We start from the raw sequence: 288,358 nt of genomic DNA, 5'->3' as shown, positions 1-288,358 counted from the left end.
GGACCAATTGTAAAAAACTCAATAATTGAATTCAGAGTTGATATGAATGTTTTTCAATGATATTAATTTTTCCTTATCATGATTGCAGCTGATACTGATTTGGATGTGCAAGGGAGTGGTAGCTGTAGTTTAGATTGATAACTAATGTAGTAACAAATTATTAACTAATAATTAGTTGTTTCTGGGGAAAAACAGAAACAGCCTGCCTCAGATGAATTGTTATTTAAACCGTGGCGTCCTACCTGCAGTACTTACACACACACACACTCACAATGCGTACGTCTCGTGTGTGTGTGTGTGTGTGTGTGTGTGTGTGTGTGTGTGTGTGTGTGTGTGTGTGTGTGTGTGTGTAGATGTGTGTTGCTTGTATGTTAGTAGTTTTTGATTTTTTTTTCCTTACGTGTGAAGAGTGGTACGTACTTCTCTACTTGTGTTTGTGTGTTGCCGTGTATGTGTGTGTGTGTGTGTGTGTGTGTGTGTGTGTGTGTGTGTGTGTGTGTGGCTGTCACAGCCATTGATGGCCTCTAGAGTTTCATCCTTCCACAATCATTTGCCTGTTGGAAGGTGCAGCCGCTCTGCAGGCATCTGAAACCTGCAGGTAACAATCAAAGAGCTGTAGGAGTATAGCACAGACCTATCTGGTTACAGTGGGAGAGCGAGTGAATGAGAGACAAAGAGTGACAGTGCGAGAATGAGAGAGCAGCGAAGAAGAGAAAGCATGTAAGAAAGAGAAAGGGACAAAAACATTACAGAGGTTGTTATTTTTCATCCACCTTCTGATAGAATATACAGTTTCTTTTTAAAGAGGAAAAACTGTTTGTGAAGCTTCCTCAGCCCCCTGGGCATCTTTCAGTTCATTTGGCATTCATGTGCATGAGAAACAATTTATACTACAATGAGTACATGGGAGACTTAGACAAACCCTGCTGTTTGTCTTTCTCCACTATATCCTCGTGAAGACAATCCTTTGACTTTGATGAGCCAAAAGCACAGGACAGAAGCATTCATGCCTGTAGCCTGTTTAAATACTGTTATTCAAATATGCCGGAGTGTTTACTCTAACATCACACACATAAAATGCATTGCCATTTCAGTTTTTTTAAGGTAACCTGCTACAGTGTGAAAGCTGCAGCTATCTGGCTCTGATGCGTGACCTCAGAGGAGCTCTGACCAAAAACATCCAAGATAAGCTGGAGTTAGCATGCATTCAATCTGTACACCTCTGTGTAAGGAAAAACATGTCAATGTAGGTGTAGAATTCACCGTATTAAGGATGTTGGGCTGCATTTTGATCCAATTTCAGCCATGTGTGAACAACATCTGTAGAACGATGGTGACGACTACTGAAAGTTTACAGTACAATCATGCTAGAAGCTCTGTGATGCTGTATTTAGTTACAGTAGTGCTTGGAGATAAATGCTAAAGTCTGCAAGGTAACATTCTCGCAGTGACAACATCATAATGTTTATTTCATTCACCATATTATAACTGCCAAAGCGATGCTATCTTTTACCTCAACCGGGTGAGCTCCCTGAACCTGCCTCTGCCAAGGTTTCTTCTTGTGTAAATGGAAATAATTTCAGCCAAAGAATGCAGCGGAGTTATGTGTCGGCATACGTTTGTCTGTCTGTTTGTCTGTTAGCAACATTACTCAAAAATGGACGAACGGATTTGGATGAAATTTTCAGGGAAGGTGAGAAATGACACAAGGACAAAGATTTCATCCATCGGAAATGATACTACTGAGCAGTCTTGGTGGAGTACTGCGCTCTCTGAGTGTTTTTCTTGTTGGATTTGTTGGATTTCTCTCTTTTAACTTTACTACGTGAAATCTGCTGAGACTGTGTTGTGAATTATTATAAATGAAATATATAATATTATATGAAAAAAAATATATATGTTTAATATTATAATGTAATAACATTGAATTGGATTGATGGGAGGTGTTTCATAGCCAAGTTTGATCCTGGTCTGAATCAGGTCAAAGAACTGGTTTGTGATTGACTGATCTGACTGATTGTATTGTGAGGGAGACATGTTTAATGTAAAGCCCCAAATAAACTCTGCTTGATTGATTTGTGGCGCATATTGTATAATCTGTGGGACTAAACAAATGTCAAATAAATTGAAAGTGAATAAAACCGAATTTCAAGCAAAAGTAAAAGAGGTCAAATGCAGAACTTAAACAACAACTTGACTTATTTAAACCTAGGACAATGAAAAACTAGTCTTACCTCGTATTATGATTGCTAGCTCCAAGAAATAAAAGAAGTTGCCATTGGGGAATAAATCTCACCACTTGTTGCATTTCTGGTTTATTGACCTGTCACTCCAAAAGCAAATGACCAATGGGGAAACAGGATTATAAGATCTGCCCACATAAGAGCTTAGAGTCAGAAGTGAAACTCAAAAGTCCCTCTGCATCACCTCCCTTTACCACATTTATTGACAGGTGTATCATTAGCACTAACCTCATCTACACATTAAAAATTACATTCAGTATCATAAGAACACTTTCATAATAGTTTTCTAATATACAATCAGTTTTTATTTTCAATACTAAGTGTAATCCTAAGTTGAATTCTCAGAGGTCTTGGTTTCACACAGCACATCTACCTAGCTGTCTTTATAATCAGGCTTTATTGGGTTTTCCCAGATTATACTAGTTGCTATGTACAGTGCTGAGTAGCTTTTGGCAGAACATTCAGAATGGGAGAGGATCAGTTCATGAGGCTGCTAGTGACTGAAAATCACAGTGATGAGTAACAGGTGACTATCATTAGATTTCTGACCTTATCCAACCAAATGCGACAATATTATGTTCTAAGAGATGTATAAGAAAAAAAATGAGCAGTATTTTCACATTATAAAAAAAGTAATATGTACTCTGGGTTGTGCACAGAGCTCAAAGACCACTGTTTCAACAATGGAATAATGGAATATTATTTAATGGAATATCTACATAGGGGTCTACAGGCTCATTTCCAGCTACCATCACTCCTATGTTCTAATGCTACATTGTGTTAGCTAATAATGGTGAAAGGCTAACTGATGATTAGAAAACCCTTTTGCAACTAGGGTAGCACATGAATAAAAGTGTGAGTTTTCATGGAAAACATGAAATTGCCTGAGTGACCCCAAACTTTTGAACGGTATTGTATGTACACCCTCTTGGAATCTCTTTGACTAAAATGATGTCCTGCTGTATCAGACTTCTTTTCCAACTCTTTTTAATACCTAGTTAAAAAGTAGTTTTCAGGGTTCTATAGTCTTACATCCTACAGTTTGTGAGACTTAGGCCAAAAAGACCCTGTCTTCTGCTTCAGGTTTAGCATTTTTAGCGTTGAACCGTATCCACCCTTTCATTAACCAAAAGCTTCAAGGTGCCTTGCCATTAACATTCCATAAACTTGTGTTGCTGGAAGATCATGCAGGAACACTAATAGAATAGTCTGTTAGTAAAAATGTTTTTCATAGGTTTAGCATGAAAATTTTGTATTGTGAAATGTTTACTGATACCGCCAATGTAAAGTTTTCCTCATTATCCTCTTTAAGTTGTGTCTAGCAGGAGTGGGAAACACAATGGTATCCAGTAACTCCACTTTCCAATAAATAATGTGGGTTTATTGCCAAAAAGGTTTCCAGACAAACTGAGGAATCAGTGTTGTGCCTCTGTTAGACAGAGAAGAGCTTTAATTTCTCTACTTTTTACCTCAGTGCAAAGAAACTGTCAACATGATACCCAGATCCAGCCACATAGTCAAACCCCTTTTTGCTCATGAAAGAAAAGTTGAAATCTAAACTCTGGTGCAAATTTAAATCAGAAGAATTTCTACCTCATTTTTTTTACACCATTGCTTTATTGTTTGCCGCATTCTACTAGGTGCCCAAGTTTATATAATTAAAACCAAACAAATGACAAAGACTTTTTTTAAAAATTAGATTTTCCAAGTAAATTATTCTAAGCTTTGACTTTTACTTCTATTTGGAAGCTTTGGAAATGGTCACTAAGCAAACCAACATGCCCGTATTAAAGACTGAACAGGGTTGAGCTGAAATAAAAGAGAGGGAGACAGAGGGAGGTAGAATAAAATAGTTGCCAATTTGTTTGCTGTGTGCTGGAACTGTACTAGACTTCTTTCTGAAGCGCCTGACAAGCAGGTGAGATCAAAGTCATGGGGACAAAAGAGGCTCAGCAGCGATTTGTCAGGAGACGAGAGGCAGCGGCCGGGTTCAGCCCTCTGATCACCGCCTCACCAAAGAAATCTGCCCATGAGAAAAAGTACAGCAGAAAGGGTTCAAAGGTCATTTTGATTTGCTCTGGATTACTGGTACCTCCTTTTCCCTCCACTAAAGGGGAGGGGGGGGGTCCTGGCTAATAACCTTTGTATTATTGCAAAAAAAGAAAACCTTTTGTGCCAAGAGAGGTTTTGTGGGATGGTTGAGGTGGGGGGGTGGGATTTTGGGGAGGTCAATTAAAAAAGGAGCCCTGAAATTCTTGCTTTCTTTCATGGCTATAGGACAGAAAAGGGGAAAGTTAAAATGTATGCTTTTGGGTTTTGTGTCAGAGCACTTCACGTGGCTAAGTTTGGATTCATTTGTCAAGTGGGTGATGGCAAAAGGAAGGGTTGGAAATATTTTAGTTGGGTAAATAATTGAGAACTGGCCAAGCTTTTCTCTTAAATAGAGGCACGGCTTATTGTCTTGTGTCTTCTAAACACAGGTGTGAATGTATCCAAAATGCGCTGAGGACGTGCTGGGATCTGATCACTATAGCCACATGGGGAAGTGGTCAGGAATGCAAGTGTGCAGTGTAATGTGAACTCGAATGGCTCCCTGGCCACATTGAAGGACCAATTAGTCAACTTTGTATTGTGTAGATAGCAGGACAAAGCTCCCAAACACAGTTGATTTGCCTCTGCCAAACAATTTGGAGAAGGTTCTGAAGTCTGTGCCCAAGCCGAGGCATCAAACAGCTGCTCCAACTCTCTCCTCTTACTCTGTGGTTGAGCACAAATGTGCTTTTTTTTCTTTAGGGCTGCAGTTAAAATTGCCTTTATTTATAAGTGTGCAGAAATCCAATAGCAGTTATGTAATTGCAACATTCATTAAAGTTGCACTCCAGTGTTTTAACCTTAATCCTAACCTTGACCTTTTTCTGACATTAGCACTTTGAAAATCTTCAAGGGTCCAGTTGATTACACAGCATCATGAGCAAACCTGGGTCAGACTGGGTCCAGGTTGTCCTCTGTCTGACTGGATCAGGGAGGATCTTATTTTACTACCGCCGGTTTATTGGTGTGTGTTTAATATCTGAGTGAATCTGAGTATATTCAGCATGAACTGTGATCACATGATGTCATCATCATCACCACAGGAGGCAACCTGTTAGGCAGTCAGTGGACTATGTTTTTATTATTACTATTATTATTTATTTAGCCTTTATTTAACCAGGTCGGTCCCGTTGAGATACAATGACCTCTTTTTCAAGGGAAGCCTGGCCAAGACAGCAGAAAAGATATGTAAAAGATTAATGTTAATAAAATGACTGGTTCAGACATTTAGCTGGAGACATAAAGGCTTTTGGTTGGTCTAGGAGATCAAAATAGAATTGTCGAATTATTTCCCTATGTTTGTCTTTGGGGCTTACATGCTGATTATTTTTGTAAGCAGTGATTAATTCATTCGTAACCCATTTTAACATAACGTCATATCACTGCTCATCTTGACTCTAACTCAGGGGTGTCAAACATATGGCCCACCAGATAACTTTGCAAAGTGTAAAAAATACAGAGAAGACATCAACTGCAAATTGTAAATTTGTAAAACTGTAAATTTAAAATAATTTCCAGACCCTAACCCTAAAGTGTTCAGGTCTTCCAGTTGCGTGACAGTTACGTGGCTTTTCAAACACCAGTCCTGAATGCCCTGGGCAAGACTTTGTTGGGCAGTGGGTACAGTCAGAATCATCTTTCTTTACAGCACTAATAAAACCTTTCAGCCTTGCTGAGGAGGAAGATGACTGCCATACAGGATGACGCTCCTTTGGTGCCCTACATCATGGATTACTTTACCAATCGTCCTCTGCATGCGCACCTTCACAACTGTCAGACACATTGGTGAGCTGCACAAGAGCACCTAAAGGGATTGTCATGTCACACTTGAACTTGTACTGTGCCTCTTATCCTGGTTGTTTTCTCCTGACTAGATCCTTGCTTGTGTTGTATTTACTCTCAGATGTACGTTGCTTTGGATAAAAGTGTCTGCTAAATGAAATTGTAGAATTGTTGTAGAACGTCACTTTTTGTCATGTCTTTCTTTCACACTTTGGAGACCTGACACCTACAGAAGTTCTCCAAATAACTCTACAGTTGTTGGGTGCATCAGGGTGCAGCTGTGTTGAAGTACCAGACAGGGGTGGACAGTTTCATGGACTGCTTCAGTACAGTTCTTTTGTATTCAAAAAGCGCCAACTGACAACATATGTTATCTCAAAGCACTTGACATAGTAAAGTGAAGATGTCACAAATTTTAAACAGAGAAACCCAACATATCAAATGGTTCTTTTGGAACCTCAGTGGAAAGAAAAAAACTCCTCTTTACCAGGAAGAAACCGCCAGTAGAACCAGGCTCAGTGAGGGTGGCCATCTGCCTCGACCAGTTGGGGTGAGGGTGAAGGTGAGAGAGAACAGGACCAGTAACATTTTGATTTGTGTTTCCATATCTCCAGGTGTCTTCTGATCTGGCTGTGCTCAGGTTCCTTTCAGAGCAGGTCTCTCTTTTTCCACCAGTATTCTCAACCTCTTTAGTTACATTTTCTGCTGCTGTGTTTCAGATCAAGTCCAATATGAAGTCCTCTTGTCTTACATGACTTCATATTTCAGCCACGTGGTCTTGCTCAGCTAAACTTTGTGTCAGGTACACCGTGACTGAGTCAGAGAGTTACAGAGTGCTGAAGTCAAAGATGGGATTAAATCTGCTGTCCTGCTCAAAAGCATGTGGACCCAGAGGCCAGAAACTTGGACTTAGGTGTTTCATTGCTGTGTGTGTGTGTGTGTGTGTGTGTGTGTGTGTGTGTGTGTGTGTGTGTGTGTGTGTGTGTGTGCGCGCCCGCGCATGTGTACGTGCGTGCGTGTGTGCTTCACAAATTGAGAGCGTTTGCCCTGCTTATTGCTGGGATGCTTTGTGGGCGGTGTGGAGGGGAGCGTAATTAAAATAGTTTCTGAGAGAAACAGCACACCACATCTGAGGTTCCACCCTCTTCCAGCATTTAACCACATCAAGAGCGTCTCACTTAGAAATGGCCACCAGAACAACCTCTGATACACACGGCCTGGCTGATGTTTTGGTGTGTTGTCTGACTCGTGAGGGGTCTCCGAGGTATAATGCGCACACATTTGTAATTAAACGAGCTGCCTTTTTCTGATCATTGGGGTAAATAAAGTGACAGAGGCAGCTAGCTGGGTGATGTATGGGAGGGGAAGACAAATTAACCGTCTACTCTCTGGGGGATTCTCAGCAGAGGCCTTCATAGCAGCAGTGGAGCAGCGCCAAAGGGCAGAGAGATTTGTAGATGATGGTGCTAATTACCAGAATGCAAACCATAATGCGACCAAGATGGAAGCAATTTAGGCAGTAGTCATTTAGCCTGCTGCTCTTCCGCCCACCGGCTGCTGCCTAGCCAGAGCCGGGACATTAGGATGGGAAAAGTCTGGGACAATCTGCTGCTCGGGTGAAGGATAAAGAATAAGGCAGTACAGCTGTGTGGTGTGAGCAGCACATGGAGGGAGCCCCGTGACACAACATCCATCTGTGGAGCTGCAGAAACATCCCTCAGCATGGCAGCTCGGGAGCAGTAGAAATGCTGAGGAACAAAGAAGGCTGCACACTTTGAAGTGCTGAGGAAGAAGTCGCTCCTCTGGAAGATCTCTGGATCTCTGCATCACGTGTTGCCGACGAGGAGCTCAGATCCAAGGCAAATTACAAATTACACAAACTTGATATTGAGCTCAGCCTGTCATGGTGGTTATACTGTGTACCTATGCTTGACAAACACCTGTTAAACTGGGATGGATGTGTTTACTGTATGCAGTGTGGATGTGGACCACCCAAAAACAAAGTGCTCAACATTTTTCGAACGTCTCACTGCGTTTAAAAATTCGCTAATCTGGAAGGTAAACTTGTGTCTTAGTGGCCAAATTAAATCCTTCAGAGTGAAAAAAATAGTGGAAGGTCCGTGGTTGTGTAGAATATCACAATTCAACTGAAAAAGCTGCATTTTCAGTATAGATTTGTTTAGTTTTTTAACAGATGAAGGTAGGCTCCAAACAGCAGCCTTATTCCTCACCTGCTGCGGTGGCTGGCGCAGGCTCAGCCCTCCTGTATAATTTGGGATGTCTAATTGCTCTTTTAGGATATTTCAGAAGAGGAGTTCAGAGGAGAGAGCTGTTCCGCACTCAGCCACTATGTAATTTTATCCACGCCGCTGTCTCTCACTTCACACAGGGCTGATACCTTTTGCCTCCCCCTTTCCTTTGTATCAATTGGTCGGAGTTCAGCCTATTGTCGCCACAAGCTTCTTTTATATCTGCGTTCAGTCTGAGCAGAGGCTCTTAGTCAGGTCCACAGGAGGGCTTTCCAGTAACAGAGGCGAGGAGGATCCCACCTCGGGGCGGCTGTGCTGTCAGAGGTGCCTGTCGGGCTCGGATGTACGCAGGGCTGGGGCTCTCCAGCGCTTTGGCCCCGACACTTTAATGGGACCCCGGGAGCCGGGCAGGAGTTCTCCTTTTTTTTTTTTTTTGCCACTATCGTAGCTCTCCGGCCATGCCACAATGCTGATGATTCCTCTGCTGGTGTTGCTGAGCCTGTTGGATCCCGTTTGTCCCCAGGCCCGCTGCGCACCGGGCCAGGCTTGCGACCCCCGGCATCGGAGGGATGCCGGGGGCCGCGGAGGAGTGTATGAACATCTCGGAGGAGCGCCGAGACGCAGGAAACTTTACTGCGCTACTAAATATCACTTACAGATCCATCCTAACGGAAAAATAGATGGTTCACTGGAGGAAAACAACCCGTTCAGTGAGTATTCTCATGATTTTACGCATAGTGACCCCCACCAACACGAGCTAAACTCTCACAAACACAATGTTAATGTGACAGGGGGATCTTCATGAGTAAATAATCAGTATGTTAGTGATTTTTTTTTTAAATAGTTTAAGAAATGGGAAGTTAAATGTGGATTTAGAACGTTAATTTCAACTTATACTTAAACAAAAAATACACGTTTTCAGTTAGATCTTAAAGATGATGTTCTGTTTATTTTATGTAGTTTTATTTATGTGTTTGTTTCAATCTGGACTATTTAAAATATCCTGACATGGTTAATCAATCAGGATCTGCCAGAGTTTTACCGTCACTCAGCAATTGGCGCGTCCGTGGCAGCCGTTGACTTGTGCGTGTGAAATTCTGTCACTACAAAGCTGCTAACATGCAGGTTAATCTCTGTTAGAAGTATCAGCCAAAGTACAACAAATGCGCTGTCGTAACGGATGTATTTATCTCATCAGCGACCATTAGAGCCTTTCTACAGCCCTGAATAGACCACTGACTAATCAAGCAGTGATTAAAAAGTCTAATAAACATGCTGGAAGGAGCACTGAGAGGTGTCAAATGCAAAAGGAAATTCATTTATTCTCAATGTTGAAGAAGTTTATTCATTTTTTTTGTGTGTAAATGTACATTTTTGTGTTTGAGGTCCACTTTCCCAGCATTATTGGTGGAATGATTCATACATCTATGGAGAAAAATACAGTGACATTACAGTCAGAATAAATGTTATATTAAACATCCACTACTACTACTGTCCTGTAACTGTAATGTGTGTCTTTGTACTGCAGGCATCATGGAAATCACAGCAGTGGATGTGGGTGTTGTGGCCATAAAAGGGCTTTTCTCTGGCAGATATCTGGCCATGAATGATAAAGGACGGCTGTATGCCTCGGTGGGTACAGATTCATCTCATCACCTCCTCCTCAGCACATACAGCCCCTGGGTTACAGCAGTCCAGAGGCCTTACGTATGACCAGGCACAAACATTTGGTTTTACATTGTAATGTTTAGTTGCTGTAAGGTTACATGTGTATCTGGAGCCAGTTCTGTTATTGTATGGTTGATCTGGAGTCTGGTAGTGCTTTTGAGGAGGATAAGACACTGTCAGTGCGCTCCACAGTGTCGCCTATGATCAAAAGGCAAACTGGCTGGGTGACAAATGTGGCTCACTGTATCCTTCCTCCTCATCTCCCCAGGAAGTGTTCAACAAAGAATGTGAGTTTGTGGAGCGGATCCATGAGTTGGGGTACAACACCTACGCATCCCGTCACCACTCTACAGAGCAGCCGCTGCCACCAGGAGGTGGCAGCAACAGCAAGCGTCGAGCCAGCGCCATGCGTCAGTGGTACATTTCCATTAATGGCAAAGGGCGGCCGCGGAGAGGCTTTAAGACCCGAAGCACAGACAAGGCTTCACTCTTCCTGCCCCGGGTGCTGGGCAACAAGGACCATGAGATGGTGAGGCGGCTGAGGGACAGTCCAGGCTCACACCATCACACACATCACCATGGTCGCCGTGGCGAACGCCGGAGCCGTAGACATCGTGCCAGGAAAGGCCAGGTTCGACAGCTAGATGACTCTGTAGACTTTTAGAGGCAGTTTCCAACCTCATGGTCTTAAGACTCCTCTAAACATGGACCTCTGAACTCAGCACATACTGTAGCTTGACTGCAATGGAGGATGTGGAAAAATGACTGGATCCTGCCTGCCTGGATTAGTGGAAGTTTTTGCCTCTGCACAGAGAAAAAAATAGGAGGGAAAATCGAAGGCCACCCCAAGTGTTGGGGCACATATTTTAAATCTTCCACTTTGTTAAGACTTTGACTGTTACACATTCCACAGCTGTATAATCATCTATTTACTGATGTCTGACTTCTTCAGAATGCTACTGTCTTTTAAACAAATGTGTTAACTTCAATAGCTGAAAAACTTCCAACTTATTTTTAATAAGTTCTACTTTATACAAGCTATCATTTTACCATCAACTTCGCACATATTTTTTTCTTTGAAAAGTAGATGTTTTTGTAAATACAGTTTGCATGTACAGCAACGTTATAGCTTTATATTTGTCGAAAGCTGAGATGACAAACAGAATATAACTTTTTTGCTATTCTGAAGTGCTAACAAACATGATGGATACTGAAGAGAGGACTTTACAGATCAAAGCACTTTTTTTTGTCAGATTCATGTTAAAAAAACAGGAGAAGTGAGTGTGAGACACGTTCCACTGTTTGTTTTTACGACTTTCTTACAATGTGATAGTCTACTGTCTGTAAACTGAAAGAAGTACTTTGTATATTTTACTAATGATATGAATATTTATTTGGTGCCTGTGTTGTAAGTTATTGATATCACTGATATTTCTGCATTTTACATTGTTGCTGTGTCATAGTTCTCACCACCTGATTCCTACATAAAACATAATGGTACTGATCCAAGAAAAAAAACTGCCTGCTTTGTTCAAGCTATTCTTTGATTTCTCAGAATTTGCCCTCACAGACCCAAATCTGGTACTGTTCTCTTTAATAGAAGAAGAAGAGATAATGCAGCTGTGGATGCCAAGGGAAAGCTGAAGCTGTTATTAAAATTTATATTAACTCTAATATAATTATTATGACAGTTTTTATTTTTGTGTCTTCTGGCCTTTTGGTGGCAGGCAGCTCCACCTGAAATGCACAATAGGACATTTTGTTTCTGACACAACACCAAGGCATAAACCCAATGTGCATCACCATCTCTCCATAATCACTTCCAGCTAATGTTGTTTTAAGTCATCCATGTCATATGATAAGACCAGATTTACATTTAATTACTAGGAAAAAATAGCTGTGACATACACTACTATTCAAAAGGTTGGGGTCACCTAGACAATTTCATGTTTTCCATGAAAACTTTATTCATCTGCTAACATGATTGTACAAGGGTTTTCTAATCATCAATGAGCCTTTCAACACCATTAGCTAACACAATGTAGCATTAGAACACAGGAGTGATGGTTGCTGGAAATGTTCCTCTGTACCCCTATGGAGATATTCTATTAAAAATCAGCAATTTCCAGCTAGAATAGTCATTTACTACACTGACAATGTGTAGACTGTATTTCTGATTAATTTATTGTTATCTTCACTGAAACTGCTTTTCTTTTAAAAAAAAGGACATTTCTAAGTGACCCCAACTTTTGAAGGGTAGTGTAGACTGTTTATTTTTTGTAGTACTAAGACATTCCTATAGTCTAATAAGAGAAGTAAGTTCTTTGTCTCCCAGTGCAGATATTCTCTTTGAGGATTAAGAGAACAGTGCACTGTGTAGATCTGTTGTATGCAGGTGTGGTTGGCTGGGTTTATTATGTGTGTGTGGTGGAGGTTGGAGGGGCTGTATTTAGAGTTGTGTCCCCACTTTCTGTCCCTTTTTGTCCCTTTCTACATGCGATACTATCCCTTTCTAACCGCTACAGCTCATTTGTTAAAGGGGCCACCTGTTGCTAAAACACAGCTGAATAGAAGCTGCAGAGACGTCCATTAATGCAAAATTCATCACAAGTAACATTTGAACTCATTTGGATGTTTAGCATTTGCCCTGCCTCACTCCCATCTATAGGTAGCTGCATATAAAGCCTTGTCATTCTATACCTGCAGGCTGGGGAGGCTTCCTGGCCCGGACAATAGCTTCTCCCAAGGGGGGCCTGGGAAGCGATGCCGCCTGAGACTTTTGGGCTTTTTTTTGAAACACCGACTAAAAGCTGTAGAGTCGATAAACAAGGCTGACCCTCCTGAAAGCAGAAACTGTGTCATACAAAGTGTAACACCTTGCTATGGCTTGTTATGAATGCCACACTCTAATATTACTCAACAGGAATGCAGGACTTCAGAGAGGTTAGGGCCTATTGTGGCCCCTGTCCCTGCCCATCTGTTTCATTTAGCAACATTTATCTTCTGAATCTCCTAGGTGCCCTTTCTATCCATGACATCCTGCTGAAGGATTTGCCCTACTAAAATGTATCAGCTTATCGGCTGGGCAATAAAAATGATATTCATCTGCAATATCCGCTGGGCTGATGGGGAGGCTGGATAAGGCCTCCTTGGAGAGCATTTTGACATGAATTACATAATAGCTAAATGATTCTCAGCCCATTGTTCAGAGAGGGAAACACAGAGGATCTCTTTCACCACAACTTTAGTAAGATGGACATTAATTGGACATATTAGGTGTAAATCAGTTGAAGAATCCTTAATGGCTACAGAGAATCAGGACCAAAATACAAATACAAATAATCTGCAGTCAAAGAATTTACAATCTTTTGAACCTAAAAATTGTTATTTTTATTTTTTTATTCAAGGTTTTCAAGTGATGTACTAAGTTAATTATAACACATTCATAATGATGTGTTATAAAATATGAGTGGTTCCAGGTAATTCCAGGGATTGATTCCCACCACCTCATTAAATGCTTTGTTGCAAGAGAAAACCAAATATAATTTACTGATTTAGAAAAACCTTAAACTGCAAACAATATTTTGATGAGATAGGTTGACATAATAATGCTGGCAATTTCGTTGCCTTAATATTTAGTGTAGTCTAAAGTCAAATTTTTGTGTTAGTTGATTAAAAGCTAAATTTAAGTTGATGTAACTTAATAATATTTGTTTGACAAACACATTTTTCTTCACCTTGAGTTTAAGTCCCATCATCTGTCTCAACACGCCTGGACAGTTAACACCAGTAAACTGATTGCGGAAAAGCTAATTCCCCCAACTCAGCATAGTTTGTTGGTTGAATATAATTGTGCTAGAAGTTATCATAACTCAAAATACATGCAAAATGTTGTGTAAATTTTTTGTAGCCCGAACATTATCTCTTTGAGTGCGTTCTAAAGAGACTTGTTTAATGGCTCTCAGCCAGAAAAGCAGTCTAAAGATCAGGCAAAGAACTGAGGGTAGCTCACTTATTTACTTGGCATTATGATCTTGCATTTAAATGAATGAATGGTGATCAGACACTTTCCCACATTTACGTGACAAACTTTGATGTCAATGAATGAAGTAATCATTGTAGAAGTTAATGTGGATATGACCAAAAAAAGCTCACACTTTTCCCATGCAACTTTTTTTAAAGGGTGTTCGGGTGAGCAGAGAGACATGCCTAGGTAAACCTGTACTGTAGAACTCTAAGCATGTGCTCTGAGCTCACAGCAGGTGGTTGCAGTACTAGAGCGTTTACATGTAAACAGTGACCCCTACAGACAGGCAGCCAGGAGGCTCAGCCAGCATCTTCAGGGTTCCAGTGTGGCAGGGCGGCTCGATGCCCTCTGCAGGCCGCTCACAACCAAACACTCTACACTCAGTAAACACTGCAGATATCCACTTAGTCGCTTAGTGGTAACAAGAGTGCAAAGGATATAAATGTTGTTTGTCATAACCAGAAACATGTTCTACCTCACATCAGAATGTTCATCTTTTCATTATAGAGAGAACGCATTTGGTTTTCAGGTCAGTAGAAGGATTTTTCTGTAAATCTAAAACTTGAAGTAAAGTTGGACACAGTCACAAACTGATTTTACTCACACTTGTTACTATATTTACCCTACTAATCAGAATATTTAGAAAACATGTTACTCTAATGTTTTGCTTTTTAAAACTGCACACAAAAGTTAGATAAAATATTCTTTGATAAGACCTTCCAAAAACTGAAGCTTCAATGAAAGCTAAGCAGGAGCAGTTCTTTGTTGTACATGTCAATATGCACATTTCCACAGGGACTTACATAATGTAGGCAAATTCACCAGTACTACTCACTTAGTGGTCCCAGTCTGGCAGCACTTTAGTGACAGCTGGCTGGCTGGCCAGCATCCAACTGTACTGTGCCAACAATATCAGAGGAAATATCTTTCCTCCTCAGCTTGAATATAAAGAACAACACACTGGACACACAGTTACTAACACGTATTGTGTTTATTCACAGACTACACGTGTGTACAGGTTGATGTCTGTACAAAATAATATCTATTGCCTGGTGAAGTTGTCAGTATTAATGAATTCTTTCTGTAAATTATATTTATTTATATATATATATATATATATATATATATATATATATATATATATATATATATATATATATATATATATATAAGAGCAGTTTCCAATGCACTATTTAGAAGATCAACTCACTTATGTACATCACTGTTCAGTGTTTTGTATTTCCAATGCTGGCCCAACTTTTAATGTTCCTATCTAATTGGAAGTAGGCTTGAGACAAAAAAGGCCAGAGTGAGGGTGCTGTTGGGTTAGCACATGCTCCGTGTACAGCCATAAGCAGTGATAATGCTTTTTGATTAAAAATAAATTCAGGAACTCTTGTCATGACCCCGTCTTCATGAATTATAAGATGCCGTGCATAGGCTTGGAAATGTTGAATAAACAAGGGAGCAAATGAATGCTTGTGTTGAATGTTGAGACATTTTAAGCTCTGAATTGCAGCTGTCACCCAGTGAAATTTAAAACCTCTTTCCCTCAGCATAATTCATTGCATACGTGCAACCTAAAACCGCAATGACTTCAGTACAACATAAACAGAAAATAAAGCCGGACATTACTTACAAATCTCAGCATGACTGGAGAGAAACATCTCAACCTACTTCTATTTTAACCTGATAACAGATTACAGAACCATGGACAGCGACAGCATAGGACCTGCTGGTCTGTACCCTTCACAGATGTCGTCTTCTTTTCCAAGGAGACTCAAAATGGATCCAGTGTTCCCATCATCCCTCCACATGGCTCCGCTAAGTCCAGGAGTCCACGAGTCACCCAGAGTTTTTAGTGGTCCTTTCATTCAGGGATTTAGTATTCATTCATTGTGAAACCCCTCATCAGTTGCCTTCAAAGGCCTGATGACTTTTTAGCCAGGTGGTGTGGTGGCCCCACCTGGTCACTACTGAGTGGCTCAGTTTTACTGAAGTTTATGTAGTGCACCATCTGTCCTGTTGCCTGGACATGACTTGGCGCAGCAGCCTCACAGCTATATTGGAAAGCCATCAGTTGTCCTGAACATCCCTCAGACCTCAAGGTCCTGAGGGTCACACACTGGATCGGTTCCTGTGGTGGTCTGGAAGTTGTCCTGGAGGTGCACAACTTCATCAACACTTTAGTTTTTTGTTGCAGTCTAACTGCTCTGGGGTGCTGACCAGGCTTTTGGTTGTGGCTGAGCTGCTGTGGTCCATCAGGGGTCTAGGCATTGTTCTGGAGGTACAGTAGTTCCTCAGTTTTCCTGAAGATGCAGGAGCCCATCACCTGTGGTACTTGAGGTCCAGTCTGTGAGTTCTCCATGATGACCTTTATGCTGGTCCTTGCCAGAGGTTTTATGGATCACTGGCTATCTTTTTGCTCCCTGCATCATGAAGGTCTTTTGGTCCACCAGACTGGGTTTAGTAGTTTTGCTGGTATGTGAACCATTTTTGGGGGGTTACCAGTCATCAAACAGGGACCTCAGCTCCACAGCATGGTCTCTAAGGTCTGCCTGCATTCATGGAGCCATTTTGCAGCACACAAAGAAACAATGTTGTTGTACATTGAAGATCAGCCAAATGTGAACGTGAGAAAACATTTCATGCGTGATCAATGAGGAGCAGGACAGAGCCACCCCAGAGATCAAAGGACTCAGTCTCTGGGCTGAAAGACAGGGAAGACCTTTAGTGTCTAACATAGAGATAAATATTGGGACAGTCAGCAGAGTGGGTAAATGTTAGTGCTTTACGTAGATTTAGCAGGGATAATAGCAGTGATGAAACAGTGCAATAAAAGGAGGGGAGGCTATTTAGTTTGGTTTATTTCAGTGGACATCAAAAGCAATGCACCAGTGCATCTGAAAGACTGTCAAGGATGACACATCAAAGACACACTTCCATGACACCACTTAGTTATTATAATTCGAACAAATAACTAAAACTAAAATCTACTGTTTCGCAGAAGCAGCTGTGTTCTGTTCTGTCTAAACCTCACTGTCTGGATCATTTTAATTACAAAAGTCCAAATGAATTCTGCTCATTAAAAGTTGGGCACGATGGATTTCTATTAGAATGTCATCCACAGTATCACTGAATATGAAGCAAAAAGGACAGATTTTCAGTACTGAATAGAAATATAATAACGACAATACACATGTTAAAAAGCAGTTCTGAGAGCAGTAATGTAATCATGCTCACCAAACAGGAGGGATGCTGCTTGCAAGAAAACCTTCAGTATGTTCTAAGAAACAAGTAAAGTCTTCAGGAGGTCATTGTTTATTTCCTGTAAACAGTGACCTAAATATATTTCCACATATCATGCCAGGTCTGTTTGTTTCCTTGTCAACACAGATATTGTTAACACATATGACAATCCACATATGACAGTTCACAAGTGTTTCAGTTGGAACCTCAGAGCTGAGTGAAGTCTTGGCCAACAATGACCACATACTTATCATGCTGCAAACTCTATTTATTCTTACCATTGTTTTCTATAAGGGCCTGGGCCATAATTTCCCTTTTACCAGTCTTAAGTTGGAGCTTTTTTCCCATTTGGTTGAATTGGATCTGTGTTTTTTCCTGTTATTGTTCATTTATAGAACTGTCTCCTGTCTGGACACCACGGTCTGTTAACTTGGCTGTTTCCTATTTTACATCCTCCCATACATAAATTATGATATTCTGCTGCTGATAATGAAAGCTTCACACAAAGACGTCTTTTCATTATAATAAAGCCTTTATTCGTTTATTTTCTACAAACTCCTGACTTTGCTCTGAGATAAGAAGCCATTATTTGATTTCAATAAAGCCCGGTGATGTTTGGTGCGCTTGATTGTGAACATGGAGTTTGTGGATTTCTTCTCAGTGTGGAGCTGTGATGTAATGTGTATGCAGGTATAAATATAGAGGCATGGTTGCACAGCGTCAATGCAGATCAATGTCGCTCCGACGCTGAAGCCAGTGCGCCTGTCGGTCTGGGAATGAGCGCAACTTCGACACGCTCCTCTCTGCTGCGCCGCTGCTTCTTCTTTTTCTTCTCGCTTCACTGGAGAGGCAAACGCCGGGAGGCTGCTTTCAGAGCCGGACCCGGGATGGGCTCTCTGGCAGCCCTGCGGACGGTCCTGGTCCTGGGCCTGGTGACCGGACTGGCGGGATGCGCCCCCGGCCTGAACGGGACGGCAGACCGCTGGGAGGCCCTTTATTCCCGGTCTTTGGCGCGTATCCCGGGGGAGAAGCGGGAGGAGATGAGCCGGGACAGCGACTACCTCCTGGGCATTAAAAGGTTGCGGCGCCTCTATTGCAACGTGGGGATCGGCTTTCACATTCAGGTGTTACCGGACGGTAGAATAACGGGAGTACACAACGAAAATCGTTACAGTAAGTTGTGTGAGTTATTTATTAATTATGCAGAAGCTGGTGATTCTTTATTTCCTCACTCAGCACGTTTGCCCACTTTGTTACGCAAACAGGTTCATGGTAATGCAAATCCTGCTGTTAGAACAATGATTGAAATAGGCCTATCCTCCGAGGAAACCTTTCAGGACTAAATGACAAAAACAAGGCTGTTTCCAGCCACAGGTTACACTTTGTACGCCCAGCACCTGATCCAGACCTGTGCTCCTGGATGCTGCTGCCCATGCTGTCGCATTGAACACATATTGATCCCCTCAACATCTGGAGTCCTGCTGTAGTGCCGCTGAGCACTACTGCCGGTGCTTTCCTGCTGTGTAACCAGAGTCCGCAGTGATCCGGGCCGGCGGCCAGCAGCACCTAAAGTTAGGACACGGAGCCGTCAGTTCAGACACACTAACCCCTGCGGTCCCCACGGACACTCTCACATACCACCTCTTTTCACACACGACCAACATGGCCTATCTGATCTCCGCCGTCCAGTGTTGGAGAAGTGCGCTCCTAAAGTGAGAACAAGGCGAGCTGTGGCGACAGGCTATGCTGGGGAACTCCAGGCTTGCTGTTTTTGCTGGGCCTCCTTTGTACTATTTTGAGACAAGGGATAAAATTCAGGGAGACACATTGCAGAAAATCTCAGTGAGGAATTCAGTCCACATTTTAAAAGTGAAGCAGGAATAAAGGCAGTCAGCAGCTTGTCAAGGCCCAGGGACAATCTGAACCTAAACCTTTCCAAGGTTCCACAGTTCTGCAAGAATGACTGGCAGCATGTTGTTAAGTGATCAGTAACTTCAGGTGTTACATGCCAATAACCAAACCTCAGAGAAAACAGGCCTGTTGATCTCAGTGAGATTCAGATCAGATTCAGATCCAACAATGGCAGCTGCATTGAAAATATAGACCTTTAAGACACTTTGAGAGCTGGGTTGAAAGTTTGCATTTTGACAACTTATTTTAATATACACTACCCTTCAAAAGTTTGGTGTCACTTAGAAATGTCCATATTTTTTGAAACAATCATTGTTTTTCAATGAAGATAACAAATGAATCAGAAATACAGGTTCGTCATTGTGAATGTGGTAAATGACTATTCTAGCTGGAAACAGCTGATTTTTAATGGAATATCTCCATAGGGGTACAGAGGAACATTTCCAGCAACCATCACTCCTGTGTTCTAATGCTACATTGTGTTAGATAATCACGTTGAAAGGCTAATTGATGATTAGAAAACCCTTGTGCAATTTTGTTAGCACATGAACAAAAGTATGAGTTTTCGTGGAAAACATGAAATTGTCTGGGTGACCCCAAAATTTTGAATGAAAGTGTACCTTTAAGACACTTTGCGAGGTGGGTTGAAAGTTTGCATTTTGACAGCTTATTTTAATATTGGTTTCAGTCCACATACTCCTAACATTTTCACATTATCCTAACAAGAAGAAGTCATTTGTTTATTGTGTGACAGATGAGGCTTGTATTGTGCCACACCTTCCCAAACAAAGGTAGTTGAGACAAAGATACTTCTGAGTTCTTCAGTTTTGTGATGAGCTCTTGATTGTCCAGCTCATCTCCTGAAATACATACAATAATGTCAGTGTGTCCATGTAGATCTCTCCATCACACCAGAATGTTTGAACATGTGGTTTGTTCTCCCTGAAGGCCTTCTGCAGATCTCACCGGTGGAGAGAGGGGTGGTGACTCTGCTGGGCGTTCGCAGCGGACTCTTTGTGGCCATGAACCGAAAAGGAAAGCTGTACGGATCTGTGAGTGAACAACAAGCACTGTAATCTCAACTGTCCACTGCTGCCTTGTGTCTCTCTCGCTCTCTCTCTCTCTCTCTCTCTCTCTCTCTCTCTCTCTCACACACACACACACACACACACACAGAGAGAGAGAGAGAGAGACGGTCACTAGTTTGCTGAAGACAGTTTCAGGTTTCAGTTGTCACTTTTGCATATTTTCTTGTCGCCTTTGTTCCAGGTGTGAGATTGCAGCTCCGTTAACAGATTCTGTCCATAAGTGTCTGTTTATTAGTATGGTGAGGTTTTTGGGAGCACTGGCCTCATGAATTTAACACACCAGCAGGAGTTTGACCAGACACAAGATTTCAAAAGTTTGAAAGTTGATGGATAAATTGTGCTGAAATGTTTCAAAAACCCACTGTCTGGAGGAAAAATACTCAGAAACATATACGCAAACATATTTATTATTATAATGTCTTAAATACTTGAGTCAGTATTTGTGACACTCAGCACTGACCCTCCGGGTTTTTAAAGAAAAATTGAAAGGAATTTTGAGGAAGTATGAGCATTTTGTTGTTGTGGGAACTGGAACTTTGCATGAATTATTTTAATGTCTGTGAAGTCACATTTTAAATTCTAATAAAAATTAGGTTAGGCTCTGGAGCACAAAAAAATGCAAAAAGGACAATTTAACTTTAAGCAAAGCTTTAAGTTGCTGAATAGAAATATCTCACTGGAAAAAATCTAAAGTCTAAGTGGAATTCAGGAGCGAGTTCTGTCATTTCTCGTTGAACTGAGCAGTGCTGTCGCAGTCAGTCTTTACAAAATTTAGACATACCCATTGCTAATTAATACGTCATAAAACGAGATGTGTGGCAGTGGTTCTGTGTAGAGAGCAGTTATTACTAAATATTCTGATGCAGCGATGACAAACTGTGGTTAAACTAACTGTATCAACAGACAAAGCAGCTGTTAGTTGCTAGATGATCTGTTTAGTTTAAAGAGGATGTAAGATGGATTACAGTACCGTTCAAAATTTAGGGTCATTTAGAAATATCCTTGTTTTTGAAAGAAAAGCATTTTTTTTCATTGAAGATAACATTAATCAGAAATTCAGTGTAGACATTGTTAATGTGGTAAATGACTATTCTAGCTGGAAACGGCTGATTTTTAATTGAATATCTACATAGAGGGTATAGAGGCCCATTTCCAGCAACCATCACTCCTGTGCTCTAATGCTACATTATGTTAGCTAATCATGTTGAAAGGCTAACTGAAGATTAGAAAACCCTGGGTGACTCCAAACTTTTGAACGGTAGCGTATATTCCTCAAAACGCTAAATGATGAACTGCAGAGTTTTTCAGTTGTGATTCTAAAACTTACAAATGGCAAAACAATATGCTAGTATCATTAGATTAGCTAAAAAGCACATTTGACTTTGCACTGCACAACAAACTCTTAACAACACTTCACTTCATCAAATGAAATACAAAAAATTGCCGAAGTCTTTATTGTCTCAGACATAAGTTTTAATGGTTCAACCAAATCAGAACAGTCACTTGTTTGTACTAACAAGTTACAGACTTAGACTAGATTCATGATGCATGATGTCACATGGTACACTTCTTACTGAGCAGCGAGGTGTGGTTACTTCCTGCTTCTAAAATAAAACCACAGTCAAAAGTGAATTAATAACTAAATTCAGCTGGATTAAGCCTCATGATTCATGTTCCACTCTCTGAGAGAAAACAGCCCAATCAGAGCCTAGTGTCCTGAGTCCTGCCTCATTCACATCATTCATCATTACAAAATCTTATTTTTTGTATAAAGTCTGGCTCTAACTGCTGTGGTACAATAACAGCCCTGCAGTCAGAAATAAAGCAATTGTTTGATAGTAATCACAGTGAACAATACAGACTTGAAATTCCCCCTTGAAAATGTCCCGGCATCTTTGTTTTGTCTCTGCCTTCAGACAATCAGCATTTTCAAATAATCTCTTTTCTCTTGCAGTTGCACTACAACAACGAGTGCAAGTTCAGAGAGAAGCTCCTCGCCAACAACTACAACGCCTACGAGTCAGTAGCCTACCCGAGGATGTTCATCGGCTTGAGTAAGAATGGCAAAACAAAAAGAGGAAACCGAGTGTCACCCGCCATGACAGTGACACATTTCTTGCCAAGAATCTAGTGGCCTCATAAATAGACTTCACCTCAATATGGAGACAGAGAAGGAGGGAGGCTCCAAACCATGATGCACTTTTACTCCTAGCTTTATGCAAGTGTATCATATTTGATCTTTTGCTATGGATATATTCATTTCTTTAATGTATGTTTAACAGCTGTTTTGTATGTTTTTTTTAGGCGTCTTTTCATTGGGGGAGAGTCAGAGATGCTCAACATGTTATTTATGTTTTCATTTTCTAATTTATCAGACATTTGCTGCTACTGAATGAAATCCTGTCTTTGGATGTTGGTTTTCTTTGCACGGATGAGAAAATACGCAACAGTGCACAGATGAATTTAATGTGGTTTTTTGTTTGTTTTGTTTTTCAACAAAAAAAAAGGACCTTTTTGAGTCTTAGTCTAAAAAAACAAAATGAGGCACAAGTGTCTTTGGTGTGAGACATGGCACTGATCACCCAATGCTCCAGTTCTTTTGTGTGGCACTGGAGCCTAATTGAAACAGTATCATCTTACTGTAGAGAGAGAGAGAGAGGTGGGGAGGACAGCAGGCCTCCTCTGGTCTGTTTATAGCTCTGCAAGGGGGGATGAACTATGAACTTTTCTGCCGTCAATCTCAGTCAGATCTATAAGTCTACCGATAGAGACAGGAATCCTCTCTGACATTATATAAGTGGGGAATTTGGGAGTTTAAAGGCAAGGTCAAAGAGCTGAAATGCAACAGACAAGTTTTAGCCTTGACTGTGGAATATGACTATTCTTAATGTCAAGTAGTTGCTGATTGTCAGGCCTGGCTGTTGGATGGAAAGAAAAAAGTGAACATGCTACTTCTGAAGCATTAGAGCATTAGTCTGTAGAAGTCTGTAGAAATATTTGCCTGTGTTGTGCCAAACTTTGTCTCCCTTTAAAAAAGTCTTTTGCCTAATGATCTCTGCCTGAAAGCAATAGTATGTCCCTTAAGAAAGAAGGCAGATCTCAGTCTTCAAATGGAACAGCAATTAAATACATCCTAACTCAGTTTATTTAATTTTTGTTTGTGTAATTGTCACCTGTAGCTGCAATAGTTGCTGGTTTGCAAAGTTGTGCTTTAAAATCACATTTTGGAAAAAAAAAAATCAAAAAACATTTGACATTTATAAATTAGACAAATTTTTTGCTCAGCGTTAGATGGAAGATTGATACAACTTTCTTGTCTGTCCAGTACATATAAAGACATATGAAGCAACAGCCAGCAGCATAAAGACTATTTTGAAACTCACTGGACAACATATACAAGTCTATCCATTGTGATCCTGCAGGAAATACTTCAATCATATGTTGTATTTATACTAACAGATGAGATCTAATATGCAAGTGAGCTTAAGTGGGTGCATTTTTCTAAACTGAGGACAAGCTCAGACTGGCTGTTTCCCTTGTTCCCAGTCTTAGTGCTGAGCTTTGCTAACTGTGGCTGGCTGCAGCATCATATTCATCACCATGAGAGTAGTTCCAGTGTGACCATCTAACTCTCCACAAGAAAGCAGATACACATATTTCCCAAAATATCCAACCATTCTTTGAAGAGTCCTTGTATCCTGAAACTCCTTCAGTTTTTATTTCTCTGGTGATACATCAGTGTCATCTACTGAGTGCATTTCCCCTGCAGTCATTTCCTCCTGCAGTGCTAAACAACAACACACTCAGGATAACTCACAGGCTCACAAATACATTTGGTTGAGGATACAAACTTTGGCACAGTTCTGGTACGACAAGTCCCTTTTGTGTTTTTTGTCTTTGACAAACCAACAGACCTTTTCAGGCTTTGCCATAGCTTCCTGCAGCTGTAGCTGTCCTGCTCTGGCTAGTTTACTGTCCGTATTTGCCACACTCCTTCCTTGTGTTCGTCACTGTGTTTCTCTGAGTCCGTGTGGTTGACTGCAGCTCAGCTCTGGTGGCCATGTTGTCCTAGTTGCGCCTTGTCACGTTCCAGCTATCTTTACCCTGTGATTTACTTTTAGAAAGGATAATCATGGGAGAAATATTTACGGACAGCTGTTGGACTGTACTATATGCTAGGGCCAGTAACCCTATATTTTTCTTTATATATTTTGTAAATATAACCTCTCAGTAACTGAAGGTTCTGGTATTCCTTTCGGGGGGAGGGACAGTTTTAAACCAACAGAGCTGGGTGGAAGTTGCTGTCTAAAGGCACAAGGTGCTTTTAATTGGCTCATTTTGGCGCAACTGTTTTATAAAGCCACCAGTCATCAAAAGCCTAAGTTAAAAAAGGACTAGGGATAGGTGACCACATGTTACCCATTTCTGTTTTTGTTCGCTCTCCTGTTTTCTCTTTCAGTCTCTTAGCTAAGAGATTTGAAATCTTCATTTCAACATTCCGCATACGATGACATATATTGTAACCAGCCCAGCTCCTGTTTGGGACTGTACTGTTTGCTCTGTTAAGCCAGAGTGCTTTTGGTAGAAGTGATGATGTATTAGCACAGAGGCCAGCCACAGTGAATGCACACGCTAGCTATTCAATTGCAAATAGCTCAAACAAATATCATGCAAACTGTTGTTTGTAGTGCCTTTATGTCCTGACTGCTGCAAACTATGACTGTCGAGACTGAACTAAGCTCTGCAGGCTCACTGTGAGATATATGTCAAGTTGTCAAAATAAGTGCAAAAGCCACTGTCTGTTGGTCGTACAACATCTCCTTTTACAGTGTGGTTGTTAAAATCTGCTCTCAAACATATCAGCCGGTCAGCAGTGATGTATGCAGGTATACTGGTGTGTCTGGTGCTCACAGCTGGCCTCAGTGTTCTCCAGTATCACTGCTTTGCATGGCAGGCATCATGTTTACAGTAGAATACCCTTCTGCTCTCTGTCACTGACCCAGGACCAGCCCTCTACCCCAGCTGCTCATTTGGTTATCCATCTACAGCCCACGCAACAGCAGTACATGCGTCAGCATCATGCGACTGGTGTAGCACGCTTTCTGCTCTACGGGTGCAAATGATTCCCAGCAGCTTTACTGCCACTGCTGACATGCAGACTTTTACAGACAGGCTGCTGCTGTACACACAGTTTATTGTTTTGTTTTTTACATTTTTATGTACAGGACAATAACAGCCGAAGTCCCAAACTTCCATGGATGTCACTATTACAGAGTCGTTTGACCAAAAATGACAAAAAACCTGATGGTACTTAGTCATGCAAATAGCGTTGTTTTTATGTATCCAGGTTTTGAACTGTCCTTTCCTAAAATGTCTTAAATATGTAAACATGAGAATGGATATTTAGGATTAACAGAAACACTGTCTATTGTCGTAGGATTTCTTCAAAGTCATTTTTAAAAATCCTGTCAGTATAATAAACAGGCTGGAGGGAGAACTCCCAGAAGCATATATATCAGAACCTGGGCAATAAAAGAATACTCTTAGATCTCCCTGGCTTGATCCTTCAAAGATAACTGAGAAAAGGTTTTCGGGGTTTTTTTTTGTTTGTTTGTTTGTTTTTTTACATTAGCATTAACAAACCGCCTTAGAGTGAAAATAACAACAGAAAGCTGAATGGAAACTGGAGAATTTTATGGTGGTCCTGAGTGTGCATCAGGGAGTGTATGATTGAACCTGTAAAAATGGATGACTGCTTTTCTTTGTTCCAACTCTTTTTACACATCTACACTTTAAACTGTTGATAAGTCTGTGGAACTCTGCATTCAGGGAAAGTGACAATATGACACTGTACTATTTTTGAATTGAGTCCTGTGGTCTTATGCAAATTTTGTATTAACTACTTTTATCAGTTGTCTTGTAGTTTTATACAGGGCTTAATAAAATGAAACACTGTATGTGCTGTGCACATGGATTAAGTCCAACTTAAAGGAAGTTGACAATAAAAATATGTTCCCCTAATTGAAATGTGTGTCAGTATCTATATTTTGTCATGAGGTTGTCTTATATCATACACTAGTCTTTCACTTAAGTAAACTACCATTCAAAAGTTTGGGGTCACTTAGAAATGTCCTTATTTTTGAAAGAAAAGCATTTTTTTTTCAATGAAGATAACATTAAATGAATCAGAAATCCAATCTAGACATTGTTAATGTTGTAAATGACTATTCTAGCTGGAAACAGCAGATTTTTTTTATGGAATATCTTTATAAGGGTACAGAGCCCCATTTCCAGCAACCATCACTCCTGCGTTCTAATAGCAGACTGTGTTAGCTAATCATGTTGAAGGCTAATTGATGATTAGAAAACCCTTGTGCAATTTTATTAGCAAATGAAAAAAAGTGTGAGTTTTCATGGAAAACATAGCATTGCCTGGGTGACCGCAAACCTTTCAATGGTAGTGTATATGTGACAATGTATTACACAAATGTATCCATGTTATCATACAAACACTATAAAGCAACAATCAGCGAGTTTCACTAAGTTTCAATATTCCAAAGAGCAACACAGGAAAGCTAGTATTTGTTATATTGTGATAACACTGAGAGTCTCTTCACAGTATTTACATACAATCTCTAAATCATTAAACATGTAGCCGCTATTAGTCCAGACTACTCCATGGTCACATCGTTCATTCAAACTAATGTGTTTTCTTTTAAAATGGAGTTTCAAAGTGATTTCTGTCAAGACAAGCACCATTTCAGAAAGAATCTCTGTCTGTGTTTGAAAACACATCACATAAGATTCAAAATTGTATCACTTTACTGTAACTGCACTGCTTCTAATTTGGACAGTAGAGTATTTGGTCTGATGTGAATTTAAAAACAAACAATTTAGATTCACCATGTTAAAAATACATATTCCACACTAGAAATTCAATGGCACAAAAATCAGTACACCTTTCATTATGGAGATTCAAATCTTTATCTTTTTTCAATACTTTGAACAGCCACCTTCATTTCTAATTAACACTCAACCCTCCTTGGCATGGAGCATGACAGATTTTCAGAGAGATATTCTACCATTCTTCAGAGACTACTTTGCTGGAAGTGCAGACAGTGGTGTGCTGTCTGTGTCGCCATTTTAGCAGGATGGTCAGTGCAGCTCTGATTAGTGCCATCATGGCTCCTTTTACATCTCCTGATTATTACTGTGTTTCATGTAAATGCTTGTATCTTTTTGAAGACACATTCAGTTGTTTTTTTTTTTTTTGGTTATTGTTGTTACTTTCATATCTGAAAACACACTCTGTCAACTCTTGTAAAAACAGGAATAGTGGGTTTTCCTTAAACTGGATACTGTAACACATAAAAAACATATATATGATGGTCTATATTTACAAATGATTTATTTATAAAAGCATGTGTCTTTGTAACTGAGACATGTTTTAGTACTGTTGTCAGGATACAGGTGGGTTATCCACAAATCACAGGGCTGGCATTTCTGTCACCATTGCTGTGTGTGTAAATGGGTGAACCATCAAAGGCTTTGTAGACACACTGCAGTTAAAAAAGGTGCTTCAGTAGCTACAGAAGATTTAAATATTTAATTCAAAATTGCAAACATTATATGAAACATATCTGGAAAACACAATTTTCCACTTTCCTTATAGACAACATACATTTAATTGATTCATACTTGTTTCTTATAATCAAGTCGAGCAATAAAAATGTGACAGTGGTTATTTTCAAGAGTAAATGATCATATAAGACTATTGCAGGACATAGATAAAATACAGGAACATAAACATTTACCCAGATTGGCATTCAGCATCTTAATTAGACAAATATGAAAAGGAAAAAAGGGGAGAACACTTTTTCAGTAAACCAGACTGTTGATTGAAATTTGTTAATATTATTATATGGTCTTGTAGACATACATATTACAGCATTGTGCAGATGTAACATATACAAAAGGCATTAAAAAAATTAACAGTGTTTCATATCATATGAAAATCATGCTTAAAAAATTCATCAAGTCACCATCTAAAATGTTGTCTTGAACACAGCCAGAATTTTAAAAAGTTAACAGAACTTATAACTAGCACACAAACAGAAAGAAATCAAATTCAGGAAAGAAATATTTAAGGATTGAGCATCACATATTTTGCGTTGCTTCATTCTGTTGTCACAAATATTAAAATACTGCATTGAGATCAGATTTTTTTGGCATTCTCCTGTTTTTGGTCATTCTTTGTTTTGGCTCCAAAAAGCATCAAACTTTACAGCATTTACTCATAGTTTCAATGTTAGATTACTGTTAGAATTTGGCTTATTTTTTTCAGCTGTTTATTCCAGTACTACATGTATTTTTTTTTTTAAAGATATTATTCTTCCATTCTCGCTTGCTGTCTGCTACTTTGATGGTGTATCTGCTGCACTGCAGCCTTGCCCAGAGCAGGACAGGTGGTCACATAGCTTCCCTACGTATGTATTTCTGTCCCTCCATTCAGCTGCAGCCTGGGCTAAAACAGGCCTCATCACAGCCTGAAAGAATGACAGCTTTCTGCTCACAGAGCCCAAGGCTAAAGGCTGTAAACTGGCCAAAAGATAGAGCCCAGCCTCTTGCATCCTCTTTCCTATTGCCTAAAAGCTGCCCATGATACACACAGCCCACCAAACTCAAACACACACCTGTGGAGTGAAACATCTGAGGCTTTCAAGCTGAGCAGAGAAGTGATTTAACAGCAATTGACTGGTGTCTGAGTAGACACACAGATAGGTGAGGATATTTCAGAACAATCTCCAACTACACACACACACACACACACACACACACACACACACACACACACACACACACACACACACAGATGCCGCAACACTTATGTGTTTCCCAATTTAAATATCTTTGTGTGAATTTTCACAATATCAACTTAAAGATAAACTGCCAAATGTGTGACTGCAACTCCAGTCTGACTGACTGCTTTATTAATCCACCGATCAGGAAAGCAAACCAGGTCAGACTGTCTGGATACTCCAGAGGCAAATCAGGTGCTTAGTGGAAGCATTCAAATGTCCTCACCATCTGTCTGACAGGACACCTGCTTCTGCTCCAATGCCAATCACACACACACACACACACACACACACACACACACACACACACACACACACACACACACACACACACACACACACACACACACACACACACACACACACACACACACACACACACACACACACACACACACACACACACACACACAGAGTTCACTCAGCTCACAAAAGCATTCAGATAGTGGTACACAAACAGCTAAAATTGTGCCAGTGTTCATGCGGTTTAACTGGACTGGTTTGGGGCAGTTCACAAGAAATATTTATGTCCTCTTAGAGAGAAAAGTCTTGCTTGCTTCTGTGGGAAAAAGGCCCTTACCATCTGTGTGTCTGACATGCTCCAGATGTTGAGCTGTAAAGTGAAGGTAGGCTACTAAAGACGACCGCCCTCCCCCAGCCGTTTCTCACTTTAATTTACTGTGTACGTGCTTGTTGTGTATGCAGTATGTGTGACTTTAGGAAATGACGTGGACTATTGCCTTGTACTCGAGGCCTTGTATTCTAAAGCTGCAGCTGACTGGTCCCACTGACCCTGTCTCTTTATCAGAGCTCAACACTCAAACAATGCTGCTTTGTCACAGGTTACTATTTAGGTGTTGCATACAACTATAGAAAATTGTGTAATTGTACACTATTAGAGTATCATTTGATGTTCCTGTTTAGTTAAGTGTCTGTAAGTGTGTTTTCTATCCACCAGTTTGCACAAAAGCACATCTGAGAAAAATACTACAAAAAGATGTTTATGTTTTTGTAAATAGCAAATAAATAATGACATACATAAAACATGGACTTAAAAATGACAGGGGGGGGTGTCATGCTAAAACAATTTAAAATAAAGAAAATTGCACAAAAAATAATAAACTAAATCATAATAATGTGACTATAGAACGTCAAAATCTCTCCTCGCTCTCTCTGACAGCAGTGGAGTACAGATAAAAAATCAGTGGTTGTGCTTCACTTTGTCCCTGCATGTCTCTGATGTAGAAGACTGGATATAGCAGTGATGGGAGGCATTACTGACTAATGTCATAGTTAGCCATATAGCTTTGTGGGAAAACAGCTGAACATCAAGGAGTGAGTGGCATGACATTGTCGAAACATTCATCAGCTTCATTATTAAACATTTACATTAATCAGTCATAAGGCAGCCTTTTCAAATATTCCTTCCTTCCATTATCTATACATCATTTCATCCTCATTAGGGTCGCGGAGGGCTGGAGTCTATCCCAGCTGACTTAGGGTGGACACCCTGGACAGGTCACCAGTCAGTCACAGGGCTGCATATACAGACAAACAATCACACTCACATTCACACCTACAGACAATTTAGAGGTACCAGTTAACCTGAGTATGTTTGGACTGTGGGAGGAAGCCGGGGTACCCAGAGAAAACCCAAGCATGTGCAGGGAGAACAAGAAAATTCCAAGCGGAATGATCCGAGGCCGTGATGCAAATCGGAGATCTTCTAGCTGCAAGGCAACAGTGCTAACCACTGATCCACTGTGCAGCCCCTTTTCAAATCTGTACCTGAATAACAAGACCAGAGCATCTTAACTTTAAAAAAATTACCCAAATGACACATCATTTGTCTGAGCCAAAACTGCAAAATCCCCCAAATAAATGCAGCACAGTTCAAAAATGGTATACAGAGGAATAAGTTATTGGAATATACATTCAACATTATGAAATATCTCTTCAGAGGTGATGTGCACAGCAATGTAGAGACAATTTATTGCAATGAAAATGGGTGCACAATGAGAAAACATGTGACCGAAGCAAAAAATGCAAAACAATTTGGATTTCAGAAGGCTAAGAACATTAGAGCTAACATACAAGTGACATTAAAAAATGTATCCTCCAATTTTCATTATTTTATACATAAAAATGAGGAAACACACAGTACCAGTATGCTGCCAGTAGCTTGTAACCAGTGCTGCTGCCCAGAGATCCTATCAACACAGAACAACAACGAACTGAAATCGTTTATTCTTCATAAATCTTAAAGCACTACCAGGTTGGGCCCTCACCCAAGCACCCCCCAGCCTTCCCTCCACTTGTGAAGTGCAGTTTTTCTTTGAAGCATCGCCACTGCCCTCTGTTGGAGAATCATCAGTACTGCCGAACTGAAAACACTAATCAGGGATTGCTTCCAGTCGAGTATTAATCTTAACATATCAGTTGTCATATAGCAAACCCAGAAAGTCACGATCATCAATCAACAAATAAATATATGTCAGGTCATCCCATATGGAAGTGAACAGCCTGACCTCTAAACACATCTGCAGACCTGCCACTGATGTGTGGAGATGAGTGTAGATGTGTATGACCACACATGACGGCCACAATGTCCATCACACACAAAAGCCCAGTGTTGTGGCCTGACATCATCATGCTAAGTCCTACAGTTTTGTTGAGCCAACAAACAGCTCTGCTCAACTCAAACAGCGTCATCGACATTACAAGACAGCTATGCCTCTCAAATGTCAGCAGGTGGGCCCACACTGCAGCAGTCTGCTGTGCGAGGCACATTTCATCAGCTGGGCTGCACAGCCTGTAACCAAGTAAAGAAATCTGCTCAAACAGCTCTGTGGCAGTGTTTCTATCCTGTCAGAGCACTGCAATTACATTCTTCATACCGTGTAGCGAAATGCCAGTTAGTACAGTGATTTTACTATAGGTGCTTTAATGGGAGAAATGCTCTCAGAAGACACTGAAACATTCAAATGAAGTCATTTGTCTAATTATTGTGGTGTTATACAGTGGCTCCCAGTCCTTTGTCACAAGTTGTACATGTCTGCGGCACTGAACAGCTGCTCACTCTTTAGATTGTACTGAGGAGATGCAACTTTTCAGACAAAAAAAAAAGTAATTTAAAAAAGGAAAAATTCTTCGACTAAAAATACAAGGCCTAAAGTAGAACCTTAACAAAACTCAATATCACTGAAAAGAAGTGTACAGCTGTGATTTCCAATTAGCCCAACAGCACAAACATAGATATAAAACGGCCAGAACTTTCTTAATTTTGGTTGTATTTATCTGCATGACATATTGGCTCTACAACTAAAAGAATTTCCATGAGACCTAAAAAGTCTGATATCACAATGATGGAAATGGATGCGGAAGAATCAGTGACCAACTGAAAAAAAAAATTGAAACATGGCAGTAATCAGTAAGTATCGGATGAACCACAGCACCACTAACAGGAGTCGCAAATGACGCCACAGACAGTGCATGACTTGCACAATCTCGCTCCAAAAAGCATACTGGCAAGTGCTTCAGACTTGGCACAGGGATTATCAATGGAAACCAGAGTTCCTGTGACGGCTCAGACAGTGTGAAGGACGGTTCATAATGTCCACCTCTATGGACTGTATCCAATATGAAAATCCCCCCACCACCCCCACCACCCCCCAAAAAATGCAGTGCCCATATTTTTAAAGTATTAGGTTTTAATTTTACACTGTTGTTGAAAATTTGGGGTCAATTAGAAATGTCCTTGTTTTTGAAAGAAAAGCATCTTTTTTCAATGAAGATAACATTAAATGAATCAGAAAACAGTCTAGACATTGTTAATGTGGTAAATGACTATTCTAGTTGGAAACGGACGATTTTTAATGGAATATCTGCACAGGGGTACAGAGGCCTATTTCCTGATTAATTTAATGTTATCTTCATTGAAAAAACTGCTTTTCTATCAAAAATAAGGACATTCCTAAGTGACCCCAAACTTTTGAACGGTAGTGCGCATGAGGTCTAATTTCAGTGGATCCATACATAATGTAACAAAAGCAATGACAATGGTGTAAGGTGGACTGTGTTACAGATGCAACAAGAGAATGAGAAGGGAAGATGCCAAACAAGCAGACTGTACATGGAGTCAAATCACGCAAAACAAGTGAAAACTTCTGTGTGGTTGGCCACAGAGTTTAATCTGCAGTTGTAACAACAGTTTCTTTAAGGATATATAGATGTTTTAGTGTCCTCCTCTCTGTCCTTCCTTAAATCCCAATGCTTCCCACATGCCCTGAGTTCTTTTGTATTCTAGGCTGCCATCTAGTGACAGAAGCTGTGCAGACATTTTAAACATACGTGACCTATTTAAATGAAAAATGTGAATTTATTTTTTACTTCAAAAGTAAAAGAATATACTCAGTACTTTTCTACTTACCACTTCTTAGTTTTTCATTAACTTTTAACATTTACCGGGCCTTGTTTGTCAGGACCGTGAGCCAACAGTCACCATCAGTAACTTCTTTTAAATCACTTCTGAAAACCCGATTTTGTAGACTTTCTTTTGTGAAGTTTAGTTTAATGTTCTATTTTGCATTATGTCCTGTTTATTTTATATGTTTTAAGTTGTTTTATTTTAATTTTACTGCCTGGCTCTTTGGTGTGATGTCATATCTAATTCTCAAATTCTCAAATTTTTGATTTTTAATTTCTAACTTTTAACCTTCCATCTTATTCTTTAATTTTTAAACTACCTAGTTCCCTTGTTTGATATAAATGCTAATCTAGCTAATTATTCATTTAACTTATTATCATTTTTGCTTTTTATTTTAATTGACTGCACTGCCTTGTTTCCTGTATCTTACTTGATTGTCTGTGTCGAATGTTTTCACTGTCAAAGCATCTTGTGAACGCTGATCTGATCTGATTCTTCAGATGTTGTGGCAGCACTCAAAAACCACAGAATTTACTAAGCAACTGGTTGAGGATCTAGACATAAAGCTAACTGACCCTACAAAGCAGGAAAAGGCTGTGAGTAGATATCAAAGAGGTTTCAGGTAAATGTCATTAAGAACAAAAGTAAGTGTCAGAAGCACACAAAGCAACATTTGGATCAGCTTACAGTGCACTTGGTAAGAAGGGCTCTTCAAATGATGTTCAAGTTGAGCTTTTTGGCCACAGTCATCAAAGATATGTTGCAATTAAAAAAACAGGAGTTGCATTTGATTTAAAAAAGAACACCATGCCAGCTGTTCAACATGGTGGTGAAATCCTGTGCTTCGTGGTTGTGTGGCAGCCACTGGTACACTGCAAAGATAGAAGAGATGTTGAATTCCACTGCATATTGGCGAATTCTGAATGCAGATGTTTGCAGGAGTTGCAGGTGGACAAAGGGGAGTATGGTGTTGAAATGTTTGCATGCTATGACTACTGTTTAATTTTTGGAAAATACATCATTTGCTTGTGGTGGAGGATGAGGGGCAAGTTGTCCAAGTGTCATGACACACACAGGCATTAACACCATCTTCCCTTACAGAGGTTCAATTAACAAAGACAAGCTTTTGAAATCTGGGCCTCTGGTTGCATTTTGGTGAATGGCAATATTTACTCTGATTACAGTTTAACTTGTATGCAAATGCAGTCAGAGCAGCGGAAACCCAGGCCAGAACGTGATAAGACCGGAAAGAAGTCTGTTGTTTTAGTGTGGAGTGACCCAGTCTAGCAGCTCCTCTTGGATTCCGACCAATGTGTAGACTTTACCCTATCCACAAATAAAAATGTGCAATTCGACAGAGTACATTTGGTAGCACTTTATGTAACGTAATTGTGCAACGTGATCATCAAGTAGTCTATAGGAGGGCAAGGTTAGAGTAAAGAGTGGAGCTCCCACCAGCTTTCACTAAAGAACAACAATAACAAGATTACTTTTACTGCTACTACTACTTCTGCTATGCTGCTAATACTGCTATGCTGCTGATACTGCTTCTCCTACTGCTGCTACTACTACTGCTACTACTGTTCATACTACTACTACTGCTACTACTATGACTGCTACTACTACTGCTGTTACTACTACTGCCACTACTGCTACTACTGCTGATGCGTCTTGTCATGCTCTCCACCAACTTCTGACATTGTTCTGCTGTTACAGCAGCCCATTCCTGTTGCACAAATTCAAACAAATTTTCTTAGTTTTTTTTTGTTTGTTTTTCCATTTGATGATTTTCCACAGGTTTTCAATTGGATTTAGATCTGGTGATTGAGCAGGTCAGGGCATGGTGCCAATGTTCTGGTTCTCCATCCAGGCTTTGACTGACCTTGCCATGTGGCATGATCGTCACTGATCCACCCCCATGTTTTACTGTAGGGGCAAGACAATCTGGCTTGTAGGCTTCTCCAGGCTTCCTCCTAATCAGTAAGTTGGCTGGAGTGGGCATCAACTGAAAATTGGGTTCATCATTGAAGAGAACCTTAGCCCAATCATCAATAGTACAATCCTTGTGATCCCCAGCAAAGAGTAACTTGGCTTTTTTCTGCCTTTCATTGATGAAGGGCTTCTTCTGTGCCCTGTGTGACTTCAGACCAGCTTCAAGAAGTCGGTTTCCAGCTGTCCTTGCCAAACAAGTCACATTTCTCAACAGTGCCCACTCATTTTTAAGGTCGCTCGAGGTCTGACGACAATTTTTGACACAGGAATGGATGAGTGCATTGTCATCTTCTGGGGTAGAAATACGTTTCCTGCTGCCACCAGCTAGCAATTTGGTAGTACCATGTTCCACTTGGGGTTGCACAGTGGCGTGGTGGTTAGCACTTTCGCCTTGTAGCTAGAAGATCCCTGGTTTGCGTCCCAGCCTTCCCGGGATCTTTCTGCATGGAGTTTACATGTATTCCCTGTGCATGTGTGGGTTTTCTCCAGGTATTCCTCCCATGGTCCAAAAATATGCTGAGGTTAATTGATTATTCTAAATTGCCTGTAGGTGTGAATGCGAGTGTGATTGTTTGTCTGTAAATGTAGCCCTGCGACAGACTGGCGACCTGTCCAGGGTGTCCCCTGCTTTCGCCCCAAGTCAGCTGGGATAGGCTCCAACCCCCCCCCCCCCCCCCCCCGCGACCCTAATGAGGATTAAGCGGTGTATAGATAACGAATGAATGGATGGATGTTCGACTTGATTTTTCTTGGTGTAATGAATGGCTGTCTTGGAGCTCTTCAGTTTTTTCGCTACCTGTCTCTCATTCATACCATTCCAGCAGTGCCAAGATGGCTGCCTTTGCGGCTTCACATAATTCTTTTGTTTCATTTTGTGAGAGCTGACAACTTCCGAGTTGTGCTACGGCTGGAATGTAAGCAGGAAACCACTCTAGGCCTTTGCATGTGCAGTGCTACTTATGACATGAAATGACTTCTTATATACCCTGGGAAAACAATTAAGCTTAAGCATGTCAAATAGGACATAAGGTATAATGTAATCAGTTGTATTTTTTTTGTCATGTTCATTGTATTCTTCAGATAATATACCTTTTGTGGTACAAGGCATTGAAATGAACAAGAAATTGAAGAAAACAAAGGTAGTCCTATAATTTCTTCCATGACTGTAGATAGATAGACAGATACACAGACCTGCAGTTTCTGTTCTGACTTCCAAAATGTTTGTTCTGTTTGGATAGTTTGTCTGTTCTCCATCTGCAATCCTGAACACCCCTCTAATACACAACATGGGTCAAAAATGACCCACATTCATTTCCCATGTTTTTTCATGTTGCTTCTTTGCTTTATCTTTTGAAATCAATTTATTTTATGATTGCATATTCTATGTATTATTTAAATATTGTGCTTTTGATTACCACAGATCATTATTTCTATTTTTCCTTTCATAGTTTATGAACAAAAATACATTTTTTATTACTACCTCAAGTTTTCACACATGGGTCAAAAACGACCCATTCATCCAAGTGTGATTTAAAATCAAATGATTTAAGACCATAATCACGATTAGTTTCAAATAATTACTTCAGCAGTGAGTGGGGCCGAGCACAATGTTTGTAATATGCTTATTTGTAATTTTGTCACACATACACATACCTCTAATAACAGATAACACAGCTATTGAACTGTACTGTATTTGTAGTGTAACTACTGTAACTACTCATCAGATGAGTCTTATGTGTCATCAGAGAAGTCTTCTTCAAAGAGCTGGATTCATAAACACACTGACAATTCCAGCTTTACCCTGGCAAATATTCTAGGTCATTATTATCATCATCACAATTTTCAGACTCAGAATCAGGACAAATTGTCCCTCATATTCCTCATCTGGTTCTTCCAGCAGCAGAAAATCTGTGAACAGCCATACAACAGATGAAGAGAATCAAAAGCACAGTAATATTTCCAGATGTACATCAATATACATACACATACATAGCCTACAATTTTACTTTGGTGACTTAGTTGAGACAGCTTAGCTAACTACTTGGCTAAGTAGCTTGAGTAAGTAGCTTAGCTAATTCCTTAGCCAAATAGTTAGCTAAGCTAACTACAATACTTAAAGTGACAAGTACTGTCAAGATAACCTAAACCTAATCAGATATTATGTACAGTTATCTTACACAATTGTCATCAAATATGGTAACGACTGTAAAACAAGACTTACATGTAGGCCTGTCAAATGTGTGAAGGGATCTGTGCTGAGCTGTGAAATGCCTGGCAGGTCAATAGTTGTCCAGCATAAATATGTTCCTACTTGGAAACACACAAATTTCACAGTTTCCTGCCAAATGCTATAGCAAAAGCGTGTGGATCGTTTTTGTGTGTGTAAACTTGATATTAGAAATACAAAAGCTGTGCTTGTTCATGTAAGTAAGAAGAAAAATAAAAATGATTTGTGCTGAACAAAGACCATATATTTACTGAATACATGGGAATACTAAATGATGAAATATAGCTTATTTCAGTTTTTATGAGTTTTTATCTTCTCAGCCGTAGATGAAATAACATAGAAAATGAACATGGGGCATTTTTGACCTATGTTGTGCATTAGAAGAGTAGTGCTACAAAAAGGTTTTTATTCAAAAAATAACGACGGGAAAAAAATAAATAAGGATTTTCGATGCTCAAAACAAGTTAATTGAGGAATATCTGGAATACTGATCGATGAAATTAATTTATTGCAAAGATATAGAACATAAAAACTCAGTCGGGTCACTTTTAACCCATGTGCATCAAAGGGTTAACCAAAGCAGGAATCTAAATGAAACCATTCAACCTCTCTCGGCATATGCCGACGCGAATGCTTTCCTGGTCAGTTCTAAAAGGTCCAGAGTAGTTTTTGATGAAGGACGGAGTCAGTAGTGAACACACCGCTCTCCCCCAGCTTCTACAGCGGGCTCCTATAGTGCTGACCTGGGCTCGTCAGGGCTCGTCTGGGGCCAGCGCAGAGCTCGGATGCAGTTGGATGCCTTGCGGGGGTGTGTTGTGGTCCGCTTCTGAGAACTGGTTGTGGGAATGAGGGTTATCTGCTGCTGATAAGGGACCCATATAAAAGGCTGCGCTCGGATGAGACACTCACTGCCGGCTGGAGGGAGCAAGGACACCGTGCTGTCGGGGAATTAGAAGAACCATGCTGCTGCTCGCGGTCATCGCATCCGTTGCCAACGTGCTTTTTGCTGTTGGAGCTGTATGCATACCCCTGTCGGACCAGGGGCCCCACATCAGCCAGGGCTGGGGCCAGGTGGTCCGGCTCCGGCACCTGTACGCCGTCAGGCCGGGACTGCACCTGCTGATCAGCGGAGATGGACAGATCCACGGTTCCGCGGACCAGACTGTGAACAGTAAGTCCAACATGATAGAAGGCAGTTCGCAGGCTGCACCCTGATGATTGTTGATGACTGCGGGACGCTGACTGGGCTTTTAATTGTTACCAACATTTGAACTGTAGGTCTGCTGGAGATCCGACCAGTGGATCCAGGCTGTGTTGTCATCAGAGGGGTAGAAACCACACGGTTCCTCTGTATGGAAGAGGATGGCAGGCTGTATTCATCGGTAAGCATCTGATAATAATAATAATAATAATAATAATAATAATAATAATAATAAAACTCTACTGTACTAGTCCCGAATGAAATTGAGGCATCCAGCACCACATTACACTATAAATATACAAGAAGGCACAGTAAGGTATAAAAACAATATAAAATATAAAATAAAGATAGAACAGTCTGCTAAATAAGCCCAAGTAATAACAGTAGCAGCAACAACAATGTCAACCGACAAAAGTTAATTTCCCGTAAATATCACTTAAGACTCTGGGCTATATGTTTTATTAGATGTTGAATAAATATTTGTATATTATTTTCTAATACTGTGCATACCTGTATGATCTGTGCTCAGATCCGTGTTCAGATGTAACAATACAACATTAAAAGCTTTCAAATGAGCATGGCTTTACATTAACACACGACTCACAAAGTGCCAGCATTTCACGAAATAAATAGCCTTTTTTATTCCATGTAAAAGCAAATAGAGTAATTCAAATCTCAAAGGATCACATGTAACTCTAAAATGGCCACGTGGACAAATTCATAGTCAAGAGTGAATGCAAATAAAAGTATACATAAATGATTGAAATAATTGTATTTTATACATTTGATATTTCATAAGTGCTATAATAGCTTACATATACTTGGAATTTATCATTCCTACTGTCATGTTTTTCTAAGTTCAGTTTTATGTGAATTTTTTTTTAAAAATTTACTGTAGTTTCATACTGCCATTTTTCTTATGCTTTTATTCTACAGTGTAACTTGTCATTACTGAGACCCTGATTTTTCATCTTCAGCCAACCATATTTTTGTCTTTAAATCACAGCACTGCACAGTTCAGCAAGGTGCTGCTGTTAACCAGTGGCACTCAAAGCTTTTATAGGGCTGTCCAGGCTTACACCAGGGTTCAACAATGTGTCTTAAAAAATCAGTATATATCAGAAGAATAGTCTTGTTCATTTTTCACCAGACTCATCATTTGCTTAAGCAGGCAAAAGTGCCATTTAAAAATCCATGAGGACTCACATACAACATGAAAACTTTTCTGTATAATTATTTGAGTAAAACTGGAGTTGGTAGAGTTCTATATTTGTATTTTAGATACAGCTCAAAAGGAAACTACAAGTTACACCTCACAAGATAAAAACACCAAAAACACTTTAATCAATGTGTTCTTGTTCTGCTCAGGATTTCCACCTAGTTGAGACATCACTCTGTGTCCATCCAGTCTTCTGTTTCTTTCTTTTGGCTACAGGTTCTGGGTCAATCTTCAATGTTCAGCAGTTTGTTTCCAAAACTCTCAAAAGTATGTTTCATCCCCACAGTCTCTAAGAGTCTGTATAGGATCAACCAGACCAACAGTTAAACCTAAGCATTACATTTTGTGGTTGATCAGAACTACTTGGTTGAATGTAGCTGATCAGGAGATGGTTGTGCTGATAAAATGTATCTGTATGGAAACAATGATCATAGAGAAAGGGTTCTAAAAGAAGATTCTGCCAGAAATAGTAGTTGCTGGACGTAACACCTGTTATTCGTGTATAGCCCTGTAACGAGCTTCACTGTTGGCTGTGTAGGGTGGCCAGATTTTAGTCTGTGGTGGGTATGGCCACCCATCAGCTCTGTCCCTACTTTAACACTCTTTAACAGAAGATGTGAGCTAAGTGGCTGCATCTACTGACATGGTTGTAAATTTCAAGGACTTGACAATTCATCTTCTTCCATTTGTCACTCTTCAAATGACACTTCAGCTCCTCTCTGTTTTAAGATCAGCAGTCTTCAGTTCTACACAGCATGGTGACTTCAGTTGATACTGAAACTCCATTCAGCACTGAGAGTCAGACCTCAGCTTCTATGAGATGAGCTGTCAGTCCAAATAGAAACTGCTGACTTGGTTACATTAAACTTCTCATACAGTATGACAAAAAATGAATCACATAGTGTAACTGATTAGTTTTCACTCACAATACAATCAGTAAGTGTAACACAGTGGTGATCTTTTTACCTAATAGCACCTTTTTCAAAAATTGCAAAAACAAACAACAACAACAAAATCACATATAAAATGCACATAAAACCTAAATCTCCTCCAAACAGGTATACAGCAAATGCTAGAACATTCTCAAAGGATGTTCCAGAAAAATTTCTTCAGGCTTCACTGACCCGCGGTCTCCTTCGTTCGTCATATGTTGGTAATCAGCTTCCATGTTCAGAAAACAGTGCATGCCAGTCAGTCATTCATTTAAACAGACAAGCAGTTCATCAACCTTTGTGCACTGTGGTACAGGGTAGGATGTGTTTGCAAAGTGAAAAGCCTGAATGAAAAGGCTCAGCAACAGCAACAACAACCTTGGCCTCTGGCTGGCTATCTTTGTCCAAAGTAAACAGATATCGTAGAACTTGCAGCACCACTTACGTCTGTTTTTTTCCCCTTTAAATAAAGTGATTAATTAGTAAAAAAAAGAAAAAAAAAGAAGACACTATTATTGCTGGCATATACCCTATAGGGATAAATAGGAATAGAAACAACTTCATAATTATACATTACAACATAAAAGAAACAAGAGGAAATTCTAAATTATTACCATATTATATAATTTCTGTTTTGAATATTTTAGCTGGAGTAACCTGCTTGTGCCCTTAATAACCCCTAAGTTTTCCTCCCCCTCACTGTACAACATGCATCTAGATTTCTAACCTGAAATATTACAAGGTCCAATGTCGTCACCTAATTTAACTGAAGATAAACTGGGGTTATTTTGTTGTTGTTTTTTTACAATTGGAACAAGGGGAATATCTGCTGCTATTGAAAAAACATGATAGTATCACATTTACAAGTGCAGATCAAGACAGTGCATGGAAAGCCACAGCATACAAAATCAATATCTTCCCAAAATAAAGCTACAGTAAGTCAAATAAACAGCACACACTACACAACAACAGAGACATTAGTTTCTCACAGTGACTGTGCATTTTATCTGAAAAACATTTTACATGTGAACATCTTCCACCTTTCCAGCACACCTACAGTAGAGACGATTGCACCTTCAGGGAGCAGATCCTTCCAGACGGGTACAGCGTCTACATCTCTGACAGACACGGAGCTCTGCTCAGCCTGGGAAACCACCGGCAGAGGCTGCAGGGTTTAGATCGAGGCGTTCCAGCTCTGGCCCAGTTCCTCCCCAGGATCAGCACCCTGGATAAGACCTTGCCCTCTAAACCGGCTGTAAATCCTCAACAGCTGAGTGCAGTACAAACAGAAGAACCTGTGGATGCCATGGATTCGTTTGGAAAGCTCTCTCAGATCATTCACAGTCCCAGCTTCCACAAGAGATGAGACAACAGTTTTGAAACATCTGTTAATATAAGTGTCCTGGGGCTTCCATGCACTCCTCCTTGCATGTTGTAAAACCAGGGACTCGCTGCTGGTCTAGTAAGCCTGCACCAGAATAGCTGCCAGCACTGTTCAGTCAGATGTGACCAAACAAAATGCAAGTGCAGTGTCCTGCAGACTGGAAAGCGATGCCTGTAAAGAGTGTCTATCCAGTAATACTCCATTTACTGATCAAACACTGGGCGTGTGCTCACTCTTCCTCCCTGAAGAAAGCCAAGGACAATGGGAGGGGTGTGTTTGCTTGGAACAAAAAGAAGGGCACCACCGACCACCGAAAAACAAAGAGCAGGACCTTCAAACACAGGGAAAAGGAAATGATGCTTCTCTGGTGTTTCTGGTTCGAACAGACGATAAGCATATGTTTACTATGTTCCTGTAACATGACGAGAGGGGTTTCATGTATATTTCTTCCCTCTATTGACAATGAGAAAAGACTGAGTTATATGTAGGTAAAGATCATAATGTTGATAAAATAACAGTGGGATGGTGTGGTAAAAAGTTAGGCAAAAACATTATTATGCTACAGTTTTATACTACATTTGCTGTATTTATTTAGTATTTACAAATGCTACTTTTCATTGTATATGTAGTCCAACAGTGCTCTTCACCCACTGATCAGTTAACCACACATTAAAGAAGCTAATCTGGAACACTGGAGGAATCAAACCAAAACTCAAAACTAATTTTACTGCTATCTGGCCCTAAACTCTGAATAAAAACTGGCAGAATATATCTTTACTGTCAGAGATAGAAAGCAGAAACAGATACACCAAATACAAACTCCAGGACCACAGTTGAGCCACAGACGAAGAACGAAACAAGAGCTCATAGCTACAAACAGAACAAAGAGTGTGTGGTCTCTGTGTGACAGAGGTGCTCCTCATCTTAAAATGTAATATACTAATAAAAGGACTGCCTTAGGACACTGGACTTGTTAATCCCAAATTTCGCAGAACTTGAAGACAATGATAAGCAACAGAGTGTATTAGAAGAGGGACACACAGTGTAGCTAGCTGCACATTATGTGTCTATGTGGCAAGTTAAGGGACACATAAAACACGTTTGCACAATTTTCTTTTTTTGCCATTCTCATTTTGTATGCTCTTATTTTTATACTCAATAAATTTTATCTTTTTCTTTTAAAATGTTCATTTCTTTTTTTTAAAATTACACCATCATTGATGCTTTGGCAATACTGTTTGTGTTTTAGTTATGCCACTAACACATATTAAATTGAAATAAAAATCAGAGAGAGAGACAGAGAGAGAGAGAGAGAGAGAGCGAGAGAGAGTGCAGACAGATGACAGGAAGCAAAGAAATGACAGACACACCAAAGGACTTAAGTCACAGTGATGGCCAAACTCATATTTCAAGGCTATTTACTTCCTTATTTGGTCAGGGGGAATAATTAAAGCACATTAATTAATTAACTAATTAACTAACTAATTAACTAACTAATTAATTAGTAGTAAAGATAATCTGAGCTCAAAGGTTTCCTTACTAATAAATCACAGATTATAACCCTCTGGTGTGCTAGTTATTGTAATAATGGAAGTGTCCCTCAGAAAACCCCACTAGTGACCCCTAGACGCCGCAACACCAATTACACCCAAAATACAAGTGACTGGCAGTAAGCCATCCATCCATCATCTATACACCGCTTAATCCTCATCAGGGTCGTGGCACTGCTAGAGGCTATCTCAGCTGACTTGGGGCGAAGGCAGGGGACACCCTGGACAGGTCGTCAATTGCAGGGCTACACATAGAGACAGACAATCACACTCACATTCACACAGTCTAGAGTCACCAATTAACCTGAGCATGTTTTTGGGCTGTTGGAGGAAGCCGGGGTACCCGGAGAAAACCCACGCATACACAGGGAGAACATGCAAACTCCATGCAGAAAGATCCCGGGAAGGCTGGGACGCGAACCAGAGATCTTCTAGCTACAAGGCGAAAGTGCTAACCACCACGCACTGTGCAACCCCAAGTAGAACATGGTACTACCAAATTGCTAGCTGGTGGCAGCAGGAAACGTTTTTCTACCCCAGAAGATGACAATGCACTCATCCATTCCTGTGTCAAAAATTGTCATCAGACCTCGAGCGACCTTAAAAATGAGTGGGCACTGTCGAGAAATGTGACTTGTTTGGCAAGGACAGCTGGAAACTGACTTCTCCCCCCCCCCTTATAACAACAAAATGAAATTAAACAAATAAAAAAGAAGTAAATTATGCTAGAATTTAGGGCTGGACCCCATTATCCGAATATCTGAATATTCGGTCGTGATGATGGTATTGAAATATTTATTTAGAATATTTCGAATACCCCACCTCCAGGCAACTACCCCATGAAGCTCATGGAGAGAATGTCAAAGGGTGCAAAGCAGTAATCAAAGCAAAGGGTGGCTAATCATGTTTTTTATAATAAATATAAATATAAAACATGATTTGACTTATTTCACACTTTTTTGTTTACTACATAATTCCATGTGTTTATTCATAGTTTTGATGCCATCATTAAATATCTACAATGTAGAAAATAGTAAAAATAAAGAAAAAACATTGAATGAGAAGGTGTGTCCAAACATTTGACTAGTAGTGTATATCCCATAGCCATGAAAAACATTCACGCTATGAGCAGTCTAAGACACTTTACATTTATTCACACAAATGTAGTCCATTACAAAAAAAAATTCAGACAAAACAATAAAAATCATCAGGTTTCAATTTAAACAGATGCAACAGAACAGCAGATGAATAGTGTGATTTCCCTCTCAAAGAGCTCAGTCTAATAGCAAAAACTGTAATGAGTAAAAAGGACTAGTTTAAGTAAGTACCTCTTCATCTATAAAACTTTATTCCCATAGAGCCACACAGAACAATTTCTTGTTCACTAAAATTTTGCTCCCCTTTGTCTACTTTAAGAATCTACATAGATATTTTTTTTCAACCATTTCTCAATGGCCACACAAGTTTTACAGGCTAAAAATGTACCTTCATATGAACATCTGTTCATATTAAGGCTCAGTGAAGATGTAGTTGAATGCTGTCCAACCTGCTAATCAAGGCTGATTGCATTTTATAGGCTGCTGCATTGGCTTCCTCAGTCAGATCAGACTTCTGTTATTTACATACAGCAGGGAGACCATCAGCCATAGATGCAACCGAAATTAGCTCCTTAACACTCCAGAAGCAGAGTCTCACAAGACACCATTTGTCAGTCATGCACTGGTCTTTTCAACATGCTCTCCTGTCCACACTCCACACTTCAGCATTATGCAGACACCTCAACTCTGTCTTTTTTTTTTAAAACTAATGACTTAAACAGACAATAGCTGTTTTTGCCCTAAAATCAGGCAGTGGTACTGTTGGCATGGATTTTACCAGTCCGTGTGCAATTCAGATGTCTTCACAGTACGGTGATGGTGAGGGGATTACTCATAAGAGATAGTTAAAGGGGCAACTCACTGTAAACATAAGTCACTACCAGCAGTAAAGTATTTCAGGCACTAGAAGAACCTCAGCTCATCAACAGAGCTGTGAGCCAGCAGAGTAGTTCAAAACACAAATAAAAATCTCATTCCCTTTACGTATTACACTGCACTGATCTAAGAAGGACCTGAGCAGATGACTTACCTGAACCTGAGATGGACCATGTCCATTAAAAAAAAAACAAAAAAAAAAAAAAACTGAAATTGCATTTTCCATGGTGCAGAGTGTTGGCATTTGGTACTTTCTCCAGCTCTGAAGACTCATGACAACCAGGACGTTTTAAATGCTTCATTTGTTGACATGCATGTGTATAAAAAGATATGAGCGTGGTTAACTAAAGAACCATCATGGCTACCGTTTGGCCAAAATACAACAGCATTAAAACTTCAGCTACAAACTCACATGGAAGGCAGTCAATTTTGACTTTTTGATTGCTTGCATTAAGAAAAATCATGTTAGTGTCCTCAGGGTCATTTTTCAGGTATCTTCTTTAGATTGGGCAATTAATCAGACTTGTTGCATTGAACCATAGGTGGTGTCAGATAGTCACGTCTGTCTGGTGCAGAGGTTTATTTGTACACTGGTCACCAATCTCCTATCTCACACTTCATGTTTGTAGAGAACCTGGTGCTAAATCCCTTGCAGACAAACTGACTTCATTATTTCTTTGCATTTATCTTTATATTTGTTTTGAATTACATTTAAATGTTAACAAAACCTACGGCTAAAAAGCTGAAGTTCTTTTTAAGAAGTTTAATAAATGCATGATTCTAAAGTCTATGAGCAATCGTGTTAAATAATAGCGATCTCCATCAAGCAGCCCTACTCTCTATGTCCTCTAAGTCTCATCCAAATTTTCCAAAGGCCAAAGACCCCACCTAGAGCCTCAGATGTGGTTCAGGTAAGGTCAGGTCCTTGACTTAGATGACAGTTGTAGTATGTCCCACTTCTTTAAACAACATCATTGCTGACAGCCACTGCTACTCAGCGGCTAAGCGCCTCCAAAATGGCTGGTGCAGGTTGTGTAGCAGCTTCTGTAATTTGTGGAAGGTCCTGATAAGCTGCTGGTGAAGGAAGACAGATGTCTAGTGGACAACTGGCTGTAAAAGCACTTATTTTGTTCTTGGAAACCTGAGAAAAGTAAAATACTTGACCTCCTCTTGCTAATGATATGAAGGATGAGGAGTGGTTGTAATTAATGTCCCAGAGACTGTCTTTATCAAAAAGCTGCATATATTCAGGAGATGGGACTGCAGTCCTGGTTGTGAGGTCTGGTAGTGTCAGCGTGTCCTCCTGAGATAAACAAAAGTTGCCACCAGTACGACTGATGCTACTATGGCTGCTGCCCTCCATCGAGAAAAGCTACGGATCACCCCCTCCTGGAAAGATCAAGAGAACGGGGGTTAGGAGCTTTGGATCCCCTAACAAGTCCATGCAGGAGACCAGAAAGCCTTAAGCAAACATTTAGGACAAAACTTTACAGATGATGTACCACTCACCCAGCCTCCCTGCTGCACAAGCCAGGCATAGAGCTGCTCTCTAATGACTTGGAGAACCCAGCTGATAACCATTCTGATGTTCTCTAAATGGTTGGTAGTCAGAGCCTTGAAAACAAAAAAAAAATTGCCAATAATAACCTCTCTTAGTTTGTCAGCCACTGATGCTTGATGATGACTTCAATGTGCAATCTAAGAATGAAATCTTTAAGTGGCACCAGGTCAGTGCCATGTATGGAAATAATTAGAATAGTTATATTTTTGGTTTTTACACAATATATGTGAACATTGTGAAAATAGGCATTTACAACGTGAACAAAAATGTTAGTCAAAAAGTGATGCATATGATCGGTGCTAACATCAGGTGACTTGAACAGTGATGTGAGTAGCTACACTATATGTATATCTGCTGCAAAAGGCGGTTCATTTTGGAGAAAATTTCAGCTTGAACCTGTGTGTAGCCTTTAGACTGGAGCCGGCACAGTCCCTGAAATCCAAATCATAGTTTTTCTTTTTTCCTTTCAGTATGTACTACAGATGCCCTTACAAAGTGTGGACGGTGCATACAATTGGGACTTATTACTTCATCATAATATTGTGAATTGAGCTTTGATCGCCTTGCTCATTTATTGGTCACAGTCTCCAATGTGAAATCATCTGTCTTGTAATTCGAGCAAGAGAGGGCTATATATGTGATGTATATTCTGCAGCACAGCGGATTGTGGGTGAGACTGACCAATAAATTCTCCCCGTGTCTCCCTTGAGAAAGATTTTAATCACAAGGGACTTCCTTGTTACATAAATGTTAAGTAAATAAAAATGAATTAAAAAAGACTGACTTCCATACTGCAAAATAAGGTATTGATGGTAAAAGATGGTATTTTTGGCATACTGCATTTGACATACTATGCACTGGGACAAACCAAATCAATTTCTGTAATATGGGTGCTGAACACAGCTATAGAAACAACAGATTATTTGTTATTTCAGTGCTGAAACTGATTTATAAAGTGGATGTATCACCTTGTATATAAGTCTGTAGGCCAGATGAAAGAGAGCCACCACTCGACCCCAGTTAATTCCATCAGCAAAGATGCTCCTGGCAACCTTCATGAAGATGTCCTGAGCACAGTTTCCCTGAACCTGGTTGATAAGTCTGAAAGGTGAAAAAGAACACATTTAAATGCAGCAATGATTAAAAATGATTTTACTTTACAGATTTATGACAACCTTGTCCTGCATCCCATGAAACATTCATATCAGACGTTTGCCTGAACACCAGTGTTCATGTCTTTTGTTTAATTATTCTGAAGTTGTAGTAAAATCTGTGGCAAACAAGAGTGTGAGGTTTTTATGACACTGGATGGTTACACTTCGCTGTGATAACCCTTTAGCCAATTTGACTAGGTCATACTTCAACAGCAGCAATTATTTTTAAAATTCATATTTATAAAAAAAAATATCATGCCATGCATATTAATCTTTCATACGTTGACTGCTTCCCTGAAAGGATTCAAAGTTAAATAAAATTACAGTTTACAGGGAACACTAGCCAAGTTTATATCCAAACGTAAAACTAATTTTTGCAAAATGGTTGGTTGGTCAAAAAATTAGCTGGTGGTGCCAATTCTCCAGTCAATGCCACTAAGCACTGCAGAGGAAGGGAATATAACAAGATGGCATCATTGAAGAAACTCCAGTCAGAGTGCAAATGATGGAAAACTGTGTGAAAGCACGATCGTAATCAGATGTCAGACAAGAAGGCTACAGCCTCCCTATTGCTCCATATAGATCTTATATCTACAATCCAAGTGAAGAGTGGTATTTAACCAACACAGTTCATGTAATTTCATGTTTTCATTCAGCATATGTTTCTAACTAGTGATGTTTGTGATATTTTGACTTTTTAAATTCTTATCAGACTTTTAGGAAACACATGAAGGAACAAAAACTTACAGACATACTTGTATTTCAGTGTTAGTGAACAGAAGCCACTCCTTAGGCACACTAACAAATGTTTGTAAATTCACAAAGGAGTCACAAAGGAGTGAAGTTTTTTGCTCTCAATCTGCCCAAAGCAGCCACAATGAGTGTCTACACTGAAAGAGTTTGATGAGACAAGTGAAAATCAGGTAGCCAGTAACCAAAGGATCGGCTGATTGAGGTGGTTGTCTTCTTATACAATGCACAGCTTACCGCTGGAGCTCAGCGTTCCTGTTCAGTTCATCAGCTATCTTGAGAAGCTGATCCACCACTTCTTTAATTTGTGGATCCTGTAGTTCATCCGGCCTTCCTCCCAGATCCTCAGAGGAGACGTGCCGACTAGGGTCTTCTGTGTTTATACGTTCAATCACATACCTGCGATGGGGACAACTGATGACTAACAACATACTAGAAATATTTTATCAGCAGGTCATAAATGTTTTTATCATTATGCCATTCAATAAAACTGTTAAGATGTGTGTCCAGGGAGATAGGCCAGTGTTTTTTGAACAGCATATTTTTAAAGTGGCTATATAACCTAATATAAATTTAATAACATAAATGCATAGCTCTGTGGAAATTTAACAATGTTGTTCATGTTTCAGAAGCAACAACACTTCATGATGAGGTTACCAAATGATTAGTCTTGCACACTGCACCAGAAAAGTACAGGATTTGCTGGAAAAAAGCACTGTTACTACAGCAACAGACTTTTGTTTTTGATTTTACAGCAAATGCAGAACTGAAGCGTTCTGCTTTAAGTGCAAATGTCTTAGCCATGGACACAGTTGCCACACTGCCACCTACAAGAGGCTAAACACCCCTATGTAGCTAATTTATCCTCTTAAAACAATTTCAAAGTACAGTGAGTGATGTCTTCTATGTGTGAGAAATGCAGTCTAAAGTTCAGTTTTATCTGATATGAGGACTATGAGTTAGCCGCATCAAATAAGTAGTTAGTTTGTATACTACCAAAGTGTAAGATGTTGCAACTCCCCTGCACCAAGGAATTAGTGGCCATTGAAATTAATACTCTACCCTAAAAAGCTGTTTCTTCAAACCATCCCAACTTCATTAGTGTAATTCAGTCTGCCGATCAGACCTGGATAACCTTTATTACTTCTGACAGGGAAAACAAATTTTAAGAGCTGAATGACAGAGGGAAGAGTCTTGTCCGGTATTATAGTGCACCAAAATCATAAAGAAGCACTGGGGTGAAGAGTCTGGAGTCCTGTGGTAGCAGAGTGGATGATGTGGTTGCCAGGTCAGAAAGATGGATGTAAATGAGCAGAAGGCATGTGAAAACTTGTGGGTACGTATGACTGACACAGCCACACTGCTAACAGTTTAGTGTCTCCGCTGCAGAAACGTTCCTTCAGGACAATGGAACCAGGATAGAGTCACCAAATGTTAACAAAGCGGCAATCATCTGAAAGCCACAAATAGTAACGATAGGTTCCAGACTACTTTTCTTTTGGTCAAGCCTCTGTGAGGCGGAGACACGCAATTCGTCACCAGGGCTTGTATATTTGTATATGTATAATATATTTTATATTTGTATATTTATTTGACTTGTATATCTTTCAGTGATCTAACATTGTCGATGATGACAGACGGGAGTTACAGCTTATATCTCTTGTTCTTCCTGAGTCTCTGCTGCCTGGACCAGTTCTTTTGTCTTGTTGCTTTGCTCTTTCTTTGCATGTCTTCCTCTGCGGGGATGTTTGTAAGGTTGCCATGCAAGCTACCTTTGATATGATCAGCTGATCCCTGGTACAAATAATGTTAGCGTGGGGTTGCCAGGAAACCCCACGCTCACTCTACTTTGAATGAAAGAGGCAATAAGATGGCAAAAATTAGAGCAGAAGTTTTCTCATCAGTGTATGCAGACATAGCAGAGCTTAAAAACAGTCCATAATCCAAACGGTGTGACAAAAAATTAAGTTCACAGAGTTTTCTTTTTTTCAAATTACAAAATAAGCAGGAGCAACCACAACAAGCTACACACTCACACTTGCATAACTTCACATTTATAATATGATGCCTCATATCAACTTCTGTTGAACTTTGGAACACATTTGTACACAGACTAAGGACAGTGGATTGACTCGTTATTCATGTACAGTGAAAATTGTGTTAAGAAGGGATCCCTTTCCAGTCAGTATGGACAGGATGAGTGACTACGGGCACCGATAATTCTTCTGATCTACATACAGGCATGTCAGTGATGTTTGAAAAACTGTGATCCTATCCTGAAAGCATGAAACATGGTGGCAGGTGACAATTTATCAGCACCCCAAAAAATATAAGTGAATCACATTAATTAATGTAATATATTTCTAAAGGAAAAAACACAAAGAAGTTTAATAAACTCTGGGTGTAACACTGGTATGATCCTTTAGCAAGTCATTGTTCAGACTTACCCTCTGAGGACCACTGCTCCCTGCTCCAAGATGGGATCATCAATAACATCTGAAAGAGCCAGAAGATCAACACTGGTTTGTTTGCAACATATTCCTTTCAAATTAAAAAATATTCTTTACATTCAGAGGTGAAACTAAACCACCATTACAGACAATGGCAGTTTTTTGGTGCAACCGGGCAAACATAACATGTTACTATTGGAAAGAACTCTTGTTTAGCAAGATAAGCTAACTTTCCATGAGAACATTCCATGACCCACGCTTCCAGCACACATTTTGAAGACTAGCAAAGTAATTACTTAAGAGAAAATTGCTTGTGCAGGTGTTTTACAGTAAAGTTTTCTCTAAAAATTGTGTATAATTTCATACTACTACAGTCAAACTGTTTATATGAGGCTACAGTGGAAAGCTAGATGATTTTGCACTTTTTACTAAGGCTGTTGATTAAGGAAAGAACTGACTGCGATAATTTGTTTTTCTGCGATGTATATGGTAGTATAAAAACAAGAAATTTTACTAGATTGCTTCACTAACTATTTGGAAAGAAATTATCAGTCAGGAATGACTGGGGTGATTCTGTTTACTTGGCAAGACTTTTTGACTCTAAAGCTTTTTCATATACAGTGGACCCTCGTATATCGCAGGGTAGGGCTGGGCGATAAATCGATTTTATCGATTAATTCGACTTTATACTTAATGTCGATTTGTTTTAAAGAAAATCGATTTTCTCATCAACATCCGCCACCAGCGCCTTCCCGCTGGGCTCCCGTAGTTCAGAGTGCGCGCCCCCCTTCCCCCCACACTTGATACACAAACAACATGGTGGTGAGCGGTGCAGATCTAAAGGCACGTGTCGACTAGATGCGATTTTCCCGCACGGCAACGCACCACATCTGAAAATTGCATGGACGGCGGACGGTCACTAGCGGACCACAACATGGTCACATGACAGCTCTGGACCAACAGCGGGTCGCTACGTGATCACGTGACTGAGCTTTCAGCTGGACAGTCCTGCAGACAAGTCAGCTACACACAGCGGCTCGGCGGCAAATTTTCCCTTTTATTTCAAAAAACACGTCAGCAAAGAGTATTTTTGAAAGCATTTGAGGTGAGAAATAATATGTGCAGCAGCTGAATCTGTCCTGGTTTTAGGTCACCGACGCCTAGTTTAGAAGTTTGAGAACAGTTTCACGATGCCTGGAATCTCCGCATGCCGCATCCAATTTACATAAAGTAGAAGTCCAGTCTACTTTATGCAAATGAGCTGCAGCCCTCTCTAGGTAAACACACCGGATCACAGCTGGAAACACACCGCAACCGGACCAGCATGCCACATGCGGCACATTTCCAGCTGCGATCCGGTGTGTTTACCCGGAGAGGGCTGCAGCTCATTTACATAGAGTAGACTGGACTCTGGCGTGCAGAGATTAGGTAGGGGGTAAAAAAAAATCTGATAAATCGTGAATTGGGATTTTTTTGTGAAACAAAAGGGATTTTTTTTTTTTTTAAGGCCATATCGCCCAGCCCTATCGCAGGGGTTAAGTTCCAGACTCTCCTGTGATAGACGAAAATCTGCAAAGTAGCGACCATATTGTAACCCTTAAATGCTGGTCAACTCACCCGTCTCCAGGGCTGTAGGTCAGGCCTGTTACAATTTATTTTACGTTTTTATGCTCATGTCTTTTGCTGTCTTCCATGCTAAACATATCGAGCATGACAGGACAGTTTTCTGCAGGCTTTATTCACGGCTCAGTACAACAAACACGGACGCACTCTTACCGACTCTCCTGCTGTACCACAATTAAATCAGCTGTACCAAAAACAATAAGAATGCGGAACCAACATCCAGGACACCAAACAGGGCAATAAGCAAGCACAAAACAATAAAAAATCTGACCAAATAGTCAATGAAATAAGATCCAAGGCACAACATAAATAAACATCCAAATAATAAACAAAATAAAGTAAGTGCAAATTAACAAAATCATACACAAATCCAATGCTACAGTATTTATTTTATTATTACTCCGCCAAGGAACGCGGCGGAGTTATGTGACGATCAGCTTACGTGTCTCTGTGAATCTGTCTGTCCTGTAAAACACTACTCAAAAACGGACCAACGGATTTGGATGAAATTTTCTGGGAAGGTCAGAAATGACACAAGGACACAAGGTGGATCAAGACACAAGTATTGTCTTGATCCACAGATTTGTTAAGGATTCCCACTGCAAGATATAGCGGCTGGCACGGCGTCACTGTAACCATGACAACTGAACACTGCATCAGTTCTCTGCTGACAATCATGTGATCCTATTACAAATCCACCCAGCGCTGTATGCTACGCATTTTATTTACATCAAATATTCTTTTAATATGTTTAAATTTTTTTAACATATTTTTTATATTGTTTTCAATTTTTTAAGGCTAGAACATGCTTATTTAACTGCAAAAATTATTTAAATAATGTAGCAATAGCAGAGCCGGGGTTGCTATGATTGAACTATTGTGCTGCAATGCACCATGGGAGATCGGGGTGTTGGGGGTTTAAATGTCATTATTGTGGTTTATGTTAGGGTTACAGTGTTTGCAGTGTTTGGGTTTTATTTTGTTTTTGTGGTTCAGTCAGCCTCATTAGTTTGCTTAAGTGTTACGTTGTCAGGACCGTGAGTGTGAAGTGTAGCGTGTTTGATGACTTCCTGCCACATTTACAACGTAGTCTATGTCAAAATAAAAGCATTTAGCAGTTATATAGTGTATGAAAAGCACATATGTGTTCTCCAATGCAATGCAACTTGCCACCAAAGCAATTGCAGAAAAAAAATCATCTGTACCGCGAAATTCCTTGACATAACTAAACATCCGTGGAACCAAACCCAATCCAAAAATCCACGATATAGTGAGACCGTGAGAAGTTAACCGCGATATAATGAGGGACCACTGTAGTGCAACACTGGCAAAGGTATCCAACACATTGTTATGCTTTGGATGGTTTTTAGATCTAGCTTTGCACCCATCATACAAAGCTTTGAGCAGCTGATTTAAATAATCAAACAAATTAGCTGGCTAGTGAGGTCATAACACAAACACCTGTTTATGGTCAATATCATCCTTTATGTAGCTGAAATATTTTATACAACTGGCTAGGGCTGCACAGTTATGGCCAAAATGATAATCACGATTGTTTGGATCAATATATATATTATGCTTTCTTATATTGGATCTTATATTTTTGTCATGCCGTGTATGATGACAGTAAAGCTATTCTATTCTAAATCATGAGATCATGATTATTTATCACTATTACTTACTGATTTTGGAGACAAAATATTTTTCATTGCACTTTCACAGTTAAACTCAAAGCACCTCACTTCTTGAGAATTATTAATAGACACAACAGTTTACCAATTTTCCCAAAACACATCACATGCAAGTTATGGTAGCAACTAGCTTGCTGGCTGTGTATAGAGACTCCTAGTTTCCACTCAGTTACTGCAGCACAAGAAGTCAGACAGATGTGTGACAAATTACTTTGAAAAGAGTGAAATAAGGTATTCTAATGTCAGATTTACCAAAGTTGAAATTAGATGATTTTATATTCATGGGCTGTTTTCTATGAACACAATGTTTTAAGCATCAATACCATAGTCAGTCATGTTCATTTATTATTATTATTATTATTATTATTATTATTATTATTATTATTATTAATAATAATAATAATAATAAGAAGAAGAAGAAGAAGAAGAAGAAGAAGAAGAAGAAGAAGAAGAAGAAGAAGCCAACATTGCAACTGAGAGAAATATTCTATTGATTGTGCAGTCCTACAGCTGATGTTGCATTTCTTTAAGCAATCAAATATTCCTTTTCAATGTTTCTCTTCAGTTTGTCTCTCATCTTGCTGTTCACATGCAGAGCCTTCATGTTAACAAACTCCATGTCTTGTAAACAATAGGACTGGACCCGGCTATCCGAATATTTGGTCGTGACGGTTTAATATTTATTTGGAGATCCAAATATTTGGCTCGTTCCTTCGCGCGCACTACACCATGTCTTCCTTTGTTAATTAAGACGTTTTTAATCAGCAACCCCTTCATGATGCATTAGAACTTCCTATGTACTGCTAGGATTTGAAAATATTTAAGTGGCTGCTGATAATTACTACAGTTTATTTTTGTCTCAGTATACTGTATTTTCAACAGCTGCATTACTAAAACGATTTACAGTAATTATTAGATGTTGAAGCTTGAACAGATACTTCAAAGATTTACCTGCAGAATTCCAAGTTAAGTAAGATGAAATGAAATGAAAACTATACTAACAACCAAAATACTATAACCAAAAAATATCAGAGAAAGTCAGCAAAATTACATATTATATGAAATGATAATGAGTGATTGTTCATCACCCTGTGATAGACTGGTGACCTGTCCAGGTGAGCCCTGCCTTAACCCTAAGTCAGGTGGGATTGAGTCCAGTCTCCTAATTAGGACCAAGCAGTGTATAGATAATGGATGGATGAATAATGACTCTGATCTGCTCTCTTCCAGCAGCAGAATCTGCAGTTGTCTTCTTATGTCCTCACAGATAAGTGAGCAGCTCCTCCATCATCCTTTGACCCCACAAGAAAGTCCTTACTAGTATTTCACACATGGTCAGGGAGCTGTGTGTGTTTAAGATCAGCTGTTGTTACTGTACATCAGATACAGTGAGAACTGGTCTAGACAGGCCATAGACTCGCATCTTCCTGACTCTGGCTGAAATCTGCCTGTTTTATTGCCTTGTTTACCACCATTATAAAGAACTCCACAAGTCTGCTCTCTAGGTTCAGAGCCGACTCGTGGAGTTCTTTATAATACACACGCTGTCGGCACACGTTCAGTGAGGTGGTTTCACCGTTTATCGCAGTGATCTTCACTGACAACGCTCTTCAAGCAGCTCGGCTTCAGTAAGAATACAGCACAGCTGGCTTCAAGTTCCACGAGCGTCTGTGAGAAACACCCAGAGTTATCGACACGCACCGTCCGGTAGCAGCGGCGACCCACCGAGGGCCCGGTTCCGTTACGGTCGGGTGTGTCGATGAATAAATGAGGTTACCACAACGGCCCTGTTCACAGCTTCAACACAACGTGACGGTACTTGTCAGCTAATATTTGGTTCTCCAAAGTTTTCTACCGAGTGTGTAAACCTGACACGGCTCCACATACCTTCTCCGCCCACGGCGCCCTGAGGTTCCTGCTCTCCCGGTGATTTCTCCTCGTCTCGGCTGTCAGACATTTCCCCAAAGTTTTTCAGCTCGGTGTGTTGAATTTTAGTTTTTTCTTCAATATTTAAAGCTGGTTCGGCCTAATAAAAGTAAGAAGTTCGGCCGCGTCCGCCCCGTGAAAAGCCTCTTCCTCCTAGTGAAGAACACGGAAGTGACACGGAGCGTCCCGCGGCCCGCCTCAGGGCCTCAGCTTGAACACAGTGTTCCGGTGAGCACCGGGCCGGTTCAGCTGTCTGCTCGCTGGGATTATCTCCCTCTGAACTCTCACACTGCACTCTACTGTGATCAGAGTGAAGCTTGATGTGTTTCTTTTTTTTTATAGCGTATATATGGGTCATTCCAGAAGTGGAGGACATTTTACGTCCCACCCATCAAATTTCAAATAATTCATGTACAAAATGCGTAAATTTACTTGTCCTGTAACCAAATCTAAAAAAAATAATAATAATAATAACAAAAAAAAAACAAGACTAGTGGAATAGAATGTTTGAAAATATTTTTTAAAAACAAATAAATCTGGAGTTCCCCCTAAAATGCCATTTTAGAGTAGAATAGAATATAATTTATTGTCATTATACAGTGCATAACGAGATTGGAGAGCTTCTCCTTTTCAGTGCAAGAAGTCTTAAAGATAGTGCAAAACAGTCTATTTACAAATATACAGTATAAATAACAGGGTAAATATCAATAGCAGAGTGAGGCAGTGGTGTATATTGCACATTTCACATTGTATTGTTGGCTGGGTGTGAGACATGAGACATATGAGAGTTCAGGGTGGTGATGGCTCTCGAAAAGAAGCTGTTTTTAAGTCTGTTTGTCCTTGCTTTAATACATCTGTAACGCCTTCCAGAGGGCAACAGATCAAAAAGCTGAGAACCGGGATGTGAACTGTCCTTGATGATGTTCTGAGCTCTGCTGAGGCACCAGGTGGAGTAGATGTCCATGAGGGAGGGGAGAGGACAGCCAACAATCCACTGTGCTGCTTTGACTGTCCTCTGAAGCCTCGCTCTGTCTGCCTCAGTGTAGCTCCCGTACCAGGTGGAAACACAGTACGTCAGCAGGCTCTCTATGGATGAGTGGTAGAAGACCAGCAGCAGCTTCCTGTCCAGGTTGTTCTTCCTGAGGACTCTCAGGAAGTGTAGCCACTGCTGAGCCTTCTTTATGACAGCCATTTTCTCTTGTCCCACACCCCTGATGACCAAACTGAATCTCAAATAAAGCCGTTCAAATGAAATTTAAATCCCCTTTTTGGGTGTTATTTTTTTCATTGAAGTCTCTTGTAATTGTGGGGACGTTTTTTAATCAACATAATATTTTAAACAATAATTATTATACATGGAATGTGTGTATCACAACAACCCTGTTAGCATAACTTATGCTAGCAGGGTTAACATTTTTATCTGGTAGAAGAAGAAAACAGTGAATCACATGATTCGCTGGAATTAACATCTTCAAAAAGAATGGGTAGAGCAAAGCTATGTCCTCTCTTCTATTTTTCATAATTTCATATCATTGTCAGCCTTGATTGAATGTCTCATTCTACCTCATGCAACCCTGTTATGCATATTTTCAGGATAAGAGAAATTCTTTTTTCTGTTTTCTTTACTTTTTTCCATCAGTAAGTTTGTCCTCTTAGTCAGCAGTAATATCTAGCTAAATATCTAGCTTCTACTCCTGAGAAAAAGCCAACTTAAGCATGGATTAGAAACCCTGTTACTGTGATTAGAGTAGGGTTAGCAACAACAAATTAAACATGGAATAAAAATTATGTGTAGCTGAGCCAATCAAGCCTTTGATACTTTATTCCCTATCATTGATGAATATGCCGCAGAAAATTGTAAAAGATGAGTCTATTTTTCAAAGATTTTGAAGCCAAAATGTCCTCCAGTTCTGAAATGACCCAGATTTGAGTTGGAGTGAACTTGCTTTTGACGATTTGTATAGAACTGCAAGTAACAATTACTTTCACGTGGAGACTGATTTGTTTTGTAAAAATTCAGAAAATACTCAGAAATGCCTTCATACCTGCCCATAAATCAAAGTGACGGCATGGATAGCATTTTTCCTTTAAAAAAAATTATAATTTAAAAATGCATTTTGTGTTTTCTTGAGTTATCTTTGTCTTATATTAAAATTAGTTTGATGATCCGAAACATTTAAGTGTGACAAATATGCAAAAATAGATGATATCTGTAAGGGGCAATATTTTTTATAGCAACATATCTACAATGCAGTGTTAAGATCTCATTCCAGAAGGTTTCACCATCATTAACATCTCAGTCTTCCCTGACCTGATTACTTTCACAACCATTGTTGCAGAACCTGATGGTTTCCCATTTCCTACCTCAAGGTGAGTCTTGTGTTGTTAAAATGGGTCATTAGCCATGTGATTTGGTCATGACAATACATAACTGAACTCTCCAACATCTGTTAGAACTGAAGAAGCCTCTTGGGTAAAGGTGAAACTTTATTAAGAGGCAACAAGAGAAATACAGTTGTCTTCAACTGAAGCTGTTCGGATTACTAACCTGGATGATTGAGAATTTATGCAAACATTTTTCTGTCCTTAAGCTTCCCTATTTAATATTTAGTACTGTTAAACATAACAGAGCTTTCACAGTTTCCCATGTGAGCTTGCTAGTGTCTAATCTTTTGAAATAAATAATGATTTATTAACATATGTAGGAGACAGACTAACGTTTACTAATTAATCCATACAAGTAGAAAAACCCACAAATCTTAATGTTAGACATAAAATTTATAACTGCAAAGCTGATGACCTACTTCTGAAACGTTATGTATTATTGAGTATATTGTACAACAACACTATTATTAATGGTTTGTCAGCAGCTAAAATTCCATTCTTCTGAATACAAAGTCACAGTTATGGTAATACCAGAACATTAGATTTAAAAAGAAAAAAAAAAACTCATTAATGCAAGAGAGTTTTTTTTTCTGACAACAGAATGGGAACTTCATTTAAAATGTTTTCTAATCATAATAATAGCTGGTTAAAATGAATGACAAAGCTGTCTGCTGTTGTGAATGTGAATAAGCAGTTTATATGTGGATAAGTTTCCTGGATATAAGTGGAAAAACTGTCCATTGGAGGGGCTTCCTGATTATTTGAAGCTTCAATAAAATAAGGTGAAGGAGGATTTTCTACAACCTGGCAACCCCAAAGATAATTTAATTTAAATCTCTTAACAGATCTATAAAAATGAGTACAGGATTTATTAGGTCAGCAATTACAGCTTTTAAAGGTCTTTTAAATGATACTTTGTCACTTCATAAAGGGACATTGTAAGTTTAATCATCAGCAACCTATTAGTTTTAATAAAAGTAAATTTTAATATGTGAATGTTTCAATATATTTTTCACTCTTTTAAGGAACTTTTATGAAGAAAAAAAATGTCACTCTCACTTCCCACTTTTAAAAATAAATCTTCAAAGTTCACAGAATCAGTAGCTTTTAGCAGTTATCGACATTTGAATTATACACCAGAAGTGAGTACATTTGCACAGTATCATTTAAATGTCAGATGATACCATAATTTAAATGTCAAATGATTAAAAACTGTATTGCCTCTGAATAACTGTGTCATTTTCATGTTGAGTAGTAGAATATTTCCTCTTTCAAAAATATGAATCAAAGTTTAGCAAAAAATGTGTAGGGTTACGGTCAGGGTTTGGGTTCGGGTTAGGGTTAGGGTAAGTTTGAAAGTCAACACTGACCTGATTACCAGACTTCATAAAGATGGAAAAAGACAGGCATGATTGCATAATGTAAACCTGTATGGATGTAGTCAAAGAAAAAAAACTGCTTGCGCTTTGGCAGAAAATTACAAGGTTAAACTTTGCTAAATAACATGAAAAGAAGCCTGATGAATGTTGGAAGCCCTTTTTTTTGGTCAGTTGAAACCAAGATATTTTTGTTTAGTTCCAGTGGAGTTTAGCACGTTTGGTGCTAACCTGGCCAGGTTTACTACAGTGAATGCATGGTCTCCACAGTGAAGCACCATCAATGCTTGTAGATATACCAAAATACTGATTAACAAGATGACTGTCAGTCTGCAGAAGCTTGACATAAGAGGAATGTTTCAACAGTTTTTAATAGAAGAAAAAAGTGAAATCTTCGATCTGGCCAAGTATATCACCTTACTTGAATCCAGCAGAACAATTCTGGGTATTTTAAAGCGAAAGTTGAAACCACACAACCACCTGTACTCTTGTTCTTCCTAGTGATGGCAGTGATGGCATGCACTTCCAGGCCAGAGAAAGCATTAGAAACAATAAATGCAGCCCATTTACCATCCTTCAAAAGAGACAAATACCATGTTGGAAACAGCAACCCAAAGGTTTCCAAGGTAAAGGAATGACATCCTACTGATATACAACAGCCATGAGTGGGCAGGGGGGAACTATGCATCTTATTTTAGCGGTTACATAAGACTGATGACAGACCTTTTTCACAGCAGGTATTTTGGCACATAATAGCAGAACAATTCCATGTGGAAGTGATTTTTAAAAATACTTTTTTGCATATAAATGTGAACTCCACATCTCATGTGGCGTGCACATTTATATGCATGACTAAGAAAGGTTTTCTTAAAATGTATTTGTTGCAAAAATTGTTGGTTACTTGGATGAATGAATGAATGAATGAATGAATGAATGAATGATTTTCTTAATACATAAAGGCGATGTCAAATACATAAAAGCAGAATAAACACAGTTACAGATCAAAACAATATGCAATAGCAAATTAGAGAATGGACAAGTAGGCTGACATCACTTGAGCTACCTTTATTAATGCATCCATGTACTCTTGGCATTTCCATTGTCTCCGGTGTATTAGACACAGAAATCTACCACATTGTAATATAAGTAAGATACATTCAAAACACCCATGAGACATTCATTACTATGAAATTTTAACCATGTATAATAACATAGTTAAACTTGTGATGTTAACATTGATAACAATACAAAAAACAACTACACGAAAACCTGTGAGCTATTTCCAGGGTCCTGGTGTTGTGTCTTACAGCTGATGGTCTGTGTCAGAGTGAAACAGAACTTTACGGCTAAGAGAATTTTCCATTGACCTGTGAGATGGAGTTGTGTCAAGGCACAGGTCCTGGAAATGATGCAAAAACATTTCCGCACTATTGAAAGCATCCAAGAGCAGAGACGGCTCCTTCAATTGGAAGAAGTCGGGGACCTTTAACAGTTATCTTAGATCTTAATAATCACAGACCAAGACTCATGATCAGATATGTAACCAAGAATCAGAATCAGAATCAGCTTTAATGGCCAAGTGTGTACACAACATACAAGGAATTTGGTTTCGGCTGTTGGTGTCACCCTAGAAAAAAAAAACTACAGAAAAAGGAACAGGGAGGAAAAAAATTGTAGTAATAAAAATTAAATATAACTCAATATATACAGAAATTTACAGTAGTGCAAAAATGGTAATTGCTATAAACACAGTAGTGCAAATGATAATTACATGATGCAGTGCAAAAAGCAGAGATAATATTGTACATGTCCATTGTAAAACTGTCTGTTGTACAGGTATGTAGGAATGGCTCAGCTGTTTATTAGGGTGATCGCAGAGGGGAAGAAGCTGTTTTTGTGTCTGGTGGTTTTCGTGTACAGGGCTCTGTAGCGCCTGCCAGAGGGGAGGGGGGAAAACAGTTTATGTCCAGGGTGAGTGGGGTCTCTGATGTTCCCTGCCCTGGTCCTGGTCCTAGAGGAGTACAGTTCCTGGATGGAGGGCAGAGGGGCTCCAATGATGTAGTCTTCTTCTGTCCTGCTGTGTGGCTGATCCAAACCACACAGTGACAGAGGTGCAGTGGACAGATTCAATGACTGCAGTGTAAATCTGGATCAACAGCTCCTGTGGTAGGCCGTGTCTCCTCAGCTTTCACAGGAAATATATCCTCTGCTGAGCCTTTTTCAGGATGGAGTGGATGTTGTTCTCCCACTTCAGGTCCTGAGAGCTTGAAGGACTCCACAGCTGACACAGGGCTGTTGCTGATGTTGAGGGGGAGCAGTGACGAGGGCTGTCTCCTGAAGTCCACTATCATCTCCACAGTCCTTGAGTGTGTTCAGCTCCAGGTTGTTCTGGCTGCACCAGATCACCAGTTGCTCAACCTCCTGCCAATATGCTGACTCTTCACCATCCTGGATCAGGCTGATGACTGTTGTGTCGTCTACAAACTTCAGGAGTTTAACAGCTGGGTGCTTGGAGGTGCAGTGTTGGTGTGTAGAGGGAGAAGAGTAGTGGAGACAGGACACACCCCTGGGGGGCGCCAACGCTGACAGTCCGGGTGGTTGAGGTGACATCTCCCAGCCTCACTTGCTGCCTCCTATCTGTTAGGAAGCTGGTGATCCACTGACACATTGATGGAGACACGTTGAGGTGGGAGAGTTTGGTGGACAGGATTTCAGGGATGATGGTGTTGAATGGTGAGGAAAAATCCATAAATAGGATTCTTGCATAACTCCCAGGGTCATCTAGATGTTGCAGGATGTAGTTCAGCCCCAGACTGACTGCATCATCATCCGACCTGTTTGCGTGATAAGCAAACTGCATGGGGTCCAGCAGAGGTTCTACTATGGACTTCAGGCTCAACATCAGTCTCTCGAAGGACTTTATGACCACAGATGTCAGAGCCACTGGTAGTCATTCAGTCCTGTGATGGAGGGTTTCTTGAGAACCGGGCTGATTGTGGAATGTTTAGATGTAGAGGGGAACTTCACATAGTTCCAGGGAACTGTTGAAGATCCTGGTGAAGATTGGAACCAGCTGGTCAGCACAGGCTTTAAGACAGGAGGGTGATACTCCATCAGGTTCAGCTCCTGATGCTTTCCTGGTCTTCTGCCTCTGGAAGAGTCGGTGCTGTGTGATCAGTGTGAATGAGATCCAGAGTTCATTTGTGAGTTGAAAGAATTTTATAGAAAGACAACTCCCCTCCCCCCCGCCCCCAACAACAACAACAACAACAACAACAACAACAACAACAACATATTCTAGCCTTCATGAAGGATGGTTCATGGCAGGACTGTTGTTTTTGACTCATTAAGTTTCCATCTGACAGACTGGCAGCTGATTAAAATGACTTAGACAATCTGCTTTAACATGAAATTTCCACATGATGGCGATATTGAATCACATGTCTGGCACCTACGTCCTCAGTAGACAACACTTTATTAATTTTGACAGAAGGAACAGAGTGGGTGAGCAATAGGTGGGGCAGTGTAATGTGATGTTTCCATGGCCTGTTCACATCACCACACCGACCCACCTCCGCCACCACCTGCACAACATAACTAAAACCAGCCTGTCAGGTTTCTGCCCAGCCACTTCCTAGTAAATGGGCTAAATAAAGGAGAACTATCCTCCTGGTCGACAAGCTGGTAGTTTTCCATTGGAATGCTGATACAAAACAAGCTGTCAGAGTCACAGCGATTCTTACACTTATATGCAAATACTGGCTAGATGAGACAGATACCTGTAGGTGTGACATCAGTCATTAGCATGTAAAATATGAGCCTTTACTGGAAACAGAATAGTCCCATTTTCAAAACATTTTGAGTTAAAAACACAGCAGCCGAATAATTTCATAGAGATTCTCACTGGTGAAAAATAATTTGCATAAAGGAAATGGAACTTTGTGCTACATTCACATATGTAATTTCACATTTTTAGATATAAATCATTTTTATGTATTTCTAAAGGAGTCATTAATCCTTGTAGGCTGCCTGAGTAGATTTACTGCCAGTTGTTTCAAATCGTATCATGTACAGAAACCTGCAACAGCAAAGAATGAACTACATTTAACTATTTTTTGATGGTGCAGTTGAACCACGATTTTGTTTATATCTTCAATGCACATTTCATTATTTTGAGAGAGGTCTTTTTTGTTGTTGTTGCTTTTTGTTGCTAAGAACAAAGCAGAGTAATTTATTGCATTTCATTGGTGACATTTGTGTGTGTGCGCGCGCGCGCGCGCGCGCGTGTGTGTGTGTGTGTGTGTGTGTGTGTGTGGCAACAGTCTGGAGTGGTGACTGTCTTTGGTTTTTCCCATGTTTCAGCATGTCCCTACTCCTGCTCACATATAAGGCTGCTATCAATATTATCCATATCTATACTAAAGGTGTTTTGGAACTTTTATAGGGAACAGAGTAACAGGAAGCGTAATGTTAGTTATGCTGCTCTCCCTCTTGGCTGTTAAAGTTCCCTTCAGAGCACTTGTCTGTCTAGTCTGAGAGAGAAGCACCACCTATACACAACTGTTTGCAGGTGGTGACAAGACAAGGAGCTCCGCCCACGTAAGAAAACAACGGTGACAGTGATTAGTATGCTCTGGAACAATCTTTTCTTTCCGAACATGGTCAAAGTATAAGGATGATATTGACTTTCTCATCTAATTCTTACTAAAGAATCAAATAAGTATATTTTAAAACACGACTATTCCTGAAATGATAGTAACAGGCAAGATTCTGCCCTGGTGAGCTCTGAACATAGGCAACCTAGGTCTTTAGTGGGATTTTTGAATGTGTTTTTACTTAGTTAAACTAAAAGATCACTGGCAGTTGATGTTATTTTTCATTGCCTGTATGATTTACTAACAGCATAAACAAAGAATGTTCAAGTATACTCCATCAGCCTCTGTACATCACATTGGATATATGTATATATATATATATATATATATATATATATATATATATATATATATATATATATATATATATATATATATACATATATACATGCAGATAAGAGCACAATAAACTACTCTCCAAACAAAATGTCGGCAAAACAGTGCAAATACTCTGACACCTACAAGCTCTGAAACTTGAAACTTTTGAGAGAAACTCAGAAAGATGACCCCTAACGAAGCAGATGTTGAGCCACAGTGTAAATGAAGACTTTTCAGAAGGGCTTAGGGTTTGTTAATTTTTCATAGCAATGTTTTTCTAGGGGCTGCACAGTGGTGTAGTGGTTAGCACTTTCGCCTTGCAGTTAGAAGGTCCCTGGTTCGCGTCCCGGCTTTCCCAGGATCTTTCTGCATGGAGTTTGCGTGTTCTCCCTGTGCATGCGTGGGTTTTCTCCGGGTACTCCGGCTTCCTCCCACAGTCCAAAAATATGCTGAGGTTAATTGATTATTCTAAATTGCCCGTAGGTGTGAATGTGTGAGTGCTTGTTTATCTCTGTATGTAGCCCTGCGACAGACTGGCGACCTGTCTAGGGTGTCCCCTGCCTTCGCCCGAGTCAGCTGGGATAGGCTCCAGCACCCCCCGCGACCCTAGTGAGGATTAAGCGGTGTATAGATAATGGATGGATGTTTTTCTAGTGTTTTGTATGCCATTTCAGCTCTCTTGGTGTCCCATTACATCCATCTGTTGAAATCATTTGGGAAGCAAAATGACCCAGATGAGTAACTTTTACTCACTTTTTCAGAAGCAATTCACTAATCTCTTGCTTGTTGATGTTCACTGAGTAATAGTTTATCAAAAGTTTTTCACTAGAAACTGCTGCTTCCTGCTGCTGATGAGACTGATATTTCAACATAATGTAAGCTAATGGAGCCTGAGTTTAGCTGACAGTCCCCAAGCGTGTATCCCTGTCAGGTCCTGACATGCTGCCTCTGCTCACAGGGGCTCCTGTGAACCATCATCACCACACACCACACACACACGCACACACACACACACACACACACACACACTGAATGCTTCATGTGTGACAAAAAAAATAAGCTATTAGAACCTTTCAGACTGCACTTCCTTTTTATCTCCAACATTAGGGAAGCAGAAACTGCTGTTTAGTCATGATATCCTAATCCCAAAACCTGTTTGTTGTTGATCTGAAAGCACAAACAACACACAGACAGAGAAAGTTGTCAAGATGTATCTCATCCCTCCAGACCCCATCCGTCTATCTGCACAGGACTGTGAGAAAATGTCCCTAATCTCTCATCTGTCTGCTGCGGAGGGGTCCAAACTAACAGGCTGTTTTAATTTCAGCCTTGTCATGACAGGAAGTGTGTGAGAGAGGGAGAGACAGTGAGATAGAGTGTGTGTTTGGAGGAGTGGGGGGACAACAGGAAGTGGAGAGGATGGTGCATGGGAAACAGCTAATGGAGTTATTTTTGCTGCGGACGCTGGTGTGAGGAGGGCTGCCTGACCTCAGTCCTGTTCACACTGATGCTAAATATGGCAGCAAAGAACTAATATTAGTCTCTCTAGTCATCTGTCACTGCATGTTCATACAAGAAATAAAATGGAAGAAATAGAAGAATTAAATCAACTGACAAAAAAGTGATGTGTCACTGTTACATACAGGAACTGCAAATCATCAGGAAAAAAAAAGCAGAGGAACTATCCTCAGTAGAGCTTTTCTTTCTTCATTCTGTATTCTTGTTAAATTCTCCACATTGTGTCTAAAGCGGAGGGGAAACTGTACAGTTCTAATAACAACTATTGAGTCATTGTTGTCTAATGTCTGTCAAAAATAAGGAAGATTAGAGTCATACATTCCTGTATTTTTTTGCATACCTGGAACAAAGCGCACAGTTCAGACATGTGTGGAGCTTCTCTTCTTCTTCTTTATCAAAATGTGTTTGGGTTTTTCGGTTGTCGAGTAGGAAAATATGAAGTAAGATTAGCAGGGTTCTTACTGTGAACACACTGTTCCAAAATCCAGATCATTTTCATATCCTGTTTGATAAGTGAAGACCTGTCCGCTTTCTCTGTCTGTCGAAGCAACAAGTATTTTCTACAGCAGCATACAGCAGTTTTACTTTCCCTCAGTATTTTCTTTTCATTGCACTCTATTCTCCACTTTCTGTTTTCTTTATTTATCTGACAGTTACAGATATGAAGCTTGCTTTGGTTTATTGGCAACATAATAATTGATACATAAAAATGCAACATTTAACTACTTTAAATTTGGCTTATAAGACATGATGGATTTTTTGTGAAATCAAACTACCCAACCGTATAAATACTTGTCGGTCCAGCAAACTATAACTCTGAAGTGCTGCTTCGGCTTTAACTAAAGCTGATTAGTTGGTCATCAGAAAAAAAAACAACTGGTACCTATTTCAAATATCAGTGAAGTGACATGTAAGAAAGAATTTGGTGGAGTGGAATGCGGACATTTAAAGACATTATCCATGTTTGAATCTGTGAAGAGGCAACATGCATTTTGCACTTTATTGACGTAACCATTCAACTTCAAAAATAACAATTTGTTGCAGCTGTAACATTAATTCTTCTTATAAAATGTATAATAAAGAGAATTATTGTCACAATTATTATTTTTTGCTTTTGATTGGCTTTGATTAGCTTTGATTGATTTTTGTTTTGAAGCTGCACTAATTATAATTTTAATATTAACTAAGTTATTAAGTCTAATGTGGCATCTGTTGCTTATAGAGATATTTGTAACCGGTGTTGCAGTTTCTCTCAGCATCATGCAGTCTATTAGTGACTTTAACCTTTTTGTTTTAGTTTTAAGGCACATCCCTTTGTCCAAGTCCAATATATACTCTTATTTTAACACCATTTCAGTCTCCTGAGAAACACATAACTGTGCTGAGCTGCTGAAACACTCACTATACATAATTGTTTTTCATATGAATAAATGCTGAAGGTGTTTTGGAACTTTTTAGAGAACAGAGTAACAGGAAGCGTAATGTTAGGTTTGCTGCTCTAGATCTTGCTAAAGTTCCTTTCAGAGTACTGCTACCTATCTTTAGGTGATAGTTAGTTTGAGAGAGAGGCACCACTTTTACACAACTGTTTACTTACGGTGACAAGACAAGGAGCCCAGCCCATGTAAGAGAACAAAAGTGATCATAATTAGTGTGTTCTGGAACAATCTTTTCTTTCCTAACATGGTCAAACTGTTATACTATACCTCCACACCTAGAAATGGTACAGGTTCCAAAATGTTGCAACATCACTGGATAAGCCAATTTAATGCAAACAGGGGAACTAAGCTTAAACACACAGGACCACAGACAGATTTCATAGTTACTGACTGCTTCATGACAGTTGCAGTATTGCAGCTTTCAGAGATTTGTTCTTACAAGGCATAACAGGAAATGGTAGCCACAGATCATCAGAAGCAGGGTGAGGGGTCCCTTCTCCCTCCCACTAACTCACTGCCTCTGAAACAGAGGCAACCATATGACACACACTGGCCAAGCTTTTCTAACACATGCCTCTGGATGTTTTGGTTTCACTTGTTTTGATTGGGAGCAATTATTTTCAACCAGCAGCCTGCAGTAGCCATCAGCACTCGACACCATGATGATTGTGCATGTTCTCTTTTAACTGCAGGATAATGAGATCTTAAGACTTCTTTCACAGATATGATTTCATCAGTCCTGTTTTAACATATTCTATTAACATTCATCCTCCTCCATCGTCATTCATTTTTAAAAAATCTATATTGCTTCTAACAAAGGCCTGCTGTGGGCACTGATGAATATCTTCTTTGAACATTACAAGAATCTTGAAGAAGAATCGTCACAATCTTCTGTTTATGCAGAGTATTTCCAAACACATGCACATCTGTTTCACACTGATTTACACACTGATCTGACTTTACCTAAAAAGCTGCAAATGGACAGGTGCAAACAATTACTGTATGAAGCACTGTCACTCATCACACCTGTGAGTGGTCCAGTTCATATCCACAGGCAAAAATCATGAATACATGAATGTATTGTGCAGTCAGATTTTGGGCTGCTTGCTGCCATGAAAGCTTGTCCTGGCCTGGCCTAGCTTGGCCTGAAAACTAGAGAATGTTTGCTGTTAGTAAGAAAATATTTCTGATTCATTTTATAGTACATCTCATTATTTACTCTTGAAGATCTGATGTTTGCATTTTTATCAGCTCGGTGGGAAATTTAATTTTTATGATGAAAAGGAGGACATTATGACATGTTTTTGCTAACCAGAGAGATGGGGAAATGCAAACACAAAGTGAGCAAAAACTAGCATACATTGGTTTACATTTTGTCACACCGACTCCATGAAAATTCGACTTCAAACTAAGACTTCTGTTATCTTCACTTGGCAGGCAAATTGTATTTCTCTGATTTTTAGTGGATTTATGGAGGTTCACTCTGGATGGACAACATCACCAATGATATTTTGATATACTACCGAGCATCTACCAAGAAATTTCATTCCAGCAGATATTTATCTGATAACGCAATAACTAAAGTTCAGGAAATAATTCTGTTATTATTTACTTCAATGCCATATGCCAACAAAACAGAGAGCAGCTCCTCTCCTGTTAGCCCTACACAGGTGGATAATCTTGTTGCCAGGACTGCAGCTTTACTTTGTACACCACTCGACACTGTTGCCCCTCCGAAAACAAAGGCAATAAATTATAATAAAATAGCTCCATGGTATAATGATCACAACATCTTAAAGCAGAATTCATGAAGACTGGAAAGGCAGTAGCACTACACTAATTCAGAAGAATTTCATTTAGCCTGGAGAGACAGTTTTATCATATATTAAAAAGCTATTTGTGGGACAAGAGCTACCTACTATTCATCTTTAATAAAAGAAAACAAGAACAACTTCAGGTTTCTTTTCAGCACTATAGCCAAGCTGACAAACAGTCACAGCTCTGTGGAGCCTTCTGCTCCTTCAGCTCTCAGTAGTGAAGATTTCATGACTTTCTTGACAAATAAAGTTTTGAATATTAGACAAAACATCCTGAATATGTCATTAGGTACAGTGGCTCTGGGAGCATCCATAGAACCAGATTTATACTTGGACTGCTTCTGTGCTGTAAATCTCTCAGAGCTCACGTCCATCTCCATTAGATTGTTCAAGGACATCTTTCCTTTAATTAACACTGCAGTATTAAATATTATCAACTTCTCATTACTAACAGGCTACATACCACAATCTCCTTTTAATTTGAAAGTGGTTCAAAGTGGTGGTTCCTTCCCACTGTCGCTGACTGCTTGCTCACAGGGAATCTAAAGGAAACTCTGGATTGGTGGGTTCTCTGTTTCCTTATGTTTAAATTTTCTAAGATCCTCACTTTATTATGTGAAGTGCTTTGAGATGACATATGATGTGAAGTGTAATATGAATAAAATTTAATTGAACTGAAGTAGAAATCACACTGTGTTCAGATATGAGTTATGACTCTGAGATGGAAGATGATTTTTGATCATAATTCACCTCAGGAGGGCTGGATGTTGATCAGGACTTGGGATGGCGTCATCATGTCTCACCCAAACTAACAGTGGAGGGAGGCGTCAGCAGACTGGTTGGATGCAGCATGTGGGGGGAAATAGAGATAAACAAAAACAAGACAAGCTAACAAATGCCACAGCAAAGTAGTTAGCTATAGACTGCATTCTGATTAGTATTGTGGAAGATGTTGGTCTGAGGAACATTCTTAGGATCACAACGAATCACGGCATGAGCCTCAACCTGCATCATTGAAAGTTTCTGTGTGTGTGTGTGTGTGTGTGTGTGTGTGTGTGTGTGTGTGTGTGTGTGTGTGTGTGTGTGTGTGTGTTTGTGTGTGTGTGAGACAATATAATCCGGGACTGTAGTCTCCACCGCAGTGGTGATGGGTTCGAGTTCATCCCACGTCCATTTGCTCTTCTTCCCACGTTTCCTGTCACTGTCCACTGCCCTATATATTAAAGCCTAAAAAGGACAAAAAAAAAAATAAGTACAAACATGGATTTCACAGACTAAAAAGTCTTCTGCCCAGTCAGTCCCAGCTGTGTTCGACCACTTCACCTCACTCTAACAGGGACCGCTGCTACTGAACATAGACTGTTTCTGCTGCTCCCTGATAAAAGAAATATATTCAGATATTAAAAAGAGAACAGATTTATAAATGTTAACTTGCTGCTGCTGGGAAGGTTCCTGTTATAATGTTGTGATTGTGGCTCTGGACTTGGAGGGTAACTTGTTTTTCTATAACAAACCAGATAAAGCATTAATGCCCTTTCTGTGGCAAAGAGCTTACATTGCAAAAACTCAAAATCTTACCAAGTCTGTTTGTCTTATTTTTAGTCAAAATGTCTCATCCCACTCGATTTAAGATAAATTCACTTAACAAGTCACATTTCAGCAAGATGGAGGGACTTGTTTTAAGACAACGCATCTTAAATATCTTGTTAAGTCAAACAATCTTGAAATTACCTTGCTTTGAGTTGAATTTTACAAGAAATTTCAAAATAAGTTTAACCCTCGTGTCGTCCTGTGGGTTAAATTAATCTGTTTCAAAATTTGAAAATGTGGGGAAAAAAATGTTTTCACAGTGAAACTTCTGATGTCCACATTTTCAACATTTTTGGAAAATCTTTGAACATTTTTTGGTGGAAAAAAAGAAATGTTAAAAATATTTCTTCAGGAACATTCAGAAAAAAATCAACCAAAATCCAGCGAATTTCATTGGATTTTGGCTGATTTTGCTGTGAATGTTCTTAAAGAAAATATTAGAAGTTTTACTGATAGATATATGGAATCACTTTAGATATTCTTAGGATTTTTTGTAAGATTTTTACTCATTTTTTGAAAATATGCCAAATTTGGGGGATTTTTTTTTTTTAATAAAATTTTTAAGGGAAACTTTTAAGGAATTATTGGTATTTTCTTCCTGAAGGTTTTGCAAATTTTCAGAAATTTGGGGAATTTTTTTGCGGATTTTGGGGATTTTTTTCAGACAAGGAAATAATATTTTTTGGTGTCCATAAATGAGAACAACAGGAGGTTTAATACATCTCAAATTAGGAGGTTACATGAAAGCGAAAATCTATTTTTGAATGAAAAACTGCCTTTTTTTTTTTTTTTTTTTTTTTTAGCATATCTGGCTTATTTTAAGACACCTAAGCTTGACAGTCCTGGTAAAATATAGCTTAATATAAGTGTTCCCAGCTAATTTTAAGATCTCAAGATTCTAAATATCATATGTTATTTCAAGAAATCCTACCAAGCCATTTTTCACTTGTTCTATTGGCAGATTTTTTATTTATTTATTTATTTTTTTTGCTTATTTCAAGGTCAAAGTTCCTTGAAATAAGTTTTTTTTTAATTTGTTTGTAATGTTTGCAAACCAAATGTCACTGTATTTTTGTTCATATAGAACTTTAAAAATAAAAGTGCAGAATACACCATATATATATATATATATATATATATATATATATATATATATATATATATATATATATATATATATATATATATATATATATATATATATATATATATTCTCCACTGAAAGGTGCATTGAATTAAAGCACTCGGATAACACATTTCAGATTCAAAAGTTTCTGGCAGCCTTACAGTGCACACATCATGTCAGAAGCACACCGGTCCAAACTCCTCTTCTCAGTACAATTTGTTCTGTGGTGAGAAGGTGTGAGTCCATAAAAGTGAGGGATGTAGAGAGTTGCTGATAAACCTTGAGAAATGCTGAAAGACCTTCAGTCTCTGGTTACTGTATGTTACTTTATAAATGGACCAACCAATGTTGGCCTTCAATAAGTTTATCTGTACCCATCTCATGTTGAATGCCACCTGAGTTTACCACGACAGCATCATATATTGCAGTTTTGATGGCTGAGTACGTCTGCTCACCTCTGTAACCAACATATGTATCTGCACCACAACAGCCATTGATAAAGAAAAGCATCGTACAGCTGGTGCAGAGGGTGTCTACTGTATTGATTTATGGAATTTCTTTTAATAAGCTGTTTTTCTCACAAATCCCAGGGAGGGGAAATTAACACAGAGCGTTGAGTTTTAGTCTGTGTAACATGATACTGTTATCCAGCTGAATTAACAAATATATTAGCCAAATTACAAACTTCTGACAGGAAGACAGGCAAACAAGCAGACTATGAAATTTACCTTGTAGCTGTGACAGGTTCTAAAAAAATGGTGCTGTCATTGTCAGGACCAATCCCACGTCCTTTCACAAGAACTGGTTTGAATCTACAACTCCTCCCTCAACTTCAGCAGCGGCATGGGTTAACATGTTAACAGCTGTGACTCACAGGGTGGAATATGCTCCACATACCTGTAGTGACAGCAGGACCCGACTTCAAGACAGTCCTTGAAAATATGCATGTGTGGGACGGTGTATCCACTCACATGTATACCTGAGAATACTTATGTGGGTGAAGAGCTGTATATAGCTGTGACCTCCTCTAAGTCTGCTGTTGACTGTAACATTAGCATCCCTATACACAGAAGCACATTTATTATTTCCACAGTTTACTTTTCTGCATTTTTTTCTGCTGATACCTTCGTTTTATTGTTCTTTTTAAACAGAATCAAAATATGAAGTAAAGATACTGTATATTAAATTGTTTCTGAAGTACTTTGGGAAAATGATCAATATTTATCAGGATCGATATGGAAAGCAGAAGTGGGAGACTGGTATTGTTGAATCAAATAAACTCCTTTAACCAAACAAAGTCTGGTATTTCAGTGATGCCAGTCTGTATCTCCTGGTCTGTCCAGTGAGTCTCAAAGGTTTGGGTGTGGGCCTCTTAAAACAACACCCAGGGCTATGAAAGTCTTGTTGCTAGTAAGAAACACAATAGGTGGACGAAGCTATGCACAGTTCTCTTACCTTGGACCATAACCTGCTCTGACCCTTACCTGCAGCACCGGGAAGGCTTGAATTCAAGAGTTGAAAACAACTTGTGTCCATGCTGACACCCCTCTGGGAAATATTTTGCAAAAAGCACTCCCTGGTTTTGATTCACCACATTGTGTGAAGCCATCAGCAGAACAAACATAGGCAGACTGGAGCTGCAGTCCCACAGCCGAGTGGTGATGCAAACCACGCTGATACTGTGGTTCAGGGTTGGTTTGGCTACTCTCTAAAATACACTTTCTCTATAATGAATAGTGGATTGACCACACAATGATATGGTTGACTGTGAATACATTTGCTCTCAATACAAGCAGGAGAGCAGCAGGACACACCTCCTGTATTCACACCGAGACTCTCCCTCACAGAACCCCTCAGTTCCTCACATTTGACGGTAAATTCTTGCAAAATTCCACACTCTTTTGACATCTTCACGGTGGACACCACCAGCTTCTGTTATAGTGCTATTAAAGTGGCAAACAGACTGCTCTTACATTTCTACCTTCAGGTACAAAATGCTTTACAGTTTACTTATTCACATGCAAACACACATCGACAGACACAGCTGGCATGCAAGATACTACTACTACTATTACTTCTGCTACTGCTGCTTGTGCAACCATTACTACTACTACTACTACTACTACTACTACAACTCTACTACAGCTGATGTTACTACACTTATTACAACTGCCGTTGCTACTGCTCATACTACTTCTACTGCTACTACTATTATGCCTGGTGCTACTACTGTTACTACTACTACTGCAACTGCTACTATCCCTACTGTTATTGCTGCTAAGCAACTACAATTACCTCTAGTGGTACTACTGCAGTATTACTGCCACTATCAAGATTACTGCTTCTGCAGCTATTGCTACTTCTACTTGTAATGCCACTGCTATTACTGTTCATAAAGTGGCAGTCATATTATGTTTTAACAAAAGGTTCCTGCACTGCTTCCTAAAACAGGGATGTGATAACACATTGCTGATGTGGGAAATAGAGAGTAGAGATTAACTGCACAGTATAAACAGACGATGAGAGTCATGGTGACAATAATGTGCAAAATACAGTTGTAAAAAAGTATCTGTTCTGCATTTCCAAATGGGCACTACCAGCAGGTGATCAAGTGTGACCTCTGACCTGTGAGGCAGCAGTCAGTCAATGTCCTGAAACAGGACACTAACACTAGATTTTGTCTGACAGGTTTTGGTAGAGAGCTGCACAGTGGCTTATGTGGTTGGCACTTTCACCTTGCAGCTAGAAGATGCCTGGTTCATGTCTGCATGTTCTCCCTGTGCATGCATGGGTTTTCTGTGGGTTCCTCCCACAGTCCAAAAACATCCATCCATTATCTGTACACTGCTTAATCCTGATTAGGGTCGTGGGGAGCTGGGTCTATCCCAGCTGACTTGGGCTGAAGACAAGGGACACCCTGGACAGGTCACCAGTCTATCACAGGGCTACATATACAGACAAACAAGCACACTCAAAATAACACAAAAAAAAACATAAAACAGCAAAGCCAGTATCTTTATATGCTATCGCTGTATATTTCTTTTTCTCTTTGCATGTCTTTTCACACCATGCTGTCTGACTTGGCAGCACCCTCTCCCTGACCTTAACCCTAACCGCAACCCTTTAATAAAAATCCTTAATTGTATAGATGTGACATGCAAACTGTCTCTGACATACAAACAATCTCATGATACCACAGTATCCCTGTTTCTCAATCAGCATGGCTTGTGAAGAGTTAGGTTTTCATCGTGGTTCAGGTAAGAGAAGACACATCAGTTTTTAGGTCATGATCGGTGTGATTATACTGTCCGGTTGGACATTTCTCTGCTTTCCATGTTCCCAAACAGGAAAACTACAAGGAACAGCTACGTCCACATTCTACCCTCAGATGACACCATGTACCAGAGCTGCACTTTGAATATGGAAATATGAATGCTGTTTGAACATTTAGTAGGAAACTTACAAAGAAGTATCGTTGCAGTCTGATTGCTTTGACTCTTCTTTGCCATGCACTATTTCACTTGATTGCAGGCAGCATCATCATTTTCACACACATGTAGCCCATGGGCCCAGTCTGTTGCTTTGAATTCTCTGTCTCTTCAGGTGAGTGGGGGCGTGTTTGGGAACTCTACCTGGCAGTCTACAAGTCCACACACGCCGTTTGGGAATGTCTGTCTCACTTGAGGAGACTCCCTGTCTGCTTTCACGGCATCCTGTTGCCTCAGTCAAAAGAAATATCTGCTGTAGCTCAACCTGCCACATGTAAGACATGAGCTTACAGGTCTGATCTAGCAGGACGGACGTGGTATTTGTTTTAGAATGTATTCTCTTTGAGCTTCTTCCTACAGCAGTCCCATGCCTTTACATTGTGGCATTGCATAACCCACCGGTGACTTCATGTTCTCCCGGGACGCTGTGTGGGAGGAGAATTTTTACCTGAGAAGACCAGAAGCACTTCCTCCTCCACCCCGTCTCCGCGCACAGGTGAGTGGGAAGTGTTACCTGGCCAATACCTGCACTTACCTTCTACCAGACGGCTCTCTGTAACTGTGGAGAAAAGGTAACTATTCATTTCTTCCTCCCTACTCTGCTGTCCTTTAAATGGGTCCGAATGCTGACTTGTTTGCTCCTCTTTCATCCATTTCTTCTGCGAGTAGATAGCAGCTGTTTTTCTTTTCCCGCTTGGCTACATCTGATCGAACCATTTAATGCTTCGGTGTCTTTGTCGCAGTTTAGAAAAAACCTTCACAATAACTGAGTTAAAACACGGAGGTAAATGTTTGGGATTTTCTTTGAGATATTCGCGTGAGTGTCCTGAGGCGCATTGGGAGCGCGGAGGTTTCCCTGTGTGCTGAATTACGCACAGAGACATGTTTATCAGCTGTTCCATGATAAATACGTGTAAAGTGCTGCAGTTGATGAGTGGCATTTACGATTCACAGCAGTTAAATCCTCAAGCTTAATTTCACATAGGGCACACACGGTCCACAAGGTGTCCGGAGGATAGTCCTTCTCTGTGAGCGCTCATCCCGTAGCTGACATCAGGCAGGCTGCTCTGGAAAATATAGTTGTGGAGATTAAGACAAAGAAACCAATTAGCGAAGAAAATTGTCCTTGGATGTTTTTGGCACGCAGTAGAGCAGAGTATTATGCTCAGGGCATGTGGAGGCTTGGGAATGCCCTGCGTTCAAACTGCTCACTACAGTGCCGGGTTGAAATCAGAGGATCATGGAGCGTACATTCTGGGAGGTGTTGTATGTTCTGTGTTCTGTGTTCTGTGTTCTGTGTTGTATGTTCTGTCAGCGATCAGACCTCGCCAACACTCGTGCGCTCTGATCACCTCGCGCCTACTGAAGGACCCCAGCGCGAGGGGGCGGCACCAGCTGGCGCAGTGATGCTGGAGCTGGAGAACAATGCTGCATTCAGGTCCCACTGGAAATAACAGCCTCCCATAGTTCGGCTAAACGAAATAAAACTGTCTGGTCCATTTATGTTCCCTCTTTTTAATGTCTGACACGTAACCTGTACCTAATAGCACTGTTTGTGCATAAAGTGCTGTGTTATGTCCACGAAAAAGAAGCAATATGGTCGATATGTGCTGCTGTAACAATGGAAATTTCCCCTGGCGTGGGGGGCAATGAAGGATTATCTTATTTTATATAGTCAGTGCCAGAGCCACAGATGTATTATAGGAGTATGCAGGATGAGACCATCACTCACATTAGGGTGGAATACTGTCTTGTTATTTGTCAGTAAATGGCTGCAGGCCAAATTGTGGTTTGTTTTGGTCATTTATCATTTGTTTAAGCATGCTAGACTGCCATCTAGAAGTAAATCAGTGCTCAAATACAATATATTATGGAACTCAGTCGACTGAAACCTGGAACAGTTGCTAAAGCTCTGCATTTTTAATTTTAGTGAAGCTCATGGGAAAATTGTACAGTTGTGCAAAATACAACAAACCTCATGTAAGATACTGTGTCCACTGCAATTTGCACAAGATTGAGGATGTTTGTCATCATGTGTTCACAAGTCTTTGAGGATTTTGTATAGCCACATCTTAAACACTCTGAAAGGGGAGCCTTATGGTGCACGAGAGACACTAAACCAGAACAGTCTCATTTAGAAACAATTAAAACTGTCTTCCAAAAGAATATTAGTACAAAAGGACCAAAGATGTGTTAAAGTAGCTTTATAGACAGACAGTAGCATTTACATGACACCGATAAACACACCACTGTCACCTTTTGCAGACACCTGTGCTTTTTATTCAATATTATATAAAGTGGTGTACAATCTAAATGAAGCTCTAGTCAGGCAGGTGACCACGGGTTTTGTAAAAATTACCAACTAAGTGTTAATCTAAACTCACAAACTAGTCGTCAGACTTCACTCCAGAGTTTGGAGGAAGTAACTGAAAGCTGAGGTGTAAACACCGAGATGAGCTGTAGGCAGGTAAGCAGGGAGCCACTTTACCCTGTTTTCTTGTGGTCATTGAATGCAACATGTTTTTCGACCGTTTTGGCACGATTTTCGCTAAGCTTCTCCGCGCGTTATCACTTTGCTGTTAGTGACTGGATCATCTCATTTAGACAGAGATCGTCCTCTCACACGGACCAGAAGCGTCTTAGCGCAGGACGGTGTCATCTGGCAGATGGAGCTTCATTCAGGACTCCTTCAGAGCTGAAGTAGCTCCACTAACCGTCAACACTCAGATCAATAACCCACTCTTTGTAGATACTGTCTTTTGGACAGATAGTTTGTGTTGGACAAATTCGACAGGAAACTGTTTGCCAGTAGTCTATCAGCTTTCCAAAAGATGAATAAGTGGTAACTCTCCATCCAGCGTTTCCATGCAACAGCGCGGGCGGCTGTGAGGAGTAGCTGCTGCTGCAGAGAGCTCTGTAGATGCGATCAGGGCTCTAGAAACCCTGAGCGCCTTCGCAAGCCCAATGGAGCGACAAGATGAGCCGGGAGGAGGCTTAAAGCACCATGATAGCGCAGAGGAGCTCGGTAAGACACGTCGTTCCATATTTTGCATAAAATGCAGGAATATGGTCATGGTGAGGATTTGTGTGCGGCCGTGCGCTGGAACGCAGACTGAATATAAAGCTCAAATTTCCCTGAAGTCATAATTTACATGGATCGTGGCTGCTGATGTGCGCACTAGGAGCACATGTCTGTACTGCTGCCTCAGAATCCTCTACTTATCGTTTCATATCAACATGCTGATATATTTGACTTCCACAGAAAGCCAATTATTTTCTGCGGGTTTCCGCCAGACGGATTTAAATAATACTTTGACTATACAAATAGCTCGTTTTATATGTGGCTGGAGCCCTAAGACCACATCCAAACCTTGCCACAACAGTTAACCTTAACTGAGTCTAGTCTTGTGGGATAGGCTGCACAGACACACAGATTTCCAGCTGAATGTTCCTTCACAACATGAGGCAGGGTTGAACAGTATTTCATTACTGGCATAAGTTCACAGCCACCTTGTGTTCGTGAATGATTAAGTAGTTGACTCCTGCAGCGTGGGATCTTTGAAAGTTTTCATAATTTTATTATACTTGAAGCTGCATGACTCGGATTTCAGGCCACTTGAGGGCAGCAGATCAGGATGTAAACACAAGATGGACATAACCTTTCCGCACTTCCCAGTCTGTGTATCCTTGATTATTTTCCTTGACTCCTCTCCTCGCTTCTTAGTCCTTCCTACTGGAGATGTGAGTGGATGAGGTGTGGAAGAGGAGTTGAGGTAACAGGCATTAAAAAAAAAAACAACACATCCCTGCCTCTGAGCTGTTTTAAAGAGAAGACATGGAGTAAATGTGACATGTGGCACAGCTGTGGCATCGTTACAGCCTGCCACTGTGTTTTCTGATCTCAGATGAGCAGAATGGTGTTCATTATAAGATTACAGTATATATTTACAATTTTATTATTTAACACATACATGCATATGCTGTGAAATATGAACGAGGCAGACCCCCCCCACACACACACACACACACACTCAAAACTACAATACATTTATGACTGAGTAATCTATATTATTTACACATTTGTCAGTCCTGCTTCTGCCATGTTTTTTCATTTTCCAGCTGTATGTCACACCTCGAGTCACTGTTGCAGAAAAGATTTGATCAAGGTTACAACGAGGGTACACCTTTGCATCACTCATAGCTCTTCCTCTTTGATCCTTAATCGTTGAGATGCATTTTAAGAGTTGAGACATCCTTTGTAAAGGCACACCAAGACTGATTTCTAGGGGAGGGCAGCAGGATGAGGACAGGTGAGACAAGAAGAATGAAATTAGTGAAATAAGATGAGCCTATTGGCAGTCATAAAGTTGTCATAGTGAATGTGCTCCATCCACCTAAAGAACCTCAATCCATGTTTTGGTCTTCGTCAACTCCTGCGAAAACCATCAAGTGTTGTTCAGCAGCAGGTCTCTCCCTGTGTCTGTGCTGGACAGATAGTGTGCAGTGGCTGCTGTTGCTGAAAACAGGGTGTGTGAGTGCAGTGAACCAAAGCAGTGCAGACATGGACATTAAAAACGTAAGATGTAATTTGACTTGCTTCAAGTGAATTGCAACTATTTTTGATAACTGATTAATCATTTAAAGTAATTATTTAAGAAAAACAAATCCTCTGTCTGCAGCTTCAAAAATCTGTAAACTTTCTGGATTCTGTCATCCTACAATACTGTTCCAAAGTTTGGGGTCATTTAAAAATGAAGAAAAGAAGAGTATTTTTTTTCATTGAAGATAACATTAATTGAATCAGAAATACTGATCAGACTGCGCTTGGTTGAAAGTACAGCACCTTCTCCGGCTTCCTGCTGTACCAGAACTGAAATACTGCTGCCAAACAGCCCTCTGCTCCCAATGTGTGGACTGTTTGTTTTGCACTAAATGGCGATGAATCCGACATTTCAAAATTGTGGTCCAGCTTTATTCACCATGAAGCCCATTCATAACATGAGCTGTATCAGTGACCAAATGGTGTGGTCTATACTCATAGCCATTATCTACATTTAAAATGGGTGTCATGACTACTTAAAAATATATATAATACTTGACTCCCCTTCCGTGTGTGGTTTACAATATTGGTCCTCCCTGTGACTATAATACTCATACAAATGGGTCTCATCATGTTATGACTGTAGACTGGGGACATTAACAATGTCTACAGTTTAGATATTGTTAATGTGATAACTGACTATACTAGCTGATTTTTAATGGACTATCTATAGGGGTACAGAGGAACATTTCCAGCAACCATCACTCCTGTGTTCTAATGCTACATTGTGTTAGCTAATCGTGTTGAAAGACTAATTGATCATTCGAAAACCCATGTGCAGTTATGTTAGCTCATGAATAAAAGTGTGAGTTTTCATGGAAAACATGAAATTGTCTGTGTGATCCAAACTTTTGAATGGTAGTGTAGGTGACAGTAAGATTAAAATCTTTAACTTGTGGACAAAATACCACAATTGTCACGTTGGCCTTTCGGAAACACTGATTGACATTTGTCACAGTTTTCTGGCATTTCATAGACAAAACATCTAATTGATTAAACCAGAAAATAATCAGTAGATGAGTTGACAATGGTTGTACTCCTAGAAAGCAGCATTTCCATCAGTATGCTTGGTTGGAGATTAATAATAATAATAATAATAATAATAATAATAATAATAAATTTTATTTATAAAGCGCTTTTCCAAAAACTCAAAGACGCTGTACATAAAATACAATAAGATAAAACAAAACTTAATTAAAATCAGTAGATAGTAAAACAAGTTCAAGATAAAATACAGAATCACTTAAGGAAAGCAGATCTAAAAAGGTGAGTCTTTAAAAGGGATTTAAATGTGGTGAGGTTGGTGCAGTCACGGAGGGCATGGGGGAGTGAGTTCCAGAGTGTGGGGGCGGCAATGGCGAAGGCTCTGTCCCCCCAATGTCGCCGGCTGGTCCTGTGCGGGATGGAAAGGAGGTTTGTGTGGGAGGAACGGAGATTCCTGGGGGGGGTGTAGGGGAAAAGCAAATCGGTAAGGTAAGAGGGGGCAAGATTATGGATGGACTTGAAGGTGAGGAGAAGCAGTTTATACTGGATGCGGTGTGAAATGGGGAGCCAATGGAGGTTCCGCAGGACGGGGGTGATATGGTCGTGAGAACAGGTTCGGGTGAGGAGTCGGGCAGCAGAGTTTTGAATGAGTTGAAGTTTATTGAGAACTTTGGAGGTGGAGCCGAAGAGAATGCTATTGCAGTAGTCAAGGCGGGAAGTGACGAAGGCATGAATGAGGGTTTCAGCGGCTGAGAAGGAGAGGAAGGGGCGGAGACGGGCGATGTTGCGGAGATGGAAATAGGCAGTTTTGGTGATCTGATTAATGTGGGGTTCAAAAGTGAGGTTGCTGTCAAATATCACACCGAGGTTGCGGATGTGAGCAGAAGGAGATAGGGTGGTGTTATCAATGGTAATGGGGGAGTGGGGAAATGGTGTGAGTGATTTAGGTCCAATAAAGATGAGATCAGTCTTGTTGCAGTTTAGCAGGAGAAAATTTTTCCTCATCCAGGATTTAATGTCGGCCAGGCAGCTGGAGAGAGAGGGGAGGGTGGTGGTGGTGGTGGTGTTGGTGGAGATTTAGAGTTGGATATCATCGGCGTAGCAATGGAAGTGTAGGTTGTGGCGGTGGATGATGTTGCCGAGGGGGAGGAGGTACAGGATAAAGAGGAGGGGGCCAAGGACTGATCCTTGAGGGACACCATGGGACAGGGGGGCGGTGGGGGATGTGCAGTTGTTGACCTTGATGAATTGTTGTCGATTAGTGAGATATGATGTGAACCAGGTGAGGGCGGTGCCGGTGATGTTAATGGAGGATTGAAGGCGGGACAGGAGGATGGAGTGATTGATTGTGTCAAATGCTGCAGAGAGGTCGAGAAGAATGAGGATGGTGACTTGTCCAGAGTCTGAGGAGAGGAGGAGATCGTTGGTGACCTTGAGGAGAGCAGTTTCAGTGCTGTGATGAGAGCGGAATCCGGATTGAAAGGTTTCATACAGGTTGTTGGAGGTGAGATGAGTTTTCAACTGGGCAGCGACGACACGTTCTAATGTTTTGGATAAGAAGGGGAGGTTGGAGATGGGCCGGAAGTTGTGAGGGGAGGTTGGATCCAAACCAGGTTTTTTGAGGATGGGGGAGACAGAGGCGAGCTTGAGGGGTGAGGGGACACAGCCAGTACTGAGGGAAGTGTTGATGATGTTAGAGATGAGGGGGGAGATAACAGGGAGGCAGTTTTTGAGGAGGTCAGTGGGGATGGGGTCCAGGCAGGATGTGGAGTTTTTAGTTCAAGTGATGAATTTGGGCAGGTCCAGGGGGGAAACGGGCGAGAAGTGGGCCAGGGGGGGAAAGTTCAGAGGGTTTGGTGGAGGAGAGGGGGGATCAAGTGAAGTGGGAGAGGTGACAAGGCTGCTGTGGATGGAGATGATTTTGTTATGGAAAAAAGAGAGGAATAGGTTGCACTTGTCGGTGGTGAATGAGTTTGAGACGGTGTCCGGGAGGGCAAGGAGTTTATTGACAGTTGAGAAGAGGGACTTGGGGTTGTTGGAGCTGGTATTGATCAGGTCAGAGTAGAAAGTGGACCGTGCAGATTTCAGGGCGTCTTTGTATTGTTGGAGGAAGTCGGAGTAGGCTTGGCGGTGAACTGTCAGGTTTGTTTTCTTGACAAGACGTTCCAGCTGTCGTTTATGGGCTTTCATGAGGTGGAGTTCGGGGGTGTACCATGGAGCAGAGTGGGAGAAAGTGACTAATTTGGATTTGAGGGGAGCAAGCTGATCAAGACAGCTTAAGACAGATTAAGTAGTTTTGTATTTTTTTTTTCCATTTTGCCCAGTGATTGTGTACTTTTGAAAAGAATTTTATGTCTGCACCTGCCAGTGGGTCCTCACAGTTGGAATAAAACATGTTAATTCCACTTGAGAGGTAACTTGATGTTCTCTGAGGAGAATACATGAACATATATCAGCATTGGCAATCAGACAAAATGAGTTGGAAAATATCCATATATCAGATACTGGCAAAAATCTCAGTGCATTCCCAGTAGAGGTAGTAATTACTTTCTCATTCTTTGCACAGTCACATAATCCATAATGTAAAGGTATTTATTAGTGCAGCTTCAAACATAAAATAATCAGTTGTCCCTGTTAGTTCTGAAGTGAATCTATGTGGAGTTAGTATTTTGATAATTATTACAATATGTGTCCATATGTGCAGTGCTGTGCTCACTGGTTTGATTCTTTCTGTGCATACAGTATGTCACTCAGATAATTTGTGACTTTGATTCTGTGGAAGTGCTAAGACACAAATTCCGAGCTGTCACTTTTTGCCTTCATTTGATCTGAATATTCATGGCTGGAATGTACACACTGGAGCTGATGGTTGTGCAAATACATGGTTCACATCCAGTTAGATTTTTATTTCTTCATGATCTGTTCAGTGTAAAATATCCTACTTTTGTCCTAAGAATGGCAGCTTGATGTGTGTTTCATGCTGGATGACTGCAGCAGGTCAGTGAAATATTTTAGCCAGTATTGCAATCCCTGGTTTAATTGTGTTTCTCCAGTAATAGTTCTCAAATCAACAAGCAAATTATTCTCTCCGTGTTTTGCATAATGGAAATCTTTACTGGATGTCTTATATCTGTTCATTAGAGCTTGATCAGTTGAAACAGCCGATTAGATACTACAATGGCAGCTTTGTGTGTCCATTTATCAGATATAATTTTCAGAAATGCTGACTAATCATGGAGGTAAATGTTGCACTGAAAACTTTGCATGTCAAGAAAATAGATCCAAGACACATGCTGGGCGCTGCCTGTCTAGGCTCTCTGCCAAGACATTTGGCAGATGAAATCTGTTCCTGGGCAGGGTGCTGTTGTGTTGCAATGATTGTAACAGCATAAAATATACTGAAAATAAAGCTGTTTTACAGTGACAATCAGATGTATTCCTATTTGAGATAAATTTGAGAATTTCGTTTTGCAGTATTAGGCAGTATTGCCAAGTTCTTTACTTCATGCAACAGAAAACATACATTGATTAAAAAGTTCTATTAGATTAAATTCTATATTACCAGACAACAGCCATACATTTGCTGACAGATGCGTGCTCGGGTTTACATGAGGTATTCTGTGCACAAGTAGGCTGATGTACTGTACAGGATCAAACTTGCCAGGCCAGACAAGTAACTTCGAGTTCGTCTCAGGTGTTGAACTTCAGAAAATAAACAAACCATATCTCTTCGCTCATGATTACTGCACACATCACCTGAGGCACCGTCCTGTCTGAGCCAGTGTTACCTTCTTTACATGAGGGTAAAGTCAGAGGAAAGTCATGGTAAAAGAAACTCTTTACTCCTGGCCTTAAATGGGAAGTGAAATGCGCACACACAGTTTGTACTGTAATTCAGGTTTCACTACAGTATAATAGCATCACACTGCATGATCGCAGATGCTGTACGTATTTAAAGAAACAAATTATGTTTTTCTTGTATTGGCCCTCTGTTGTTTTGTTTTTGTCGTCTTTTTGTTTATCTTTGTCTACATTTTTGGAGCCCTGAATGTTTTTTTGTGTGTGTGTGTGTGTTGTAAAGCAACTCATATGCAAAGACATGTATAAAAAAGGACCTTATTTTTGCTCATCGTATCCTTTATATCTTCTTGTATTAGTCTTCAGCCATTTTAATTAATTGAATTCTCTGTTGAATTCTTTGTGAATCCTTTTAAGTATCGCTGTACTGTGTGCAGTAAACAAACCTTCGAAGATAATTGTAATCCTGTTTGTGGTCACCAACATGTGAAGATGTCAGATTGGTTGTATTATACATAAACCCACATTTTTGTTGTTTTTGAATCTGGCTATGTATCCTCAGACCCTATCCACTTGTTCACTTCCTTTTTCCACAGATCAGTCTCTGAGTGTTCTGTTAAGGTTTGGCTCTTATTGTGATGGCTGCCACGTCCTCTGGACTAAAACTGAGAGTATCGTACGTACAATAGAAAATAATCTGTGCTATGTTTTGAGTTCATATTGAAATATACAACTTTGGGACATGTCAGACTTACATTAACTTGTCAAAAAGAGGTAAAATATGGGACCTTTAAAGAACCACACAGGGTTGTGTGTTTAAGTCTGTTTACTACAAAGCACTTCACCAACACATTTTTTATGTTTCCCAGAAACTGAGATTGAGACCATTTGAAACCACTGCTGTGAAGTTGTCTTGTGCTGCTTTAATGGACCACAGTAGTGGTTTTGTGCACTTTAGCCAAGTTGCTTACCCTCTGTATGGGTTTAGACAGTCAGTCACTGGTTTCAGCTCAGACAAGACACTTAGAAAGTGAACTTGTAGAGCCTTGGCACCTGAGATATAGACAGTCACAAAATTCACTTTCCTATCATTGTGAATTTGCTTTTCTACTATCTCTGCCCTTGACACATGCAGTTCTTGCTTACAGTCATATACACTATATTGCCAAAAGTATTCGCTCACCCATCCAAATAATCAAAATCAGGTGTTCCAATCACTTCCATGGCCACAGGTGTATAAAATCAAGCACCTAGGCATGTAGACTGCTTTTACAAACATTTGTGAAAGAATGGGTCACTCTCAGGAGCTCAGTGAATTCCAGCGTGGAACTGTGATAGGACCTGTGCAACAAGTCCAGTTGTGACATTTCCTCGCTCCTAAATATTCCACAGTGAACTGTCAGCTGTATTATAAGAAAGTGAAAGTGTGTGGGAACGACAGCAACTCAGCCACCAAGTGGTAGGTCACGTAAACTGACGGAGCGGGGTCAGCGGATGCTGAGGCGCATAGTGCCAAGAGGTCGCCAACTTTCTGCAGAGTCTGGTTAAAAAAAACAAAAACAAAAAAAAAAACAGTGCTTCAGCAGAGAGCTTCATGGAATGGGTTTCCATGGCCGAGCAGCTGCATCCAAGCCATACATCACCAAGTGCAATGCAAAGCATGGGATGCAGTGGTGTAAAGCATGCCACCACTGGACTCTAGAGCACTGGAGACGCCTTCTCTGGAGTGATGAATCGCGCTTCTCCATCTGGCAATCTGATGGACGACTCTGGGTTTGGTGGTTGCCAGGAGAACGATACTTGTCATACTGCATTGTGCCAAGTGTAAAGTTTGGTGGAGGGGGGATTATGGTGTGGGGTTGTTTTTCAGGAGCTGGGCTTGGCCCCTTAGTTCCAGTGAAAGGAACTCTGAATGCTTCAGCATACCAAGACATTTTGGACAATTCCATGCTCCCAACTTTGTAAGAACAGTTTGGAGCTGGCCCCTTCCTCTTCCAACTAGGGCTGGGCGATAAATCGATTTTATCGATTAATTCGAGTTTGTACTTAATGTCGATTTGTTTTTGTGAAAATCGATTTTCTCATCAACATCCGCCACCAACGCCTTCCCGCTGGGCTCCCGTAGTTCAGAATGCGCGCCCCCCTCCCCCACTTGATACACAAACAACATGGCGGCGAGCGGTGCAGATCTAAAGGCACGTGTCCACTAGATGCGATTTTCCCGCACTGCAACACACCACATCTGAAAATGGCACGGACGGCGGTCACGAGCGGACCACAACATGGTCACATGACAGCGCTGACCAACAGCAGGCCGCTACGTGGTCACGTGACCGAGCTTTCAGCTGGACAGTCCTGCAGACAAGTCAGATAAACACAGCGGCTCGGCTGCAAACTTTCCCTTTTATTTCAAAAAACACGTCAGCGAAAAGTATTTCTGAAAGCATTTGAGGCAAGAAATAATCTGTGCAGCAGCTAAATCTGTCCTGGTTTTAGGTCACCAACGCCTAGTTTAGAAGTTTGAGGACAGTTTCACAATGCGTGGAATCTCCGCATGCCGCATGCAATTTGCATAAAGTAGAAGTCCAGTCTACTTTATGCAAATAAGCTGCAGCCCTCTCCGGGTAAACACACCGGATCACAGCTGGAAACGCACTGCAACCGGACCAGCATGCCACATGTGGCGCATTTCCAGCTGCGATCCGGTGTGTTTACCTGGAGAGGGCTGCAGCTCAAGTGCATAAAGTAGACTGGACTCTGGCGTGCAGAGATTAGGTAGGGGGCAAAAAAGAAATCGGATAAATCGTGAATCGGGATTTTTTGTGAAAAAATTGGAGATTTTTTTTTTTAGGCCGTATCGCCCAGCCCTACTTCCAACATGAATGTGCACCAGTGCACAAAGCAAGGTCCATAAAGACATGGATGACAGAGTCTGGTGTGGATGAACTTGACTGGCCTGCACAGAGTCCTGACCTCAACCCCATAGAACACCTTTGGGATGAATTAGAGCGGAGACTGAGAGCCAGGCCTTCTGGTCCAACATCAGTGTGTGACCTCACAAATGCACTTCTGGAAGAATGGTCAGAAATTCCCATAAACACACTCCTAAACCTTGTGGACAGCCTTCCCAGAAGAGTTGAAGCTGTTATAGCTGCAAAGGGTGGACCAACGTCATATTGAACCCTATGGATTAGGAATGGGATGTCACTTACGTTCATATGCAAGTCAAGGCAGGTGAGCGAATACTTTTGGTAATATAGTGTAATACAGATCTAATGACCAATTATTACTCTGCCAAGGAGGTGGAGCCTCAGCGGAGTTATGTAACGACTGGCGTATGTTTGTCTGTTTGTCCATCTGTCTGTCTGTCTGTCTGTCTGTCTGTCTGTTAGCAATATTTCTCAAAAACAGATTTACAGATTTGGATGAAATTTTCAGAGAAGGTCCTAAATGACACAAGGACCAAGTGATTAGATTTTGGCAGTAATGCGGTTTATCGTCTGGATTCAAGAACCTGTTAAATATTTCTATATCATTGCGAGATAGCGGCACAGCGTCACCGTAACTATGACAGCAAGTGAACACTACATCAGCTGTCTGCTGACAATCACATAATTGCAATCCTACTACAAATCTGCCGCTGCAGACTAATCAGGACTTATCCGTTGGAAATCATACAACGACTGAGCAGCCTTGTTGGAGTACTGCACTCTCTGTGTGCTTTTCTTGTTTATCACTGGGACAGATTTGCTTGGAGCAAGTTAGTTTCTATCATTTACCAAAGTCAACTGATACCAGTGGCTCTGTGAAAACTTGCAAATCAACTTTTAAAGTTCACTTAAAGATTGATTAATCAATATTTTATATTCACTGTGACATTCAAGTCACTCTCAGCACTCCTTGATTCTAGTAGCTGCATTGTAAAGTGTCTGATTAACCAACTGTACTCTCCCTGCTCACTTGTACGTGTGAAAAGAGTGGAGCATGGAAGCAACTAGCTGTAATACTATAATACTATATCTTTGTATTTTTTCTACTGTATTCAAAAAAATCAATTAATGTAAGTTTAAGAGTAAATGTAGGTATATACTGCTCTAAATTGTTATGACCTGGCTCAAATAGCCACAACAGTCGGGAAACACACCAAGGATCACAGTTACTGAATATTCTGTAAAAACAAATTACAGGCCAAATTTAATACTCACAATATGGGGTTGTGGAAACCAGTACAATGCGTGCTGTGCATGGGTGAGTAATCTGGGTGCAAGTGTTGTTAGGTGTAAGCCAAAACACTAAGAATAAACTAAGACAAGATAATAAAACACGTGTCCCAACGCGATCGCCAAATTATTAGCAGACCACACACCCCCACACACAAAAATAGAATTACAACGAAGCAGTTATTAAACGCTACATTCCTGCATTTACTAAACAGGCCTGTGTTGACTGATGACCCAATTATGGACACTTCAATCACCGGTCTGTAAATTTCAAATGTGCGTTGCCAAATCTACTTTCTGACTTCACTGAAGTGGAGTGCAAAGGAAACCACACAGGCCATGTTGTAGCCTGACACATGGACACAACACTCCCACACAATCTATGATCAAGTGGTCCGTCAACAGGTGAAGCAGGACAAATGGGTGTGGCACAGAGCAACATCTTCAGTCGACTGACAAAACTTCATCCCACAAAACAGAAAACAATGAATCAGCCCTTTGAATCTTCACCATTCCTCTGTCAAAGCTGATGAAGGAGGATCAGGCAGAGAAATCACGTTTTTTGAGAGGCGTGCTGGTGGTTTCCCCTCGCTATCATACTTTATGCTAAGCTTAGCTAACCACAACCTGATTCCAACTCCATATGTAACAAACCAATGTGAGGATGTCATTAATCTTCTTGTCACACTTCATAAATATAAGTTTGTAAGCAGATATATGTTGAACGAGTCTAAACCATCAGATACAAACTGAAGCTATAAACCTGCCATTATCACTGCAAAATCCACACAGCTGTCTCCTCCCCTTCCATGATCTGCATATTATCGTTTTCAGTTTTCTCCAGCATGACTGTCTGTTAATGTGATTGCATGCAGTTCAGATGTGTCCCGTGCTGAAAGTGAAATGTTAGTTGGTCTGATCTAGTAAGACTGGTGTCTGCTTTTACAGAAAAGTGAGCAGAGTGCTAGTTCAGTCGTGAAGCCAACACATTTAGTTGCCAACAGATTAACGTACAGAAGTGCATGTCTGAAAGGGGCTGTGGTCTGCTGTCTTTAGAGGACACCAGCTGATCTCATACATTTCTTCTTAGATTATTCTCAGCTCAAGTTCTACATTTATAACATATCCCATAACAGCTGGATTGCACAAAAAGAAAAAGTTCATTTTGGGGACATTCTACATTTACAGCTTATAATAAATGCAATAGTTGAGCAAACAAGGCATCTATCACTATCCATGGTGACAGCTGTTTCCTGTTATTGGAGGAGAGTTTTTTCTCCCCTTCCTCATGCTGAGAGCCTCCACAAGTGTGAGTGTTAATTCATATAAAATGTCAGTCTGTAGTGAAGGGCTTGATCTTATTCATTGTGTGAATTCACACACCTGGGCCATTTTCACATGTGCTTCATCCCTGAACTGAACTGTATGTGACAATACAAATGTCAGAATCAGTGGAACCCAACATTAAACAGACTTTACCCTTCCATCTCCCTGGTACAAAGGTGTCATGTGTGAATACAGCTGATCACAATGACAGAGTGCATGTTTATGTGCATCATGTCCTGTGTCCTGCACACTCTGCCCAGGTGCCACCACTCATCTAAACCAAACTGCATATTTCCAGTGGTGACATCTCATCTGACATGGACATTCTGCTGTTATGTGCTATTTGTGTGAATGGCCAACTCTGTACAATGTCTAATTCTTCCGACATTATCCAGAATTTATGTGTGAATCCTTCAGACTGAGACTGACTTGTCTACTGTCACTGTCAACTCTGTGAGGGACAAAATGTATTGTAATAAAACTTGCTTTATGCAAGGGGCTCTACAGTGGTTTGGTGGTTAGCACTTTTGCCTTGTAGCTAGAAGATGCCTGGTTCACCTACCGGCCTTCCCGGGATCTTTCTTTCTTCAAATAGTTTGCATGTTCTCTCTGTGCATGCGTGGGTTTTTTCTGGGTACTCCGGCTTCCTCCCACAGTCCAAAAACATGTTGAGTTAACTGGTAACTCTAAATTGTCCATTGGTGTGAATGTGACTGTGATTGACCTGTCCAGGTGAACCCTGTCTTCACCTTCAGTCAGCTTGGATAGGCTCCAGCCCCCCTGTATTCCTAATGAGAATGAAGTAGTGTATAGATAATGGATGGATGGAAGTTTATGCAAGATATGTGGAGAGACTGCTGCTTTACTTAGTCTAACAGATGGGATTGTTAGTATCTTTTACCTCTACTACTGATGTTCACACCAAACCCTCAGCTAAAGATTGTTAGACTGTAAAAGGAGAAAAACACGTCTTTGATGTGATACAGTTTCAACCAACAGCTGCACGTGAAGGTTCTGCTTCACCTGCTGACTCTCCTTCAGTTTAAGTGCATAGTGTTCCCTATAGGAAGGAACGGGGCCTTTGCTTGCTGTTCCCAAACACTCTTTATCTCATAATTCATGCATGACTATAACACATTCAGATATCACAAGAAGTAAGTACAATACAGAATACGTATTTTAAAAGCCAAATGCAAAATCCATCTCTGTGTTTCCCCCCAGGTTCTCCTCCCTTCTCCTCTTGTGAGTACTCACGCAGCCCAGAGCTGGAGGAGCCTGCAAAGATGAGAAGGAACGACAACTACCTGCCAGTCCCTGGTGAAGAGAAGAACCTGGACGTGGACTTTACCAGCACTAAGCCCAGGAGCAACGAGTCTATAGTAAGAAATTACATCCACATAATCATTGCAGTGCTGCTGAGTTGTAATGTGTGATGTAGAGCAGAGATTTTTAAACTTGCCCCAGGGAGGAGCAGAGATGCAAAACGTGTTGCACAAGCAGGTGTTCAAAAAACAACAGGACTTTAGCTACTTTAGTCTGTCTTACTCATGCTACATTCAGCTTTCTAACGTTCAGCATGTGTCATCTGTCAGGGTTTAGGTTAAATGGTGATTCTAGAGTGGTCATAGGTGTGTGTGTGAGTGTGCATGGTTGTTTGTCTCGTGTTCTTCCTGTGATGGGCAGGCTACTTACCCAGAATGTAGCCTGCCTCCTGCCCAGTATCAGCTGGGATATGCTCCAGCCCACTGCAACCCTCTATAAGCTGTGTAGCTGATGAATGAATGTCCGTATTGGAAAGCATCCTTAAATCCACTATGATATCTGTGAAAAATACTCTCCGACTGTTCTGAACTTTTCCTCAGTATCACAATAATTAAATGCTACATTAATGAGTTCACCACAGATGGAAGGTGCTAATAGCTAATTCAGCATAACTTCAACAACGACAAAAAAATATAATCAATTAGAAAATATAGACTAATGAGTTTATTTTTTCAAATAATTGTGTTGAACCACGGTTCAAAAGCAATGTCTGATTTTCATTGGTTAATTTTCGTAGAATTTTTATTTATTATTACTTTTGTCAGATTCAGATTATTTCTGTGACCATTGTGGGTTTTTCTTTCATTAACTGAAGGGTACCAACAATTTTGTCCACGTGTGTAAATATACATATATGTAAGACTAAGGGATGTACACATTAGTGATTAATAAAACAGATGTGGTGTATCAGAATACATTCTTTTAGACCCACTCAGAGAGTGGGTCTAAAAGAAGTCACGAGTGGCAAAATGAGCCTGTACATGTAATACATTAAGTCTTTTAATACTCATGTTTCTCTCTTGTTCATGGAACATCGTAGAAGGCTACACAGAGTTGTTGTATCCTACAAAATGAGATGGGATTTACTGAATAATCAATTAATTGGTTAACTTTCAGCTATTAAAATAATCACCAACTATTTTTACGAGTAAATGGCTTGAGTAAAAAAAAGTCTAAATTCTCTGATTCCAGCTTTTTAAATCTGAATATTTTCTGGTTTCTTTACTCCCCAGTTCCTACTCACTTACTGTGACAGTGAACCAGATGTCTTTGGGTTCTGGACAAAACCCTTTTAAACACCATCTTGGGTTGTGTTAAACACTGATCAAGATTCATCATTTTTTACATTTTATACAACAAACAACTAGTCAGTTCATCTAGAAATTAACTTACAGGTTATTTGACTAGAGAATAGTTGTTACTTGCAGCCAGTGTAGGCATGGATGGATGCCAGTCGCTGCAAGTGCATTTATGCTCCTTTCAGGCAGTTGTTGTGGGGTACTTATGTTGTAGTTATGCTTGTGGTTCTCCTGTGAGAGGTTCTCCTGCTGTGTTGTGAATTTTCAGCATATACTGAGCCCTGCGCTGTAACACATCCGTGTACCTGTTTCTAAACCTTAAACATCTAGTGATGCTCTTATAGCAGCATTATGAGCATTTGTGGTGTTTACTGCCACTGAACAAAAATAAAATTGTTCGTTCACATAAGCCGGCACCTCTCCATTGGCCTTTCTGAAGACTTGAGCAGTTAAAAGGCTTCATTAACTTAGGACCAGTGTGCTCCTAGCCATGGTCCAAGGCTGCAGCTCCCGCAGTAAAACAAGAGCGTGTGTGGTTTTTCATTGTATTATTAGTCCCACGTTAGCAGCCTGTATGTAGAACATGATGTGGTAAAGCTCTGTCAGGAGAAATAAATTCATTCCTTTGCTTGGACCAGTAGTTATGTATGGAGCATTTGGGACTAAGGGAGATTTTAATTTCAGTTTAGTATTCATTAAAATTTTGTTGATACATTCTGTGCACACAGTGTGCTGACACAACGTTTTTACACACAACAATTTACATTTTTTTCCTAAAGAATGTCATCAACAGCAACTGTATCTTCATGTCAGCTGTTCACTGGTCACCAGACTTCTGCCTTGTGGGTTTCTATTGCTGCAGTCATAAAATGTATTTGTTGACTAAGTGATGTGGGATCTACTTGTTTTTACAGATGTATTTGCATTGTTTTATAGTAACAGTTTCTCATATTTTAGCTACAGAGCATTCCTTATATTTGCTAGTGCTTGAGAAGTTCAACTTTTTAACAATAATGTGTCACCTTTGGTTTTGCAGCTTGTTGTGCTGCCTGTTGTGGTCAAATTAATTATTATAGGTAGAATGCTTTGTCAAGTGTTGAATTCCTTTAATTGTAACTAAAGTGTATTATTATAGTAAGTTTCTAAAAAGTTTTCTGTTTTTCCCATTCATTCATTCATCCATCCATTCATCCATCCATCCATCCATCCATCCATCCATCCATCCATCCATCCATCCATCCATCCATCCATCCATCCACCCACTCATTCATTCATTCATTCATTCCTTCATTCAAATCTGTTTCATAGTGGCCATTGTTTTTGGCCATAAGGAAATGATGAAGCCCTTATTTATTTGATAATTGTCCTATTGTCATATTTTCTATCTTGACAAAATAAGGTTGTTAGGATCAGCTTGTTGCAATAATATGAAAATAAAAAGTAAATCATGATCTTGGGATGATAGGCCAGAGGAAATAATATATACTGTACAATTAAAATGACTTTAGTTCTAAATCAGGCCAAACAAAAAAATCTGCTAATTTCATGGTGAATAAAATAAGGTTTAATATCTATTTGCCTAATTTGATTAAATGGTCAGTTGTGCAAAGCATCGACTGTGTTTTAGGATTTAAGGGCTGCGATGGCTGTAGCTTCAGAGGAAGTTTTGGTCCTAGATATACTACCGCTCGGTAGCAACATAAAAACTTCTGTGTGTTTTTTTCTTGTGGGATAAAACATTTTATAAGCTGATTTACTGCGTATCTATAATGCTATCTAGTCATACAGAAATGCGTTCTTCTTGTGTCCTGGCTTATGTGAAATCCATCGAGATATTGACTGCTGTACATTGAAGTCACTGAGGTGTGACATATATTCACGGACCTCAATGTGAAGTGGCTACATTTTTGTTTTGTTAATGCTGTGAGCTCCATATACTAATTTCCATTCACCTCCTTTGGATTGTAGTGTAGAGATATTTCAAAACAAGAACATACGAATATAGCTAAATCTGTCTGCAGGGAAAATGCCACCAGAAAATGTGTAGGGGAATCTAATCAATGGCCACCGATAAGTAAAATTCTGTTTTGTCTGCTACATTCATTATTGCCTAATTTCCTGTGCTGGATACTGAAATCAAAATTCCACAGTAATGTACTGTGATTTGAACCCTTCAGCGTGCGGATATTTCCTCAGTGCTGCCGTGAAAAACATTATTGACTTGAAAACTGGGTAGTTTATCATGGCTCAGAAACGTGTGTGTGTGTGTGTGTGTGTGTGTGTGTGTGTGTGTGTGTGTGTGTGTGTGTGTGTGTGTGTGTGCGTGTGCATGTGTGTGTGTGGGTGGGTGACTGTGTGGAAGCCCAAAGGAGAGGAGAAGCTCATTTCCCGGTGGCTTGGTGAGAATAGAGTTCCTATTGGTGAGCGATGCACACACCACCACATCCTCATGCGCCCTCTGAGAAGTGACATCTGACCTTTGCAGCGATGACTACTTCCTTCCGAGCGAGAGCTGAACATGAATTTGTGTGTGAATATGGTTTGCACACATATTCACATGCACGCAGTCAACAGCCTCTGATGATACTTCCTATCACAGACACACACAGGAACACAGACTGTTGCTGCACAGGAGGCTGGTGGCTGTAAAGAGCTTTTCTTATCAGCACATTTCCTACTGTATCAATATTAGTTTTGTGATTCATTGTTGATCTTCAGCCATGAAAGCCATTCATATGCATTTATTCTGAGTTTATGACTCTCCTATTGATAGTGGACTGTGTGATCTGTGTTTAATGTAATTGTGGCTTTATCAGCATGTAAACATCTGTTACAGATAGCAGAGGCTTTTTATGCTGTCACAAATTCCCCTACAGTATGTGCTGTCTTCACTTTACCACATCTATCTCACTGTTACAAACTCAGTGGTACTACTGTATGTTGCTGGAACAGAGGTGACCGCTAAAGATTTAGTAAATACAACTACTTCATGTATTTATGCTAACCAATGACAGATACTCAAACAAAGATGATGACAGACACAGACATTAGGTTTGTAAATGTACTGTTTCTACGCTCTAATAATTCTGATGAGTCTCTGTACCTTCTGTTTGCTATTTTTGTTCCTGTGACATTTTTCATATTTTCAGAATCACTGCGATAGGAAGTCCAGCACTTCTGTGGAAGCAGCACAACCATGGCTAGAGGGAGAGAGAAGTCAGCATCTCTTTTTCTGCAGTATAAATCACAAAAAGAAAAAAAATGCATAGGTTTATTATATATTTTTTTTACAAAATGAAAAAAACATCCTGGAAACAATATTCCTAAAATTAGAATTGGGGTTCCACATGCTATAGGTCTTTAATTATTTACATTTTACAATCTCTACAAAATGTACCGTTTTCACATTATTCTGATGTCAAGTTTAGGAAGATATTTCACCATGCTGAATGTCCATCCATCTGTTAACTGTACAGAAGGATCACAGGAAGGGGATCACCCTGAACAAGTAGCAGTCTATCACAGGGCGACGCATAGAGACAAACAAGTACGCTCACATTCACAACTAAGGGCAATTGAGAATCACCGATTAACCTCAGCATGTTTTTGGACTGTGGGAGGAAGCTGGAGGACCTGGAAAAAACCCATGCATGCACAGGGAGAACTTGTAAACTCCATGTAGAAAGATCCCAAGCTGGGATGCGAACCAGGGATCTTCTAGCTGTGAGGTGACAGTGCTAACCACGGAGCTCATGCTGAATGTATCTTTATTGATCTATTTCAAATCAAAATTGCAATTTGGAACAATGCAATTGGTAAATTGCACACTGCTAGATAGGACATTCAGAATCTGAATAAATCTGTGCTCTGACTGACAGAAGCCCAATCTCTTTATTTAATAGTCACACCTCACACATTTTACTGCACGTCTGACCCAGAGTTTAAGCTGTGACAGTCACACTTTAGATGGTGTCTCGTGGTAATGTTCCATCTCATTATTAATCTATTACATATTATATTGATCTGAAGCTTAAAAATATATTGCAAATCAAATCACAATATCTTTAAGAAAAATCACAGTTAGATCTTTTCCCCAGATCTGTTAGCCCTGCTGCATATGTTTTTAAACCATTCTGCATTTATTTTCTTTTTTTATTTTCTCTCTTGTCATCTTCTCTTTGCTCTGTGGAAACACAGCTTGCAGTTCATCTTAAAATTTTTATCATCTTCAGATTTTTTCTCAGATGACAGTTGGTCACACTGAGTCACTTATCAAGGGCAGATGTTTTAGTTTTTTTTTTTTTATCAGATCTGGTGCAAACAGTTTAAGTTTGTTGAATTTTTTAAATAATACACATAGAATACTAATAATCAGCTGCATGTGTGCTGACGAGGACCAGAGGGTGGGCCACATTACACCAGTTTTAAAGTTGCTGCATTGGCTCCCTGTCCGCTTCAGGATTGATTTTAAGGTTCTTTTGTTAGTTTTTAAATGTCTTAACGGCCTTGTGCCCTCTTATTTTTCTGATCTTCTTTTAACATGTCGACCCTCGTGGATCCTGAGGTCCTCCGGCACTGGCCTTTTATCCATACCAAATGCCAAAACTAAAACCCCCGGTGAGGCGGCATTTAGCCACTATGGCCCCTGCCTGTGGAACAACCTGCCGGAGAACCTCAGGACTGTAGAGACTGTGGATATTTTTAAAAGAAGGTAAAAACGCACCTTTTTAATCAGGCTTTTAACTGACCTTTTAAATTCTGCTCACTTATGTATTTTTACTTTTTTAACTTTTCACCCTTTTACTTACATCAGGCCTTTTATTCTATCTTATACTGTAAAGTTTTATTTTTCTAACTCCAGTGTTTCCTCAGGGGGGTCCTCCACACTGGGGGCTGTATCTGGTCTGCTGCTGGGGGTGCTGTTCATGGGTCCCTTCGGTCCGTCTGGTTGGGGGGCTCCCCACGTCGGTGTGGGGGTCCCCCTGTCTGTCGGGGTCGGAGGGGTCCGGGTGCTGGTGCCCCTGGTGGGCATGGCCTGTAACTCCTCCCAGAGTGGACGGCCCCAGTGGTGGCGCTTTCCACCATCGTCAGTGGTGAGAGTGTCTGTGCGTGTGTGTGTGCATGTGTGGGCATGCATGTGTGTGTGTGTGTGTGTGTGTGTGTGTGTGTGTGTGTGTGTGTGTGTGTGTGTGTGTGTGTGTGTGTGTGTGTGTGAGAGAGGGAGGGAGGCAGGGAGAGAGAGAGGGAAGGAGGGATGGGTTGTCTTGTTTCTAATGTTTTGAAATGTTGTAAAGCACTTTGTGTTGCATTTTAATTGTATGAAAAATGCTATACAAATAAAGTTTAATTGATTGTTTGAGAATAAGCTTGTTTTTAGTAAAATATCACAGTTTTAATCTTGGATATGTTTAATTTTCCCAACGGAATTGGACATCACACATGGTTCATTCAACGATCATTGAAGTTTGGCAGTTCTTTTTTTTTCTGTTTTGGCAGTTTCTGGCTCTGGTAAATGTTGTCATTTTGGGGATTTTAAAGGCAACACACCTTTTAAATTTGCTGCCATGTTTGGGGCTTCAGAGGGTTAATGTTGGAGGCAGAACAGCTTACAAATCGAGCATTATTTTCACCATATGAAGTCAGTCACACTAATTGCATAACACTCATCCAGCAGATTATGAGAAACAGAAAAGTTTGCATTTTATATACTGATCAATCAACTGCTTTGGTCCAGACTGAAGTACCACAAAAAGTCTGGACAAAATTCCTGTGAACTTTGGTGGATATTCAAGGTCCAGGGGAGATGTATCCTGCTCCCAGTGATCCCAGAGCACCACCAGTGAGCTGACAGGTTTGCTTCATAGTGTACCACTGGTTACATATACTTCACCAAAACTGTTGAAAATCCAAAACCAACTTCAGCTTGTGTCCAGTTTTTCACTCCATAGTGAGCATCACAGCCTCATGAAGTAAAATTTTAGATGTAGCATGGATTTTATCTTTATGTTTGTGTTTATTAAAGTCTACTGTCTCGTGTGTATGTTTTATTTTTTCCCTGGTGTGTCTGCTTTTTGGTGCCCCAATGATATAATTTCCCAAAAGCATCATAGTTTTTCTTTTAATCAAAACAAAGATTTGTCAGTAAGATAAACAGCTAGTCTTTTGTATGCGGGGTCAAACAAAAGGCTAGCTAGTGGAAGCAGCTGAGGATTTGTGTGTGTTTGACCGCTGTGTGCCTCAGTGTTTCATCAGATGGCCTGCAGGAGTGTTATACCACACGCAGACACACACACACGCACACACGCACACACACACACACACACACACACACACACACACACACACACACAGACTTGCATTTCTTTTGCTTTGCTCTAACCTCAACCTTAACTCAGTTTTCATTTTAAAACATTTAAGCTTTACATGGTTTATACTCTTAGGACTTGGTTTTGTCCCCAAAAGGAGGTGGGGTTCTGCAGTGTGACTTGGTCCTCACAAAATAAGTAAATCACACACATACATGAAGGGTTAGCAAGCTTCCAAATAGCCTGGAGTTCTGTTCATCAAGTGGCAGCGTACAAAGCTGTAATCAGATAGATGAGAGTTGACAAGGTCAGACAGTTGTTTTTTTTTAGAATTACCCGCAGAGTAAATCAGGAAAATATAAAGTGAACATTGCTGGTTGTGTTCCAGTGTGCTGCAGCAGTGTTACTGAAAAGAGATTATCAAATGAAATCAGATGTTCATATTTCATGTATTTTTGGACAGTATGAACTGTCGTGAAGACAAACCAGTGTCCCTTCAAAAAGCCATGAAATAAATCAGTCAAGCAATCACTTCAATAGTCATATTTGAACAAGCAAACATTTGACCCTCTGTGAAACATTGCCTTCACTTGAAACATGCTTCTTCAATAACAGCGCACAAATTTGTTTTTCAAAATGTAAATATTTCTTAAAGCAGCTGATTATTGCATTTTTTTTCAGATGTTACCTAAACAGGAGGCAATAGTGTTCAATGATGTTTTTGCAATCATTTTTGGACAACTATGTCCCACAAAGAGAAGATATACCAGGCTTGCTAAAAGGTACATTCAGTGTTTGTTTTGACCTTTCATGGGATTTGGTGACAGCATAATATAGAAAAGAGTCAGCCACTGCCAGCAGCTTTTTAAAAAGTCCGGACTGAAGCTGAAATACATATAACAGGGTGAGAGCATGTGGTTATACCAGAAAACTTACGGTCTTTCTCTTATTGTCTATGCACTTTTTTTTTTTTTTTTTTTTTTTTTTTTACATTTGGAAGCAAAATGCAAAGCTGTTGTAAAGTATGAGGTGCAGGGATGTCAGCATGTAGGCTTTTATAACCCACAGTAAGAAAGGGACAGCAGATAGAATAGATAATGCAGATTGCACATCACTGTGTAGACACTACTTGCTATTACATTCAATATTTGATGACATGCAGTAAAAGACAACATGAATCAGCTATAGAAGCACATTTTTGTTGTATGTTGGTCCCTGCTGAACAACATCTTATGTCCAACGTGCACCATGTTGTCTCTGATAACACCACTCAATGGGGGCAGCAAGAGTTAAAGTGTATGGCGCCCAGTAGTGCGTTAGTCCAGTGAACTGTGAAGTAAATACACAGCTGAAGAATTGCATGATGTCCCCATTGTAACCATCAGTTATATCATCCACCCCCCACCCACACCCTGCCATGGGACATGAGACATTTGTTTTTCTGGGTCTTCTGACTGATGTGAAGCGACTGCAAAAAAAATATGTATTAGGATCCATAGGATCAATTAGGATTCAGCAATAACCAAATCAGACTAATGGTAGTTTGTAAATATGTGTCAATATCAGAAGTCTCACTTGTTGACATGTGGTGGTCATATGACACCAATGTAAGGGCCTTGTTTTTAAATCGTGAGTTGTTTTTACTTTTAACTTTAGCTGGGTAATATGTTTCTTATCACCCAACACTTTGGGTTTAATGTGTTGACAGAGGACATTGTGGCACCTGGAGGAGTCACGCAACAAACTGTCATAACTGTAATATATTCAAGGGCAGCTGGTCACCCAGTGTTAGCTGTCCAAGACACAGTTGTTAGCCACTATCAGTGGTGTAGTGGCCAGCTGGAGAACCAAGACTATTCCTGCTGGGCCACAACATCAGAGAGAGACAAAGAAGGAGAGACCAAGTGAGAGATCAGCCTCCTCCAGCAGCTGCAGCCCACTGTGCTTTTGTTGGGAGTCACATCCCTCTTGTTTGTCTCCCTCCCCAGATAACTACGATCTGTTTGGTCCCACGGCTCCGCCCACCCACTTCCTGTTTATGTGTCGGTATCTGTATCAGAGTTAAAACACTGAGGCAACTTGCTGTAGACTACCACTGATTGATTTTGCATGAACAAAGAAGATATCAACATTACAAATCTATTGTAGTGGCTGCATTGCTCTAAAAATCGTTAAAGTTAATTTCACCTCTCTAGATGTGACACAGGCCATATTCCCAGTTTGCTGCTGGCCACAACAGCCACATCTAAAAAGGCCAGAGAAATTGATGAGAGTGTGAATGAATATAGATCAGCAGTGTTGTCTGTGTGTGTGTGTGTGTGTGTGTGTGTTCAAGGAGGATGTGTTTGTGTCATTGTAAGAAATATTTCTACATACATACAGTAATCTATGATACTCTCTCTCTGTCTTGTTTCTAGCCAATGAAAAATCTCTACGCAGATGATGGCTCACCTCTATACCCGCAGTTAGGCCCGTACTTCTCTGATGGGCGGCGGCGTGTGGACTATGTGCTGGCATATCACATCCAAAAACCCAGTGGCATCCGGCGGCAATCGTCCAGATTTGGCGACACCAACTTCATACGACGGCTTCGGCGCAGCCTAAGCATGAGAAGCAGCCGAGCCCCGCTGCAACCAAAGGAAGACCCAGAGATTGCTGCCCAGGAGCAGCGGACTGACTACCATGAGGATGACAAGCGCTTCAGGCGTGAGGAGTTTGAGGAAAATCTTCTGGAGACGGGGCTGGAGCTGGAAAAGGATGATGGGGTGAGACTGTAGGCCTGAATGTGATGGGATATTTTGACAGCTGACTTTTTGCTGAGGCCTCAATGCTGCTTGGCTTATATACGACTATATTTTCTCATAGGACATTTCAGTTTTAATTAGGGCTGGGACTTTAACATGTTAATTTTGATTAATTAATTATGGAAGAAATATCGCATTAAATAAATTAACGCAATTAATCGCACCTTTTCTCAGTTGCCTAATTTGTGGCACACTGGTAGCAATGATGAACACTCCAGCCCAGTAGGTGGCAGTAATGAACCTAAAGTCTGTCTGCAGCATAACATCTATGGTCTGCAGTGAAGAAGATACACAGCGCACAAGAAGGTTTGGTGAACAGTGAAGGAAGATGACACTCATTTTGCTTGTTGGGCAGAAAGTTTTCTTTTAAAAATCTTGCTGATGTCAGCTTGGATAAAAGCATGGTTGTTTTCAAATTGTGCAACAAAGAATTTTTTGATCACCGCAGCACTTCAAGCCAACGGCATCACTTCTTTGCTAAACCTGTTGCTGTTAGCACCAGAGCTAACATTAGCTACGACAGTCTTGCTAATGGCTAACAGTGTAACTATCCCAGAATAGACCACTTTAGAAGACTCTGAAAGTGCTCTAGTGTACAAAAAAAATCATACAATGTTGAATATAATCGCTATAATTGCATTTTGTGTTTGCAGTAATCTGTAAATGTAGTAGACAGATGAAAAATGCAGATAAATAGAAATGAAACTAACATTTTTGTGGTTTAAGTTATTACACTGCCAAAGAGACGGAGCTTCGGCAGAGTAATAAATTAAACCACAAAAATGTCTGTCTTTTAATGACTTAATTATAAATTTTTAGTTTATGAAAAATATTTTTTTATAAATAAAAAGTTATATTTCTAAAAAAAAAAGAACCATCAAAATGACACAATTTATCAGACCCAGAAACTATGAAAACAGAATGAATCCATGGATTTTCAACTTTCTGAAGGTCCTTGAACTACTTATGCTTTTGTTATAGCCATACAGTGGACAAAAACAAACTAAATCCAGGCTTTAAATCATCAAAATCAATTTTTTTCTATATGTCCCATTTTAAAATTGGATTAATTTTATCAATTTTAAATTATACACATGTATATGTCTATTCATTGATTCAACTACTATCATTGATTCTATGCACTGTGTGCATTTTGTGCTGCTCTCCTTTTTATTCTGTTCTATTTGCTGCTGCTGTTACATTGTAAATTTCCCCGCTGTGGGATCAATAAAGGTTTAATCTATCTATCTATCTATCTATCTATCTATCTATCTATTTATCTATCTATCTATCTATCTATCTATCTATCTATCTATCTATCTAACTGTCAACCAAAATTTATTTGAATTGAAAATAATTACTTATGGTGTCAAATATTGCTGTTTGTCAAAAAATGCGATTAATTGTGATTAATTAATTACAAATCCTGTAATTAATTAGATTTTTTTTTTTTTTTTTAAATTGCGTCCCACCACTAGTTTTAATGATAGAACTTTTAGAAGATGACTAACTCCTGTGTTAGGGAAATGTTTAACTGTCTCAGTGAACAAGTGCAGCTTGGGTTGCTTTAGTGTGAACTACTCCATTTTCAACTAATATTCATTAACACAGTCTAAAAATATCGTGCAAGTACATCTACATATCTTGCATATAGGTGAGCCTTTTCATTTGAAATTCTCCACAGCATCTCTTCCCCTGGAATGTTTTGAAGCATTGGTAACCCAAAATAGCAAAATTCTAACCGTACCTGTGTCATTCTATGCACATCAAATAATTAACTAGAAAAGCATTCAGAGAGTGCAGTACTCTGCCTAGGTTGTTCATTCCCCCACACGCCATTATCAGAAATGCAACATTTGTTTATTTATTAGTTATTGAAGATCAGAAATCACAACACCACAGAATGTGGCCATTTAAATGACGTTGCACTGAGCAGAGGTGTGTGTTATGTATGTGTACGGAATGTTTGGATACCGAATCGCGTGACCTAAATATGTAGCGGGCGGCAAGAATTGATGGGACTCGGAAACACCCCCACAGTTTAATCAATTGTTTCTTGTATCATTTCCGATGGATAAGTCCTGATAAGTCCGCAGTGATCGATTTGTAGTAGGATTGCCATCATGTGATCGTCAGCATGCAGCTGACATAGTGTTCACTTGTTGTCATAGTTAGTGACACCATGATGCTATCTTGCAATGATGCAGAAATCTTTGACAAATCCTTGGAACCAGACTATAAGCCACATTACTGCCACAATCTAATTGCTTGGTCCTTGTGTCATTTCTGACCTTCCCTAAAAATTTCATCCAAATCCATTAATCCGTTTTTGATTAATGTTGTGAACAGACAAACTGACAAACGTACACCGATCATCACATAACTCCGCTGTGTTCCTTGGTGGAGTAAAAACATTAACAGTAAAATAAGAAACCAAAGTGTGCTATTCCTTAATTCTCATGTTGTCATAGTTTAAAAAATAGTCTACATACCACAGCAGCGTAGGATATCTGAAATTCAGTTATGGCTTTTGACAGGTCAGGTCCAAAATGAACATGCTACTGGTAACCTGTAACCCAGTACTACCTGCCCCAGGGTCGGGTTGTCGGTGACTAAACAGGCTTCCCCTCCAGTTCTCACAAGAGAAGTGGTGAGGAGGGTGGCTAGACACCGTGGTGGAATTTAAAAACAATATCTGCCAAAGGGCACCAGCTCAGGAGAGCCAATGGCGGCCATCTAGCAATCCCTGCTGCCTTGCGGTCCCCCTTTTTGGAGGGGGAAGGTGTCAGGAGTAAACCTGGAGAAAAAATCCGGAGTCGGAGTTTTGACTCCGGATAAGGCAATTCGACTCATTCTGGCAACTCTTGCTACATCGCTGGTGCCAAAAGTGTAACGGCCCTGCTCTTCCTTTGGACCCATTACTGACGTGGAGAAGGGGGGCATGCTGCATGGGCAACAGCTTGTCCTTCACTTTACACTGCCTAGGCTTACATCCAACACCAACACTAACCAGAACAACCAGGATGTACATCCATGATCAACTCTGATCAACGGAGGCCTATTAGTTATTGCTTTTGGGTTTGGTTTGCCACTTCAAGATTTTCAGTGGCTGCATCTGGACCCCTCCATGAAAAGTTTCTGAGGTTATCACTAGATCAAAGTCAGACAAGAGTGTCAACCAATGAATTGACACTTACTTTAATAGGTGAAGGTTAAATGGTGTGAATGGCGGTGAGAATAGTTCATGAAATTGTACATATGGGCACAGCTTGAAGGCAGGCGTGGTGCTGTGCAAAGCCAGTAACAGGATGGCGTCAGTGAGTTAGATGAGCTTTAGTGTTTGTGTGTGTGTAGAACAGCTTATGTCTCGCCAAGACAACAACGGAACTAAAAAGATCTACATTATCTATGAGGAACCAGGCACAATAACCTTATTACTAAGGTGGTCCAGTTGGGGTCACTGAAAATCTTGAAGAGGCAAACCAAATACTCAGTCATCACTGTAAACACAACATGTGCACACAGATATTTAGCACATGTTGCCCTCTGGCCACTGCTTCAGCTCTGCTGCTAGCATGGCTACAAACAACAGGAGCCAGTGAAGGGCCAAACCAAACCGTTTAGTTTGTGTGTTCAGTAAGCTAAGTGGATGTCATGTTTACATCTTAAAAACATCAAAAATGTTTAGTTTTTCTTAATAAAAAGAAGTGACTAAGATCTAAGTTAGTTATCTGTTGCTTAGAGTAAGCCAGTCGGTTATTTAATCCTCATCTTTGAACTGACTCCAGAATATTACTTTGAAATTATTATGTTTATTTTGTAATCTTGTCCCATCTAAATATGGATGTTTGGTGGTGGCTCTTGTGTAACTACTGTGTTTGAGCTACGTGAGTAGAGCCATGGATACAAGGAGATTTGTTTTCATTAATGGAGAACTGGAATGAGTTTTTGTCATTTTTCTGTGGAAAAGACAAATGGACACAAAGTGACTCTTTAAATAGTGAATCATCCATTAAAAAGTGTATGAACAAACCTTTGACATAAAGTAGCTTTAATCTTAATATGCTCTGAAAAAGGCTTTTAGCAACCCAGTGTAAAACTCAGCCTGCCATCAGGGGTTATTGTAAATGGCCTGAAAATGTATGGGCAAAATCTGGTATTTTTTTGCAAGGCTTTATGGAGGCTTGAGTTGAGATGGTAAATGATGTGGCAGCCTGATACACAGAAATTGTGATTATAGTGTAGCTTCTTTTGCTGATGCTATTATTGCCTTACACTTGTACAGCTTAGGACATTTCATCAACTAAACATACAATGACCACCTGCTAAAAGAAAGTAGGAAGATGTGTTTTTATGTTGCACTTTCAGAATGTTAATGACTTATTTTAAGAGTTGCTGTCATGGTTACAGTGTTAGGACATTTTGTTTGTGTAGACTTTACCATCTACCAACATCACTAAGCCTAATTTAATTCATCTAGGACTATGGGTATAATATATACATTTTACAGTTTGGTATGTGCCTCAGTTTTGAAAACGTAGCTCATATGTATTTTTTAAAAAAGTTTAAATGTTCATTAAATGCCTCATTGGCCATAATACTTACTGTAACAGTTAAAATACTCCAAGACTGCATGCTAATAAGAAAAGATTGGAAGCTGTTTACTCCTGAGTATCAAAAAATCAAAGAAAAAGAAAATACCCATGAAGAGTCACACAACATCTCACAAATAAATGATTCTCTTGGCCGGTGTGTTGTTGAAGACCTAAGACAATGCAGTGTCAAGTGTGAAGTTGATTAAATAAGCACTTCTAAAAAAAAAAGAAATGTTACATGACAGTCAGTGAACATGGCTATGTAGTGACAATAAGCATGACAACGGTGCTTTGCAAAGATAATGGTGCCCAGTGAAAGCATGGATTCCCAGGAGAAGATGTGAGATTTCACCTGGGATTTGAATTCTGGTTTCACAAGAAAACGTCTTCAGCCTGATTGTTTGAGCCACCACATCCTGCTTGCTATTTATGCAGTCATATCTGATCAGTGAAAAGTCCTGACTTTGGCTAAAGTCTTCCATCATTCGTGATCTGAATTTTCAATTCAGTTGAATTCAATTTTATTTATACAGCACCAATTAAAATTCAGATTGTCTCAAGATGCTTTACAGAACCCATATGCCTGAACCCAAACACTGAATTTTCTAAAGCTTAGTTTCCTTTGAGACCACTTAAATGTCAAAATGTTAAAAGGTTTGTGAAATATTTGAAATATTTATCTGAAATATTTGCCTCGTGATGGTAAAACATATACAGTATACACCAGGTTTAATCCCACATGAATCCATACATACATGTTTGTGTTTGAAAGAGCAGGTTTGTGCTGACGTCTTGCTCTGACCCAGGCGTCAAGACCTCACAATTTGTCAAAGTCACTCCGATTCTTACATTTTCCCATTTTTCCTGCTTCCAACACATCATCATCAAGAGCTTATTGTTTACTTGCTGCCTAATGTATCAGAATCCCCAGTAAGTGCAACTGTAGCAATTTAATCAATGTTATTCACTTCAATTGTCAGTGATTTTAATGTTTTGGTTTATGTATAATGTAATATACAGTGCACTGTGTGCCAGATTCTGTGTGATTCTGATTTGTTATTATGTATTTCTGTATCCAGACAGGTCAGTGTGCAGAGGTGAAAGATGTGAAACAAGTGTGACAATGCATGAGTGGTTTTACATAACATTAGAGGCTGCAGAGACAATCTCATATTCACGCAGAAAGGCAGAGGTTTCTGCTGAAGTGGATGCAGAGAATTTTCCTGTCCGTTAGCAGGGCTTCACATCTATCAGACTAACAGCATGCTGCTGCGATCTACCGGCTGAAACGTCAGCTCCCATAAACGTGTTATTTTTAAGGGTGGTTAATATGTTTTGTTAAGTCATCAACTACTATTCAATTATCCAAAACATGTTTTTTTTTTCAGTGTAAGATTCCCGGAATCGGCTTTTTGAAGATCCATGCTCCTTGGAATGTTTTGTGTCGAGAGGCTGAGTTCATGAAGCTCAAGATGCCAACAAAGAAGGTACTGCCTTCATCAGTAAATTGTCGATTTGTCCTTTCCATCAAACGCATATTTAGTGTAGTTTTTTCCTCTCTGGAGCTGAGTGAATTATCTCTAAGAGTCTATGTAGTGCTGAGCGGTGAAAGTGTGAAGATAAATGTTTCCTGGAGCTCCATCCTTTCTGTTCATACAGTGTTAGGCCACCCCAATGAGGCCATTTTGTGGTGACAGCCCTTACAAGCCTTGTAATGAAAATCTGATAATAGAAAGAGCAAAGTACATAACAGCCATCAATCATTTGTCAACAATGCATAGGTCCTTCTTTACTTTCTTCGTTATTGTTCTTTAAATATAAGCCTCACCACCTCATCTACTTTACACGTAATTGTCAGACATATCTGATATTGGCATAAAACACATAAACCAGATTTGCTGACTAAGTCCAGAAATACCAGCTGCATTGTTTGGAGCCCTCACCTCACAATTCTACTGAGGAATAATGTACCCAAGCGTCGACAGTGAGGATTTAGATAATGTTATCCTACACTGTCTCCTGAAAAAAAGATCGTCATCTCAGTCTCAGTAAGACCACCTGTTTAAAGCAATGTTCTTTTATCTTCTCTGCAGGTTTATGATGTCAAACAAGGAAGCAATGTGGTGGAGAAGATCCGATTGTTTATTCACAAAGTTACAGCTCCTCTTCACCCAAAAGTAGATGCCAACCGACCAGACAGTGTCAAATCCCTCTCTCATCCATTCTCCAGAGAGAAGCAACATCTGTAAGTCAAATCTGGGTTGACCTTCTACATTCAGTTTAAAACTCATCAAATTGTACACCTTTGTTAAGCCACGTGTTGCTTACTTGCACATTGATAAACTGACTAACTCAGTTAAAAAACATACTTTACAGGAGTTACCACAGCAAATCAATCAAATCAAAATCAAATGAAGCTTTATTGTCATATCAGATGAGAGAGTGTTTCTCCAGGAACCAAAATCAGATCAGCAATTTAGTATTCTGACAGCTTGTGGAATGAAGCTGTTTGTCAGTCTGGTGGTTATTCCTTTGATGCTCCGGAAACATTTGCCTGATGACAGCAGTTCAGAAAGTTTATGGAGGAGGTGTGAGGAGTCCCTGACAATGTTCAGTGTCCCACACCTCTGTAAAAAGTCCTGAGGATGCTGGTGGGGAGAGAGGCTTGTTTCAGCTTCCTCAGGAAATGCAGTCTCTGCTGGGACTGTTTGAAGACCACTGAGGTGTTCTTATTCCAGCTCAGGTCCTGTGAAATCTGCACTCCAAGGAACTTGATGTTCTTCACTCTCACTTTTAGCAATTTTTTCTTGGCTGTAAGTTTTACGGAATGAATGCGTTGGACGGGCAAGGCACTCCAAACTGTCACTCTTGCTGTTTCCTGGAGGGGCTGCTGTGCCATCTTGCTTTGTTTTGTTTTGTTTTGTTTGTTTTTTTTACAAGGATGCTTATCTGCATTACACTGCATCATAGTAATCATAACCTGACGATCTGTTTATTCATCAGTTTAAAAATGTGCAAAACACAGAAGCCTAACTTTTTAACATGTTAAATGTGTAGTCCAATAAATTCATACTTATTGTTTTTTCCAATATGAGTGTTATTGAACAGCTAGTGTATATATATGAAGTTCCTTTTGTGAAGCTGTCCTAGTGCTATTTCTGCTATAACTGTTATATTAACCTCAAGCAGTTTCTGGGCACTTTGACACGTTTGAACTCACTGTGGGCTCATTTTTGCCTGCAGTATAAAGTCCTGCAACTCTATGGACACAGCACAACCATGGACAGAAGTAGAGAGAACTTAGAATTGTTTTTATCTAGTGTAATAAAAATTATAATGCCATATTTTCCCAGTTGTTTTCCTCTGCTCTGTGTAGACACAGCCTGCAGTTTAGATGACAAGTCCCTGAATTTTTTGTTACGGGATTGTTGATCAGAGGTGAATCAAGCATGGCTTTACGGTTTCATGGAGGAGCAAAGAATTATTATTTTTTTTTACACGATCTGGAACAGACAAATTTTAAAAAAGAGATCAGAATGAAATGATTTTGATGAAATATCACAATTTTCAGCTTGGATTTGCATATATGGCATGTCAGACATGAGTCATTGAGAACTGCAAGAAAGATGAAAATCCCACAGTTCTATTTTTCATGTTAATTGTTGTGTGTGTAATATAAAAGCTGTTACTCACAGGGATGAACCTACAGAGAAATATTACTCACCCTGTTGCTACCTTCAGCTCTATAGGGATTTTGAAGCTCTGTGAACTCACTGTTTTTGGTTTTTGAGCCTGCACCCTGCTCTCACTATCTGCAGCATTCAGCAAAACTGCTCTAGAAACCCACTGTACACAACCTGCTCAGCAGCAAATCAAGCAAGAACAACCACAGAGGTGTAAATTGGAGAAAATCCCCCAACAAGCCTATGAAGGTTCACTAGACCATGGAAGGGAAGCTAAAGCCTCGTGCTGAATCCCCCCACTCTTAGCTTTCTCTCCCCCAGGAAACAAACACAGCTAGTCTGAGTCACAGAATATATTTACATTTTGTCAGCACTGGAATAGAGGATTTCAAATCCCATACTGGATAGCAGAATAAAGGATTCAGAATAGCAATTAATAGGATTAACTGTTGACAGAAGTCATGATTTCACAGATGCTTTCTTCTAGTACCAACAAGTGAAACTGATTTCAAAGTCAGCGATCAGAGAAGAAGAATGTTTTACCGTCAGCCTGCTGGGATGTATGGAGGAGCGAGTGGGCAGTGAGCAGCTATATTTACAGCTCTGACTAACAGCTAGCAGGAGATCTCGGTCCACATCTTCTCCATCACTGAATCTTCATGATTCTGAAAATGCTACAGGCCATTTCCCTGAGATTAGGCCTCATTATGGATTACAGCATAATGTGGCATTCAAAGCACATTAACACAGACTGTCTTAATCAGACGTGATGTTTCATTTTCCTACATTTAGACTAGTCTGGAGTTAAATTCAGTTTTGTAATTTGCTGAGACGTTTCAATTGCTCTGGCACTGGATGAAGGATTAAAGGAACCCACCAAAATTGCAGGTTTTACTAATGCTGGCTGTCAGTGGAGGCACAAGGTCTGTTTGGACTGTCTCGATGAAGACCGACAAGCACCACACACAAGTGCTAACTGAGTGACAGGAGCTGCCCACACAGTCACTGTGATGAAATGGTCTCAGTGCTGGAGCACACACTTCTTCTAAGAATGATGTTCATATGTAGATAGTCTGACAGTTAACACCTGCATAAATAGCTTTGTTTGGTGCATCTGAATATTCAGTGCATTCCATCATTTCAGTAATTATCCACAATGTTATAATATTAGCAGAATAATTGTTTAATATTATCCTCTATTAGTTAATCCAAATATTTTTCTCCTCCTGTGATCTTGACTGACTTTGCAATAGCAAAGCATACACACAACATATATATACCATCATTACATTTATACTTGTTACATTTGACTTGTCAAGGCAAAAGATGATTCCTGTTCCTACATCCAACTGCATGTGGAGGAATCCGTCTTGAGTAAATAGCTAACAAAAGGTGTAAAAATGGTTCATAAATTTAAGTACCATGAACAGAAGCTGCTGAAGAAGCTGGACTTCATCAACTGGGAGGTCGACAACAACTTGCATGAGGTCAAAGTGCTGTGGAGGTTTCACATCGAGACAAGAGAAGATTACACCAAGTACAAACCCTCTACCTCTTCTGTCCCTCTCAACCCGCCCGGCCAGCAGGCAGATGGGTCCCCTCACATTAGAGCCAGGTTCTGCTCGAGGGTTTTTTTCCCTGTTAAAAGGGTGTTTTCCTTGCCACTGTCGCCTTTTGGCTTGCTCTGGGGGTCAGGCATATGGGTTCTGTAAAGCGTCTTGAGACGATTTGACTGTAATTGGCGCTATATAAATAAAATTGAATTGAATTGAAAAGAGTGTAAATTCACAAACTGTAAATTTGTCTTGAAGCTGTCTGCTGAGAGCTCATGACAGCTATTATAGAGTTACAGAGATGAGCTATTCTATCTAAGGCTCATCCTACAGGGGTTTTGAGCAGATTTACCCCAGTTTCAAGGCTGGATAGCAGGTTATTCAGCAAACAGAGATCAGACAGCAAGCAAAGCTGCAGTCCACCTAACAGGCAAGTGGTACAACAGTTCAAAAACCAGGCTGCAAAGAACAGGGCTGGAATACTCAGTGGAATGCTCAAGGACAATCTTGCAAGTATTCTACAATGGACCAGTAGAATATATAGTGAGGGACTGATGAGCAGAGTTGAATCAGGTGATGTGGCAGGTGGGAGTGACTGCTCTGTGAACACATGAGTAATAAACAAAATACTGAAACCAGAATAGAATAAATGAATGAAAAGACAAAACATGAGCGTAGACAGAGAAAACAGAAAATCAATACAAGAGTGATGATAAAAACAACAGTGAGGACAGAAAGAGGACAGTCATGACAATAGAAACATTTAGGAGTGCTCAGTTGGTTTAGATTGGAGGACTGATGTTCATGAGACAGGACATGAACTTGTGTATGTATGTACTTTTATCTACCTTCCAGACTGGCAGCTTCATGTTGTGACGTTGTAGCATAAAGACACTGTACTTCAGAGTAAATACATGGCCTCCACTTGAGCATGAACATGTGATTTCTTGGTGTTTGTGTGTGGTCCTATTTCCGGAGGTTAGTTTAGAAGCATGAAATGTTTATGGTATCTCATTGAAGCATCCGATTTGGGTTTTAAGGCAACATGTAGTCTGACTGTATTTTTACATAAACTCTCGTGTGATGGTAGCTTCAATTTTAGTTCATTGTGTGCAAGATGGCCAGATAATACCTTGAGCGATAGAGTCTGCAGCTCTGCAAAGGTGGATTTCTTGCCCTTTTTCTCCTTCTTACTCCTCTTTTTGTCTTTCCTGTACCTGTGGACTCTGTAGTGAAGTAAAACCTGTTTTACATGCTCCTATAAGCCTGCACTCTTCCTCTGCACCTGTAACTGATACAGGGCGTGTTTTGTGTTTTGTTGCCAGATTCGATCTGTCTGACAGGGACAAGTTCTTTGACAGCAAGACCAGGAGCTCAATAGTAAGTATGTACTTTAGTAGATGGATGGATGGAAGGTGGATCCTATATGAGATGTCCAGACAAAAGAAGCAGTGTTTAATTTTCACAGAGACAGCATGTACACAGTTTGAATTTAAGATTGTAAATTCCCCTTTCTTCGTATGGACACATATGGTTTCTACATGCTGTGCTCTCTGACATCCACTTTTCTCCAATAAGACCCCTTCTTTTGATGTGAAGTGAGGAAGTGGCTGCAATGAAAAAGACATACATTCTGTGAATCTGCAGTCTGTGTTGCTGCATTGGCACACACACACTTACACAGAAGTTTGCAGTGCTTGACAGATAACTAGATAATGTGATTGACTTCTCAGCATTGGAAGAATGTCCTCAATCACAGTAGTCATTGACTCCCAGCTTCAGCTCTCATCAATAAAAGTATACGGAGCGCTGGGTTTCACACTGAGCTGGTTTGCAGCCTCTCTAAGGACAGACGTGTGAAACTCAGCAGGTTGCCTACTTCATTTTACACTCAGTTTCAATTACACCTGTCCATCTTCTCCTCCTCATTGATATTCTTATGTTTTTATGACAGAGCAAATAAATTACACAAAACTAGCAGCAAAAGTAGAATCTAGAAATCTGTGCAAATGGCTAAATTCCCCTGACTGCTAAATCCCCTGGTCCCAAATAAATCCTGGTTTAAACGTTGAGAACCCTTTCCTTTTGTAAACAAGCTGCATTTTTTTTCCTCACACACACTATTTGGAAGCTTAAGGACACATATCCAAGACATCTATATAAAACTCTGGGTGTGCAATAAAACAAATTTTTATAAAACTTGATGGGCACGACGTACAAGGGCCTACACATCTAAATCAAGTAGCACCATTCAATCTCAAGTTCTCAACACTGTCAGTGCATCTGCTTTCAGTTCAATTTCTTTAAAAAACAAAAAAAGATTTCAAGGCACAACTCATCACTTAATTTTACAGCTTTTAATGGTTTTTGTTGTGCTTCCAGGTCTATGAGGTACTGAAGAGGACAAGATGCACCAAAGCCAAATACTCCATGGGTAAGACCATCTCTGTGCTACATCTCTAATTCAAGGAACAAATCAATATACAATTAATCTGGGTGCCTCTTTCATTGGAGTCTAGTGTAATTACTACACAGAAGGGTGAAGGCTGTGGGTTTGTCTCTCTGTATTTGCTCAGCTGAATTTCTAAAGAATGGACTGAATGTTCTGTGACCAATCCTCCCGATTCTTGATTTAAAGACACATAAACTTGTAGATTCATGACCCTAAGAGAAACAAGCCTGTCAAGCACATCACATCACATGCCCACAGAGAAATGTTTAACATCAAAATACATTAAAAAAACAATAATGCATATGAAGACTTCAGGGATAGATCTACTCTGATACATATACATTTTTACATGTATTTTTTCATGTCAGCATTAAGCCACTTCTGTGTTTAACTCACCTAATGTATTTTACTGAGTGTTACACTGTAGTGTTTGTGTGTGTGTTCCATGGTTATAATCTTGTTCAATATGCCTTCTTACAGGAATCACCAGTCTGCTAGCCAATGGTGTCTACACATCTGCTTATCCACTGCATGATGTGAGTATGACCGTCACTCTTCATAGCCACCTGTCATGATAAATTGACTCCTGTATACTGAGACAATGTGTGTGTGTGTGTTTGTGTGTGTTTGTGTCTGTATGTGTGTGTGCACGCGCTACAGGGAGACATTGAGGGAGTGAATGCAGAGCCTAATGACAGGAAGGTAAGTAGAATAAGTCTGTCATTCAAAAGATTGAATCAGATGGTACCACACCAACACTTTGAATCAATTTACAAAATTATTATTAGTCAGTCCAAAGAAGGCACTCCGCTGTACTTTTATTTTCAACAAAGCGGGCCAGTTTCACTTTCAATATACTGTGCACACATGGCAACACAGGGTAGAAACCAGAGCAAAAATGAGCTGTCAACAGGGTAGAATAACTATTTAAAACCCACTTTGTCAATTCATTTTCAAGTTTCTCCACCACTTAAAAAATGAGAAGTACATTTTGGGGTAGAGTGAAAATGTGTCATTTTTGTGAAAATTGGCAGCAGCAAACTTGTAACACAATATAATTTCTAAAATCCAAAGTCTTCCCTTACGAATATGCACATGGACAGCTGTGCGTAGTTGAAAACGCATTTAGTTGCATGAACCAACCCTGAGTGTTCCCCCTTCCAGGGTCACAAAGAACCTATCATACCTATATAAAGGAGCAGTAATTGTGACATTCAAATTAAGCCTTTTATCTTTATGAAAAAATAGATTGTAGATTCCAATTAAAGAAGCCGACAGTTTGATGCTCTGAACATTCTCATACCTACAAACCACATTCAAGAAAGAATCCACTAGGCCATTTGTAAAAGTTGTACAGTTTACTTAAAATCTCAAACAACAAAAATACAGTGTACAAAAACAATTCTTCTTTTTGCTAAATTTTGAAAATATTTCAAGGTAATTAAAAATAAGAAACAGAGGTCAAAAACTTTGTGGCTCCCCTCTCCATGCCTGAGAGCCGAACTCCCTAACCACACCCCCAATTCCCATAACTCAAGTTTCCATACTTTAACCATTACACTTTAACTTAAATGCATTTAGACTCCTACATCCGTAATTAAAAATGGACACTAATTATTGATATCAACCCATAAACAAACATTTTGTAGTCATCTAGACCCCTGGGAGGACTCCACTGCATACATGAGTAGGTTATATCTATGTATTGCTGCCCTTCTAGCATAGTCACAGATTTTGGGTTGCACACAGATGTCATTGAAGGTTTCTATGAGGACTATCGCAGACTTTGGAAGATGACAAAAATGGCATCACACGGACCATCGTCATCCATGAATCACAACTAAATGACCTAGTGACCTTGTTGGGTCTTACTCTTGTTGTTAGCAGGTTGAATGAGGAAAGCAGAGTTCTCTTGCTTATTGTCATGCCAACGTGCTGAATATTAAATCATTTTATTATGTCATTATACATAACATTAAATGCAGTATAAGTGACATTTAACTATCACCCCTATACAGTCATGCAACACAATACTACATATCAGTCCTTTCCCTAAATGTTATGTTTCCAGCTCTGATAGGACAAAGGGAAGCAACATGACACCAGTTGTTTTTGGTTCGTCAATGTTATTTGATGCTTCGTAATTTCATTAGCGAACAAAAACTGCAAAAAAAAAAAAACAGGATCTGTGGGTGTCGAAATACATTAAATCCAATGTATGGCTGGTAGGTCTCCAACTTGCTATGTAAACTACAAATGAAAACAGCTATACCTACGCAAACTGAAACACAAAGCAACCACACCCTCTTGATATCTTACAGGAACAGCCCTGACTAAATGTGGGTGTGGTGGGAAAGCTAAGCCTGGCCCAGCCTCCAGGCACTAATCGGCACCTTATTACACGTGTCAACAAGGCTCCAAGCTACAAAAATTCACTACCAAGTGGCTGCAGAAGACACAGACAACTAGTAACCACCAGCTAGCAAATACAGAAAAACACAAGGCTGCCAGCAAGTGCTGAATACAAAGAATACAAGACAACAATAAAGACAGTGAAATCACATAGGCAACCCATTCACAATAAATCACAGCCACCAATGCAAACAGACTAGGTGCAGATATTTCTGAAGCTTGACTAGAACTGGGCAGTGGACCTGTCAGTCATAGGGAAGAGCGATGAGGACTGGAGCTCTAGGCCATTCAGCTCAGATGACATTCAGGATGTGGAACAAGTTCCCGGTCAGGAAGGCTTAACCGCAATAAAGGAGGGTGGAAGGACACCAAAGACTGTAACACATCATCTCTCCCCAGAAATGCCTGAAAAGATGTTCTATTTGGAAAATGAAATGAGCATTTGGTGTGACATGCTATTCAGTCAGTTATACCATATTACCATGTGTAAGTGGTGAGTAACAAAGCTGGACACACTACCATGGTGCTATGCAAACATTTTAGATGTTTGAGCATTTACCTCCTACTACATAAGAATAAAATAACTACGCAATTGGGTAGACGAGCTCACGAGCCTGAAGTTACCTCCCCCCTGCTAATACTCTCCATAATTATAGCAGAGGCAGTGTGTCACTAAGGCAACAGCCTAATAATTCCCCCTCTCTTCTTCTTAAGCATCAGAAAAGCTTTAGTCGTGTGCTCCACAGCAACATATTTATATGTACCAGTATATATAACAAGCCATGTGTTTCTGTTAAAGGAAGAGCCTTTCCCTGTGTGTGGGAGTGACAGTATAGATATTCCAGGTTGACTGTAGAATGTTGTTTTCTCTGAGACTCAGTCTTCTGTAATCATCCATCTGAATGCTCCTCTGGGCTTTTCCTCTGTGATGAAAAGCCTTCATTTGTCACTTTGCAGCTTGCTGCTCTGCCTGTGAATAGAGTGTGTGAAAATGTTCCAGCATTTCACAGTGATTTATGTGCTATTAGAATGTGATCATGCACATGGAGCGCTCACGCAGTCAGCTAATAATTGTAAAGACTCAGAGTAGTGATTTCCATATAAATATGTTTGACCACATGGTAGTTAAATCACACTGGATAACACACACACGCAAACACACTCAAACAGACATACACGTTTGTTATTCTATTTCTTATGATCATTTGATGAATGCTTCCAAGAGCATACTTATTCATCCTGACATTTACTAGATAGGATTATAAATGGTGGTACACATCCAGGACTAATACCACATTTTATTATACTTATTTAAATACACTCATAGTTAGGTTTGGGAAAGTAAAGCTAGTTGGTTAAGGTGAGGAGAACTGTATGTTTGTGCCCTGTCTGTCCTTTTTCCTGAGACACCATAATCCCCACAAGACCAGATAAATTTTGAGTTGACCAAACTGTTAAGAATAACAACATTTCACATACAAGCAGCAGTAACTGCTTTGTGGACATTTGTTCCTTCAGATTATGCCTCCTCTCTGTCTATGTGGTGGACTGATGACCTGTCTAGTGTGTATTTGTTAATGACAGTTTTTACAGTGTGTCTTATCTTGTCATGGCAGTGTCACTTCCAATTTCTGTAAGCAAATTGAAAGAGCCAGGGGAGAAAAATCAGTGCAGCTAAACAACAGTCCATCCTTAAAGGAGCTGATCCCCCCACACAAACCAAATGTAACGCTGTAAGGGAATTGCTGTTAGGTACTCTTGATAAAAAATATGTTGACCACTGAATTCTTTTACTTTGAAACAAAACCACACTGGTACAACACTTTTAAATGTGTGTATCTTTGACTTTGTGAGATTTTTTTATGATATTAAAATGATTAACTTTTGTTTTGATGTGAGCAAAGGTAGACAAAATGGTAAAAACACGACACTGGAACTTTTCAGTATTATTATTAACAGAAATAATAGACCAAAGACATTTAATGAGAAAATAATAAGTAGCATAATCAGTAAGAAGTGAGAAAATCATTGCTGTTGGTATCTTTATGTAAGCATGGTAAAAAAACAAACAAACAGTAAAGTTAAAGTAAATACAACAACAGTAAGGATGTAAACTGTATTTTCCTGTTAACAACTGTAACATTACACTAATAAAGCTGAAAAACCTGCAGATGCTGACCTTTCTCTGACACAAGATAATATAATATTGAAGCTTTCACATTATTTATTGCCTTTTGCTTGTCTTCACAGCTGCTGTACGAGGAGTGGGCCAGCTACAGCGTCTTCTACAAGTACCAGCCTATCGGGCTCATCAGGTCAGATCCTCAGCAGTGCTCTTGTCACAGCCATCAGGTGAATCACACACAAATTTTTCTGTCAACACAGGACTCCTGCTCTCATAGCTGCATTGACTACCTTCACCAGCCTGCAGCCAAGAAAGACAGATGAGGACTTTAACAGAGCCAGTAATCATGTGCTGAGCTCTCTCTGGTCCGTTAGTGCAGAACTGGTCTCACAGCTTACACATAATAAGCAGGATGATGTGATATCATCAAGTTCTGCAGGAGGCAGCCAACCCCAGCAGGAAGGGACAAATCTGAAAGGCAGTAACTCTGTACATTTTACACGATATAGCAGTTGGTTACAGATTGGACTCCAGTGCCATGTCAGTGGTGGACACAGCACAGGATCTCTGGAAAATGTAGAATCTCCTCCTGTATTTGGGAAGTGCTGATGGAAAGCATGAATAAATCAAAGCACCCCCAAAGTGCTGCAGCTACAACTTTAATTACAACTCTGTTTATGATCAATTTTAAAGGTGTGAATGCCCAATGCAAAAATCGTGAATTACCCTGTTATCAAAGATAATTTGACAGTTCACCTCTACATCTCCTCCCACAGAAAGTACTTTGGGGAGAAGGTTGGACTGTATTTTGCCTGGTTAGGAGTCTACACACAGATGCTGATCCCTGCTGCCATCGTTGGAGTCATTGTGTTCCTCTACGGCTGTGCCACTGTTGACGATAACATACCGAGGTACACAGCACACACACATCTTCCTTCTTGCATATGCTTTGTTTCCCATCTGATGCCAAACAAATGCCTTCATTCAAAAGTATTTTCTGCCTCTTTCTACTGAAGCTGTCCTCTTTGCAGTTGCATCATACACATCAATGTCTGTCTCCTTCACTGAGGTCCTTTTCAGAATTTCTTGTCTTTACTCCATTTTTTCATTTTTATAGCTAGAACTAGTCAGCTGGTTAATTGTGCAAAGCAACCAGTCTTAGATGGTGACTTTGACTAGTGTGCATGTGTGAGAATGTTTGACTGAGAAACATTGTGAAGCACTTTGAGTCCCACTAAGGTAGAAATGCACCATACATATATGTAGACCGTTTACTGTTGACTAAACATCATTGTTTTATCTGCACACTGTCAGTAGTCACTATACCACAGCCATTCATTTATTCCAAAATATTTTCTCAAATTCAGAAAAAGCTAATGTTTTGTTTTTATATGTTAGAAAAGTTATTTCCACAACAAATTCAATTTCTCCAGCCAGATTGCTGTCAATCTACAGTCTGATACTCATCAGCTGTCATTATGACTAGCTGATTTGTGTCAGGGCTGCACAGTGGCTTGGTGGTTAGCACTATTGCCTTGCTTGAGCCTGGGATCTTTCTACATGGAGTTTGCATGTTCTCCCTGTGCATGCGTGGGTTTTTCCCCTCGGTACTCCGGCTTCCTCCCACAGTTCAAAAGCATGCTGAAGTTAATTGGTGATTCTAAAATGTCTGTAGGTGTGAATGTGAGTGTGATTGTTTGTCTCTATATGTAGCCCTGTGATAGACTGGTGACTTGTCCAGGGTGTCCCCTGCCTTCACCCTAAGTCAGCTGGGATAGACTCCAGCCCTCCCATGACCCTAATGAGGTTTAAGCGGTGTACAGATAATGGATGGATGGATGATTTGTGTCAAAAGCAGGATGAATTAATGACACATTTCTTGGTCTCAATAGCAGAAGAGATGACATCTTAAGATGGATGGTGTGGTGTGGTAACAGGCTTGATGGTAAATACTAGGCTTAGACCGCACCCTCAAAGTGACTCCACCTATTCACATAAAAACAATCTAAAGCTTTTGGTTTATTGCAACACAAAATCATTACAGACATTACTTGAACACTCAGTGTTAGGCAATATGAGGACACAGCATAATTCACAAGGCAACAGATATTTTGAGTCTCAGAGATTTTGCCATTAAACTGATTTACAAATCGTCAGTTTTTCAACAGATTTTCCACAAAATTTACACTACCTTTAAAAAGTTTGGGGTCACTTAGAAATGTCCTTATTTTTGAAAGAAAAGCATTGTTTTCTACAAAGGTAACATTAAATTAATCAGCAATACAATCTAGACATTGTTAATGTAGTAAATGATTATTCTCGCTGGAAACGGCTGATTTTTAATGGAATATCTATGTAGGGATAGAGAGGCCCTATTTGCAGCAACCATCACTCCTGTGTACTAATGGTACATCGTGTTAGCTCTTTGTGATAAAAGGCTAATTGATGATTAGAAAACCCTTATGCAATTATGTTACCACATGAATAAAAATGTGAATTTTCGTGGAAAACCTGAAATTGCCTGGGTAACCCCAAACTTTTTAATGGTAACGTATATCATGATTCATATCAAAAGCAGATTAATGAGTCTTAAGGTAGTGTTTTTCCTAAATCTAAACTGTTGTTCTGATGTCTCTCCACTCCTTTGAATGTAGCATGGAGATTTGTGATCCCAGGAACAACATCACCATGTGTCCGCTGTGTGACCACGCCTGCAGCTACTGGAAGTTGGTGACAGCGTGTGGCACAGCCAGGGCTAGCCACCTATTCGACAACCCAGCCACTGTCTTCTTCTCCATCTTCATGGCCCTCTGGGGTAAACACATATTCACATCCAAGCATACATACAGCAACCAAAAAGCCCAATACAGACCAGCAGACAACAAGAGCCTTACAAATACAGACTATGCAGCCAAGCATCACTGGAACTGTTCCACTTGATAGACAGTACCATTTAACCCATTCAACACAGCATTACCAGGAAATACGGATGCTGCTTCAGAAAGGCACATGAAATTTACAATATATTTCTACAAGGGTTACTCCTGAATAAACATACTGCCAGCCCTCGTTTGATGTCCTGCCAAACTACGCTGCCATCTGTTAGCAGCAGCAGGCCTTCAGACCACAGTGCTGCTATGTGTTGGTGAAGCCAGTGTCTGACAGAGTCACAGTGTGGCAGCCATCTGGATCCACCTGCTGTAGACCTGAACACACAGAATGCCACCAAACTGTATGCACTCTTCCTTCTAGGGAAACTGCATCAGTAGCAAAATAGCAACACGTGTGTGCATGTATGCTGTTGGGAAATAATGAACAGACACACTGTAGTTTATTTTTGACTCAATCTGCTGCCATAAATACTCAGCAGATTAAAGCATTGTTGGTGTGGGATCTGTAAGTTGCAAAATCATAATCAAATACTGTCAGCCTTATGCAGCCTTATGTTTATCTCTTCTTGTAGATATAATAAACTGAAATATGATAGCACTGCAATGCCCTACAGTACATAGGCACATAGTGATTATCGTAGGTCTAAGCTGGAAATGAGTCACAAGAGTGATATATCATCAACAATTTAACATCACATAAAAAACATCTTTCTATAAGTTTAAAATAATTTTGGTCACCTGTAGGAACCCTCTTCACAGGAGGGTAAAATGTAAAAAGTGAACAAATGATGATATCACCTCCTGTATGTACACAGTTACTCATGGCTAATTATTGCATTTTTTATGAACAGAATTAGCATATTTGTGTGTAACATCATGAAACAGATAACATGTGACCAAAAATGCTGACAGTATGTTCATAGTCCTTATCCTGTGTCATTCATTGACAGTGATATTATAAACTTCCAGTGACTGGTGTTTGAGCCTGTGTTCAGTTTGCTGTGTATGCTTGCTTATGTAGCCGTTCTCTTCATGGAGCACTGGAAGAGGCGACAGATGCGGCTCAACTATATCTGGGACCTGACCGGTTTCGGAGAGGAGGAAGAGGTGAGATAACGCCACAGATATCTTTATATATGTACAGTGCATGCTGACAGACACACACCTGTGAAGTACGGCTGAAAACAGGTGGTTTTGGAGACATGACGATGTCTGATCAGCATATGAATGCCATCTCAATCATGTGTAACAAAATGTCAGTTTTGTTTGACGAAACTTTGAGTACACTTAACAAAAAGTCAACTCAGTCGAGTTGTGCTAATCCTCTTAGTGTGATTCATAATGAATATCAGTGCCATGATCATGTGTTATGTTACCAAAAAGAAAAGTTAATCATATTCAGGGATCATACTGTTGTAGATTTTAATCCATTAACTACAAATCCTTTGGACTTAACATTTTCCATCATCAACCTATTGTTCTCTGTCCATTTCAGTTTGCTGTAAAAACAATTTGAGACTTGAAATTGCTTGTTAATGTGCGCTGATGTAGTGTAGGCAGTGTAGCATTAATCATCACATTAATTAATCTTTACTTCGTTATGGCTGATTTGGCAATGTGGCTTTTACCACAATCGAAGCCGACATGAGGTTTTGCAAGTCTCTGTAAGTTCATTTTCAGCACAGTGAAATGAATTCAAATAAATAGCTGCTGGGAAAATTTGAACTATACAGAAAATTCTTGAATTGTCATTTGAACTTATAGCCACAAAAGTTCAAATAAATATGACCAAAAATAAATACAGCATGTTGGATAAAGATGCCAAGTGGGAGGAGCTATTTCTGGTATCCCTGGTCCTGGAAGGAAAACTGACTTTCATTTTTGCTAGTGTCTGCGTTGGTGACATGAAACTCTCCTGCTCGTAATCAGTACCAAAATATCTGTCTTGTGATCGAATGGTTCAAGCCGGCATACGTAAAAACTCACTTGTTACTTGGGGTTACTGGCCTAAAATAGCAACAGCAGCCAAGGCTCATGGGTGCTGCTTTTGAGATGGTGGTCATGTAAATATCATCACATGAGCAGACTGGTGTGTCTACATTACCCTCACAATATTATTTTAAACGAGAAAAGCACTCAAAGAGCGCAGTTCTCCACCAAGGCTGTTCATTCCCCCATATGGCATTGTCAGAAGTGCAGCAATTTTTTTTTTTTTTTTTTTAGAAATGCGGCATTTGTTTATTAGTTCTTTATGATCATAAATCTTGGCAACATAGAATGTGGCCCCTTTAATATACTAACAAAATGACCACTGACAAAATGACCTTGCGCTGAGCACAGGCACGTGTTATGCATGTGTATGTTATGTACAGATACCGAATCCCATGACCTATATATGTAGCAGGTGGTAAGAATTGATGGGACTCGGAAACACCACCACAATTTAATAAGTTGTTCCTTGTATCATTTTCGACTGATAAGTCCCGATAAGTCCGGAGTGGTTGATTTGTAGTAGGATTGCAATCATGTGATCGTCAGCAGGCAGTTGAAGTAGTGTTCGCTTGTTGTCATAGTTACAGTGACACTGTGACGCTATCTCGAAATGATACAGAAATCTTTAACAAATCCGTGGATCCAGACTGTAAGCCACATCACTGCCAAATCTGTTTATGACCCTCCCCTCTCATCCAAATCCAGTAGTCCATTTTTGAGTAATGTTGCGAACAGACAGACAAACCAGTGCCTATCGTCACATAACTCTGCTGTGTCCCTTGGTGGAGTAAGAAAAAATTGAAATGGGAAGCCAGAATTGGGGAATACTTCCAGAGCCAGCAGCCAGTCCTTTTTCATACATCTGCCTCTACCTCCAAATCCTCCAAATTTAGTTTCAGGCTTTTTGAACTGAATTTGTGTAGAATATTTTCAAGGATTTTACTACCATGAACAGAGTTTTGACATTTTTTGTTGCTTTTAACCTAAAAGCACATTCACAAAGTATTAAGGCTAACATGAAGGCACAGGTCAGGATTTGAGTATGAATGTAACTCCTCTGTCTCTGTAGTGAGTCAGCACTCAGCAGAAAGGTTCCCACACAAACATCTCAGCCTCAGACATCAGCACTGGATGTTCTTTTTTTTTAATCATAATGAAATGGAGCAGTGCTTTCCTTTTCGTAAAAGCCTTTTTGTTTTTATCAAGAGTCTGTATTGATCTAAATGTGACATGGAAATATTTTAATCTTCACACACTGCTCACTCTCATCTTCTCCTTATGTTTTTATGTGTGTGCTGTGTTTCACAGGAGGAGCATAAGGTTTGGATCCAACTTGTTTTATTTCTTGCTGTTAAACTTACATTCTTTCTTTTGGACTCACAGTTTCAGATCCATTCTGCGGCTGCTGTTACCAAACACTAATCTTTCCTCTCTCAAGGTGTCTAACAGTCTGCCTCAGGTCTTTTCACTTGACATCCTCTTAGTCTCTTTGCTCTGTACCATATTTAACCTGTAGCACATCTCTGTCTCTGTGAGGTCCATCCACATGCTGTGGCCTCTTGTTAGTGCTGTTCAGTACAATACTGTTGCTGATGTTTGTGTCTGCTGATGGCTGCAGAGCAGACAGGACTCATGTCGACTCACACCTTATGTATCTTCTTTTTTTCCCTAACTTTGATTCTAGATGTTTCAGTTTTAAACACAGTATACCAATAAGACAAACAGTGCACAGAGTAAAGTAATAAAATGTAGATTAATAGTCATCCTCCACACTAGCTGTTTGCTTTCCTTCCTTTCCTTTATGACACAAAGCAACAGTGAGCTGTACACATTAATTAATGAGTCTGGAGCCTCATGGAGGTGACTTGATAATTACCTGTTTTAGCCCTTATTGGTCAAGTCTCAGGTTATTGACTAATGGATGAATTAAAGCAGAGGCTGCACAAGAAACTGTAGACCCACAAAAGCATGTAGCCCTATGTAGTACCTACGCTACTAAAATAGGAGGTCCACATAGTTGACCCTGTTCCAGCACAAGCTCAGCTCATTTTCAGCCCTGATGTGGACCACATGGACATGTGGCTGGAAAGACATCGGAATGTCAACCACATCATTTTTTTTCAAAAACCTGCTGATATATTTCTCCAAAATCCAGCCTGATACAACCCCCCCCAAAAAACAGACATGTAGGTAGATGTTTAGAACTTTCCCTTTTTTATAAGCGTAAATCAGTGCACTCTTTTGTACTATAAGAACATAAAAGCTGCACTTTCAGTATTTTTAAACTAGCAGAGTAAAAAGTGAGTGTGTAATTAGAAAGGAGAATGGGATGGAACCATCAGATTATCAGTTTTTCTGCAGTCCCCCCCCCCCCCCCCCACCCACACACACACACACACACACACACACACACACACACACACACACACTTTTCAGCTTTTCGTTTTGGCATTACAGCTGCAGATTTTCTGTTTTAGTTCAGTCTGGCTGTTGACATCATCATTTAGCAGCTAAAAAGTTAGAGGAAAGTAGTGGACCAAACCAGAGATAGGAAGGGAGCGAACATTAGATTTATATTCACCAGGTACCCAAAAACTCAACTCCTCTGATGACTCTGCTGCTTATGGCATGTAAATAGTTGTTTGCTCACAAATAGGTAGTTTGCCAGTTTGAACTAGTCTGAGTCAGAGCACAGATGGCTCAAATATCAGCCCACATAAAAACAGCTTCATTTTATACACTTCAAATCATTTTTTTGCCTGCAGCTGGCTGGAGTCTATACTGGACAAGATCTTTGTTTGCACCATCTAGCCAGCTTTATTCTGCTTTTGGGTCTTTTTATCTGTTTTCACTGACTGTCTGTCTGCCTGTACATTAGCGTGACACATGGACCTTCAGGCAAAAAGTGACTGTCTAACCCTCAGCTTTGTTTTCTAGTGATGCAGTTTCCTCTTCACACACAGCACCTCTTCAGTCCTGTGGGCTTACTGCAGACTCTTACACTGTTACTGTTACATGGGTACACATCCATTTACTTCTGGCTGCATATTACATGGAGATGCGATGGTATATTCCTCACCATGAAAGGATTATTTGACAACAATACCAGTCCTTGTGGCGATTTGTGTGTTAAATGGTTAACAGCAGATATAGGAGCAGAGACTCAGATTTATGAAGTTTGTCTAGCACAGAAAATCATATGAATCTGATATCTGAACTTAATTATGTCTGCTATCATCACTATCTTTCATTGTAACCTGACAAAATTATTATAAAATCCTTCAATCTAGTTTTCCTAAGATGGAAACTGGTGTTATTAATCAGGTGTATCTGTTTATGTCAAAAAGCAATGCTGTACTTTTTACAGCGGTCTAAATAGCCTACTAAACGACAATGAAATGAGACAGGTTTTCTTTCCGGTGAAGGGTAGCTAGGATTCTACTTACTGTTGCCAATTTTTGTGTTAATCCAGACACTTACTTAAACAATGTACACAGACATGATCAGTACTGGTGATGTTTTATGACTGAGCAGCATACAGTCATGGAAAAATTATTAGACCACCCTTGTTTTCGTCAATATTCTTGTTCATTTTAATGCCTGGTACAACTAAAGGTATATTTGTTTGGACAAATATAATGATAACAACAAAAATAGCACATTAGAGTTTAATTTCAGAGCTGATATCTAGCCATTTTCCATGGTTTTCTTGATAATAACCAAAATCACTTAAGTTCTTACATCAATCGCTATGGCATTGTGCTGCCAAAAACAGTGCTTTTAGGATTCCATGTTTTCTTTTCTGTCTGTTTTAGTCACATGATACACACAGGAGTTAGTACTTGATTGCATAACCATTGTTTTTGATTACTGCAGTCATGTGTCTTGGCATGCTCTCCACTGGCTTCTGACATTGTTCTGCTGTCACAGCAGCCCATTCCTGTTGCACAAATTCAAACAAATTTGCTTTGTTTTTGGGCTTGTGGTTCTCCATTTTATATTGGATGATTTTCCATAGGTTTTCAACTGGATTTAGATCTGGTGATTGAGCAGGCCAAAGCATGGTTCTGGTTCTCCATCCAGGCTTTAACTGACCTTGCCGTGTGGCAAGGAGCATTGTCTTGTTGGAAAATCCAGTCACTGGAGGCAGGAAAGAGTTTTCCAGCTGATGGAAGAAGACTGTTTTCAAGAGTGGCCCTGTACATGACCTTGTTCATTCGCCCTTCACACAATTGCGCTTGCCCTGTTCCATCCATACTGAAACAACCCCGGATCATCACTGATCCACCCCCATGTTTTACTGTAGGGGCAAGACAGTCTGGTTTGTAGGCTTCTCCAGGCTTCCTCCTAACCAGTAAGTTGGCTGGAGTGGGCATCAACTGAAAATTGGATTCATTACTGAAGAGAACCTTAGTCCAATCATCAACAATCCAATCCTTGTGATCTCCAGCAAAGAGTAACTGGGCTTTCCTCTGCCTTTCGTTGATGAAGTGCTTCTTCTGTGCCCTGTGAGACTTCAGACCAGTTTCAAGAAGTAGGTTTCGAACTGTCCTTGCCGAACAAGTCATATTTCACAGTGCCCACTCATTTTTAAGGTCCCTGGAGGTCTGAGGATGATTCATGACACAGGAACGGATGAGTGCACTGTCATCTCGTGGGGTAGAAAGACGTTTCCTGCCGTGACCAGCTAGCAGTTTGGTAGTACCATGTTCGGCTTGTTTTTTTCTTGGTGTAATGAATGGCTGTCTTGGAAGTCTCCAGTTTTTTCGCTACATGTTCCTCACTCACGCCATTTTCCAGCAGTGCCAAGATTGCTGCCTTTGTGGCTTTACATAATTTTTGGGTTTCGGCATTATGTGAGAGCTGACAACTTCTGAGTTTTGCTACGGCTTGAATGTAAGCAGGAAACCACTCTAGGCCTTTGCATGTGCAGTGCTACTTATGACATAAAATGTCCTCTTATATACCCTGGGAATACAGTGAAGCTTAAGCATGTCAAATAGGACATGGAGTATTATATAATCAACTGCCTTTTTATGTCATGTTCATTGTATTCTTCAGGTAATATACCTTTAGTGGTACCAGACATTAAAATGAACAAGAAATTGAAGAAAAGGAGGATGGTCTAATATTTTTTTCCATGACTGTATTTCTCAAACTCTTCTTTTAAAGTTATTGTTATGGTAAAAAAAAAAGTTCATTATAAACTGTTACTTATATTATTATTACACACAATAAACTGTAGCATCACAACTGTATACTGTATAGTTAGAATTTCCATAAGCTTAAAATAGACTGTTGCTATGCTATTCTAACACCAAGCTACAGTTTGGTTTTATTTTGATGTGCTCCACTTAATCCTTTCATGGTGTAATGATGCATTTCTTACTTTTCTTGCACTATGCTCAAACTGGAAAAATAAGGTGTTAATTTCTCAAAACTTCATGCAGGCTGTTCATTTCATTCCTGTCTTCACTCTGAAACCCCTTCAGGATCTTCTTTATTGATTCATGACTTGAACAAAGTGGTTGTGCCAAAAAATGTAATAAACAAACCGATTTCTCTTCCAGGATCACAACCGAGCGGAGTACGAGTTCCGGGTCATGCAAAAGACAATGAAACAGGAGCATTCAATCCCAAAGGTAAAACTGGGGCTGTGCCTTCTTTTAGCTCTTTAATCTATACCTGCAGTCATGTGAGGGCTCTACAGAAGCAGTAGATTGTACCTCTCAGAGATCAGATTTCCCTGCTTGGGACAAACAGGTTCACCAAATCACTGATGTATAGCCATCTTTCATAACAGATTTTTATCATCTTATGTAACCAGCGTTTTATGAAAATATGTTGTATGCAAGAGTATTTTATTCTTTTATGACTTTACTCATACACATACCCACATTTTCTTGTGTATATTTTTATACGTTCCTTCTCTTGTCGTCATTATCCACACTTTCTTGCCACTCATCACAGGTAAACACATAGGACTTGTTTTTACAGTCCTGTATTTTATTCAGCGGTCATTCCTTGAGTGGGGGTTGCAGTAAATGCTTTACTGAGGTTATTAAGTCAATTAAAGTAACCTTTATTTGAATTACACATTTAGAACTGTTGTTGACCCAAAGTGGTTTCCATTAGAGATAAAAGATGAATGTTACAAAGTTACATGACTAACAGATTTGAATAGTAGCTATAGTCATCGAAAGGCCCTCTAAATGTTAAACCTTCCAATATAAATACGTGTAAGTATATATTGGACCTTACAGTATGATAGAGAGAAACCAAACTCTTCCCTTTGAGCAGGCACTTGGTTACAGTGGAGAAGACAAACTTCCCTTTAAGAGGGAGGATGGTCATTTGCCTCGGCCTGTTGGGATGATGGGACAGACAACATGAGCATGGACAAACAGCAAAAACAACTTTAGCTGACTACAGTTGCTTCAAAATACAGCAGCAGGACTTTTTAACCCACGAGTCAGGCATCCACCTTCCTTGATATTTGGTTCAGTGGGGTCATCAGATGGGCACCTTGTTTCGTCAGTGTTTTGTAAATAGGCCCACGACATTCCAGAGGGCTCAGCAGAGAAACCTTGTCTCCCACTGCACCCCCTTCTGCTTTTTCACCAACTGCCAGCTGAAGGGCATCTTGCAAGCCAGTTTTTATCCTTACTGTCGGCAAAGTCAGCTGCTGCTTCCCTCAGTAACATCTGGCTCATATATAAGTCCTGTCCATAGATTCTCATCCCTTTCAGAACCCTGGTTGTTGACATGGCCACAAAGTACCTGCAGTCGACACACGTGTTGTAGTTGCTTCAACTTTCTGCATTTATTAATTTCCCCAACTGCATACTGTCATAGCATTATGAGCTCTTTGGTGGACAAGCTCTTTGTGAGGCTGACCACAGGGCCAGTATGAGACTGATTGTAATGATCTCTCTTGGGAAGGTGACCTCCTTGTCTAGATCGACCTTCATTTTATGCCCTCACGATGGATCCAGTAGGCTTGATTCCTTTGTTGCGGTTGCCCTCTTTGGTTCATTTCCCACCGTAATAAAGGTCAGTTTGACAAGGCAGAGATTGGAGGAGACAGAACATCGTGGACCTGGTTAGGCCTCCAGTTGTAGCTGCCTTGGGTTAGGTAGTTCTTACAGCTGGTGGGTATGGCCTATAGTATCTCCATGCCTGAGAATAGATTTCACCTGCAGCACGACCTAAGATGGGTTCCACTTTCTCACTGCTGTTGCTTGGAGAGCTGCCCCCCATATAGTAGCATCAAGAGTGTCTGACATAGTGATGTCCAGCTTTACTCTGGAGGATTTATATTTTTCATTAAGGCCCCGTTCCCACACAAGTCAATTTTGCTAAGGCGTTGAGGTAGTCTGAGCCATTTCTTGATGTATGCATAGACTCTTTTCTCCAGCATGTCATTGGTGATGGCAACCTTATAGCAATCTTATGACCTCCCGTCAGATAGGGGTTCAGGCCAGACTGCAAACACCGATGTTTCAACCTCCCCGAAAGTAGGGCTATATCTTGTAGAGAGGCCAACGTTTCTTCCTTATGTTGTTAACACTTGTCTTAGTATGGCTTGCATGTAGAATCTAAGATCTTTGAGCTTGGACGGTTGAAATGATAACTATTTTTTCACCTTAAGTTTTGTTACATAACAACATTGATTTGTTACATTGTTTAAAAACTTTATCTTAACTTTATCAATGCTCTGAAATGGAAGAGCTGACAATCAGCGACTGAAAAGCTGCCTTCACATGCAACATTGTCTGACAATCTAAGTAAGCAAACATGGAAACTGTAAAATTCACATCATAACTCATATCTCGCAAACAGAAGGTTGAAGTTTTCTTCTAAACAAAGTTTTCATTCATTGTTAAATGACTTAAAAGGCTGTGTACCTATCCTTGGGGTTTGAGATGTATTTCCCCCTTCAAAACATATTCAGAGATTTTCACAACATTTATAGTAGTTTCATCCATTCTTTCTCTTTTCTGCATTTGTTTTCACATTGTTTCATTGTTTTGTATGTGAATGTGGATTTCTATAATTCACTGAAAAGAACCAAGCAGCTGCCTGGAAGATATGAAATTAGTCAAAAAGATGTGATGCATTTTAGGAGATGTGAAACAGAGCAGGCTGATTGTCAGAGATTAAAATTCAAAACTCATTACTTTCACACGAAACGCACCGCTTTGTTCAGTCATTCCATCTTTACTTTTTTATAATTATGGCACTTAGTCAACTGTAGCCTAAACAGCGTTGCAGTGTCACATTTTATGCTGCATACAAAACCACTACAAACTCAGAGGAAATTAAGGGACCCACAAATGACAATCTATTCATTAATTAAAAATAAAAACATCAAAAGCTTTTAAATGGCTAGCTCTCATTGGTTAACCACTGCCTTTTGCAACAAATGTCAGCAATATATAACTACCAAAGGCTTTACGCATTCCTCTTCATCCAGTTTTCCTCTCCTAATCACTTCAGGCCACTAATCAGAGTGGTCATTTGTTTAGGCCAAGCAAATGCTCTTTCTTTTGAGTTTTATTTTTCATTTGATCATGATGAATTGTGATCACTTGAATATTGTGCGCTATATCTGCCATGCCACTTTATCTCATGGTGATGTTGACATTTGACTCAGTTCTGCTTTTCTTAGTTCTTTGTTCTTAGTTGTGGCTTAGTTCTGGGTTTGCTTCCTTTGTTCTTAGTTTACCAGATTTTTGATTTCTAGTTCTTAATTCGCTCAGTTTTTGCCTCTTAAATCTTTTTAATTTTTAACATTTTTATTTTTTATATTAGATTTCTAAATTTATATTTTTTTAAATCTCAGAACCTGTTTTGTATAGAGTGTTTATTTTATGTCTACTGTTGCACGAAGAGAGTAACATAATTTTGATCCTCGGTATGTCATGTACATATTGAAGAATTAATAATCAAGCTGACTTTGACTTTGACTACCTATGGTCATCTTGAAATAGCTTTTTTTTCCTTCACACATTAAGTTATGAATTGCCGTGCCAATGTGATATCCTTCACAGCTCATATACAAACGCAGCAACAGCCAAGAAACAAACACTGACCACTAACAGTTCTTAGGAAGCAGCAGCTCTGAATTGTGAACGACTAAAATCTAATGGAGGTTCATTAACACCTTGTAGAGAAAGTGCTGAGCAAACACTGAAACGCAGAAAGTATAGCAGAAAGCACTGAGCGTGAGGATGGCACATTCAACATAACATGTTCTCCTGATGAGGTTCAGCTTTGGCCATGCTCATGTTCATCGTTAGCCTTCTGCTTTTGTCTTGTACCAAGGTCATCCTTTTCATCGAATACATACAGACAGTCGCCTGAGCGCCTGACCCAGTTCTTAGTGGTTTTGAATGTGACAAGATTGCTCTAGGCAGGATTAGCTGTGCTCCACTGGAGCCACAGACTGTCTGTATGTTTATGGTGTGTGCTGTGTGCAACTGCATGACTAGAGGATACAGAGCTTCTGCTGACAGAGAGAAACGGGGCTGCATACACTCTGTTCCTAATCTGTGTGTTTGTCTGTGCTTTAGGACGAGAAGGTGAAGCTGACATGTACAGACAGACTGCCAGCGTACCTGACTACTGTGGTCATGATGTGCTTCATGGTGAGTCCCAGCAGTTTCCACACAGTGTTCCATCACCAGCACATGCATGACAGTTGAAGCCATAGAAGATTTTTTTAAACTATTCTAATGTACCTTCAGAGTCAGGCAACACAATGCTAAGTTCAAATGCTTCCTTTCTGGTTCCTTGCACTCACAAATCTCTTGCTGATCTGTTAATGTTCTCTTTTTTTTTTTTTTTTTTTTTTTTACAAATAATCAATCTAGAAAACATTACAGTAGCTTTTTATCCTTTGGCTGATGATCACTTTCACTAGTTAATCCCTCGACATTACCAGCACCAGATTATATCAGCTGTGATGCTGTCTTACAATTAACATTTGCCAATGTTTGTAAGGCCTAAAGGCAACTTTTGGCTGGATTGCTGATTTATGTGGTCTGTGTATGCCAGTATCTGTACTCCGTGTCTGCCACAAACAGTTTGTGAATCCACTTATGAAATGTAAGTACGTATTTTTCTAGTTTAAAAAAAGCATCAGAATGATGACTTCAGTCATCTGGTTCATTACATCACATTATTATTATTCACAGCAGACATCTTAGACTTGTAACAATAGGGAAAGCTCACACGTGTCTTAATGATGGCTACATTCCATGTAGGGGAGGTCCTGCTTTTGTGGATGTTGGCTTCCAGTCATGGCTCACACTAAAGGAGATTCAAAATAGTAACAGAAAAAAAAATGGCACATCACAACACAGAAAATTTTTTAAATATTATCGTGCCAGAGAGAGCAGAGCACCACCTCACGTGATTTAATGGTGAAGCACACTGAAACTAAATCATATACGTACTATATATTCTATAGACTGTAGAGCAACAACTTACTGTAACACTAACAATTATTCAAGATTTGAGAGTTATTTGTCACATGCTCATACAGCTTGTGCAGTGAAATGCAAAGTGACTGTTCTCAAGGCTGTGCAATACCAGTAAGAAATTATGAAGGACAAAACTTTTTATTAAAAAAAAAAAACAATAGAAAATTAGAAAAATGTTGCAGTGAGAAAAATCAAATATAGAAGGCTTTTATTCTGGATAAGCAAATGTTGGGAAGATGTGATCATCTTGTTTTATTCTTCAGTGAGAACTGGAGGGTTTGTTTTTTAAATGTAGTTTTGTTATTTGTAGCTAACATTAGCCACAAGGGTTATGATGTTTGGTGTTGCTTTGCAAGGTTGTCTGCTGTAGCCGTATCAACTTTAACTATTAAACATGTTTGATATTAATTGAGCTGGCCCCAGTGAGCCTGTGAGCAGTTCACAAGGTTTGTGACTGGTTCTGTCCCTCATATTAACAAAATAATCTGAAACAAACATCAGCTCACACCAAGATCCCAGACCAGATTTCTCCTTTGACTGTCAGAAGGAGTGGAGCAGGGTTAAATCAGCCTCAAGTGTGAGCATAGACCTGAGCCATCATTAATGTACCTGTCAAACAGTCATCTGCTGGAAAACATACTGTATCAGGAGAATTTCTTTGTTTAACTTCAATGTATATCATAAGTAAAAATTTAAGTTGACAAGCTTTATAGTTATATACCTCCAGTATTTGCTTGCTTCATAAAAGTTAACATGTAGTAGTCAGTAGGCTACATACATTATTTCAGTCTGGGACATACATTCAGACAGCATGTTGTGTTTTGTGCCATTCCCCAGACGTTGTAGGTACATGGTGATGACTGATGCGTTTGCTTTTTTTTTTTTGCAAATTAGTTTTCTTGCATGTGTCAAAAGGGAACCATATCTTAAGAATTCTAAGTGATTCAAATTTGATATTTGATTTTGATAATGGTTTCAGATTAGTTTCAATACTTTTTGAGCTCCATGCCTTATTTATGATACGTCAATGTGCATGGAGTGATATGGAAAGAGAAACTAGCTATTATAAATGTTACTTTTTGTTGAAACAATACTGAGATAAAAGCTTTTGCTATGCAGATTTAACACGTCTGCTACACAGTAACGCTGCTGTAAAATCTGTGTGAGCATCAGAATCTGCTGAGTGATATCCATCTTTGAAACCTGATCCACCTAAGTAGAATCAACAGATCTGACACCAAATACTGAGCTGAACCCATGCTATATTTTATTCATTCTTCTTAACTGTGAAATAGCTATGCTTCAAAATGTTTTCTCACAAATAGAAAATGAAACATCTGCCAACTGCCATCATATGCAAGGCCTACAGTGAAAATGGAAAATACATCACCTGATCGGCTATTGCCATTCATGTGACAATGCATGTTTGGCAGCTGTGCATATAAAACGCCAACTAAACAATACACATGCAATATTATTCAAATCTAATAAATTTACTATCTGTCAAACCAGCAGGCCAGCAGCAGATGGGTCCCCTCATATGAGCCAGGTTCTGCTCAAGGTTTCTTGCTGTTAGAAGGGAGTTTTTTCTTGCCACTGTTGCCTTAGGGCTTGTTTTATGGGGGTTCAGGCATTTGGGTTCTGTAAAGCATCTTGAGACAATCTGAATTGTAACAGGCACTGTATAAATAAAATTGAATTGAATTGAATCGAATCGAATCGAATCATCAAAGTAATGATTCTAATCTTCCCACATTGAAAAAGGCACCCAAAAATCTTGGAGATTTTTTTGATGTTTTACTCCACGTAGTAAAACAATTTAATGTAGGTTAACTGCTTTCCTTTCCAGTATCAAGTTGGGATATGACACTCATTGGCACAGCCAAGGAGACGCAGACACAGAGAACCAGAGAGAACAGTTTTTAAAAATGCTTTGGAAGGTAGCTAAAATAGAATCTGAATCCAGCCAATATTTTACACTATAAAATGGTTCTGAACTGAAATGTCAAGAGCTGTCAGGCTGAATAAGAAAACTGCAGTGTAGTAGCACATGAAGGCATGAATGCAATGAAACGCAGGCTCAAGTGGTGCATGTCAGAATAGCAGTTCTTATTGTGTTCATTGCACATGTGCAAATATATGTATATATACACTACCGTTCAAAAGTTTGGGGTCAGTTAGAAAGGTCCTTATTTTTGAAAGGAAGGCATTTTTTTTCAATGAAGATAACATTCAGTTAATCAGAAAATACAGTCTAGACATTGTTAATGTGGTAAATGACTATTCTAGCTGGAAACAGCTGATTTTTAATGGAATATCTCCATAGAGGTACAGAGGAACATTTCCAGCAACCATCACTTCTGTGTTCTAATGCTATGTTGTGTTATCTAAATATAAATAATATATATGGCATCCTGGAGTGTGACTGTGTTATGTTACTGCAATACAATTCCTGCCAATATCAACACAGGAAGTTCATCAGGAGACTTTTGCATGCCACCACCTACAATGACTCTTGCTCACCTCGACTGACTGTTTTGCCAGACTAGAGTTTTGCTCTGTCTCCTTACTTTTAGATTGCTGTGACATTTGCCATAGTGTTCGGGGTCATCCTGTACCGAATTAGCATCAAGGCAGCTCTGCACATTAGCACCTATCCTGCAGCACGGTCCAACATCCGAGCCACTGTCAAAACCACCGCAGCCATTATCAACCTCATCGTCATCATCATTTTAGATGAAATCTACGCCTCCATCGCCCGCTGGCTGACCACACTAGGTGAGGCACAGATCACTGTTAACCTCTTAGAAAAAGATTTTACTGAAGACTGACTAGATCTACTGTATTTCTATTTCAAGTAAAAGGGAGAAAGCTTATATGATGTTTGATACTACATAAATGTTCAAGGCCTCTCCTCTGAAATACGCACTGCTTCCTGTGATGTTTGAGCTTTACTATGCAGACTGAGGCCCATGCTGTTTGTTGTTCACCTAAAATCTGAATCTAAGATGTGCACTATGATTAGTTCTAAATTGAATCACAGTCCAGAATGAACTCACACTCGTGCAACTTTGGACTTTATATTGATGATATCTTGTGTCCAGCTGGGAAACTTTAGAAATAAAAATAAATAGAAATCTTTACTTTTTGTGAGGCAGAAAGAGGAGTTGGCATGTTAAGAATGTCTAAAAAAATATGTCAGACGAAGTCTTTCTATCTGTCTTTGAAATAGAAAGCACCTGAAAGTAAATAAAATGTTATATTTTGTTTGAAATGCACACATAGTAGCACCAAAGTAATGTCATGTAAGCTACATTTTATGATTCAAATTTTGCAGTCATTTAAAACCAGGACATAAATGAGGTCATCAGAAAGACCTTTTTCAGGAATAATTTAAATTGAATATTTGAATATTAATAAATTATCAAATCTACTTGTATTGATCAATCTCATTATCAAAAGTCATGAACTCTGATTTCTGACCTCCAGTTTCCAAACGAAGAAAAAATACACAGTAGAAGTGATGATAATTATACACAGAACATTAATTAACTACTGCTACAAATAAACAATAGGGCAACAATGGCATGACAACAGACAATGAATAAATAAATACTGATAAAGTAAATAATTAGCAGTAATCATCACTAGAAGCAGATGGTGGAGCGGTGATCAATTTAGAAACACAAAAATGATAAATTCACCTGTTTAGCGGAGAGAAAGTCGCCGTAGAGCTGCAGGATGAACGTGTGACATCCATAGAAGAAAGAGAGGTAGAACTGCAGCAGGATGTGTCCATGAGAAGATCTACTGGATGAGTTGGTTCAAGAACACAGAGGCAGGACGACAACTCTGCATAGTTGGAAGGAAAAAGTGTGTCGAAGTAAATACACTAAGAGTCAAAGCCAATAGCTACAAGAAAAAACATTTGCACCATTGCATTGTAAAAGTTAACGTAAGAAAACTGATGCTTAGAAAAATAAAACTCTACTTACAAAAAGCAACTCTATCAAAGTAGAAAAAAAGATCTAAAAAATAATCATGAGAGAACAAAAAGCCCAAGAAAATTGTGGAAAGAAGCTGTGTTGCATTCTAATGACTTTTTTTGATACAGAAACTTCCTTAGAGCCTAATTCAAAACATCCTCTAACCAATCATGGATGTGTTCATCCCAAGGGGTAGTGTTGAGCTTCACTGTTCATAAGAGGTCAGAGGCCAAATATCTTGACTTTAAGTTAATTTCTCAAACATATAAATTCAATTGTTAAATGTCTATTATGATTACAGATCTGAAATCACTCTGATTAATCATACAGCTTCCAGGACAAAGAACAAGAATCTATAGCATGCCTAAGAAACTTAACAAAGGAAAAACTGATGCTTTGTTCCAAAGAAAAGTTGAATTAATGAACAATTAAATACTTTCACTCAAGTCAGTACACTAAAAGCTTTAGTTGTTGCAAAGTCATTGTTGTGTATTGACGGGTAGCTTACTGTGGCTAATGTCAGGTAAAGTCATTGGACTTGAAATGCAGTTAGATCCTGACATGTCAGACTATCAGTGCAAATGTTTAATTGGATCTCATACAGTCTTTTATAACAGTAAAGCTACTGAGTGAAATGTAAATGTGAAAAAACTCATGTTTTCTCTTTTTCAGAGGTTCCAAAAACAGACAAGAGCTTCGAGGAGCGGCTCATCTTTAAAACCTTTATCTTGAAGTTTGTCAATGCCTTCACACCCATTGTTTATCTGGCCTTTTTCAGGGGCAGGTAAAACAACCACTGCTCACCACGGCTTTTTCAACATTAAATCATTTTAATCAGATGTATGTTCCTCTGTAGTAAATCAAATATCATCTACCGCTGCCAGCTGGTAGTCATTTGTGCATAGGGAACACGACCATACTATGTACTTCCTGCTTTCCTCATGTGATGGATGTGTTTGTTTACAGGCTTGTTGGGAGACCTGGAAACTACTTGTATGTTGTTGGATCGTACAGAATGGAAGAGGTAATTACCCTAAACACAGTCTGAGCTAAAGATTAAGGTTGTTTAACATCATATATCCTCATTGTCAACTATTTCAGCTAGCCATCAAACAATTAAATCATTTTTAAGAGCATGCACACAGTGTGATGCATGTTCAAATATAGACATTAAAGAAGGTTGCTTATATTTGTTACTAAGGGATAATTAAATTTCAATTTTTAATACAATTGTTTATTGCACTCTTAAAAGCAACTCTGTTCTGTTCCTGTTGTTTGCACTGGTTTTAACTTCACTTTGAATTCCCTCTCGTCAACTCATTTAAACACCCTTTTACTTCATGCTCTTCTGCCTCACTTTGACATCTGTTCGCTGTCTCTCCTGCAGTGTGCCCATGCAGGCTGCCTCATGGAGCTGTGCATCCAGTTGTGCATCACCATGTTAGGCAAGCAGCTTATCCAGAACAACCTGTTTGAGATCGGCATACCGTGAGTACAGAGCAGAGACTGTGTGACATGTTTAAACACACATTTACCAGAGAAACACAGAACACAGGCTGAACAGCACAGATCACTACATATGGGTTCGGTAAGTCACAGAACACATTATGCACACCCACTCAGTTGTACTCACATCTGAGAGGAATCATTTAAACGCCTGCTTGGTTTTCAGACACATTTACCTGAGAACCAGACAACACTTTGCTGAACCCTGTCAGCATGTAATTTTCTCTGTCTTGTTTCATCCTTACAGTACAATGCATCATCAACTAACCACATATAATCCAGACAGTAGTATGGGTCCAAGAAATTCAAGAATTCAAGAATTTCAAGAACAAAAAACTACTCCTAATTATAACTGCTGCCACTTCAAAACTGACTTTACTCAACCAGAATTAAAATTATATAAATACAACAGAAACTTAAAAAAGAAACTTTGTAAGGAAAGGATTGGGATAGCTGTTGAACATTGCCCTAATAGCTACAGTGTGATAAAAATTGAACTAATTAAAATGATGAAATAAACTATCTCTCTGGAACTGCTTAGTCAAAGTGTTTAGATTTTTTTACTCCATTGAATGATTTTCTGTACAGAAACACACTTATATTAAATGTCTATAAACAAAGTGGAATAAACAGCTTTATATGGCAAGACGTCTTTTTATTTTTCCCTGCATTTTGCTGTATAATTATAAATATCAGCCATTTGAATAAAATTAAATCAGGAATTATTATATAACTTGAGCTGCAGCTCAGCTTGCATTACTGCACTGTATCGTATTCTTGAACATGAGATTCAACCCGACTGGGCGGAACGCTTCCTAGCATTGCGTCATAACACCACTGGTGGTCAAACACTTTCCAGGGTACCTTGATCATACCCATACCTTCCTTGGTATCTCATCCATACTGAGAATATACCAATCTGCTAAATGTCCTATTTTTGTGAACCCTCTAGATGAATCTGTCTGTTGTTATTTCAGTTTATTTCAGTTTGTTAAGGAAAACAGTGTGTGCCATCCCTCCCAATTATTCACTTGGCTGTGCATGTGAAGCAACAGTGAACACAACAACTTTGAGCAGTGACTAGCTTTGGACTCTAAGTTCTGGGGTCCCCAGTTATTTGGAGCAGAGCCACTTTCTGCTCCTTTGAGGCAACATAATAGAGTGGAACTTATTGTGGAGCGTCAGAGGAAGATGAATAATAAGTTGTTGCTCATTATATGGTGCATACAACCCATGGATGGCAAGTCAGTTCAATTCAGTTCATTTCAGTTTTATTTATATATTATGGTAATCCTGAGTTTCCAGTGACTCCTATAACTCTGAATCTTCTGTGAAGAATTATGAAGACATTGAAACACATGTATTTTTGTCACAAAACAAACTGTAAAAACATGTTTTGGTTCTTTGACAGGTTTTTTACAAGTCTTTTGTAAATAAGACATAATCTGCTGGGTCAAAAATATATATACAGCAATGCTAATATTTGGATAAACGTGACTTGGTCATTTTCTCCTAGGTGGCTCCTGGGTGCTTTTGGTAGCCGTCCACAAGCTTCTGTTTGTATCTTTGACCAGTCCTCTTGACAGAATTGGTTCAGTTCAACTAAATTTGTTGGCTCTGACGCTGACTTGTTTCATCACAGTTCGCTGGTTCTTGATGGGGTTTAAGTCAGTTCTTTTGGAAGGCTAATCTAAAACTTTTCTCACCTGATTTAGCCATTTCTTCGCCACTTTTAATATGTCTTTGGCATCATTGTCTTGTTGGAACACCCAAATGTGTTCAAGACCCAACCTTCTGGCTGATGATTTTAGATTTTCTTGAAAAGGTAGAGGTAGTCCTCCTTTTTCAATATTCCATTTACTTTTTGTAAAGTACCAGTTAAACTACCACCATGCTTGATGGTAGGTATGGTGTTCTTGCGATTAAAGGTGTCATCTTCTCTTCCTAAACATATTGTGGGTCATTGTGAACAAATAGCTATTTTTTTGTCTCATCTGACCACATCACTTTCCTGTAGAAGATATTTTCTTTGTCTAGCAGCAAATGTCAGTTGAACCTTAAGATGCTGCTTCTAGAAGGTCTTTCTTCTTGAACGGCAGCCTCTCAGCTCATGATGATGTGAAACACAGTTGATGGTGGACACTGACATCTGTGTTTTCGCAGCATGTCATTCATTCCTCACCTGCTTTTTAGTGATTCTTGGTTCTTGGTCACCAGCCGTAGACAATCGTAATCACTTACAAGAACTTAAGAAGCCATACTTCAAAGAAAATGTAATTAACACAGCTTTCTACAAATATGCGTGATTATTTTTATTGACAAAGTTGTGTGGGTTTCAACGATTCACGCTGGGAACCAGGCAACCTAAACCCAAGAGTAGATCAAGTCACGGTTTGTTTCCAGGTACTGCTGTACCACCCATAGATATCTATTACATAACGCATTGACGTGTCTCATAAATTACAGCTATGAATGTGAATCAGACAACTATAACTTTTTCAGGGGTCTTTGAAAGTAATTCAGGATTTTGCAGAAACAGTGTATCAGATTCTTTCCCTTGGCTTTCATAAATACCTACAGCATCAGAGAACAGCCTCAGAAACAATGAGTGCTTCTTTAAATTTGAAGAGATGTTTGCACTTTATGCATGCAGCACAGCAGCAGTAACTTCATGAACACAGGAATGCTTAGGATCTAAATAAATAATCTGAGTTCATCTACACACCTGAGCCAGCCTGGTCTCCCAATGTCTGATGATTTTGCACTTGCTGGGTGCCATAAAGGAGGATACGTCCATGAACTTGCAGTTGTTTTACATACATTAAATAAGAAGCTCAATACTATAAAAAAGATGCAGTAAGTAGTATATCATCAAACAGTAGAAACAAAAAGCATCTGACAGTTACATTGGCCACAATTATATTGTCCATATCATCATATGATTTTAGGTTATCGCAAGTATATTAGTTGCTGATAGAAAATAAATAGAGAAATTCCAAGATGTGTGTACATTTACTGAAATTCATGTTATGTTCGCTGTTTGATTGACACTGTGTGTTTTACTGAAATATAGGTCAGGCTCTAACATAGCTGAATGTGTAATTTTGGTCACGGTTCCTTGGTATGTGCAGGAAGCTGAAGAAGTTGCTACGGAAGAGGAAGTCAGACTTGGACTCAAAGCAAGAGGAGGAGCTGAACAAAACAATGCAACGCCATGAGAAAGACCACTTCCTGGGTCCATTTGTTGGACTTAGCCCCGAGTACATGGAGATGAGTGAGTCTAACCACATATACAGTTTTATCCTTGATATTGCTCTCCTCTTTAGTAATACATTGTCCACCTCACCTGAGCATAAGTCTTCATCTTTATCTCCTCTATGAGAGTGACATCTTCTGTCCACGATGTTTGAGAAAGGCGGCGTGTTAATGTTGAGGTCAAGCTTAATGGCTGTGGCCACTTAGGAATAATCACTGTGATGCTCAGCTTCTGCCAACAAACACACTCATTCCTGTTCTTTTCCTCCTGTTTCATGATCGACCTTTACTTAACGTTGTAAATGTCTGCTGCTTTCAGTACAATTTGTTGAAATGGCAAATATGTTCCTCTGATAAAGAATGTAGAAGCTAATTGATGTGTTAAAGTAGATTGTGCTGACCTTTAGAAGAAGCTCAATATTGTAATGTACAGAATGAGCGAGCCAGTGATGTGGAAACCCTGGCTAGATCATGCTTCATGTGCATTAGAGCTTTCTGTGCTTGACTATGTACACTACCGTTAAAAAGTTTGGGGTCAATTAGAAATGTCATTATTTTTGCAAGAAAAGCATTTTTTTTCAATGAAAATAATATTAAATTAATCAGAAATAGAGTCTAGACATTGTTAATGTGGTAAATGACTATTCTAGCTGGGAATGGCTGATTTTTAATGGAATATCTACATAGGAGTACAGAGGAACATTTCCAGCAACCATCACTCCTGTGTTCTAATGCTACATTGCATTAGCTAATGGTGTTGAAAGGCTAATTGATAATTAGAAAACCCTTATGCAATTATGTTAGCACATGAACAAAAGTGTGAATTTTCATGGAAAACATGAAATTGTCTGGGTAACCCCAAGCTTTTGAATGTTAGTTTTTTATTTAACCTTTATTTAACCAGATAAAAACCCATTGAGATCAGGATCTCTTTCACAAGGGCGACCTGGAAAAGCAAACATACAATAAAAAGTTTGAGAGCTGTAACATGGACAACAAACAATAATTTAAAATTGAAAAACACATGCACTGCTCAGTGGTCTCACATTGTCTATCTCTCAGGATAGAACGGAAGGCTCCAAGTGGAGTAAATTCAGACAGTTTCAGTTCAGTCTGTAAAGTATTCCATGCCGAGGGGGCAGCAAAGCTGAAAGCTCTTTTCCCAAATTCAGTCCTTACACGAGATAAAACAAGAGCAGTGCAGCAACGTAAGGCATAACACCTGTTTGTTATTCATAAATAGTGAGGAATTAAGCCTTAAAGAGCCTTATAAATTAGAGTCAGCCAGTGTGTGTATATGCATGCACTCAAAGAAGGCAAGTACGATTCAATACAATACAATTCAATACAATTCACAATGGTGGGTGAGACGACTAAAGCTAGTAATAAATCTCAGTGCAGAGTGAAAAACAGTGTCCAAGTACTGGACAGTGTACGTTTAATGAAGATGTGTTCATCAAAGTGCTTTGGTTTTACTCTTGTTGGTCAGATCTTGTGGCCGTTGTGGTCATCTAATCACTGTTTGAAGATCTAAATTAATAAGTAGCTCATCCATACAACTCTTCTGAGGGAAAGAGATTTAAATGAAACAGACAGGCTTGTAGCACAAACATTCCAACATTACTGAAAAACAACTAAAGCCTCTCCAGCTCAACACTGTTACAGCTTCATGTCTGTGATCAGTATGTATCATTTAAGAGACAGGTTGCTATAGCAGCTGTGTTCCAAATGTCTAAGACTTAATTAATGTCTAATAGTTAATCTGCATTACCCAAATTATTTACATTCATGATTTTACTGGACATTTTAAGTCCACACCACACATGTTGCAAAATGGAGTGTTTGAGGTAGGACAGTCACTAAATGAAAGACCTAAAACGAAACCCAACCATCCAGCTTCGACAGAGCTACAGTTCAAAACAAATCACTGTAAATGGCTCAGCACTGATTGTAGTGACAGTAGACAGCATCAGTCAGTCAGGTGTTTGATGCAACACAATGAGCATCAGTGTGAGTTACACTCCAGAGCCTGTGTTACACATATTAGCATATTGATCGGTTCACCTTTTAAAGTAATGAGTATTGATGAAATCACTTTTGCATTATTTTAGCCAATGATTGGAAAGAACCAAATTAACATGTATGTACATTAGATGCAAAATGGCTTTAAGGCTGCACTAATCAATATTTTTTTATTAACAACAGCAGCATCAGGCAGCTGTTTCTAATAAACTACCTGGCCAGCGCTAAACTGCAGATACACTTAGAAACTAACTCATGAACAAAGATGAACTAGTGAAGAAAAAAAATTTTTTTTTCAAGACCTTATGAAGACCAAAGTGGAGCAAACAGAAGTAAATATCAGGCTTACGCTCATCAGCCAGAAACTTCGTGTACGCAACTCTGTTGATTAAATATCACACATACCACACTCCAATCAAACCATAACCACAGTCAGACTAGACAACATGCAATCTCTGTGACAACTCGAATGTTACAACAGGCACAGGCAAGACATATAACATAATGAAACACAACATCACCAGTGCAATGCTCTGTATTCTAAATACCATTCACCAAATGTAATGACAGCTCGTTACGTCAGAATCTGTCCTCCTCCTCCTCTGAATTCCAGAAAGATGGATCTAATGCTAATGCTGCTCTGTGTCTGCTGAATGTGTAAATACTGTAGGCAGCTGTTTGCTAACGTGTTACTAATAAGACATTTAAAAAAAACAATAAATGTCAGATGTATTTTTAATTTGTTCTGCAGTTTCTAAGAGGTCAAACAATGAATAAATGCAGCTTTATTGTATCTGAGGTTTCCTCCTCTGGTGTGGCTCTCAGCTCCAGCCTGAACATCTGTTCGATATACATCTGGGTTTTCCAACAGATAATCTATCAAGCTACTGAGGGCTCAGTTCAACATGTACACATCACAAATAAGGCAGCCTTGATCATTTTAGATGTATGCAGTAGCAGAAGAAACTAAACCAGCATATGAGATGAGAATAGTGTGTTTAAGTCACTTTATTTGCATACTCACATTGTTTTCAGGTAAAGATAGTTTACAATGAAATGATCAGATGTAGTTGTTTCATTCTTTAGTAATGGAAAAGAAGGTTTAACACAACAGATGAGTTTAGATTGTATGTGGGTTCATGTGACCTTTTAATAGAACTTAAATTTCAGTAAAGCGTTGTCACTGACAGATTTAAAGCAATATGCATTTTGGGGCTTTTTTTTTTTTTTTTTTTTTTACCATATTCCTCCATGTTGTGTTGTGGTGGTTAAATCAGGTAAATGCAAACAAATTCTATAATCATGTGGAAAAAATAAGTACATATTTGCTTTTTTGGCATATTTGAACAAGCAAATATTTGATCCTCTTTGAAACTGATTAAAGTGATATACTACAAAAACCTACTGGCTTTTTTGTTAGCTGTGTATATTAAAGGAAAGGGACATAAATGTATACCTAGTTTGTTTTTTTTTATATGAACCTTGTCTTGATGTTTTTTCTGTGTTTGTTCTTAACAGATTTACACACATTTTTGACCACTAAGATCACATTTCCATGTACATTTTTTTTTAACCCAGGCTTAGGCTGGGCTCATGCTGCAGGAGTTTCAGGTCAATTCACCCCTGCTTCATCCCTCCTTACAACCATGCACACTGATCGGGGACGCCATGATCAATATCAAACGTGTCTGACATGTTTTGCATTAAAGTCCCTATGGATACAGTTATTACAGAAGTGTCCAGAGCACTGTTTCCAAGCAATGCTAAACATTCTGTGCCATGAGACTAACTTGAGCTACAGATATTAACGATGATAGTTAAAATCTCACGTCCAGGAAACAAACCGTGTTGACTGCATCTTTCAAAGCATTTTCTCATCCAGGCTCATTTAAGTTTCTGCTTTTGTTTTTTTCTCACTGCAAAGTATTATCAGTGTTGCAGTCAGTCTTTACACTGCACACTTTATTTTATTCATATCTGCTTCCCCATGAGATCAGGTGACCTGTGGCACTGCTCTGCACTCCCTCTGAAACTATGATCCTTATAGTGTCCTGTAGTGTGATTATTTTCAAATCCTGCATATCTGAGATTAGACAGAAGAATGCTTGTAAAGACTTTGTGTGCATGATGCAACCCAATTTTAAATTATCTCAGGATTTTAAAATCCCTGTAATGTGTCCACAGTCAGTTTCCTTTTTTGAAGTAAAAGACTAAGAGGTTATCCTTGCTAATTTCTCCTGTCATCTGTTTCTGTAGTCATCCAGTTTGGGATGGTGACTCTCTTTGTGGCTTCTTTTCCTCTGGCACCACTCTTTGCTCTTCTAAACAACATCATTGAGATTCGCCTGGATGCCAAGAAGTTTGTTATGGAGCTGCGCAGGCCGATTGCAGCCAAAGCCAAAGACATTGGTACGTTTCAACCTGTAGATGTTTTCAGCAACATTACTTACATGTGTGTGAAAAATCCAAGAGTAGAGCTGAGGACGAAGGAGATAAGTAATCTGTCTTAATAAAAAATAATAAAAAAATAAATAAATAAATTATGCTCAAATTGGGATTCACCTGTGGGCTCTTAGTATTAAGAAATACATTTCAACAGACAAATCAAACACACTGAATTTTCACTTACATAAAGTTGCTGACATCTTTTCAAAATAATCAGTTTTTCCTGTCCATATTGGTTGCAGAGAGACTGTTAGAGGTGAGGTAGAATTTGCAGTCTTCTTTCTGTTCCATTTATCATAATATGGAGTCTGAACCAAATCAAATGTGTGTGTTCCACAGTCAGCTTACTATCTTTGATTCCAGCTCTTCAGGGCAGCAAAAGGCTGCAGTAAAGGTACAGAAAACACAAATTTTGGAAAAGATGCTCTTCTTTTCCCCTGGTCAGATCATTGAAACCTTTTATAAAGTATTTTGGCACAGAATGATGACTATGGATTTTGTCCCACCATCACTCAACACCTATTTACAGCATGTGATTATTGTTTTAAGACTGATTTGAGTCACATTTTAACTAAACTTGTCAATGTAAGAACTGAAGGCAATTTTTGTTAGACATCAGCGCATCCTTATATGATCCAGACATACAGTGTATTTTTTTTGTAATTGAACCTTCTTCCAGTCTGTTACATCCCAACAAACCTGTAATGTGAAGCTAACACTAGGTAGGATTACATGTTGCAAGGTTCAGGTTTCTGCAAGCTGGTTTTCTTCCTGTGCAGCCTTGAAGAGAAAATAAATTGAAATACTTATCAGAACCTGGTTCTTGTCCTCCCCACCCCCCCACCCCACCGCTCTACCTCTATCCCTCTGCCACCACCTCTAACCCTCTACCTGTAACCCTCTACCTCTACCTCTATCCCTCTACCTCTCTACCTCTTCTGTCCCTCTCAACCCGCCTGGCCAGCAGGCAGATGGGTCCCCCCACATAAAGAGCCGGGTTCTGCTCGAGTTTTTTTCCCTGTTAAAAGGGTGTTTTCCTTGCCACTGTCACCTTTTGGCTTGCTCTGGGGGTCAGGCATATGGGTTCTGTAAAGCGTCTCGAGGCAATTTGACTGTAATTGGCGCTAAATAAATAAAATTAAATTGAATTGAATAGAACCTATTGTGTGGGAACCCCAAGAAACACTTTATAGTTATTGGGCTAAATCATGGACCAAACACCCTTAACAAGTCACCTGTAACGTTTGAGTCCTGCACCCTCTCATGCAGAGTGTTTGTGCCATCTAGTGGTGGCTGCTACTTACTGCACCTATAGTGCATGTTGGAGCTGCTGTTTTCTACCTGAATGACTCCTTCTGTCTCTCTGCAGGTATCTGGTACAACCTGTTGAGGGGCCTCAGTAAGGTAGCAGTCATCGTTAACGTAAGTCCTAAGTTTCTTTAGACCCTGTACTACTCTATTTCTATCAGTCTTTATAGTTCTAGTTAAACTCTGATCAGTGATGTGAGCACAGCCACACTATATCATCATTTCACAGAAATGTTCATGCTTGGTGAAATGAGGATAGTTTGTAGCAGAGATGAGCAAAGTCCAACATGGCAGTCACTGAGAAATGTTGAAGCTTCACAACTTATGATGTCATGTGTTATGTTGCATTTCATACATTTACAACACAAGCTCATCACTTTCTTGCAAATTTTGTGAGATGTGCTAAAAAGTTACCTTGATTTTTCCTCTGGAGACCCCAGAGATAGGCTTTATACATGTATAGTGATAGTGACACCTAGCATTCACAGTGAAAATTACACTTGCATACAAACAGCAGGACCTACTTTAATTCCAGTTTTAAGATATCTCACTGCCAAATAAGTTTAGATATGAGGCCATAGTTGGCTTGCAGGCCTTAGTTTATACATGTTTGCTGTAACACTGAACTTGAAACTGAAGATGAAAGAAAATACTTAGTTACAGATTCCTTGATTAAATCATCAGGAAGAAGTCTTAGCTTGTCCTGGTTACTGGTTTCATAACAACAGTGAATAGATGAGCAGTTTTCTGTCCTTCAGGCTTTTGTCATCTCCTTCACATCTGATTTCATCCCCCGGCTGGTCTACCAGTACACGTACAGTCCTGACGGCACCATGCACGGCTTCATCAATCACACTCTGTCATACTTCAACGTGAGTGATTTTCAGCCTGGCACAGACCCCCTGCAGCCAATGCACCTTGGCTACCCAGTAGATATGTGCAGGTAAGGTTGCACTTACTATGTACTTAACTGAGTTCATACCTGTAAACATTGGGATTTAAGAATAAGGGAAATTTCCCAGCACCCAGTTCTAAGCTGATCACCACCAAACTGTATTGCATCGAAGGAATGTAACAGAAGTGACTTACCACTGAGCAAAATCGCTGAAATGTCAAGTGATTCAAAATGATATAACATCACTGTAGAATATTTCTATGTTGACCAGTAGGACATTTGTTCTACAATTTACATAACTGAGATTCATATGGCCCCCTGGAGAGATGTTCTGTTGCTCTTCTGCTCTGCTATTTTTTTAGCAGCTCTTTGTTACAGGGGTTGTGTTGCTCTACCTTTTTCTTTAAAATAGACCAAAGGTGTTCTGTCAGGTGACATGCTTGCCAGGGTCATAGTTTTCACTCTTTCCCTCTGGAGAAACTCTACCGTGATTGTGTGCTTTTGATTGTAATCACGCTGGAAAATTCCTCCTCTGTCAAGGTTCTGTAGGCTGGGAGTCATTGTGACAGCCGGTATTTTGGTGTATCCACCAGCATTAATGGTGCCATCTATATATGTCATGTTTTCCACTCATGCTAATCTGCATGAGTGTAAAACATGACATAAATATTATCATCCCACTCCCACCTTTGTGCTTCACTGTCAGAACTATGCATTGATGTGGCTGTCCTGGACAGGTTCAAGTCAAATATGTTCGACCGCATCTGACCCAAACAAATTTATGTTGGTCTCATCTGACCAAATAATGTGCTCCCAAAATGTATCGGGCTCCTTTTAATGTTCATTGGCAAACTTTCATCTCACAGATTTGTGCTAAAGAGCCATAAGGGCTTTTTGTCGGATGCCGTCTATAGAGATAGAAACTCCAATTTCCATTGATAACCCCGGTGCAATATCTGAAGCACTTGTCCATCTATTTTCAGTGCTAGATCATTCTTCCTATTCCTTCTGATTACTGCTGCAACTGTGTTTCACCAGGTTTTTACTTGATCATCTATCTTCCTGTATTCTTTTCCAACTTTAATGTTTCACTTATAAATAATGCAAATATTTAGAGATGTTTAATTTTTTGAAATCAGTTGACATGAAAATGATGTTGTATACTGTAAAGGTGTCCAAATACATCAAGACTCTCCTTTTTGCTGTCTCCAGATATAAGGACTACAGAGAGCCTCCATGGTCTAACACGCCCTATGAACTTTCCAAGGAGTTCTGGGCCATTTTAGCCGCCCGCCTCGCCTTTGTTATTGTCTTTCAGGTTTGGAACGACACAAACATAATAATACCAAATCACATGAGCTATATTCTTCCACATACTTTCAAACAGGCATTTGTATCTCATGGAATCATCTCATATGGAACTGTGACACTTAAATTTTAATTTATAAAATACTGAGTCAAATTTCTTCAAATTCTAGACTTAAAATGTCAAAATGTAGACATAACATTTCAAGGTTTAAATTTAAACTTTGCTGATTAAAAAAAACATAGAAATATTCATTTAGATCAGTGTTTCTCAAATAGTGGGGCGCGCCCCCCTGGGGGGACACAGAGGCATGTCGGGGGGGCGCGGGCGACTGGGAGGAAAAGGTCCTTCAACACGGAACTAATTAGCTGAACTATTGTTTTAACGTCGGCCTGTTTTTCGCGGCATACAACAATACTGAAATTGTGCTGGCCCATAGACTGTATATGCCATAGATATAAAAAAAATATTAATAATAATGATCTTCTGTATATACCTATGGTATATGCACTGGCCGTTCAGACTCCGAAGTACAGACTCCTGAGAACGGGAGAACGCATCGTTAATGTGCAGTCGGAACACCAGCGTACTTGATCACGTCACATACTCGGCTCATCTCCTCCCATTATTTTTACCAGCAATGTCAAACATACGGCCTGTGGGCCCACCAGACGGTCCATTTCGGCCCGCGGGACGATTTTACAAATGATAAAAATTACAACAACATTAACTGTAAATTGCAAATTTGTAAAACTGTAAATTTAAAATAATAATTAAAATTATTAAAATAATTTAAAAAATTAATAATTTCTAGAACTTGACAAGTTGTTCTGATCATGAAGTAAAATACTAGATTGTTCAGTTCCAGATACCTGTGACTGAATGTTTTGTGTTTTTGTAGATAAACTGTTATCTGGCAGTTACAATGCATGTGTAAATGATGAACTGAGGCATAATAGGCTTCTGTTGAAATTGAACTTGTTTTCCTTAAGAAATTTCAGGTTCATAATAATTTGTAAAAAGATAGTTCATTAAATGTGAACATTTTCAGAATGTACTTTTTTTGAACTAAAACAAAGGGGAAAAGTTGGACTTGTGGTTATTTATAGGTTATTATGCTGTGATTTTACTGGTGGGGCCCACTGGAGATCAGATTGGGCTTTATGTGGCCCCTGGACTAAAATGAGTTTGACACCCCTGATTTTTACTGTGAAAAACAACAAAATGGAATCAGATAAAATAACACAGCCCTGCATATTCATGTTTTCACAGTTTCATATATATATATATATATATATATATATATATATATATATATATGGAAAATTTTTTGTCCTGCGAAGGGGGGCCCGACAGAAAAAATTTGAACCACTGATTTAGATGAAGCTACATAGCAATTTACAATTCCAATTTTTTTTCTTTACATTAAAAAGCAGCTTTGGTAACATTATTTGCTCTCCTAATGTTCTTAAAGTGAGACTCCTTGGAAATGCCACCTCCTCTTACAAATTATTTTCTTTTAATTATAAGCATTATATTATAATTGTTGATCCTTTGACCACTTTCACTTAAAAGGCCAACCAGGGACGGGAATAGCAAATTAGCTCAATGCTACATACTCTATATGTAATGCATCAGTTCTATGTGTTCTATGATAATTGCATGATCCCTGATCAAATAAATGAATAAGAAAAAAAGAAAAAGAAAGCAAAAAGTTCAATTTGTTTTCCTCAGTTCATTTCAGAGTGGTTTTAAAACCACAGTCTTCGTTGAGCTGGTATAACTGGCAGCTTGTCATGACTTATTTCAGAAAACTGTAGAAAAAGTTTGCTGTGTAAGTGACAAATAAGTCAGTTTATCTTCAGGGTTCTCCTGTTGTACCATGCTTCAGTAGGACATCAACATTTTCATCATCAATGCAAAAATGAGGCCAAAGAAGAACAAAACATACAGTAGGGTGGTGGTGCTGGCTGCTGTTCAGCAAAAAGTTCTGTCCATTAGTAAGAGCTTGCTTCTAAGGCGCTCTGTCTCTGCTCTGTCCTGCAGAATGTGGTGATGCTTATGAGCGACTTTGTGGACTGGCTCATCCCAGACATCCCCAAAGACATCAGCCTTCAGATTCACAAAGAGAAGATCCTCATGGTGGAGCTCTTTATGAAAGAGGAACAGGGAAAAAGGCTCGCAGCGAGGGACAAGGATAGTCAGGACAACTACACCTCCCCCTCGTCAGCCAATGAGAGCCCACCACAGCCCCGCTCACGGCCTATTTCACATGCTAACTGCTGTTAGAGTGCTAGCTGCTCGGATCTGGGAAACAAGCACAAGCACAATGAGCAAACATAGCAAACTGTAAATACAGTTGTGCTCATAAGTTTACATACCCTGGCAGAATTTATGATTTCTTGGTCATTTTTCAGAGAATATGAATGATAACACAGAAACTTTTCTTTCACGCATGGTAAGTGGTTGGGGGAAGCCATTTATTATCAATCAACTGTATTTACTCTTTTTAAATCATACTGACAACAGAAACTACTCAAATGACCCTGATCAAAAGTTTACATACCCCAGTTCTTAATACCGTGTATTCCCTCCTTTAACATCAATGACAGCTTGAAGTCTTTTGTGGTAGTTGTAGATGAGGGTCTTTATTTTGTCAGATGGTAAAGCTGCCCATTCTTCTTGGCAAAAAGCCTCCAGCTCCTGTAAATTCTTGGGCTGCCTTGCATGAACTGCATGTTTGAGATCTCCCCAGAGCTGCTCAATGATATTGAGGTCAGGAGACTGAGATGGCCACTCCAGAACCTTTACTTTATTCTGTTGTAGCCACTGACAGGTAGACTTGGCCTTCTGCTTTGGATCGTTGTCATGTAGGAACGTCCAAGTATGTCCCATGTGCAGCTTCTGGACTGATGAGTACAAGTTTTCCTCCAGTATTTTCTGATAACATGCTGCATTCATCTTGTTCCCTGTGCCTCTGTAGCTCACACATCCCCAAAACATCAGCGATCCACCTCCGTGTTTCACAGTAGAGATTGTGTACTTCTCATTATAGGCCTTGTTTACTCCTCTCCAAATGTAACGTTTATGGTTGTGGCCAAAAAGTTCAATTTTGGTCTCATCACTCCAAATGACTTTGTTCCAGAAGTTTTGAGGCTTGTCTCTGTGCTGTTTGGCATATTGTAAGCGGGATGCTTTGTGGCATTTGCGTAGTAACGGCTTTCTTCTGGCGACTCGACCATGGAGCCCATTTTTGTTCAAGTGCCTCCTTATTGGGCATCTTGAAACAGCCACACCAGTTTTTTTCAGAGACTCCTGTATTTCAGCTGAAGTTATTTGTGGGTTTTTCTTTGCATCCCGAGCAATTTTTCTGGCAGCTGTGGCTGAAATTTTTGTTGGTCTACCTGACCGTGGTTTGGTTTCAACAGAACCCCTCAGTTTCCACTTCTTAATTAATGTTTGAACACTGCTGATAGGCATTTTCAGATCCTTGGATATCTTTTTATATCCCTTTCCTGTTTTATACAGTTCAGTTACCTTTTCCTGCAGATCCTTTGACAATTCTTTTGCTTTCCCCATGATTTAGAAGCCAGAAACATCAGTGCAGCACTGGATGAAAGATGAAGGGCCTGTCAAGAGCCCAGAAACTCACTGACCTTTTATACACACACACGGATTACAAGCAAATAGATCACAGGTGAGGATGGTTACCTTTAGTAGCCATTCAAACCCGTTTGTGTCAACTTGTGTGCCTGTTATCAGGCCAAACCTCCAGGGTATGTAAACTTTTGATCAGGGCCATTTGGGTACTTTCTATTGTCATTATAATTTAAAAAGAATAAACACAGTTGTTTGATAATAATAATAAAAAAAACTATAGCACAACACTAACCATGAGTGAAAGAAAGGTTTTTGTGTTATCATTCATATTCTCTGAAAAATGGCCAAGAAATCATAAATTCTGCCAGGCTATGTAAACTTATGAGCACAACTGTACATAGGCTGGCTGGTAAAGGTTAACAGTTATCCATTAATATATGGTCAGTTTGCTGCATTCACATTGTTCGGGAACATTTTCAGGACTTGAACTTTGATGTGTTCACATTAGAATTAGAATTCCAAGTTAAGATGTTACTTTTTACACACATTTTACATCTTCAGCCATTAACTCAAAATCCAGCACGTAGTGCACAGATAGTACTTTGCCATAGATTTATGATCTCACAACCATATTTATTTGAAAGGAACAAGCCATTAGCTTCATTGAGGAAATCAACTTTCAGGATGTCTGAGTGCTAAACTGCACCTGCAGTAGATTTTAAAGCCTCTCCCATAAGACATGAATGCCGCTTTTTCAATGAAGACAGCCTCTGTCAGTCCGTCCAAATGGTCCTGCTGAGAAGAACTTCCTCTGGTATCTTATTGCTATGATCCAGCAGAATAGGAGAGCTTCTCTCCTCCTGCATTAGTGTTTCACATTTACACAGGCCTTTTTTTATTTTTTGCACATGTACAAATGCAGGAATTTAACGATGTGCTTTTTGTATATGCAACATGGTCAAGCACATGTGTTTTTGTTGTTGGGATGAACAGCAGGTTTAGGAACACCTGCTAATTTATATTATTCTCTTGTATGAGCACCATATTGTTTTTTGTTACATTTGTTACATTTTTAGAAAGATCAAACAGCCTGACAAGGTTCAGTGATGTAATTCCTGGAAGCACAAGTCACATTATTTTTCACTTTAATGAACTGGAATTCTTAAAACTACAATTGATAAGGTTTAAAGTGTAAACACAAAGATGTCATGCTCCATCTCACTTTGCTGAGATGCTGTCAATACATATCATGTGTCCTGTGGACCCTTGCTAAGATGTGGTATTGGGTACGGACAGAACTTTTTTGACACATTAATCCATGATTTGCAAACAGTTTTTTGGCACATCCAGTACAACATTAGTTACCATTTGGAGTATTTCAGTCCAGTGTGTCCTGTTCTCTGCCTCTTTCATCTTTGATTAACTCTTAATCGTCATCTGTCTAGGGCCCCTTTCAGACGGGCTTTCCTTTCCAGTAAGCTGACAGCATCTGAACGTGTTGACTTCATGTCTGAATTAGCACCCTGGTAACTTTTCCATGAAAGTTGTGATGGGAACCTTATTATATCTGATTTATTAACATGCATTTTACTCTGAACAAAGCACAAGTCTAAAATGTATGTGGTCGCATCAACAAATATTCAAGCTTAAGCAGTGTACTTCAAGATATGTGAAGTGATTCGAGGAAGACTTTTTCCACCTTTTAGCACCATGATTGGTCAACAAATATGTTGACCAAAATATGTTGACCAACTCTGTCCTTTGTCCAGAGCGCAAAGGACACAGTGTGGTACCAAAATCACAAAACACCTTTCTCATTCACTCTTCTCTAAAATTTCATATCCATTGCAAACAAAAGTGTCCAGAAGATGGACATTTCAGAATTTAGGAATACACTTGCTATAGTCTCTGTCTTTATCTCAACAAGACAGATCAGGTCATATTATTGATACTCACGAATAATGAATGTAATCTAGGTTTTCACAAGGAGACTTTCCTCTGGGTTTAAATACCTGCAGCATCAGACAGCAGGAGGGTTTATACGAGCATCTTTGAGAGAGAGAGTTTCATACATTTACGCACATGGAACAGCAGCAGTAACTTTATCAATTACTTGTAATTATTAATTATCCCCAATATGGAGACAGGATTATCAGGATCCAACAAGTCACAGTTTGAACTTCTCCTAACATCAGACAGGTGAGCTCACAGTCACAGAGTGAGTAAGTTTCATTTAAATCATTTGTTACATAGTGATCGTCCTCACATTGAGTCCACAGCTCCATCACAGCTGTTGGGACATTTTTATTTTAATGTCAGTAAAGATATCGTTAGATTATCATGCATGGACAGTATTTTCAGTGTGTAGGAAATCATAAATGAAGTAGTCTATTAGTTATTTGAACAGTTTTCTAAACTTACTATTAGTGTAGATTTACACTTTTGTTTATTAGTGTTTTATTAAGTATCATACATCAGTTGATGTACTGTCCAGTCTCACATGTACGATGAATATCACATGCACCATGGATCTATCACAACTGTGGTGGGTGTTTCTGAATGAAGCTGTGATGAACATTAAAGTAAACGTGACCCATTGAGAATAGCTTAATAAAGCAGCAATGTTATGTATCCCATGTCAAAAAAAGGCTTAGCTGTGTGGGGCTGGGCAGTTAAGAGTGCAGTCAATTTCTTTCCAAACATGTTCCAGAGAAAAAAAAGCTTCCTGCTGTTGTGTGAAACAAGCAAAGAAGTTTGTGGGAAAAACTGTAATAGCAAAACAATGTGCGGCAAGACTCGAAAATACTGTGTGGAACTGCCCAGTTTGTCACTATGATCAACCCCTATTCCATTACACATAGTCATGATCTGTTTTAAATGTTAAAACAATAATCAGTGCAGCTTTAAAGTGCTTTAATCAACATGACTCCAAATGAATGCTAATGTTGTTCTGTCTGGTGAATGTATAATTATATGCAACTGTCATATCATTTCCATCTTTTGCTCCTGCCTGTCAGCTCTCCATTTATAGGAAGAAACAGCTCTTATCTGTTTTGTGTCTTTTGTATCATCAGCAAACTGCCAAGTGCAGTTTATTGATGTCACCTTGTCTTCAGTTCAAAATCCTGTAATCGCTGAATGCACCAAGGGGACAAGTTGGCCATTGCAGCTTTACAGAGCTTAGATTTAATTAAAACCCAAACTGCCAGCCACAGCTACTCAGATACTCAGATTTAGGGTTTTCTGAGCCAAACCTTTTATCCATTAAGCAGATCATAGTGATATTGGGTAATGCAACCTAGCTAGTTAGCATAGACTTAGCAACTGTAAATAAAATGTAGTTGTCCATTTCAAATGTGTGTTTAAATATTTACCACACAGGTGTGGTGTCAGATTTAAAGTTGTGTACTGAAAATGGAAATGAATGCACTCATGGTTAAAGTCACATGTAGTGTTCAGTGTATACAGTTAGTGTCATTATACTCACATGACATCTGAAAACTGCATCTGTGGAATTTTTGGACTGGGGAATCTTGCTTATTAGTATGGGATGCTAATTTAAAGGGACATTGCATTCAGTTTTTTGCTAGAGGAGAAATTTCTTGATGCCTCTGAAAAGCAGTACCAGTGTCTTGCTCAGTGGGACTTCGGTGAGAGTAGGTGATCGAGGTGACAGCATTAATGACTTTCTGCCTTATATCCATGAACTGATGGTCTTCTGAACTATCATCGACTCATTTAAGCTTTCCTTTCAGTGGTTTTCATAAAAAGTGATTTATCAGTCAAACCTAGCAGAGCAACACTGTTTCAACATTGATGTCTTGCCTTATACTAACATAATAAATTGTCTGGCATTCTTCCGAAGCTGCAGCTCTTTAGATATTCAAGCACAAAGACTGAATGATATTTTTTTTGTATTTATTAAACTGCAAAAACATATGTGGGAGTGACTGGATAACATACTGAAGAATGGAAGTGTAATATGTAATGTAGACAAAGTCTACACTGTCTAATTCCCCCTTGCTGTAAATATATAGTCACCTAAAATTTAAGCCCTCAGCTCAGACTCATGGAATGTATGATTCACTTTTTTTTCTTCAGTGATGTATAATGAGCTTGAAGTCAAAATATTTCTGTTGTATATGTCTTTTAGTTACATGACAATACATTTCTAAGTGTATCTAACATGTTGAAAGGGTGTTATCAACCCACAGGGGAACAGAGATCGACCAACTAAAGACTTTCACAAAGACAGTGATGAACTTCATCATATTGTACCCATTTAAAATCATCATTTAATAAACTAGAAACCATCAGGATGGACATTTTTGTGTGCGGAAGGATGCCTGGGAAAACATCTTCTAATACAGCTAACAGACGTTTTATCACTAGAGATGTTCTTCTGCATGGGCTATGATAAAAGCTGCACATTTTACATTTTATTTTTACCAAATCCTTTTCCTGGTGATACTGCGTGTAAGTAGGTTAGTGTTGATATTCAGTGATAGATTATGTGTTGCCAGAGGGCCGCAGAGCCTGTTTTAATTAGAAATAGTTACAGCCTCTAATTCTCTTCTACCCTCCTGTTACGTGTGAAGACCCTTCCTTGACGTCCTCATGAGATGACCTCCTCCTGACATCCTACTCCTTTTGGCATTTACAGCATCAATAAACACTACACATTGTGACAAGCTGATACCTGTTCTAACGTATGTCAGAGCACATTCCACAACATGCCTCAGCACATCTGCATGTGTAACCTATGAGTCTGTCTCTGATATTTTGCCTTTTGTTGTTTTAACAAACTGCAAATAAACCAGAGGTGAATTGCCTGAGTAGAGATGTGTGTTTTGGTACTTTGTTTAATTGCATTATTTCTTTCAGGTAATTTTCATAACTAAAGTAGTAAAGTCTCAACTTAAGTGGACTGTAGCTACTCCGGTCTGATGTAAAGAAGGCCACGCTTCATACAGATGTCTTTTGACTTTTATTCCCTGCATTCTGCCGACACTGTGAAAACTAGGACAATAAAAAAATATACAAGTATGTCAAAAATATACAAGAAATTTCGTAATTTTAGACAGACTCCAAACTAGCTTTCCGTCGCTAGGTCCCACACGTCAGTACAACAGTGCCAGACAATGCATGTGAACAAATAATAGAAAAAATATAAAAAAAAACAAAACCCAAAAGTCACTTCACCGTGTGCACCTCTCAGACCGTGCAGAATGCCGTCCTCTGAAGCAATAATGCCGTCCTCTGAAGCAATAATGCCATCCTCTGAAGCAACAATGGCGTTCTCCTCTGTAACCGTGCTGCTATTACCCACAATCCCACACGGGTGACCTTGCGCTAAAACGCAGCCATGTGACCTCTTAAAGGTGTACATTCATCTCTCCCATTATGAACAATTATAATACAAAATTCAAACATATAAAAAATAAACACAAAAAACAACCAACTTGAAATTCCAAGAATCACTGTCTTTGGACAGTCACACTCCCACCAAATTACTATGATTCATGATACCATTTTATGAACATTGAATAAATCTAGTAATTTTCAAAATCAAATAACTGGTACCTCTCAAGTCAAACTGATACCTTCAATGTTCTACATTGGTAAGTGGTTTGAGATTGATTCCCATGGAATACATTTTAATTGTTTTCTATAAGCACAACTAATTTATGAATAGGATGTTCAAGTATGGATGAACTATTGAGTTGTTGACTACTCTTCCCCAGCTTTCTGCTACCCATTTGTACTGTAGCTTTTTGCACCAGTCCATCTTCATCTTTGTAAACATCTGTAGTATCTGATCTGATACTTGTTGCTTATCATATGGAACTTGGGATGTGTGCTCAAAGTTAAAAGGGAGCACATGGAGCACGAATTTGAAACACCATACAGAAATATACCTGACAATAAAACTGGCTGAATTGTAGCAACCTATATTTATAGTGAAGGTAATATAGTGCAGTGGTTAAGTCTCTGGACTAGTGATCAGAAGGTTAGTGGTTCAAACCCTGAGGTGGCCACCACTGGGCCCTTCAGCAATGCTAATTAGTTATTATTATTTTGAAGTTGAATTTAGATCACCATTAGACACTGGACTGTAACTGCAGCTACTCTTCCTGGAGTCCTTGCTTTTAAGTTTCATACCTTTTCAAGACATGTACTGTATAGCAATGGATTTGCTCCATGGTGCTGATTCATAATCTGCCCTTTATTATTCGTGGTGCTAATAATAAAGTAAAAAAATTATAAATAAATGATACAGAAATTATGTATTTAAGTGCATTTGTACTTTTATTCAGTTTGACTATCCACTTTGTGCAAGACAACAAAGTTATAAAAGTTATATATTTTATATTTATGCATATTACATTTACATTTATATATACAAATGTTATAAACAAATACTGATATCTTTAAATGAGAGGTTGAGAAAATCCCAATTCAAATTCTTCTAATTATTATTGTTATTGTATTTATACTGCAATAGTCCAAGATTATGTGAAAATGCACATAGTTTTAGTGGAATAACATAACCTATGCCTCATTGCCTCTAGAAACACAGGAAACACACTGCAACTCACTGACAGTAAAATAATACATCTCTCTGATGCACTTTGCCCATGACAAAAGAAACCTATAGAAACAAAAAGAAGCCTGACAGACTTTATCCTCTCAGCATGCTGTGTGGTTAACTAGCGGCTATAACTGATGAGACTTGTGTAGAGTCAGATACACACACAGGAGACTCACTTCACTTTGTCAGTCATCTAGAAAACACCGTGCACAAACGAATCCCGCTGCAAAACCTCCTCACCATCAGGACCATCAGTTCTTGAAGTCCTCCTCCTCCTGAGCTACAGGGAACATCTGGACACCTCAGAGCAGTGAGGGACGTCTACGTGGATCATGTGACCGACCGAGGGTAGATCTGAATTATTATTATTATTATTATTATTATTATTATTTTTGTTTTATTTATTATTTTGGGCCTTGAAAACTTTTACACACACACACACATTTACAAAAAAACCCCAAAATTAAATAAAATTAAATAAAATTTTTTTTAAAAACTTTGACAAAAGGGTACTTTGGGCACCAAGGAGTAAAGGGGCAGGTGCTTCAATATTAAATAGATTGAAAAAAGTCTGTTATTTCATTGTGATATTTTATTAACAACACATCACTCTGATACAAGTGTCATGGTGAAGTCAGAAAATCTTGTCATAATCCTTCTGCTTTGAAAGGTTAATAGTGTGTTGAGTAGTCCGCCAGTCTATCCGAAGGCTACATATAGAGACAAACAATCACACTCGCATTCAGACTTACGGGCAATTTTAGAAAAATCAATCAACCTCAGCATATTTTTGGACTGTGGGAGGAAGCTGGAGTACCCGGAGAAAACTCACACATGCACAGGGAGAACATGCAAACTCCATGCAGAAAGATCCCAGGAAGGCTGGGATGCAAACCAGGGATCTTCTAGCTGCAAGGCAGAAGTTCTAACCACCACTCCACTGTGCAGTCCTGCTAACATATGTTTGATAAACAAATGTAAAGTTTAATGTTGATAAGGACCCAAGTAACACACAGAACCAGGGAATTGACATAAAATTCTTCATATATACAGTCATGGCCAAAATTATTGGCACCCCTGGAATTTTTCCAGAAAATACACCATTTCTCCCAGAAATTGTTGCAATTACAAATGTTTTTGGTATACACATGTTTATTTCCGTGATGTGCATTGGAAAAACACAACAGCAGAAGAAAAAATCCAAAATTGACCTAATTTTACACAAAACTCAAAAAATGGGCTGGATAAAATTATTGGCACCCTCAACTCAATATTTGGTTGCACACCCTTCGGAAGAAATAACTGAAACCACTCATTTCCTATAACCATCAACAAGATTCTTACACCTCTTAAATGGAATTTTAGACCACTCTTTTTTTGCAGTCTGCTCTAGGTCTCTCAGATTTGAAGGCTGCCTTCTTGCAACAGCAATTCTGAGATCTCGCCATAGGTTTTCAATGGGATTTAGATCTGGACTCATTGCTGGCCACTTCAGAACTCTCCAACGCTTTGTCTCCAACCATTTCTTGGTGCTATTTGAGGTATGTTTGGGGTCAATATCCTGCTGGAACACCCATGACCTCTGACACAGACCCAGCTTTCTGACACTAGGCCCTACATTGCGGCCCAAAATATTTTGATAGTCTCCAGATTTCATGATTCCTTGCACACCGTCAAGGCACCCAGTGCTAGAGGCAGCAAAACAACCCCAAAACATCTTTGAACCTCCACCATGTTTGACTGTAGGTACTGTGTTCTTTTCTTTGTAGGCCTCATTCTGTTTTCTGTAAACAGTTGAATGATGTGCTTTTCCAAAAAGCTCTACCTTAGTCTGTCCACAAAACATTCTCCCAGAAGGACTGAGGCTTACTCAGGTACATTTTTGCAAACTCCAGTCTGGCTTTTTTATGCCTCTTTGTCAGCAGTGGGGTTCTCTTCGCTCTCCTGCCATAGTGCTTCTTCTAATTCAGATGACAACGTATGGTCCGAGCTGACGCATTTGCACCCTGAGTCTGCAGGACAGCCTGAATTTGTGTGGAATTTGACTGAGGATGTTTATCCATCATTCAAACTATCCTGTGTTGCATTCTTTCATCAGTTTTTCTCTTCCGTTCCCATCCAGGGAGATTAGCCACAGTTCCATGGATTATAAACTTCTTGATAATATTATGCAACACGTTAGCCTTCACCTGCTACCTCCTGGCCCTCCACCCTGAATGTCAATGCAAAGTGCAGGAAGAGGTGGATGATTTTTTCACCAGATATGACTCACCAGATTACACAAATGTCCAGGAGTTGAAGTATTTGGACATGGTTATAAGTGAAGCGTTACGCCTCTACCCACCTGGATTCAGGTTTGCACGAAACATCGAACGTGACTGTGTGGTGAACGGTCAGTTCCTTCCTAAAGGAGCAACACTGGAGATCCCAGCAGGCTTCCTCCACTACGATCCAGAGCACTGGCCTTCAAGATCTCTGGAGATGGTCTTTTAATCTCAAGACTGTTCATATTTTTCCACAAGTTTGCTCCTTAAGTCCTCAGATACTTCTCGGCTCTTCTTTCTCTTCTCTATGCTTGGTGTGATACACACAGACACACAACACAAAGGTTGAATCAACGTTTATACATTCTAACTGGCTTCAGGTGTGATTTCTATATTGCAAGGACCTGTTACTTGCCACAGTTGAGTTTAAATGAGCATCACATTCTTGAAATAAAATGATTTACCCACAGTTTTAAAAGGGTGCAAATAATTTTGTCCACCCCATTTTTTGAGTTTTGTGTAAAATTAGGTAAATTTTGGTTTTTTTCTTCTACTTTCTTGTGTTTTTCCAATGCACATTAAGAAAAACTAACACGTGTATACCAAAAACATTTGTAATTGCAACAATTTCTGGGAGAAATGGTGTATTTTCTGGAAAAATTTTAGGGGTGCCAATAATTTTGATTAATTAATGACTATACATATATGCTTGAATTGCTGACTGATACATGGTCATTATAGGCTGTACTATTGTGTGAACAAAGCCCTTTGCTTCCAGAGATACAGTACAGTATGAGCTGTATTAGTAAGCACATACATCAAAAAATTTAAAAAAAAAACTCTTAGTGTACACTCTCAGCAGGTAGTTCACAGGTTTACATCCAGCATTCCCTTAGCTAGTGGTAAGTAAACAGTGTATTTACAGTGTGAACATGAAAGCAGGTCATGCCATTGACAACAAAGAGCTTTTTATGGGCTCAGTTCTGGGCATTGCCTGCTGGATGGAGTTCTGTAAACGTGAGGGGTGGGTTTGTTGGGTGTCTGCTACGGTCGTTCACAGTGTTGGTCACATTGTAGAGCACATTTTGGGAGAGCTGGTGTCTGCGTTGGCCTTCTGCCGAATGCACTCTAGATGATTAAATACAAGTAAACAAGGTATCGTCATCACCAACTTCCACACATTTCCATTCAGCCTCAACATCTCGCAGACACAGAGGAGAGGAGAATCAGAAAAACAGCACTAACACATTGTAGGTCTCTGTGGGGAGCAGGGCCAAACCATACGGCCAATGGCCCAAATGTTAAACTGGTAATTGCATCATAGCAGTAAAAGACAGTTATGTCACCTTTTAAGGGGCTCACCTGCCAAGTCCGCCCGTGAGATTTGCACCAGCCCCTCGTAGAGGGTTTTGATTGGGTTTTCCCCAGCCACCACTACTCCATGAAGCCATACCAACAGCATGCGGTGACCATGCTCTTTGTAGCTTTTCATACCTACAAACAAAGTCATTAGCACTGGACTAGGCATGGGCTAAATCATATTAAAAGCAATGTACAAGGTTTTTGGAAATGTGACTATTTCTTTGCCTGTCCCAGTCCCCTGCATGGATTAGCTTACTTTGGTCTTGCTTAAAGACAGGAGTGCATACAGTTCTGCATGTAATTGGGTTTCAAGAAGTCAGCACTGCTCACCTGTCCACTGTTGTTCTATAGCTCGTATATGTGCATCACTAAAGTCCCAGTGTTGTGCCAGAATCTTCCACTCTCCGCGGCAGAGGTGCTTGGTGGCAAGGCTCCACAGAACAGAGCGCAAGTGCTGTGTCTCTGGCTGGTGGTCCTGTTTGAAGCTGAGAGGTCGACCCACACAGGATTCCTGCTCGTTGGTAAGGTTATCCTATGTAAGTTTTCAAAAACAATGCACAAATACAGTACAGTGCCTCAGCACACCTGTGAACCATTTATCAAGCTACTTGGCTGATATGTTGTGTAATATCAAGTAAAACGTTTCACAGTTTTTCTGAGGAAACTGTGTTCTGTCTCTTTTTACAATTGAGGACATGGAGGAGCAGTTGGTTGCTTAGCTCTGTTTCTTTTGTACTGCACACCATTCAATATTAAATGTGGAACCTAGAATAAGTTTCTTGACACACTTATGATGAAAAATACAAATGGGTCAACATGTCTTCATAAACCACCACTGCGACTTATTGATCAAACACATCAAAAGCAACACCCAAATATCACCTAAATGGCAAATGATTCAAAATTGTATCAGCTCTCCATAATTGTATTAATTCTAAGTTGACAAGTAGAGTACTTCTACAAATGAACAATAAAAAAGACACCTGCAGCAGTAATAAGGAGGGTAACACTAGTCAGAGCCGTAATGACTGTCCTCCAAAAATGTCACTACAGACAGTGCACTTTTGCAAAATATGCAAAATGATATTATTATGCATAAAGAGCTGTAAGAGAAGAGTGTTATATCTTGTTGATTGATCTGGGAGAGTTGTAAAGAGAGAACACAGTTTTACGTATTGTTGTTGGGATGTCTGGGAGCAAATTTTAATTGTTTACAAAGAGCTGTAGAGAGAAAAAAAGTGTGAAGAGACGATGTGACACTGGAAGAGCTACAAGGAGAAGAAAAACAACGTTAAGTGATGCTGTTGCAAACTGGAAAAGCTGTGGGGGTAAAAACACTGTTAAGTGATGTTGTTGACCAAAACAGCTACAGGATAAGCAGTTTTAAAAAATGTAGCACTACAAGAGCTATGAAGAGAAAGAAACAGTGATGCATGATGTAGATTGTTGCACCTGAAAGGGTGTGAAGACAAAAAATATGTTATTGCAATGACATGTGCATGTTAAACAGTCAGACTGCAGAGGGAACAAAATGCCTGCTGTAACATTCCTTCTTGCAGTATGGATGTATCGGCCTATTGCTGAAGAAGCTGCTTAAGGTCCTCACAGTGTCATGCAGGGGGTGAAAGGTGTTGTCCATGATCACCCTCCTTCTCAATGGAGTCTAAAGGGCAGATCAGGACAGAGCTGGCCCTCCTGACCACTTTGTATATTTCCCTTCTATCCCTGTCTGTGCTCCCACATTCCCTGCAGATCACCATGTGGAAGATTGCAGAAGCAACCACAGTGTCCTGCACACTCCAAACAACCTCAGTCTCCTCAGCAGGGGAAGACGACTTTGGCCCCTCTTATACAGGACATCTGTATGGTTTGACCAGTCCAGTGCATTGGTTGAGGTGAACACCCAGGTACGTGTACTATTCTACTATCTCTACTATACTCTTTTACTCTACTTATGACAGACTTTCATTGCATTGGTGATATAATAAATCTTAAATGTAAGTGTTTCATTATAATAAGGACACATACCCTCCTGTTCAAGTTAGAAATAATGTAATTACTACAAGGTGATACAATTTTGAATAAATTAAATGATATTCCACAGGGGTGTGCTCTCTTCTGATGCATTACTTTATGTATGTTGCTGGGAGAGAATCTATTTGGTGTTGTGTGTTATTTTAACGAATAACTTTTAACCAGAAAAAACTCTGCAGGTTCACAGAGAATGTCAACAAACTTACCCTCTCCCATTTATAAAAACGGTCAGCTTTGATGATCATGTCAACCAGGATGACATGGTTTCCTCTTGCTGCAACTTCCAGACTTGTTTTCCCCTGCTATAAACATTATATAGTCAGCATAACATTTCTGTTAGAAACACGGTTCCAAAAGACAAGACATGTACATGCCATAAAATGCAATACCAAAATGCACATTTACTCAATCCACTACTCATTCTCTATTCTCCTGCACAAGACTGATGACACGTGTCCAGAATCTATACTACATAATGTAACCCTATATGGTATGATGTTGGCTTGAGGCAACATACTCATTTTTGGCCTTTTACATTCACACAATACATCCCCTGTTACAATGCAATAATTTGAAAAATACCGACAATCATGAGGAACCAATATCAATGTCTGTCACATGACTCTCTGGAGGCCGTATTGAAAACCTTTTTTGCAGACTGTCCTACAAGGATCAGCTCAACCATTTCTCTCCACAAAAATTGTCTGAAAACAGCCTTTTCTGACCTTTTTCAGCCCGGAAAAAAATACTTCATAGTAATAGATGAGCACAGCTTAATTTCTAATAGGTTAATGCATTTTATTTTCTAATTAAGTAATGGTAACTTGTTAACATGCAAATGTTGCCCTAAGGAACACTGTACCGTGATGGATTAAAACTATGTCATGAAAGACAGCCATGGGATCACCTACAAGTACACACAGGCCCAATCTCTCCAGTGGACGGCATGCCAGATACTGGGGCAAGTGGCAACATTGTTCTGTGACTTGCAAGCATCATCTCAGGCAACCAATCTCACAATGCTGACAATTGGGTCACCAGTGTGGGTCACCAGACCATTCTCCAAAAGAGGAAGATCAACTGTATTGGAAGAGTGCAGCGCAATGGAGTGGGAGGGTACAGCGTCTCTGAGGATAAAGACATGAAAAAGAAAGGCCAGGAAGCCTTTGAAGAGAAAGTCCCAAGCCATGATGGAGTCCTACTCAGGGCAGTGAAATGGCATGAAAATTGTGCTGTCCATCTCCTCTCAACCTTTGCCTCAGCCAACCCAACGATCTCCATGTACAGATGGGAAAAGAAAAAAAAGAAGCAGTGCAGGTTACCTGCCCAAGTTTTGTGCAGGCATACGATGAGAGTAAGGGAGGAGTGCATCTTCTAAACTAGCTGATTGCTCTCTACAGAAGAAAAGTCAGGTCAAGGAGGTGGTATCATAAGATTGTGTTCCACATGATAGACTTCACTCTAGCTAATGTGAGGCTCTTGTACCGCAAGGACTGGTGTCCTGAAGAAAGATGTACACAGCTTACTGAAATTCAAAGCTGAAGTTGCAAGTTGCTTTTGCAACGAGAGGAAAGTCTTAAAGAAAGGGGGGAGACCATCACAGGATGTTGATGGATACCTGGCTGAGAAGAGGTGAAGAGGTCCTCCCTCATCAGTACCATCAACACTTGTGTGTCAGGACAACACTGGCCATTGAGAAGAACTGCTTCATCAATTTCCATAAGCAGTCGGCCTGCATATAGACACATAATTCCAATAGATTGTTCCACAATGGTACAATGTTGCCTGCAGGCAACATTCAGACATGTCGTCTGATGAAAAAGAGTTTTTTTTTTTTTTTAACATTTTAACATATTAAGTGGCATTTTAACCTGTGAGTATTTTCCATGCGTTTTTAAATAAATTTTGTTCAAATTTGAAACAATAACTCTCTTTTTTCATTACTATTATTATGGTACAGTGTTGCCTCAAGACAACACACCCCAAAAAGTACCCCTAAAAATAATTTATTTGTAATTTCTTTTGATTATGTTTATTTGGTCTATTTTATGACAGAAAAACACTCTAAACATTTTTTCCCAACCGACATCATAATACGTACAATAGAGGGTTAGCATAAGGTGCGGTGTCGCAAGAAAAAATAATTAACTGTGCTGAAGAAAAGGTGAACTGAGATTAAACTGGCATTAGATTCATCTGCCCTTTAGTGCACTTATAGCAGTGATGTAAACAATACCACTGGAACCATCTGAATTGATTCTTGGCTATTATTTGGACTTTTAGTGGTTGACGTATCTAAGGAAACATTAAGTTTTCGTGTTCATGTTGATAACTGGCATAAAGGTGACCAGCATAACAGTAGTATATAAGGTGTGTGTCAGCATCTGCACTTGCTATGTAGAGTGAAATCAAAGTCAAACCTTAGGCCATATCTCAGGTAGGTATTTGAAGCCTTTCAAGTGTTTGCTAGAATTGTGAAATGTCACCTAAGATTGTGTAAAAGTGGATTTTATGTCCAAGGGAATATGCTGAAGACCTTGAAAGTACTGAAAGTATGATGGGAACTCTTTTTTTGAAGAAACATTAAAAATGGATTAGCAAATCCACTGGTAAAAATGTAATTACTCTGAAACTTAGTAAACAAAAAAAAGAAGAAACTTTTCTCTATAAAAGCAGGTACATCAGAAGGCCAGATTCAATTCATACTCAGGAGTAGCTCTGGTTTGATTGTTTTGCTTTCTCGATAGAACACAATGAACTCTTTCGCAACAGACTTTGCCATCTTTAATGATCTTTTTTGATTGGATTTCTTCAAACCAACTCATCTTCTTAAAAATTGAGTGCTGGAAATATATTAACTAAATATTACAATTGAGAGTAATGTCTCAGGATATATTTGGACTCTTTAGACCTTGGTGGCGTTTAGACACGTCAAATGCTCAACTGACAATTATATTCATACAAAATGTCAAAAATAATTTCTTGAGTGAAAGTCAAGTGAGGAAATACCTTGTCAGTCAGATTGAGATTAACACCAGACATCAGAATAATCTCAGCCAGGTCCTGCCATCCGTGCTCTGCTGCTATGTGCAGTGCAGTCTGCTGTCTCTATGGCCCAAATGACAGAAATCTGTTAAGCAATATTACTGCAGTTCAGTCTTTATTTCATGTCTCATGAGAGCTATGACCATGCCATTGTGAAATTGATTCATCTATTAAAGTAAACATGTTTCTATTTGCCTTTATGTTCTTTGTTGCACATCAGTGCAGCTGTAGAGGCTCGTACTCACACTGTCAGTGACATCCAGGTCACAGTCAGCATCTATAAGCCGTCGTACAACATCTGTGTGATTGTTGAACACAGCCAGGTGGAGCGGTGTGATTTGCTGCTATTCCAAACACAAAAAAGATGCATTGGTTTTGATAGCTAGGAGAATAACAAATCAAATATTCTGCTCTGCTACACTGGCTAATAAAACATCAACTCTCTTCTGCCAAGAAGTAAATTCTACCATAGACTGAAATATAACATTCTTTGAATTTTATAGGGTGCATACTTTTGCTTATATTGTTTACTACTTGCATGTCAGCAGAATTTTTAAAAAGTCAACATGAAATTAACAAAATAGTTTCACATCTTGGGGAATTTTAGCCTGATAATCAGTTCATGTTTTACCTGTTCACACAAAGAAAAATGTTGATTTAGAAGTTACTGATGTGCAATCAGCTGTTGACATTTTTACAGTCTAAGACAGGGGTGTCAAACTCATTTTGGTCCGGGGGCCACATACGGACTAATTTGATCTCAAGGGGGCCAGACCAGTAAACTTATATCATAATTACTGAGAAGTAACGATAAGTCCAAGTCTTTCCGATGTTTTAGTGCAAAGAAGAACAAGTATAAAAATATATTATGAACAACCTGAGGTTTATTCAGAAAAGTAAGTGCAATTTCAACAACATCATGCCTCATTTTAAACTTTATTAGTGTGCGTTGTGCATTACAACTGATCACAGTAATTGTACAATGGCACAAAATATTTAGTCACAGGTATGTGGAACTTAAAAACATAGCCCTGGAATTTAAAAAGAAATCAAACTCATCAAGATATAGAAATTTTTTGAAGTTCACTTTCCACATCTGGAAAGTAATTCTGAACACCTAAATTAACTCTGCACACCTTTAAATCTTAAGTAGCAGCTATTTTTTACAGACATTTAAGAAAGTAGTCACCTGCCTTGTTTATGTATAAAATGTATACATAAAATATACATAAAAACTACATACATAACATGAATGGCATGCATTACAAATAATATTCCATTCTGCCAAACTTTTCTGTAGTGAATCTGCTAACACTGAATAACACAGTATTTACTCAGCAAGTTTTCATGCAGCAATTGTTTTTTTCATAGTGCAAACAATGTTTAAAGCAGCATTTTTCAGGATTTATTCCTGCTTTGTATGTGCTCCTGAAACTTGACATCTTTTAGTCTGCACAAGTGCATCAATATCAGGCATCCTGAGTAGCAGCCAACTGCAGAATGTCAGTTAAGTGCTTATGTGTGAGCTTTGTGTGCAGCTTTGTTTTATTAATGTTCATTACTGAGAAAACTTGCTCACAAAGATAGGCTGTCCCAAACATGCACAACATTTTTGCAGCCAGTGCTGTTAATTTAGGGTAGCCTGGAAGGAGATGCTGATAAAATGTTTCCAAACCCACAGAGGCAAATTTGTCCTTCAATTCTACATCACACTGCAAATCATTTATTTCAAGTTGCATGTCTAGGGTACATCAGAAGCTTTGACTGTGAATGGTGAGCAAAAAACTGTGAATTCTGTCTCGAGTTCGCTAAAGACCTGAAATCGTTTCTCAAACTCCCACAGCAATCCTGTAATCTTGTCTTTGTACTGTCTCATGTCAGCATTGATGCTGGCTGCACATACATCTCTTAGACAGAGGAAATGAGCAGTGTCACCACTGGCAAGCTGCGTCTCCCACAATGTGAGCTTCAACTTGAATGCACGGATGCTGTCATAATACTGGGTGACAATTTTTTTGCGCCCTTGTAACATTTTGTTCAGATTATTCAGGTGCTCTGTAATATCAAGCACAAATGTAAGGTCCCACAGCGATTGTAGGCATTGTAATTCTACAACAAGTTTACCTTTTTTCTCCATGAACTGTCCGATTTCCTCACGAAGATGAAAGAAGCGCTTGTACACAGCACCTCGGTTTAACCATCTTACTTCAGTGTGGTATGGCAGTCCATGGATAATGTTACTGTCACTGAGAAGGCTGTCAAACTGACGATGATTCAGACCTCTGGCTCGGATGAAATTAACAGTTCGGACAACCACCTCCATGACGTGATCCATTTTTAATGACTTACAGCACAAGGCCTCCTGATGCAAAATACAGTGAAATGTCAACAAGAAACAACCCCCTACATTTGCGGCTTGTACTTTCTCTTTAAACTTTGCCACAACACCCGCCTTTTTCCCGATCATTGATGGCGCACCATCTTTAGCCAGGCTGACAGCGCGAGACCAGTCCACACCGACCCTGTTCAGCGCACCAATGAGAATGTGGAAAATGTCCTTGGCTGTTGTGGTGTCTAACATAGGCACCAAGTCAAGAAACTCCTCTGAGAAAGTCAAAGTCTCATCAACTCCACGAATGAATATGGCCAGTTGAGCGACATCAGTAATATCAGTGCTCCCATCAATTGCAACAGAAAATGTCACAAATGACTCCACTTTGCGTTTTAATTGGTTGTCCAAATCCGTCGATAGTTCTGAAATCCTGTCTGCCACGGTATTCCTCATCAGACTAATGTTGGCAAAAGCTTATCGCTTCTCAGGACACACGATTTCTGCAGCCTTCAGTATGCAAGTTTTAACAAACTGCCCTTCAGACTACGGCTTTGATGCTAATGCTATTTTGCAAGCAATTAGGTAGCTGGCTTTCACTGCAGCATCACTGACCTCACAGCTCCGGGTGAAAACAGACTGATGTTACCTCAAACCCACCAACAATTCATTTATCTTCTGTCTTCTCAGTTCTCCGTGCAAGCTGTTGTATTTTTCGCCATGCCGAGTCTCATTTTGGCGCCAAAGATTAAATTCCTTGAGCACCGAAAGTTGCTGCATACACACCAGGCACACAGGTTTCTCATTCACCTCAGTGAACAAATAGGAAATGGTCCATTTTTCTTGGAAAATCCTACACTCGTCCACTTTTCTCTTTATTGACAAAGACATCTTGCTGATGAGGGTGTCAGGGCCAGCAGAAAACAGGTAAATTTCCAACTCTAAAAGGACTCAGAGAGTGCAGTACTCCACCAAGGCTGCTCAGTTGACATATCATTTCTGACGGATGAAATCTTTCATAAAAAATGACCTTGCGCTGAGCACAGGCATGTGTTATGCATGTGCATGTTATGTATGGATACCAAATTGTGTGTAAATTACTGTTATAAAGGTCTGTTGATCAATTCATCCCTTTTGGCAAGCCTTTCTTTTGCTAGTGTTAAAATAACCGATCCCTCCATGCTTTTATTTTGAAGGCGTATTTTTAATGTTATGGGCTTTTATTGTGTAACCATTCCAGCGGCACAGGAAGTGTTTATCTAAGAAGCAGTTTCTTGACATGACGAAGACGCTGCCAAAAAGTCCGAAAATTCATGAAAAGATGAAAGAAAACGGTTCCACGCTGTTGCTGTCTAACAAAAGATGTGTATAAATTTATAAGCACCTAGCTGCAATGGGGACAAGCTCTTAGGGTGAAGAAAGGAGTGAAGAACAGAAAGATAAATTTGTGTTTAATATAAGGCTGACGGCTGAACGTAAAGAAAGGCTTTCTAAAACACCAGGAGCTTCACCACTGTCTGGCTGGGGTTTGCTGCATAGGTGACCTAAATATGTAGCGGGTGGCAGGAATTGATGGGACTCAGAAACACCCCGCAGTTTAATCATTTGTATGTTGTATGATTTCCAATTGATAAATCATGGTCATTTTGCAGTAGGATCGAAATCGTGATCGTCAGCAGGTAACTGACAGTATTCACTTGTCGTGGTTAAAGCGACGCCGTGCCAGCAGCTATATCTCCCATTGGGAAATCCTTAACAAAACCGTGAATCCAGATTATAAGCCGCATCACTGCAAATTTCATCCAAATCTGTTAGTCCGTTTTTGAGTAATGTTTCACATGGACAGACAGACAGACAAACAGATTAACAGACAAACGTATGCCGATTGTCACATAACTCTGCCGTTCCTTGGCGGAGTAATAACAATACGACAAAATGCCACTTTCAGACCCAGATTTCGTATTGCTGCCATCTGCTGTAAGTTCTGAGTCATAGTGTTGTGTCATGTTGTCTACTCTGAATAAAACAGCGTGCCCCTAGCAGACAATATAGGAACTGCAGTTTTATCAAAAAATGTAGTTCATGATTTTTAGGTATTTTTTCATATTGTAGATTTATTCCACGGGCTGGATTGAACTCCCTGGTGGGCCAGTACTGGCCCACGGGCCATACGTTTGACACCCCTGGTATAAGATATTTAGGAGCATTTTAAGAAGGTCATATAGTCTAACATCACAACATCCACCACAGAAGCCAGATTAAAAAGGTCCTTTTTAGAAGTGTTCCTTGGAGTTGACATTACTTACATTATCTACAGCATCTATGTTGATTCCTGCCTCCAGCAGCAAGCTGGCCTCTCTGTCAAAGCCATGCTGGGCCACGTAATGGAGGGCATTCATATTCCTCTGAATACAGAAGAAAATGAGTTATAAGATTAAAAAATACTTTGTAATCTCTTGTGCTTATTGGAGATGGTTACTGCTTAAATGAACATACATTAGTTCGTGCATTGATGTTACAGCTGGATTCCAGCAGCAGTTTGACACACTCATAGTGACCTCCATCAGCTGCCAGGTGTAACGCTGTGAGACCATCCTGAAACACAACGAGTCTATTGAAGTTCATTAAAGGTTACCAGAGTATAAAGTGAGTCTTTAACTGCTTATTCTGTCCAACCAACAGGCACAACCCAAGGTCAGTTTAACCATTATGAACCAGAAATGCAAAAAACCTTTTGAGCACTTTAATATATGTTCTTAAGTTCAGAATTTCTGCGCTCTGTGTTTCACCCACTATTGCAGTCTGAAATTACACCCTAAAGGTAAATGGTTTAATTCATCACTGTTGTGCTGAAAAATCAAACTGGGTTTATCTAGTTTTCATCGTAAACTGAACATCTTTCAGTTTTGGATTGTTGGTGGAAGGAAAAACACATTCGGCTTCACTGGTGCCATTGAGTGATTATTATTATTGTTATTATCATTATTATATACTATATATATATATATGTATGTATGTATGTATGTATGTATGTATGTATGTATGTATGTATGTATGTATGTATGTATGTATGTATGTATGTATATATATATATATATATATATATATATATACATATATATATACATATATATATATAAATATATATACAATGCATAAGCATCGAAGCACACTTAATACTATTCCTCAGATTTATTCTTATAAATTCTTCTGCCGTTTTATAACTGCATAACTCAAAATAGGACATTGGCTGGGGACCCGTATAGCTCAACGGGTTAAGAGGGCAACCTATGTACAGGGGGTAGTGGCCCGGGTTCGATTCCTCCTCACAGCCCTTTGCTGCATGTCTTCCCCCCCCCACCCCCCCACCCCACTCTTCTCCCGTTTCCTGTCTGTCTCCACTGTGCCTATTGAATAAAGGCAAAAAAAAAAAAAAAAGTGACGCTCACTTGGGAATGGTGTACTATTGTTTTTGGTAGCAATTTGTTTTTATCGAAATTCATTAAAAATCCCCATTGATATGACAGGGAAGTCAGCTGGACAACTGCCAAAACCGAGGCATCTTTGGAACCCTATAGTTCAGGCATATTTTATCGTAGAACTCCATTCAAAATCCAAACAGGTCACATAGCTTTCAATGGTATTCCTCTAAATCTGTGTTTTGATATCTTTTACGGTTTTTACGCAGTCATAATTTAAGTTTATGTATTTTATGTGTTTTCGTTCAGTTAGATTGCAGCAGTTTCAAGGCAAATCAACACAGCTGTTGATATTAACAAAGTCCTGATACATGTTCTAACATGTTCTAACGGGTCCTAGACCAATATCCTTCAGCCATAGAGTATTTAGTGGCTCCAAATCTGTTGGGTTAAACTTCTAAATAAGAGTCTCACCCAGGTAACTGGTTTACAGATATATAGCAGCTGCATGTTGTTCTTTCCTGTTAAAAAAGGAACAAGCCTCTAACAAGAGGAAGGGAAGGAAGTTCACCTATCTGGGCTTTTCAAAGTAAAAGCCCAGATAAGTGAACTTAGTAGAACAAAGTTAACAGGATGCACTGAAGTATGCTACACTATCAAATTAAAAGTTATGAAATGTTACAAAAGGCTTACCAGCGGCTCTGAAATAGGCTGGCTTATCAAAACAAACACACCACCTCCTGGCTTCCCCCATGCTAAAACTCCCAGGGACGGGAGTTGAAAATTAGCTTAATGCTATGAACTCTATATACAGGACATCAGATGTTTTCTATATTAATCGCATGATCCCTGGTCAAATAAATAAATAAAATATTTTGAAATCTCCCTGATGTTCAAAGGAGCTTACCAAACAGCACATCTGTCTATTTCTTATACATATATTGATGGACAAAGCATCTGAATGTTTGGGTTCACTTTCAAAATAAGAGTTCTATTGTGACCAGGATGAAAAACAAAAAAAAATTAAAAGTCTCAATTTCAGAGCTCTCGACAAATATGGGTAGTTAAAGGAAGTCAATAAGCTTTAGTGAAGTATGCTACACTTTCAAAGTAAAAGCTCAGAGATCATAAGAGGAACTGATCAGGGTTTGGAAATATGATGGCTTTTCAAAATAAAATATACTTATATATTATATATTATTACACCTTATGTATAATTATAGCAAGACCTATCAACCAGCAGCAGCTACATTGGCACACTAAATATTTCTTAAGAAACTTACGTTAATATTATTATGACTGTTAAAGGAAAAAACTGAGTAGAACTGGTTTGTAAAGTTTCCAGTTTATTTAGTATTCAATAGAATTAGAAATCATTCATTCCGTTCTTCACTCTCTGCACACTTCACTATATATGTGTGTGTGTGTGTGTGTGTGTGTGTGTGTGTGTGTGTAATTTTTTTTTTTTTGACAAAATTTATTATAAAAACTGGAATCTCACATTTACGTGCTTTTTGCTGTAACTCCAAACTATGTTTAACTGCCTCCTGGTTGCTTTGATTATTCTTGAGATGTGTTTAGAACCTAACTGAAGTCCATCTGTAGCAGTGAATTGATGGGGTATACTGTTCGAAGTTTGTCAAACTGTATTTCAATTACCTCAAGAGCACAACAAAGAAAATATTCTCTGATCTGGTGAGACACAACCTGAACTCTATGGGCAGAACTCCAAGCAACATGTCTGTTGTACAGCTGGTATCATCACGAAGGCCTGCTCATACCATCTCTACAGTGAAGGATGGTGGTGGCAGCATCAAGCTGTAGGACTACTCAACAGCAGGAGCAGGGAGACTGGTCGGAGCTAGTGAATGTAGCCAAATACCCAGAGGTACTTGAAGAAAATCTACCCCAGAGTCAAAGGCCTAAGACTGGGACAATGGTTTCGTTCAACATCACAATGACCAGAAGCAAACAGTCAAGATAACACTGGAGTGGTTTCAGAGGCAAGTCTCAGACCAGATAAAGCATCCGTGGAAAGACCTGTAGAAGACAGGTCAAAGATGCTGATTGATCTGATGGAGCATAGCAGGAGACACCGCAAGGAATTAGATAAACCAAACCACCGGTTTTGTCCCAGGCAGCAGCCAGCCAGAGGCACTTTTCATGTGTTTGTGCCTTTTTACTTTTCTGCACTGTATTTGATAATTAAAGCAGCAGGCTATGTTTGTTTGAAGTAGACATCAAAACATCAAAGCTACATAGAACTGAAATGATGCTGACCTTCAGGGAGGAGTTTAAGAAAATATAGAAGGAGCTGAAGGACAAGATTACTGTGGACAAGGAGAGCTACAGGACTAAGCTGGAGACAAAACTCAAATGGAATAACATCAGAGAGGTGTGGAGCGGCCTTAGAACCATCACCTGCTATCCATCAATGTTCAGTATCACTGCAGAGGATGTGAGAGCTCAATTGACTCTGTCCAGCCAAGGCAGCAGGACCTGACAGCCTCAGTACCAGACTGCTGAAAGTATGTCCCACTTAGCTCTGCATGTTTTTCAGCACATTTTAAACCTGAACCTGAACTTGATGATCGTCCCTGCTCTGTGGAAAACATCATGTCTGGTTCCTGTGGCCAAAAAATAGGAGCCAAATACAATCAGTGACTACAGGTCAGTGGTTTTGACTTCACATGTTATGAAGTCACTGGAGGGGCTGGTCCTGAAGCAGCGACACTCAATGATTTAACCATCACTGGACCCCTTGCAGTTTGCATACCAGCCTCACACTGGAGTGGAAGATGTCATCATCTTTCTGTTGCAAAAGTCTTATACGCACCTTGAAGAGACAGGCAACTCTGTGAAAGTCATGTTCTTTGACCTTTCACAGCCTGCCCTGTTCAGGAATATGCTGCTGGAAATGCTGGTAGGCTCCACTGGTAGCCTGGATCACCAACTACCACAGCATGAGTACACCTCAAGGGACACTCCTCCCTCCCTTCCTGTTCACTCTCTACACCTATGACCTCAGATGCTGCTCACAGTTCTGCAAACCGCAGAAGTTTTTGCAAGACTCTGCCATAGTGGGTTGTATCAGCAGGAGATGACACTGAGGACAGGAGTATATCATCAGGAGACAGTGACTGAGTATAGGAGTGTGGTGGACAGCTTTGTGGTGTGGTGTGAGATCAACCACCTACAGCTCAACAAAAAAAACTAAGGAGTCGGTGGCTGATTTCAGGAACAGGACCTTTCAGAACTCAGCCATCATCAAGAATACAGAGGTGGACATTGCTGAGCATTACAAGTATCTTGGTGTCCACATAGAGAATAAGCTGTACTGGACGAAAAATACGGAGGCTCTGTACAAGAAAGGTCAGAGCCACCTGTTTTTTCTCAGCAGACGAAGATCTTTCAATGTCTGTAGAACCATGCCGCAAACATTTCATTCTTCTGTGGTGTCCAGCATCATCCTGTACACTGTAGTATGCTGGAGCAGTAGGGTGAATCCATGTAATTTTGTTTTTTCTGAACAACATATGGTACAAGAATTTCTTTCGGGATTCATAAAATTTTCTCTTACCTTATTATAGCTTACCTTTTAAACTGCCTTTAAAACAGTTGTACAGAGGCAGTAGAGACTTAACCAAGAAAACTTATTTAAACACATGTAAAGAAAACTCACATACTTAATTTGTCATTACAGGTTATTGACAGCAGATTGGTGGGGAAATATATCAATTCAAAATTAAATTCACAACACAACCAAGTACAAAAAAAGTGAAAGGGACTGAATACTTTCTGAATCCATTGTATATTGTCAATCCAAAATGTGTTTCTCCATGCAAGCAAAAACTGATGTATATTTAATATTTGATGGCTCAAAAGAAAAACTTCTGTAAAATCAAGAAGTGACTGGAAAAAAAATGAAAATGCCAGTTACACTACCTTTACCTGTACTACCTGTTGATGTGTGCAGGCTGTTCCAGATACTCACTACATTCCTCTCGTTCGCATCTACTCCAGTCTCCATGATCTTCTGTAGGACCTCTGCGTGCCCTCGCTTTGCTGCTAGATGCACAGCTGTGTTCTCTTCCTGTTGTCCAGACATCACCACACACCAACACATAATAAACATCTGAAATAGCTTGCGTACAGTACATCCACAAACATGTCAGTATTTTCACTTGTTTCATCAGTTAAACTTTGATAGTGTGTTGCCTTGACCTTCCATTCATTTTAAAGTCAAATAAATACGCAGGACATTAATGACAGCCCTGTAAGATCAGCTAGTAGACAACAAACAAGTTCGCTGAATTTAATGCTGTTATTAATATATACACAGTAAGCACGATTTCTACAATACTTTTTCAAAGCAAGAGTGATTGTCACTGTTTACAATTTTTCCTTCTTTTTTTAGTAGGTTTGGTCAAGGACAGAGACCTGCAGTTTTCATAAAACTAATTTATAGGAGTTCATTTTTTTCTTTCACTGTAGATATTTTTGATTTCAAAATGGCATTTTTCAAAGATGGAATTATGTGACCATCAGCGTTGGTTTGTCCATCTGTTTGTCTGTTCGCAATGTTACTTAAAATGGACATTACCATGGCAGTGATGTGGCTTACAGTCTGCATCCACAGATTTGTTAAGAATTTCCATATCATTGCGAGATAGTAGCACGGCATCACTGTAACTATGACTACAAGTGAACACTATGTCACCTGCCTGCTGACAATCACATGATTGTGATCTTACTACAAATCGACCGCTGCAGACCAGAAATTGTTTAAAGATTTCATCTGTCGGGCACCCATATAGCTCAATGGGTTAAGCAGGTGACCCATGTACAGGGGCTGGTTCCTGACGCAGCGACCCGGGTTCGATTCCCGCTCGCGACCCTTTGCTGCATGTCTTTCCCCCACTCTTCTTGACTATTTCCTGTCTGTCTCCACTGTGCCTATCAAATAAAGCTGAAAAGGCAAAAAAATTACTTTAAAAAAAAGATTTCATCCATCGGAAATCATACGACTACTGCGCAGCCTTGAGTTCTGCGGTCTCTGAGTACTTTTCTAGTTTATTTATGTGACATAATTTAGTCACCTCTATTTCATAATTACTTGTCTTATGCTTCAGTGTGTTCAGCTAATCAGTGGTGTAGAAATTTATGCTCCAGAAAGAAGAGATGGGAAAAATACACCTTGTTCCCATCCAGCTACTTCACATGGGATTTGAAGACAACAGATCCTGCAGATCCTGCTTTAAGCTATTTGTCCATGCAAAGATGGATTCAAGAAAGACTCTGGAGAACTCCACCATGTTTCCATGGCAGCCTGGCAAACAGATAAACTGTATTAAAATAATATATAATGTTTAATTATGTATCACCTGTTGAACTTCATATTTTTGTTGTTATGCAGTGTTAGTGTGTATATTAGTGTGTGCGTGTGTGTATGTGTGTGTGTGTGTGTGTGTATTACTACCTTGTCCTTCAAACCATGTGTGCAGCCCATTCCAATGAGAAACTCCACCACTTCAAGCTGTCCGTGTTCAGCAGCTAGATGGAGGGCTGTCTTGCCTGCCTTATCAGAGAGACGTCAGCAGGTTACACACAGGAGTTATTCTACTTACACTCCATACACACACACAGAGTCCAAATATTACAATCAGGATCCATTCATGCACTTATTGGCATATTGCTGATCTTCTGACAAACAGCAGCAAACAAAGATGTGAGAAAAAAGACAATGTTCTTTTAGATTGGAAAAGCTTACAGTTTGTACAAAATGAGTAGGCTAATTGAAAGTACTACTAAGCAGTTACCTTGTCAGCTCTGTCCAGACAAATGCCTTCCAGGTCCTCCATGATGAATTCCAACACCGTAATGTGGCCTCGCTGAGCAGCACAGTGCAGCATACTCAGGCCATCCTAATACACACACACACACACACACACACACACACACACACACACACACACACACACAGGCTGTGATGCTGTGAATCACTCAATAACATTGTAGTTTGATTAAATGATGCAGCTCTTACTTTGTTCTCACAGTTGAGCTTGGCTCCACAGGATACCAGGATCTGCAGGATCTTTAGATGACCAAACCAGGATGCCAGAAGCAGAGCATTCATGCCAAACTGTAGAAAAACATTTACGAGTACATACTGTTATATGATAGCGAGGACAGTCACACAAATACACACACTTAGTGATGTTAGACAATTTCTTCCCCATTGAGATGCTTTATGTTAGAAAAGTGCTGTTGTAGTGAGCTAGCCTGGGTGTGTCAACAGTGGCGGCAGCTCAGTATTTTTGCGTTTGCATTTTTTTGTTGTACCTTTGGACAGGTTCATAATACTTGGCCTTACATCACCGCCAGCCAGCAAGCAGATGGGTCTCCCACATAAAGAGCCGGGTTCTGCTCAAGGTTTCTTCCCTGTGAAAAGGGTGTTTTTCTTGCCACTGTCGCCTTAGGGCTTGCTCTGGGTTTCAGACATATGGGTTCTGTAAAGCGTCTTGAGACAATCTGACCTGTAACTGGCGCTACATAAATAAAATTGAATTGAACTGAATCACTTTGCTCCTGGACATACTCAGTGTTATGCCAAAGCAAGGTTTTTGCAGACCAGTAGATTAAAGATTTTTAAGATAGTTTTCGAACACAGACTGTAACTTACTGCCTAATTCATGGTCATACTAGCCAAAGTGTGAGGAGATGAGGAAAAACAATCTGGTCTATTGTATTATTTGTTGGGTAAATTGCGTTATTGATATATCAAATTCCTGCTCATGCTTCAAAGTGGTTTTTAACAAAAACTTGCAGTGGATATGTTCTGCTCAAGAGAAGGAGGACTTTGATATTGCCATGATTATGCTTTTCAAATTTCCTTTTTCCTTGGTGTTGCTGATGTGAACGGCAAAAAGTGTGACTTGTTTAAGAAAAAAGAGAGAAGGTGGCTCGTGTCTGTCAGAGATGAATAAAAAAATAGATGTGTTATGGAATATATTATGTAAAGTATGGTTGGATATAATGTCCCTACCAGTTACCTGGCACTATATTTCTGTAATTTCTTAGAATGAATAGGAGGGGCCAGGTACTTGGTTTAAAGTAGGGATGCACTGATCCACATTTTTTCACTTCTGATCTGATCCCGATACCTGAATTCGGATATCTGCCGATACCAATACTAGTCCGATACCAGAGCTCTGCTTTCTGTAATATCATTATTATCTTTATTGTTGATTTTATATAAGACTGTAATAAACTCCTCTCTAAAGGCAAGTATGATTTCGATTTGTTAATGCTACAAGAGCCACTATACTTAATTTGTGCTGATCAGATGAAGCAGCCCTTTGTATTTTATTTGAAGAGGAGTAGTGTTAGAGAAGTTTACCCTTTGTGTGTATCTGTCTTGGATGTAATTAATATTGACAGTCAATTTGAAACCCTTAAGCCAAGTGTCCACTAGATGCATTTTTCTTGCATGTAAACGTGTAGCATCTGAAAATCACCCGCTTGGTTGGCGGTCACTAGTGGGCCACAACATTGTCACATGATAGCGCTTTCAGCTTGACAGTCTGGCAGATGTGCCGAAACAACATAGCCGCTCGGCCGCAAACTTTCTCTTTGATTTCAAAACCACTTCAACAAAAAGTATTTCTGAAAGCATTTGAGGCGAGAAAAAAGCTGTGCAGTAGCTGAATCTGTCCTCATTTTAGTTCACCAATGGCTAGTTTAGACATCACGAAAGTTTTGTGATGCCTCGGATCTCTGCACACCGCATCAAATTTGCATAAAGTAGATGTCGAGTCTACTTCATGCAAATGAGCGGCAGGCCGCTCCAGGTAAACACACCAGATCGCAGCTGGAATCGCAGTGCAACCGGACCTGCATTGCAGCATGCCATGCGTTTCAAGCTGCGATCCGGTGTGTTTACCCAAAACGGCCACAGCTGATTTGCATAAAGTAGACTTGACTTCTACTTAATGCAAATTCAATGCAGTGTGCAGAGATCCGGCTTTCAGAAATACTTTTTGCTTAAGTGTTTTTGAAATAAAGGCAAATGTTTGCGGCTGAGCCGCCATATTGGTCCGACACATCTGCCGGACTGTCAAGCTGAAAGCGCTGTCATGTGACAATGTTGTGGCCCATTAGTGACCGCCAACCAAGCGGACGGTTTTCAGATGCAGCGCATTTACATGTGAGAAAAATGTATCTAGTGGACACGTACCTTCACAGTTACATACTTATTTTCAGGACGGGATTTTCCTGTTAACAGGATTTACTGTTTTTCTGACTTCCTTTTCTGACCTTATACTTACCTGAAGTTGCCTTTTGGGAAATACACGCATACATTCGTACATATCATATTTCCACACAGCAGACATGTTGTGATGAATTGTTGGTTACCCACAGTGCTGCTCAATGCCTGCCTGCTAGATGGCTGCAAACTGTGGAACGGAAGCGTGTCTCATTACTCCGCCTCTAATTGAGACATGCCTCCGTTCAGGAAATCCATTCCACATTTTGCCGCCAGCTAGCAGAGCAGCCGGCAGGAAATCACTTGACGAGTCATTTCAGCAGACAACATTAAAGCACAGACATGGCTCATGGATCAGAAATCTCTGCAGGTTGGATCGGAAATTTCCAATCTGTGAATTACGTTGATAACGGAACCTGATACAGATACTGGATCGGATCGACCTCATCCCTAGTTTAAAGGATGTTATATAACTGAATAGAGGTCATTTTTCAGAATGATGTAACTATAAACTGCACATACACTGTCCCTCTCATCAACGTCTGTGTCGTGGTCCAGCAGGAGACACAGAGCCTGTTCATTCCCAGCTCCTGCTGCCCAGTGCAGTGCTTTACGGTCTATCTGTGCAGAGACAGGGAGACAGATATGAGTCAGTCAACACTCTCCAACAGACTATTCTGTTAGTCATGAAATCCTACTGATTCCCTCAGCATGTTAGCAAATTACAGCACCTGTTCAATGACACCTAAGTTAGTTTGTCAGAGTTACCCTTTTTCACAGCAGACCTTACAGACCATATCAGTGGCATCACATGTGTAACTTCTTCCATTAATGATAGCTGCCTCAGTGAGCCATGCAAGAGAATTTACATGTACAATAACAGAGGCAACTGCTGGTGATATTACACAAAACTGTGTTTTTAATATGTAAGTAATATTTAGCTTTAATAATCGAGTAATTCATACATGTTGCCCCAGCCACTGCATATATCATCTTGGGCTACCCCTGGCTACATAAACACAAGCCCACATTGGCTGGTTCTTAAGGCAAAATTATCACCTGGAGCTTCACTTGCCATGCCAACTGAGTCTGCTCAGCCCCAGCTTCTGTCACACCGCTTCCTCAGCCCCTGAATGAACTCACTGACCTGTCTCAAGTTCCTCCTGTGTACCATGACATAACACTTGACTTCAGTAAACACCAAGCTTTATCTCTGTCATTGCAATGCCCCTATGACTGGACAACTGACCTGTTGCCTGGAACCCCCTTCCAAGGAGCCAGCCTTATAATCTTTCCAAGCCTGAGCAAGTCGCCATAGAAAATTATATCAAGGTGGCTGCCATCATCCGTCCTTCCTTGTCGCTGGTCACAGCAGGTTTCTTCTTTGTGGGAAAGAGGGACGACAACCTCTGACCCGGCATTGATTTCCGATGACTAAATAACATCACAGTCAAAAATAAATACCCTCCGCCATTTTTCAGCTCTGCCTCTGCCCTCCTCCACGCAGCCACTATTTTCATCAAGCTAGATGTTCACAATGCATACTATCTGGTGTGCATCCGGGAGGGGGATGAATGGAAAACTGCCTTTAACACGCCCCTAGGCCACTTCAAGTACCTAGTGATGCCCTTCAGCCTTACCACTGCCCCTGCACTGTTTCAGTACCTGATGAACAATGTCCTCCGTGATTTTATCAACCAGTTCATGTTCATCTACCTCAATGACATACTGATCTTCTCCTGCTCCCCAGAAGAGGACCAGCAACATCGTGTCCCAATGACAAGGCAAGATGGACCCTGTCAAGGTTGCAGCGGTGAGAGATTGGCCCCAACTGGACAATTCATCCAGAATTACAGCCGCATCGCAGCCTCTCTAATAAGCCTCATCTCTGACCCTGGAAGGTATCGGTAACAGAGAACTGCTAGCAGCTAAGTTGGCCGTTCACAACTTAACTGCAGGGACTGAGAATTGAGGTCATATAAGAAACAAGATTTTACTTCTAAAATAAGCAATGTGAGTGGACAAAGGGCATGTGAAGTCTTTGAGATAAGATCAGCCACATTCATATCCATCTCCTCAATGGTGGTGTTGTAGAATGTCTCAATGTCCCTCAGGGTTTGCTTGTCATCCTCAGTCACCATGTTAATGGCTACTCCCTTTCTTCCAAAATAACTATTCCGGCAGGTCATAGTTGATGACTAGGGACACCTGTTGAACATCAATACCCCTGGTTAGCAATGGTCTGTGGTGCCACTGGTTGGATGGAGCCGAGTAGCCCTTTATTGTGTGGACAGACCACAAAAATTTCTCCTACATCCAGATGGTGAAGAGGCTGAACTCCCAGCAAGCCAGGTGGGCCTTATTTTTTTGTCAATTCAGCTTTTCCATGTCATATTAACCTGGCTCTTGGAACATCAAGTCTGACACCCTGTCCCGGCAGTTCTCGGCTGAAGTGCCTTGAGAGCCTGAGCCCATCCTGCCGTCCACCCCGATTGTAGCAGCCCTCACCTGGGAGATTGAGTACAAGGTCTGAAAAGCCCAGGCCCTCCAACGAGACCGCGGCAATGGCCCAGCTAACATCCTGTTTGTCCATTGATTCCATCCGGCCCAAGGTACTGCTGGGGGTCCACTTCACCCAGTTAACCTGCCACCCAGGGGCCTTCCGAACTCAATCAGTCCTAAGAAAGTGGTTATGGTGGCCAACTCTAGATAAGGACACCAGTGAATTCATTGCAGCCTGCTCTGCCTGTGCCCACAATAAACCCGCCAAACAACCCGGTGCGGGCCTCCTTAATCTGCTCCGGGTCTCCTTTATCAGCTGTCCATCCCCAGACAATTGTGGTCCCATATAGCACTGCACTTCATCACCGGCCTCCCCTCTTCAAATGGTAACACCGCCATCCTTACAGTAGTGGACTGCTTCCCTTTATAGTCCTGCCCAAGCGACCATCCACCAAGGAGATAGCGAACCTGCTAGTCACTCGTGTTCTGCATGCATGGGTTGCATGCCGACATTGTGTCAGATCGAGGACCACAGTTCACCTCACAAGTGTGGAAAGCCATCTGTTCAGCCCTGGGGGCCACAGTCTCTTCAGGTTACCATCCTTGGTCTAATGGACAGACAGAGTGGGCACACCAAGAGTTAGAAACTACACTCCGTTGTATCACATCTGACAACCAATCATCCTGGAGCTCTCAAATTCCATGAGTATGCTCATGGGGTACTGGTGGCACAACGGTTGTCTCTGGACTACTGATCAGAAGGCCAGAGGTTCAAGCCCCGATGCGGCCACTGTTGGGCCCTTGAGCAAGGCCCTTAACCCTTCCTGCTCCAGGGGTGCTGTACCGCGGCTGACCCATCGCTCTGACTCCCCCAATTGGGGAGATATGCGAAAATCAGTATTTCCCCTCGTGGGATTAATAAGGGATAATAAAATAATAATAATAATAATAATAATAATAATAATAATAATAATAATAATAATAATAATAATAATAATAATAATAATAAAATGATAACCTGCCAGGGCTGTACAGTGGCGTAGTGGTTAGCACTTTCGCCTTGCAGCAAGAAGGTCCCTGGTTCGCGTCCCGGCTTTCCCGGGATCTTTCTGCATGGAGTTTGCATGTTCTCCCTGTGCATGCGTGGGTTTTCTCCGGGTACTCCGGCTTCCTCCCACAGTCCAAAAATATGCTGAGGTTGATTGATTATTCTAAATTGCCCGTAGGTGTGAATGTGAGAGTGATTGTTTGTCTATATATGTAGCCCTGCGACAGACTGGCAACCTGTCTAGGGTGTCCCCTGCCTTCGCCTGAGTCAGCTGGCATAGGCTCCAGCCCCCCCCGCGACCCTAGTGAGGATTAAGCGGTGTATAGATAATGGATGGATGATAACCTGCCAAATGCTTTGTCTGGCTTATATCCATTCCAGTGCTCCCTCACCTACCAACTCCCACCGTTTCCCACCCAGGAGGAGGATATTGCAGTGGCATTAGTCCAGTTGCACATCAGGCGATGTGAAAGAACCTGGAGACAAGCACACACTGCCCTCCCTCACATCTCCCGTAGAATGCAGGACCAGCCGCTCCAGCCTATGCCCCTGGCCAAAAAGTATGGCTCCGCTTCAAGGACCTACTACTTAGAGTAGAGTCCAAGAAACAGGTCCGTAGCTTTGTGGGACTTTGTGAGATTGAGACAGTCGTCAACCCCTGTGCAGTCAAGTTGATATTGCCACCCACCATGAGGATTCACCTCACCTTTCACATCTCCCAAGTAAAACCCATCCAAGCCAAGCCCTCCTCCGCCACCCAGGATGTTGGACGACCAGCCTGTCTATATAGTGCGCACGCAGGCTGTTGGATGTGTGTCGTCTGGGTCAAGGTGTCCAGTGCCTCATCGACTAGGAGGGGTATACACACTGGAGGAGCCATGCTGGGTTCCTTGCCGGCAGATCTAGAACCCAGACCTTGTCAGGGACTTTCACTGCCGGCATCCAGACCAGTTTTATTGTGCGCCTCCAAATTGTTGAATTCTATAGCATCAAATTCTGTGGAAGAATAATGATACAGAAAACCCCCTCAGGATCAAGTTCACAGAATTGGTTCCTTAGGAATGTTACATATGAAACCCTGGCTGTCTGAATACATATGTTTGAGGCTGTCTTCAGTACACTGTAGTTTTAAGGTGAAGATGCTCAGCCACAACATTCACTGCTTATTTTGCTGATGATCTGTTTTCCAGCATATAAAAAATAGCATAAGGATGCGTTAAAGAAAAACTGCTTATTTTCACAGGTGGCCTGCAAAACCAGACACATAAACTTCTCTACAGAACACTGTAAAATTAATGTTGACACATTGTGTGCATTTATAATGCACAGAGAAGAAAGGTATAATTAAAACTCATTACTTGGACTGTGCTGCCAGGCTCTTCCTGCAGTGAAAAAACACCCACAGTATTTGAAAGCATCAACTGTTTCCAGGAAGGTGTATCTTTGCCTTTCAGCAGGCTTACTTTGTTTTTGGCCTTGACGTCCACACCTTTCTTGATCAGTTCCTGCATTTTCCCCATGTCGTTCTTCTTGGCAGCATCATGTAGCTCCTTTTCAGACCACAGCACTGCCAGCAATTAGACAAGGAGGAATTTCAAGTGTTAACCTTTGTGCTACAACAGTGCACACTTTGTAGATGAATGCAGACAGTATAGCACAGCTGTGCAAAACTGCAATGATCAATTCATTAATCGATCAGTAGATAACTATTAAATTAATTCCCAATTATCTTCATAATCAATCGGCATTAGTAATTTTTTAAAGCAAAAAAAGTCAAAATTCTTTATTGCAACTTTTCAAATATGAATATTTTCTGTTTTCTTTCATCCTCGATGAGTTTGAAGATGGGGAAAACAGCCAAAGGGCCCAAAGACATTCAAATTACTGATATAAAATTTCATCAGTTCATTGAATAATGTAAGTGAGAATAGTTTTAATGGGGATTCAGCTGCACTAAAATACAGTATATGTGAACAAAAAGAGGAGGAAAGAAGCAAGCAGATGTAAAGACCAGCTGGGTGTAAGTTGCACTGCAGTATCCCAGGCAACATGAAAACACAGTAACCCCTTATCAGTCTACTTTCATTGGTTTCCTATGTTATATCGAGCTTTGACCTGTGGGCATACCACCAAAGCTAATGGTAACGTTAGCTGCATTAGCTGTGTGGATTGATAACATTAATAAAAACTAACCCACTGGACGGAGTCCTTTTGAGTCGCTGCTCATGAGGTTGACCGGACATCTTATAGAGCAGTTTGTATTGTTTGTTTGGTTGTATATTTATTGTTATAATAGGTACTTTTTTCTCTAAAGTCTGTGAGAGTTATATGCTGTCTCCTAGCTAGATGCTAACCACCTGTGTCTGGCTGCCTTTTTTTCTTTTTTTCCTAATTTTGTAATTTATCCCTGTCCCTGCTCTCAGGTCCATCACACCTACACAGCTCAGCACTCCATGAGTGGTGTGAGAAATCCTCCCTGGAGCTAAATGTGGAAAAGACCAAAGAGATGGTGGTGAACTTCTTCAGCAAGCAGAGGCTACAGCAGCTGGCACCACAATCCATGGTACAAAAGTAGAGATAGTGGATGATTACAAATGCCTGGGCACAATTTTTGATAACATTCAAATTTGCCTCCAGCAGTGAGGAGAACCTCACAAAATGCCATCAGCGGCAGTGTCTACTGAGGAAGAGCAATGCGTTTGGTGTCAAGAGGAACATCCTAATCACATTTTACTTCTCATTCATTGAGTGTCATTACATTCTCTAGAAACTGCTTTTTTCACTCCATTCAGTCTGCAAAACAGAACCTCCGGCAGAGCACCGTCAAGCTCTGCTCTAAAATCGTTGGTCTCCCACTGGTCCAACTGCTTGATTGTCTTTAAATTTCCCCCAGGGAAAAATAAAGTTTTTTCTAAATTGAACTTAAAAAACAAAACAAAAAATTTCTGGCTTGTTTGTTTTCTTTAAACCAATCACAATCATCGTGGGCGGGGCTGTGTTCCCTTGAAACAGTGATGGTAGAATTGTTGTGGTGGAACAACTGCATATAGAGAGACGAGCACTGTTAGTAAAATTTTGACAGTAAAATGGATTATCCACCACAAACAAGCAGGGTTGCCTTACAGAACGATCCAAATTATCGACAAAACTTTCAGTTTACAGTTTCATTTTCGCTGCAAATAGGTTGATGTCCAGATTTTGCTGTTGTTGTTCGGGTGTTACAGTTTAACCGGTGATCGGGTTAACTGGCGATAGTGTCTGTCTCCAGATGTTTCATCCGCAGATTCGTCACGGTCAGACCTGGATTTATGTGAAATAAAGATACCAGATAAAGAAGACCTCGGCGAAAAACGTCGGCATCACTGCTTAATAAAGTCTATATCCATGTAAATGTCACCTACAGACAATAAAAAGAAACGTGCAGGCCGAAATAAAAAACACGGATTTTTCAAGTACGGTGAGAGGATTCGAAACAACGTTATCCAGCGGTAAAATTACGAGACCACCGTTTTACTCATTGTGCTATCGATCAGCTCGACAAGCATTCTGCTTCATCCACATAGATCTTTGTCATTCTGTCAGGTGTTTAACACCTGGTGGTCGTTCAGGAAAGACGCCCATGTCAACTGGGGATAGTCACAACTTAACACAGGCTGCCTGGTTAAGAACGACTCAAAACTATTTATTGTCTCACCAAGAAAACCCATAACATAGAAGCACGTCCACTGCTGTGTTGTGTGTTAGTTTGTTTGTTCATTGGAACAGATCTAGAGCAAAACTTAAGGTTTAACTCGGGTTTGTTCTCAGAAACACTCAGACCCTCAGCAACCTCCCATCAGAACAACACGCAGCAGAACATTAGCTTGATTTGCTAAAATGCATTGGAACAAACTGAGACCTCAAAACTAGTCACTCAGAAAACAATAAAAACACGTTCAGTCATCCACGTCCTAACCCGTCATTTCAAAACATATTAACCGCTGACAATATTTATTTTTTTTTTTTTAAACGAAGGGATCCGACCTGGTCTGATCGTGACGAATCTGCGGACGAAACATCTGGAGACGGCAACTATCGCCAGTTAACCTGATCACCAGTTAAACTGGAACACCGAGATGAAGAAAACGGTATCGCAAAGGGAGTAGAAGGGCGGAAAATGTTAACCGAAATGATTAGCTAGACGTTCACCTGTATCTGGTGAGTCAGACTACAGTACTTAGAAACTGGATCAAATTGTCACTGGTTTGTAAAGCTGGGAACCCATCTGTGTGAAGGGACTGCGAGCTGAATGGTAGTAGTAAGCGTCTTCAGATTATCACTGCTTTTACTTTACACCTGCTAGTTTTTAAAGCATACGAAACACAATAAAATGGATTTTCACCCTATCCCTTTGAAACCTGTAATGACATCGAGGTTTCCTGCTAATTCACACTGGCGCTCAGTCATATTTTCTCTAAGTCATAGCGGATAGCCGGTGTTCCAGTTTGACTGGTGATCAGGTTAACTGGTGATAGTTTCCGTCTCCAGATGTTTCGTCGGCAGATTCGTCACGATCAGACCTGGATTTACGTGAAATAAAGATACCAGATAAAGAAGACCTCACCGAAAAACGTCGGCATCACTACTTAACAAAGTCTATATCCATGTAAATATCATCTACAGACAGTAAAAAGAAATGTGCGGGCCGAAATCAAAAACACGTATTTTTCAAGTACGGTGAGAGGATTCGAAACCACGTAATCCTGCGATAAAATTACGAGACCATCGTTTTACTCATTGCGCTACCGATCAGCTCTACAAACATTCTGCTTCAGCTTGATTTGCTAAAATACATCGGAACAAACTGAGACCACGTTGTTTAAACTAGTCACTCAGACAACAATAAAAACTCGTTCAGTCATCCATGTCCTAACCGTCATTTCAGAGCACTTTAACCGTTGGCAATATCTCTCTCTCTCTCTCTCTCTCTCTCTCTCTCTCTCTCTCTCTCTCTCTCTCTCTCTCTCTCTCTCTCTCTCTCTCTCTCTCTCTCTCTCTCTCTCTCTCTCTCTCTCTCTCTCTCTCTCTCTCTCTCTCTCTCTCTCTCTCTCTCTCTCTCTCTCTCTCTCTCTATATATATATATGTTTTTGTTTTTTTTTTTTTTAAAGAAGTAAAGGGATTCGATGTGGTCAAAACAAACAATGGTTTATTCGTTCTACACAGTGAGCCATAAGCACCTATTGGAGGTATTGAAGTAGACTACAGTCATATATGAACGTTACAGCTACAGATATTCCTGTTGGACACTGAGGATATTGTGCTGCCATATTTGTATATTTAGCCTACATGTACTCTAAGGTGGATTAGGAACATGTCATTAAATCAAATCCTGTCAATCACCACAATTCACACTAGTCTTCCTCTGTGACATCTTTAAAAGTATCTTCTGCCATTTCTAAACCAGCCAGGGTGTTTGGGAAGACACAAATCACACAAATATATTGTTTGTTTTGACCAGGTCGGATCCCTTTACTTCCTTTAAAAAAAAAAAAAAAAAAAAAAGTATTGTCAGCGGTTAAAGTGCTCTGAAATGACGGTTAGGACGTGGATGACTGAACGTGTTTTTATTGTTTTCTGAGAGACTAGTTTTGACAACGTGGTCTCAGTTTGTTCCGAAGTATTTTAGCAAATCAAGCTGATGTGCTGCGTGTTGTTCTGATGGGAGGCTGCTGAGGGTCTGAGTGTTTCTGAGAACAAACCCGAGTTAAACCTGAAGTTCTGCTCTGGATCTGTTCCACTGAACACACAAACTAACACACAACACAGCAGTGGACGTGCTTTCATGTTGTGGGTTTTCTTGGTGAGACAATAAATAGTTTTCTGACCCGTTGTTAACCAGGTAGCCTGTGTTAAGTTGTGATTATCCCCAGCTGACATGGACGTGTTTCCTGAACGATCACCAGGTGTTAAACACCTGACAGGATGACAGTGATCCATATAGATGAAGCAGAATGCTTGTCGAGCTGATTGGTAGCACAATGAGTAAAACGGTGATATCATAGTTTTTTCGCTGGATTACGTGGTTTCGAATCCTCTCACCGTACTTGAAAAATACGTGTTTTTTATTTCGGCCCGCACATTTCTTTTTACTGTCTGTAGATGATATTTACATGGATACAGACTTTATTAAGCAGTGATGCCGACGTTTTTCGGCGACGTCTTCTTTATCTGGTATCTTTATTTCACGTAAATCCAGGTCTGATCGTGACGAATCTGCGAACGAAACATCTGGAGACGGAAACTATCGCCAGTTAACCTGATCACCAGTCAAACTGGAACACCGGTATGAAGACGGGCTCCATGCTGTTAGGAGCCTCCCTCCGCCCAGCGTGGACATCCTGCCACTGACAGACGGAGCTCCAGCTGAGGGAGAGCCCCTGCACTCACATGTGGTTACTCACAGATATCGTCCTCCGACAACAGCTCGTCCTCCATATTCTACTGCTTCACAGCCGCCGCTATATCCTGGTCCTCCTTCTCACCGTAGCTCCGGCTCTGATGTACAGTTTGTGTATCTCCGGCAGATCTCAGGAGCCTGGACATTGCAACCAGGGACACATCTGTTAAGTTAAATATCATAAAAGTAAAACTCTGCACCTCCGGTCCTCACCTTCACAATAAAACTAAAACAGAGCCTAAAGCGATTAAACACACTTCTCCAGAAGCTTTGTACCACTCTGGTGACAATCAAATTGTTTGCCTTGTTAACATGCCCATATGGTGTTTTTAATATGCTAGAAGACACATTGTGAGTGAAACAAGCAGTCAACTCCATGGCTGAGCATTCCGAGTGTGAAACTTATGGAGCTAAAACAGACAGGATAGGTGGTCATTGAAAATAAAATTTGTCATTGAAAAACAAATGTCATAAAAAAAAAAAACCAAACTGAATGTCATTGAAAATGAAATAACAATTTTTCTGATTTTTTTCTTCATGTCTGTGCTTTTAAAGACATTTTATTTTTATTTTTAGATATTTCAAAGTTCTGTTTCCAATGACTACGTTCTATCTCTGTGAGCGTGGAGGGGAGGACTCTGAGGGGAGGAGCAATTAGTACCTCATTTGCTTATAATTTACATATCTTTTCCGTTCTATGTGGACTTGGTGCAGCTAAGTATCCCATGAACCAGCAAGAAGTTGAAGAGAAAACCTACAAAGGTAATAGATTTTATTTTAAATACTACTGTTATTGTGACACAAAATGTAGTCTTACGATTATTTTAGGTGAGAAAGCAGTTGCATAAACGTCATATCTCTGATCATATTATCAAGACAAGAAATGCACTCAAAGAGTGCAGTACTCCACCAAGGCTGCTCAGTCGTATCATTTCCGATGGCTGAAATCTTGGAAAAATTTGTGGCAGAAATCACAGCACCATAGAATGTGGCCAGTTGGTATAGATGTACCCACAAACAAAATGACCTTGCTCTGAGCACAGACATGTGTCATACATGTGTACATTATATACGGATACCGAAACACGTGACCTAAATATGTAGCAGGCAGCGTGAATTGATGGGACTCAGAAACACTCCCCAATTTAATCAATTGTTCCTTGTATCATTTCTGATGGATAAGTCCAAACAAGCCCGCAACAGTGGATTTGTAGTAGGTTCACAATCATGTGATCGTCAGCAGGAAGCTGATGTAGTGTTCACTTGTCATAGTTATAGTGAAGTTGTGCTGCTATCTCACAATGATACAGAAATCTTTAACAAATCCGTGGATCCAGACTGTAAGCTACATCACTTCCAAAATCTAATCACTTGGTCCTTGTGTCATTTCTGACCTTCCCTGAAAATTTCATCCAAATCCGTTGGTCCATTTTTGAGTAATGTTGCTAACAGACAGACAGACAGACAAACATACAAACAAACAGACAAAGGTACACCAATTGTCACATAACTATGCCGTTCCATGGCGGAGCAATAAAGCTTGCTTAATAATTTACTCCAGCAATTTCGGAGATGTGTGTCCCATTTAGACAGTAGGTATTATAAGCTATTCAGATGACCAGTCGCCGCCGAGTAATTACTGCTGGCTATAAAGGTCTGTTCTATTCTTATCAATTTTACTATGCAATGAAAATAACATTTAATAAGTACTCTATTGGAGGGACTCCTGAAGACACCCACATCTTCACTGACTGCTAGGAGACTCCACAGACAGAACATTGGCAGCTCCATCTTCAGCAGCAGCACCTGTACCAGCATGATGCTGGAAAATTAAGTTGATCAGCTCCACTAAAGACTATCAGGAGAGAAGCATAATGTTTTTAATCTGTGTATATTTTGTAAGAGACTTTATTCCTGTTTTAAAATTGGTTCTCATAAATGAAACAGTTAAATATATTTCAATTATATTCTAAATATGAATTGTCTGATATGAATTGTTGAAGCCAGACTTAAAATTCCCCTAACTTTAGAACTGTTTGATCAGACACAATTGATTGACACGATTGAAAAAGGTTTCTGTTTTATTACCTGACAGGCAGAGTAAGAGCTCACCTGTGTTTAGGTTCTGAATAAAGCAGTTGACATGAAATATTCTATCATTAATTACTGATGCTGTACAGTGCATGGCACAGGTGATGTCCAGGTAATTACATTAATGTATAGTGATGTTTGTACACCTCTAAGACTATAAACCTCTGGATGTTTGAGAAAAAACAGCATGTATGTATGTAGAATGTAGACTAATCTATTTTAGTAATGTTAACAATAAAACTATAACCCACCCCCACCCCCCCACCCCCCATCCCTGTTTATGATGTAAAGTCAGATAAAACATGTGGTCCTATAAATCATTTCTTGCCTCAGTAAACATTTTGCAATGAGATTATGATTTCAATAAATAGTTTTCGGACTTTTTAAACACTACATGATGTTCTTTTGGCCAATTATGGCTCACGTTACATCGAGTTTGAAAAGAGCAAGATGTCAACAGCCAAATGTCCACAAACCAATGAGTGACATAGCTACATCCATCTTCTATATATAATCTATGGTTCAAACATGTATGGCTAAATGACTCCAATATTACAACTTGCTGTTGCTTGCAGTGTCAGAATGCTGAGTGAGATAATCAGCCAGTAACAGGCTTATACAGCAGCCTATATTCTGTGAGTCAGCCTATAAGTGATAAACATTTGTCAAAATGTGACTCACAATTTTCAACCTAAAGTCCAGCTAAAATGGATAACACAGCCATTTATGACATTTTTGCTCAAAAATGATTTGTAAAGGTGAAGTTATTGTCTAAATAGTTGTCACTGATCTGTCTGTGGACTAGTAAAATATGTTTCATCTCTAAAATGAAGTGTACGTGACTACAGCTTTCAAGAATGTTTGAAATATTTCTTTGTAATCACAACCTTGATACTAACAGCAAACTACAGCACAATTAAAGACAAAACATAAAAAAATAGTTTCCCTTTGTTTATTTGGATAATGGCACTTTTTTATCAAAGAGTACAAAACTGTATCTGCTGTTGGAAAATGTTCTTACATACTCTGCATGGCACAAAACTACCATGATTGTTATCAAGCACTGGACAAAAAATCTTAATTAGTCCATGATTCAGCCTGTAGGAACATCACTGTTAAGAACATATCCTTCATTGAAACACATTTATATTATGTTGAAATGTAAGTTGGGTTAGTGAGAGCTGCAACAAATGCTTTGTTCTGTGCCATGTAAAATACTAGTATGAAAAATAGATCATTAATTAAAAAAAATCTGCAATCATTCTATTGAAAATAGAAATATTCTTTGATTTGCTTTAATCATGTGAATAGTCTGCAAAGATGAATTTCAGAAAACTCCTGAGCTATGTTGGTACATCTTTCTTTACCAATGATAAAAACATATATTCTGCAGTCAAATTTCTACAGTAGAAATTCTCTCATGTAAAATATGAGCACAAACTTGCTATGTTTAAAATAGGAGAAAAAGCCTCTCAAATTCACAATGTAGAACTGGAATTTGATTTGGAGTTTTTGGACTTTTTAGTACTTTTTTATGTATTCTTAAAAGTTCTTAAAAGTAATGATTTTAGTAATCATAGTTTTAGTTCTCATCATATTTTCATAGTTATCATATAATTAGTTTTCAAATTAGCTTTCAAGTAATTATTAATTTCTGAAATGTTCGATATTGCATATACAACAAAAATAATACACAGTACAATATTAAGCATTGCTTATGCCTGCAGGCAGATTTGAATGTGAAATAACTGCACACAAGTAATTATGAGTGAACAGTTGCATTAGCTGTATAAACATCAACAATGATCACTTCTGTCAGTGACTGTTCATTAAACCCAGACTCTGCAATAAAGTTTCCATACAGCAATTTTCAATCTCACACAGCACGCGCAGCTTACACTGATAAAAGTGACAAATTACCAATTGAAGACTCTTTCTGAACCGCCATCTCCTTTATTTCAGGCAAAGGTCAAGCCAAACAGGATAATATTATCTCCATGAGTTGATTAAAAAGATGTCTGTTCAAATGCTGCATTTGGCTTTTAACATAAAATGGCTTTCAGCATGCATTTGATGCTTGCAGGGGTTGCTGGAGTGGTAACTTTTCCAAATCCAATGAAGAGTATCCAGGACTGGCCTTTGCACTGTGGGGAGAACATGCTTAATGTACCAATCATGAATGGGCCTTTTTGTAACCTTTAACTCTTGTATACGTCCCTTGATCATCCCTTAACCTTCACCAGCATGCAAACATATAGTGAATTCCAAAGCTTGACAGGGCTATTTAAGGTTTTTGAGTTTGGACTGGATATTACTGCTTAGGTCATGGGTTTAACGATCGGTCAGTTGCTATCATTAACATTCACCAGCTCTTCCTGTTACTCGAGCTGTTGGCAAGTTTCAGTTTCTTGACCTCCCTGAGGACATGGTCAGCCGTCTTCAACTTCTCCATGGCCTTAGCCAGCAGATTTTCCGGTATGCCCTCCCCATCACCTCTCTCCTGAGCCTGGGACACTCTGCTTAGGAGCTTGCTCGTCTTCTCCATCTCCAGAGCTACTTCAGTCTCAAGTTTTAGCACATCATCATTTAGAGCCCCGGCAATTCCAGCCCCAGCACTGCTAGACTGTTTCACCTGAATACAGACAGCAGAGTCAGAGAGCAGATCTCCAAAAGAGGCTGATCTGGTCTTAACTGAGGGTTTGAGGGAGGTGGGTGGCTCTAAGCCACAGGGAAAGACCTTTGGTCTAACCTGAGGCTTGGTTGAGACCAGTGCCGGCCTTGAAATAACAGACATGTGAGAGTCGTCCTCACTAGCATCCAACACATCCAGACCAGCGTGGCTTCCCCTGAGCGCAGCTGTGGAAACTGCCAGTGTGTCTTCACTCCCAGAACCTTCACTGTTATCATCTGAGTGCTGACCACTGTCTACAGATTTCTCCTCTGCCTTCTTCTTCTTCTCCATTGACAAGTGACAAAGCAGCGGACTCAGGCTGAGGCTGTCGTTGGGTGGGTCATTCAGAGAGACAACTACTGAGGGGCCTTCATACTTCGGCAGCTCGTCTTCTACTTGATGAGAATTGATTGAGGTATCAGAGGCAATAGCGTCACGTCCCTCAGTAGGCAGACTTATAATTGAGCAGTTCTCTATGTGCGATGTTCCAGGCTGAACAAGTTCGTCAAGCTTTTCTGGGGGGATTAGAAGAGGACTATGGCTCGTTCTCAATGGCTCTGTGGGTACTTCTGGGTCATCGTCAAATGCCCTATTTATGCCACTGCTGATAGTCTCACCTGATTCTTCTTCAGAAACCGTTCCCTCTGTTGTAGGACTTTCCGGTTTATCACCTCTGACATGAGTTAGAGCTTCATTTGGAATGGACTCTTCTACCTCATATGTTTCTTCATTTATCTCCTTCTTACTGTTTTCTTTCTTCTCTGTGTTCTCATCAGATGTGGCTAGCACCTGTTGGACTGGCTCCACAGCAGGAGGTGAAGGCTTATTCTCTTTGGATGGAGGGGTAGGAAGGTGGGAGTTTGGCCTGGACTGCAAGGCCTCTGCAAGACTGCTCATGGAGCTGTTAGAACTGGGTTTGTTAGGAGGCATTGGTGGTGGGCCTGTCTTTTTCCTGGCATCAGAACTCATTTCAGGCACCTTGTCAGGTTTTTCCTGCTCTGTAACTTCTTCAACAGGTGAGGCACACGGTTTGGCTTCTTTTGATGGAGGCATTGGTGGCTTCAGGACCTTAAAGACATTCGATCATTTTTATAGGCCATATTCACCAAAAAGAAAGATATACACAAATATTTCGGCACTGTATGTTTACAGCTGTTATACATAATTTTACAGACCTTTGTCTCTGGATCATCATCCTTATCAGGCTCATCCTCGGGGGCTGAACTGAATTTAGCCTCTTTGGAAGGTGGCATGGGAGGTTTGATGACCTTTTTCTGGGGACTGACCTTCCCCTGAACCTCCTCCTCAGCACTCGGCACAAATGGTTTCTCTGCAGCTTTGCTGGTGTTGGACTCAGGAGCTGAGACTGCCTCTTTAAGAGACTCAGTGCCGTCAACATTGGCATTATGGTTCCCATTAGGCATTATTGCACCTTCTAGATCAAGATCCAAACGCAGGATACCTTCTGATGACACTACGGCTACCTAGAGGTAAAAAGATGGTGTTCAAATAAGTCATTTCATTTTTTAAATTAAAAAAAAGGTATATTACAAATTCTCAAATAAAAGCTACAAACTAACAAAAGAGACACTTGGTAATAAAGGCCGAGGTGACAAAGACAGGCTTGGTCATGTGGGGTATTCACTACTCTGCCAGTCTCTGCTGCTCCTTTGGGTCCATTACCTAATTTGGTGGGATTCTTTAAACCCTAACCCTAACCCTAACTATTGTTGATGGCAGCTTAACAACAGTTTAACACCACTGAAATTGATTAGTTGGTTACAATATCACTTCTATCAACCCTCTGAACCCCAAGTGTCTGGGTGTTTGTTTTTTTGCTCCTTTCACAGTTTTTCTGACTGTTGGCTAATTTTTCCCTGCAATATAAAGTCCTGCACTTCTGTGGAAACAACACAATGCTACTGCTAGAAGAAAAGAGAACTCAGAACTGGCTTATGTGTAGTATCACAGAGTTATTATGCCATAAATCATTAAAAAAGAAAAAACAAGAAGTTTTTGTCACATGACTGCTGGTTGCAGCTGAGTCATTAATAGCTTTACGTCTGCAACAAGAAGCGCAGAATTGTTTAGTTTTTTTTAAAGGACTTGCTTGAAAGAAACTTTCCATTGTTGGCGCTTTTTGACGAAGTGTCAAGATTTTGCACTTGAAATTGTCTGTTTCTTTTAAAAGAATGACACATCACAGACAAACTACCAGTTAAAAGTTTTAGAACGCCCCAATTTTTCCATTTTTTAATTGAAATTCAAGTAGTTCAAGTCCAAGGAATAGCTTGAAATGGTACAAAGGTAAGTGGTGAACTGCCAGAGGTTAAAAAAAAGTAAGGTTACCCAACACTGAAAAATAATGTATATTTCAGAATTTTACAAAAAGGCCTTTTGTAGGGAGCAAGAAATGGGTGAACAACTTACAACTGCTCTGCAGCAATGGAGGTTGATCAAGCCTTGAAAGTTGGTGCTACCAAATCCTACAGTTGTCCCAACTTTTCTTGATTACTTACAACCCCCTCTGTCTGCATAAAAGTAGTGTTGGAACACACCACTGCACCATACCCTCGAGAGTATTATTTGAACAGTATTGTAGTGCAGAAAGTAGTGTGTTGCTATAAAAATGGCGAGGAAAAGGCAATTAACAATAGAAGAGAGAGAGACCATCATAACACTTAAAAATGTGGGCCTTTCCTACACAGAAGCTGCAAAGAAAGTCAAGATGTCAGTGAGTACAGTTTTCTTCATCATCAAAAGGTGCTCAGAAACTGGGGGAAACTCTGACAGGAAGAGGTATGGAAGACCTGAAGCCACAACGGAATCGGAAGACAAGTTTCTGAGAGTCAACAGCTTGGTGATAGGCAGCTCACAGGACAACAGTTTCAAGTACAGCTTAATAGCGGTCATAGTAAGAAGTCTCAGTTTCAACTGTGAAGAAAAGACTTGGAGTCGCGGGTTTGACAGGTCGAATTGCAGCAAAAAGCCATGGCTAAGACATCAGAATAAGAAAAAGAGGCTTGCATGAAACACCGCCAATGGACTACTGAAGACTGGATGAAGGTATTATGGACTGATGAATCAATCAATTTGAAATCTCTGGTTCATCGCGCAGGATTTTTGTACCCCGTCAAGTAGGCGAAAGGATGGTTCCTCATTGTGTGACATCAACTATCAAACATGGAGGAGGAAATGTGATGGTCTTGGGCTGTTTTGCTGGATCCAGGGTTGGTGACTTTTACAGAGTGAGAGGTACCTTGAATCAAAACGACAACCACACCATTCTGCAGTGCCATGCAGTACCCACTGGTATCTTCCTAGCTGGTCAGGGGTTCATTCTACAGCAAGATAATGACCCAAAACATAAGTCCAAGCTATGCCAGAACTACCTACTAGATGGAGTGGCCAGGGCCAGCACGGTCTCCAGACTTAAACCCTGTGGAGCTGGTTAGGGATGAACTGGACAGAAGAGTGAAAGCAAAGCAACCTACAAGTGCCACACATTTATGGGAACTTCTGCAGCAGAGTTGGGAAGAACTTTCAGAAGAATACTTGATTTTCATTTTGAAAAGAATGCCACGAGTGTGTTCAGCTGTTAAATCTGCCAAAGGTGGCTACTTTGATGAGTCATAAGTTTAGAATACATTTTGGTTTCTAAACTGATTTTTTTTAAACTTAGTTTGTTTGTTGTCTGCTTTCATTTCAGAGTACAATGAGACATTAACATGCATAATTTCCAATAAAAAAAATGGAAAATTGGGGTGTTCTGAAACTTTTGACCGGTAGTGTATATAGCTAAAATTCAATAAAAATGCAGTTTTTGGTGTGTCTTTGGTGATTTCTTTAAAAATTGCATGACTTGCAAATTCTATGGGAACAACAGGCAACTATGGAAACACAGAGTTTGCATTGAGAGAAAACAGTATCAACAGAATGAAAGCAGATCAGAACAGAAACACATTTTACAAAAAAAATAACCTTGTCACTGTGGTAACTGAGCAGCATGTCTGTTAGACACAGATGAATGGACTCTCACGTTCACATTCACAAACCTCTTTCATGTGTATCCTGGTCGGTGGCCGTCGGTTACGATTCCCTTTGGGCCTTGTTCGAGTGACATGCTCTAAATTATTGCTTTCATCAACCTTCACCTGTGAAAACATGACACCACTTCAACTTTTAAAAGCAGAGTTACTGAAAATTAAGTAAGGGTGCAGTGACTAAAATAAGGAAACATTTATGACTGTGAATCACATGTTTACCTCATCAAAGACCTTGTTCTTTGCTCGATTTATTCCATCAATTAGGGCTTTAATCCAAGCCTCCTTCTCCTCTGCAGTCTGAGCCTGGAACTTCACATCATGGACCTGTCAGTCAGGTATAAACAAAATTTCTATTATAATCTTAGAGTAACATTTACAGGCTCTCCATTTTTCTGAAGAATTCAATCTTTTAATAAGCTTTTCAATTTGTTTTAGAAGGAATTTCCAATACACTCAGTTTTCACCAAGACTGAAATAAAAGATATGATGGAGATAATGAAGTTCCTTCATGGGCCTCAGCAAAGACATTGTCTCGTCTGCTTCAAATCTACTGACCCACAACAAATACAACTAATCACAGAATTAGGAATTCATGCCAAACTCTTTAAACTTTTTCTCTGAATGTCAATGGGAAATAATTTACTTTTATTCTCAACTAAACTGGAAATGATGTGCATTTACACAGTACCTCTGCTGACTACAGATTGGTGATACTTATTCTATGATCCAATGCAGATTGATATTAAAAAAAAACATACAAAAGTAATCCCTCTCAGTCATTATGATGACTTAACAAAAGGTAGAAACCCAGTCAACCTTTTTATATAACTCACCTGTTAAGTTTTATTAAAGCTTAAAATTATGCATAATTAGGGACGTGGCCACTTTGAGTGACACGTGGGTCCTGTCACAGGACAGTCCATGGACCAGAGATGTTAGCACATCAATTGCTGTCATTTGTCACTTAGTGAGAAAACCAAGTGAAAGAGTCAGGTGTTAGTTTTCGAGAGAGTGCTGTGTTTATATGGCTGTATGACAAAGAAAAAAAAAGACATGAAGGAAACTGAACTGGAGTCATGCCTGATTAGTTTTGACAGTGAAGTGACAACTGCTACTGACAGCTCTTCACTGTTGATTTTTTCATTTCAAACTGTAAGAACTATATCAGTGTTTTTCCTCCATATTACAGAAAGTAATATAGAGGTTGGTTGTTCATTGGTTGATGAATGCACATTCTGAACACATCCTGACGAACCTGAGAAAGCCTGGAGAGACTGGCTAAATGATTCCCACAGAGATCCAGGTAAATGACATCCAAGCAGGAGGGCAATTAACATCCACTATGTTGATTAATATAAGAATCAACTTTTTTGGAAGGCTGCAGGAAGTTGATGACTGTCCAGAGTTTAAACTGTCTCTTGCTAAATGTCAGGTGAGAAAGGCCCCATGACCCTCTACGGGTTAAACCTAAAGCTTAGATATAGATAATGGACGGACCGTGCCATTTCTTTCTCAGTCAAATGCAATTATTTTGTAACACCTTGTACACAGGGTCCAAGTGGAAAAATTCTTCCTGCAACCCAGTCAGTCTCAACTCATCACAGACAAACGCTTGGTCCATACCCATATGATGTCACTTTTAAGCATAATGAGTATACTTTAGCATCATATATCAGCATGCAAGCTAGCTCTATAGACTCAGTGAGACAGTAGCTGAATGTTCCTACGCAAACGTGTATTTTGTATGTTTGCATAGGAACCATTAACACTGCCTGAGTATCTAAACTGTGGCACAGCAGCAACAGAAGGTTGCTTATAGGGCTCACTACTGCTGCTGTGCTACTTTCAGAAAGTGTTTTGGCAGCATTCAGCCATGCAGAGCCAGAGCTGAACAAAGTTACCCCAGAGAAAGCAAGAGGCAGCCAAGTAGTTCTTCATATCATGGTCAGATCCTCCTCACTTCATTCACACTGAACAACCACAACAGAGTACAAATTACGAACAGATTCAGGAACTCACAGTTTACCAAATAAAGGACTGACAAAGGTAAATTATGGCATTTAAACTCACAAATAAGCATTGTAACAGCATTTCCCTGTTTTTACTTCCCTTTATTCAGAAAATGAAAATGGTCTAAGAAACCAAAACACCTTCATATGCCTGCCAACATGTGACATCCAGTAAACTACAGAAGTGAGTACAAGGTGTTAACTCTCACTTGAAATTAGTAGCGAATGGTTCAGATTTAGTATTTGAAAAACAAAAATACACACAGTATGAACCTTAATATAACAAAAGTCAGTACACCTTTTATAATGGAGAGTCTGTTTTTTGATTTTTTAAATACTTCATATATCCATTTTTATTTTTGATGACAGACTTAATCCCCCTTGGCATGGAGGATATAAGTGTCCAAAAATCCTGAAGACATGTTGTATCCTTCTTAAGAGGTGTTTTTTTCTTCACCTGGGCTTTGCTGGAGAAGTTGTATTGCCCTGTCTTTCTCTTTAAAATAACCTAATAATAAGGTGTTCAAGTCAGGCAGTGTACCTGGTCAGCTTATAGTTTTCACTTTTTTTTCTTAAGAAACTCTTGTGTAATTTTGTGCTTTGGATTGTTTTCATGCTGAGATATTCCTCTTCTTTCAGTTTCTGCAGACCAGGAGTCATTTTGTCAGTCATTATTTTGGAATAATCACAGACATTGATGGTGCCATCTGTAAGTATCATCTCCCCAACTACTTTTACAGTAATGCAGTCCCATATCATTATATCATACCTCTGGTTTCACTGCCGGGACTCTGCATTCACTGCTGAAGTCCTGACCAGAAAAATGGCAAACTTGTCATCTGAGCTGAACAAATTTATCTTGGTCTGATTTGCTTTTTACTAGGAACCTCAACAACAAGTCTGAAGTACTTGCTTGAATCAATTTTTTAGAGCTAAACTGTGCAAATAGTGCACTGTCTGTGGCATCATTTTAGCAAGACAACCACTGCAGTTCTGATTAGTGGTATGCTTGCAACAGATCTGCTGGTTAGTGCTGCAAATGTATTTCGACTGATCTTTAATTGGTCACCCATCTGTATCACAACCAAAGCTTTTGATTCCTCTGGCAAGTTATTTGTTTTTGAAGTGCATTTGTGTACACTGGTGTCTGACAGACTGCTCAGCTGGGTTACTTAAGGCGAAGGCAGGATACACCCTAGACAGGTCAATAGTCCATCACAGAGCCACACAGAGAGACAGACAGGTGAAGGTGATTAAACTCCTAAAATCTTTGTGTACCAAAGTTACTTATTAAGAAGCTTTTATATTTTTCTGACCTTAAAATGTCTTAGATTTAAGTCTACGCTGTTGCTTCCGTGAAATTGTGCAGATCTATGAAGTCCCTACGTCCAGCCTCATCCATTCCCACACAGAGCAGCTTGAGCACACCAGCTCACCTACCACTCTTCTCAAATACTGTGAAAATACTGTGTAATTCAGCCATACATGTTTGAACTGGAAACTGATTCTAATTTTAGATAAGTTAGCTGAGGCAGACAGGAAAGTATGGAAGACCTGTAGCAAAGGGCCATGAGCTGGAATCAAACCCAGGTCACTGCATCGGGGACTATACCCTCTGTTTATAGGTCACCCACTCAGCCAGCTGAGCTGTCTGGGCACCCATGGAAGCTGATTCTAAAGAAAAATAATGGTCTCCACAAAAGTGCATGGAGTCAGTGGAGGTTCTAAATGTGTTCACCTGCTAGTTTGTAACTGTGTGTGTCAGAGGTTTAGAATGAAAACAGGTGCAACTGTAAACAAGAGTAATAGTCTGAACTAGTCTGAGACAGTAAAGTCAGTTGATAATCCTCCTTTTACATTATACAGCCATTTTGTTTGAATAGTTAGTTATAAATCCCTTCTGATTGTGATAATTTACAAAACTTAGAAATGTTTATGCTCAGTATTTTGCTTGTCAGAGGCCCTAATCCCCTCTTTGTAATTCATTCCCATGGCACTTCAGTAAACATGATCAACTTGTCTTTGTTTTCTGACCAAAAATCTGGTATTTTCACAGTGATCCATCTGACTGATTTTGGGATTAGAAAACACAGCTGCATGCTTAAGGTAAACTGCTGCAACAATGATCACTAACCTCAGACAGGATCAAAAAATTCCTCTCAACTTGTAATCCGTTTTAGCCCCACCTCTCACATGCCAATCACCTGTTTATTTTGATTTTCTTTATCTCAGTGTATTACCTTATAGTTGTTCTGCTAAATTTACATTTGCATATTAGCAGTCACATACCTGCTGTGATTGTACAATAAAAATACAGCCATATTTCTCATCATGTTGCATTTAAGCAGGTTCTACTGTCACCCAGAACATTTCTGAGCTCACCTTATTTCCAGACTTTGGTGATCGCAACAATATCAGTCTGTGCTTTTTCTTGAAGGGGCTCTTTAATTCATGACATGTATCATAGTTTTCCAGGTCAAGCCTCTCCAAGGAGTTCTGTAGGTCCTACAACACAAAGTAAAGGTGTAGTAAAACTCAAACAGCCTTGTAATTAAAGCATAAAGCCGACATCATTTTAGCAGTTTATCATATCAAAAAAATCCTGCAGGACAGCAAAACCAACAATCTACTAATAAGCACTGTGCTGTCTCTGTAGCCACAGTCAGATACAACTGTTTATTCTAAAACAATTCTGTGACTCTGTGATCCATAACAGAAGAGCCTTCACTGGTTACATGAAAGCACAGTAGAAATGACATGACCACGTAACCTGTGTCAGATATGGTAGTGTACCTCAGTTTCATACACCACAACCTCTGTCTTCTCCACATGGATGTATCGATCTTTATAGCTCGCCAGCAGCCTGCCCGGGGCCTTCTTTAGCCAGCCAGCCTTACCCAGGAACTTTGGCTCTTTCTTTTGGGCTGAGTCCTCTTTCACACCCTGCAATAATACAGAGGAAGGAAGTTACACTCAAAACACAACCCAGTCTACTAGCAGAGTGAGGATGGTTAATTTCACTTTCAGCATGTCATTATTAAAAATTAAAATCGCACAAAATACCTGCACCACAAAAAGACGGAGGTGTTGATTTGGTAACTAACTACTAGTACATTGTAAAATCTGCATCTTTTATCTTGTAGAATCTAAAAACAACAACTAAAAGGAACATTTCTCATAGGCACCAATAGCCGTCAAATAAGAGGTCAATGTACAGAAGCATGAACATGCAATTGAGATAAAACTGCTGTTTCTTTGGATAATTGCTTCACTTTGGTGTATGTTGCTGGCTTAATTAATTAAAAACTGCTGTTGGGCCCTTACTCCTCCCATAAAATGTATTCAAGAACATCCATCATCATCAGAGCTCAACACAAAGTAAATATTGTGTCTAGGTATCTTGGGAGGCTCCCTCTTTTTTATGCAGCTAACATGATTTTACAAAACAATCACTTTTAAGCACATTACACTGACTGAAACAGCTGATGTAATTCTTTGCTCTAGAGCATAAATTACAAGTGAACGAGTCGGTATCTGTGTGATACAGTATGAGGATGTTACATACTAGTAAGATATCAGCTTCAAATATGATTTTTGATACTGATTTGTTTAAAGTAATTTCCATAAAAATCCATTAAATGTTTTCATGTCTAAAATCAAATCAAATAGTCCACAAATGTCTAGGGAAGTGTGAGGAATCATTTCCTACATGTCAAGCAGAAGTTGCTATTTTCAAAATCCTGTGCACAACTGCTCCAGTTCTAACCTGTAAGACTTGTAACCTGTCTTTTCTTGTTGTATTTGAGTAAACCGTCGAAGTAGACTTACATTTGTAAGCTCAGTTCCAGGCTGAGCAGGAAGTGAGGTGTTATTGCAAAAATAGTTTGGTGTTACAGAACTAAACAGCAGCTGGCCTCATTTCTGATCAGTCATTTCATGTTTATTTGAAGCACACTTGGCCTCTGACGTATTTCTTTTCACCTCAGACTATCACACCTTTGGACAGCATTTGTGGTTTGCTCTGCAAATTAGATGCCTAATGTATCTTTAGTTCCATCACTCTTCCTCTATAGATGGGCAGTAAATAACAAGCATGTCAGTATCAGGGCCCAAGTTAAAGCGTGACAGTTGATTCAAGCAATAGCCACTGGTATTGTTGAGAATTAATCAGTGAACTGAACAAAGGAACTGAAACACTGTATAATCAGAATGAAAATGTTACTGCTAGAAAAACAATGTCACTGTGTGTTACGAACAAGGAAAACATCTTTAAAAAATAACTGCAGTTACAAGAGATTTCAGTTTCACAGAATTTTTTTTTTTTTTAAAGATTCTCAAACTACTCCTCTGTCTCACCTGTTTAATGCTGTTTCTATAAGTTCATTATTTAACAGCAGTGAAAAATAACTAAATACAATTCATCAAGTACTACATTTAGGCCATTTTGAGGATGCAAAAAATAAAAATCAGTTTGCGAATATTTTGGCAGATATTGTGATTTGATCTCAACCCTCTATGTCTATAGCACTTCAATTAGCTGTTAAGGCCTATGCTAGAGTATGTTTATTTTTTGCTGCTTTATACTTGTAATCTATCACATTTCAAAGGACATTTGTCTGACAGTTAGATTAGTAACTTTGAAGATTCAGATAAACCAAACATATGACCAGGTTGTCATGACAAAGATGTTCTGCTAATGATGAACTACTCAATCATAATTAACCTTCTCCACCTCAACCAGCTAACTTTAGCAGACCATTAACATGCACATCCAGTAATTCAATACTACTGAAAATGATGACCAGTGAAACACCAAACACCAGACTTTTTCCAAAATATGCCAAAACAATGGCATTTGAAGCTCAGTTGAAGCTCCTCAAACCTGGCACCTAAATCTAATCATAAAGTTGTAAGTAACAGGTATAGGTAAGGAAGAGGTTGCTAGGTGGGAGTTGCTTAGGTGGAGGTGGTGGAGACATGGAAAGCCCATTGGACAAGAAGAACAAGCAGAAGCCATGGGGAGAGCAACGGAGGGCAAAGGTGCTCAATAATTGAGGCATGATTATGGTTATGAGCCAAGGGAAGGAGCATGCTTGGGGTATGCTCATGCAACTAAACTTTTACAGTTTTGTTATTGTGCTTTTATGGTGGTTTGAATCTAATGCTTTAAGTGAAACTAACAAGCATTCTATCAAACAAGTTTTTATTACTATTGCTGAAATGACACACAAGTATTGCTGGTACTTTTCACAATCATTTTATCATCCAGACCTGTTATTAACACTACTGGCTAACATGTGCATCAATAGTTTTCCACCACAGTTTGGCAGTGGTGCTTAACTTCTAGTTACAAGTTAAAGGTACCAAGTTTGTAATTAGTGACCCACATGTCAGTTTATTATTGCCATTAATAGCATATTGGGCAAGGATGGTATTATCCAGGTTTCTGGCAGAGAGTTGGAATTAACCTTTGCCAAAGTTGTCAATAAGATTTGTGATAAACTTATAGCAGACCTTTGGCTATCCTTGTGGAAAACAAATGGCAGGTTTGCTATAATATCAGCTTGGATTATAAAACATTTTCCAACACACACATAACGCACATGACACACACTATGGTTCAAATGGGATAAACAGAAGCTGTGGATTTAGCTATTTACTGGCATACTATGGATAACATATTAGAAGGCACACATTTTAAATCTCATAAACAAACTTGTGAAGTTAGCACTATGTTAACCCTGACATTTATTTTTCATGGTGACTAAAACACCAAGTGCAGGTGTCTGCAAAATGCACAGCCTTTGTTTCTGGAGGAACTTCCATAGGATATCTTTTCTGTTTGGGGATTAGGTGGGAGGATATCTAACTGTTTTTCCACTTTTGCTGTAACTGCACTGTCTCTCTGCTTGGTAAACAGCAGTGCAGCTGCAATGAAAAATCGCCAAGCAGGGGGGAAAGACATGCCAGACAGACAGTGAGAAAGAAAGTTGCTTCTTTAAAATGGAGTGATCTAAGATAAGTTCTCCAGAGAAAGACAAAGCTGTTTCACTGTGCAGTCCAGAAAAGCCTTGGCATGCTTCTCACATGAATGAACATGGAAAATGGTGCTAGGTGAAACACTTGAGGACAGTTCAGCACTGACTAAACCTTTGCAACATAGTAGCAATTTCCATTGCACTATGATATCAGATGTTCGGTTACGAGGCTCAAATTTTGGACTCATACCCAAGGTCTGCTCTACAGGAGCACAAGTTGTTCAAAACCTTTTACCTACAACTGTCCACAGACCACAGTCTCTATTAGCTGTTTTCTCTGTGATGCTGTGGTGAGTGCTTAAACAGATCAACTGCCGTCAACCACCAAAGCAACTAAAAGAATATGCACAGACAGTTAGTAATGCAGTTTTAAAAATACAATATGCTGAGCTGAAGTATCTCATGCAAACTAGGTCTTAAAAAAGCAGAACAAAACAAAGTGCAGGGTTTCATAGAAGAGGCACACCTCAGCAGACATGTGTTTGTGATAAAGTTCTAGGTCAGGACGCATCTGGCATTCATTGATTCTCCCACTGACCTGCCCAGCCTGAACTCACAACAAGCTCACACATTACCCCCACTGACCCCATACAAGTTGAGCTGGGAGAATACAGTGGAGCTGGGCGTATGTCCTGTTTGGTTGGTATTATTAACCTGCTATTAGTCTTATATGACCCAAGATACTACCCAATCATTGACCATTCCTGCCAGGCAAAAGCCACAAAAGAACAGTCTATAAAGTTCTGATTCTGGATTTATTATTTTAAATGATCAAACTCAAACATGCACAACTCCACTGTGGGGATAAACTTTCGGCTTTGTGCAGTTCCTGACAGTGCTGTCACAGCCAACTGTGCTACAGTAAAGGACGCAGATTCGACACAGAACCGCAGGCTTAATGAAACTGCCCACACCCCTCACAACTTAAAAACAGATACGGGCTTATTCATTTCTCCCTACTGCCTGGTGATTCCTAAGTAAGTCTACTATTGTATGAGTATTCTGCATTCTCAAAGAAGAAATCACATTTGCTGTTTTTTTTTTTAAATCTTGCTGCTAACCTTATACGTGATAAATAGGTCTCTGCTCTACATAGCACACCACAGACCACAGGCGTTAATAGAAGGCTACAGTCACTGACACAAATGTAAATGGTGTCCAGTTTTTACTCTTTATTTTACTGTCAGACAGGAAAATAGATAGCAAATGAATAAAAGCAAAGCTTCCATTAAGGTGAAGACTGGATGAAGTTACAATATTGAACTTACTGGATTTCCTTGAACATATCTTGACACAGAACTCTGTAAAAGGTTTGCATGTTATGGCCAAAAGAAAATAACTTCATTTGATGGTACATGGTGAGTAGGTAGCGTTGATGATCTTTTTCACAGATCACTCACATAGGCAGGACATCTATTTTTAGAATGCTGTCACGGCCATGTGAGAACATTTATGCAAATTAACACCCGCATTCTTCCTGTCTTAATGACATCTTACTGCATGGCCTGTCACTATACACAAGTTCTCATTATAAAGTGGCAAATGTAAATCATGACAAATAACTACATTCACTGCACATAAACTGCATCTTATCAGCAATACAAAATGCTAAGACAGCTTTCCATTGCAGTAACTCTGGGCAGGCAGGAGGTGGCATAAACGTTTACAGAAAACTGCCCTGTTTGGCTTTCTGTTTCCATGGCGGTGTTGCATCTAACAGCTTTGACATCAACGTTAACTCAAGACTACACCAAAGCAACAACAAATAGTAGTCATTGGATGTAACTCCAGTTCTATGAGCATGTAGGACTTAGAACAATGGAGCTTTGTTATGTTAGCCTATGTTAGCTCTTGCTGTCCTATCCAAGTTTAATCAATCAGTGCTGAGACCCTCTGTGAAAAGGGTGCATGGATTAGTCCAGTTATTCCTGATGACAAATACCCATCAAAATTCCCACTGCTTATTGTAATGTCTTTTACTCTTAGCTTCTTCTACAAAGAACTTTGCAATGTGTTTCTCATTCAAACAGTCACACACACTCCAAACCACAGCAACCTCTCAATTAGTGGACAACCCACTCTAACACCTGAGCTACAGCCACCTCAGATGTCTAGTTTTGTACAAGAAACTGTCCAACGCCACAAAAATATTCACTTCACAGTAATATGAAAAGAGGGGAGGAGCAAATTCACAAATCAGAGAAACTGGAACTTAACAATAGTTAGTGTAGGTAACTGTCTGTGGATCAGCTCATCAGTTTACTGGTGAATCATTTCAGCTCTGTTTTCCACTACATGTGTGCCATGTATTAAGAGGCTCACCAAAGAACCCCTACAAAGCACTTTGCCATCATGACAATGACTCACTACTGACCTTATGCCTGAATTCTTTAGAAAAATCACAAATAGGACTGTGGAGTGCACAAAAAGAGCCAACCAACACCCAAAATGCTTCCTATAACAACAGCATGGAGACAGCTGGACTGACTGTCTTCACAAATATTTAGAACAGTAGTCCAACACAGTGACCAAACTAATGAGCTGACTAGCCATGTCTAGTCACAGTCATGCAGTTGTACAGTATGGTACTCGAAGCTTCTGGTTTTGCACACACTCTTGCCAACTGCTTCATGACTGCTTAATGTAATCAAGATTCCAGTTTGTTTCTGAGGTTATTTAAGAGCTGGCAGCATTCTAATATTTCTCTGCTTCCAGTCAAAGGTAGCACACCCAGGTCTGGTTATGGTATTTTATTTTGTCCTTTTGGACTGGGTTTGCATTTACAACACTTGCACAGACATGATTCATGCATTCATCACACACATACCACTGACCCTACTGATTCTCATAACCCCATACTATTTTGGCTTGGATTTAAGACAATAGAAACAAGCTTTAATGATTGTACTTTGAGTGTCTCCTTTTGTTGTGGCCATTTTGGAACACATCATTAACACCATAGTGCACCCTTGCTCTCCCTCTCCATGTTCTCTGTCTCTACTGTGACTATTTAATGCAGGCAAAAGGATTAAATAATCTTAAATAACACATTCTTAGCTTCTCATTATTTCTTTATACTGACAAAGCAATTGTTTTTTGGTCTTGCTAAGCTAAAACAGGCAGTAGCAAAAGTACATTTGCTCAAGCATAGCACTTAAATACAATTCCAGCTTCTGGCTTTTATCTACATCTACTGCACTACATTTACCAGCATAGCTTTAGTTACTAGCTATTTTACAAAAATTTTATTTTTACATACAGAATGTATGAAATGCCTATGAAATACTCACACTCTAATAAATGAAACCTCCTGACAGGATGGACAATCAGTTAGTTAGCAAGCATTTTGATAATTACTGGAGTTCTTTTTCCAGCAAAAATGTCTGAGATTTTCCATGAGCCTTTGCTTTCTCTTTTAAATATTTCAGCCATTTGATTTGTTATAAATAATTTATAGATTTTGACTATTGCTTTAATGAAATGAGCATTGTGAAGGTGTAACTGTGGTCTCTGGGTAACTGTAATGGTATTGGTCTGATTATATTTTTTTACTTTCATTTACACTACTGTTCAAAAGTTTGAGGTCACTTAGAAATGTCCTAATTGTTGAAAGACAAGCAGCTTTTTTCAATGACGATAACATTAAATTAATCAGAAATACAGTCTAGATATTGTTAATGTGGTAAATGACTATTCTGGCTGGAAACAGCTGATTTTTAATGGAATATCTACACAGGGGTACAGAGGAACATTTCCAGCAACCATCACTCATGTGTTCTAATGCTACATTGTGTTAATTGTGTTGGAAGGCTAATTGATGATTAGAAAATCCTTGCGCAACTATGTTAGCCCATGACTAAAAGTGTCAGTTTTCATGGAAAACATGAAATTGCCTGGGTGACCTCAAGCTTTTAAACGGTAGTATAAGTAAACAGCCTGCAAAAAGGCAACCTAAGATCCCTGCATAATCCACAAGTTGTGATAGAAGTCTTTCACTACATTTTGACATGTCTCCATAAGTTATTAAGGGTATAATTGACATACTCAAAGATTAAAAGAAACTGTCAGTTGCAGCCTTGATTGTATCTTTTTATATTTTTCTAAGCAGCATCATCATTAGCTTGAACTTTTTGTCAGGGCTGCATGTTTAGGCTCAGCGATTGGATGCCTCTCACTGAAATGCATAGTTCCATATACAGGCTTGTGCCACCTAACGCTGTCTATAAAGATTAGGAATCAATGTTTATCTACTTGACTCTACTTACATTTCTATTTAACTTTACATTAAACGCCTTGTGCAGCAAATGGAAACAGTCAAAAAATTTGCTGAAGAACATTAAGCTCATCTTTCTACTGTTCAAGCACCTGTCCCTGTGAGAACACACACCCATGAACACACACAGGCATTTATGGTTATGACTCTTTCTTTTATATCAAGGCACTTTCCCAGAAACTGTCAGTAACTGTCCCAGTAAGACGATGCACACACACACATCCATTGTGTGGCAGAGGGCTTGATAGTAGGGCAACCATGAGAGAGTGTTAATTGTTTTCTGTCTGACACATAATGTGGCAGTCTGTTTCCTCTTTGCTGAGCAGGTCAGGCAGACACGTCACACCATGCACTCTGGGTCACTGGGATGGAGAGAAAAGGATGACTCACAGAGCTGAGACAAATGATCATCATGGAACAGCCACAGTGAGTTTGGGGCTGAAGATAAAGAAGATGAGGCAGAGTGGAACATTGGAAGAGGAAGAGGAGGAAAATTACAAATTTAAAACACAGAAACTGATAAGTAGGCAAAAGACAGCCTCCCAAACAGTATGTTTTACCACACTCTGCATCCGTAAACAAGACCAAGTATTAGTTTCAGTTTAGCTTTACATATTATTATTACATTCAAAGCATTAACACTAACTTGAAACTCTTTAAGTATACAAAGGCTACTGTGCACATTTTTTTATTGTTCAGAAAACAGACTTTTGGACATATTTGTGTCACTGTGGTGTCACTGCTGAGAGAAGCAGATCACTGTACTGAATGACGAGTGAACAACCTGAATAACACTGGTACATGCTATGTTCAACAAGCCCACACAGCAGAATACACAGCAGAATGAAAAAAAAACCAAAAACTATTATTGACATATCCTTACATCTTCCACTGGTTATTTTTCAGCCTGCCTTCATCCTCCATCCGTCACAGAGCACTCTGACAATCCACAGGCAAACTGGACAACATTTTTCTCATATTGAAAAATGTCCACACATGCCCTTTAAAGCAAATGTTTCAATTTGTCATGAATTTGATTTAAGGAACAGTTCCAGTATTTAAACACTGGTTAAGTCTCAGTTATAAGTGCCTCACTGTGATCATTGGCTGGCAACGCTCTCATTCATGATGGATGATAACTGATTGTAGGAGAGGAGCTAAGTTCTGCAGATGATAAAGACAAACTGTATTTAGTTCTGAATAGACAGAAAGCACCTAACAAACTGATTTTGATCAACATTGCACTCAGAGGGAGGGTGTTGCATGCACAAAACTGCACAGAGCAAGCTCTCTACAAACACTATTTAACACAGTATGATCTCCAGCTGACTTCCCTTTTCTAGAAAAGTCACTTCCTTAACATGTCAAATTGTCATTGAGACATGCAGTTCATTGCTTACATTACTGTATGTTGTATTTAATGTCAGTTTGATGCATTTAATAATTTTGTAGAGCTTGCAGACAGACAAGCACATTTCAGAAGTAAAAAACATCGCAATTTTGTTCTGCATTGTGAAAAAATACTATGATGAACTTTGTTAAAACTTTTACAGATATGTTTGCCTCTCAGGGCAAAGATACACTCGGGCAAGAATAATCTGTGAATAAAACATGAGGCATTAGATGTGATTCCCCCTCCTGTATAAAGTGTGCCCCTCTCTTGCTTCCTCCAGGTCTCCTGCCAACATGAACTGTTATACAGCGTGTGGAAGCCAACACCTAGTGTTGAAATGCAGCTCACGTAAGTACCAAATGTGGGTTGTAATAATAGCAACTTAACAAAAGGACCCCTGACAATTAGAAAAGGTCCCAGATCGTGTTTTATTACTTGTGTATCCACGTTTCGCTACACTAAAATGGACGTTTTTACTGGAGTACGCAGCTCCTCTCGAATTTCTGCTGGAATCTGACCAAAAAGTTGATGCAACAAATTGACAGGTGGACAGGTGCTCTGTACCAAAGAATACGGACTTCAGCGGACTACAGCTCACAACCTGGCATCGCCATAAAAACATCCGTAAACCGTGTCAAGTCCGCTCTGCCTCCTTCTGCGGGCCCTAACGTTGCTCTAAGAACTCGATCGCGCCCTCGCAGAGTATTTAACTCCCCAGGTTTCTATCATCACACTGTGCCTTCATCCAAATCTGTCCAAACTACGACCGTCCATCTCTAATATATGTGTAACTGTCACCAAACGCCGAGCAGCAGGCGCAGAGGCTGGAGTGTCTACTCACATCTTCCATGATAAAGGACCAGGATCCGTTATGTGGCTGAGAACTCGCCTCAAATCACTCGACGTCGCCCGTATTCTGGCCAGAAACGCTTTGGTTCCAGCAGCACACGTAAATGAAAAGAATAAGGAACTGCGTAGTTTATGACACCAAGGATCGCCTCTTTTTCCTTTTCTGCCTCAGAGAAAAAGTTCGAAGAAAAAAGTTTGGTTTCCGGTTGAAGTTCCTTTACACTCTTGAATCAAACAGTATGTCGAGGAGGAGCAACACGAGCAGCAGCCTGTCTGTGTGAGATCCAGGCAAAGATCCCGGACCTTTCAGCTTCAACGCCGTGTTTGGAGGCTCGTTAGTCCGCAGGATGATCGACTCTGCAGCACAAACAGTAAACAGCGACCTGCAGCATCCTCACAGCCTCCATCAGCCTGCGGGACACTGCTCCTCCAGCCAGCAAACACCAGCAGGACCAGGAACAGAACAGGACAACGTTTGACTTGATCCTGTCCGCCTTATTTTACCCTCTTTAACCTTGATCAGTGATACAACACTGACTGATAGACATTACAGTGCTGTAGCGTCTCATGTTCTCCTGCACTTCCTGGTAGGTGTGGCTGTTGGTTAGTGAGGAGATGTTTGAAACTTGCAACCTACAGAGATAAAGTGTTTTCCTGCACAGAGAAAGTGATTCCGTCCCTGCATGCATGACACTTTACAGAGCAAGCTCCCCACAAACACTATTCAACACAGTAGGTTTCTAGTTGACTTCCCTTTTCTAGTAAAGTCACTTCCTCATCATGTCAAATTGTCATTGAGACATGCGGTGCATTTGTGTCATTACTGTATGTTGTATTTAATGTCAGTTTGAGGCAGTAAGTGTTAACTCACTGTATGCTGTGAGTTAACACTTAGAAACTTCCTCTAGAACAGGAGTGCCAAACTCATCTTAGTTCAGGGGCCACATTCAGCCCAGTTTGATCTCAAGTGGGCCAGACCAGTATAATGAGACCATAATAACTTATGACCAACCGCAATTTCAAATTATTCCCTTTGTTTTGTACAAAAAAAGTACATTCTGAAAATGTTCATGTTTAATTAACTATCTTTTTGCAAAACATTATGAACAAACTGAAATTTCTTAAGAAAAATAAGTGAAATTTTAACAATATCATGCCTCAGTTTATCATTTACACATTACAACTTACAGATCACAGAGTATCTACAAAGGTAAAAAAAACATTTAATCACAAGTATCAGGAACTGAATGATATAGTGTTTTACTTTATGATCAAAAACACTTGTCAGGATCTAGAAACTGTTTTAAATTTATATTCATTTCCACATCTGTGTAGTAATCCTGACCACCTGAACTGACAAACTATTAAGGAAAAGGTTAAGTTGTCCCCCTACCTTGTAAATGTATAAAATTTACACATAAAAAATACATAAAAGTTGTGGCAGTGCAGTGGACAAATTTAAAATAGCAGTTACTTTTGGAAAAATTGCAGTTTATGTCTTCTCTGTAATTTTTACACTTTGCAAAGTCATCCCGCAGGCCGGATTGGACCCTCTGGTGGGCCGGTTTTGGCCCGTGGCTCATAAGTTTGACACCCTTGCTCTAGAAAGTGATGGAATCACTTTCTAGAGGGAGTTTCTAAGTGTTAACTCACTGTATACTGTGAGTATACATGAGTGTGCAATATTACTAAAATGTCACATATTTCATAATTGTATCATATCTAACAGTCGGGTATTTCCTCTCATGACAAATATTTTTAAAAAAGTAGAAAAGCTATATTGAAAATTGAATTGGCCTGTGATTTCCAATCAGCCTAACTGCATTAACATGATTATAAAATTAGCTGAGAACTAATTCAATTTTGAACCTGTATTCTGTATCAATCTGCAAATATGCATTATGGCTATAATTGAAAAGAATAACCAGGAGAGAGGAAAAATTCTGATTGTGAGACTTCACAAAGATGAAAAAAAATATGAGCAGAATGATGACCAACTAAAAATCAGTGAAACACAGTTGCAGCAGTAATTGGGACGTATAGAAGGAGCCATAGTACCACTAAACAGAGCTGTGGGGGACCTTTCTTCTAAAACATCACAACAGACAGTGACCTACCACCTCTGAACAACAGATGGGCAAATGCCTCTAGGTGGGCATGGTAGTTCTAAATGCAAATCAGGTTGATGGCTCAGACAGTGTGAATGACATTGCATACCATCAACCTCCATGTGCGACATTCGAGAAACAAACTTTCAGCAGTATTAACCTACCACAGTGAATACGTAGTCCTGACAGTAAAGCGTGGGCGAGAGGCTTTGATAATATTGGGTTGCATAAGTGCAAAGGGTGTTGAGGAGATGACATTTCTAGGTGGCACCATGGATGTCTGCCGATATACCAAAAAATTTACTCACAACATGCCTCCAAGTCCACAGAAGCACAGCGTTATAACCATCCAAAGCACACTACCAAAATCACACAAGATTCTCTAAATAAGAAAAAAGTGAAAACTATGACCTGGTCATGTATGTCACTTGATTTGAATCCAAGAGAACACCTTTGGAGTATTGTAAAGACAAGAGTGGAGCAACACAACCCCTCCAACCAAGTGCTGCTGAAAAACATTGCTGAAAGAATGGTGGAACATCTCTTGACGAATTAGTGGACATTGGTATTAAAAAAAACAATAGATTATCATGATTTGTGGGTCATTCCAGAATTGGAGGTCATTTTACGTCCCACCCATCAAATTTCAAATAATCCATGTACAAAATACTAAAACATGCAGTAGTTGTGTAAATTTACTTGTCCTGAAACCAAACTAAAAAAATAGGAGAAAAGAATGTTTGAAAACATTTTTAAAAATACCGAATAAGTCTGGAGTTACCCCCAAAAGGTTACTTTTCTCTTGTTCCACCTCCCTGATGACCAAATTGAATCTCCATCCATCCATCCATTATCTATACACCGCTTAATCCTCACTAGGGTTGCGGGGGGGGCTGGAGCCTATCCCAGCTGACTCGGGCGAAGGCAGGGGACACCCTAGACAGGTCGCCAGTCTGTCGCAGGGCCACACCCCAAGACAAACAAGCACTCTCACATTCACACTTACGGGCAATTTAGAATAATCAATTAACCTCAGCATATTTTTGGACTGTGGGAGGAAGCCGGAGTACCCGGAGAAAACCCACGCATGCACAGGGAGAACATGCAAACTCCATGCAGAAAGATCCCGGGAAAGCCGGGACGCGAACCAGGGACCTTCTTGCTGCAAGGCGAAAGTGCTAACCACTACGCCACTGTGCAGCCCTCAAATTGAATCTCAAATAAAACAATTAAAATTATTATTATTATTATGCATGGAACGTGTGTCCCACAATATGCTAGCATAACTTTTTTAGTTGGTACAAGAAGAAGAAAACAGTGAATCACATGATATGGTGGAATTAACATCATCAAACAGTTTTCCAAAGGAATAGGTAGAGCAAAGCTATGTCCTCTCTTCTATTTTTCATATTTTCATAACATTGTCAGCCTTGATTGAATGTCTCACTCCACCTCATATTAGCAGGATAAGACAAATTCTTTTTACTTTTTTCTTTACTTTTTCCCATCAGTAAGTTTGTCCTCTTGGTCAGTAGTAACAGCTAGCTAAATATCAAGCTTCTACTCCTGAGAAAAAGCTAACATATTAGCATGGATTAGCAACCCTGTTACTGTGATTAGAGTAGGATTAGCAAACAACAAATAAAACCTGTAATAAAAATTGTACCACTGTTGTGTAAGCTGAGCCAATCAAGCCTTTGATAGTTTAACTATTATTGATGAATATGGAGCAGAAAATTGTAAAAGAGAAGGTCTATTAAAAAAAATAATAAAATCTGAAGCCCAAATGTCCTCCAATTCTGGAATGGCCCTTATAATAATTACTGACATTGCTAATGGAATAAGAAGAGACGAATGTGAAAGTGAGCGAATCTTTTCAGTGCTCTTCTCAAGGAGGAACTCATGAATTCGTCACGGACAGCTACCCGGACGGCATGGAGAGACGGACATGTGCTGAATCAGGATGTCCACTAAACTATGACCATAAACAACATGGATTTGTGATGTATCGCAGCTGTGTGAACGGTATGATGTGGATCCATAAATAATGTCCGAAGCTGCTCTTGAAGAAGTTTCTGTTTTATCGTCCATATACTGCGGAGAAGGAGAGTTCCAGCTCATCCAGCAGTCTGGTGAGTTTGCTAACTTCTGGGCTACAAACGAGGGCTGCCACTAACCTGTGTTTTTTTTTTTTTCTGGCAAACCAAAATAATTTCATTTACTTTTGACAAACTGTAAGCAATCGTGAAAACAGTCTATAATTGGCTGAAACACCTGAATCCAGGGTAGTAGTGGTTTGATTATAGCGTTCTTCAAAACCTGTGGTTAGTAGCCTGTTAATAAAGAGAGGATGATTATTTCTAATACTGCAGTGTTAATTAAAGGAAAAATGTCCTTGAACAACCTAGCGGAGATGGGGTCTAACAGACATGCTGTTGATTAGTTCGGTAAAGTTGGAAAGATATTCACAGATTCGGACTTCCGGCATCAATAACTCACGAGATATACGTTGTAAAAACAGAAACGATGCCTCTTTCAAATCGTTGTGAGCTAGACAATGTGCTACAAGGCCAGTTTTACCAAAAGTCGCTGTCTTTCCAGCTGCAGAAATAACATTGATGTCTATGCGCAGCCGGGTGTGAGACGAGTGATAAGGGACAATCTGCAAATAGCAAAACTGCTGCAACAGCAAAGAGACACACTACACAAATATTCAATAAATGCACTCTTATGCATTGTAGTGTCACCAAAATCACTGAAGCCATCAATTGGCTCGTGCTGGTCATACTACAACTCTTTATTTGGTGCTAAACTAAAAATAAGAATTTTAAAGAATTTTTATTAGTAATAAAACGCAATAACTTCATTCTTATACACTGTAGTGTCACCAAAATCACTGAAGCCATCAATTGGCTCCTGTTGATCATACTACAACACTTGGTTTGAAATTAAGTTTCAAAAAAAAGAATTTTAAGGAATTTTTATTGGTAATAAAATTCAATAACCTCACGCTTATACATTGTAGTGCCACCAACATCACTGGAGCCATCAATTGACTCCTACTGGTCATACTACAACTCTTGGTTTGATATTAAGTACAAAATTTTAATTTTAACTAATTTTTATTCATAATAAAATTCAATAACTTCACTCTTATACACTGTAGTGTCACCAAAATCACTGGAACCTTCAATTGGCTCCTGCTGGTCATACTACAGCACTTGGTTTGATATTAAATACAAAATCTGAATTTTAAGGAATTTTTTTTCATTTTATTATTATTTTATTAGTAATAAAACTCAATAACTTAACTCTTATACACTGTAGTGTCACCAAAATCACTGGAACCTTCAGTTGTCTCCTGCTGGTCATACTACAACTCTTGGTTTGATATAAAAACATTTTTTTCATAATTTTAAGGAATTTTTTATTATTTTCTTATTATTTTATTAGTAAGAAATTCAATAACTTCACTCTTATGTACTGTAGTGTCACTAAAGCCATCAGTTGGCTCCGGCTGGTCATGCTACAACTCTTGGTTTGGTAATAAATTAAAAATCTGAATTTTAAGGAATTTTTGTTGTAAATAAAATTCAGTCACCTCACTCTTAAACACTGCAGAAAAAATAAACTCCATCCAACCATCAAAAGGTCCTACTGATCATACCTTCAGGTTTTTTCTTCCAAGTATTGTCCGTACAGTCCTTAACTTGGAAAATATTATTAGCGGTTTAACATCATGGTTTAAATGAATCAATTAACGCTGCTGTCTTGTAAGGAAGCGTCTAATTGTCTTTCTTCCCAATCATCAGTAGTTGAGGAGACAGCCTGAACTGTTCAGTTTGGTATATTGGTGTTATCTGATACTCTCTTTGGTGAGGATTCCAAGTTCCATTACTATTCAGTATCATGTATTTGCACTGTGGATCTAAAAATATAGCACCACATACATCAAGAGAAGAGGCATCAAAGCTAATTTACTCATAATCCTTAAACTCCACACACAAGCATGCACACTAAATAGTGTGCACAACTTCACATGGCAATAAGCAACCCAAATAAAATAAAATTCAGTTACTTTCGGTTATTAATGTTCCACAATCTAAAAAAAAATGGATGAGCACTTTTATCTGTTACAACAAAAAACATTTGAGATATATAACAACAATTTCAATACTAATAAAAAATCCTTAAAATCATGAAAAATAGTTAAATATCAAACCAAGAGTTGTAGTATGATCAGCAGGAGCCAATTGAAGGCTCCAGTGATTTTGGTGACACTACAGTGCATAAGAGGGAAGTTATTGAATTTTATTCCTAATAAAATAATAAGAAAACGATCCTTAAAATTCAGATTTTTTTTATTTAATATCAAACCAAGGGTTGTAGTATGACAATCAGGAGCCAAATGATGGCTTCAGTGATTTTGGTGACACTACAATGCATAAGAGTGCATTTATTGAGTATTTGCGTAGCGTGTCTCTTTGCTGTTGCAGCGGTTTTGCAATTTGCAGACTGTCCCTGTTCACTCGTCGCACAGCCGGCTGCGCATAGACATCAATGTTATTTATACAGCTTGAAAGACAGCTACTTTTGATAAAACTGGCCTTGTAGTACATTGTCTAGCTTACAACGATTTGAAAGAGGCATCGTTTCTGTTTTTACAACGTATATCTCGTGAGTTATTGATGCCGGAAGTCCGAATCTGTGAATATCTTTCCAACTTTACCGAACTCTGTTGATTCTGAAGAATATAATATCGGCATGAGCTCTGAGAGATTTACAGCAGAGAAACAGTCCAAATATAAGTCTGGTTCTATTTATGCTTCCAGAGCCACTGTACCTAAAGAAACGTGTTCAGGATTTTTTTTTTTTTTTTAATTTTTAATGTAATATTCCAAACTTCTTTTGTGAAGAAGGTCATGAAATCTTCACTACAGAGGGCTAAAGGAACAGAAGGCTCCACAGAGCTGTAACTCTGTCAGCCTGGCTACAGTGCTGAAAAGAAACCTGGGCTTGTTCTTGTTTTTCTCGGTTAAAGATGAATAATAAGAAGTTCTTGCAGGCTTCAGAGGTGTATAGATAATGGATGGGTGGATGTTTTTAGCCCCTCTTGTGCTCATTTTAAACTTAAAGAATCTGGGTGGTTGCAGACTGTCAGTTCCAAGTTTGTTGTGAGTCTGAGCTGTTTCTGCTCATTGTGAAGAGTGGCTATCTGAGTTACTATAGTCTGTCAGCTTCAACCAGTCTGACCTCTGGCCCCTTTCATTAACAAGGAATTTCTGTCTGTAGAACTGCTGTCTGCTTCTGTCTGACACAACACAGAGCATTTTATGACAAAGTCATTTTAATAATATAGAGGCTTTGAGCAGCACCGCTATAACATCACTACTTGCTTCGTAGCTCAGGATGGGCTTGTGGTCCAAATCAACTGTACTGGAGTTGGAGACAGAGGGCTGGATGTGAGACTGGTGTTTCACCTGCACCCTGACTACCCTTCATCTCCCCCCCACATCTCCATCTCTTCTACTGGTCTGTCCAGGACTCAGTGTCACAGCATCAGACAGAAGCTGCGGGATCGAGCTGCAGCGTTAGTCCCTGAGCCAATGGTTCACCAGCTGGTAGAGTGCTCACAGGTAAACAGCTACACTTAGTGACTGTCTGATATGCTGTGATTGTGGAAAGTTCATTTGCAGAGTACCATTTGCAATCTCTCACACCCTGTAAGTTTGAAGTGTGACTGGAGCTTGAATATAAGTTCACTTTAGATGATACAAGTAATTAACATTATTAGTTAAAATAAAATAACAGTAAGTCTATGGAGGACATCAAATTGCCATTACAGATGTTGTAGCCAGTGTGTGCTGTTTACAGCAGCAGTGTGTGGAGGTGACAGAGGACGGTGGAGGAGGCGACGAGGCAGTAGAAGAGTCAGAAAAAGATGAGTGGGCTGCAGTGCTGTTGCTGGACCACATCCGATCTCGAAATCGTTACATTGGACTGCTGGAGCGCTGGAGCCACCAACTGCAGCTGACTGGAAGGTTATTATTGGGACAAAGCATACTGGTTATTCTGCAGGGATCTAAACCTGACATCAAGGTATTGCCCCAGGTTTATAACTCTGCAAAGTGTTGCTGATGCTATTAATTTTATACACCATAGCAAACCTTAACTGGAGACAAATAAGGCTATTGTTGAGGTTGTCTGTAGTTTACACCATAGTGAAGATAATTGCTATAAATTACAAAACCAGCCGGTATGGTGGGCAGTGGTTAGCACTGTCACCTAATAACTAGATGGTCCTGGGTTTGCTTCCCGGCCTGGGATCTTTCTCTGTGGAGTCTGTATGTTCTCCCTGTGCAGCGTGGGTTCTCACCGGGTTCTCCAGCTTCCTACCACAGCCCAAAAACATGCTGAGGTTAATTGGTGATTCTAAATTGTCCGTAGGTATGAATGCGAGAGTGTTTGCTTGCTTGGCTGTCTCTCTGTGTGACCATGTGATGGACTGGTGACCTGTCCAAGTTGAATCCTGCCTTTGCCCTGAGTCAGCTGCGATAGACTCCAACCCGCCTACAACCCTACAAAGGATAAAGAGCTGTACAGTATAGATGATGGATGGATAGAAAATCAGGGACTTCTTTCAGCTGTCTGCTGTAAGCAGAGATGACATGATAACTATATGAATCAATTACTTAACTAAATTAGTCTGCAACTGCTTTACGAATCAGTTTGGTCAGGTTGAGTCATTTTTTAAGAAAAATAATCTCTGACTCCAACCTTTTAAATGTGGATATGTTTCTTCATATTAATACGACATTGCACATTACACTTTATCAGAAAACATCTCATGCTGCCTGAATGGTAGATTTAATACAAGTAAATGTAAGATTAACTACAAGGAAAGACAAAAAAGAATTGTTATTTTAGCTAGATGGCTGCGTCACAGACATGTAGACAGAAATGTAACAGCAATATGTAATTCTAACAAAAAGGAAATTTTATCCTTAAATTCAATTGTGGAACAACAAATGGCTGGAAGATGTGGACATGATGGTCTGTCTGCGTTTTTGCTAGTGTAATCTTATACAAGACATGCAATATTACAATGGCATTCAAACAAATGTACTACAGTTTAGAAAGAAATTTCTATTGTATTTGTCAACAGACCAAACTGCAAATTGTAATTTCACTTCCCACTTGACATGTGAGTTAATGTTGTACATTTTGTTCTAAACATACATGACTCCTGTCTGCACTATGTGTCACTTTGTAATGCCTTCTGATTTTTATCATCTCTTTTCAGGAATTTTGTCGCCGGTTGAAGACGGTGAAGGTGGACGTGGATTCTTCAGGCAGGAAATGCAAAGAGAGGATGATGAAGATTCTCATTGAAACCTCTTGGTCTTCCTCCCGTCAGCATTGGTATGAATCACACACAAGAATGAGGCTGGGATTTGTGTTGGATCACACAATGGTGTTACTGCAGCTCATATGGCCTCTCTATCCCTTTCTCTCCCCATGTCTGTCTGTCAGTCTCCAGGGTTTTTTAGTGAAGAACTACCAGTCACTCTCAGAGCTGCCTGCAGCCTTTGAAGAACTCCACATGATTGAGCTTTACCAGCAGATACTGCCATTATTAAGTGACTAACAGAGGACAGCCACAAAGTACTGGATATCACAATCCTGAACAAATATAAACACTACAAGCCTCCTCCAGTACCTAACTATGACACAACAGCAACGGAACAAACACAACAGAGATGATGGCCAGACAAACATAGTTTTGTGATTACTGGTATTTAGTTTGATTCTTGATTGTCTTTGATAATGGATTTGCTGACCACACATCATTTCTGTTATTTGTTGTTATGGTATGTATTGTACTAGTTGAGTTCATGTGAGTTGGCCCTGTTGATGCCCTTTTATAAAAGGGCATCAACAGTTTGGTCAATATTTGTGCATTACTTCTGTCACTGAAATAGGAAATGCTCTTTTAAGATTCATTTTTATATAAAATTTTTTGCAAGTTACTTTAGTAATGTGAATACAATCTTCTTTTTTTTCCCCCTTATGGTTAAAAGACAGGAAACAACATTTTGAAGTCCAGTCTGAGAATGCTTTTATCTAGCTAAGTGAGATCATTTGCATTTTTTTCCACCTGCTTCGTTATTTGCAGTTCAAGCTTAAGAGAGCTTATATTAAAGAAGAGCTAAAACTATTGGAATAGATATGTTTTTCTATTTTTATTGGGTATTAGTTGCCATAAGTATTTATGTTATCAAGAAATATTTAAGATTAAAAATATGTTTTCAGAACCAGTTAAAGCAGCAGGTTAAGTTTTAGTTCAGTTCAATTTCAACTCAAAGCATAATATATCTCAGAGTACTTCATATGTTAATGTCAAGATCTTAGAATATTAAGAACAAATCCCAGCATTTTGCCCTGAGCTGCACTTGGTGATGGTCCAACAAAACCAGACTCAGGAAGGGCAGCCGCCTGCCTTAACGAGCTGGGTTGAGATTAAAGAGAGAGAGAGAGAGAGAAAGTTGAAGCTCAAGAACTTCTCCATACAATTTTAGTTGACTTTTACAGAACTTGTTCAGACTGCATCTCAGGTGCAGTTTAAACTGCAACCTCTGACAACTCAGCAGTGGAGGTTAAAACATGTGACGTTTACTCAGACAATACAGGTTTAAACCTTTTCAGGGGTCCAGACTAACTTTTTCACCGGTAGCACTAGTGCTACCAACTTTCTCAGTTGGTAGCATCAGCACATGATTTGGTCGCACCCTTTTTTTTCTAACAACGGCAGAGTATTAATCAACTCTGCCTTCTATTAGACTACCAGGGTATCATGACTACCATCAAATGGTAGTCATGATACCCTTATTTTGCACCGAGGTAAAGATTGACAGCAACTCAAAACTTGATATTTCCAAAAATTTTAATCTGTACACTAAGTTTATCAGCAAAGAGCCTCCACTTAGAAAATAAGTAAATAATGTTACAAGAAAACACAACGCAAAATGTAATAGAAGCAAGGCATAACAACAGCATGCCTGTTTTTAATGCTTATTTAATGGCCTTAGGTGATCTTCTATTCCTGTACAACAAATTCCTTCTATACAGACGATTAAGGTTTAACTTAACCTAACTGAACAGTATTCATTCGCCGTCCACTTGATAACCTAGAGGATGCCCTCACTCACTTGACCATCCCACAGAGTCTTAGGTGTCTCATGTATGTAAGAAGGGATATCAACATCTAGTCCTACACAACAGATCACCTCTGCAGTTCAACTCGGAGGGGCCAGCTCCTATAGTTGGTCTCCCCACCCTCTTTCCTTGGGAGAACCATGACTTAACATCCTTCCTGGCATCACAGTCAATCAGATCTGGCCCTTTGACGCTGATTATCTAGAGGTCCTCAACGGTGTCATTATGCAAACTTGACCTAACATCTGATTTGATTCTGTTTTGTGATGAAAAGCCTCTTTCACAGACCGCTGCAGATACTGGGAGCAGCAGCAATATCTTGACTAGATGTAGCATATTTGGCACAAAAATAAAACAAACAAGTGTACTATCCAAACCAGTTGACCAAAACAATGACCAAATCACATTTATATATCAAAAATAACATAGTCAGAGCTCTTTTGTCATCATGACTTCCCATAGTCCAAGATAACTTTTATCCATGGATGATGTTTTTATTGTCATTTTCATCTCCTGGAACTCCTCTGTGGCTACTTCTTTGTTACATCCATTCCTGGCATAACATAGAAAAATCATAATGTCAAAGGAAATGTGACATGTCTCAAAAACAACCTACCTGTGCAGGACGGTGGAGAAGTGTTCTAGGAGAAGCTTCACCTCTTCAACACCATAGTCCAGAATTTCCAGCTTATTATCTGACCAAGAGTCATGGCTAAAGACACTGAAACACTTCACTGCACTGTTGATGTATCCTTTATGTTCTCTTCTGTCAACAAGACAGAAAAAGGAAAAAAGGGGGGGGAAATACACTGGCCAGTCTACAGTGCTGTAAACATATCTGTGTACCTAAGATATAGTGGTCAAATACAACAATTCACCAAGCAGGCTGCTAAATCTGTCTTTCAGGTGTTTCACTGTGGACTTGCAAGTCCACTCAATGGCTCTTTGTAGTCTGGGAACACCCTTGTTGACTGGTTGACCATTTGCCAGCTCTGCAGCTTCACCTTTCAAAAGGGTGTGAAGCATAAAAAAATTAACACATGAACAATTTGTTTACATGAAATAAACATTAGCTTTTATACAAAATATATCTGCATACCTTTAACCTCTGCCTGCCAGATTCTCCTCCTTTCTGCTGGTGCTGTTCCTTCATTGCTGACAGGAACTCACATAGTTTCTCATCAGGTTTGGGTCTGGTTGCCGTAGTTTGTATGGTTGCAAGGAGAGTTTTGATGGCTGAGAAGACACAGTTGTTCTTTAACTTTCTTATTAGAAACTCTTTAAGGTAAAGATGAAAAAGTCTTTCACCCATGTCCCCTTTTTGTCTGTCTCTCACCTGAGGAAGGATTGCAGCAAGCTGAACTGGCTGATGAAAGTGAAAAGGTCTGAAAGGAAGTGGCAGAATGGTGGTAACGTTGATTTGTCTATATGAAGTTATTCACACTAAAATTTCCATTAAGAATAATTAAAGTACTTTTTCTATCTCTGTGTTTGCCTTAAACATTAAAATATAAACCTGAATTTCAATGGACTGTTGGACATGCCAATTCACCACATCCTACATTTCAGTTACATGCCACTTTATTGAAAATTACAAAATGGTGTCTTGTCTACTGGATTGTTTTTGATTTAATTGACAGACACACTTCTGAGAACTTAGCAGAGGAGCTGCTCAAAGTGACAAAAGAGTGGCATGTGGAAAACAAAATGGTTTCCTGTGTTAGTGACAATGCAGCTAACATAACTAAAGCAATTAAAACCCTGAAATGGACCCACCCCCCATGTCTTGCACAGACACAGTTAACCTGTTTGTAAGAGATGCTCTGAAGGTGATGAAGCCCACTGTGGACAAAGTAAAGGCGATAGTGGAGTTCTTCCACAGGAGCACAACAGCCGCAGAGAAACTCTTATTCTATTATTTAATGTGTACAGCACTTTAGCCGACAGTGTTGTTTTAAAGTGCTTTAGAAATAAAGTTGGATTTGGAAACTCAAATCTACCCACCACCAGATGGGCATGCCTGAGCTGAAGCTAAAACAAGAGTGGTTTACTAGGTGGAGCTCTGCCTTTCAAATGCTAAAATAGATTGTGGACTTGAACGATGCAGTCATCTCCACCCTGGCTGTTATCAATGCACCTGTTGATCCTATGTGCCAAGAGGAATGGGAGGTACTGCAGGAGGCCTGCAATTTTCTGAAGCCATTTGAGCAGATCACTGTGGAGATCAGTGCAGACAGGTACATTGTACAAATATTATCATGTTTTTATTATTGTTTTATTATTTTTCAGCTATTATCATGTTTATTAATTGTTGCTGCATTATTAGTGTGAAAAGACATGACTGGGGATATAATATATACTACTAAATAAAACAAAGCATTTTAACACTTATTTTTTACTCTTTCTCAGCTATGCTACAGCCTCTAAAATGTTAATCCTATGCAAGGGTCTGCAGGGAGTGACAGCTGACCAGCAGACCAGAGTATCCACGGGGAAAGAACAGGAGTTAGTGGATGTTCTCTGTGCATCCATGGAAAGAAAATTCCATAGGATGGAATATAACACTGTTCCTTCAGAAATCACCCTTCTTGATTCAAAGAGCTGGCCTTCAATGACAATAGAGCGGTTGATGAAGCTCTTCAGTGAATAACTGCTGCAACTGCAGCAACATCTAGCCAGTCAACTCCACTACCTGGGGGCCAAGAGAGAGAAGAGGCAGCAGAGCACGAACAAGAGGAACCACAAGGATCTGCTGTTTGGAGGTTCTTTGAAGAACAAGCAACTTGTGACACTACAAGAAGGAATCCATCAGCAGATGCAATGCTAGAAGTGTCCAAAGTTGTTTAAATCAATCCAACTTTCCTACAATGGAGGCGGTGGAAACAGTGAGACAGCGGCTTTTACAAGACAACACCCTCAGTGACAGAACAAACCTCAACCCAGGCCAGATTTGCCAACTTTTGGACCTCTGCCTGAACACCACCTATTTCCAGTACAGAGGGAGCTTCTATAGGCAGAAACATGGATGTGCCATGGACTCGCCAGTATCTCCTATTGTGGCCAATCTGTACATGGAAGAAGTGGAACACAGGGCCCTGACCTCATTTAACAGAGCAACACCGAGCCACTGGTTCCGATACGTGGACGACACATGGGTCAAGATCAGAATCCAGGAGGTGCAAACCTTCACCGAACACATCAACTCTGTGGACAGCAACATCAAGTTCACCAGAGAGGATGTAAAGGATAACAGTTTGCCCTTTTTGGATTGTGAGGTCCACATAGAAGAGGACAGAAGTCTGAGTGTTGGGGTATACAGGAAACCAACACACACGGACCAGTACCTGCTTTTTGACTCTCACCATCCACTGGAGCACAAGCTAGGGGTCATCAGGACCCTGCAACACAGGGCCGACAAGTTACCCACCAGTACCCAAGGCCAGGAAAAAGAACACAAACACCTGAAAGGGGCACTGAAAACTTGTGGATATCCTGACTGGACCTTTGTGAAGGCTCACACAAGATCCAGAAAGGAGAACAACCCAGTGAGAACTGAAGAGAAGGAGAACAGGCGAAACAACATAGTGATTCCGTATGTGTCTGGACTGTCTGAAAAACTGAGGAGGATCTTCAACAAACACCAGGTCCCTGTCTTTTTTAAGCCAAATAACACACTCAGACAAAGACTGGTCCACCCAAAAGACCCCACACCACACAGTCAGAAGAGCAACCTGGTGTATGCAGTTAAATGCAGCGAGGAATGCTCAGATCTCTACATAGGGGAAACCAAACAGCCACTTAACAAGCGTATGGCTCAACACAGAAGAGCCGGTTCCTCAGGACAGGATTTAGCGGTCTTCCTTCACTTCAAGGAAGAGGGACACTCATTTCAGGACACCAATGTTCAGATTTTGGACAGGGAGGGCAGATGGTTTGAGAGAGGCGTGAAAGAAGCCATCCATGTCAAAGTGGAGAAGCCATCTCTGAACAGGGGGGGTGGTCTGCGACATCATCTTTCGCCATTTTACAATCAGGTCCTTTCAAAACTCCCCGAAAGAACTACTTGGCAGAATGACTCAGGTGAGGTGGCTCATGCTAACGACCACCATTAGCATACGAGGGCTCGGTGAAACTCGCATTTCAACGACCCCCTTTGTGTCACTCCCTGGCTCCAATGACCATCGTTGAGGAGCCAGGTGGGCCTTGGCAATGGTGTCGGAATGTGAATAGCACTGACCACACCTCACAGAGGTTATAAGCCGAGGCAACATCAACCACCACCAGAACTGAAGAAGCCTCTTGGATGAGAGGTGAAATGTCTTCAAGGAACCTTCTTAAGTCCAGTTGGATTGATTTAAACAACTTTGGATAACCATGACCTGGATGAATGAGAAACTACACGAATGCTAGAAGTGAGATCATACCACAAGGAGCCCCTTTTCAAAAGAAGTGCTCACCCACTGAGCTGGTGGGAGTCCAAGTTTTCAGTCTACCCACATCTTACACATGTAATAGCAAGTAGACTGTGTGGTAGCAACATCCGTTCCCTCAGAGGCACTTGGTTTTTTTGAATGCCTTTTGAATGTTATTAAACTGCATTTACACAGAGACCTGAGGAACCCATGTCATAGTTTCCCCATTAGAGCTTCCACTGGTCGCAGCAGTAGCCTGTCTGAGTGACGTCTAGCTTTGACCATTACTGACCGAGCTAACGACAGCTTCTACCGTCTGTCAGTCTGTGGCTGTTTACGTCTCACCTCAGTACAGGGCTAGTTAGCCGACGATGTCCACTGTTCTCCAGCAGGAACTAGCCTGAAGTTTGGTATGAAAGAATATTGCAATGCAGTCTTAGTCTGTGGTGTAAAGACACAACTGTTATCTGGATGCTGCTTTTTCTTTTTGTTATGCACTTTTTCATTGATGTTTTATGGTGTGGTGTTTTGTTGATGTGGTGTTTGACTGTAAAAAGTTAGAATTTTACATGCAGAGATTTGACCTTGTTTTCTATTGAGATGAGTCTTTGTTTTTGTATTTTATAATATATTATTATATTATATTTTGTGCAGTAGTGTGAGTAGGCTCTCTGAAAAGAGTTGGTTCTTTGGCAAGAATTTCCATTACTAGATTGAGGAATTGTTCCCGCTTCTGCGCTGTCATCTTGAGCGCACGTGCAGGTACCAACTGAGCCAGAGAAGAAGAAACAAATCCTACGTCCAACCACAACAGCTAATACAACAGCTAATACAGTAACTACCTGTGCCAACCCGAGGGGCACCATAAAAGCCTGATGATCAAACACTCGCATAATTGTGACCAGGTTCAATTTCAACTCAGACACTCCCAAAAACTAGTCTCTTGTGCGACCCTTTTGGTTGCAGTCTGGAGCCCTGCTTTTGGAAACTTTACACTGCAGCTGAGTCACCTTTAATGGACCTTTTATTTGTTTTATTTTACCATCTTATTGTTTTGCTTTTATTGTTTTCATATTGTTGATGATTTATTTTTCTGTAAAGCACTTTGGTTGGTCATAGGCCTTTTAAAGGGGCTAAAAATCTGACATTGACATTGCAGCAAAGCCTCAACATCTGAGATTTAAAGCAAGATGTTTGAATTCTGGACATTGGCACCATCTATCGGTCATATCCAGAATTACACAGGACAAGATAGTTTTCTGTGAGGATGCTTCAGTTTACTACAAACAAAAACATCATGTGTCATCTTTAAGAAATTTTGATTTTGTGCGATTTTGTCTTGTCTCAGCAGCTGGAACAGTAAGGACATCCAGCTTGCCATTGTTCAGTGAAAGCTGCAGTAGGTACAGTCTAGAAAAGGCATGTCTGAAGGACATAAAGGTCCAGATGATTTGTAGTTTTCTTCATTTAAATTCAGACAAACTCTTATTGCATTTGGCCCTCAGAAACATACTATCTAATCAGATAGTTACTCTAGATGACATTGCCTTGGTCACCAGTTCTACTGTAAAGAACCTTGGAGTTATTTTTGATCAGGATATGTTGTTCATACATATGAAGCAAGTCTGTAGGACAGCCTTCTTTTACCTACATAATATTATTAAAATCAGGAACATTCTGTCTCAGAGTGATGCTGAAAAACTAGTCCAGGCATATATAACGTCTAGACTGGACTGCTGTAATTCCTTATTATCAGGATGTCCTTGATAATTCTCTTTAAAACCTACAGCTGCAGCTAGAGTTCTGACAGGAACCAGCAAGAGATATCATATTTCTCCAGCATTAGCTTCTCTTCATTGGCTCCCTGTAAAATATAGGATAGAATTTAAAATCCTGCTTTTAACATATAAAACTCTTAATGACCAAGCTCCATCTTATCTCAAAGACCTTATTGTACAACATCATCCTAACAGAGTACTTCAGTCTCACACTGCAGGTTTACTTGTGGTTCCCAGAGTTTCCAGAATGGGAGGCAGAACTTTCAGTTATCAGCATCTCTATTGTGGAATCAGCTCCCAGTTTGGGCTGGGGAGGCGGACACTTTCTCTACTTTTAAGATTTGGTTTTAAACTTTTCTCTTTGATAAAGCTTATAGTTAGTACTACTCAGGATCATCTGAACCGTCCTTCAGTTATGCTGCCATACATTTAAACTGCTGGGGGGCAGTTCTTTCTTCAGAGGTCTCTGTATCTGAAACTACACATGGCTGATGTGCAGTTTCTGGCCTCATCGATCTCTTGGAGTTATTTTTGATCAGGATATGTCCTTCAACATATAAAGCAAGTCACTCTTTTAAATGTTACATGGTTCACTCACCAATGCTGTAATTATTTATATTGACTAAAGTATCTGTTATAATTAATATGTTAATAACTGTAATGTATATTTGTAAGCTGTACCAGCTGATTTTGGTATTAAAAATTAGGTTGACTTAGCATATTTTTAATTTTACTATACATTTGCATTTTGCGTATATAATTAATTTTCCTGTGTCAGTGTGGTGGGTAACTTGAGGCATTTTGAGTTTAAGTGAGGTGTTAAATAAATGAACAGCTAAGAGCTAACTTATTATATTAAGAAACAAAACCATCTCATAAACACATTTTCCAAGATGCATTATTAGAGAGTTAAGACTCTCCAGAGACAGTTTTTTTGTTTGTTTTTTCTACGGAAACGATGGAAAGTTGCTGTGTGCCTGTAACACGTTAAGCAAGTCAGGGCAGTTTTATTTTTAAGGCTGCGTTTGTAAGTTAAGACGATAAGAGTGAACAAAAACGTGTATTAAACAAGGCAGTTGTACTTAATTAACTGACATAATAAACAGACAAAGAAGTGATAAACTAAGTATCCCTGTGCGCTACAAACACTGATCTGTAGAACATATTGTTGTGCCTATTAGCAAACTTCTGTTTTTTCAAAATAAAAGTCATCTTCCTTTTTCATGTTTTTAATTGGGGAAGACATTTGCACGTGTTCTAAATTTTAGCGGACGTATCATCTGCGTCCCCAATAAAATCTATCTTCTAAATAATTTTTGTGTAGAGGTTGTTAAGGAATTAATTCCAGGGTTCTTCATGGAACAGTTATAACCACCTCATCTTTCTTAGGAACTTCAAGAAACGACAAGCAACAATTCCTGGTAATCACAGAATATTTCACTTCCGTGAATATGCACACATCCTTCAGAATAAAAGCATGGCTCAAAACACGAGTCCAGGCGTAGGAATTCTATGTTGCTTAACACAGGTAAACTAGTGCAAGTGGGAACCGCAGTGAGTTCACTCAGATCCTCCGCAGGATGGGAAATGTAGTTCTCAACCGGACAGTAACTCAGATCGATACAGCATGATGGACTAATGACGGACTGGACTCAAAGCGGCGCTGCTCACCCAACCCGTCTTTGAGTTAGCCCACTTTAATTTCACAGCATTCATCTCAGGATGGCTCTACTTTTGCTTGTCGTGTTATTAAGTGCGGACGGCGGCGGGTCGGTAGGGGCACAGCTTTATACCAACCACTGGGCAGTGCGCATAGCAGGTGGTCCACAACAAGCGGATCAGATCGCAGCAAAGTATGGATACAGGAACCTGGGACAGGTATGACAGCTTCACTCTGCTGCTGTGTGATTGCCGCTCCGAATGTCATGACTGTTGTTTATTTTATTTTTCTATGAGATCCGTTGTACTCGTGCTTGACTTTCGTTGTATCAATGCAATGACAATAAAAGAAATCTGAAATCTGAATCTGAATGCTAGGTTGCAATCAAAATAACTTTCTTTACTGGTGAAGGGGAGGTTTAAGCAGGCAAATTAAATATTAATCATGCCCTGTCATAAATTAGTCCACATGTATAACATCACATGGACTAAACGCCTCTGAAGCCATTAACCTCCTAGATGTATAAGTGGGTCAAAAATTAGGTTGAGGTTGTTTTCTTGCAACATCTTAGTAATGAAAAGTTTTAATCATTTCATATTCCAGATATTACTCAAAAAAACATGTTTTTGATATCATTCCATTTATTTTTTTTTAAGTTACCTTTAATACGTTTAAAGAAATTGTAATGTTTGTATTACTACCTCAAGCTCTTTATCGCTGATAATATCATACAAGAGGTGATACAGTGCACAAACTTGGATGGATGGAGAGCAGCAACAGCTGGAGGAGAAGAGTGGAAAAATGTCGACAAAAATGAGGATGACATTGTTTTAGTGTTATTCTGTGTAATATTTTTCTTTTTCAATTATCAAAATGTCCAGAATTAAGTTAAGTGAAAAATAAACATATTACAAACATGAAATCATTGTTTTGTGGACAAAAATATAATACAAACAATAATACAAATAATTATTCTTAACCAAAATGACAAAAATAGCATAAAAACACATTGATTCTTATACGGGTCATTTTTGACCCACTTATGGAAGAGTATAGGGTCCACTCACTTGTGCATCTAAAGGTTAAAAACTGTAAAGCATTTTCTGTGAAACTGTCATGTTCTGAGAGAAGTGACTTTGCAGCTTCTGATCCCAAAACATTCACAAAGGCACAAAACTGGATTTGTTTTATGCCTTTTAATGGGGGCTTTCTCTACAGTGGACTGTGGATCTTCAAACTTCAACTAAAACCACATTATTTACAAAAATGATTACAATTGCAGGTGTAGAATGTTATTTTTCATTAGATATATAAATTTACTGTCTGTATGTGTAATTGTCTTGGTATTTTTTTATATTTCAAAAACACACACAATAAAACAAACAAAACTGAAAAATACTGTCAAAAAAAGTCCATATGGATTTTATCATTTTTCTCTAAGTGAAAATCTAACTGCACTGTTGCGGACATTATGCACGCATAGTTTTGTATATGTAATATACTTAGCTGAAAACACAGAAAAAAATGAATTGCCAACTATTATTCACACTGCAAAAGAGATGATGTGGAATAAAAATGTGAACTAGGCTGTTTTAATAATATCTGTTAGCTTTTTTTTTTTAACCTATAAATAGTACATCCATCCATTATCTATACACCGCTTAATCCTCATTAAGGTTGCGGGGGACTGGAGCCTATCCCAGCTGACAGGTCGCCAGTCTACCGCAGGGCTACATATACAGATAAACAATCACACTTGCATTCACACCTACGGACAATTTAGAAATACCAATTAACCTCAGCATGTTTTTGGACTTTGGGATGAAGCCAGAGTATCTGGAAAAAACCCAAGCATGCACAGGGAGAACATGCAAACTCCATGCAGTAAGATCCTGGGAAGGCCAGGATGTGAACCGGGAATCTTTTAGCTGCAAGACGTAAGTGCTAACCACCAAGCTACTGCGCAGCCCACCTGCAAATAATGGTTTCCAAAATAAATTTTTTTCTAATTATCAGAAATTACATACACCCTGTAGAGCCGAAGAATGGTAGTCGGAGGTGGCGTGTTTAACACAGAAGCCCAAACTTTATTCTCCATTAATCAGGCGACCAAAACCAGCCAGTTAACATGTAACACAACTGTGTAACCTCATACACTGTCCCCATGACACACAAAGGTTCCCCCCTGCCCTGACCCACTGTCATTGGGTGAATTATGAACTAAATCACCACACGAGCCCCTCCAGAATTCACCCATACACAAAGTCACTGTGGCGAGAGGGTACGATGGGTCGGCCTCTGCAACTCCTTGGAACTCGAGGAGGGGAGTAGGACTGTGCCGAGTCCATCCCAGCAGGAGCTGGGCTGCGGGTGGGGGAAGCTGGAGGGCATCCAGACGTGATAGACACTCTGGGTGGGCGACCTCGACGTGGGGGCCGGGCCAACTGGGGCGGGAGGCTCAAATCCAAGTGCACAGGTTTGACACGATCCACTGAAACCTGTTCTGGCCTTCCACCAATGTCCACTACAAGATGTTTGGACCCAAGACACGAAAGGGCCCGTCGTATGGGGGCTTAAGGGGACCACGATGAGCGTCATGGCAAATGAACACGTGACTCGCAGAGTGCAGCTCCACCGGCACCCTGGATACGGGTGTGCCGTGTTGAGAAGTGGGCACCTGAGCAAAGGCCCTGGCACAATCTTGTAGTGAGGTACGTTGAACAGATGCAGACCAGGGAGCCGTTGTGTGAGGCAGGAAATCCCCGGGGACCCGCAGTGGCTGTCCGTACACGAGCTCAGCGGAGGAGGACTGAAGGTCTTCTTTGGGCGCGGTCCTGAGGCCAAGCATGACCCAAGGAAGCTTGTCAATCCAATTAGCGTCAGCCAGGGCGGCCCGAAGTGCAGCTTTCATGGACCGATGGAACCTCTCACAAAGGCCATTGGCTTGGGGATGGTACGCGGTGGTACGGTGGAGCTTCATTCCAAAACCATCAGCCACAGCATTCCAGAGTTCAGAAGTGAACTGGGAACCTCGGTCAGAAGAAAGGTCAGCAGGGGTGCCACAACGGGCAACCCAAGTTCCAATAAAAGTCCGGGCAATGTCCGCAGCAGACGTGGATGTTAGCGAGACCGCCTCTGGCCAGCGGGTGGTCCTGTCCACCATGGAGAGGATGTAGGTGAACCCCTGCGACGGTGGAAGAGGACCGACCAAATCAATGTTGACATGATCAAACCGTCTTTTGGGAACTGAGAACCGTTCCAAGGGAGCCTTCGTGTGTCGGTGCACTTTAGACCGCTGGCAGGCCACGCATGTGTCCGACCAGGTCTTCATGTCCTTCTTCAGCCCTTGCCAAATGAACTTAGCAGCAACCAGGCGGACCGACGGCTTTCTGCCTGGGTGTGAGAGGTTGTGCACTGCCTCGAACACCGATCGTCTCCAGTTGACAGGAACAACCGGTCATGGTTGGCCGGTAGAAACATCGCACAGGAGCACCGCGCCTGCATCTCCAAAAGGCAGGTCCTTGAGGTGCAACCTCGTGGTAGAGTCTTTTAGGGCTAGGATGCCAGGATCTGAAGTTTGGTCCTTCGCCATTTGATTGTAGTCGAGGCCCAGCTGAACAGTGCCGACCGAGGCCCTGGAGAGGCAGTGGGCGACAAAGTTGGACTTGCCGGCCAGGTGCTGGATATCCGTGGTGAACTCCGAAATGTACAAAAGCTGCCGTTGTTGGCGAGCAGACCATGGCTCTGTTACTTTGGACATGGCGAATGTCAAAGGCTTGTGGTCCACAAATGCTGTAAACTCTCTGCCCTCAAGCAAGAATCGGAAATGTCGAACAGCGAGCCAGAGCGCTAAAAGCTCCCTGTCAAAGGCGCTGTACTTGCGTTCTCTAGGGGTCAGTTGCCGGCTAAAAAATGCCAGCGGCTGCCAAGCGCCCTCCACCCATTGCTCGTGGACGGCGCCGACTGCATAGTCCAAAGCATCAGTGGTGATGGCGATGGGGGCGGTGGGTGACGGGTGAGCCAAAAGCGTTGCCCGGGCCAGAGTGTCCTTGACCTCCGTGAAAGCCCTATCACTCTCCTCAGACCAACTGATGGCTTGACTAGGGGACTTACCCTTAAGTACTTCATACAATGGCCGCATGATGTGGGCTGCGCGTGGAATGAAGCGATGGTAAAAGGTCACCATGCCGAGGAACTCTCTGAGAGACCGCACGGACTGTGGGCGTGGAAAGGCGGTCACAGCCTCAACCTTAGACATAAGGGGGGTTACTCCGTCCTTGGTGACCCTGTGTCTGAGAAAGTCAATGTCTGAACGACCGAAAACACACTTAGCTGGGTTGATAATTAACTCGTGTTCGCTGAGTCTCGTGAAGAGTGCTCGTAAGTGGGCCAGATGCTCATCTGCGGAGGCGCTTGCTACGAGAATGTCATCCAAGTAGACAAAAATGAAAGGCATGTCCTGGAGGACAGAGTCCATTAGCCGCTGGAATGACTGGGCAGCGTTCTTCAGTCCAAATGGCATGCGCAGGTATTCGAACAGTCCAAAGGGGGTGATGACCGCTGTCTTGGGAATGTCCTCGGGGCGCACTGGTACCTGGTGGTAACCTCACACTAGGTCCACTTTTGAAAAGATCCGCTTACCAGACAAATGTGCTGAAAAGTCCTGGATGTGGGGGACTGGGTAGCGGTCTGGTCTTGTTTTGTCATTGAGGTGACGGTAGTCTCCACACGGCCGTCAACCACCGTTGGGTTTGGGGACGATGTGCAAGGGTGCAGCCCATGGGCTGTCGGAGCGATGAATAATGCCGAGCTGCTCCATGTGTGCGAACTCAGCTTTGGCTGCAGCAAGTTTGACTGGGTTCAGCTGTCGAGCCCTGGCATATGTTGGGGGGCCATCAGTTAAAATATGGTGCTCTACCCCATGCTTAACTGTCGGTGCTGAAAAGGTAGGCGATGTTAAACTAGGAAATTTGGCGAGAAGGAAGAGGTAAATGTCTTCCTCGGACAACAAAGCTGAAAATCCATCATACGCGGCTTCACCGCGGGAGCATGGGAGGGAGGAAAAAGTTAATGCATCGACCAACCGATTGTTCTTAACATCCACGAGGAGACTGTGAGCGCAGAGAAAATCCGCCCCCAGGAGAGGAAATGTAACGTCTGCAGCTACGAATTTCGAATCGAATCGCTGTCCCCCAAAACAAAGTTCAACATGGTGCGTGCCATATGAATGGATGGGCGTGCCATTGGCGGATGCTAACTGTGGTCCGTGTCCTCCCGCAGAGATCTCCCTTCTTGAAGCAGGGATGACGCTCCTCTGGGCGCCGGTGTCGCAGAGAAACTTACGGCCTGAGAGAGAGTCTTTGATAAACAGTAACCTGCTCGAGTCGCTGACGTTCAGGGCCACTACTGAGCGCCAGCCCCGTCGTTTCCCTCAGGCTTGAAGGTACAGGGAAGGCGGCATTTTTTGGCTTTGTCCCCGAACCGAAAATGGTAGATGCATAGTCCAGATTTACTGCGTCGGTCAGGTGCCGTAGTGTCCCTCTCAGCCCGCGCTGATTTGTTAGGGGTTGAGGGGGTGTAAGCAGGGGCCAGCGTGTCCGGGTAAGGCTGTTGGGTGGCCAGGAAAAAACGATCCGCTTCTGCAGCCAGTGCACGTGGTTCAGTAATGCTGGTGTTGGCCAATGGAGTCTGGACTCGGGGCGGCATGTGGCGCAGGAACATTTCAATGAAGAGGAAATTAGGTTGTTCCTCTCCAAGCAAATTCAGCATTTTCTCCATTAGTTGTGAGGGCTTGCTGTCCCCCAGACCTTGAATAGCAAAAAGCTGGCGGGCTCTCTCTTTAAGGGACAGTTCAAAAGTCTTAAGCAAGTGGGCTTTAAACGCCAGGTATTTGTTCTGGGCAGGTGGATTGGAGATGAAACCCACCAACCTTGAAGTTGTGGAGCTTCCCAGCGCAGCCACTACATGGTAGTATTTCTTCTCATCCTCAACTATTCCACGACAGGCAAAGTGTGCCTCCACGTGGGCAAACCATGCTCTAGCATCACACTCCCAGAACTCCGGCAATCTCACAAAAACATCATTGTTATTTGCCATGTTCGCTACGGCCTCGGAAACTTCCTCTAGACCTGAGACGTCGGGGTCACCAGTGTAGAGCCGAAGAATGGGAGTCGGAGGTGGCGTGTTTAACACAGAAGCCCAAACTTTATTCTCCATTAATCAGGAGACCAAAACCAGCCAATTAACATGTAACACAACTGTGTAACCTCATACACTGTCCCCATGACACACAAAGGTTCCCCCCTGCCCTGACCCACTGTCATTGGGTGAATTATGAACTAAATCACCACAACCCAAACTTTTCTTTTTTAATTCTGAAGATTTTTAAAGAGGGATTTGGTAATTCAGCTTCCACAGCCTGATTTACAGAACATGTCATTCCTTAAAAAAAAATATGGTAATAAAACAGTTTTTTCTGTTCTTTTTTGAGAAACAATATTTTTTGATTTCTGGAATGAAACCTTAGATTGTAATATGTCAACAAAATGAGACAAGAATTTTGAAGCTGGCTGTATCCACTGTTCAGATTTCTGTTTTGGATGTTCATCCATGTGCATTTTTAAAGACTGATGTGGTTTGAGTCAGAGTAGATTGTAGTCTGATGAACAGGAGTGCACTGTGCACATGTGCTGATGATACGCCTCACATTTTTGGTCCACAGTCAAAGAGAAATACGTATTTATTAGGTGACATAATGTTCTCTTTATAGAAGGGCCAGATGTGCTTTGGCTGTAGAAAGCTTTGCAGAATCAAGTCTCTGTTAAGTTTTGTACTTTAAAAAGTGATCTAAAAGCCACTGAGGTAAGAAGTCAGTAATTATACTGAAGACATGTGAATAAATGCTAAATATTTGAGGTTTCACTGTCATTGTCGTGATTCTTTTGATGAATGTGTTTGATCAGATAGGGAGTCTGGATGATCATTACCATTTCCACCACAGCAGAGTGGTTCGCAGAGCTGCATACTCTTTGAAGGGTCCTCACAGCTTCATCCACATGGATCCTAAGGTGAGTCTGAGATCAGTTTACAGCAGAAGAGACTGCCAAACTGATCTGCCAACCCTGGACATAGTTTAGAGTAGCTCACTGGCATCTGTTCACATACAGTATTTCTGACATAACTGGACTTTTTCCACTTCATCAGTTTATACTGTTGTGGAAAGAATACTGTTCAAAATTTTACCATGCAGGAATTAAGAAGACTGACTAGTGTTTTCTTTTCCATCGAAACAATAAGGAAGAAACATGTTATGGAATAAGTTTCACTGTTATTAAAAAAAAATGCAGTTTGCTTGTGTTCAACTGAAGAGAAACACTTAATTTAGGTGCTATTAAAAGAAAGGATTTTGGGTTTGATTTGAATCCTTCATGGTTGTGTAGCCATGGTTGAGTGTAGCTTCCTCTGTGGTGGTGCAGGGGACATGCTGTCTGAGTTTGGGTTAGGGTTAGCCCATGGCTGAGGTTTGTCTCATTAGAATACCCTAAAACAGTAACAGTAATGTTTTGTGAAATAATGAGGAAATTTTGTAGTATGACAAAATAATGTGATATGTTCATATTTTCTTTTCCATCGTCAGGTGGACTGGGCCCAACAGCAGGTAGTAAAACCCAGAATCAAAAGACATGCCCGAACTGACGTCATTCATTTCAATGACCCTAAATGGTCCAACATGTGGTACATTGTAAGTTTAGTACACTGATCAGTCATACTGCCGTTTTATTGGAACAAGACAATACGTTTGGTGTTTGGATCTGTGTTTCTCTGCAGCACTGCAATGATAAGAGCCACCATTGTCGCTCAGAGATGAATATTCTGGCAGCATGGCAGAGGGGCTACACCGGCAAAAATGTGGTGATCACGATAGTGGATGATGGCATTGAGAGGAACCACCCTGATCTGGCTCAGAACTATGTATGTTATCCACTCAGCCACCTTAAAACATGGTTACACTTGAAAAATCAAAATGTCCTTAGGAATGTAATTTCACATGTAACATCTTAGATTATTGCCTTGCATTTGTTTGGTTCCAATTCATCACTTCAGTTGCACACATAGAGAATAGTAATAGAAGAAGCACCAGGCAACACTGCATATAATAACTCTGGTGACTGGGATCTCTTTCCTTTGTAAGGACCACCTTGCAAGTTATGATGTCAATGGAAATGACCATGACCCTACACCACGTTATGACTCCCGCAGCGAAAACGTGTAAGAGATATTGCCACCAATGTTTTCATCCCCTTTACATCCAACTTTCTGGTGCTTTTTTTTTTCTCTAATATAAATATAAGGCAATAAGAGGTTCTGCACCTCTATGGAAACAGCACAACTATGGCTAGAAGTGGAGCAAACTCAGAAATGTTTCTATGAAGTATGACATAGTTGTAATGCCATTAATCATAAAAAGAAAAATCTAAAGTTCTTTGATGATTTATTTTACAAAAATAACAAAATAGAAGGGCTGCACAGTGGCGTAGTGGTTAGCACTTTCGCTTTGCAGCTCAAAGATCCCAGGTTTGCGTCCCAGGATCTTTCTGCTTGGAGTTTGCATGTTCTCCCTGTGCATGTGTGGGTTTTCTCTGGGTATTCCAGCTTCCTCCCACAGTCCAAAAATACGCTGAGGTTAACTGATTATTCCAAATTGCCCGTAGGTGTGAATGCAAGTGTGATTGTCGGCAGCCCTGCAGCAGACTGCCGACCTGTCCAGGGTGTCCTTTGCCTTCGCCCAAAGTCAGCTGGGATAGACTCCAGCCCCCCTGCGATCCTAATGAGGATAAAGCGATGTATAGATAATGGATGGATAGATGGAAAACAATAGAAAACTGGAATCAACACCTATAGCATTTTTTCAAGTGCCCACAGGTGGTATCAGCACTTGGGAAAAAATAGTGGCCTTACATGCTATAGATATTTTACCACTTATGTTTTTACAACTTTGGAATGTTGGAATGTATCTTTCAAAAACATACTGACAAATTACCCCTCTGTATACAGTTTTTTAACCATGCTGCAATTATTTTATTGATCCAGCATGTTTCCCTCTTAGTCTCTGATGAAGAATTTTTTTGTTTTCATTTGTTTGTTTTTACAGCATCATTACATCCACATTTGCTGCAAATGATTTATCTTTTGCCAGCCTTTTCAATGAAACAAGTATTCAAGTCAAATCAAATCAAATGAAGCTTTATTATTATTTTGCTGTACATACAACTGTAGTACATGCAAGATACGAGAGCGTTTCTCCAGGATCCAATAAGATGCAGATGTTTGCAAATCAAGATCAGCAGTTCAGTATTCTGCCAGCTTGTGGAACAAAGCTGTTAATCAGTCTGATGTTCTGCCTTTGATGCTCCGAAAACGTTTGCCTGATGGCAGCAGTTCAAAGAGTTTATGGAGAGGGTGTGAAGAGTCTTGACGATGTTCAGTGCCCTGCTCTGGCTCCTCTGGAAAAGTTCTTGAACAGAAGGGAGAGAAACTCTGATGACCCTCTCTACTCCCCTGACTATCCTCTGCAGGGCTTTTCTGTCTGACATACTGCAGCTGGAGTACCATATTGAGGTGCAGTATGTCAGGACACTCTTGACCACACCTCTGTAGAAAGTCCTGAGGATGCTGGTGGGAAAGAGGCTTGTTTCAGCCTCCTCAGGAAATGCAGTCTCTGCTGGGACCGTTTGAAGATCGTTGAGGTGTTCTTATTCCAGCTCAGATCCTGCAAGATCTTCACTCCAAGGAACTTGATGCTCTCCATTTTCTCCACCGTGCAGCCACTGATGCTGAGGGGAGCATGCTCAAGTCGTGCCCTCCGGAACTCAATGATCATCTCCTTCGTTTTGTCCGCGTTGAGCAGCAGGTTGTTCTGTCTGCACCAGCCCTCTAGATGTTTCACTTCATCCCTGTACAATGATTCTTCATTCCCACGAATTAATCCCACCACTGTGGTACCGTCAGCAAACTTTATGATCTGGATCCCCTTTTGTGTGGGTGCACAGTCGTGTGTAACAGTGTAAACAACAGTAGAGTGAGCACACAGCCTTGAGGAGATCCAATGTCTCATCTGGACTGGGAATGCCTCAGGATCCCCAGGGAGGAACTGAAAAGCGTCGCTTGGACAGGGACATCTGGAATGACTTGCTTCACCTACTACCTCTGCAACCCAGCCTCGGATAAGCTGAAGAAAATAGATGGATGAATGGATCTAAACTGGATGATTAAGGCAATTCATGGAACACACTGAAAGATTAAAAGTGCTTGCATGACTTTGACACCACCATATTATCTGTCTTCTATCTAGTGACTTCATAAAGAAGGTTAAAAAATTAATAATGTTGTTGCTTGATGCTTAGAAGAGCAGAATAGCTGTGAGGCAAACCTTTTAGTTATTTTTTTGTTTTCTGCTGTGCTTTCCATTATCTGTAGATACTGGAGGTTAACCTGCATTCCCAGATGTGTTAACTTTCTTTAACCCTTTGATGCATAACCTGGGTCATAAGTGACCCAAATCCAATGGAAAATGCGTATCTCCTCATGTGGTCTACGCATCAAAGGGTTAAAAAGTGGTCTGATGCAGAATGTGTGCACCTCATTATAATGACTCTTCTACTGAGTTTGAAAAGAGAGGAATGCCTTTAATCTTTCTCTGCAGCTTGTGTGATGGTAGCTCTTCGGTGAAAGATATCCATCCATCCATTATCGCTTAATCCTCATTAGGGTCACAGGGGTGCCTGAGTCTACCTCAGCTGATTTATGGCAAAGGCAGAGGACACCCTGGACAGGTGGCCTGTCCAGACAAACAATCACAGTCACATTCACATCTACAGACAATTTAGAATTACCAATTAACCTCAGCATGTTTTTGGACTGTGGAAGGAAGCCGGAGTACCCAGAGAAAACCCACACATGTACAGAAAGAACATGCAAACTCCATGCAGAAAGATCCCGGGAAGGCAGGGACATGAACCGGGGATCTTCTAGCTATAAGGCGAAAGTGCTAAATGGTGAATGATTTGAAAATGGAAAAATGAGGTTGGGTTATTGTATCTGTATTTGGCCCTTGGACCTGGCATTGCTGTGTGCCAGGATATAATTTCTGTGTCTGCTCTGTTGACATGTAGACATGGAACTCGGTGTGCTGGTGAAGTTGCAGCAGCAGCCAACAACTCCCATTGCATTGTTGGGATTGCCTACAATGCTCACATTGGAGGTAGAGGTCTCCGTCCTTCTTTTGCAAGAACACCTACAAGTATCAGTGAGGATTTCATTTCATTGCATTGTCACATGTGTGTCAGTCTGTACCCTAAATAGCTTTAAAGCCACATTATTATTGTCAACGTTTGGAGGCATTCATGCTCTGCACAAGATGGATCCTAATGACGAATAAGAATCATGTTACATTATTGATTTAGGTATCACAATACTCATAACCACAGAGGAAACCAAACTGGGAATGTAGAGGAAAAAGTCATGGTTCAGTTCATGGTGGAGGTCACCACTACTAACACCCTTACTTGCACACATTGGCATCTCAGTATTTCTCTCATCTAAACTAAGTGCAGCTGTGATTTCTAATCAGCCTAACAGCAAGAACATGGTAATGGGGTTTCATGCGGGCACCTTTCTCAGTTTTGGACCTATGGTCTGTGAATAGCTGCATGTCTGCATCATCCTGATTGTAAGACTCAGAGATAGAAAAGGATACAAGCAGACTGATGATACCTAAATATCAATGGAGTAGCAGCAGTAATCAGGAAATAGAGAATGATTCATAGTCAGAGTGGAGACTAGTGGCGAGAGTCGCAGTGGCCGCTGTCCTAAAATTACACCATAGGCAGTGCACAACTAAGGGCCTCAAACGAAGGACAGTGGTCATTAATAGAAATGTGTGTTTGGTAAATAGTTCAGACAGCACTAAGGACAGTTCACAATGTCAGCCTCTATGGACAGCCTCCAAGAAAAATGCTCTTACTTGCTGTTCGATACAAAACTGCTACACTTTGTTGAAGAGTATGAAGATGAAGATAAGCCTGATGAATATTAATAGCATATTCTTTTGTCAGATGAGATCAAGAAAAATTTGCTTGGCTCAGATGGAGTCCAGCATGTTCAACATGAACCTTACCACTCCCACAGTAAAATACATAGTCCTGACAATAAAGCACAAAGATGGGTATTTAAGAGATATTGCACAAGGGTATACTTTCTTCTGGTTTTAATTATACTGTATTCTGTTCAGAGAGCTGCATTATTAGATGTTAAGGCTTTTAAGACATTAGATTGTCAGATTAGATAGGTCTGGAACACTAGGAGAAAGAGGGAGATAACATGCAAAATGTCCCTAGATGTGTTCAGACTAGATCCTTACTGCTACACCAGCAGCACTCTGGTTTGTGTGATTAAATTTAGCCAAGTATATGCGATAGTATATGCATTAGGTAGAAGATAAAAAGCAGCAGAATTGTTGTACTGCAGACTACAATTTCTTTGTAAACAATCCTTTTCATTGATTTCATGGTTTACTGCAAGTGGAGTTTCCCTACCATAAATCTAATCTTTGTGAGCAAGAGCTTTACCCCTGAAATGATAGTTACATTAACCTGTAAACACCATTTTAGATTGTGAACAGACCAGGTGCTACCAAATGTAGATTATTTACATACTGCTCCATAGCTTAAACTACGCTACGTGCCATGTTTTATGAGTTAAACATATGCTATGTGTGGAAAGTTTGGTAACTACAATCACTCACTGTCAGATATTGTGGTGTAAATTCATGAGAATGTGTGGACTGCTTTTGGTACTGTATTTAAACACATTCTATTGAAGATACCTTACACTCATTCCATTTGAAGTCTGTGTATTTAGCATGATGTTACCATGGACACAGGGATTCGAATGCTGGATGGTGATGTGACTGATATAGTGGAGGCTAAGTCCCTGGGAATTCGACCCGACTACATTCATATCTACAGTGCCAGCTGGGGCCCAAAAGATGATGGCAAGACAGTAGATGGTCCAGGGCCGCTAACCAAGCAGGCTTTTGAGCAAGGCATCAAGAAGGTTGTAAAGAAATAACAAAAAATGTCTGAGCAGACTTATATTTCAACATTGATGTGTTTGATTGGAATCACAGCTGCATACCACTGCGTGTATATGTCACACAGGGACGCAGAGGCCTAGGGTCCATTTTTGTGTGGGCATCAGGTAACGGAGGTCGGCAGGGGGATCACTGTTCATGTGATGGTTATACCAGCAGTATCTATACCATCTCCATCTCCAGCACTACGGAGAATGGAAACAAGCCCTGGTACTTGGAGGTCTGCAGCTCTATCATGGCTACAACATACAGCAGTGGGGAGTTCAATGAGAGGAAGCCTGTAAGTACTGGATATTTTATTTTTTTATTACGCTAAGTAGACATGCTAAACTGTACACTATGTGTAATACATGTGATGATTCAAAACTAAAATTGTCAAACCCTCACAGACAAGTTTATCCCAATTCTGAATATCTGTGAGCCACTTACATTTTCTTAGGAAGGTAACACAATGTAAACTACCGATACCTATAAAAAAGAATAACGGCTGTGTCTCCATCTCCTTTTGTGGTTAGAGTAACACCTTGAACTCCCCATTTTTACTTATAGTACAAGCAGACATGTGGCTGTATTCAGGTTGTTGTTCTGGTTGCATTTATTGTGGTGTTTTCAAAAACAGGAATGTCATTTTAAAAGTAATAATTATTGTGGATCACTACCAGGACCAAGATGATGTTGCAGTGTAAAGATGATTCACAGCTGTTCCTTAACCAGATTGTCAGCAATTATTATTCCTTATAAAACACTGAAATTTGTCTGAAGAAAAATGTACAATAGTTTCAGACATTAAGAGATATAACATGAATAAACAGCTCTGCATTTTAAATTCTGCTTTCATTCTATGTATTGCACTATGGCAGTTTTAATGGCAGATAGTTTTGTATAAACTACCCACAGTATAATGACCACAGCATTTCCAACAATTCAAAAGTGGTTTCAGCTTTAACAAAAGGCTTTTATTTGCTTTTGGCAGAAAGTCTCCACAGTACTCTGAAACTGTTAGTGTGTCATGATGAGGAGTGCCTTGTGTTTAAAGGGAATCAAGGTGGTGAATATAGCTGGTCATCACTGTCACAACATCTCTGCATACAGTGTATGATAATGTATTCTTTCCAATCCCAGTGCCACTGGCGCACCAGACAAGCCTGGCCATGAAAATATCAAAGTGTGCTTGGTGAACCTCCACCCTACTGGTTAGGAGTAGGTGATATGCATAGGATCATGAGAGTCATAGTTGTGTTTCTGGTCATTTGACTGATCACTGTCATGTGATAACAAAAAAAAAGTAATTATAACTTTAGTATCTCTTACAAGAACGGCTCTCTGAGTGATGAAATATGAGGCAAGCCATGCACTGGAAAGAATGAAGGTAGTGTGTACAAAGGTTGTTTGAAGTGTGTGTGTGTGTGTGTGTGTGTGTGCGTGTGTGTGTGTGTGTGTGTGTGTGTGTGTGTGTGTGTGTGTGTGTGTGTTGGGTTGGGGGGTCAGATAAGCACAGGTTGTGTTTGCTTAGACTGTGGAGTGCTTCTCATGTCATGTGGACAGTAGTAGAAGTCTGAGATAGATGAGTGAAGAGACATGATTTATGCTCACATTAGAGCACCAGACGTAAAGGAAAGCATGCAGTGCTTTGTTTTAGTTAGCAGCCAGCTTTGAGAATCTGGAAAAAATGCTAGTCTTGATTCTGGCTCCTAGCTGTGTCTCTCTGGAGCCCAGTCCTACACTGTGCTCACAGTAAATTTTACGGCTATTATGCTTTTTTTTCTGTAAATCTAAACAGGCTGATGAGAGAACCAGCTCTCGATTGCAGTGCCTAAGTGGAGGCCAGCCAGATACTTAGGTCAGTTTGTGAAGAGGATACCACACAGAGAGTGACTGACCTCATTGTCCCCTTCTGCCATTCATTTTACTAAGCAGTGCCTATAAGCATGAACAGAGTGGACATTTAATGTTTCTGGCAACATTTCTCTTTTATTTTCTTCTCTTTTTCTTTTCTTGCACTATTTCTTGTATTCACTGCTGTAACATCGAATATTTCCCAGCTGCGGGATCAATAAAGGTTTAATCTATTTGCACCATGAAAATAAATAAAAGTTAAAAATGGCTTTGAAACTTTCCTAACATATTTATTTTTTGATTACCTCACAAATTGCAAATTGTCATCCACTTTTGTTTATGTTTTACAATTGGGGTTGCTGATTCAGAATTAGATTTTTGTACAAAAACAAATAATGACTCATTATGCTAATTTTCCACTTAGCCATGTGCTTATCATCAAAAATAAAAGTAAAGACTATTCAAAACTAAGAAAAAAACATTATTATTATCTAAAGATTTTTTTAATGCTCAACATACATATGCAAACTGTACATTGCACATGCATAAATGTGTGTCTGTTTCACAAGAGAAAAGGCTTGAATACTAACTGGCTGGCTTGGTTAAATATTCTTCTCGTTAACGAGCCTACCTTGAGTAAAGAGCAGCACACAGTCCCTTGTTATGTGACCTGTGTTCCACACTCACAGCATCAGTGACTAGTTAGTGAAATAAATGAGACAAAATAATATACTTAATCATTTATTTATTGAGTAAAATGTTCCAGTATTACATATCTGTGAGTGACAAAAGTATGTGAATCTTTGGGTTTAGCAGGTAATTTGAAGTTGAAATTAGAGTCAGGTATTTTCAATTAAAGAATGCTGCTACCCATCTGCAGTTTGCTATAGATCATATGGACAAGCCAAAAGACTTTTGGAAAATGTCTTGTGGATGAATGAGACCCAACTAGAACTATTTGGTTTAAAAAGGAACCATTATATATGAGAAAGGAAACCCTAAACTCCAGTAAAGAAACCTGATCCCATCTGTGAAAATTGTGTTAACAGTAAGATGTGTTGGGCCTGTTGTGCTGCATCTGGACTGGGACAGTTTGCAATCACTGATGGCACAATGAAGTCAAAGACAAAATGAAAACAATGCAGCAAGACAACTCTTCAGCACACAAGTCATTCCACAAAGTAATAGTTAAAGAAGAAGAAAATTAATGTTTTGGATTGGCCAAGAAAAAATCCTGATCATAATCCAACAGAAATGTTGGCGAAAGACCTGAAGTGAGCAGTTCATGTGAGGAAACCTACCAAATTCACAGTTTAAATATTTTGGTATGGAGGAAGCTAATGTGCAGAACTGATCAACAGTTACAGGAAATGTTTAGTTGCATTTATTGCAGCACAAGGATGTCACATTGAATGTGCTGGTGTGTGATCATATACTTTTGTCACTCAGAGATTTGTAATATTGGGTCATTCTCCTCAATGAATAAGTGACTAAGGATCCTATTTTTTGTCTCATTTTGTCTAACTTGGTTCTCTGTCCATTTTATATGATGATGTTTCAGATCATATTTATGCAAAATACTTTTCCAATCTAAACGATCCACAAAATGTCAATCAACACGGTAGCCTTTTTAAACTAGCTGAAAAAAACAGAGAGAACTATTGGGTCAAGGTCCAGATCCAGTTTAACATCCAGGCTTGCTCATACAGAAAAGTTAGTGTGACTCACTGCATACACCCACGTACTGTCACTGCCACGGTGGCAACCCACTACAGTCTTTCCAGTAAACACCCTATCAATGGCAATACACTACCATTCAAAAGTTTGGGGTCACCCAGACAATTTCATGTTTTCATTGAAAACTCACACTTTGATTCATGTGCTAACATAATTGAACAAGGGTTTTCTTATCATCAATTAGCCTTTCAACACCATTAGCTAACACAATGTAGCATTAGAACATAGGAGTGATTGTTGCTAGAAATGGGCCTCTGTACCCCTATGTAGATATTTCATTAAAAACCAGCCATTTCCAGCTAGAAGAATCATTTACCACATGAACAATGTCTAGACTGTATTTCTGATTAATGTTATCTTCATTGAAAAAAATGCTTTTCTTTCTAATTTCTAATTGACCCCAAACTTTTGAACAGTAGTGTATATTTTGTGAATGAAGAACTTACAGCTCCACCTATATCACACCACCTATATCACACGTCTGAGACTAAATCATAATGAGAGAACATCATCGGAGCCCCCCCTTTTTATTCTCTTCCATCATCCTAGGGTGACACCAACAGCTGAAACCAAATTGCTTCTTTGTTGTGTACGTACTTGGCCATTAAAGCTGATTCTGATTCTGATTATCATTAATACGATGATACAGATATACATGAAAAATACAAAAATCGAGTAAATAAAGAATATGAACATGACAGCAACATTAATTAGCCACAACATCACACATTTTCCTTGGAAAATACTCATTCTTTCATTCACGCACAACCAACTGTCACACGACAGGGGGGTTTGAACCCAGAGTGCAGGCAAACAGGAGGCAGACAGGTGTCCTCAAACAGGGAATTTATTCAAAAGGAAACAAGACCCTGGCTGAGCAGACCAACACAAACCAAATTCTATACAGGAAATAATGAATTTAACTAAAACTAAACCGAGGTTAAAACTAAGAATAATCAGCATAACTGGCCACTACATGGGCTAAGAACTAACGAAACACAAAACGGCTTGACTCACGACTAATAAGTCCAAACGGGGGGCGGTGCGACAGACCGGTTCAGAAGCCGGCAGTCAGTGGATGGCGGACGCCGATGCTGCCAGATGAGCAGCAGAGGTTGGGGCTGCAACGAGCAGCGGAGACAAGGCGGCTGCGGGAGTGCAGCGACGGGAAGCCGAGGCGAGGGCAGAGGGGGAAACGCCGGGAACGAGCCAGGCAGGACTGAGCAGGCAGGGGGGAGTCCAGAGCCAAAGCAGACCTGGGCAGAGCGGCTGGCGGGAAGCCAGCAAGGACAGAGGGGGGAAGCTCCGGGAACAGGCCGGGCTCTCTGTGGAGCGTTTCAGGGCTCCGGTTAGTAGCCGGGCAGGACAGAGCAGGCGGGGGGAGTCCGGAGCTGGAGCGAACCTGGGCGGAGTGGCTGGCGGGGAACCAGCAGGAGCAATGATCCAGCAGCGACTGGTGGGGCGAGTCCAGCTTTGAATGCTGCTGATGAGTGATCGGACACAGCTGCGCTCTCTCTGCAGCTGTGTCCAATCGGCCGGAATTGTCCGCTGGCTGGGGTGTAGCACCGAGGAGGGAGGGACCATGACACCAACGTCTAACGGAGGATTTCTCTGCCGACATTATGCTATCACACTGGATTACTACGTGATGTCACTCGACATCGAACAGAAAGGAAAATCGAACATTATTTCAACATAAATTACAGCCATAATATATATAACTTTGAGGCTTTTTCTACAAGTAAGCTGAAGCAGAATAACACAGTTTAAACAGAAGTCTAGCTGAGAAATTCATTCTTTAATTTCTGACATGTTCTGAAGGAGATAGTAGACAGATTTTGTTTTTGCCATTTTGTGGATGTTAAAAATTAGATGTGGGTCCAGGACTACATTCAGATCTCTGGCTTTTCATGACTGAAGCTAAGCAATGGTTTTAATTTGTTCTTCTTCGGCCCCGAAGATATTTAGTTCCATCCATCCATCCATCCATCCATCCATCCATCCATCCATCCATCCAACCATCCATCCATCCATCCATTTTCTTCTGCTTATCAGGGGCCAGGTTGCGGAGGTAGCAAACGAAGCAGGTCATTCCAGATGTCCATCCCCCAAGCAACTCTTTCCAACTCTTCCTGGGGGATCCCGAGGGGTTCCCAGGCTAGACGAGATACATAATCCCTCCAGCGAGTTCTTGGTCTGCCCTGGGGTCTCCTCCCAGGCAGATGTGTTTGGAAACCTCCAAAAGAAACCTCCCCGGAGGTTTCTTATGAAGGAGCAGGGGCTCTACTCAGAGTTCCCTCCGGATGTCTGAGCTTCTCACCCTATCTCTAAGGCTTAGCCCAGCCACCCTGCAAATGAAGCTCATTTCAGCTCCTTGTATCCGTGATCTTGTTCTTTTGGTCACTACCCAGAGCTCATGACCATAGGTGAGGGTTGGAACATAAGGCACTTTTCCATTAGTACCTACTCGGCTTGACTTGGCTCGACTCGACTCGGTTTCGTTCATTTTCCATTACAATTGAGCACCACCTCATCATGGGCGGAGTCACAAAACACTCACCATCCTTGAACATGGTCTCGAATAATACAGCAGCAGAGTCAAGGCCACTCTCCCTCCCGTTGCTTGCCGGTTGGTGCACGTAAATGGCATCCATTTGGCTAAACCACTTCCAACACCTCCGGCCATTGTCGGTCTTGATGGACTGATTTTGAGCTTTTTCAGCTTCACCCGACACTGCTTCATTGTCCTTCTGTATCTGTGGGCAACTATCTGCTCAGAGACCTCCTGAGATACTTTCTCGTTTCAAGTCGCACCGTCTAGCTCCCTCTGTATTCTTTGGTCTGTCATCAAAGACAGAAAAGTCTCGACCTCGATGGTACAGGTCTTGTGCGTCGTCACTCCCTGTCCAATCAGTGGCCTGCACTCTGTAGACATCACATTATTGGCTCGACTTAGCTCACTTGGAACCCCGGCCGAGTAGGTACTAAAATAATATCTGGTACCAGGTACTATGTCCTAATGGAAAACCTCACAAACCGAGTAGAGTTGAGCTGAGTCGAGCTGAGTAGGTGCTAGTGGAAAGGTGCCAATAGATGGACTTCACCACAATGGTTTGATAAAACGCCTGCAATACTGCTGCCGCCACAGCAGTCCGCCAGTCCATCTGCCCATCACTCGTGAACAACTCCCCGGAGAGACCCGGAGAGAGCAGTCCACCAGTTTCCGGCAGATAACCATGGCCTGGGGCTTGGAGGTGCTGATCCGTGTACCCACTGCTTCACACTCAGCTGCAAACCGCTCCAGTGCGTGCTGAAGGTCACAATCTGAGGAAGCTAACAGAACCACATAATCTACAAAAAGCAGAGTTGCAATCCTGAGGTCCCCAAACTAGACACCGTCCTCAGCCTGGTTGTGCCTTGAGATCCTGTCCATGAACACCACAAACAGGATCGGAGACAAGGGGCAGCCCTGGCGGAGTCCAACACCCACAGGAAACGTGTCTCACTTTGTGCCGATTATGCGGACACAGCTCTCACTTTAATTGTATAGGGACAGAGTGGCTCGTATCAGCGAGCTCGGTGCCCCACACTCCTGCAGTACGCCCCACAGAGCCCCTCGGGGGACATGGTTGGAGGCCTTCTTCAGATCCACAAAACACATGTGAACTAAGATATTTAGTTGTTTTCCATAATCAAAGCACACAGATATGTTTTTTGTTATATTTCCTTTGTAGATTCTGTGTTTCTTCTACAACTTGTCTTAATGCCCTTTATGTTTCATGCAAAGCACTTTGTATAGCAATGTTGTTAAAAGGTTCTGTACAAATAAACTTGTTTTGCCTTGACTTGAATTAGTTTTAGATGGATGCAAGAAAAAACAAAGGTTTCCTGAATATTGAGGTATTGACAAATTGTGTAACTTTCTGAATTGTGACATTTAATTTGAAGTCAAATTCATTCTGTCATTTAGTGGATAGATGTGCATGGGCTACTGACACAAGAGAGTCAGTTTTTCACAGGGACTGCCTTGTATTTCTCAGTTCTGAATTATACATTAAGAGTCTAGATTCAAGTTGAATTAATTTATCAGCTATTATACTGTTTAAATAGCTCTATTTCTTTCCATGGAGACACAAGGGCATATGTGGAAGACAGATCCTAAACAATTATACACTTGGTATACTTGTCAGATAAAACTGTTGCCCACTGAAAGGCTTTCTATAGACAACCATTTCAGCATTGATTACTAATAGAACAAGGTATATATGAAATCAGATGCACAAAACAATGCATCTGATGGGAACTAAGCTGTGTTTGTTCTCCCTGGCAGGTAACCACTGATGTCAGGCAGCGCTGCACTGATGGTCACACTGGCACCTCGGTCTCTGCTCCCATTGTGGCTGGAATTATAGCTCTCACCTTGGAGGCCAAGTCAGTCAAACTTTCAACTCTGTCACAATCATCTCAATACTTAACTCACACTGAGTATCATCATGCATGGTCTCACCCAACACTTAAATTTTTGCTAATACAATATTTTCCAAATTTCTTTATTAACATTTAAGCTGCTCCTCATTTATAGGGTGTTGGAAAACAGGGATGTCATGATCTTTCCCGTTAGTAGTAATCTTTCCTGCTCCAAAAGAAACAGACTTATTCAACAGCATGAACTGTAACTATAGATAACCGTGGGTTATTACTCCGTCAAGGAACGCGGCAGAGCTATGTGACAATCGTGTTGGTTTGTCTGTTCACATTACTCAAAAACAGACTAACAGATTTGGATGAAATTTTCAGGGACGGTCAGAAATGATTTCAATTCAATTCAATTTTATTACTCTGCCAATTAATGTGGCAGATTTATGCAACAGTCGGCGTACGTTTGTCTGTGAATCCGCCTGTCTGTCAGTGTGCAACATTACTCAAAAACAGACTAACTGATTTGGATGAAATTTTCAGGGGAAGTCAGAAATGACACAAGGACAAGGACAATGGTGAAGTTCCTGATGTTTCACAAAGCCTTTGTTTACGTTCAGCCGTCAGCCTTATTTCACCCATCCTTCATGCCTTTCTTCAGGAAACACTGCAAGAGCTTGTCTCCATTCCAGCCCAGTGCTTATAAGTTTATACACATCCTTTGCGTTAGACAGCAACAGCGTGTAACCATTTCCTTTCATCTTTACGTGAATTTTCTGACTTTTTGGCAGCGTCTCCATCATGTCAAGAAACCGCTTCTTAGATAAACACTTTCTGTGCTGCTGGAATGGTGGCAAAATAAAAGCCTGTAACATTAAAAATACGCCTTCAAAATAAAAGCATGGAGGGAAAGTTTATTTTAACACTGGCAAAACAAAGGCTTGCCAAAAGTGATGACTTGATCAACAGACCTTTATAATTGTACTTTACACGCAATCCGGTATCCAATTGGAATTGGAGAACCCAGGTGCAGACACAGATCAGAGACAGACGGATGGTTCTAAGAAATTTGTTCTATTACAAAAACAAACTAAACTCAAGGAAGAGTGGGAAACAAAACTGGAGGAGAAAAACTAAACCAGACCTAATACAAAAGTATGCAAGACTACAAAACTCAAACAAAACTAACAGTTACGCTCTACACAGGAATACTAGGAAAACTCAAGCAGAAAAACTAAACTAAGTCTACAGTGTACTCACAAACCCAGGGGCAACAAAACTAAAGGGGCGAGGTAGGCAGGCATGGGGAATCCGGAAGCTGTCGGGAGACAAGACTGGCAGACAGAAGGCTGGAGACAGAGAGGGGACCAGCTGGTATCCAGGGTGGAGGGGTGACGAGAGTCCAGGTGGGGCTATGGCAGGCTGGAGGCAAGCTGGGATTGGTGGGAAAACAGAGTCATGTGGGGATCAGAGTCTGGAGGGAAGCAGGAATCTGACAGTCTATGGTCTGGCAGGGAGTGAATGACTGAACTGGGTTTATATAGTGAGCAGGTGAGGTTGTGGACAGGTGAACTGTGTGACTAATTACTGCAGCTGACGCACATCACTGCAATAAGACTGCAGCCAGGAGATGCAGGGAGCAGAGAGAGAGAGACAGGGACGAGAGAGACGAGGGAGAGAGACAGATGACAGACAGAGGGAGCCAAAGGGACAGACAGGCCAAAACAGACAGACAGATGAAGAGGAACAATGACAGAAAGAAGGAAAAGGAGGGAGAAGGAGATGAAGAACAGGGGCTAGGGCAGGGATCATCAGGGGGACCCATCTGCTGCTGGCCAGCGGGTTCTTAACCCGCCAACCAGTGAAGAAATGACACAAGAACCAAATGATTACATTTTGGCAGTGATGCAGCTTATAGTCTGGATCCATGGATTTGTTAAAGATTTCTGTATCATTGCGAGATATCAGCACGGCGTCTCTGCAACTGTGATGATAACTGAACACTATGTCAGCTGCCTGCTGATGATCACATGATTGCGATCCTAATACAAATCGACAACTGCAGACAAAGAATTTATTAAAGATTTTATCTGTCGGAAATCATACAACAACTGAGCAGCCTTGGCAGAGTACTGCACTCTCTGAGTGCTTTTCTTGTTCAATTCTGCTGCCATCCAATAAATGACCACAGCTTATATACAGTCATGGAAAAAGTTATTAGACAACCCTTGTTTTATTCAGTTTCTTGTCCATTTCAATGCCTGGTACAACTAAAGGTACATTTGTTTAGACAAATATAATGATAACAACAAAGATAGCTCCTAAGAGTTTAAATTAAGAGCTGATATCTAGCCATTTTCCATGTTTTTTTGATAATAACCAAAATCACTTAAGTTCTGCTTCAATCATTCGAGGCAGGATAGAGCTGATGGAAGAAGACTTTTTTCAAGAGTGGCCCTGTACATGACCTGGTTCATTCGCCCTTCACACAGTTGCCTTTGCCCTGTTCCACCCATACTGCAACAACTCCAGATCGTCACTGATCCACCCCCATGTTTTACTGTAGGGGCAAGACAGTCTGGTTTGTAGGCTTCTCCAGGCTTCCTCCTAACCAGTAAGTTGGCTGGAGTGGGCATCAACTGAAAATTGGATTCATCACTGAAGAGAACCTTAGCCCAATCATCAACAATCCAATCCTTGTGATCCCCAGCAAAGAGTAACTGGGCTTTCCTCTGCCTTTCGTTGATGAAGTGCTTCTTCTGTGCCCTGTGTGACTTCAGACCAGCTTCAAGAAGTAGGTTTCGAACTGTCCTTGCCGAACAAGTCACATTTCACAGTGCCCACTCATTTTTAAGGTCCCTGGAGGTCTGACGATGATTCCTTACACAGGAACAGATCAGTGCACGGTCATCTCGTGGGGTAGAAAGACGTTTCCTGCCGTGACCAGCTAGGAATTTGGTAGTGCCATGTTCAGCTTGTCTTTTTTTTCTTGGTGTAATGAACGGCTGTCTTGGAGATCTTCAGTTTTTTCGCTACCTGTCTCTCACTCATGCCAATTTCCAGCAGTGCCAAGATGGCTGCCTTTGTGGCTTCACATAATACTTTTGTTTTTAGGCATTATTTGAGAGCTGACAACTTCTGAGTTGTACTACGGCTTGAATGTAAGCAGGAAACCACTCTAGGCCTTTGCATATGCAGTGCTCCTTATGACACGAAATTGCCTCTTTTATACTCTGGGAATACAATTAAGCTTAAGCATGTCAAATAGGACATAATGTATTATGTAATCATCTGCATTTTTTGTCATGTTCATTGTATTCTTCAGGTAATGTACCTTTAGTGGTACCAGGCATTGAAATGAACAAGAAATGGAAGAAAACAAGGGTGGTCTAATACTTTTTTCCCTGACTGTATGTCTGTCACTCATATCAGTTTAGACTTTACAAAGTTTAAATAATATAAGAAGTTCTTGACTAACTGTACTTTTGGTCAAGTCACAAGAAAAAGAACAGCTCTCAAAGCACTAAGGCTTCATTGATGGAGAGCTGCTGACATGATTTTCCTTGTAGCAGGTTCTCTTTCTGCTTTTATATCCTTTTCCTAATCAGCTTCACGGCTTTGTTTTTGTCCTGATATGCAATAAGAATTGTGGGACCTGACAGGTGTGAGGACAACATGACCAATCAAATGAGTTTGCCACAAGTGGACTACACATTTCTGTTTCTGGTTTTTAATATCAAATAGAAAATAATCTAATAATGTGCCTTCAATTTATCATTATGGATTTTTGAGTGTAGATTGATGTAGTTTTATCAATTTAAAATAAAATTTGCAATTTTGCTAAACATGAATTCTGTGGTGACCCAACCTTTATATTTCCAAATACAAATGATTCCCCAGACTAATCCTTTAAATGTCAGCCAATAAATATTGTTGTGTATCATTTGCATCTTATACGTATGTGGATGCACTGTCAAGAAGAATGCAATAAGTGGAACTCTGAGAAATACTTCAGGGAGCATGGCAAAATACAGTCTGGTCCATAAATATTTCGACATTGACACAATGTTCAGCATTTCAGCTCCATACACCACCACAATGAAATTGAAAAGAAACAATCAAGATGTGCTTTATGTGCAGACTTTCAGTTTTTATAACACATTTTATGTGCCCTCCACCTTTTTAAGTGACCAAAAGTAATTGGACAAACTAACATAATAATCATAATCATAAATCATATTATCACTTTTTATATTTGGTTGTAAATCCTTTACAGTCAATGACAGCCTGAAGTCTGGAACCCACAGACATCACCAGATGCTAGGTTTGGTCCCTGGTGATGCTCTGCCATGCCTCTACTGCTGCTGTCTACAGTTCCTTCTTGTTCTTGGGGAATTTTCCCTTCAGTTTTGTCTTCAGCAAGTGAAATCCATGCTCAATTGCATTCAGGTCAGGTGACTGACTTGGCCATTGAAGAACAATCCACTTCTCTGCCTTAAAAAACTCTTTGGTCGCTTTCGCAGTATGCTTCAGGTCATTATCCATCTGCGTCGTGAAGCACCGTCCAGTGAGTTCTGAAGCATTGTCTGAAACACTTCCCTTCCTTCCCTTCTCCAGACTCTTCTCTTCCCATCATTCTGATACAAGTTGATCTTTGTCTCCTCTGTCCATAGAACTGCACTGGCTTTTTTCCCCTCCAAACTCTAGTTTTTCTTTCTTGTTTTTGAGGTACACCAATGGTTTACAGCTTGTGGTGAACCCTCTGAATTCACTTTGGTGAAATCTTCTCTTAATTGTTGACTTTGACACAGATACACCTACCTCTTGGAGAGTGTTGTTGAGCTGGTCAACTGTTGTGAAAGTTTTTTTAAGGGGTTTTTCTTGACCAGGGAAAGGATTCTTCTGTCATCCACCACACTTGTTTCCGTGGTCTTACAGGTCTTTTGATGTCGCTGAGCTCATTGGTGTGTTCTTTCTTTTTAAGAATGTACCAAACTGTTGATTTGGCCACTCCTAATGTTTTAGCTATGTTTTAGCGTTCACCTGATTTGGATGTAAATACCCTCAAATTAAAGCTGAAAGTCTGCACTTAAAGCGCATCCTGATAGTTTCATTTCAAGTCCATTGTGGTGGTGTACAGGGTTGAAAAGCTGAAAATTGTGTCAATGTCCAAATGTTTATGAACATGACTGTAGCTTAGACTAGAAATACTGTGGTATCTGACATCTCTCAGCTCTACCTGCTTTAGCGTCCAGACCTGGTGTGACCTTTAAGGTTTTCACCATATGTGAAGTGCATTGAGAGGAAACATGTTGTAAGTTAATGCTATATCAATTAGAAAAGTACTCAGAGAGCGCAGTACTCCGCCAAGGCTGCTCAGTTGATGTATCCTTTCCGACGGATGAAATCTTTAATAAAAAATAACCTTGTGTCGAGTACAGGCATGTGTTATGCATATGGATATTATGTATTTATACCGAATCACGTGTAAATTACTGTTATAAAGGTCTGTTGATCAGTTCATCATTTTTGGCAAGCCTTTGTTTTGCTAGTGTTAAAATAACTGTTCCCTCCAGGCTTTTTTTTTTGAAGGCGTATTTTTAATGCTACGGGCTTTTATTTTGTCACCATTCCAGCGGCACAGGGAGTGTTTATCTAAGAAGTGGTTTCTTGACATGATGAAGATGCTGCCGAAAAGTCAGAAAATTCACGTGAAAATGAAAGAAAACAGTTATATGCTGTTGCTGTCTAACGCAAAGGATGTGTATAAACTTATAAGCACCTGGCTGGAATGGGGACAAGCTCTTATGTTGAAAAAATGAGTGAAGGACAGAAAGGTGAATTTGTGTTCCAAATAAGGCTGATGGCTGAACGTAAACAAAGGCTTTGTGAAACATCAGGAACTTCACCATTGTCTGGCTGGGGTTTGCTACATTGCGTGACCGAAATATGTAATGGGTGGCAGGAATTGATGGGACTCAGAAACACTTCTACAGTTTAATAATTTGTTCCTTGTATGATTTCCAACAGATAAATCATGGTCATTTTGTAGTAGGATCAAAATTATGTGATTGTCAGCAGGTAACTGACACAGTGTTCACTTGTCATGGTTACAGCGACGCCGTGCCGGCAGCTATATCTTGCAATGGGAAATCCTTAACAAAGCCATGGATCCAGACTATAAGCCGTATCACTGTGAAAATTTAATAAGGTGGTCCTTGTGTCATTTCTGACTTTCTCTGAAAATTTCATCCAAATCCGTTAGTCTGTTTTTGAGTAATGTTTCACAAGGACAGACAGACAGATTCACATATTCACAGACAAACGTACACCAATCATTACATAACTCCAAGATTCCTTGGCAGAGTAATAAAATTCAATTGAACCAGAGAAATTGAATTTAAACAGACCAACAGAACTAACACCGAGATGGTCCTGAGTCCTGAGTCAGTCTGTCGAAATCAAATAAGCAGTGTGTTGTTTTCTGCAGCCTTTTACTCACATGGAGGGATGTACAGCATCTTCTTGTGAAGACATCCAGACCCGTCCACCTGAAAGCTGATGACTGGAATACCAATGCTGCTGGATACAGAGGCACACTGCATTCTACTTCTAATACTGACATTGTGCATTGGTTTGGTGCCTAAAGTACTTGAAAATGTGAAACACTGAAACTGTAGGTGATTGTAGGAGCATAATGAACTTTCATATGTCACTCTTTGTTTTTATTTCTATTCACACAGTCAGTCACCTGTATGGTTTTGGCCTAGTGAATGCAGAGGCCATGGTGCTTGAGGCTGCAAAATGGAGGACTGTTCCTTCTCAGCACATCTGCATTCAGAGACCTGAGCAACGCACAAGGTGAGGTGAACTCCAGCCAGGTGCAGTATGTAGCGAGCGTTCTTCAGAAATTCAATCCATCTAGAACCATTAGAAAAAAAATCAGTAGCTTTCAGCACAGTGTGAGAACTGCACATCTTTACTTTCAGGGACAGTGTGATATTTTGATGTGTAGTGGTGGCAGTAATTTCCCAATGCTTTGTAATGGCATGGCATGTTATTTGAAATCACTGGAGATATTGCTTCCCCCAGTCTTATGAAAAATAAAGCTGCTGTTTTTCGTTCTTCTTGTATTGTGTTAAAGTCTAGCTACAACTTCTGTGTTATGTGACCGCTGCTTTACAAAACTGTCAGTTAAACAGAAACCTTAATATAAAGAAACTACAGAAATATTTTAAAATTTGTGGACAGAAAAAACATCAAATAAAATGGTGAAAGTAACATAAATTATATATAAAGTAGAAATAGCAGTGAAGTGCACTGATTTTGTGCATATATCGTATTTACTGAAGAGATACTTCAAGAACATACATCAGGGCAACAAATAGAGTCAGGTTTGGGCTTTGACACAGTTTCAGCATTTCAGCTCTCTATACCACCATAATGGGTTTGAAATGAAACAAGATATGCTTTAAGTGCAGAATTTCAGCTTTGATTTGAAGGTATTTACATCCAAATCAGGTGAACAGTGTAGGAATTACAACACATTTTATTTGTGCCCTCTACCTTTCTAAGGGACCAAAAGTAATTGGACAGTTGGTTGCTCAGTTTCTCCATGGCCAGGTGTGTTGTTCCCTCATTATTTCATTTACAAGAAACAGGTAAAAGGTCTAGTGTTCATTTCAAATGTGGTATTTGCATTTGGAATATTATGAGGTCAACTCTCAATATGAAGTCCAAAGAGCTGTCACTCTCTGTGAAGAAATTCATCATTAGGCTGGAAAATCAAAACAAACCCATCAGAGAGAGAGTGAAAAGATTCGGTGTGACCAAATCAACTGTTTGGTACATTCTTAAAAAGAAAGAACACACTGGTGAGTTCAGCAATGCCAAAAGACCTGGAAGCCCACGAGAGACAAACGTAGTGGATGACAGAAGAATCCTTTCGCTGGTCAAGAAAAACCCCTTTGCAACAGTTGACCAGATCAAGAATGCACTTCAGGAGGTGAGTGTATCAATGGCAAAGTCAACAATTAAGAGAAGACTTCATCAGAGTGAACACTGAGGGTTCACCACAAGTTGTACACCATTGGTGAGCCTCAAAAACAGGAAGGCCAGATTAGATTTTGGAAAAAAAACATGTAAAAGAGCCTGTGCAATTCTGGAACAACATCCTATGGACAGATGGGTCAAAAATCAGCTTGTACCAGAATGGGAAGAGAAGAGTAGGGAGAAGGGAAGAAACTGCTCAACATTCATCCACTGGAACTGGTTCTCTTATATTTGTTGATGATTTGACTGCTGATAAAAACAGCAGGATATATTCTAAAGTGTTTCAGACAAAATTATCCGCTCATATTCAGCCAAATGCATTGTGACTCATTGGACAGTGCTTCATGGTGCAGATGGATAATGACCTGAAGCATACTGCGAAAGCAACCAAAGAATTTTTTAAGGCAGAGAAGAGGAATGTTCTGCAATGGCCAAGTCACCTGACCTGAATTCAATTGAGCATGGATTTCACTTGCTGAAGACAAAACTGAAGGGAAAATGCCCCAAGAACAAGCAGGAACTGTAGACAGCAGCAGTAGAGGCCTGGCAGAGCATCACCAGGGACGAAACCCAGCATCTGGTGATGTCTATGGGTTTCAGACTTCTGGGTGTTATTGACTGTAAAGGATTTGCAAACAAATATTAAAAGTGATAATATGATTTATGATTATGTTAATTTGTCCAATTACTTTTGTTCTGTTTTGTTCCGTTAAAAAGTAACTCCTATACCGTTCACCTGATTTGGATCTAAATACCCTCAAATATGAAAGCTGAAATTCTGTGCTTAAAGCACGTCTTGATTGTTTCATTTTAATTCCATTGTAGAGGTGTACAGGGAGAAAAATGCTGAAAATTGTGTCAATGTCCAAATATTTATGGACCTGACTGTATATGGGGATATAATGTATACACCCATGTATATATCTTTTGAAAAATTTAAATAAAAAAATGGAGAGCCAATCAGTGTTGTAAGTCACAATTACACACACAGCCAGACACATAACCAGACACACGCACTTGCACAGGTGTTGAAAACACCTAATTTATCTATTGATCAAGAGTTTAGTGAACAATTGAATACTTGAGATAAAACTTAGCACAATAATTCACATTCATCGTGAAACATACACACACTGTTCAATTGCATTATTGCATCTTGCAAACACACACTACAAATCAGTAAAGGACATGTGGGAGGGTAATTTCCACCTCTTATGTCTGCATAATGCTTATGCTTATGGCAGTCTCAGCCATGTCCATGTTGGCCAAAGCCTGAACAGCAGCATTACCACCTCTGGATGTTCAGAAGAACCTGACCAGCATGTGGATTACCTGGAGCATGTGGTGGTCAAGGTCTTGATTGTCCACCCACGACGAGGAGACCTGGAGATCAACCTCATCTCTCCATCTGGGACAAGGTCTCAGTTACTGGCCAAGAGGTGAGAGCTCTACTACACACAGCAATGGACACTGCAGGTGCAACTAAATATGAAGCACTGGACTTTCATTAAAATATCCTTCAGCTCTATATCTATGCAGGTTTTAACAGTTTTCTTTATTACAACAGTTAACATTAAAACTACTGCAATGGTGTTTTGTGTAAGACTGGCTGTTGTTGAAATTTTACATGTTATGTTACAATGTACCTAACCCAGTTTATTATCACCATTTTCTGACCTCTGCTATAAACAGAGAGGTGGCCATGACAAGGTATGTCCCAAAATGTCAAATATCTCCTCTGTAGTCATGCAAATTCTAACTCGTCAGATTTTGAATTACTGTGAGGTGTTTGCTTCATTTATTAAAATCTTCTTCCTCAGATTGATTCTATGAAGATTTATTTTATTTCTGGGAACCATTCATCCAATAAAAAGGCTGACCATAGGAATCTTAAATAATCAACCTGAGATTTTCCAGATGATGGAAAGAGACTTATCTTATGGTTGAATCCCTGTTAAAGTGAAGTGCCTTCTTCACTTATCAAAGCTGTTTTTGTACGGGTGTTGTTACTGTATCCATATCTCAACTTTTCTCTTTGCTCAGCTTTACCTTGAGTTCTTCATCGTCCCTGTTGATGTAGTTTGTTGTCATCATAATACACTTACGAATAAAAACTTAGAAAAAATCTTGTGGAAAGTAGATAGATATTTTAGCTTCATAAGTTTCTGGGAAGCTACAGTCAGGTCCATAAATAGTTGGACATTGACACAATTTCAGCATGTCAGCTCTGTACACCACCACAAAGGATCTGAGATGAAACAATGAAGATGTGCTTGAAGTGCAGACTTTCAGCTTTAATTTGAGGGTATTTATTTCCAAATGGTGAATGGTGTAGGAATTACCTCTCTGATGGGTTTGTTTTGATTTTTCAGCCTAATGATGGCTTTTGTCACCGATAGTGACAGCTCTTTGGACTTGTCATATATACTTGACATATTGAGAGTTGACCTCACCAGATTCCAAACACAAATGCCACACCTGAAATGAACTTTAGACCTTTTATCTGCTCCTTGTAAATGAAATATTGAGGGAATAACACAGACTTGGCCATGGAACAGCCAATTGTCCAATTACTTTTAGTCCCTTAAAAAGGTGTTGGGCACATATAAAATGTGTTGTAATTCCTGCACCAGTCACCTGATTTGGATGTTTATCCAGGATTTTACAGGGAGCCAATGAAGAGAAGTGAATCTTGGTGATATTGGTAATATAATCTCTCTTATTGGTTCTTGCATTTTTTATCAGCTGGAGGTTTTGAAGAGAGTTATTTGGGCATCCTGATAATAAATAATTACAACAGTCCAGCCTAGAAGTTATAAATGCATGATCTAGTTTCTCAGCATCACTCTGAGACAAGATGTTCCTGATTTTTACAATATTACTTGGATGAAAGAAAGCTGTTGTACAAACTTGTTTTATATGTATTTTGAACGACATATTCTGATCAAAAATAACTCTAAGGTCCCTCACAGTAGAACTGGAGGCCAAGGCGATACCATCCAGAAGAACTATCTGGTTAGATAGTGTGTTTCTGAGGTGTTTGGGGACAAATACAATAACCTCAATTTTGTCTGAACACATACTTGGAGTTAGACTAACTGATTGGTTTAATTTGGCTTTAAAGATAAATATAGCTGGATGTCATCTGCATAACAATGGAAAAGTATGCAGTATTTCCTAATAATATTGCCTACAGGGAGCATGTACAAGATAAATAATATTGGACACATTGGATATAGAGCCCTGTGGAACTTCATAACTAACTCTGGTGTGGGTGGAAGAATCATCATTAACATGAACAAACTCAAATCTGTCTGATAAATATGATTTAAACCAATTGGTGGTTCCTTTAATCCCAATAACATGTTCTAGTCTCTGTAATTAGATGCTGTGATCAACTGTATCAAGGGCAGCATTGAGATCCAGCAGAACAAGTAAGAAACAGTGCTGTCTGTGTACTATGATACAATCTAAATCCTGACTGAAACTATTCTAACAAACCATTTCTTTGCATATTGTCAAAAAATTGGCTTGCAACAACTTTTTAAAGAGTTTTAGACATAAAATGGAGGTTGGATATGCATTTATAGTTGGCTAAAACACCTGGATCCAGAGTAGGCTTTTCCAGAAGTGGTTTGATTACAGTAACCTTAAAAGCCTGTGATACGTAGCCTGTCAATAAAGAGAAAGTGAAGATCTCTGATATGGGAGTTTTTAATTAAAGTTGCCCCTGAACAACAGACATGTTGTTGTTTTAGAAGACTTGCACATGTCTTGATATTTGCAGCCGTGGCATTACTGCGCAGAAGTATGCACTCTATCTAACTTTTACAGTAACTTTTAAATATATGGCAACAGATTGCAAACCCTGATCATTGATATAGCTACACCTGCTTTATTTTGTAGAAAAGCACTGGAGCCTAACACAGCTCACGTTTGGCAATAGGCAGGAATCATTAACACTAAAAACACATTTTACTTTTGACTTTCCAGAACCAGATGTAAGGTAGAGGTAAATGATTAGTGTACATACCTCAGCATACACAGGCTAGAGTTTTTAAAGGGAATTTTTCCTACTCAAGAAGTAGTCTGTGTGAAAACTGTCCATTGTGAAGTCTGTGAAAATTGTACAGTGGCCACTGTAATACTGCATGGAAGATCATTCTGAGAAGAGTTTTCGGCATTTTGTAGCAACGTCACCTGCCGCTGTCTAAAATTTAAGTGATTTAGTATTAATAACTTTATTGTTTTTTAAAAACAAAAATGCCTTTTAAAATATGCAAACAAAACAAAAGCAGAAACACAGTTTACATTTCTAACACTTTTGACATCTCATTTCACCTCACTGTGTATACAGGTTGTTTGACAGTTCCAATGAGGGCTTCAGGAATTGGGAGTTCATGACAGTTCATTTTTGGGGTGAGAGGGCAGCAGGCACGTGGTCCATGGAGATTATTGACTCACCCTCAAAGCTTCGCAACCCTGATGTGCTGGGTGAGGCGCAACAACACATGTATACTGAGGATTACACTTACATTTAAATCAAGCACTATATTTGAAGCTGACGCTGTAATCCAACTAATAATAATCAACTTGCAGCTTTATTATTAAAGCCTATCCTTCTAAACATTATCATTGTTACCTGGCACAGGCAGCCTAAAAGAGTGGACTCTGACCCTTTATGGCACATCTCAGAACCCTTACCGGCACTACAGTGCTCAGCACTCTCTTTCAAGGATGTTGGAGGTCCCCACACCACAGGAGGCAATGGAGGACCCTGAGCTCCAGCAGGAGGAAGAGGATGAGGAGTACAGTGGTGAGAGATGAAAAAAAAAACTTATTGACAAAATAAATAATATTTCCTAACCACTGATTTTCTCAGTGAGTCTGCACTCTGCAAGGAGCCTGGATACAGTCATGAAAAAAACTATTAGATAACCCTTGTTTTCTTCAATTTCTTGTTCATTTTAATGCCTGGTACAACTAAAGGTACATTTGATTGGGCAAATATAATGATAACAACAAAAATAGCTCATAAGAGTTAAATTTATCTAGCCATTTTCCATGGTTTTCTGGATAATAACCAAAATCACTTAAGTTCTTACATCAATAGCGATGGCATTGTGCTGCCAAAAATAGTGCTTTTAGGAATTCCATGTTTTCTCTTCTGTTTGTTTTAGTCACATGATACACACAGGAGTTAGTACTTGATTGCATAACCATTGTTTTTGATGACTGCAGCTATGCATCTTGGCATGCTCTCCACCAGTTTCTGACATTGTTCTGCTGTCACAGCAACCCATTCCTGTTGCACTAATTCAAACAAATTTGCCCTGTTTTTGGGCTTGTGGTTCTCCATTTTGGATTTGATGATTTTTCACAGGTTTTCAGTTGGATTTAGATCTGGTGATGGAGCAGGCCAAGGCATGGTTCCAATGTACTGGTTCTCCATCCAGGCTTTAACTGACCTTGCTGTGTGGCAAGGGGAATTGTCTTGTTGGAAAATCCAGTCATTGGAGGCAGGAAAGAGTTTTCCAGCTGATGGAAGAGGACTGTTTTCAAGAGTAGCCCTGTATATGACCTGGTTCTTTCGCCCTTCCCACAAAAACACCAAAGTCAAGTCGTGGTACAGACGCATGGAGAGAGCGACGCTCAACCACGAGGGGCGGAGCCAACAGTAGAACCTCCAGAGAACCTCCAGGGAACCTTCAGGGAACAGCTGGACCTGCTGAGGCGTCGCTGCTGCACGAAACGCCAGAATTTGATGGGTTTGTAGCCGCAGACGTGACGTAGAAACGAGAAGAAACTGTTTTACTGAGCTGCTGTTTGGAGAAAACCTGACCTCTGCTGGTCGCCCTCGGCAACAACAACTCTTTGCCCTGTTCCACCCATACTGAAACAACCCCAGATTGTCACTGATCCACCCCCATGTTTTACTGTAGGGGCAAGACAGACTGGCTTGTAGGCTTCTCCAGGCTTCCTCCTAACCAGTAAGTTGGCTGGAGTGGGCATCAACTGAAAATTGGATTCATCACTGAAGAGAACCTTAGCCCAATCATCAACAGTCCAATCCTTGTGATCCCCAGCAAAGAGTAACCAGGCTTTCCTCTGCCTTTCGTTGATGAAAGGCTTCTTCCATGCCCTGTGTGACTTCAGACCAGCTTCAAGAAGTCAGTTTTGAACTGTCCATGCTGAACAAGTCACATTTCTCGACAGTGTACGCTCATTTTTAAGGTCCCTGGAGGTCTGATGACGATTCCTTACACAGGAACAGATGAGTGCACGGTCATCTTGTGGGGTAGAAAGACGTTTCCTGCCGCGACCAGCTAGGAATTTGGTAGTACCATGTTCGGCTTGATTTTTATTGGTGTAATGAATGGCTGTCTTGGAGATCTTCAGTTTTTTCGCTACATGTCTCTCACTCGTGACAATTTCCAGCAGTGCCAAGATGGCTGCCTTTGTGGCTTCACATAATTCTTTTGTTTTAGGCATTATGTGAGAAGGCATTATGTGAGAGCTGACAACTTCTGACTTGTGCTCTAGCTTGAATGTAAGCAGGAAACCACTCTAGGCCTTTACATGTGCAGTGCTGCTCATAGCATGAAATGGCTTCTTTTATACCCTGGAAATGCAATTAAGCTTAATCATGTCAAATAGGACATGGAGTTTTATGTAATCAGTTGCATTTTTTGTCATGTTCATTGTGTTCTTCGGGTAATATACCTTTAGTGGTGTCAGACATTGATTGAACATGAAATTGAAGAAAACAAGGGTGGTCTAATACTCTGGACTGCCTTTAGCTTTGAGTATGGCACTCATTCACTGTGGCATCGTTTCGATCAGCTTCTGCAATGTCACAGCATTTATTTCTGTCCAGCAATGCATTAATTTATCACCACAATCTTATATTGATGATGGGAGAGTCGGACCATTGCGCAAAGTCTTCTCCAGCACATCCCAAAGATTCTTAGTGGGGCGGAGATCTAGACTCTGTGGAAGCCAATCCATGTGTGAAAATGCAGTCTCATGCTCCCTGAACCACTCATTTACAATGTGAGCCCCATGAATCCTGGTATTGACATCTTGGAACATCCCCGTGCCATCAGGGAAGAAAAACGCCATTGATGGAAAGACCCGGTCATTCAGTATATTCAGGTAGTCAGCTGACCTCATTCTTTGGAAACATAGCATTGCTGAATCTGACCAACCCCAGATCATAACCCTAATATCAACAGGCCTGTAGGCATTAGCCATGATGGGTGCATCACTTCATCTGCCTCTCTTCTTACCCTGATGCCTTCAATTTGGAAGAGGGTAAATCTGTACTCATCAGACCACATGACCAACCACATTTGTTCTTTGAAGATGATGGTTCACAACTATCCTTCCATAATGTGTTGGATGGTTCTGAACCCGAATTTAATCGTTTCAGACATCTCCTTAGCTGTTTTCTTTGCTTGATGCAGGCCAATAATTTGACCCTTCTGAGACAGATTAACAACCTTTCCATGATCAGAAAATATGTCTTCCAACATGGTTGAGAGGCTCACTGCATCAGTGAGGGTTAAATAAGTTGTTGCAAATTGAAACATATTCATCACTGCAGTAATTATCATTACCTATTTGTTTAGTTAAATCCAGGTGGCAACTTTTTTTGGCCAGGCAGTGTATTATGTATATCTTTCAGTGAAATGAAAAATAAAAAAAATCTCATTAAACAATTAAAATACATTTAAAAATGTCTTTGTTTACACATGATGATGAATTTGATGATAAAAATCAGTGTGGTGTTTATGAAGGACCATGCCACAGCGAGTGTGGAGACCAAGGCTGTGATGGACCAGATGCTGCCCATTGCCTCCACTGTGTCCACTTTACCTTGGGCAGCTTGAAAAGTAACAGGTAAGAATTGGCAGAAGGCAATGGAACCAAAGAAGATAAAGTGTAAAGACATACCTGTTTAAATGTGGCTTATGGAAGCAAACTTAACTAGGAAAATCTATAGTTTTTGAATGTTTGCTGTTGAGCTCAAACTAGTTTTGTTTGTTTAGCCAGTGAAATGATCTGTTTACCAAGACCAGCTCTGAAATAACTATAAGCCCATATTCTACTGTAAGCTGAGTGTCCTTGCACCTTCTTGTATGTGTGTAGAACCTGTGTAAGCCATTGTCCACTGGGGCACTACCAGGACATAGAGTCTCGCCGCTGTAGACGCTGCAGTAAAGGCTGTGAGAAATGCGTAGGTCGTTCAGCATGTGTCTCCTGCAGAAGAGGCCTTTACCTCAGCACACTCAACTCCAGCTGTATCAGCACCTGCCCCCCGGGTTACTTTGCTGATGAGAGTAAGTCAACATGTCTGCACTACAGACCAAATTAACTTGGCCTTTTATTGATTAAATATCAGATATTTACCAGGTATCAGAAGCCTGATACCCTTTTTCAGTGACTCTGAGAATTACAACATGTGGACAACATTGTTGGTACCCCTCGGTTAATGAAAGAAAAACCCACAATGGTCACAGAAATAATTTGAATCTGACAAAAGTAAGAATAAATAAAAATTCTGTGAAAATTAGCAAATGAAAATCTAGACTAGGTTCACAGCAGTGGTGGTAGATGGTTCTTGGCTGACAGATTGGAGCCCAGATGGCGAATGGTGAGATGCAGCAACAGATGAGTGTGGATGGACGCCAGGAGAGAGGAAACGGCACAGGTGAGTGATTCCAGACCGCTGAATGGTGCAGGGACTGGAGGTGACGGCGGAATCCGGAGGAACGGAGCAGGTGGAACCAGAACTAGAACAGAGGAGGACAACCAGCATTACCAAGAGCAGCATGAGAACAAATTCTGTGACTTGAGAAACGAGCAGTGAATTGTTACTGGCAGTGCCACGATCCGGCACTGAGAGGTGAGTGGCGTCTGATTATATTGTGGCGAGAGAGGGACTTGATTGGCAGACACCACCTGCTCCTGTACCAGCTGATGAAGTTTGAAGATGAGGATCACCTGCCACTGCCACTGCACTGCTGAACCAAACCTAAAAAGGGAAAGAGGGTGGAGAAAGAGGGAGAGGGCACTATCTCGGCCTGGCAGCAGCCAGCCTGACACAGAGGTAGTTTAAAAAATAAACTCATGAAACAGGCCTGGACAAAAAAGATGGTACCCTTAACTTAATATTTTGTTGCACAACCTTTTGAGGCAATCACTGCAATCAAACCATTTCTGTAACTGTCAGTGAGACTTCTGCACCTCTCAGCAGGTATTTTGGCCCACTCCTCATGAGCAGACTGCTCCAGTTGTCTCAGGTTTGAAGGTTCCTTCTCCAGACGGCATGTTTCAGCTCCTTCCATAGATGTTCAATAGGATTTAGATCAGGGCTCATAGAAGGCCACTTCAGAATAGTCCAATGTTTTCCTCTTAGTCATTCTTGGGTGTTTTTAGCTGTGTGTTTTGGGTCATTATCCTGTTGCAAGACCCATGACCTGCGACTGAGACCAAGCTTTCTGACACTGGGCAGCACATTTCTCTCTCGAAATATCCTGATAGTCATGAGATTTCATTGTTTCCTGCACAGATTCAAGACACCCTGTGCCAGATGCAGCAAAGCAGCCCCAGAACATAACAGATCCTCCTCCATGTTTCACAGTAGGGACACTGTTCTTTTCTTGATATGCTTCATTTTTGCATCTGTGAACATAGAGCTGATGTGCCTTGCCAAAAAGTTCCAGTTTTGTCTCATCTGTCCATGGAACATTCTCCCAGAAGCTTTGTGACTTATCAACATGCAGTTTGGCAAATTCCAGTCTGGCTTTTTTAGCATTTGTTTTCAACAATGGTGTCCTCCTTGGTCGTCTCCCATGAAGTCCACTTTGGCTCAAACAACGGTGGATGGTGCGATCTGACACTGATGTACCTTGACCTTGGAGTTCACCTTTGATGTCTTTAGAGGTTGTTCTGGGCTCTTTTGTTACCATTCATATTATCCGTCTCTTCGATTTGTCATCAATTTTCCTCCTGCGGCCACGTCCAGGGAGGTTGGCTACAGTCCCATGGATCTTAAATTTCTGAGTAATATGTGCAACTGTAGTCACAGGAACATCAAGCTGCTTGGAGATGGTCTTATAGCCTTTACCTTTAACATGCTTGTCTAGAATTTTCTTTTTAATCTCCTGAGACAACTCTCTCCTTCGCTTCCTCTGGTCCATGTTTAGTGTGGTACACACCATGTCACCAAACAGCACAGTAACTACTTGTAACCCTATAAATAGGCCGACTGACTGATTACAAGTTTGTTAGACACCTGTGATGCTAATTAGAGGACCTTGATTGAATGGTCACATTAGTTTCAGTCTTTTCTAGGGGTACCATCATTTTTGTCCAGGCCTGTTTCATGAGTTTATTTTTTAAAATAATTCTGTTGAACCACGGTTCAAAAGCAATGTCTGATTTTAATTTGTTAATTTTCATAGAATTTTTATTTGTTATTACTTTTGTCAGATTCAAATTATTTCTGTGACCATTGTGGGTTTTTCTTTCATTAACCGAGGGGTACCAACAATTTTGTCCACGTGTGTAGTTATTGGATGTGTTCATACTACAAAAATATGATCCTTATTTGCAACAGTAATAGTAATAAAGCAGTGATGTTCCAAATTTTTATGCCACAAAGTCCCTGGTTTGTCTACTCGATGCTGTTCTCTGCCAGATGCTTGTAATTTGCTGGCAAAAGACAGGGAGGAAGGCAAGTGCTCAGCTTCCAAACATGAGTGTAAACAATGGAGGTCTTAAAATATTAAAAACCAAGACTTTGCAATTGTTTGAGTGAACAAATGCATTCAACATGTTTGTTAGACATCAAGCAAATACACAATGTTTTTGTTGTGAGAAATGCTTTAATTATACCTTCTCAAAGTATAATTACTGGTTTCCCATTGAATCCTTATTTCAACCTGAAGACTTTGTAACTCAAGAGATTTTTCATTGAAATAAGTACATGTAAAATAACTTAATGTTGTTATTTCCACCTTCATATTGATGCCTGTGCATGCTGTCTATGCCAGATCAGAAACAGTGTGTAAAGTGTCATGACACCTGTATGACATGTCTGAGGTTTGCAGACAGATGCACTGCTTGCAGAGAAGGCTACAGGTATGTAAAGGCAGTCAGGCTACCATTTATATTTGAACTTTTGATTTAAAACCGGGTATTATAATGTGGTTTGGTTTTTTCAGTCTGACAGGAATGACTTGTGTTCCTGACTGCACCAATGGAACTTTTTTCCATCTGGAGGAGATGACATGCAGCCCGTGCCATTCCTCTTGTTGGACTTGTACAGGTCAGTGTGTTTGTCAGGTATGCACAGTGTCTACAGTGCCTTCACAGAAGCAGCAGCATACAAACATTCCAGTTGATGAGATTCCAGATATTAGAATATTTCATCACTTACTCCCAAAAGGCATTATGCTCCTGAAAGTTTCCTTTTGGTTGGTTCACGGTACTACACATATATAGTATGGGATATGCTATATCTGGAAATTGTCCATACCAAGAGAGTGTTGACATAGCCCGAGGCGTGTGAGTACTGTCTCCAGCTTTGATGTTCAGATGGGTCCTGTTTCTAGAAAAAGTCCTGGGAAAGACAACGGCAGCATGACCCTCTCCTCTCCGAGTTTGCACCATGTTCCAAAAGTTTGTTTGCCCCAGAAAAACAAAGCTCAAAGACTGAATATGCAATGTAATCAATTTATTCAAGAACCAGTATTTTCCCCCTTCACTTTGAACACGCTGTTCAGTCTTTCAGGCATGGAATGTACGAGGTTCTTGAGTGTGGATGGTTCTATCTTCCCCCACTCCCGCACAGCCCTGGAGTTGAGCAGTTTCATGGTAGTCGGTGGTGGACTGGTAAAGATACAACTGTTCAGACTTTTCCCAACAGTTCTCAATTGGGTTGAGATCAGAGGAGTTTGGTGGCCATTCCTCCTTACATAGAAAGCCAGGTAGCTCAGAACACTATTGCTGAGTCATCCGGGCAGTGTGAACAGGGTCACCATCTTGAATAAATACCAGTCCCGAATGTCTGGTAAACATTATCTGCTCAGTCTAGAATAGAATTTAAAATCCTTCTCCTGACATACAAGGCTCTTAACGACCAATCTCCATCATATCTTAAAGAACTTATAGTACCATAATATCCTACCAGAACTCTCCACTCTCAGACTGCAGGCTTACTTGTGGTTCGCAGAGTTTCCAGAAGTAGAATAGGAGGCAGAGCCTTCAGTTATCAGGTGCCTCTTCTGTGGAACCAGCTCCCAGTTTGGGTTCAGGAGGCGGACACCCTCTCACTTTTAAGATCAGGCTTAAAACCTTCCTTTTTCACGAAGTTTATAGTTAGGGCTGACTTGGGTGACCCTGAGGGGGTTAGTTGGAGTCTGCATGTATGGGGCATAACTGACTTCTTCTTCGAAATTCCTTAGTTATGCCCCTAGTTATGCTGCTATAGGCCTAGGCTGCGGGGGGTACCTCTCTCGATGCATTGCGCCCTTCCCTCCTTACCTATGTATTTACTATATATATATATATATATATATATATATATATATATATATATATATATATATATATATATATATATATATATATATATATATATATATGTATATATATATATAGTATATATATATATATATATATATACTATTATTTCATTTCATTCACTTTCTGTCCCCCTGTGTCCTTTCTCTGAGTGTCCCTGGTCCCAAAGTTGGATGCTTCTGATCTGTGGTTACTGTGGCTTAGTCTCCATTATGTCCACTGTGGGATGCTGCTGCTGTCTTTCCTCCAGCCCACTACTTCCAGCTGCCCATTTCCACCAATCTACTCTGCATCATCCTTACTATACTTGATGTGCTCATCTACACACTGTTTGCATCTTACTACCAGCTATATATGCAGTATATTTAATGGCAGAGCCTTACACCATAACAGTAAACTTAGGAATCAGTTTCATTGTTGGCTTGTACTTTGTATGTATCATCTATGTTATTCTTATCATGCATGTATCCCAATGTGTGTTATACCTTTCCTCGTGCCCCACCCCCCTCTTGTCCCATCCCTCTCCATCCCCCTCTACCTCTTCGGTCCCTCTCAACTGCTCAAGGTTTCTTCCCGTTAGAAGGGAGTTTTTTCTTGCCACTGTCACCTTAGGGCTTGCTCTGGGGGTTCAGACATATGGGTTCTGTGAAGCATCTTGAGGCAATCTGAATTGTAATTGGCACTATAAAAATAAGATTGTAATTGAAATTGAAATTATGTGCTTTTTTGTGACGCAGCTACTGCTACTTTTGGTTTTCTTACCTCTGCAGTATTTTTTGCTAGGGTCTAAAATGTCAGCATGCTCTGATCAGAACAGACAATTCAGCTGTGTTTTTCACAGGCATATGATTTCTGTACAGCACCTTGAAACAATCTGTATTGTAATTGGTGCTATAAACAGAATATTGAATTTAATTGTATTGTTTTTGGTTTTTTTTTAAACAAGCAGGGATGAACCATTCACTTGCCCTGTTAAAATGGTGTCACTCTGTTCTAGTGGTGCAGTATTCATTTCTTGTCTATCAGAGTCACCCATGTATCTGGTCACCTAAATCAGGGTGCAGACCTTCTCTCTAGAATCCCCTGGTGAGAGAACAGAGATTGCACCCACTGGTGGTATCTCACATATAGAAATGGTTCAACAGCGCAGAAGTGGATCTCTTTGGCCCCAGGGTAAACATTCACTGCCCTCTGCTCATTTCCATAACAGACCAGAACTCGCCACTTTGCATGAATGTGTTTACCTTTCTGTGGCGAGTAGTAGTAGCAGCTAGGAGGGCTGCAGAATATGGGGAGAGCTTAGAGCCAGGGCCAGGGTCAAATTGCCCAGTAGCTCTTAAGCTGAGCTCGACAACACCGCCTTGGGGGAAAGCCCCCCAAGGAAAGTCTGCCTCTTAGTAGTTGTCTGAGGCACACAGGTTCGTATATCACGAAGCAGGAGACATGTTGTTCCCATACAATTAATCAAATTTTATTTAACAATCAATTTAAAACCAATTAAAACGACGAGATAAAAACAAGGAGAGGGAAAGTGCAAAGGGTTAGAGGCAGGCTTACCATGTGGCGGTGTGTCAATGGAGGGGAGGAACAGGGTCCAGGGAGAGGTCACCAGGTGAATAAAGAAAAATCACACACACACGTGAAGAACTAAACAAAAATACCCATGGGAGGAAGCGGACCGAGCAGATGAGACAGAGAGGAAGCGCAGACCAGCCGCGGTTAGCCGTAGAGCAGAGCTTGTCACAGATACAGGGCCCAGCCTTGTTGCAGGAATAACATTGGTGTCAACAGGAGCCAGATGAAGGCTGCAGTGATTTTGGAGACACTACAGAGTATAACAGTGCAGTTATTGAATATTTGTGTCTCTCTTCGCTGTTGTAGCGGTTTTGCAATTGCAGACCGTACCTGTTCACAGCCGGCTGCACATAGACATCAATGTTATTTCCTCAGCTTGAAAGACAGCTACTGTTGATTAAACTGGACATGTAGCACATTGTCTGCCTTACAACGATGGGAAAGAGGCATCGTTTATGTTTTGACAACCTATATCTAAAGAGTTATTGATGCCAGAAGTCTGAATCTGTGAATATCTTTCCAACTTTACTGAACTTGGGGCCACTACCACCCAAGGAGTGATATATTTAATTTTGAAAAAAGCATTTAGCCATACTTAAAGCTTTAAGTGCTTTATTAACACGGAACTAAGAATTTTGTATTGTTTTATGATCACAGGTTCTGTCTGAAAAGAAGTGGCCTCATTTTAAACAGTGAAACCAAACTAATAAAATGTAATGACCAACCAGTGTGCAATACTGGATTCTGCAAAAACATAAACAACTGAATGCAGAATACTGGACAAAGAAATTCTCTACATACATTTTTTCCCATCTAAATCTTATCTTAACACAATTAGTGTATTGACTTATTTATATGTGTATGCATGTATTTATTGATTTAGTTGTTTAGTCCTGTTAACATATCAGAGTTCTGAGTTTTTCTTTAGATAGGCAAAGGTCATTTATTGATTACATATAGGCTATTAAATAAATGTTTATTAAAAACTAAAAACCATAAAAAAAAATAAACAACTTAGGCATTTATTGAGTCACTAAAAGGCTGTAGAGTCTATGACCACATCATCATGACTATAAGCATCCTCTGGTAAATTAGCAACCAGATACTGCAGGAAATCTAGCTGATCACATCATGATGTCCCTTACACTATGGACTTCAGGAGACGATTAGATGATAAACTGTGACCTGCTGGTTGGGTTCTCTCTGTTCTCATGTTTCTTACATGTTGGTCCCCTGATGCTGCCTTACTTCAGCCAGTCCATGAGCAACAGAAAACACAGTTTGCCTTTTACCCACTGCCAGGGGTTCCAGTCTTCCCACTCACGTCTGTAGTTTTGTAAACATTTTTGCTTGGTGGAGTTTCGCTTGTAGACTTTTTTTTAAACGCGCGGTACAGAAGCGTCTGTAACCAGGCAACCAGAGACAGGACCGGGCAGGACCAGACACACAGAGAAGTCTGAGGTCTATCCGCTGGACCTCACATCGGGTCCTCGCTACATAGGTCCTACAAAGATGAAATTAGCTGCCCTTAATATTTCCTGTGTTTTATTTTGTTCATTATACAGTTTTGATGACTGTGTGACAGACGTGTATGGGGCATTTATGAAAATACGGAACAATTTATTGTCAAATAAAGGACGATTCCATATTTTAAGGGACGGGTGGCAACCCTAACTGTGGGTATGACAGCTCATTCTGTCATTTCTGCTGGGTCCACCATGCACTAGTGTGCTGCAGATTAGACATCCTTTGGTGGTTGCTCTGCTGGGCGTGTATACTTGTATCATAATATATGTGTAAACCGAGTGAATCTACTGAAAGGGGAGGAAAATGTATTTCTATAACTTCCGTGTTCCCTGAAGGAGAGGAATGAGGTACAACTGGTTGTCCTGCTGAGAGGTGACTGTGATGACAAGTGCTTTTATATGCAGGCAGGACCTCACACGTCATCACAGATCATCTGCTTCAAAGGCATGACTACAGGTGTCTTCAGTCAGGCCACATGAGGGCATGATATCTCATAATATATGTATTGTCCCTCATTTGTCTTCTTCAGAGAACAGAAGTTATAGATATAATATTTTGTTTTGATCTTGTCTGTGTTTCCCAGGGCCAGGTAAGGAGGAGTGCATCCAGTGTGCTGGGGGTTACCTGCAGCAGGAGTGGAGGTGTGTGCAGGACTGCACTCCTGGATATTTCTCTGGAGAGGCAGCAGGGCTTCCTCATAAGATGTGCCACAGGTTGCTAATTTCTTTTAAAATGCTTTAATTTGCTTAACTTCTACTGTCAAATATGCATCTTGGATGCCCTGTCTTAGTTACATTAAATATGCAAAACAGACATTTTCTGATGTCTGATGCAAAGTTAGATCAATACAACAGCTTCACTTCAAATTTTATTTGAAGTAAAATTAATGATAATTTAGTTGCTTGAGCAAAGTTTTTTCCTCTTTGTATAAGAAAAATAAATATGTGTTTGCTAAGAATTTGATAATTTCAGCTCAGGTCTGCAGGTTTCCTGTAACTCTGTGTCTTCAGGTGTGAAGAAAACTGTCTGAGTTGCAGTGGTCCCGGAACAACATGCACCAAATGCAAAGCAGGGTACAGTCTCATCAGCAGGACTTGTATAGCGAATGCATCCTGTAATAATGGTAAGTTTCAAGTTAGAAATTGCATCAGCTTCATTCACAAATGTTCTTGTTTGATATAGTGAGCTTCTTCTACAGCCACTGTAGGATTTCAGGTCTTAGAAAAGAGCGGCTGTGAATGACCTCCATTAGGCTTGTATCTTCTCCATAACCAAGTGCAAAGAATTTATTTCTCTGTATTTTGACTGGAAACACCACAGTTCTCACATACTCCTTTCAGACATGCACTCTGTTCTGTTAATCTGACAGGAACTGAATGGTTTGGCTGCACCATGGCCACTCATCTGGTCAGACCTAGTAAGATTTCTGACACTTTCGACATGGCTCAAGTCAAATCTTACCATCATAATAACAGATAGGTATGCACAAGCAGAGCTCTTTTGAGTTGTGTAAAGTAATTTAAGAAAGAATTTTTTTCACATTTTAGCAGCAATATGTATCCAAAACATAACAGAAACATTATAGTTTGCCAAAATCACAACATACTTTTTTCACACACTTTGTTCTACAGAAGGAGCTTCAATGACCTATGTCTGAAAGGGTTTACAATAATATGTCTGACCTATTTTATGTTAACTAATTAAAGCCTATTTCAGGCAGTGTTCAGCAGTTTATCAGCAGTTTAAAAGTTTTACAGAAAAAGTTGTTCTGGTGATGTGTGTGTGAATTATCTTGTATCTCCTGCCTGAAGGGAGGAGTTTGAATATGTGGTGAGCAGGGTGTGATGTGTTATGGATGACGTGGGAAGCCCAGTTTTTAAATCAGGCCTGGTAAATGTCCTCAACAGTTGGCAATTGAGTTCCAATGATGTTTTGGGCCCTCTTGATGACCCTCTGCAGCGCTTTCTGCTCACTCCTGGTACAACTGGCATATCATGCTGTTATGCAGTATGTTAGTACACTTTCCACTGTGCATCAGTAGAAGTTCAAGAGGATGTTCTGGGGCAGCCTGGCTTGCTTGAGCTTCCTCGGGAAAACAGATGTTGTTGTCCATTACCGATGACAGTGGATGTGTGTGTTGACCAGGAGAGGTCTGCTGAAATGCAGGTCCCCAGGAACTTGAAACTGGAGACTCTTTCCACGACCTCACCATCGATGTAGACTGGACCAGGATCAGTTCTTCAGCAGTGTCTGAAGTCCACCAGTATCTATTTTTCCTCTTGATTGTTGGTGGAGCACCAGTCTGTCAGGTTTTTCACCTCCTCTCTGTATGGTTTCTCTGTATGTGAACTTCATGTTAACAATAATAAAACAAACAAAAACTAAGGACGTTTCAGGGAGCCCGCCTTTCCCCCCTCCCTGACTAAGTTGTGACTTCAGGCCTTAGTGGGCTTTTGTTAGTATTTTTGAGTTTTTGTGAATAAAACCCCTGTGTCTTCCAGTCTGCCTTGTGACTGAAACTATGAGGCAATAGTGACAAACAGCTGGAAGAAACGAACTTCAGCTCCCCTTAACATCTTGTGTGGAAAAACACTCATTCCATTCGTGAATGGTGAGTGTTGGTAATCTTTAAGCTGTTTTTGTCTGTTTAATTACAGTAAGCTTTTATTATTATGGACATTACATTTAGTTGCCTAATATATTTGAAATTGTAGAGCAAAGTTCTTGAAAAAGATATTTTCTGATTTTTTCATAGCGACTGTATCAAATGTCTCTGTGATGTATTCAGACAAACATTGGTGCTGAAATGTGTAAAAATCCTTCAAACCACTTCACACAAATCAAAATACCAATCCTTGTGTGTGTCTATCCATTAATGTGATGGCTCAGTTCAGCTTGTGTTGTGTTGAAAGTGATACAGAAATGTTACTAGGTCTAATGGTTCGTGTCCACAGGATCCGTCATTTGAACACTTTCCATTGATTGTCTATGTGAAATGCCCTGCACTGCATTTGGTAGCATCACCTGCTAGCTGTCTGCAGCTCATTTGCATAAAGTAGCCTAGACCTCAACTTTTTGCAAATGAGCAGGTCGAGCAGAAGTCTGACGCCTCACAAAACTTTTGTAAAACCTCTCAACTAGCCATTGTTGAATCAAAATAAGGACTGATTCAGCAACTGCACAGCTTATTTCTCGCCCCAGATTTTTCCAGAAATACTTTTCGCTGAACTGTTTTCGTAATGCAAGAGAAAGTTTACCACCGAGGCACTATGTTGGTTTGATGCATCTCCAGAAGTGAACATTACAGTTAGTAAAGGGTTTAACAGATGGAAACAGCTTTAAGTGGTGTACACTATAAGCTCTTGGCTCAACTGGTTTACCTTTGTGCAGACAACGGCTGTTGTGTGACCACCTAGTGGCCTGCTAGTGACATGCCTATCAAGCGTGCGATATTGGGAAACATGACAGGCACTTTACCTTCAACAGAAACCAGTCCTGTATAGGCACTGGACCAACATGGTGGCTTGTTGTTTTTTTGTTTTTTTTTTAACTGCCTTTACCTATTCTGCTCCTCATAGGTTAAATAGGCTTCAAGACTTTCTTTGGGTAGACACATTTTTAGCCTTAAAGCAGTTAAAGCTTCTTTTGAATGATGTTGTGTCTGCTCTGTCCTTGTGTAATCTACATAGTGAATGTTGACTATACATTTTTTGTACTTGTGTACTTTTCATCACTAGGTGCTCACAGGACAGCATTATAAATAAGAATGTTGTTCTCAGTTGTGTTTCTGTGGTTAAATAAAGGATATCATTCAGTCAATCAAGCAGACTGGAACCTAAAGTCTGTATATTGTTAAGCTGATTGTCTCCTGCTCTGTTCTGTCTGTCAGCTGATGAGGTGTTCTGTGAGATGGTGAAGTCCAACCGTCTTTGTGAGAGGAAGTTTTATCGCCAGTTCTGCTGTCATACCTGTCTGATGAATGGATGAGATGCCACCTGCCTATATCTCCATCTGTCTTATTCTCAATCAGTTGAGATGAAGATACCTGCAAAAGTGTTATAGTTAAGCCACACTTAATTAATTACTGTTTTTCATCATAACAAGACGTTCAACATTTTACAAAATGTGATTCTAATTGGAGTGAAACTCTCCAACTGTTTTGCTGTAAGTTGCTGATAGCAAATGTGATGTCCGTAGATCATTTTTGTAAACTGTAGTATGTAGAGTGTTCAAGTATTTCCCAAAGTGGAATATTTGGTGCTGAACATGTTTTAAAATAAAGTTGTTTTTAAAAAAAAACAAACAAACAAAAAAAAACATTACTGTTGTTTCCATGAGTGCTGTCACAGGAGGTTTTCTACATTAACATTTGCTGTTGCAGATGCTACGATGCAAATATAATCTTTGACCGTGGCAAACGGATTTGTGCTGTAACTTGACATATATATTATACAGCATAAAGCAAATTTGAGTATACCTCTGCAATATCACCTGAGAGTCAGATGATTTAAAAAAATATTGCCTCTCAATACCTGCAATATTTCTAAGCTAAACAGTAAAGTATTTGCTCTTATGAATAATCAAAAACAAGTACTTGGCACAAGAGGAATATTCCAGTTCAATAATTATTGAACGCACACTGCTAAAACCACGTTTCTAAAGAAGATCTATGATCTAGCTGAATACATCACCAACTTGATTTCAGTAGAGCACATTTGTGGTACACTATATTGCCAAAAGTATTCGCTCACCTGCCTTGACTCGCATATGAACATAAGTGACAACCCATTCCTAATCCATAGGGTTCAATATGACGTCGGTCCACCCTTTGCAGCTATAACAGCTTCAACTCTTCTGGGAAGGCTGTCCACAAGGTTTAGGAGAGTGTTTATGGGAATTTTTGATCATTCTTCTAGAAGCGCATTTGTGAGGTCACACACTGATGTTGGACGAGAAGGCCTGGCTCTCAGTCTCCGCTCTAATTCATCCCAAAAGTGTTCTATCGAGTTGAGGTCAGGACTCTGTGCAGGCCAGTCAAGTTCATCCACACTAGACTCTGTCATCCATGTCTTTATGGACCTTGCTTTGTGCACTGGTGCACAGTCATGTTGGAAGAGGAAGGGGCCAGCTGCAAACTGTTCCCACAAAGTTGGGAGCATGGAATTGTCCAAAATGTCTTGGTATGCTGAAGCATTCAGAGTTCCTTTCACTGGAACTAAGGGGCCAAGCCCAGAAAAACAACCCCACACCACCAAACTTTACACTTGGCACAATGCAGTCCAACAAGTATGGTTCTCCTGGCAACCACCAAACCCAGACTCGTCCATCAGATTGCCAGATGGAGAAGCGCGATTCGTCACTCCAGAGAAGGTGTCTCCAGTGCTCTAGAGTCCAGTGGCAGCGTGCTTTACACCACTGCATCCAACGCTTTGCATTGCACTTGGTGATGTATGGCTTGGATGCAGCTGCTTGGCCATGGAAACACATTCCATGAAGCTCTCTGCTGAAGCACTGTTCTTGAGCT

At 40.2% G+C, this 288,358-nt stretch overlaps 9 protein-coding genes across 31 annotated transcripts; 6 read left to right on the top strand and 3 right to left on the bottom strand.

Annotated features, from left to right (window-relative positions):
• The first annotated feature begins 7,627 nt into the window (after positions 1 to 7,627).
• fgf3 (fibroblast growth factor 3) lies at positions 7,628 to 11,433 on the top strand. Of its 2 annotated transcripts, none has more exons than XM_055011632.1 (3): positions 7,628 to 9,075; positions 9,894 to 9,997; positions 10,306 to 11,433. In XM_055011632.1, exons 1-3 carry the CDS (start codon positions 8,832 to 8,834, stop codon positions 10,564 to 10,566), a joined length of 609 nt encoding a protein of 202 aa, XP_054867607.1. In that variant the 5' UTR covers positions 7,628 to 8,831; the 3' UTR covers positions 10,567 to 11,433. The 2 variants fall into 2 exon arrangements, with proteins under 2 accessions (XP_054867607.1, XP_023137602.2); XM_023281834.3 differs by having other exon boundaries at positions 7,678 to 9,075; positions 10,302 to 11,433.
• Positions 11,434 to 18,033: 6,600 nt separating this feature from the next.
• fgf4 (fibroblast growth factor 4) lies at positions 18,034 to 26,335 on the top strand. The gene is made up of 3 exons (XM_023281833.3): positions 18,034 to 18,482; positions 20,169 to 20,272; positions 22,263 to 26,335. Exons 1-3 carry the CDS (start codon positions 18,086 to 18,088, stop codon positions 22,437 to 22,439), a joined length of 678 nt encoding a protein of 225 aa, XP_023137601.2. The 5' UTR covers positions 18,034 to 18,085; the 3' UTR covers positions 22,440 to 26,335.
• A 12,255-nt stretch (positions 26,336 to 38,590) lies between these two features.
• On the top strand, positions 38,591 to 43,516 carry fgf19 (fibroblast growth factor 19). Its single transcript, XM_023281829.3, has 3 exons — positions 38,591 to 38,982; positions 39,090 to 39,193; positions 42,212 to 43,516. The coding sequence occupies exons 1-3, from the start codon at positions 38,772 to 38,774 to the stop codon at positions 42,527 to 42,529; spliced, it is 633 nt and encodes a 210-aa protein (XP_023137597.1). The 5' UTR covers positions 38,591 to 38,771; the 3' UTR covers positions 42,530 to 43,516.
• A 1,708-nt stretch (positions 43,517 to 45,224) lies between these two features.
• zgc:153993 (uncharacterized protein LOC767645 homolog) lies at positions 45,225 to 57,397 on the bottom strand. Its single transcript, XM_023281825.3, has 6 exons — positions 57,187 to 57,397; positions 51,983 to 52,031; positions 49,773 to 49,934; positions 48,600 to 48,732; positions 47,580 to 47,684; positions 45,225 to 47,459 (listed from the first exon to the last, which is right to left on the bottom strand). Exons 1-6 carry the CDS (start codon positions 57,254 to 57,256, stop codon positions 47,361 to 47,363), a joined length of 618 nt encoding a protein of 205 aa, XP_023137593.2. The 5' UTR covers positions 57,257 to 57,397; the 3' UTR covers positions 45,225 to 47,360.
• Positions 57,398 to 77,178: 19,781 nt separating this feature from the next.
• ano1a (anoctamin 1, calcium activated chloride channel a) lies at positions 77,179 to 160,948 on the top strand. 4 transcript variants are annotated; one of them, XM_035953563.2, is made up of 26 exons: positions 77,179 to 77,433; positions 93,087 to 93,244; positions 103,209 to 103,556; positions 109,579 to 109,677; positions 110,284 to 110,435; positions 114,752 to 114,806; positions 115,809 to 115,860; positions 116,359 to 116,414; positions 116,539 to 116,580; positions 120,541 to 120,605; positions 121,192 to 121,326; positions 123,070 to 123,230; positions 124,328 to 124,413; positions 126,607 to 126,618; positions 130,869 to 130,940; positions 134,874 to 134,948; positions 138,362 to 138,563; positions 140,444 to 140,555; positions 140,738 to 140,795; positions 141,159 to 141,259; positions 144,409 to 144,551; positions 148,811 to 148,963; positions 150,369 to 150,421; positions 151,066 to 151,250; positions 152,415 to 152,520; positions 154,555 to 160,948. In XM_035953563.2, the coding sequence occupies exons 2-26, from the start codon at positions 93,149 to 93,151 to the stop codon at positions 154,795 to 154,797; spliced, it is 2,862 nt and encodes a 953-aa protein (XP_035809456.1). In that variant the 5' UTR covers positions 77,179 to 77,433; positions 93,087 to 93,148; the 3' UTR covers positions 154,798 to 160,948. The 4 variants fall into 4 exon arrangements, with proteins under 4 accessions (XP_035809456.1, XP_023137592.1, XP_023137590.1 ...); XM_023281824.3 differs by having other exon boundaries at positions 77,180 to 77,509; XM_023281822.3 differs by lacking the exon at positions 77,179 to 77,433 and adding an exon at positions 79,479 to 79,962.
• Positions 160,949 to 161,076: 128 nt separating this feature from the next.
• ankdd1a (ankyrin repeat and death domain containing 1A) lies at positions 161,077 to 195,585 on the bottom strand. Of its 16 annotated transcripts, XM_055012142.1 has the most exons (16): positions 195,411 to 195,426; positions 190,433 to 190,536; positions 189,676 to 189,965; positions 185,942 to 186,040; positions 183,197 to 183,295; positions 182,973 to 183,077; positions 182,633 to 182,731; positions 181,148 to 181,246; positions 176,231 to 176,329; positions 176,041 to 176,139; positions 171,651 to 171,749; positions 171,370 to 171,468; positions 168,567 to 168,662; positions 166,657 to 166,858; positions 166,327 to 166,458; positions 161,077 to 166,092 (listed from the first exon to the last, which is right to left on the bottom strand). In XM_055012142.1, the coding sequence occupies exons 5-16, from the start codon at positions 183,287 to 183,289 to the stop codon at positions 166,031 to 166,033; spliced, it is 1,284 nt and encodes a 427-aa protein (XP_054868117.1). In that variant the 5' UTR covers positions 183,290 to 183,295; positions 185,942 to 186,040; positions 189,676 to 189,965; positions 190,433 to 190,536; positions 195,411 to 195,426; the 3' UTR covers positions 161,077 to 166,030. The 16 variants fall into 16 exon arrangements, with proteins under 16 accessions (XP_054868117.1, XP_054867896.1, XP_023137599.1 ...); XM_055011921.1 differs by lacking the exon at positions 189,676 to 189,965 and having other exon boundaries at positions 166,657 to 166,837; positions 168,567 to 168,659; positions 195,411 to 195,585; XM_023281831.3 differs by lacking the exon at positions 189,676 to 189,965 and having other exon boundaries at positions 195,411 to 195,584.
• Positions 195,586 to 198,435: 2,850 nt separating this feature from the next.
• On the bottom strand, positions 198,436 to 219,393 carry plekho2 (pleckstrin homology domain containing, family O member 2). The gene is made up of 7 exons (XM_023281835.3): positions 218,769 to 219,393; positions 209,017 to 209,166; positions 208,606 to 208,728; positions 204,434 to 204,538; positions 204,224 to 204,322; positions 201,344 to 201,652; positions 198,436 to 201,236 (listed from the first exon to the last, which is right to left on the bottom strand). The coding sequence occupies exons 1-7, from the start codon at positions 218,775 to 218,777 to the stop codon at positions 199,860 to 199,862; spliced, it is 2,172 nt and encodes a 723-aa protein (XP_023137603.2). The 5' UTR covers positions 218,778 to 219,393; the 3' UTR covers positions 198,436 to 199,859.
• A 3,411-nt stretch (positions 219,394 to 222,804) lies between these two features.
• rwdd3 (RWD domain containing 3) lies at positions 222,805 to 228,914 on the top strand. Of its 2 annotated transcripts, none has more exons than XM_023281828.3 (5): positions 222,805 to 223,016; positions 226,288 to 226,520; positions 226,762 to 226,983; positions 228,188 to 228,306; positions 228,418 to 228,914. In XM_023281828.3, the coding sequence occupies exons 1-5, from the start codon at positions 222,932 to 222,934 to the stop codon at positions 228,530 to 228,532; spliced, it is 774 nt and encodes a 257-aa protein (XP_023137596.1). In that variant the 5' UTR covers positions 222,805 to 222,931; the 3' UTR covers positions 228,533 to 228,914. The 2 variants fall into 2 exon arrangements, with proteins under 2 accessions (XP_023137596.1, XP_023137595.1); XM_023281827.3 differs by having other exon boundaries at positions 222,807 to 223,016; positions 226,759 to 226,983.
• Positions 228,915 to 237,869: 8,955 nt separating this feature from the next.
• Positions 237,870 to 287,138, top strand: pcsk6 (proprotein convertase subtilisin/kexin type 6). Of its 3 annotated transcripts, none has more exons than XM_035953558.2 (21): positions 237,870 to 238,168; positions 244,913 to 245,017; positions 245,587 to 245,691; positions 245,778 to 245,921; positions 246,142 to 246,218; positions 249,122 to 249,210; positions 250,891 to 251,063; positions 251,168 to 251,380; positions 259,004 to 259,104; positions 265,580 to 265,683; positions 265,833 to 265,950; positions 268,386 to 268,580; positions 271,499 to 271,635; positions 271,793 to 271,957; positions 274,941 to 275,043; positions 275,293 to 275,483; positions 278,202 to 278,289; positions 278,373 to 278,476; positions 283,418 to 283,547; positions 283,845 to 283,957; positions 286,724 to 287,138. In XM_035953558.2, the coding sequence occupies exons 1-21, from the start codon at positions 238,013 to 238,015 to the stop codon at positions 286,819 to 286,821; spliced, it is 2,709 nt and encodes a 902-aa protein (XP_035809451.1). In that variant the 5' UTR covers positions 237,870 to 238,012; the 3' UTR covers positions 286,822 to 287,138. The 3 variants fall into 3 exon arrangements, with proteins under 3 accessions (XP_035809451.1, XP_035809450.1, XP_035809452.1); XM_035953557.2 differs by lacking the exon at positions 286,724 to 287,138 and adding an exon at positions 284,204 to 286,631; XM_035953559.2 differs by lacking the exons at positions 268,386 to 268,580; positions 286,724 to 287,138 and adding an exon at positions 284,204 to 286,639.
• The last annotated feature ends 1,220 nt before the right edge of the window (positions 287,139 to 288,358 follow it).

This window comes from Amphiprion ocellaris, chromosome 1 (genome assembly GCF_022539595.1).
Source record: "Amphiprion ocellaris isolate individual 3 ecotype Okinawa chromosome 1, ASM2253959v1, whole genome shotgun sequence".
NCBI classification, from domain to species: domain Eukaryota; kingdom Metazoa; phylum Chordata; class Actinopteri; family Pomacentridae; genus Amphiprion; species Amphiprion ocellaris.
This window is presented reverse-complemented; position numbering and strand designations above follow the sequence as displayed.

Excerpts from the sequence above, each read along its gene's own strand:
- zgc:153993 (XM_023281825.3), bottom strand. The coding sequence starts at position 57,256 with ATGTCTGACAGCCGAGACGAGGAGAAATCACCGGGAGAGCAGGAACCT. Across the intron at positions 52,032-57,186 it reads GGGCGCCGTGGGCGGAGAAG|ATGTTATTGATGATCCCATC; the intron begins GTATGTGGAGCC and ends TGGCTCTTTCAG. Across the intron at positions 48,733-49,772 it reads AGGAACGCTGAGCTCCAGCG|ACTTATCAACCAGGTTCAGG; the intron begins GTAAGCTGTGCA and ends TTCACCTTTCAG.
- ano1a (XM_023281822.3), top strand. The coding sequence starts at position 79,902 with ATGGAGCGACAAGATGAGCCGGGAGGAGGCTTAAAGCACCATGATAGC. Across the intron at positions 120,606-121,191 it reads CAGCCTATCGGGCTCATCAG|AAAGTACTTTGGGGAGAAGG; the intron begins GTCAGATCCTCA and ends CTCCTCCCACAG. Across the intron at positions 121,327-123,069 it reads GTTGACGATAACATACCGAG|CATGGAGATTTGTGATCCCA; the intron begins GTACACAGCACA and ends CTTTGAATGTAG.
- ankdd1a (XM_023281831.3), bottom strand. The coding sequence starts at position 195,444 with ATGGAGGACGAGCTGTTGTCGGAGGACGATATCT. Across the intron at positions 171,469-171,650 it reads ACCTGGATGTCACTGACAGT|AGACAGCAGACTGCACTGCA; the intron begins GTGAGTACGAGC and ends TTTGGGCCATAG. Across the intron at positions 166,459-166,656 it reads TATAGAACAACAGTGGACAG|GTATGAAAAGCTACAAAGAG; the intron begins GTGAGCAGTGCT and ends CTTTGTTTGTAG.
- pcsk6 (XM_035953557.2), top strand. The coding sequence starts at position 238,013 with ATGGCTCTACTTTTGCTTGTCGTGTTATTAAGTGCGGACGGCGGCGGG. Across the intron at positions 259,105-265,579 it reads GCTCTCACCTTGGAGGCCAA|CCTTTTACTCACATGGAGGG; the intron begins GTCAGTCAAACT and ends TGTTTTCTGCAG. Across the intron at positions 265,684-265,832 it reads CAATGCTGCTGGATACAGAG|TCAGTCACCTGTATGGTTTT; the intron begins GCACACTGCATT and ends CTATTCACACAG.
- fgf19 (XM_023281829.3), top strand. The coding sequence starts at position 38,772 with ATGCTGCTGCTCGCGGTCATCGCATCCGTTGCCAACGTGCTTTTTGCT. Across the intron at positions 38,983-39,089 it reads CGCGGACCAGACTGTGAACA|GTCTGCTGGAGATCCGACCA; the intron begins GTAAGTCCAACA and ends TTTGAACTGTAG. Across the intron at positions 39,194-42,211 it reads ATGGCAGGCTGTATTCATCG|CACACCTACAGTAGAGACGA; the intron begins GTAAGCATCTGA and ends CCACCTTTCCAG.
- plekho2 (XM_023281835.3), bottom strand. Across the intron at positions 204,323-204,433 it reads AGAACAAGGTCTTTGATGAG|GTGAAGGTTGATGAAAGCAA; the intron begins GTAAACATGTGA and ends ATGTTTTCACAG. Across the intron at positions 201,653-204,223 it reads CCAGGATACACATGAAAGAG|GTAGCCGTAGTGTCATCAGA; the intron begins GTTTGTGAATGT and ends TTTTACCTCTAG.
- rwdd3 (XM_023281827.3), top strand. The coding sequence starts at position 222,932 with ATGTCCGAAGCTGCTCTTGAAGAAGTTTCTGTTTTATCGTCCATATAC. Across the intron at positions 226,521-226,758 it reads AGCTGGTAGAGTGCTCACAG|CAGCAGTGTGTGGAGGTGAC; the intron begins GTAAACAGCTAC and ends TGCTGTTTACAG. Across the intron at positions 228,307-228,417 it reads TCTTCCTCCCGTCAGCATTG|TCTCCAGGGTTTTTTAGTGA; the intron begins GTATGAATCACA and ends TCTGTCTGTCAG.
- fgf3 (XM_023281834.3), top strand. The coding sequence starts at position 8,832 with ATGCTGATGATTCCTCTGCTGGTGTTGCTGAGCCTGTTGGATCCCGTT. Across the intron at positions 9,076-9,893 it reads GGAGGAAAACAACCCGTTCA|GCATCATGGAAATCACAGCA; the intron begins GTGAGTATTCTC and ends TTTGTACTGCAG. Across the intron at positions 9,998-10,301 it reads AAGGACGGCTGTATGCCTCG|GAAGTGTTCAACAAAGAATG; the intron begins GTGGGTACAGAT and ends TCATCTCCCCAG.
- fgf4 (XM_023281833.3), top strand. The coding sequence starts at position 18,086 with ATGAGCGCAACTTCGACACGCTCCTCTCTGCTGCGCCGCTGCTTCTTC. Across the intron at positions 18,483-20,168 it reads ACACAACGAAAATCGTTACA|GCCTTCTGCAGATCTCACCG; the intron begins GTAAGTTGTGTG and ends TTCTCCCTGAAG. Across the intron at positions 20,273-22,262 it reads AAGGAAAGCTGTACGGATCT|TTGCACTACAACAACGAGTG; the intron begins GTGAGTGAACAA and ends TTTCTCTTGCAG.